This window comes from Diadema antillarum, unplaced genomic scaffold, assembly GCF_040938485.1.
Source record: "Diadema antillarum isolate AM-2024a unplaced genomic scaffold, OU_Dant_1.0 scf00000105, whole genome shotgun sequence".
Taxonomy (NCBI): Eukaryota; Metazoa; Echinodermata; class Echinoidea; order Diadematoida; family Diadematidae; genus Diadema; species Diadema antillarum.
In genome coordinates this window covers 455,540-737,500 of record NW_027270994.1, presented here as the reverse complement: position 1 = coordinate 737,500, position 281,961 = coordinate 455,540, and the positions used below count along the sequence as shown (strand labels likewise).

At 38.5% G+C, this 281,961-nt stretch overlaps 5 protein-coding genes and 2 long non-coding RNA genes across 7 annotated transcripts in view; 3 read left to right on the top strand and 4 right to left on the bottom strand.

Annotated features, from left to right (window-relative positions):
• The window catches only part of LOC139719147 (ribonuclease H2 subunit A-like), a 14,653-nt gene extending 10,575 nt beyond the window's left edge, over positions 1-4,078 (top strand). Inside the window, exons 7-8 of the mRNA XM_071630581.1 lie at positions 1,261-1,384; positions 3,937-4,078. Coding sequence (XP_071486682.1) covers positions 1,261-1,384; positions 3,937-4,078 — 266 coding nt within the window. The remainder of the gene's footprint in view (positions 1-1,260; positions 1,385-3,936) is intronic.
• An 8,463-nt stretch (positions 4,079-12,541) lies between these two features.
• On the bottom strand, positions 12,542-32,549 carry LOC139719149 (rho GTPase-activating protein 19-like). The gene is made up of 14 exons (XM_071630583.1): positions 32,435-32,549; positions 30,063-30,307; positions 29,642-29,734; positions 28,100-28,309; positions 27,132-27,382; positions 26,413-26,505; positions 25,666-25,767; positions 24,683-24,850; positions 20,456-20,581; positions 18,800-18,871; positions 17,690-17,821; positions 16,909-17,208; positions 13,450-13,689; positions 12,542-12,728 (listed from the first exon to the last, which is right to left on the bottom strand). The coding sequence occupies exons 2-14, from the start codon at positions 30,280-30,282 to the stop codon at positions 12,696-12,698; spliced, it is 2,040 nt and encodes a 679-aa protein (XP_071486684.1). The 5' UTR covers positions 30,283-30,307; positions 32,435-32,549; the 3' UTR covers positions 12,542-12,695.
• Positions 32,550-39,086: 6,537 nt separating this feature from the next.
• Positions 39,087-172,706, bottom strand: LOC139719148 (fibrocystin-L-like). Its single transcript, XM_071630582.1, has 62 exons — positions 172,633-172,706; positions 140,084-140,179; positions 137,639-137,774; positions 135,255-135,342; positions 133,921-133,981; positions 132,323-132,422; positions 126,445-126,498; positions 124,948-125,021; positions 124,088-124,201; positions 122,855-122,956; positions 121,205-121,349; positions 118,925-119,156; positions 115,297-115,557; positions 113,569-113,692; positions 112,900-113,037; positions 112,213-112,379; positions 111,012-111,260; positions 107,128-107,281; positions 106,381-106,538; positions 104,565-104,690; positions 102,753-102,858; positions 100,279-100,479; positions 98,577-98,642; positions 97,382-97,503; positions 96,415-96,553; positions 93,776-93,962; positions 92,780-93,021; positions 91,795-91,980; positions 91,211-91,396; positions 89,318-90,778; positions 85,764-85,907; positions 80,029-80,206; positions 78,812-78,971; positions 78,105-78,261; positions 76,824-77,033; positions 76,129-76,296; positions 74,933-75,133; positions 72,397-74,073; positions 71,736-71,963; positions 69,313-69,564; positions 68,016-68,261; positions 67,640-67,813; positions 66,325-66,570; positions 65,480-65,736; positions 64,263-64,355; positions 62,970-63,152; positions 62,376-62,550; positions 60,995-61,157; positions 59,823-60,058; positions 58,629-58,960; positions 56,954-57,456; positions 55,911-56,093; positions 54,894-55,059; positions 53,833-54,210; positions 52,808-53,204; positions 51,672-51,832; positions 48,830-48,941; positions 47,372-47,558; positions 41,609-41,751; positions 40,899-41,044; positions 39,888-40,023; positions 39,087-39,238 (listed from the first exon to the last, which is right to left on the bottom strand). Exons 1-62 carry the CDS (start codon positions 172,679-172,681, stop codon positions 39,087-39,089), a joined length of 13,668 nt encoding a protein of 4,555 aa, XP_071486683.1. The 5' UTR covers positions 172,682-172,706.
• Positions 107,321-109,692, bottom strand: LOC139719152 (uncharacterized). Its single transcript, XR_011710071.1, has 3 exons — positions 109,559-109,692; positions 107,908-108,065; positions 107,321-107,427 (listed from the first exon to the last, which is right to left on the bottom strand). It is a non-coding gene; the product is annotated as an uncharacterized lncRNA (long non-coding RNA).
• A 16,721-nt stretch (positions 172,707-189,427) lies between the features above and the next one.
• On the bottom strand, positions 189,428-222,134 carry LOC139719151 (cytosolic purine 5'-nucleotidase-like). The gene is made up of 15 exons (XM_071630586.1): positions 221,813-222,134; positions 217,522-217,703; positions 211,563-211,639; positions 208,120-208,200; positions 206,904-207,054; positions 204,963-205,117; positions 203,470-203,549; positions 202,035-202,095; positions 200,215-200,256; positions 199,393-199,500; positions 197,063-197,300; positions 196,183-196,234; positions 193,903-194,021; positions 192,734-192,852; positions 189,428-191,770 (listed from the first exon to the last, which is right to left on the bottom strand). Exons 1-15 carry the CDS (start codon positions 221,896-221,898, stop codon positions 191,564-191,566), a joined length of 1,758 nt encoding a protein of 585 aa, XP_071486687.1. The 5' UTR covers positions 221,899-222,134; the 3' UTR covers positions 189,428-191,563.
• Positions 222,135-264,842: 42,708 nt separating this feature from the next.
• Positions 264,843-266,581, top strand: LOC139719144 (uncharacterized). The gene is made up of 3 exons (XR_011710070.1): positions 264,843-264,990; positions 265,352-265,448; positions 266,564-266,581. It is a non-coding gene; the product is annotated as an uncharacterized lncRNA (long non-coding RNA).
• A 7,778-nt stretch (positions 266,582-274,359) lies between these two features.
• LOC139719153 (uncharacterized) overlaps positions 274,360-281,961 on the top strand; it is a 14,287-nt gene continuing 6,685 nt past the window's right edge. Inside the window, exons 1-7 of the mRNA XM_071630587.1 lie at positions 274,360-274,410; positions 274,657-274,778; positions 275,221-275,326; positions 276,214-276,395; positions 276,741-279,047; positions 279,323-279,343; positions 280,374-280,415. Coding sequence (XP_071486688.1) covers positions 274,360-274,410; positions 274,657-274,778; positions 275,221-275,326; positions 276,214-276,395; positions 276,741-279,047; positions 279,323-279,343; positions 280,374-280,415 — 2,831 coding nt within the window. The remainder of the gene's footprint in view (positions 274,411-274,656; positions 274,779-275,220; positions 275,327-276,213; positions 276,396-276,740; positions 279,048-279,322; positions 279,344-280,373; positions 280,416-281,961) is intronic.

Below are 281,961 nucleotides of genomic sequence, written 5' to 3'. Positions count from 1 at the left end.
ACTATTTCCCTCAAACACTAGTATATGAAATGCTTGCATTATTAGTTTTCAAACTTAATATATACATGCATTACCTAATGGAGATTCTCCAGGAAATTTCCAGCCAGAATGTCAAAGGTCAAAAGGTTAAGGGTCAAAGGCCAGGTTTCAATGCCCCCCCCCCAAAAAAAAAAAAAAAAAAATATATATATATATATATATATATTGTACTGTAATTACACTCTTTCTTCATACCTTGGAAATTACTCAATGTATAAACTTATAAAAGGGTCCGTCAGAATTCAAGTAAAAATTCTCAATTCCCCATATATGTGTACCTGCACTCTATGACAATTATAGCAAACCCAGTTCAAGGAAAGTGAACACTCAAGTCATTTCTGACAAACCTGTCATATCTATATTTTGCCAGTTATGTGAAACTGTCATGGATCTCACATTGTAAAGACATTGTACTATACGCCTACTGGGAGAATCATGCATTATGGCGGAGGCATCAGTCGCCATAGCGACATTTCTAGTTGTTTATTTGTTCGGCTATAAGGAAATTTTGATACAATGAAATAAAACTGCCGGTCCCGAGGACTTGACTATAACGGGAGTCCACCGTATATCTCCACTGAAAATGTACTTTCAAAGGGTCTTGATTAGTGCCAGGATGTTTTATGTGGAAGTACAGTGGACTCCTGTTATAACGAAGTCCTCGGGACCTGCAGTTTTCTTTCGTTATATCAAAATTTTGTAATAACTGAACAAATAAACAATAAAGATACATAGAGTGGATAACATTGCAGCCCGAATATTTACTTCATTATAACCGGAATTTTGCTATAACCGTGTTCGTTATAATGGGAGTGAAATGTAGTGCATATTGAATTTTGTTGCAGTTGTTCAGACTGGCTCCACTGGTACATCACTTCGTATACTGTAGCTTCTTGATCATATTCTTTTTACAGCATTGCTGTCCTTAAAATTTGCACAGAAACAGATACCCTGTGATGATATAAGAAGTGCCTGCAACCTTTCATATGTAAGTTCAAGTAATTCAAATCCAAGTCCCTTCTGGGAAAAACTATATTACTTGTGATAAGTTTACTTCTTAATCTAATCTGACTCTCCAAAATGTTTTGTCAGATTTTAGTGGAAATAAAAAAGATGTTTTGTGCAGTGTCATTTCACCTTGAATTGTCAAAATCTGTACTGTTGATTTGAAAGGTGTTATATATCTAATGCTTTTGATTTTGTCTGTATTCTCACTTGTAGATCCTTCAACCAAGAAATGGCTAGTCGACAATGTTGACCCTGTCTTCGGATTCCCTCAGTTTGTTCGATTCAGCTGGTCCACAGCGGCCTTAATACTGGATGACCACGCTTTCCCTGTACAGTGGTGAGTTGTTCCCAGCAAAACCTGGACAATGAGAACACTTGAATGCTAGCAAACTTTTTAAACGTGTGTGTTTTTGCTACTACAAACCAAACTGGGTTATACTGTGTTACTTCACGGGATTTTAAAATAAGTTCACACTTGACTGACTGATCTCAGGGAACTAGCTGATAGCATCTGTTTGACAAAGATGAAACATACCTCTTCCTTTTCATATGCTGTTTAAATGTATGAAATATTAAGGGCATAGATTGACTATGAAGAAAAGTTGAATGATTATAATTGCTTACACAGGGGAACCTTATAAAGAGCTGCGTGGAACCACCCAAATGTCCTTGTTATCATGAATCTCACTCTATCCAACCTCCTCATAGCGAGGCTCTCCTGTATTAGTCTCAAGGATGGGTTTTCATATGACAGTGGGCAAAGTATGTACATTTAGAAAGTGCTGAATGCCTGATACTGTAAAACCAGAAATTTTTGCATACAAGAATTTTTCTTTGGCTACACAATGCACTTAATGCCAGCCCCCAATTCGCAAAAATTAAATGCCATGAAAAAGGCAGTTAGCTTCAGTTTGCAAAAGTTTCATGCCGGGAATGTTTGTGGTTTTACAGTAAGGCAACTGTTTTATGCCAATTAGGTTTTTTTAGCTCACCTGAGCCAAAGGCTCAAGTGAGCTATTGCGATCGCCCTTCGTCCGGCGTCCGTCGTGCGTCGTGCGTCGTCCGTCGTCCGTCGTCCGTCGTCCGTCGTCCGTCGTCCGTCGTGCGTCGTGCGTAAACTTTTTACATTTTCATCTTCTTCTTGAAAACCCCAGGACCGATTTTCATCAAACTTGGCAGGTAGCATCCCTAGGGGGTTAGGAACTCAATTTGTTAAAATGGGCACCATGCCCCACCCAGGGGGCCCCCAGGGGGGCCCAAACCCCCCAAAATTAAGGAATCTGTAAAAATCTTCTTCTCTAGAACCAGAAGTGATAGAGCTAAGTTAATACTATGAGTTAGTACATTGATGACTGTAGTTTCAAGTTTGTTCATGGCAGAATCAGGGGTGCCCCCCTTTGGGACCCAGGGGAGGGGGGTGGGGAAGGGTTCTAATGGGGCCTAAATTGTACATTTTCATCTTCTTCTTGAGAACCCCATGACCCATTTTCACCAAACTTGGCAGGTAGCATCCCTAGGGGGTTAAGAACTCAATTTGTTAAAATGGGCACCATGCCCCACCCAGGGGGCCCCAGGGGGGCCCAAACCCCCCAAAATGAAGGAATCCGCAAAAATCTTCTTCTCTAGAACCAGAAGTGATAGAGCTAAGTTAATACTATGAGTTAGTACATTGATGACTGTAGTTTCAAGTTTGTTCATGGCAGAATCAGGGGTGCCCCCTTGGGACCCAGGGGAGGGGGTGAGGAGGGGTCCTAATGGGGCCTAAATTGTACATTTTTATCTTCTTCTTGAGAACCCCATGACCCATTTTCACCAAACTTGGCAGGTAGCATCCCTAGGGGGTTAGGATCTCAATTTGTTAAAATGGGCACCATGCCACACCCAGGGGGCCCCCAGGGGTCCCAAACCCCCCAAATGAAGGAATCTTTATAAATCTTCTCTAGAATCAAAAGTTATAGAGCTGAGATAATACTACAAGTTTGTTCATAGGAGATCCAGGGGTGCCCCTCTTGGGTAGGGGGGGGGGGGGAGGGGGGGGGGGGTGGTTGGAAGGGTCCAAATGGGGGCCTGAATTGTACATTTTCATCTTCTTCCTGAAAACCTCGAGATGGATTTTTGTCAAACTTGGCAGGTAGCATCCCTAGGGGTCAATATCTCAATTTATCAAAATGGGCACCATGCCCCACTCAGAGGGCCCCAGGGGGCCCCAATCCCCCCAAATTAAGGAATCTTAAAAAAATGGGCCCTTGATATTGTACATTTTCATCTTCTACTTGAGAATGCCTGGTCAAATTTTGGTAGAGCTGTGAATGATTTAGATTAGTGACTGCGTGAAAGGTGAACTTGCGATACTCAGGTGAGCGCTAGACCCGCGGGTCTCTTGTTTAACTTTCTTTGGTAGAATTTCAGCTGATTAATGCTACAAAGAATTGCTGTAAGGCCAAGAAAAAAAAAAGTTGTACTGGTGTAACGTGGCCGACCCTAAAAATGTCACAGACCCTAGAGATTTCAAAAAAAAATCTTCGCTATCGCGATCAGGATAGCACAATATTTCGATATCAACAGTGCAATTGTTATTGCTTCTGTGCAGTCGCCATCTTTTCTCATGTGAGTTTCACAACTTTTATCTTTTTGAAATTTTTATTGTGATTTATCCTTTTGTTTTTATTTAATCTGTGTGTGTAGTAGCATGATTTTTTTTTTTCATAACATGTGGTTGTTTTCTCAAGTTTTTTTTTTTTTTTTGAGTCGTACAGAGTTTACTTCACTGCAAAGTGTGGCAGTAAAAAAGAAAAAAAATTGTCATACCGACCCTATTTTCATATGGCTGTTATGCCAATACAACTTTTTTTTTTGCCTAATTTGATGCCTTGTGCTGTGATTTACCAGGGAGGATGATGATGAAGAGGATGAGGTGGCAAAGGGCTCGGCGTCTCTGCTTTCTTTCTTCGCCCCAAAGAAGGCCGATCCCAGAGAGAAGAAGCACCAATTCTTCAACGAGCGCAACCTGACGCAGGTCACTACCCTGTGAGGGACCGGGTTGCCGGGCTGGTCCAGGGACTAGTGATGGTTGTGGTGCCCATGGAGGGGAATATGTGCCTTCCTGGAGATGTATACCCCATTCATACAGGGCATTTAGAGCTCTCCAGGAGCATTCCTGAAGCTCTCTAAACGCTGTATGAACAGACAATTGGGTCCTGGAGTGCTCTAGAGTTAAGCCCCTCTCAAGGCTAGGTTCAGGAGCACTCCTTAAGCTCTCTAAGACCTAATGGTCATTAATTTTTAGAACACTCCAGAAGTGGTATGTGGTGCACGCTGTACATGCAGTTTACACGTTAGAAGTTTCTGCACCCCCGATGTTCACCGTGACGTTTATGCCCTTCTCAGCCACTTTGTGTGTGGTCTCGGCAAGCGAAGATTCTCTATATGAACAAACTCAGAGGGGCGTAAGTCAAAGCACTTCAGCAATGTTCCTGGGCCCAACTTTGTGTATAAATGGGGTATGTGATGTTAATCATAATGATGTAGTGACAAGTAAGTCACAATGGTCCTACATATCGGAGAGGTCTGTCCGTACTTGTCTCTGCCATAGTGGTAAACTCATCAATTTTTCTTGCATGAACATTCTTCACACTGCTGGACTTTCAACAAACATGGGACTAACTGTATGTGAGGCCTACATGTATAAAAAGTCTGTGAACAGAAGTACATGCCTGCTTCATTACCAAGTGATAGCAACAGGAAGAAAGCAAAGATTGTTAATGTGACTGTGATCATAGTTATAACTTGTTGCTGTCTTCCACATGTATGACAATGCAGATGATATGTTATGTCAGGGTATGCAAACATCATTTTGTGCCTTACAGTGTGCATCTGTGTTCTGTGTGATGTACGTGTACTTTCTTTCTTTGTTTTTCAGTGTGAAAAAGAAAATAATGGACATGATGACTTTCAAACCCCAAGCTCAAAGTATGCAACTAGTTTGCTGTACTTTACTAGCCCTCTGGCATTACTTCGTGTGTTACGAGATATTCACCTTAGCTTGCTACCTGTCACTACAGGGGAACACCCTTAGAAAGACCTAAATTATGACAATCACCTTCTTCTATGAGATTTCTCAGTATATCAGGGTACAAAAACATTGCAATATAAGGAAATGGGACCTGCAAAGTTACCTTGTTATAAGGTTGTTTTTTTTTATATCCAACTACTCTATAACACTGTACTTTCCATCATTTATCCCGTTCCATACTGAATTCTTAAATCCCTGTAGACTTAACACACAGGTAACCAGGTTCCTGTATGGAAAGGGTTAAGTCCATCATTACTAGTGCTATACTTATACTATACTTTTGACCCACTGCCTCCTTTTCTATCCCATGTGACTGTCACATCATTACCTGCACAGCATGAGGTATTCACATGTCTTGTTCAATCATTTGCTCACATGCAAGGTTATTTTTCTCATCCGTGTTTACAGGACGTAAATCAGCACATATATGTAAGGTTGATCAGTTCTTTAAATTACAAATGTTTTGTGTAAAAGTTGATAAAAATTCATAGCATATTCTCTAGCACTGATATGAAGCCTATTAAATGTGGTTTGGCTATGTATTACAAAAATCTTGTTTATTTAATTCCATTGTAGAGGTGAGGATAGCATGTCATTAAAAAAAAACAAAAAACAAAAAAACAAAAACAAAAAACCCAAGGGTGTAATTTCACTTATGTTTTCAGAACATTTTTGTATGTATGGTGCCATCTTAGCCTCACTGTTGAACACTGGATCAAAGTTAAAGGGATGGTATAGTATTGGTTGACTTGAGGTGAGGCGTAATTTTTTGTGTGATACTTTAAAACATTTGTAAGAAATGTTATGGGGCATACAATTCTAAGAGGAATTCAAAGCTTATTTGATGAAAATCAAGTTTGAAATGGCTGAAATAACTAAAAACAAAGAACAAAGTGACCCTAATGAAATGGGGGTCCCACCTTGTATTCAGATCGCTTTCTTTTGGATATCTCAGCCATTTCAAAACCAATTTTCATCTAATAAACTTTGAATTCCTTTTATAATCATATGCTCTTTTCATATTTCATAAGAGATTTCTCATTATCTAATAATAATAATAATACATACATACAATTTTTATAGCGCCGTTCTCCACTTTGATTAAATGCTCAAGGCACTTTACAATTGTACATCAAAGCAAAAAGACTGAAGATACAAGTATATCACCGTAATAGAAGAAGATGAAGAAGCAGAAGGAAAAAAAAAAGACATGAAAGTATGTCTTCAAAAGGCACTGGTCTTCAAAATGCACTGCTAAACAAATAGGATTTTAAATTACTTCTGAAAGATGTTATAGAGCTTGAGTCTTTCAGCTCACGAGGAAGTGAATTCCACAGTGTTAGTCCAGCCTGAGCGAAAGCTTGTTCGCTCCAAGATTTCCTAGAAAACGGAATATGTAAGAGACGTGAAGTTGAGGATAGAAGAGATCGAAGAGTTCGAAAAAAACATCGTCAAAAACATTAGGAACATGAAGCCCCATCTCAACCAAAACCATACCATCCTCTGAATGAGCCAAAATCTGTGGATAAAAATATTCCAGCCACATTATTTATAGGTTTGAGGACATGTCTAAGTCATTTGTAAATTTCTTGTTCTCTGCATGTTGTCAGTTATTGATTTTACATGGTGCTTACTTGTGTGTATGTCTCATGACTTGTATCTTTTACGTTGTTGAATAAAGATTTCACCTCATTGATGTGACATGCTGAAAGCCCTTGTGGACCATCCTGCTTAAGTTGACATAAATGGGACAGAGAAAATGTGTTGATAAACACATGATTTGACAAAACGTTGACTTACATACCGTCAATACACTGTATGAGGTAAGCAATATTGTGGGTCACCTGTAGTTGTTGATTTACATGTAACCTCCCGTGTCACCTAACCTCCGATTTTATTTTTCCATTTACCTTTGGATTACCGTTGGAGACCTTTGGTATGATGCAAAACTAAAGGGCACATTTAGCCTTGAGCCCCTTGACTTGCACAAGGAATTTATGTACGATGTACAGATACGTGTGGAAAATGTGGACTTTCTATTGCCAGCAAGATGATTTGTCCACTTACTCAAGAATGCATTGTCGTGTGCAAGGTTTAGCAGATATGTTGTATAAAGCTCCGCAAATTTGGACTTGTGAAAGACAGTCCTGCATGTGGCAGAAATTCGTCAACAATTCAGAATCACTTAGACGGAATTGATAAGAAGTATTGCACCTTTTCAACAGGAAAACCTCCAGAGCTTGAAGGCAACATGCAAAGTATATATGTTATTACTGGGGGCAATATTCTTTATTTATTTCACACTAGTCAATATGCACAATACTGCATGCACACATACAATACACATACAACAATCACTTTAACTCTCACTGGCTACCAACAGCTATCAACATTACAGGTGGAAACAAATTACAACTTTAAGACATGGGATGTGTGGTATAGCACAATATTTATATTTAACAGTTGCATCATAAAATTTATCACATTTTTGCAATCATGGACAAGGCAAACATGAATGTGTACCTTTCATTACAGTACAGATATAATTTGGTGAGTACTCAAAGTATGTGATACAATATTGATACATGTATTGTTCTTACAGTGGGTGCAGACTTTTCATCTTGCTTGATTTCAGAAATTTGTGTCAAATCAAAGCCTTTCTTTAATATAATACATGAAGTTATCAAATGTTATGACCAATGTCTTATATAGATAAGAATGAAGATGGTTGTACAATGAATGATCACAATAAAGTTTGATACAAAAATGGGAAAAATACACCCATACCATTGTCAGTGTACATACAGTATCTTTCTATGTTTCTCTATTACAAGAAAACTGTACATACTAGAATATATAGTCTTAAAGGAGTTCCTCTAAAATCTGTTGTTCACATGGGCAAGAAAACTAAGATTTCATACAATACCAAAGTACATTACATACTGTATATACATCACAAATAATGCATCAGTGAAAAATGATAATAAAAAAAAGGCCCATCACACATTCTTTCAATTCAAGTATCTGAATGTAGTCGTAATTCCTCTCTTTTCACAATTTCCTTGTAATTGTCAGATTTTAACTGATTATTCAGATGTGAAAAATCAAAAACTGAATCAAGACAGGACTGACTCGCAAAGCAAACAAAAACTTTATCTTTGTGCTTCAAAGTATGCTATATGTACAAAATGCAAGCTGGCACAATGTGATACAAGTTGAAAAGCTACCCTAGAGTATTAAAGCCAGTCACAAATGCATAAAGAGTCATGATACAATAACTTTACATGTCAAGTTTAAATATGTTTCTCTTTCATTAATTTCCATGTACACTATGTTCAAAGATGAGATGTATGCATAGTTACATTAAGATGAAAACACACCAGTAAAAACAGGTACATTATGAGTATAACATCTATGGTACAAGAGCACATTCCAGCTGATGGTCTTCATTCTCTATTTTGACACCATTTTGAACGTGTGTATCCGTAAAGATGCTCAAAATTGCTATCTAGTACGCAAGTAGCTTCATGCCAAAACAATACACCACACCTAGAGAGTCAAGTGTGTAATGAGAGAACTTTCACAAAAACAGCATTGACCAATACTGATTCTATTACAAGCAGGTATATAGTTGATATCTTCGCATGTTGAATCAGTTTGTATGTGCATCAGTATGTTTACTTTGATTGAAATGCATTCCACATTTCTCTTTTAAAAGAAACATTGAATTGTACATCAAGGAAAGCATAAACATTTTCTCTCATGTCTTTGCTTTGTTATTTCTGATTATGTTCCATTTTGTACAAGCTGATATTACAAAACATTACTTTTTTTTCCTGCAGAGACACTTGCTTGAGTTGACAATTTTAGCTGTTACAGCAACATTATACATGTACAGTACATGTACTGAAATACTTCAAAGACAAATAACTATAAACAAGACTGCACAATTTTTAAAAAAAGTTTTTCATTGACTTTAGGAGTATCTCTGAAATTTTAAATGTGAATCGTGGTCTATGTGTAGATCACTGTCTTTTGTGAAATATATTGATGAAACATGTAGTGAGTACTTTATTACTGATAAACAAAAAACAAAGACCAAATATGGTATGTGTTGCCATTCGTGTAAAAATATATTTCAACTAGTTACAAAAAAAAGTGTGTTAGTTCAGAGCACATTTATGATTGTCTTCACTAAAAATGACACCAAACGTATATCACATATTTTAAAGGGATACACCTGCTTCTTGGTGATGAAAAAAAAAAAAAAAAAAGAAGAAGAAGAGAGAAATGCACTGTATGAACATAGAGTGACCTATTTGTTAACCTTCCTGGAGGGATAACACCAATTATCTACCATCTGAAATTTTCAGCTCAAAGGGCACTAGTGCAATATAGCACAAACTAACTTGGGACCTTTTAGAACTAAATGTACATACATTCATGAACAATGAATATGGCGTACACATTCCACATTATTGAGCATACATTTGCATAACAGCAACCATAATATTAACCTATGATACAACAGACGTAGGAATGTTAAATCACAATGGCTAAGTAAGCAAAAGGTGCTATCGAGGAAAGTTCACATGCACTTTAATTTTTTAATTCGCGAAATTAAAATGCACGCAAAAGTTCTTCTCTACACTATATGCATTGAATATTGGAGGCAACTCGCAAAAATTTCATGCCGCAAAAATATTGTGTTTCACAGTAAGCACACATATCATAATGGGACGCATGTCTGACATAATAGCCTACCTCTTTCATGCACTAACTTAGACCTGTAGATGAGTACAATCTTCAAAATGATACAGGAAAGTTGGCAAACATACTGGACAACTGATGAAACAGACCAATAGCATATACAGGTGTACTTCATAACAAGAACCATTTAAAACCCATTGCATACCTGCCAACCCTGAGACTTAATCTGAACAAACAAAGAAAAATTATTTAAAAATCTGAACATTCATAAATTTCATATACTTTTCTTTCAGTGAAAAATCTGAATATTCAGATTAAAACTGAACAGTTGGCAGGTATGTAATTGCAGTTACTTGTACCTTGCTTAGGTTTCTCACTAGTATATCAGGAAACAAAAACAAAGAAATGCGAGAGCTAGGACCAGCAAAATCACTATTAGAGGAGGGTTTTGCTATATCCAACTTATAACAAGGTTCCACTGTATTTGGCTCAAAAGGGTAATCTCAGAATTAGTGCTTAAGCTATGTGCAGGAGATGACCAACATAGTGAGAATTGTCAGAACGTCTGTCTAACCCTCGTGGCACCACTGTTTTATAATGACATTGACATTGTACACAAACAAATTGGCAACAAGACTGAAAGAGTTATATACTGGTAGGTAACTGCAGTATGAAGCTTTCACACCTCTCTTATCCTTAGTGTGCCCATGCACTCAAACAATAATTTGTGATTTTTTATTCATTTATTTTTTAAACTGAACTTTGTTTAATTTTGTTTACCACTCCCCCAAGTATAGAGTAAACCTTGGACACTAAGTAGGTTAGACAAAATCATTCAGTCCAGTATCAATGCAACACTGTCTAGATGATTACCCCATGAAACAACAGGGATTAGAACTATTATGTAATCAACAGTCAGTGTCACTGTGTGTTACATTCAATCATCTCTGCCCATCAGTGAATGCAGCAAGCAAGCATAATACAGCAATCATAACATCAATACAGTTATGGAAAGCAGGCAGCCATATGGTACACACATACACACACTCTGTGACATCAAATCGTTCGACATCAATGCTCCGAGTTCCCTACCTACATTCTCAGCGATATATACTGTACATGAAGACTCCGTCACAGCGAGTCTGGTCCCGACCCCATGGCCTGGACCATAATCAAATAGCTCACAGAGCAATCATGTAAGGACTGTGATAGTTACCACAGCACTGTGCATGTTTGGTGTGAACAATCGCAACAGAACAGTGCATGACCGACTCATTTCCATAGTTTTTATGCACTGTTGTACAGGAACGGGACCAGTTCTAGCCTGTGGCCCAGACCGTATCGTATTCAGTGTGTAGGGGGCCTTTACACAGAGAGAAAAACATTCATGTCCTCTCCAGATACGGTAGTCATCCAATGACATACAAAGTATATATGTATTCCTGAAGGCAAGGTTCAAGTCATCATCAAAATTGGTCCAAAGAAGCCTCAGAACTTGTCATAGCTTTACTACACTGATGCTTTTATGAGCAACCCCCCCCCAACCAATAAATAAACAAATAAAAAAAAATAAAAAAATTCTGTACTGTCAATACCTGTGATAGGTACACACATTGTACTCATGAAATCTATTTTTCATGGGTAATACCACCACATTCATAAAACATGCCCAGCAAACATGTTATTATTCTTGACTCCTGGGTGAATGATGCCTTGCATATTACAGCATTTTCAGCTTGTGTTTGAATAAAAACATTTCTACATATGAAGGCATAAACTTCAAATGCACACATATTGCAATCATTCTTCATAGGGTGTTAGAAGGCTTAACGGTGCACCACATATTCTTTCTTGGGTAAGTAGGTGGCCCTGAAAAGGGCCTACCCACTCCCGACGTTACAGCAATCATGTTCTAGCCGTTTTCAAGAGAATGAAAATGGCAATGATTCATTCCCTTGAAACGGCTAGAGCATGCTTGCTGAAACATCAAGAATGGGTAGGCCCTTTTCAGGGCCACCTACGTACCCAAGAAAGAATATGTGGTGTACCGTTAAGCCTTCTACCACCTAACATTCTACCGCCACAGAAGCCTTCAAAGATTTAATCATTCTTTATACACAATATATTCAGTAATCTGGTTTCTGGGAATGCAGTTAAGTTGGGATAAATGCTCAAATGTTTTGGCAAAGAAAGAAAAATATTTATGCAAAATTTCAGTACTACAGACATATAAGATTTCCTTGCTGAATCTGTCTCAAAGATATGACAAATTAAGAGTTTTGTAAAAGAGTAAAATTTTGCTCCATTAATTCTTTTTTTTACTTGCTCAATTCAGTGACATGAACTTTGTGTGTTCTCAGATGATTGTCACTATCTTATGAATGTCATAGAATTCAAAAAAAAAAAAAAGAAGGAAGCCCAAAATGTGATTACCCCTCCCCCATTGATATCAAGTTATTTGAAATGTGCGAACATTTCCATGTATACAATGAACTACTGGGAGACAAGTGATTGCTATCAAAACTGAAACAGGCATTTAACTGCTGTGTTGCATTGACTAGGGAAAAAGTTACCCACACGTGTCAATAATAAACAAAAATAATACACGAACAAATACTCTCTCTCCTGCTTACATTCACCGTATGTGTGAGTTCATTGAGCAAATCTTGAGCTGGTAATATTCCAAAATTTAAGCAATCTCTTGTGCTCTAATATAAAGGTATGTACTTACAGTGAGAGTGTTTACTTACATTCTACTTTGAAATATAAGGATAATATAAATTGGTCATCATGCTTCCATTTGGTCCATCTTTCGTAAGCATTCTACTTGCAAGTTCCATCCTGTCCTCTTGCCATACTCCTTTCATCACACCGCTGTCTGAAATGCCTGTTTTCGGTCCTGTGCAGTGAGAAATTGTATATATGAAATCTAATTATTGGCACAATAAAAGCTTGATAGAGACAGACTATGTAATGAAAGCAATATATAAAAGAATGACAGCAGATACCAACTATAATGCCTACAAATAAAAAATAATTATGTGTATAAAAAAGTGCTAAAATTTATGTGTATGGTCTACACTTTGAGTTGCATTCTTTTTGTGCCCTTAGACAAATGAAATTTCAAACTATTCAATATTGTATTCATGATGCCAACATCAAAACATATTAATGACAGATATTGACGTTTGTTTTCAGTTTGAGTATGATTAAAGGAAACCAAAGCCCAAACATGAATGTGGATTGAGTGAAAGCAGTAATATTAGTCGAACACATCTTTTGAAAGTTTAGGCAAATTGGCATTCCATTCAAGAGTTATGAATTTTTAAAGTTTCGGTGTCATCTACACTGGATAAGGAGACTACCACAGTTCATGATGCTATTCTGGACAACAATACATGTAGCAGTATTCCAAGAGAAAATGCCTGACTGAGTTGAATGACTTTAGTGTAAATTGTTTCATGAGTCATGCTGCTAATCATTTTTTTTTTTTTTGTAATTCATATGAGCTAATCATATATTTGTGTCATCACAAAAGATGAAGCCACTGCACTTTTTATTTGTAAAAGTTATTTACCGCTTTACACTAAAATTGAGAACAATCTTTCCAGACTACATACCGCTATCCTTGGTTTTGCCACCGGCCTGCGCCCTGACCATGGCTGACTGTCCACTACCATAGGACTGTCCACTGGCGAACCGTCACTCTTGCGTTTCCTTGGGACACTAGCCACAGGAGGTGTGTTGGTCCTGGGTGCTGGGATGGGCGTCTGCCTTGAGCGATGGTGGCGTGACAAGTGGTCATTGTCCTTGGGGGAGGAGTGGTCAAGTGGGGGCGGTATAATCTTCCTGGGTTGTCTCTGTGAAACAAAGACAAAAATTGATTATTTTGTTCACTTTTTATCTATTCTGTGCATGGATAGTTGGGAAGGTATGGGGTTGGAATGGGGAAGGTGTAGAGAGAGTGTTTGTAATCTGGAGTGAAGAGAGATGATTGATGCCAAGTGTTTTTGAGATGCCATGGGGGCGCTGTCTAGGGAATCCCAACGTAGCACCAGCCAGCCAGGGGGAAGTGTCCAGTACTTAAATGGCCAAAACACTGGTGATCCCTGGTGTGCTGCTGACGACCCATTGGCATTGGCGGAATTAACACCTTTCCGTTTATTTATTATTTTTTTTCTATGAAAGACAGCTTCTTCTGGTCTTTAACCCTAACTTACCTGGGGGGGCATAATGCCCCCCCCCCCCCGACGAATTCCGCGACCATTCCGCCGCACAAAATTTTTTGACCGCGCCGCTCGCTGACTTTTTACTTTCAAGTCTCGCGCAACTTTTGAGACCAGATTTGTTGCGCCCGGACATACCGTTCTGAAGCCACGTCCCTTCAAAAAATTTTAGTCAACCCCAAAATTGCTCAAAAACGTGATTTTGTGTTCAAAGTCAATACAAATTGTGTTTTTTCAATTAATTCATATATAGATTCATATTCTTAATTTCAATGGCTGAAATAAATTCATTTTAGTATAATTATGCTTCTAAAGATGTGTATGACAAATTCTGCTAAAAAATTAACAAAAACAAAAGTTCGAAAAAACAGGGAAATACATAAAAAAATGATAAAACAATAAATAACATAAGAAATGAATTTTGATACTGAATTCTTTTTTACACACAAATGTTCAGAATGTCACTAGGAATATTTACACCAAAAATCAGCATTCCATAAGCTTTTATAAGCCAATTACAGGCGAAAATGAGATTTTTTGCATATATTTGCATAATTAATAAATTTGAAATAGAAAATGCAAATTTTTTGAAAATTTAACTTAACAGTCTTGTAGATTACATTTATGTTCATGCAAAATTTTGCAGCGATCGCGCAATCAACGGCCGAGATCTGAAGGGGGCCATAATGCCCCCCCCCCCCCCCCCCCCCCCCCCCCCCCCCCCCCCCCAGGAATTCAAGCTTGCTAAATAGCCCAGGTAAGTTAGGGTTAAGATAATCAATTGCATGTTCGATCTACCACAACTTAGAATGTCAACAGCCAACAATTTTTATCTACTGCAAAATAATGTAAAATTCAGAGCATTTTCTTGAAGTTACTGAAGTTACCAATCATTGAGTATTACTAACAATTTCCGTACTTCTGAATATAGATAATCTAGCATTCAAAGCATCATTAAATCTTTTGTCCTGAAATAAAAACATGAAGGGAAATTAATCAAATGTCACAACAATATATTGTAATTCTTTATACTATATTGGAACAAGGAAAAGTAGAAATTACGCAGTGCGTAACATATGTCCCCGCCGGAAGTAGCATTTTGTAACAAAATGTGCAATATAGGTAAAAAATCAAGGTCAAAGGTCAAAGAAGTCAAAGGTCAAAATTCTGTGTAGAAGTTTTGAAGCCCTCACCTAGTGCCATCACATAAAGCAAATGGAATCGAAATTGGGTTAGAAATGGCGAAGGAGTAGCATTTTGTAGCCAATGTACAATATAGGTCAAAAATCAAGGTCAAAGGTCAAAGAAGACAAAGGTCAAAATTCTGTGTAGAAGTTTTGAAGCCCTCACCTAGTGCTATCACATAAAGCAAACGGAATCGAAATCGGGTTAGAAATGGCGAAGGAGTAGCATTCTGTAGTAAAATGCACAATATAGGTCAAAAATCAAGGTCAAAGGTCAAAGAAGTCAAAGGTCAAAATTCTGTGTAGAAGTTTTGAAGCCCTCAACTAGTGCCATCATATAAAGCAAACGGAATCGAAATCGGGTTAAAAATGGCGAAGGAGTAGCATTTCGTAGCAAAATGTACAATATAGGTCAAAAATCAAGGTCAAAGGTCAAAGAAGTCAAAGGTCAAAATTCTGTGTAGAAGTTTTGAAGCCCTCACCTAGTGCCATCACATAAAGCAAACGGAATCGAAATCGGGTTAGAAATGGCGAAGGAGTAGCATTTTGTAGCAAAATGTACAATATAGGTCAAAAAATCAAGGTCAAAGGTCAAAGAAGTCAAAGGTCAAAATTCTGTGTAGAAGTTTTGAAGCCCTCACCTAGCGCCATCACATAAAGCAAACGGAATCGAAATCGGGTTAGAAATGGCGAAGGAGTAGCATTTTGTAGCAAAATGTACAATATAGGTCAAAGGTCAAGGTCAAAGGTCACGACTGAAATTCTGTGTAGAAGTTTCAAAGCTCCCATGTAGTGCTATCATATAAAGCAAACAGAATCAAAATTGGCTCATAAATGACAGAGAAGTAGCAAATTGAAGATTTTGATCACACACGGACGCACACACGGACACACGGACACACGGACACACGGACGGACGGACGGACAGACGGACGGACACACGGACACACACACGTACGGAGCCCGTTTCATAGTCCCCTGCTCGAACTCGTTCGGCGGGGACAATAATGGTATGATGCAAAATATGCTATAACCAAACTATTGATGCCTTTACTCAAGAAGTGGTCACAATTTGCATTAAAATTTCATCCATTAAAAACTTGATCACTAGCTAACAATATCTGTAAAAATTTACATGCTGTAATGTTTGACATGAATGTGACATTAAAAAGGATTAAAGTTTTGATATTTACATCCTTGTCTGTGTGTTGACTGTAAATCTGCTATAAATCATGTCAAGTGCAGTGCGTGCACATTTTGATTTTTGCTGTTCTCAAAAGTTCAGAAATACAAGACATGACTTTTTTTTTTCAATGCTGACAGTATGAGTGTGTGCTGCATAACTGGATTTATTTTATATAACCACTTAGAAAGCACTTCAATATCTTTTTAAAGAACTCACTCCAAAATGATACAACAATTTAGCATGTATCATTTGGCATTTAGTTTATTCAATACTTTATAAAAACAATACAATCAAACACAGTAAAATACACAAGGTAAAATACAGGTACATGTACATGATATAAGTGCATGTCATTAACCCATTGAAGATGGTTTGATTTTGCTACAACACACATTTCCCATGGACACTTGAACGAGTATATTGGGACTCGTCCTCAACGGGTTAAATACATATAAAAGCTATGACATGTCTGGAATTACATACCTCTCTGCTTGGCGTATTGCCGTCCATTTCTATGGGCGAGGAATGGCTTCTGGGTGGGGCGATGAAGGGGGAGTACTTCTTGGGTGGAGCTGTGGGAGCCTTTCGGGTGGGCGTGATGTTTTGGCTCTGGGCCTGCAGGACGGGCCTCGAAGGAGGGGCGGTGGTAGGCCTATCGGGGCGCTCAGACTTTGACGAATGGGGTTTTCTCACCCTGAGAGAGGCGCGGGGTCGGTTGGGTACCGAGCTGTCCTGCCGCTGGAATCCCAGGTTCCTCGGTGCAGGTGTTGGGATGTTCAAGTCCTGAAAATAACAAGAAATTTGTTTCCTAATCATAATAGTTAATTCCAATTGTATCCCAGATAGAAGATGACCACTTCCTCACACTTTCCTATTGATATCTACTTTGTCTTTGGGTGTCAATAAACAAGTCTACCTATGGCCATGGATGTCAAGTGGTACAGTGATTGGTCTAATGGTCTAATGTTAAACATGGAAGCCACAAAGTTGATTTCCTGCAGGGTGATTTGCACAGGTCAATCAAGGCCCACATTTACACCAGAGCCCTGCTCAATTAGGATAAAATTTTGCATACCAACCCCTCCTAAGTAGAGGGTGAGGGTGTGGTAACTGCATTGCCTACAATAGATTTTCACTGAAGACACTGTAGATACTCCACTGCAGTAATGTGACGAAAATTTTTCCTTTGGGTAAACTCCTCCTCTATCATGAGTTAATCCCAGGTACATGGATGGAAGAAAGGATGTGGTATCTTGGAGCATACCATGGATGTTTTGAGATCTTCGCCAAGACTGCCGCCGGTGTTGGCTCGTCTTCTTCCGCTGCTGTTCAGGTTGTTCATTCTTCTCTCTGTCTCAATCTCACCGTCCTGGTCATCTACTGAGCTTGACTGAAGCTAAACAAAAACATACATATCAACCAAAGAACATGATGCTAGTGTAAAGGGACTGTACAGTACTGGTTGAGGTGAAGATTCAGCTTGTAATGTTTTGCGAGATATTTAGAAACCAATCTATGAAATGTTAAAGAGATTCAATTCTAAGGGGACTCAAAAGTTTATTTGATGAAAATCAATTCTGAAATGACTGAGATATCAAAAAACAAGGTAAAACAAAGAGATCCATACAAAAGTTGTGGCCTGTCAATTTTTATTAGGATCACCTTTTTGTATATCTCAGCCATTTCAAGATCAATGTTTGATCATCAAATAAATGTGGAATCCTTCTTGGAAATTACATGCTTTTTCATATTCCATAAGAGGTTTCTCATTATCTCACCACAAAATGTTGTAAACCTGACATTAGGCTTCGATAAAAACTATATGATCCCTTTAAAACATATAACTATCCACATATAGGTAAAGGTGTGTGGATCAATGCTGCCTGCATATGGTTTAACCAGTGAAACTATACTTCTATCATACCTGCTTAAAACTAAGTACAGTGTACTTGTGAAAGAGAAATGCTTTGCGGATTACAGGCATTAAAGTACCCTCGTATTTACCTAAATGGACGATGCTAATTCCCCCCTACCCCCTAACCAACCACCCTCCAAACCAGCACACCTGTTCCACATATACATCATTGTTTAATACAACACTGTTAACATCCACATGAAGTTTACACCAGGTTTCCTGTGGATTTTTCACTCCGTTCTAATTAAGTAAAATTGATGCCTCTTTTCACTCTCCATGTCCACACCACATAGGCTGAGACAATTCCTCCATTCAACTCTTCCTACGATGTTTCTCTGACAAACAAAGATTTTACTCAGTCCCACATATAGCATTTGATGCATGCACACGTTGTCTCCCTGGCATTGTAGAGAGGCAATGACAGCTGTGGCATGGGCATAAGAAAAGATTCCTACTTACCATCACTTTCTGAGGTGGAGGGTTGGGAGCCAGTCTCTTTTTCCTACTACTGAAGGGTGTCCCCAGTCCTTTCTGTTATCAAAAAAAAAAAAAAAAGAATGACAAAGAAATAAATCAACATTGTCAAGTGACATGTCTCTTTACTTCAAGATTTCCAGCAAAATGGAAATACATTAATCTCTATTTGATTGCTTATCAGTGATAGTATATTTGACCCATGCCATTACTCATGGCATACCCAATCAAACAGAACGATCCTATTATACTCACAGGAAAATGTTTCTCACAATTCTACTCAGTAAGGAGAAATATTCCACTTACTTTAACTCCAATTTGAAAACACTACTCTACTCTAGAAATAATGTGTACATCTGTTAGATTCTGAGATGAAATTGGCTTTTAAAGGAATCAATGACACAAACTTGCCCATTATAGCCAGGAATTTTGCCTCTCTCAGCTTGAGTCACTAGCACTGGTGACATGTTTGTGAATCCATCAACTTACCAAATAACAAAACTTTGTATACAAAGGTTAAATTAAAATCGAGCATTTATGTTCCATGCATGAGAGTTTGATAACATGAGAAAACAAGTATGATGGTAATACTATTCAAAGGCTTTTGAAATAAATTGTGGGTAATATTGACACGATGCATGATGAAAGCCAATGATTTCTGACAAATGCTAACACAAAAATAATGTTCTTCTCCAACAGAAAAGAGACTCTGGCATTGAGACTCATCATGGAATGGTCCAAATGGAAATGGCCAATAATGGAGACAACTGACAGTCATTCACATCTAGGCAAATGTTGGAGCCGACGTCACAAAATGAGTACTAACTGTTTTAAGATAAAAGTAAACAACTCATGCAATTGCACAGACAATATCATAAGCATGACACATACTACACCAGTCATGTTACTTGACAATAGTTTGATTCTATCTCCACTATAGAAGTATTTTGGTTCTACTATCCATGAGATGCATAACTAAGTATGCAAGATTTCTGAAGCTTCAACTAGTCTAGCCAGCTACAAAGCAGTTTTTTTCACAGAATAGTATGAAGGCATGAAAAGAAAGATTAAAATAAAATGATATGATCACATTAAAGAAAAGTTACTGTTGGTCAACAATTTTTTTTTTTCATTGCAACTGATTTATGTTGATGTAGGGCAATTAGTCAATCAGTTGCAATGAAAAAACATCTTGACGGAAGAATTTCATGAATTTGAATCAGTATTGCATTCCAGAGTTGCAGACTACATTTCAGGAGCCTCTTTTTTTTTATTAATAAAAAATGACAAAATAGAGGTACAGACGAATGCAGTGGTAACTTTGCATATCATCACTGGGGTGACAAGACCTGGTATCTACAAAATGTCAAATGTTCAGGAAAGCCAAAAAACATGGCGGCCAAAGCACTATAGCGAATGGGATAGCCTTCCCTTTGACATGCTGTGGTGGCTTCATTTTTGGAGTAAGACAGTTGGGATTTGGACAGGACATCACTTAACCCATTATTTGATTATTAATCCAAAAAAGTCATTTTCACCAAAATTGCAGATACAAGGTCTTGTCACCCCAGCCACGATATGATCATCCCCCAAAAGACAGTGAAAATGCAAACGCAGACAATGAAATGAGGAGGCACACACCACAAGGACCTCGCCGGCCGATCGACTCCGTCGATGCTTTCGTGGTCTCTCGCTTGACCTCAGCATCTGAACAGCGTCATCCCGTACCTTGGTGGGTGTTCCCGGCATGTAGCTATTATGGGCAAACTGGGCGAGTGGATAGGGCAGGGCAATGAAACATGACAACCAGAAGGTATTTAACATGAAATGAAAGCAGCATGTGATATAAAGCATTTCTGCACAGAATATGGCAAGAAACAGCAATAGAAAGATATATTTAGAGCTTCATTTACCCCATAAAGTTTTGGTATGAAGTAGGAAATCTTGACTATCCCCATGTGCCACTATGATCCAGAATAGAGTCTTTCTTACTTTATTTTTCTATTTCAGCAGTTAAAGGGACTGTACGGTACTGGTTGAGGTGAGGATTCAGGTTTATAACATTCCTAAGTGAGATAATGAGAAACCTCTTATGAAATATGAAAGAGCATGTAATTTCAAGAAGGATTCAATGTTTATTTGATGAAAATTGGTTTTCAAATGGCTGAGATATCAAAAAAAGTGATAATAATAAAAGGCGTCAGGCCACATTTTTTATTAGGATATCTTTGTTTTACTTTGTTTTTGGATATCTCAGCCATTTCAAAACCGATTTTCATCAAATAAACTTTTGATTCCCCTTAGAATTGCATGCTATTTGAAATATCATAGAATGGTTTCTGAATATCTCGCAAAATGTTAAAAGCTAAATCCTCACCTCAACCAGAACTGTACAGTCCCTTTAACCCAGTACAACTGCAGTGTACTGTTGAATATTTGTGACAAACTGACATATTTTCCCCCCTTTTTGAAGAGACCAAGACTTTCAGTAGTGGAGCTCTTTACATTTTTCATAGTGAAAATTAATTACGAATAGCAAAGAAGGAGAATCCCTGATTTGTCAGAGTAATGAGATTTAGACTGACATAAAAAGATTGAGAGACAGTGAATAAAAAGAACAGACTTGAGGCAGTAGATGGCACAAAAAAAAATGTAAATCTAATGAGACAAAATCTTAGAATGAGACATATTTGCAATGTATACAGAAGAAGAGCCACCATCAGAGAAAACTCAAACAAGATCTATGCTTGCTCCAAAAAGATGAAATTCTGAATAGAGATGCAAATGTGAATTAAATCGAGGAAGTTGAAAACAGACCAAAGTACGGCCTAGACGGTTATTACAAATGGACAGTAGTCAATACCAACACGTCAACACACTTGCAGAGAACATCACCATACCACAATGGAGTCATTTACAGTAAAATGGTGTCATTTAGAGTAAAATGGTGTCATAGAGTGAAATTCTCTCTGTTAGTCTTGAAAGAGGAGTTTGAAGATGAAATATCTGTACTCAGGAAATTTGGGTTATGATAACGAGAGCCTAGAACAAAGAATGGCTGATTTCAATGTGTTGAGTGGGTCTAGAGAGAAAACTCAGAGATGATTATGGATGAGGTACATCTATACTCTTTCACAATAGTTCCAATCACCTTTGCAATCAAGGTTCATTGATAAGCATAAAAAGGAGATGTTAATACTTGTTCACAATTTGCATATTATTCACACAAAAGCCTGAATAAAGACACATTTTTCATACTTTAAAATTCATAAGTGTTGAGTTCATGGGGGTCATGACACACACAAGCACACATAAATTATTTACTAGAAGGAAAGAGTAACACTCAATCTATCACATTAGTTGAAAAGAAAATGTTGTGAAAATTCTTTCCACTTTCATAAGATCAAATGACATTTCAATGATATTATCAGGAAAGACTTTCCCTGGCAAGAGGACAAAATAAAATGATGTCATTATGTCTTGCTTTTCTATACCAAATAGTTTTTACTTCATAGATCAATATTTTGGTGAATCTTTTCACAGATGTGGTTGCATGAGTTCTTTCATCACAATGCCTTGGATCCTGAATAAGCATAGATCTACTTCATCAATTTCACAATGCCATTTGTCAAGCAATGCTATGCAAGAATAATCTCTTTATATACCACCTGCCATTTTCATATGAACTTTGGTGAAAATGATCAAACGAGTTTGAAATTCAGGGTTAAAATTCTCAATGATACAAGCTAAATTAATAGATCTATGAAATCAACACTTTAGATGATCTTTATTTTAATTCTTTAATTTGGCTATTTATTTTTATTCTAATAGGTTATAGACAAAATTGTAACCTGATTTTCACATCTTTCTGACACTGTAATGGGCAACAAGGAAAAAATCAGTTATGTGTAAGACACAGCATCCATGTGAGAACCATGTGCAGACACAAAACAAGTGATAAGTGTCACATCAATCAAGCAGATTATCTAATGACAAGAGCTTGCAATGACATCTTCAAGAATTACTGAGTTGTAAGTGCCAAAAATTTATGTCAGATTTGTCCAGTGAAGATGCATACCTAACAAGCACTGGTCATAGAGGCCAGCAAAGCAGTTTTTATATCACTCTGTAGAAATAAGACTTTCAGAAGATATACAGAAGTGGGTATGCATAGTTATGGCAAGAAGGCATAGTATTTCAACATAAATTTCAGCACTACAGGCAAGATATGGCTTAATATGATACTTTAACATGTTTATTCTTGCATGATCGGCATACTTTTGTCAAGTGAATGACATTCATAATCATGTATGTTCAACAGAATCCACGTTGATACAACACTTCTTACGCAGTTGTCCAACAGATCCTGCTAAACGATTATCACACATATATCTATTTCTGCAGCTGATGATGTATGATTTTCATGCTTCAGTGGAATCGCCATGGAAACAACACTTGCAGTTGTCCAATAGCTTCTGTTGAGCAAAGAATCTTGGTGAGTTGAATTAGAAAATGGGGAAAACAAATGTGGTGACACATGTTGAGAGACATCCAAGAGTTTCATCATCAGACAGTCACTAAAGTAGCCATCACGGCTTTCTGCAATAAATATGTGAAAATCATAAAAACAATCCTAGTGTATATTGATTAACATGACAAGAATTTTGAAAGATAAAAATCCATGTATCTCACTTTGCAGCCATTGAGATATATTTTGTTATCTCTTCTGCAACTGAAAAACAACTTAGAGTCAGAGTTCAGACTTTTTTTTTCAAGATGTTCAAAGAGAGATTTTTTTTTTTTGATAGACACGACACAATTCACCTTTCTAAAAATTTGTTTGGAAATCTTTCATACAACCTTTACTAAAGGATGTCTCTCAAAAATTCAATGCTTCAGGATGTGAGGGGAGAGATGGGATAGGATGGGATGGGATGGGATGGGATGGGGGAAAAGGGGGAATGGTGTAAGGACGGTCAGTCAACCACGAAGCAACATGGAATAAAAGTGGATCCATTCTACCTGTCGCAATACTTTTCTCTGCCTCTCACTCTCCTGTGGAATGTAGACAAACACCGGTAACATCAACAAAAATAGCACAGCGGATGAAACACAAACATGCAGAGTTTATCTGATAGTGAAACTACTGTCGAGGAAAGGAAGATACTGGGGGATGTGGGGTAGATATACATAATATAAATTGCAGATATATATCTAAAGATGAATTCCAGTTTGACAGTATGGAAACAAGAGACGCATTAGGAACAGGAACATAGGAAGCTATCCATCACACTAGTGTTACAGTTTGGTTTGTGACAATGCACAAGTGTGTTCAATATTCAGTTTTCCACAGCGGAAAATAGAAACTTTGTGATGCATGTCAGTCATCGTTTACCCAAGTGACAAGAAATGGTCAGCAGACAGCAATTAACCAGGCATGTCATATCATCAGAAAATATATTATGCTGGAAAGCATCGGTTCTCACCTCACAGCAATTCAAAGGGGAACGCAATATATCGTGACCCAAGTTCTTGAGACGTGTGTGAAGGAATAGGAGCCATTTGAAATGTCTATGTACACAGAATGGATAGCTTCCTTGCGGAAAGGTAATATACTCATGAGTAATGACTTACACTACTAATCTAAATGAGGAACTAGGATATTTTATGGATAACATAATATATAATTCACAACATTTAAGTGAAGATACATATTGATATAATAAACCTAAATACTGGCTTTCGGAGCACATGAGCTCATTCACAAAAACTTTTTTACAATTGGAGTATAAAATTGTCATTAGATCTATGATGCCATAATTGTGCTACAAACTGTGAATACAATATGCAGCAGATTGTGACGGATACCTGCTTCATGAGTCGCCTCTTCTTGGAGCTGTCCGGCATGGCCTGGACGTCTGCGTAGAGTTGAGCGAGGGCCTCCTCCGTGCAATTCTTGCTCTCCTGGACCTTGACCACAGCGTGCCCTGGTCTGCTGATGGGCAGCCTGCGGTCACTCTCGAGCTCGTCGTCAGACTGGACAGGGCAAGGCATTCAAGAGTTCCATCTCATGAAGTACTTATTACATTTAATGTCATTTAACCGCAAAGCAGATACTCCACATGAAGCAATAACATTACAAGAAATATTTACATGTGTGGATTTGCCTATATGACTGTCCCTGAAGCATCGATCTTGTAAACATATGTTTCAAGGACATTACTCAAGTAAGTTTATCACAGAGGCAGATTTCAGAACTTAGTGACTTATGTAGATCAACCAACAGCTCAAAGCAACAATTCTGTTGAAGTGTATTTCTACTGTTCTAGGAAAAGAATACAATTTTTTTTTTCTACCAATATTCTTGTTGACACATACTTTCTTTCATGTTCAATATGTTGTAAAGAATTTATCTTTTTTTAAATCTCAGTAGAAAGACATCATGTAAAAAATCAAGTCACACTTATATTGACAATAATTCCTACCACAGTATGATACATTGCGTCAAGGAGGATGCCTCAAATCGGGCAAGGTGGCGAGAAGGTTTGAGAGACAGAGTGGTTGCTGTTTACACTTTGAAGAGTGAAGTAAATCCAGTCACCCCTGTTATCTGAGACAAATCTTGATCAACACTGGATGATGATGATTTTAAAGGCTTTAAGTCCAACACCCAGAAAGCTGTCATCACTGAATCAATTTGTAACAAATGAAAGTAAAACAAAAACCACCGTGTAAAGGGATGAGGTCTAATAGCGGTTACATCTCACAGGTATCCCATCTCAGCGCTATCACATGATCTGCTTCATCACATGACTAGAGAGAAAGGGGATGCCCCTAAGACTGGACAATACCTTGGCACTGTCCTGACAGTCCATCCTTTCATCCTGGTCATCGGGCAGCACACCCCCGTTCTTTACAAACACCTCACATTTCTTCAACATGCTCTCTGGCACCTGCAAGATTTCAAACAATATGACACAAGCATTCCAAATCACAAAGATGGTAATGATTTACATACATCTGTTAAATGTATGTTGCACCCAAAGAGATTTTATTAATATATAGAGTAGGCAGTCGCCATACGCGTGCGTACAAATGAGACGTCCAAAGTTGAAGAGGGAGCGCACCCTCGCATCCAGGCACTGGATCTAAGGCTATGTTCAAGTAATATCTTCTCATATCATATTTTGATTTTTATTGATCCTCATAACACATTTTATTTTTCAGAAACGCAATGTGGTTGATTGTTTAGATGATCAATTTCTACAATATAATGTAATAATATTCAAGTCAAGTGCATTTAACAGAATGCTGCTATCTACTGTTCAATAAATGTGCAAGATCCACGCAATGGCAGCTCCCTTGTGCGGTCGCCTCCGCTACTGGACTACGACCTCTTGTGGTATCATCTCTTTGGTCGAACCTAATGATCCCTGGGAATGGTCTGTCACTTCTTCAACTTGTGAAAAATTGAGCAAAGAAAATGGGAGTCAAATAACATGTACAATATAGTTTGCCTCATAAGTGCATCAACCTCTGTTGATAACAATGTTAACTGATTTCACCACTCTGTAAAACTATTATGACATGTATCTTACCTTAAATATGCTATTGAAGTAGCTGATCATGAATTCCACAGCATAGTTGAGTTTGTTGATATACGACTGATCCCTAAGGTCATTTGTTGTCAGCTGAAATCCAAGGAAAGAGAAAAGAGGCAAATGTGATTGAATCAAGATCATCAAACATTTCAATACGAGAATAGAATTTGGAGTCACCATATGCAGTGTGGTTAAGATATTGTCCATTCCATTTCTCATATACTGGCTGTACCATCAAAATTATCAGTTAAATTTGATACTGTTGTAGCATTCAGGATCATCTGGGAAAATTCAAAATTTATGAGCTCTGATAGTACAGGTTGGAACATTTTACAGACAGCACTTAAAAGTTACAATTTTGCTAGTTAGGAATTGCTTCTTACTTTTGAAATGTGCAACAAAAGCATCTCCAAAGTTGTATCCCCCCCCCCTGCTGTTTTCATGGATAAGAGCTGTGTTAGTGGACAAAAGAAATATGCATTGATTCCATTCATAGTATCCTGCACTGATGGCCTCCTTTGTACAGAAATAAAGAAACTCAAAGCAGAAAAACTGTTTCATTGACAAAAACACATGACTGTCAGTTGATTGACTTCATGACATTATCAAAATTGTTACCAGCATTTGTAACAGCCTACATTTAAAATATGTCTCTTTGAAATCCCTTACAAGAAGGCTGTCATGAAAAGGAGGGCTGAGGTTCATAAAATGCTTACAAATCTCGGCCAGAGGACGTGGGGAGCGAAGAGGATGCCCAGACTGGAGGCGTTCATCTTGTTCGATTCCTCGTTCTCCGCCACGGTGTTCAGGAGCTCCAAGACTTCTCTGAGCAGCTTGTAGGTGCAGGGCTGCAGCATGAGGAAGAGGTAGCGCAGGGCCTTCACCTGACTGGTGGTACGGGTGGCCCGGATCCGCCCCAGCATCTCAGGGGTGTGGTGGGGGAGCACCTCAAGTTTGTAGGTGAGGTCTGGATAGGAGGAGGGGGTGGGGGGTAGAAGCAAAAAGGGAAATACATGTTGAAATGCACAAGTGAAATTCTAAGATCTATAGATTTTACCTTGAAGTGTGGCTATAATATATCATGTCTCCATGCAATGTTATAGAACACTGCCTACATGTATGTAATTTGTTATAAGGTTGTACAAACCCTGTGGACTGTAACATAGCCTTATTGCAATAATTCTTAGCTAAGCTAGAATGCTCTTGGTACATGTACTGCATTGGTCATATTAACATTTATAGTAAGTAGTGAATAATGGAAGACATCTTATATTTCACAATGAATATAACAAATACATTCTGAAATAATACATGTAACATTAAAAGAATGAAATGTAACGACCATAATCATTACTACTGGTATAACTCAACAAGAGCAAAGGGAAAGTATCCTTGAGAAATCATGAAAATGAAGAATAGAGATATAAATGTAATCAATAAGAAATATATTCTTGTCCAACAAATGTAATTCATATGAATGAGGGAGGCCTTAATATTTTCTAGTCAGAAGCATGAAGAGATATTTACATATTTAAGAAGCCTCCAGCATAATCAGGGAGGCTATGACAGCTTCGGGACAAGATGACCTATTCTGAAGCTACTTTAGTGATGTGTGGTTATTGTTTGTTGAGCTCAGTTTGATTGCTCTTGGAATAGATACTGTTTTTGAAAAAGTCTTTCATACCTGCAGCCTGGACATGTGCACCATAGTGTCTGTCTGTGAGAAGTGGTTCAGGGAGCTCACTGAGGAAACTCTTGAGGACACAGGCCACATCATGTGGGGTGAACTCTGAACTCTGGAGGTCAACCGCCCTGCGCTGGTTGAGGAGATCCTTCAGTCGCTGCTGACGGTGTGAATTACCAGGGATACGAAACAGGCCCTCCACGTGCACATCTGTGAACAAAAACAAAGTGCATATGATAGAGCAGGGATTATACTCAATGTCTTCAGACAGTATATGTTGTGTTACATCAATGCATGCATGGTATGACACACACAAAGACTACACGAATGTATAGATACTCAAGAATCTTTATATGCCAATAAACACCTTCTGATATGATAATGCTGGAATTCTTTCTTTAAAAAAGACATCCACTAAAGATCAATCTTCATTCCATCATATTCACCTTTCAGGCTTTCAAAACAGATGCGTTTCACTATAAATTCATATCAATTTGTTTAGAAACTTGTTAGAGTCAAAGTTTAACCCGTTGAAGACTAGTCCCGAATATACTCAGGCAGGTGTGTATGATGAATGCATGTTGAGGGATGTTGCAACAAAATTAGCCTATTCTCAACAGGTTAACATGCATGTCAGTGTATGCTAGAGTTAGGGTTTCTCCATCTCACTCTCTTCCTCTCTTCCTCCCTTCTCCTCCTCCTTTTCATATTTCATGGGCACATGGTTTTCCCATGCAGAAAGGTCAGCATACTGATCACCATGTCTTTAGAAACCAAAATATCATAACGAAAAAACAGTGGTTAAATTCAAGATATCTTCCCAAAACTACAATCCAGGCTATCTAATTTGTTTGTTCATTTCACCAAAATAACAGTGCAGGAAATGATCTGCTTATCAACATAAGATGTTGCAAAACATATTCCACTTATTGCCTACCTTTCACAAGCAAGCAGTCATAGTATACATCAAAAAGACAAGTGCTCTTTGTATCCATAAGAGAAGTCTGCTTGCCCTAACCACAGAGCAGGTGTGTTTGTAGCATCACTCTTACTATTGCTATTTCACTCTTTTCCTTTCTTTATCCCTGTTGTTCCTCATCTTGTTTTGATGTTGCCTCCCTATTCATCCTTATCCTTCAAAGGTTGCCCCCCCCCCCCCCATGGTCCTCCAGATCATCACTGACCCTCCTCAGCCTTTTGTCTGTCCACTCTCCTTTAATCCCCCTCCCTTTTGATACCTATTGGGCTCCTTGCCCTTCACCATCAACCCTCCCTTTTTTTTTCTTTGTTCTGTGTCCCTAGCCCTCCCTTGTTCTTGTTGTGTGAAGTCCTTATATGTGATTGCTGTCCCTGCCTGTTTGTCATTTTGCCTCTGATGAAGGTTCTGCTAGGACTGAAACCTCAGGCCCCTTTTGATTCTAATGACTATAGCAGGATACATCAAAATGATGCATTAATATGACTAGACTTACTATCCTTGAGAAAGTGATGAGTTAATGTTAGTAGACTTACTACTCTTGAGGTAGTCGATGGCACACTTACTATCTTTCAGGTATTCAATGAGCTGCCGAACCTGACAGTAACCTTCCTCACTAAGTGGGGATCCAAACACAGCAAGTTGGGGTTGGATAGCCGCTGGGGAGAGAAAATCAAATGAGCAATGGATTTGCAGTGTAAAACAACATGTAAAACCTAATCAAGCACACAAAATTTAAAAAACAATACTTAAAACAAACATGATTCTGAACTACTTTTACCAGGGGCATGAACTACTTTGGCACTGCTCATTCTGAAAAGAAGGCTTATAGTTTAGCGCAATCATGACTAATGTGGATTGACATTATAGCAAATATATTAAAATTGGAATATAAAAAATCATGTTGAATAAATCTGTGTTCCAAGCAATATACATGTAGAAATCGAGTGAAAGAGAGAGAGAGGAAAGAATCATTGCAGATTCTACCTTTGTCCTTTTTCCTATGGCGCGTAAACTTCCTTATGATTGTCTTGCCCTGCTTGACATCCACGTTGCCCATTAAGACTTGTCCTAGACTGTCTGTGCCGCTGAAGTCCAGGATGTGTGACAGCTCAATGCAGCACCATTCCACCAACGTCTCGGCATATTTGTGCCTCATCACCTCCACATAGTACAGAGGGTTGCACAGGAATTCCCGGTCACTCATGTTGCACCGATACCTCCTCAAATTTCTGGCAGGGGGATATGGAATGAAGTGACACTTAACCATTGAAAAAAAAAATTTAAATACTACAAACACCAAATCAATTACATGATAGACTCTATATGATAAACGAAAGGATATCACAACTGCCTTATCAACTCTGCCTAACTGGAAGTAACTCATCTTGGTAATGCATGCTCACTCTACACTGCTCTGTCGACAGCATGCAGCATTGATTATTGCAGGGAATAATTTTCGAACTCAAATTTGATTAGCAATTTCAGCTGATGAACAATATTTCACATGGTATCCTGTACACTTCTAAGGAAGAAAACTGCTATACAAAAGTTAGTTTGTGTAGCAGTGGTGTAAAAATGCATAGCAAATTGCGATACGATACCAGGAAAATTATTCCCTGCTACCTAACGTTAGTGCAGGAAATACAAGAAAACTGACGCACGTTCAAAACAACTAACACTTGTTAGATCTAACTGTTACAGCATAAAAAACAATAAATTAACAACAAACAAACAAACAGACACACAAAAACCATGACCATCGTCCATGACCCGGCTTAAAAGAGCCTGTTTTTTTTTTTTTTTGTCAATCACATCACATGAACGTAGATCATGCACTAACCCCAGCGCGGGGCGCTGCTAGCTGCTGTAGTCACGGTAGTGTAACCAAGGAGGTACTAGGCGAGCTCGCCTAGTATCAGGGGTTGGGGCACCACCTATCGACAGGGCACCTTCCCATCGACACCCTGCGTATCATGGCTGTTTGTAACTGCGACCAGCCCCAACACGCAGTGTTGGGGCTGCGCATTGTAGCAGACATGATCATGACAGGCGAAGTATAGCGCCTAAAAATCAATATGAAATCGCATAAATTCTGCAATATGAAGACTTACAGGTGAAGATGTAATGTTGAAGACTGACTGCGTTCAACTTTTGGTTCTGGCAATAGTCCCTTTCTGCTCGGTTTGATGAGTTAAATGCGACTCGGTCGAGAGGAACTCGGGAGAACTACATCTTATACAGTCAATGGATTTGAGATTTGTGCGCATGCGCTGGCCGTCAAGTCGTGTAGCTTTGTGGCAAGGCCTTATCATACTGTTGGCAAACCCTCTCGCTGTATATTGCGTTGCTTTCTGGGTGGGTGCGCGCGCGCAGGCCTTGTCAGAAGGCTAAACGCATTGCGACTCCGCCAGCACATGAATATTTACATGCGCAGTGTACTGCATACTGATTTCGAAAATGGTGAATGGGATGGGGAGCTAGGACTACGGACCCGTATATGGCCGTGAAAAAAACGTTTTTTCAAGATCATTGGACCAGTGTGAACAAGAACAAGGTGAACGAAGGGTATTAATTAGATAAGAATCTTATGTAGATGGTCTATACTATAAAAGTACGTTTTTTCCTCGTGATATTCGAAACTTACGGAGGTGCGAAAATCTGTGACAGACTGTGTATGTTTTTCAAGCTTACCGATATAGCACTCTATTGACTCAGGACGCTCCCACAGTGTGTAACTGTGTATACGGAGCGTCCCGGGGTTAGGCTGTTTGCGTATAGAACGAAAAATTACGCGCGGGATTAAGTGTCATTAGCTATAGATGGTGTCTAAAAACAATAAAAACGAAGAAACGAAAATCAAACTCAAACAAACCAAGCTAAAAATTACACATCCGATCAGTAACGACGCATGGCTGTGAAATTCACGTGTATACCTATGGAGGAGAGGGGGTGCCGATCGCAAGGTTCCCTTTTTAGCTGCGCGAAGAAAACGGAACGCACGCACTAAAAGTAAAATTGCGCTATTTTAAAACGGAGATTCATAATCAACGAGACGGTCACGACATTCAAAACTGCAGTATTTATGGCATATTTGAGGTAAGAATTAGGCGGATTTGTATTATATTTTTAGAATAAACAAGCTACAGATCCTTAGGGTGACGATACGTGGTACCCCCAACCCTACCTCCTTCTTGCCCTTGCCTTGGCCGGTGGCCTTGTAACCAGTAAACGTGTTGGGGTCGCTGCTGCGCTTGACCATACACCAATAACAACGAGTGGGACTGTTCATTTAGTTCTCGTGCGCCACATAACAAACACTTCACTTCTGATTTCGACGGTTACGATAGCATACTTACTTTTTCTGCAATCAACGATTTGCTGCTTCAATCAACTGGTCATGTACTACACTTTCGACTTCTAGGGCGATATTTTCGTTGTTCTGTCTTTGTTGTTGAGACTCTGACTTTTTGTGCCTCGAAAATGACACACAAACAACTACCGTGGAAATCAAATTTGGTACAAGTTTGCTTACTTCGATAGCCGAGTAGTGATTGGCCACAGTCTGATGACGTCACCACTGTAGATGGTGGATGTGCGACTCGACTGCTCAAGAAGTCCTTCATATCAAAATGGTTTTCGGGAAACACCTGTCATTTCTGAGGTGTTTGCATCGAGTATGGTTTTGGTAGCCATATATTGCTTTGATGCGCTCTATTGTATTTAGTAAATCGCTTTACATAGGAAAGACAAGAACACTGTAACACAGAATATTTGTGATGTGATCATCATTCAATTTTGGCGAGTGTGAAACTCTTCCCCTCCCTCTCTCTTATATCTCTCTTTCTTCCTTTCTTTTTTCTTTGTTTCTTTCTTTTTTCTCTCTAGATCTGTCTCCCTTTGTTTCGAGTATTGTGCATGCAAGATGTTAAATAGATGAACACTCGATTATAGCTCCAAAAGACAATTGGTTTTACAAGATAATCCATGTTCAAAGAAAACATCGAATGTGTACCATGTTACATGGCATAAACTTTTCATACTTAAGAGTAATAAAGAAATTCAATTTGTTTTTTTTTTTCAGTTTTGTTTATTTGCTTTTTATCTCCCTTCTATTTGTTCCTGTCTTGTCAAAGCCTGTTGTATCTTGTGTCACACTCGTTTGCATCATCACTCACTTATTAAGACATGAATAAAATGACAAATTGCAATAGTTAGTTTTATACAAAGGTAGGATTTTAAAGAAAATCACTTGCAGTTTTATGATGTGTGTGACTTACTGTGTGTGTATTAATTCATGTGTTTGAATGGTCCCAATTTTTATATTATTTTTCTTCTTTTCATTTATCACATGGGTATATATATATATATATATATATATATATATATATATATATATATATATGCATATTCTCTCTTTTAATGCATAAGTAATTTTATGGAATTATTTCAGTATAAATGGTAGTATTTTTGTTGATATGGTGTTGGTTTTACTGTGTATGATAATTTTGTTCGTTTCTATTTTTAATGTTATGTATACTAAGAATAAAATGTTGTATTATGTTACTTTGAATTGTTTTTACCACTTCATGGACTCACAGAAGAACAGCCATTGGCTGAAGTGAGTGACCTTGTCGAAATAAAATAAACTGAAACTGAAACTGAAACTGAAATTAAAGCTAGCTGCTTTGTCTATTGAAAATATGTTATTACGAGATTCAGGATGTACCCAATCATTTTAAACAACCGATCAACCAACCAAGAAACAAACAAATAAACAAGTATTAACACACACACACATGCACACCACACAACATAAATAAAAAACAGCGATATTAAAGAGCAAAGTACAAAGTACTTGTAATTAATCATTTCACATAAATAGACCTTTCTCTTCTCATCTTTCTTCCTGCTCACTTCCAAGACGATCTATACAGATACAGCCAATTTTACTTTCCTCTACTCTGTACTGTCATCACACAATATATTTGTTTATACACTGTACAGGACCAAATTTTTGTAATCGTCTGCAATCAAAACGTGATCTAAACAATGCAGCAAGTATTGCCCCAACTGAACGAGAATGAAATACATGCAGCTTTATTTGGTTCTTAAATATTGAATTACAGTATGTAATATTTTTTGTTACTTTTTATAGCAGTTTATTGGCATAAGTATTGTTCACATTTTGTGTATTTTACAATACTTAAAATTGATTATATGGATTCAAATTTTTACAGTGGTTGATCCATCTCTAACTCACATTTTAGAGCTATTTTAAAGCACTAATGTTGGATTTTGTTTCATCTGCAAATGGTAAATAATGCCTTTAATTACCAATTACCATGCCCACGAGTGGATGTCTTGTAATGACTCTGCAAGTGCTGTGGACCCATTTCCTCTAGTCCCTTCTTTCTTTCTTTCTTTCTTTCTTCCTTCTCTCTCTCTCTCTCTCTCTCTAACTGTCCCTTTCCAGTCTCCTGTTGTTTGTCTTGTTTGTGTCTCTGTTTGCTTGTGTGTGTGTGTGTAAATCCTTTCACAATTCTTATTTACTCAATACAGTGCACTCCTGTTATAACGAACACGATTATAACCAACGTCTCATAACAACAACAACAACAACAACAAAAATTCAGGTCCTAAATTATCATCATTAGATGTATTGATATCTTCACGTACTCATCTGTTCGGCTATAACAAAATGTGAATAAAATGAAAGAAAACAGCCGGTCCTGAGGACTTTGTTACAATGGGAGTGCACTGCATGGACTTTGTCAGGATGGAGTTGTGATCATTGGTAATTATTGATTAATAAATAATGATTGTGAATAGTTTTATGCAAACCTTCGGAGCACTGAGGTGATGACATCAATGCCTCATATAATTTGCATATGTGAAACATGAGAAACTAACTAGGTAAACATCTGCTGATTTCTAGAAAGGGGGAAAGAGTAATTCATATCATCAAGTGAAAATGATACAGCAGGAGAGATGTTCATTTTCCAGTTTTATCCTTTATTTCCATTTAAAGAGACTCTACAATTTTTATGGTAAAAAATTAAAGACACAAATTACTCCCATGTCAAATCCAATCGTAAAACATATGAATTCCCTTTATCTAAATGAATGGGTGATTATTAGATTATTAAATGATCAGTCATCTACACTTTCCAAGTCAACATCACTCCTATAGGCTCTATATCACATGTCAGATATTTACTTGTAAATCAAGCAAGTAAATCTAGAATTTGTAGCAATATTCACATCAATACCAAATGTGATATTTTTCATAAAATAAACTAAATATGCACATATCAGAATTCTGACTGTAATATCGCATCAAATGAGTGGATCGCCTTTATGAAAATACTCATACAGAGCACAAATGTGGTATGCACACACGGTTGCACCAATTGTTTGTTTTTTTTAACAGAGGTCACAAATGCCCAACATGAATATGAAAATAACAAGTGCATTTCTTTAATCAATAAAATCACATCATATAGCATTTATATTTGTGTAATTTCAAAGTGCAATCTTACTTCCAAAACATTGACATTTGTCAAATATCACTACTTTATGAAATGCTTTATAAAAATCTTTCAAAATCCTATGATGATGTAAATTGACACACTTTTGGTACTAAAAATATAACTCTATCATATTAAGGCTTACCTTACAATATTTCAAAATAAAATTTCGATGACTATGTTTCATATCATATTTCAAAAGCTCTCATACAGTACTGAACATCAGTGTGGATCCTTTGATGAAGCTAAAACAGAAGACAAGGCATATTTGGGATCAATTTTGAAAGGATAATTTCACTGATGTGCATAAATTCTGCTCCCAAAATATTTTCTCTTGAAAGACAATGGTAATTACCAAAGAAATTTAGATATAAGTCAAACCTAAACAGTGCTTTGTTAAAGTGGCCACATTTATGCAGCATAGCTCGACTTTATGAAATACACCACTACTTGCACTTGTAAGTGTATAAACACACTCATTAGCAGTAATCTATATAATACAGGGTAACCTTGTATTATATAAACTTAAAACAAAACACTGCTTTTTACAAGGTAAATTAGGTGATCCTGATTTTCCAGTACTTTACTCAGGAGGTACCGTTTGTTTTTGGGTGACAGGTATAATGAGGTAAATTCAGCAATCCTGGTCATCTTGTTAAAAACAAGGTTCCCTGTATAGGCATAAACTTTCTTACACACACTTCGTACCAGAATTGTAGTTTACACCAACTACAGCATACATCCTATTAGCTCAAAAACCTAAATATGCATGTACATTAACTCACATTTTTGAAGAACCTGTTGCTAAGAATTGAGTGAAATGCAACATTCAGATCACACTTCAAACTGATCCAAACTGTAAACTTTGTATAGCTTTCAGTTTTGTATTATAAACAATAAATTTTCAAAGTCGTTCACGCTACATATCTCTTTGACATGAATGTACAATCCTTCAACACACATAAATTCAGAAGAAATTGACAAATTTAATTATCTTTTACATTTCTTTCTTTTTTTGTAATCTTCTGAGCAAAGCACTAAATTAACTTTAAAAAGAGTTGAGATGTGTGGGTGATGTGATGCAATTCTCAACACTTCCAGAATTCTTAATTTCAACATTAATGGGCGATGGAATTTTTCACTCACTTCATTACACTGCTACACAACTACAACACAGCAAAGGATTATATACTTCAGTAACTCATACATGATATCTACAATAGAGGTACAAGGACTATATTAATTGACAAACAAATTCAATCAAGATAAATGTCAAAAAAAAAAAATCAATACAAAAAAGGACATCACACATATGCTGCGAGTTAGTACATATAGTTGCTGAAAATAAAACATATTTAAGTATAATCTGTTGAAATCTATTCTTGCAAAAACAGGTCAGTATACTACTCTATGAGAAGTTAATAGATGCAAAGTGTATATAATAAATATATTCAATTTAGTTATTTATGTATAACCTTTTTGTGGCAATTTTGTCTCATTTATGTGAAGCTCACATCAAGAAAACAAAACTGATAATACACACTTTCAGGTGCGAGTTTCTTCACTTTGTCTCTCTCTACAAATTAAATTTGTTAAGATCGCAACTGCTGATCTGTAAATTAACAAACATGTCAGAAAAAAGGAACCAGTGGGACTCGAACCTGTCATCTACTGCTTTCCGGGCAGCGACACTACCATCAGGCTGTCCCTGGTTGCCGGCAGTGACACGATGAACATGGAACAAATAACCAAGCTCCGAAATTCCGACATTGTTATGTTAAGTAGTCCAAGGTGGACAAGGCAAGACAGGTTCGAGTCCCACTGGTTCCTTTTTTCCGACATGTTTGTTACTGTACAGATCAGCAGTTGCGATCTTCACAAATTTGAAGAAACTCGCACCTAAACCTTCACCCCTCTGAATAATATCTTTCTTTCATTTAAAACACACTTTCTTCTATCATCTGTGAAGTCTAAAACGAAATTTTATACATTGAACAACTGAAATAAAATTTTAGAAATTCAACATGCAACTTGTATTATAAACCTTTACATGACCCAGAGTGGACGAAAGGAAAGACAGATGGTTGGCTGGAAAAATGGACGGATGAAGAGACAACACAACTAAAACATCTTTAACACAGAGACATGGAGGAACAAGAAACAGAAAGGATAGCTTCAGGAATACAATTAGCTCACAGCTAAAAAACACAAAAGGTATGTGTATATGTAGGACTGCACAGAAAAAAACAGCACACACACACACACACAAAACAAAACCTTAAAATCAATGACAAACTAAAAATTACAATCAACGACAAACTAAAACTTATCATTGTTTGCAAAAGTTAATAAAAAAGTTTAAAATGATGATGATGATGATGATGATGATGATGATCTATGGCACTAATCAGAGCTTTCAAAAGTAAAATCCCTGCCAATATTCCATATGCAGGTAGGAAATTACTAGCAGTAATTACATTTCTTACAATATCTTAAAGGAAAAAAATGGGAATAAATGAACACATTAGAATGATGGGGTTACATAGCAGATCACTACATTAATTAGATGCTGAAACACAAGTATTAACCACTCATAATTTTATTAGATATTTACAAAGAAATAAACAATTTTTGAAATAAAACATATACACCAAGCTGGTTTTGCATAATCTGATGGTGCAATTTCAACACTTCATAAAGCCACTGACTAAATAATAATTCATCAAACGAAAAAAAAAGGCCCATTTATAAACATTACAGGAATGGAAATAGTCATTACAGATATGTGATGATTCAGTACAGGTCAGCTTAGTGTAGGGATAAATCACTTTCTCCTGTCAGAACAGCACAAATAGATTCAAAGCTTTTGGAGTAACTTCAGGCTTCATACTGCCAGAATTGTATGGAATCAGAACCAGTGTGCTGCGATAATATTTTGGTTATCTTTAGCTTTGTTACTCTTAGGCCCGAATACACGAATAAAGGTGGTTTAAATTTAGACTACGGTTTATGCAAATTTCTTCTGTGTAGATGTGCAAGTCAAAGGTACTCCTATTTCATGCGTACCATATTTTAGGCCATGGACTAAATTCAAACCATGGTCTGAATTTAAACCACCCTTATGAATTCGGACCTTAGAGTAAAACTAGTATGGAATAATCCTTTCTCATTAAGACTTTTACTTTGAGTTCATGTAGCAGGAACCAGTCTGAAATGATCATAGATTAACTTACGACTGTTTACTCTAAACTATTTATGGCATAGGAACCAGTATGAAATGACCCTCACTTACTCAATACAAGTACTTTAAATTCTGAGCTCCACATGTGGTACAAACCAGTATGAAATGATCAAAGATTGGTTTCAGATTGTTCACTCTAACCTCTTCATGGAATAGGAACCAGTATAAAAAAATGATCTTTGGGCATCTTTATATTTCAATGCCCCACTGGGACGAGTGTGAAGTGGTCCAAGGGTGCGTTCAGACTTGCATCTCGGAGCTCCAGACGGAGCAGGGACCGGTGTGACGCGGCCAGTCCGTGGACTGGCACTGGGGACTGCAGTAGGACTGACGTTTGCACAGTGAACAATTGAACTGACCAACCAGACCGCACACACACAGCTCACTGGCATCTGTGAGGTAGGAAGGAGGTAGAAAAGCAGGAAAATAGACAGGGGATAGAAAAATGGCAGTAGAAAGATTAGAAATGATGAAGAATAGAGAAAAATCAAAGTAGAATAGAAAGACAAACAGACAGACATACAGACAGATAGCCAAGCACATGCAGGGAGGTTATTAAGGAGACAGAATATGAAAGGGAGTGAGAGAAAATATCATCAAATAATCATTTAAGTTGAATGAAGGAACATGATATACTGTTTTTGATAACAGGAAAATTGAAGGCATGCAAGCTTCATCTTGTAGTTTTCTGTCTCTCAGATATCTATATGGAATGATCCTGTATGGATCCGAGGTTATTTGAATGTAAGACATTGCGCTTTTAAGTTTGACTATCTACAGGAAGCATCCTGTCACACAAGTGAGCCTAGGCATTGATGTTACAAAAAAAAAAAAAAAAATCATTTCATTTTCACGCATCTGCAAATATAAATGTATCCAAACCTATATTGTAAAAACAAAAATTGTCAAATCCCTGTATTTCTAATACAAGCAGTATACTCATTTCATGATCACCAAGTTGCAAAAGTTTTGTGCTGCCATTGTTCTGGCTTTACAGTACTTCATCTCATTGCGTTACGTTGCTATGGCAACACATCTCACCTTGCTCAGAGTGCCAGCGTACAAGGATGATGCGGGCAGATCCATAGCCCTCAGACACAGAGACCCGTTTCTCTTCCGGTGTCTGGTAGTCTTCCAGATTTTCTGCCCTCAGGAACACAAAGGCCTTCTCTTGCAGCTATGGAGAGAACGAGAAATGAAGGTAGATGAATATAAAGATTTTCACTGAAATGTTTCAAATTGAAAACAAAATGTAACTAGAGAAATACTCTGAGAGCGCAGGCCTTTGCCAAGCAGCTACTTTCCAATGATGATCTTGCTCTTCCATATACATATATTGTAAAAGTGGAAATTTTCGCAGTGTTCAAATTTTCGCGCATTTCGCGCAACCAGAAACTAGCGTGAAAATAAAAGCACGCGAATATTTTTGCTTGCCATATGTGCCTGTGCGTGATGTCTTGATTCCGTGGAATTAAACACACGCGAAACTCTTCCGACCCGGCCAAGCGCGAAAAATTAGTCACACGAAAATATCCACTTTTACAGTAGTAGATAAGTGATTTCCACCCATAAGTATGCCTGCTGAAAATCACCCGATTTCCCATTATAGAAGTGGTGCACCTCACCTTAGAAGAAATTAGAGCATGCACTTTAGTGCGCATAATATGCAAACGTCAAAAATGCACAGCATGAACTCTCAAGTTCATTGACCCTATCTGCCAAAATATCCAAAATCCTTCATAAAATCCATTAAAATTCCTGGATCACTACCAAACTTAAGTCATCTGTTCTTTGTGTCATTCTCAACTTTTCCTGTAAGTTTCATTAAAATCCGTTCACAACTTTTTAAAGTTATTGTACACACGGACAAACAAATCAACCAACCAAACAACCAACAAATGCCAATGAAAACATAAACTCCTCGTTTGGTGGAGGTGAAAATTCTCACACCATTACCTCAAACACAGAGTAAAGGAAGACATGTAGTTCTGCGAATTGAAAAAATTTACATAAGAATACGAGAATGGCAGTGGACAGTTAGGAGTATGTTACCTTTGGTGGAAGAGCATGGGACTTCTTAATGTCCATCCTCAGGTCACTGAGAGTGCCCACCAGGTTGGCCTCGACGTCTCCGAGCTTCTGGAAAGTTCCATCGGGATTCTTGATGTTGATTGGCATGGAGGTGCGGTCCTCGACATCTGAACACAAACCACAATGGCATCAGCATTCACAATATCAAGTGGATAATCTCCTACCTCTCATCTGAGTTTACATTATGTGCCGCAACAATGCATGTACAGCTGTATGTATACATGATATGCATATCACTAATAAGCACAATTTAGAAAAAAAAATCAGTTCTACCGTGGTGACTAATATGCTTTGTATTTCACTTTATGTCCATTCAAAGTTTTGTCAGTCACATCCTAATTGATCTTCATCCCACTTTGCCAAAATGAGATCAATCAATAAAATCAAAAATTTTTAAGGTACTCATTTTTAAATTCCTGCTAAGTGTTGGAGACAAAGACAAAACTCTAGAAAAGTGAAATAACTTGGTTTGATAAAACTTGACTTTCCTGGATTGGCAAACAAAAGTGTTAGATAGTTAAACTTTCTCTTTAAAGTTGAAGTAAGAGCTATCATTCTCTATGAGCAAGGTGATTTTGCAAATCCAAAATTTGTATATTTCTTTGCTTTTGTACCCTGGCATAGAGATAGGCCTGATTTTAGGTACTCCTCACAAGGAGGTTCCCCTGTACCTTTTTCAATCTGGCCCTCAGTGAAGCCTGGCGGCAAGGCGGTGACCTCCACCTCTGGGGTTCGCCTGGGGCTGTTGGAGTAGGTGCTCCTGGTAGACGCCCGGTCCTCGTCCCTGACCAGCTGCACACTCTTGTTCATTAGTCTGCAACATGGGATTTGAGAAGCAGCAAAATCACTGAAAAATGAAAATCTCCATTAGTGATGGTTTAATTATGAATGCTTTCAGTATTCTAAAATTCAGGTTTTAGTGTATAAAATTTCTAACAGCAATATCATTAAGCGGACATGCCTTTCAGCTGAGCTTCAAGCAATTTTACTTTCAATATAAACAACTCCACTGTGAAGTTTTGTCAGACTCAGACTATTAATTGCCAATCAAAGACTGCTTTATGATAAAACATTAAAAAGTTCTAAATGTACAGCAGACACTGCATCATTGGATGACATATAAATAAAGGTGTTGTAAATTAATATGTTGATATATTATTTACTTGTTATGCCAAAAAGAAACTAGAAATGTCGCTATGGCGACTGGTATGCCTCCGCCATAATGCATGATTCTCCTAATAGGTCTATAGTACATGTGGACAATGTGTGATTACATTTTCACAAAATTGGCAAAATATCAAAATGACATGTTTGTCACAAATGTATTGAATGCTTACCTTCCTTGACCTATGTTTAATTGGATGAATAGGAGAGCATGTATTTGGGGATTTAAGAACTTTAACTTGACTTTGACCATTTCATAAGTTTATGCACTGAGTAATTTTCAAGGTATGGAGAAAAAGCGCAATTTCTGTATTGAACAGTAAATTGTTATCATTTTCATCTGGCCTTAGATTTATACGAGAATCACTGTCAGGCAGAACACACATAAATTCAGCATGTACTAAGTTTCAAGATAACTTGAGCCACTTCCGAGATATGGAGAAAGAATTAAGTTCAGCACTTTCACTTGATCTTTGACCTTTTGACCTTTGACCTTCCTGGCAAAAAAAAATCCCAGAGAATCTCTATTGGGTTATACATGCATACAACTGTACATCAAGTTAAAAAAAAAGTCCTGCTGGCATTGCATAAATATAAGGAAAATAGTAAAATTTTGAAGTATTGTCCTTGACCTTTGACCCCATGAACCCTAAATTCCCTAGATAACCACTGCCAGTCAGTAGATGCATATATATACTATGTTCCATGAAGATACCTTGAACAATTTCCAAGATAGAGAAAAAAGTGAAATTTTAACATTTTACTTGACCTTTGACCTTTGATCTTTTGACCTCATGACCCCAAACTTTCACCAGAGAATCTTAATTGGGTAGTACATGTATATACTAAGTTTCAAGAAAATATCTTCAGGCATTGCATAGATATAGGGGAAATAGTAAAATTTTAAGCATTTGACCTTGACCTTTTGACCTTTGACCTTGAGCATGTGCACCCAAAAGTTGATAGGCACAACTTCACCCCCTAATACACATACATGCCAAGTTTCATTAGGATACCTCAAAAGGTTTTGGTAGTTACCCTGTCCACAAAATTCATTACGGACGGACGGAAGGACGGACGGACGGACGGAAAGACGGACGGACGGACGGACAACCCGAAAACATAATGCCTCCGGCACCACTTCGTGGCGGAGGCATAAAAAATGATCAGAATTTGAATATGGTTATAGTAACAGTCATAAATCATACTTTGATCATTTGAATGAAACATCACATAAGCGAGAGCTTGTAAGTCTGCATGAATCTTGCACCTTTTAAAAATGAATGATTTGATAAAATATACATAGCAAATATTGCTCATAGATTGTGAATGTTGCTGGTTGAGATCCAATGGTATAGACAGACTGTAAAAGCAGTGACGATGCAAACTTCCTTGGCCAAGAGAAGGCACTGCTAAAAAGAGGCAATTTTACAAGTATGAAATTCCTCAATGAGCATGATTGAATAGTTGTGTGAAAGCTTCAGAAGATGTATCTATATCTACACCAAAGTTGTTAGATAGCTCTAAGAATAAAGTTTATTGAGTAAGAAGAGAGGAGCCTATTACTAGATTTTCCGCAGAAGCGCTTCCAGCTGCACCTACTACCTGGTTCCACAGAGTCAAGAGAAGCCTGAACATTATACTGTATAGGCTGTTATTTTTGCGAGGGTTTAATTTCCGCAAATTTTGCGAATCACAATTTTATTGCAAATTCAACAACATGCGAAAATGTCGCCATGTGGTGTAGTAATAGAACATTTATGATTGCGTCGTTGTCAATACGCGAAAACAACATCTCGCGAAATTGTCTATGATCTCATTCGCGAAAATATCTGTACACGAAAATAACAGCTTATACAGTAAATGTGAATGATGCAAATGACTAAACATGGCAATGCTGTACCAGCTATCGCTTCACTATGTTTCTACTTACTGCATGAACCAAGATGCACGAATGCTACACAAAAATACACTCAGGCTGAGAAACAGGTGTCTGCCTCACGAACAGGTTTAACACACTGTAATTTACAGTAATAACAATTAACCCATTGAGGACGGCCTGATTTTGCTATAACATGCATTTCCCATAGACACCTGCCCGAGCATTCTTGGGACTTGTCTTCAACGAGTTAAGATAACAATGACTTCAATGCTTGCAGTAGTTACCATGGAGCTGTTATGGTAACCATATAAGTAACTCCATCTATATACTTGCCCATATTTTTTAATAGTATTTTTCATCTTTTTTATTTGGGATTTTTACAAAATATTCAAAATGCCCATTGGTCCATCAATTGTGACTATTACAAAAGGGACAGGCAATGTGATTTTGGCAGTGATCTGGATTGAAATCTAGATCCAGATCCATTTTTATTTTTTAAGGATGTACACAGTTCTGTGACAGTAGAGACTTGGGTCTTGGTAGAAGCCTGCTGCACACTCCTGAGTGCTTCCAGTTGTTTTATAAAGCCCTTTGTAACATGTGGCTCAGAAGTGCATTTAGAATTTAGACTCCAAATGGAAACATTGTGATAGTCTCTCAGTTCTCAAGTAACTACGATTACATCTACACAGTATACAAAACAAAGCCACAAAACTTCTTCAAAAGCTCCAATATACCACCTGCCACTGACACAAAGATTTTTTGATTGGGTACAGTGGGGAAACAGAGAACGCAATAGCACACTGATAGCATATAATCATGATTTTTGGTCACCAAACAAACATAAAACTGTTAAAAATTGAAATTTTTGCAGTATGAAGATATTGAGCATTTCTTGTGACATGAAACTAGCACGAAAATAAAAGAGTGCCGATTTCTGGCTTACTGCTTTGCTTTTAGTCTTCTTTGTAGTTTTCTTCATATTTGCTAGTCTTGTATGGTCTAATGTTGACCAGTTATCTTGTACCATAGTATGTGCTGTCAAACCATTAACTGTCGTAGCAGCAGTGGGCTGTTCAGAGTGCATCAAGCATGCTTAATTATATCGTCTGAAAATTAAAAATGTGCATAATTCAGTCCAGCCCCCCCCCCCCAGCACCAAATCATCTTGCAAAAATTCCCACTTCTACAGCACATCTCAATCATTTGCAGATACAATAAATGTTTTGACGAGGCACATTTTGAAGACACTGTTTAGCAATGACATATGGCATACTGTGATTGACTGGTAAGGGGATTTGCTGATGTTTGAACCTCGAAGAGGCATGGATCAGGAGAAATTTGGATCAAAATGGCATCTTCGCCGGATGCAAAGACTTTGTATGTAGGCAGAGTAATTGATCTTTGAATATTAACTCTGATAGAACAGCCAGTAGAAAAAATAAATATGAATACTTGTTAATGAACATTTCTATACATGAGTAAACATCATACATATAAGATACATATATTTGCACATACATGGTGTATATACATATAATATACTTACATATACACTATATAACATGACAAATTGCATGGCAAAATGCGTACTATAATAATAACATTGCAAAATTATACAAATGACAAAACTACGAAAAGTGGGCTATAATCTCTTTCTTCTTTTTTTATGTGGATGAATATTGCATGTTGAGACAAGACTGCTGTTAGAGATATCCAATTCTCATGCCGCTTCATGACTTACAGCATTAATTTAGAACTCGCAATGATTTTCAACAATGACAAGTACACTCAGATCAACTTGAGTTACAAGCATAGGAACACAACAATGGGTCAAGTCAAACGACAGTCATCTGACAGGAAGTCAACTGAATGCTGGGTAATTTGACTTCCACACAAAGATACATCATTGATGACTATGCATAATCTCTCAATCACCTCACACCAAATTAGTGGTCAGCTGGTCAGCTGGTCAGTTGGTCAAAATATCCTCAAAACAAGCCACAGGGCATCTTACAATGACAATGAAAAATTAAGATTTTAGAAAACTGATGACCTTAAAGTGAAAGCTGCCAAGAATCTTTGCCCAGACCACCAGAAACCCCCAAAATTGGCAGAATAATTCAGATTCAGACATTGGAGTGATATTCTTTTCAAATTTGAAATGAACATTTCCACCATGATTTGAAGTCGAGACCCTCACCATGGAAAACTTACCTTTTTTCCCCCAGTTTTCCCCACTAATGGTTATTCATAAACATGGCGTAATGTGTAAAGTCAACAGTAACTTTTTTTTTTATTTAGCTGGCCTACCAGGTTAAATGCGTGCTTCATATAATGTGCATTTGTAGCCAGCTAGATCACTGTGACTTATGTACGTTCACAACATGGAAAACAAAACAAAACAAAACATGAGTTCTGGGAAGTGTAGTAAAATCATGGTGTTTCATTGCAGCTGAACAGTACGGATATATTAACCATTACAACATTGCATATCTTCATGTGAATGAACATTCTGATACAGCGGGAGAAATGAAAACGCATGATCTGTGGCCCGATTAAAAAGCTTTATATTATTCTGCAGCAGTCTAGCACTATCCCCTACAAACACCATACGTGCCTGCAATACAGTAGAGGCAGAGAGACACCGCGTACATGGAAAAGCGATACACAGAGCGCTAATCTAAAGGAAATTTTACCGGTCAGGCTGTTTTGGGGCCTTCGCATGGGCACCTTTCTTTTTCCTGTTTGGAAAGAAATGTTAGTCAGAAATGAGGCATCATGCTGTCCATGTCTTCATCATCATAGCGTTGAATTGAAGGCATAAGGTGCGTGACATCCTTTGAGTCATTTATATAACAGACTCGTATCACAGTCAATCTGTTATGAAGTGTTGATTTTATCATTTCAGGTGAAATCATGCAGAACACTTTTTTATTCAATTGTCATTGAGTTGTCATTTTCTTTTATTCTACGAATACTTAGTGAGATTTTGCTTTGATGCACCTGAAATGTATTCAATTCCAGTCACCACTCAGCATTCTATTTCTTAATGACACAAAAAGTATAAGGACATCTACAGTACAATCAGCATTCTCATCATGATTCAATTTTTCATCTCAATTCCAAATTCATGACATAAACCACACAATAAAATTCACAATATCTGCAGATCATTCCATCGCCACAACATCTCTGCATCTCTCTGCCCACATCACTAAGAATCATCAGGCCCTCCCCTAGCAACCTTCTCCACCCACTCAATCATCAGACCCTCCCATGGCAACAGTCTCCACCCACTCAATCATCAGACCCTCCCACGGCAACCGTCTCCATTCACTCAATCATCAGACCCTCCCCTAGCAACGGTCTACAACCAATCACTTACCTGTCATCAAAGAGAAGGGAGGTGTCGCTGGGAGTGAGGAGGAAGGTCCTGCTACCGGTGGGTGAGTCCCTGGCATTCTTCCCCCCGTCTTCCTTGGTGACCTCCACCTTGAAAGATGTGTTCTCCATTCCCTCCACTCCTTCCACTCGCTGCAAGGGCATGACCTCTGCCTCTTTGACCTTTGCCCCTGTCCAACCAGAAACCATCCAACAGGGAGTATTCAGAAATGTTTCACTTCATTAAGTGTTGCAATAAGGGGGGGGGGGGGGGGGGGTGGGGAGGAAGGCTAATTACCTTGACCCATTAAGAATGGTTTGATTTTGCTATAATTCTTTTTCCATAGACATTTGCCTGCCTATACTCAGGCCTCGTTAAATCTCTGTTAAAAAAAAAAACAACCTATGAGGAGCATCACAAAGTATTTCACACCTTTTATACCTGAAATACTAGGATAACTTTCCAGAATTTCTAGAATATTGAAATATTGATGTTTTCTCATGCATTCTGTAATCATATTTCAAATGTTCCATGTTAAAGGACAAGTTCACCTTCATAAACATAAGGATTGAGAGAATGTAGCAATATTAGTAGAACACATCATTGAAAGTTTGAGGAAAATCGGACAATCCGTTCAAAAGTTATGAATTTTTGAAGTTTTTTTTCAGTAACCGCTGGATGAGAAGACTACTGCAGTGTGTGAATAACTTAGATGTCACATGCGTACAACAATGTAAGGAAAATATATAGAGAATTTCACAAAATTTCATCTTTTGAAAAAAGTGCACATTCCCCCGACTCGTTACCAACAAATGTTGTGGGTAATATTATTCCCCCTCCCTTTAGAAAGAGGCAAGTCAAGTGCTCTTTTATTATGCGAAAAAAGCGAAAATATGTTGAATTTTCTTTACATTTTCTTTATACTGTTGTACGCATATGACTCACAAGCTGTAGTAGTCTCCTCATCCAGCGGTTCCAACACAAAAATTTTAAAAATTCATAACTTTTGCATCGATTGTCCAATTTTCCTCAAACTTTCACTGATGTGTTCTACTTATACTGTTGCATTCTCTCAATCCTTATGTTTATGAAGGTGAACTTGTCCTTTAAAGAAGAAATGGTAATACAGTACAGCCAAAAGGTGTACACACTGATACAAAAATGACAGTACAACATTGTAGGTATAAAGGTACAAGCATATAGATAATGAGTATAATTGTTCATTTATTTTGGTCCAACTCATCACAGATGGCTATGTGTTCTTTCAATGATAAATATCTCGGTAGCAAATGATCAAATTCAGCTGAACCTACAGTAAATTTGCGTAGAGCAAACCAGAGGGAGTTGAAATTTTCTAGCTCACAGGCGAGGGTGAGATTTATAAAGTCAAAGTGATGATAATCAATATCACGGGATCCAAATGAAAGAAAACAAAAGGGTAGCTCAGCTGTGGACACCTACCAGACTTCAGGCAGCATTTGAAAATGACGACGATGATTACGACCACCAGGAAGAGTACGACAAGGAATACGACGATGACAATGGCCCACAGAGGAAAGGGAACGGAGGGAGCCTGAGAAAGACACATGGTGTCAAAAGAAACACGACAGTGACAAATTTTATGCACGTGAAAGCTTCAACAAACTAAAATATAATCATAGTGTACTGTAAAAGTGGAAATTTTCGAGGTGTTGAAATTTTCGCGCATTTCGCGCAACCCGAAACTAGCGCGAAAATAAAAGCATGCGAATATTTTTGTTTGCCATATGTTCCAGCAGTTAATGACTTGATTCCGCGGAATTAAAAACATGCGAAACTCTAATTACCCCGCCGAGCGTGAAAAATTAGTCACGCGAAAATATCCACTTTTACAGTAATGCTTTAGATATGTTACCTGCAGTATGTCTCTTTCTACAAATGCATTACTCTTGTATTCCTGGACTTTGGTTATGTACCTAGAAAAGACACAACAATATTCAAATTTACAACATTAGCACAAACATCTACAACTCTCACAATGGCAATTACATCTAAACTTTCACCCATATCCACCAATCTACAGGATAATCTGTAGCACACATAGCTTGGATGATGATGTCATTTATAACCCTAATAACCCTAATCAGGCCGGGCTTTTTTGTCTATGCTAAGACCAGAGGAGGGCGGATCTCGGCCATCAGAGGTGTAATCGTGACGAAATTTGGCATGCGTGACACCCACGTCATAATCTACAAGATTGTGCCTTAATATTTTTTGAAACAGTCAATTTTCAATTTCAATTAATTAATTTTCAAATTAAGCTCAAGATCATATTTTAGCCTAATTAAAAGCATCGAGAGCCTACTTTTTGGTCTGTAAATCTGTTTTGGCATATTCAATAATTGTACGTCATAAAACTTCCAAAAGTCATTTAAATTCTTATGTATTTTATTGTTTTTGGAATTTCTTATGTATTTCTTTGTTTTTCAACTTTTGTTTTTTCTGTTTTTTTATTGGAAATTGTCACTGACCACTTTTCTACCATAATTAGCATGAAATTAATCAATGAAAGTGATCAATTGTAAAAGTAATCAGGTTTTTATGACTTTCATGACAGAGCATTGTTTTCCATAGGAAATGTACACAAAATCACAAAATTGTGCCCATTTTGGGGCGACATGCCGTTACAAAAATGGGCGTCGCTTCATAAAAATATGCGCGGGCGGACGTTGCAAATTTGGTCTCGAAAGTTGCGCGAGACTTGAACAAAGAAAGTCAAGAAGCCTTGTGACGAGGTCTTCTCGCGTTACAGAATTACATGTATAGCGCGAAACGTTGAGGCCCCCCCCCCCCCACCCCCCGGCCCCTTTAGGGATAAGGCTTATTATAACTTTTGTGAACTCTGACCTGATATCCCACAGTCCTTTGCATCACTACCTGTTACCATTTCATCTGGATTCATATTCACTTTTGAGGTTTACAGCAGGCTGTTGACAGAATAGGTCTACATCTAAGTGAGATCGAACACTGCTATATGTGCACGTACAGGCCTATTTTACTGTAGTCCCATCCATAGCGTTTATGAGTTTATAGACCACACTAGTCCGTAGAGCACATATCTATAAGTTTTTATTCGATATTTCTTCATATTTGCAAGCATTATTCCCTATGAGTTATACACCATCAGGAAACTTACATTATAAAGATTTCAAAAACTGATAATTGTTTTTCTGTAAAAAGGCTGGATGTTTTTCATACGTACAATGTAGTTTCTTTTGAATAAGCAATGTGATTACTCATAAATATGTAAATTATATGTAAATATTAAAATCATATGACGTCACATAATTCATGATATGATAGTGATCTACGTCTTATATGAAAGACCATTACTTTCTCTTTCAACTGATATAAAGTTTTCCATAGTTTTCTTTTCATAAGTGTCGGTGACATCACCTTGAATTTGAGACAGCAAAGTTTCTGGTGAACAGATGTGAAATAGCCTCCGGCACTGACAGCTCATAAACTGTATTACGCGACCGGCGGATATGGGTTAAGTCTTACAGCAATAAAATCAGCTTGAAAACAAGCAAATTTTTAATTGTATGACATTATGTTAAATATATCACAATGTCATGATTGGGTAGAAGAAGGTGTACGAGAATGAGAAAGTAGAAAGGTAAGTCATCCTTAACAATTTCAGCCAATCAAAAGTAAACCATTACGAGCAGAGAACAGCAAAGCAATAATGATTGGCATCTCCCTACAGATCGATGGCCTTCATGATAATAATGTCTACTAATAAATGCTGCCTCTCAAGGGGGTGCTGTGTTCAATAATAATAATAATAATAATAATAATAATAATAATAATAATAATAACAATACTACTACTACTACCACTACTACTACTACTACTACTACTACTACTACTACTACTACTACTACTACTAATAATAATAATAACGATAATGTCTTCTTTATCCAGGGTACCCTCTTCAGTGATGACACTGCTCTACCAGAGGGCCTTGCGATTATCATTACCCCAGCGTTGCCAGGTACCCATTTATACACCTGGGTCAAAAGAGACATAGTGGGTAAAAATATCTTGTCCAAGAACATAAGCACTTGGCGGCAAATCAAATTCCGGTCCTCTGTTTGGGAGTCCGGAGTCTTATTCACATGCCGCAGCGCCCCCATTGATTTCACTTCCAATCAATGACATATCAACCCCCTGGCACTGTACATTCTAATCAAATCTCCCCACAACATTATTCTGTGTTTGAGTGCATCTCCATCAGCTATGTTTCATTGCATCGTTTTACCTTCCTGGTGTACTCTTCTCCGTTCACCATGAGAACTGGGTCCGCCTCTAGCCGATGGCCGTCTATCGTCACGACAACATCTCCATTCTGGAGGTCATCAAAGAGCTGCTCGATGGTGGCGTCTGTGTCACCGGTCATGTCAAAGGTCAGGAGGATGGATCCTGTAACAAGAAAACATAATTGTGTAGTCCCACATACTACGTCATCCTATTTAGTTTTAGAGGCACAATTTACCATTTGCAGATGAAACAGAAAATCGGCATTAGTGCTTTAAAATAGTTCTAAAATGTGAGTTAGGGATAGAAACAACCACTGTAAATATCTTGAATCAGTAGAATTGATGTTAAGAATTGCTAAATATACAAAATGTGAACAATAGTCGTAACAAACATTTACAGACTAAACCATCTACAGTTATGGTTTATCGAGAAAAATACTGATATCTCCTAGCTTATATTTTAGGTTTTATTGCGAAAATTTTATATAGTACATGTAGAATGTTTTGTGATACAACTGACCTACACATAGGCATCAAATCAGATATCTCGAACATTTTTAAAATCACTGCTCCCAAAGGTAAACAGGACCTTTAATAGACTGTGGAATTGGCAAAATCTATCCAGCATTGGTTAGACAAAAAAAATTGTTCTGGTAAGTGACAAATGATGTCCTTGTAATTCGTTTTACAGATTTACTTCATATTTCCAATAGCCATTACGGAGAAACAGTGGAAGTGTTCCCGCCAAAATATGCTGAAATAGAGTAGTTTATGGTTTTGCTGATTACATTATTAAAATAAGGCATCAGCATTCTGTTACACTGAAATTTATTCCTGTAAGGTTGTTCCCGATTATCAAATGAGTATTGCATTTCTCAAAATACTTTTGACTCCTGCGGTATACCTGGATTCAGCTGATATATATTTAAATCTAAATGATAGAACTTGTACATATGAGATAAATGAAATGGTTTGATAGATATTCATCAAGTTTATAGGATGTGTCAATCATGTATCATTATGGAGGAACATGGTCAATATTGTCTCAAATGAAGGAAGAAGGTCCTGATAATTTCATTAGTACAGCCAGGGTAAATTTAACAGAAATATGATGAATGTTGCATGAAAATCATCTCACCTTCTGAAAGCTCAAAGTCGAAAACGGTGACGTTGGTGTACCGGTAGGCCACTTTGTTCCTGAATATTAAGATGAAAGTGCTTTCTTTTCCTTCGACGATAGAGTAGTCCGAGTCAAACCTGATCTGCACCTCCACAGCTTCTCCAGTATATGGGACTGAGGATCTGTCGACGACATCGAAGGGATCAAGCTGGACGGAGAAAGAGTAGTCATCCGTGCCACTGGCAGCCACATCAACATTGAGGACATAGCCGTAGCCCGCTTCATCAATGACCAGATCAAGGAACGTTGCTTGACCAGTCGCGAGGTCCACTGTCACAGTCGTTTGACCGGAAATTTGACCCCTGTAGTATGATGGCTGGTACAGTGAGACTGTCGTAGTCCAGTTGTTGAAGCCCTGAATACATGGTTGATGAAAAATGAGGGATTATTCAAGACATGATTACGAGTCCATCCAGCTAATGAACATTGGCATTACATCCATGACAATATGCTTACAAGCACACTCAGCAAAAAGAAACAAAGCAGGCTACCAGAAAACTTCCTATCAACTAGAAACAACAACAAAAATAATGACAAGATGATATTCAATGTCATGCCTTTATGTTTATCCCTTGTCCTTTCTTGCCAATCATTTGTCTATATTTCCACTGAACACTCTTATTGCTCCCCCTTAACATTTGACCTCTGACCTTTGATACATCCCTACATCTTGTAAGTAAAGACTTTTCTCCTTGTTTAGTCATGTTCAATTGCTCAAAACTTATTTCATGGTGTTGACTCAGTATTACAGTAATGATCTTAGACCTGTGAGCTCTACCTCACGCATATTAAAGTCTAGTTGTTGTTTTTTGCATGGTTATTTTTTTCATGTTCTTTTCCCCTCAATTCTACTGATCATCCTACAGCAGCGTAATGCAGTGTAAATATACAAGGAATGTTAGTGTCATATGAGTTACAAAATGTTAATGTTATGAGTACTGATAATAAACAAAAAAATATCTTGCCACCTTCCAGACACTCACAGATTCATACAAATTGGTGGCAGCTTGGTTTGAAGCCACATCGCGGATCTCCACCACCACTTCAAAAGCCTCGTTGAGAATCTTGTCGCCCTCTCCACCGTCAACCTCCACAGCGGTCAGCCTCCTGGGAATCACCGTGAACTCGGCTGACCGGACGGACGACAGTGGAGAGACCTCAGGCCGGGTGATTGAGAACTCCAGTATGTAGCCACTACCCTGCTTGTCCACTGCCAGGTTGGAGAAGTTTGCCCAGCCGTCCTGGAAAGGCAGGGTGACGTTGCCAAGGAGCTGACCAGTGACCCCGTCTGGCTGCTGGATGATGGTAGCGGTCAGCAGCCATGGACTCGAAGAGTGACCAAGAGCTGTCACCAAATTGCCCTACGGATATTGGGTTTCAACCGATTCAAATAAACAGTTCAGATCTAGACATTTCTTTTTATAATCCATCTTCAGTTACTTCATTGATTAGAATTTCCTCACTCTGCTTTAGGATGGATTTCATTAATATGAATAGATAACCAGTCCCTGCTGCATGCTATAAGGATTAGAATCAGCACTAGCTGTCAGGCCAAAGCTTGGTGGTCTAGTGGATGAGGCACCTGTCCTGTGATAAGGTTGTTGGTCTTAATCCTGCCCAAGGATGTAAGGCCATTAGTCTTTATGATGGCTACTACCAAACACGAATTCAATGCTCTGTTACATCAATGAAAGGCATATAAATTGTCAATCGGTTGCAATGAATGACACACTGACATATTATGCAAGGAGCAATTTAATACCATAAGCAGAATCTATGCCCAAAACTTTAAATGGAAATGGAAAATGAGAAATGAAGATATAGCTACTGTACTGAATACCACATTCATTTTCTCTTTCCTGCCAGTACGACTTTAAACAGCATCTTTATATTCCCTGTTTTGGAACACCAGTTCTATGCTTTTGTTGCATAGTTCATTCGAATTAAGTTTTACTCTCTAGTTACCAAGGATGTAGAAACAAGGACCATTTTACTACGAATGGTATTTGGAACAGCATCTTATTAAATAAATGTGATGCTGTACCTCTTGATCCACCACTTTGATGCTTGGTTGCTGCGAGAGGGGTGCAAATTCACTCCCCTCTGCTGGCTCCCTAACAATGACGAGGGCAGTGGGGGTAAGGTAAACCACTGGCTGTCCGTTCTCGGCTTGTTCGGCTGCTTCCTCTGCAGCTTGTCTTTCAGCAAACCTGAAAAAAAAAAGATACCACCTTGAATTTAACTGAATTTATTGTCATATTTCACAACAAAATACAATACATATCACTGGGCAAACAATATTAACCCATTAAAGACTAGTCCTGAGTATACTCGAGCAGTTTCCATTGGAAATGTATGTTGTAGCAAAAGCAGCCCATCCTCAACAGGTTAAAACCATCAAACTATGATTCAATATACAGAAACCTACTACAGTGGTAGATGCAATGATGTAAGAGCAGGTGATTAATACAAGGTTACATTTAAATCAATGTCAGACAAAACAAAGCTTGAAGTCTATCGCCAGTAAACGTGTGAAATATGACAAAATCAACTAAGGCACTGTTTGTAAAGTATCAGTCAGTTCCTACAGGTGACTGTGTCCTTAGATTACATAATAATTATAATATTATTAATATATAAATCATCTGTAAGGATCTTAATAGCCCTTTAACAGGTGTCTCTGATAATTTTCTTCGTGCTATAAGTCTTGTACATCGCACATTTTACAATTTTCAATCATGACATTCATTGTGAGAAGGAATGGGAAGAGAAAATCTGGCACGATGCTCTTCCTAAATTTTCATTGCAAATATTCTGACAAAACAAAAACTCAACATTTGAGGAATGTGGTGCAGACACAAGGAAGAAAAAAAACTGGCACCTAAACTGCTATCATGCACAGGTTGTTTGTACTCTGACATTGAAAACTGACAGCGTCACATAGACAACCCATCATGCAGCAACGAAACATTTTCTGTCCACGATCTCCAAACTTTACTTTAGGACATTGCCAGTCTATAAAAGACACCTCTCCATTCGCTTCATGCTCCACCGGACTCACGTTTCGTTGCCGCTGGATGGTCCTCCCGTCTCATTGGTGGCACGGACTCCGCCCGTGGGGTCAACAGGTTCGGCTACGGGGTCCGTCATGGCCAGAGTGGAGATGGAGATGTTGAGGTCACCTCCGAGGTCACCTTCCTGGAACTTGTCCACCAAAGTCTCCTGGAGGCTGACCAGGCTGTCGTAGTCCAAGTCATCGTCTGCAGTTCAAGAATGATGATTAAAGAATTCTAGACACTCAAAATTCCTCTAAAAGACACTTAGTCACAACTTACGATATCTGACTCCACCGACATGACGATTTCAATAATGGCCGCCATCTGATAAGGGGTCGCATTAAGGAGAGAACTTCTACCTTGATGAGATAAAAATTCATATTCAAATTTGTATTTACTGAGGTGGAGCATGGGACAAAAATGTGGGAATCATCATGGTGCTTCGGTAACTTATTGCCTTTGCATTTTTGTTGTGAATAAAAATGAATGATTGACTGACTGACTGACTGACTGACTGATTGACTGAAGGAATGAATGAAATTAACGAAAGCATGAATGGATGAATGAATGAACGGAAGGAATGAATGAAATCGAATGAATGCATGAATGAATGAATGAATGAATGAATAAATGAATGAATAAAATGACTGAATTAACAAATGAAATGAATGCACAAATAAATGAATGAATGAATGAATGAATGGAATGACCGACTGACTGAAGGAAATGAATGTATTAATGATGAATGATTGTATGACTGAATGAATGAATGAAATAGAATGAATGAATGCATGAATGCATAAAGGAATGAAAGAAAGAAAGAAAGAATGAATGAATGAATGAATGAATGAATGAATGAATGAATGAATGAATGAATGAATGAATGAATGAATGAATGAATGAATGAATGAATGAATGAATGAATGAATGAATGAATGAATGAATGAATGAATGAATGAATGAATGAATGAATGAATGAATGAATGAATGAATGAATGAATGAATGAATGAATGAATGAATAAATGAATCATACCTCCTTGTGTTGGTGTAGCCCCTGTGGTATTGGAAGTGGTGGTGGTGTTGGCAGTGCCATTGACCGTGACGGGGTTGCTGATTTCGATGACCACCTCAGCCTGACCATCAGCTGCCCTGCGCCTCCTCCTGCTGTCTTCACGTACGATGTCCACGATGCGTATCTTGCTGGGATGGATGTTAAGCAGCGCTGCCAGATTTGCCCGCAGGTTTTCCTCGAAGAAGTCATCTATGCTAACTGCAGGGACGCCAAAGGTTACCGTGACAACTGGCACCGTCTTGATATCGACGCGCCCCGGTCCCGCCAGCACAAAGTAGAGGATCTTGGTGTCCCGGTCGAAGTAGTTCTCTCCGTTGAGGCGGGAGGTGGTAGAAGGTCGGAATTCACCTTCGGACTGGGGCTTTCTTAGCTGAAGCTCCCCACCAACAAACTCACCATTGTTGGGGACGATGTAAATACCCCTGCTGTATACATCCAAGCGCTGTGGGTTGGCGTACCATATCCCGACCACGAGGCCCTGGAGTAGGATGAAACATGAAACATGGCAGGCTATAGTATTAATGTTCATAGATTTTTGGAGAAGCGAATGTCTATTTTCTTTTTAATTTGTTTTTTACACCTTTCTCCAGCAACCATGACATAACTTAGATAGTCTCCACAATCCATAACATTATCACCTTTTAACCCTTTTTGTGCCATGGACTGTGGGCAGTGTACATCACAGTGGGGTTTACTGTGCCAATAAGCACTCAAAACACACAGAGGGTCAAAACAAAAATCTGGTTGTTATACTGATACAGTACTCTCCGCGTAATCGGGTAGGCTGTGGGCAGAGCATTTCTTACCTGATTAAGCGGAGTACCCAACTAACAGAAGAACACGTCTCATTCACAATTGACACACATGTGTATTTGCATGCATTGTACACTGCACCAAACACCTACACTGTTTGCTTAACCCGCGTGCTTGCACGGCATATTAGACATACCTTACACTTGCTCAGTCACGAGCAATAATTTACACTCTTTTTATGGACAAATATGTCTTCAGAAAACTGTCGTTTGACTACAGACTCCTTGCTAACACGCAGGCGTTTTCCGAAATGAACACATCTCTTTGCGTGAACTAGTCATGTAGAACGTTCGGGTTACTTTTCACGAAGTGACTGGGGAAAAGCAAAATTATGGAGCTGGTGCATGGTCTGATTTTCGTTGCAAACTTCTCGTATTGCGAATGTTGTTGCGGAGCAAGGGAGGAGCGCAAGTGCAGTGTGTTCAACTACTGTCTGTCTTTGCAATTGTGAGTGCCAGCTACATGTATAATGTTTGTTTTCGCGTGGCAAGTTGGTACGTGTTCATGTGTTTTTATGTTTAATCACTCCCAAAATGATGGGCCTTCTTTGCAAATTAAGCAGAGAATGCGATTAGCCGTGGAAAATTTGACATGCATGATTTCTTAAAGTGTTATCTGTGATAAAATGTGGGTAGAAATTAGATTAGAAGAAAATTATTTACCCATTTATGCGGAAAGGCAACGCAATTATCAGGTAATTTTAATGTGCATTGGAACTGACTCTGACATTACTACCCAATTAAACAGAGTACCCGTTTAAGCGATACCCGATTACGCAGAGAGTACTATTCTACATTTCACTCATCTAAAACCAAGAAAGGCGTGTTTATCACCTACCTCATCCTGGGCTGCGTTGAGGAGGTGGAGGCGTAGATGCTGAGGGTTGGTGCCAGTGAAGTAGACCTCGTACTCCTTGCCGGTAGCCACGATGGTATAAAAGGTGGAGATGCGCTCCTGGCAGGTGTAGCCCAGGCACCAGCCCTGGTCCTGAGGACCGTTGATCAGATCCACCTGTCCGTCCGCCAGCAGAGCGATGGGGGAGACACGCCTGGTCTCCGTGTCGGCATCCATACTCTCTATCAGCATCATGCGGTGGTCATAACCATGACACTCGTAGGCGTTCCACGCCCCCCTCCACTGGCAATTGTCAGTATCCTGCCCAATGATACCTGAAGGGTAGGGAGAAGACCTCAACAATTCAAGGGATTGCAGATAGACGGAAGCAGTTTACTGGGGACACTTGAGCAATCTTTGTGTGTCTGGATGTCTGTCTGTGTAACTAGCTTATGCTATGAATCATTTCTTTTAAATGTAAATATCAAATCAAATCAAATTAAATCAAATCACAGCAAAAGTCATATCTTCTCATGCTCACCTTCCTCAAACTTTAACGTAAATCGGTTTCCAGAAAGAAGAAAACATATTTACTATGAGACAGCAGCACACTGAAATAATTTTGCAGTTGCTATTTTCATTCCATCTGCAGCCAAAGTAGGCTACAGAGAGCCAAAAGCAGCCAACTTTTACACAATTAGGTAGAAATACATATTGTGCTGTAGTGGAACTAGAGAAACATACATATACTTTTTACTAATTGAACACATGAATTAAGCTCCAGACACTACATTTTGCGGTTTGGTGCTGTAAGTTTTTATCATAATTTTTACTATTCATTCTTAGTGTTTTATTGGGGAGAATAAAAAGCTTCTTTTTTTTTCATTTCCACCCTTGATTGGTCATATCATAATTGTCTTGATGCAGAAGAATCTTCAAAAACCTCTGAACTAAAATAACTTAACTAAGATAAATGTTGATGTTTCTTTCTCAAACTGACACATTTCTTTTAATTTCTCTTTCATTTAATGCAGATGTAATAAATTTGACCAATTCTCTTCAATGTTTCTTCCAGAAAACATGCAGTGAAATTTAGAAATGGAATTGATGATGATAAGGCAATAAGATCTGCAGTTAATGTTCTCCAAAATTTAACGAGTAACATAAAGTTTGGGTATTGCGGTCACTGTGTCGCACCTTTGTGGGGTGCCCTCGTGTTGATGTCCAGCTGGTCCCCGGTCAGCGGATCGGTCAGCAGCATCCTGGGTATGCGGTAGTCTCCCAGGCCACGCCGTGGGTCCCCGTCCCACTCGTAGGCCGAGTCCGGGATGACCGACCCTACGGAGCCGAGGAAAGAACCGTCCAGGTCTCGAATTATAGCCTTCTTGTGGCCGTCACAGTCCATGTCCACACAGTCCGATGGATTCACCTTCCTGGTAGGTGGGTTAAAGTTTGTCATCAAAGTCGGACAAATTAGACAAGGCATAGATCTCATGTAGCTCATAGACATTAAGGCCCTTTTCTGACTTAATCCCTCATTAACTTGAAAAGCCAAAATTTACACAAAAAGGTATCTAATCAAAGGAAACTGTGCAAGTGACATAACAGTAATACCACCAATACTTTCCATTTAAATGCCTCCATGAATTACGACACATTACATGAAGCAGTAAAATTCAAATCAACATAACTTTTTGATAGTTTGTCTAATTCTGCTAAAACAAAAAATGAGCCTACAGGTACTAATTTCTTGCTTTCATTCAGCTGCTTTCCTCAAAACTTTCAACTTTCCCTTTCTGCAGCGTCTTGGAGGAGATTTATCCCGTCAGCAAACAACATGTTTTATAAAATGGCTCGATCAATGCAAATACATATGCAAGCGCTACATGGAAACTTTTATGAAATGAATATAAGAAGTGTATGGAGGGTATCGAGGTAATCAATTTAAATGACAAAACATGGTAAAAAATGCAGTATTAAGTGTCTTAAAGGTCCTGTTTACCTTTGGGAACAGTGATTTAAACAATTTTCAAGATATCACATTTGATGCGTATGTGTAGGTCTGTTGTATCATATTAATTTTTTGCAATAAAACCTAAAATATACGGAGATATCAGTATTTTTCTCAATAAACTATAACTTTAGATGGTTTAGTCTGGAAACATTTTTGTTGTAATCATTGTTCACATTTTGTCTACTTAACATCAATTATACGGATTCAGATTTTTACAGTGGCTGTTTCTATCCCTGACTCACATTTTACATCTACGGTATTTTAAAGCACTAATGCTGGGTTTTTGTTTCATCTGCAAATGGTAAATCATGCCTTTAATTCTGGACAGCCTGGGTGATATGACTACATTGCTCACCCTAGTGATGGTCTGTGGATGAACACCTTGCTGTCTGAGTCTGTGTTGAGAAACTGGATGCCCAGCACCTCCACTGGGTGCTGAGCATCGTCACCTATGGGGTTGGTGACGATCGCGCTACCACGGTTACCGCAGTGATCATTGTAGTTGACGAAAGCAACGTCTGATGGAGATGGAACAAAACTAGAATTATCAATGAAGGCGATTAATACCCCCATCTAGCGCTTCTATACTGGTACACTGTTGAAAATGACAAAGAATTAAATAATGTGCTCTTACCATGGCAACTTACTTTCCTCTACTATTGAAATATATGTATTCATTCATACTTGCTTGCATTTGCCTTGGGGATCCATTACGTGGTCCAGGCCTTGGGCACAACTCTCTTCAACAACTGCTATACAGATGTAATTTGCATACATTGGGACAGCTAAATAATTTCATGTGAACACTGTGTTCATTTTCCCATTGAAATAGAAATTGAATTGAATTCTCTGACCGCAAAATGCTATTTTTTCCTTTTCTCTCCATACTCGGTGATTTGATTATTGCTCCAAAATGTACATGTACATGTATGCATAAGAAATGTGCGAAATAACGCTGCAATAACACAAATCCAGTCTAACAATGAAAATGTGAAATATCAGCTCAAAAGGTTCACCGGAAGTCCACAATCTCAGAGCTTAACCCATCATAGCTGCTAAATGTATGAAATTTTTCATTGTGTTCATTTTCCCATTTACACTGAAATTGAAATTGAATTGAATTTGAAAATGAATTGAATTCTCTGACCCAACAATGCTCGTTTTTCCTATTCTCTCCATACTCTGCGATTCGATTATTGCTCCACGCATGTATGCATAAGAAATGTGTGAAATAACGCTGTAATAACATGATTTCCGTTCAACAATGAAAATGTGAATTATAGCTCAAAAGGTTCACCGGAAGTCCACATTCTCAGAGCTTAACCCATCATAGTTGCTATATGTAATTTTTCATAACTGATTCTCAGTAGGCTCTAATCGACAAATAGGTGCCACAGCAATATCCATCGATCTTCCGGGCTAGAGTAAATTGCATGCAGCTTGTTGGAAAATACGATTGCAAGGGCATGATCAATCATAACATTGCACTCTACCTTCCCACAATGCTGAATGCAGGGTTAGATCGAAATCATTTTGATCTCAAAACACTCCAAAGCAACTCATCATCCTGGCAAATCATGTCAGTCAGGTAAGTTTCTTGGTACAAGTGTCAGCCCTTTTGATGTATTGGAAGTTAATTCCAAGTGATGGAAGATGAACTTTGATCTCTTCCGAGAACTACACATCATGTTTTGGCATCAAACCTTATTATATCACAACTTCTACAATCTGATTACCTTCCAACACAGTCCTTCCACCCAATGCGGGGTAATTTTTCGTTGTGTACAATGAGAAGAAAGGAGCGCCATTGGAGCCGGACATGAAGGTCGTGAACACGATTCCGGCAGGGCCGCCGTGGGAGGTGGTGATAGCTTTGTGCTTACGAACAAAACCGGCCACTTCTGGTGTATTCTGGTGAAAAATTAGACAAATTAATAAAATCAGTCAATAAACACAAAACTGATGATACACACAAGGACACTGATTTGATTGGTAGATGTACCCACTCACCAAATGTAAACAGTAATAGGTACACATCTTTAGGTTATGTTGCATCACGAAGATATTTCAGAAATTTTACTTTTTGGACTCATTATAACAAATCTGCTATCCATTTTCAATGCCAATGCATTTAATCAGTCTACTAACTGTTAATACATTCTGTGATCATGGCTATATTCTGTTAAAGTATATTACTATTTTACTCCAGCATGTGAGCGGAAACTATAGCTAACATGATCTTTTGAACAATTTTTATTAGAAGTTGGAAGAGTCGAGGTCAATGTTCTCCCCCCCCCCCCCCCCCCCAGTCCATGGTCCCTGAAATGCACCTCGTCTCTATTTTCATCGCAGTCGAAGCTGTCGCTTGTGCCAACCAGAACTGAAGAAGTGATGCGGAATTCCTTATTCCTCATGACGTGGCTGAGAGCAGGAGGCAGGTATGCCAGGGGCACGATTCCATTCTTGTTATCCACCAGGGTCACGTTGGTCACAGTCAGCTGTGGTGATGAGATCTGTGTTTGCATGGTAACAGGGAGAACCAATATACTGTAGATGAGGACAATTAAAGGTACCTATAGCTGGCAATGTTCTATTTTCTTTGAAATCTATTCAGTTTACTTGCAAATGCTCAACTGAACACTGAAACAGATACAATTTCTGAACTCTCCCAACATCCTGGATAGTATGGTAGTTCTCTGCGGCTGCACATAGTGTTTCGATCAACATCAAAAAGATTTTTCTTCTCCCCACCACTAGAGGGCAGATTCTACAATGGTGTCAGTGATTTCATGGGGGCTGCCACTGACCCATTTAGTAATTGCGGACTTTGCGTACTAAGTAACATTTTTACAGAGTGTATTACGAGAACTTCTGAACTTTTACGCGAGTACGCACTTCTTGATTTGGCTCAAGAACAGTAGAGAGTAGAGGAAGATAGGAATTAGGCATGTGATAATAGTGGAAACAAAATGGCTACCCTACATGACGATACAAAAGAGAGCTACGTACAAACTCAGTACACCTAGAAACATCATTCATTTCCATAGGTAATGGTATTTTTATTACCTTAAAAAGATTTTAAAATTGTGTTTGTAGCTTCTTTTTCAATTTAAGGGATTATTTTGAAGAAGGAGATTCTAAAGTAATAAGAATTATTTCGTGGAGGTAAAAATTTGGCAACAACATGATCTAAAGCAATCAAAGACGCTTGATAAACAATAACTTCAAAGACACCGCATACAAGTCTCAGGCAAAGACGAACATCACCTGAGAACCGCTGTCTTTGAAGTTGTTGTTCTTGTTTATCAAGCATCTTCGAGCGGTCTCAGCTCACGTGATGTGCGTGAAACGCTTGAGTACGGACTGCTGTCCATTTGTTTTGTACAAGATCAGTGCACACTTTCCTGTCTTTTCAACTAAGCGTTTTGATTTGGCTGCTCCTCAGTTGCTCGTTTGCTAGCGTGTTAGCACGAGGGGTGAGCCTACCGCCTCGTTGTCATCCAGTGCTCCCTGTGCCCTCCAAAACAATAGTACAGGGCGTACAAGGAGTCCGTACTCTAGCAGTCACTGGGGAAAATCTGGTGTTCAACATGTGCATGGTACTAGAGAGAGGGCGCCCTCACCTGGGTGTAGATGCCGTAGTGGAAGCAGCGATACACCAGGAAGTTTGCCACCATGGAACACGTGGGCTGTGACTCCAGGAACAGCATGATACCCTGAAAGGCACACACAAGAATCACATGATGTTTGTTTACAATGTCTCATAGCGTGGGAGGTGATTTTCTAGAGAATCAAAGGAAAATGCTTGGCACAACATGTTAGAACACTGAGGACTTACTGTATGTATACGTGTATAGATCTATATCAAAGACTAGCTGTAGCAAGATACTTCATGTTACAGGCTTTGCTAAACTTGATTTGCTGAGGTAGAGAAGATTTCCCTACAATACATACTTGACTCTTTATGACTGAATTAACAATCTATGTCTTGATTTTAAAAAGAAAAAACAAACTGGGATACAAATCAACTGAAATCAGAAACATATTTGGATGAGAGAATGTAAATGTACTAAAACTGGTAAAAACTTTCAAAATCTAATAGGTTGATGTTTGCAAGTTATATTCTACAAATCATTTTGCAGTTATTTGACAATAATTCAAATAGGACAATGATAGGAATAGTCTCTGTAATTTCTGAGGGGCGGGGTGGAAAAGTTTCTTCTGGCACTGTTATCAATGAGGCAATTCAGCCCCTTCCTTTGCCACCACTGTGGATTGGATTGGATTGGATTGGATTGGATTGGATTACAATGGAACCTTCCGTAACGATAACTTTAGAAATAGTGAATTAATCCAAATACAATTTCAGGGTATGAAACTAAAACTTGTGTCTCACATTGTACAGAAAACATATTCAATTTGCTTCAGTGTTTAAAGAGAAATGAGGATTTTTGAAGAGCATGTCAGGAATCCCTTCCCTCCAAATTCTGTCCATTGTGTTTACACAAATTAATGTGCAGTTCCAAGAGTATCCAATTGCTAAACTTGGAAGAATCAGACTCATGACATACTTTAACAACGATCCACATTTTTCTGTGACCACTCAACCAAATTGAATGAGGTTTTCTGCAAAACAGAGTGAAGATGTTATACTTTAAGACTCTGAAGTAGCATCTAGATGGTTTAATCATATTGGGTGTTATCAACGCAAAAATCTGATTGTAATTTATTTTGGGACATACTGCATAAAGACAAATCAGATAATTTTTAAGTCTCGGAATGTAGACCCGTGTAAATTTAATAAATGGAAATGAAATGAAATGAGAAAGTCCAATCTCACCTCCAGAGCAGAGTGGGCGACATTGTTCTTCCATTTGGATGTCGATCCGCACGGTTCGCCTTGCATGCGGAACCCAGCCCTCTCGGCACCAGCCACGGCATTATCCGACATGGTGAGGTCCTCCGCAAACGAGATGTGAATACCGCCATCCCAGAACAGATTCTCCTTCTCGAAGCGATCCTGATACGTTGCCGGGGCGATGGAGAGCGTCACCAGGTTGTGGATGAGCTCGACGCCTTCACTCTCAACAACAATACCTGACATTCGGAGACAATGTGATAGCAATTTGAATGGAAGACAGATGTTATCAAATGCCACCAGAAAACAATAGAAGATTGGAAAACATTAAACACTTCATCTCCCTTTCTCTACTCAATTAACGGGATACTAATGTCATAACAAAATCATTAGCAGCCTCTGAGCAGGGGTGGATCCAGGAATTCCGTAAAGATGGGGCGCCTTTACAAAATTAAAGGGGGGAGCGCACTCACCCCTCCCCCATTTTTTTTTCTTTTTATTTCTTTTGTTTTAACAAAAAAAGGGCGCACCTGGTGTGCTCTCCCCTGGATATCCTGTGTTGGTGACAAAAAGGATTACGATTAAAATTTTTCTTATTCATCATTGAATAACCATGTAGTCCTGGACCCTGTTTCATAAAGCTGTTCGTAAAGTTACGAAGGACTTAGAACGACTGGTGATCAGTTCTGATGTACTATATTTATCAGAATTTCAATAATTCAGCACAAGAACTGATCACCAGTCGTTTGTAAGTCGTTCGTAAGTGCCCTGATTGAGTTGCAACTGTGAATTTTGAAGCAGTTAAGGCTTAAACTGGCAAGGCTCACCTGATCCCACTGTGTGATGAATAATGTTGTCCTCTACGAGGATGAAGTCTGAAGCAAACACACCGATGGCCGGACTGAAGCCGTGGTGGAAGCTGCATCCTCGGACATACGAGGGTGCCCTCACCTCACCCTCAAGTCGTTGGTCACCAAGGTTGAGGAAGGAGACAGAGAATCGTGGGTCGTAACTCGCGATGTAGCCCTCTTGGCCGGAGTGCTTAAACTGAGTGTAGCTGATCTGGGCTCGACCTGGAGTTAGACAGAGAGGAGAAAAAACAAAAACAAAAAAACAGAGAATGCATCAGAGATTTAGTATTGACTTCCTAATTCCTTCCAAAATTTTATGGGATTACTATGAAGGCAAAATAATGAAACAAAAGATTTTGTCCTTCATTTCTTATTCAGTCAATGTTGATATTTTTCATTTCATTTCATGGATAAAGTTTTTCACAAATTATATTCATAACATAAACTTACACATGTCACAAGGGCAACAAACATTTGAAGATTTGATGATCCTGTATAATGGGAAGACACTTTACATGATAATCAAAGTTAAAGAATACTCTTCAATCAGTATATGCCATAACATTCATATCTGAAAACGAAGAAGATATGTGGGAGAACTTACTATTGTAGAATTATGATTGGCACCCACAAGGGACAGATAATTAAACTCTGAACACAGTGGATCATGAATAGGAGGAAACATAACTCTTTCCTTCCTCTCAAACATGGTCTCATATGACGATCTGGGAGGGCATTTCACAAAGCTTTTTGTCAGATATTTTTTTTGACAAATTGTTATAAGCTACTGAAATCCTTGCACCTTATCGGCGGAGAGCAAACTTGTCCCACAAATTTCTCTGACAGAACGCTTCATGAAATGCCCCCTGATTCATCAGTTATTGCGAGACTATGTCAAATGGGTGACAATCAAATGGTAGAAGAGATTGATTAAACACAAATATCATACTCTAACAAAAGATTCATAAAACCATATCTGCCAATGAGTGGATTTCATAAAGTCTCAAAAAGTGTGTGAAAAAGAAGAGAGAGAGAAAAAAAGGGGGGCTGGGTGTAAGAAGAATAAACTGGCTGTGGATCACAATATGTTAAACTACGAAGTTCTCAAAGACACTTCCAGCATAACTGCATAAACACCTTACCAAACAGATACCCATGCACAAACACACATGTCCACACTCTAACACTGAAACTAACACTAACACCAAAACTATCACACACACTCATACATAATTACATGCACACCCTTCTCAACATCATCAAAGATTTGAGGTACTAGAGATTACTTTACCTTCATACAGAGTGCCATCTTGAAAGAACCTTCCAACAAGAACCCTCGCGCCGAACGATTCCGCGAGGAGCTGAGGGTAGTCGGCGCCCTCAATGACGACATTGCGCGTCAGTAGGCCCACCTCTGCAGCTATCTTGTACGATCCTAAGCCGTTATCCAATGTTTCACTCTCCGCTAGATGGGGAAGACACACAAAAGGAATCCCAACTCACTGGTCATAATCTTTGAAGTTCAGACACTATGTCCAAACAAAAGCTTAACAATCATTTTGGCCACAAGCTAAATTTCACTAAATGAAATGAATTTCCACAGGATGCTTTGAATCGGCCAAGACATCAATTACAAGAAGATTCATGTAGAGCTAATAGTGTCTTACCGGTGTGTCTGTGCAAAAATGAAGAATTCACACGGAATGTTCGCTGGTCAACGACCTCCACAATAGCAAAAGTCTCTGTGTGCCAAGACTCGTAGTCGGTCGTCGCCACAACGATTTCATCTCCCTCTACCCAGTCTGTGTCCACCTCAACGGTCAGAGAATCGTCCCCAGGGAGGACGGTAGTAGCCAGGTGTGTCCAGATGACTTGGCGTGGCTGGCCATGCAACTTGAGGGAACCAAACACGCCTGTTTGACAATCGAGACAAAAGTTACTGACAACTGCACCGCACATTCACAGTCTAGCACAGAACTCATTAGACAAGACACTGTACAAAGGTTAAAGGACAAGTTCACCTTCATAAACATAAGGATTGAGAGAATGCAACAATAATAGTAGAACACATCAGTGAAAGTTTGAGGAAAATTGGACAATCGATGCAAAAGTTATGAATTTTTAAAATTTTTGTGTTGGAACCACTGGATGAGGAGACTACTACAGCTTGTGAGTCATACGCGTACACCAGTATAAAGAAAATGTAAAAGAAAATTTAACATATTTTCACTTTTTTCGCGTAATAAAAGAGCACTTGACTTGCCTCTTTCTAAAGGCGGGGGGAATAATATTACCCATAACATTTGTCGGTAACGAGTCAGGGGAGTGTGTACTTTTTTCAAAAGATGGAATTTTGTGAAATTCTCTTTATATTTTCTTTATATTGTTGTACGCATGTGACATCTAAGTTATACATACACTGCAGTAGTCTTCTCATCCAGCGGTTACTGCACAAAAACTTCAAAAATTCATAACTTTTGAACGGATTGTCTGATTTTCCTCAAACTTTCACTGATGTGTTCTACTAATATTGCTACATTCTCTCAATCTTTATGTTTATGAAGGTGAACTTGTCCTTTAAGACTAATCAGTTATTTTAAAAAAATCTTTGTTTGAAGATTTGGTAAAGTTTGAATGAGTAAGAACTCCAGTGTCTTGTTGTTCATTGAAACGACAATGCAAAGCAGTAAATCACAAATTATCACAATGTTTCAGTATACTTCTTTGGGTCACTTATGATATGATTCTCACTGGTAGCTGTATGAGCAGCTGAGTATTCCATAAGACTTAGGAATGCAAGGAATGTCAGAAATGTTAAAGGAATGACACAGAGATAATGAGTTAATGGATGAAAAGAGTTAAAATCACAATTAAAGCATTGCATTTTCAACATATTGAGTACCTGTCAACTAGCTAAGAACCAATACAAGATTGAAAAATGAACAGTAAGTATCAAATACTTACCGAGAGCCTTTGATCCCAGGTTCACCTGGTCAGGCAGTGGAATGTCCGGCGTGTTGTGATTTCCCTCCAGAATGATGTGGACATTGTGGGTGAAGGGTGTGGTCTCATTCTGACCGATGACCAGCGCCCCGCCCTGGATTAAGATGTAAGTTGCCCTGAGGGTGAAGTCTCGCACATCATCCAGCTCCAGGGTGCCGTAGATGAAGAGTCTGTTCATTGTTGGAAGTGTGCTGTTGGCAATGACATACAAACCTGGAGGAAGGAGAGCAAAGATTAGATACTTCATCATTAATTACACAAAAAGAAAGAAATTTGTTCGATTATGCTAGTTTGTATTTAAAATCAAATTTTTGTTTCTTATATTCAAGGGGTCAATGTTGACAAGCCTCATCTACACATATTATGTGATTTCTATGATTCCTTCATCAAAATTTGTCTACATGATCAATGTTATTGTTTCACTGTCTCATGAGGAAGCAAAATCAATTCAATTCAGGCTGGTGTCATTTTATGGATTTCATTTTTAATTTCTAATCTTTGACTGATCTTGCTAGAAATTTAAGACCTACAATTTACATTCAAGTAACTTTGCCTTCATTATTGCACCACCTTTATCATTTTCTTACTCCATTGTAGGTGACACATTTGTAGGCATCACCTTTCATACAAGCATAGTTCAGTGAAAGGCTGGAGGTTGGAGATACGATTTCAGTTTTATGGACGAGATCAAACTGACAAGGATACTTACAAGAAGTTCCATCATGGGAAGGAGCAAACGTGAACAACAGAAAACAACTTTAGCCACAGAAAGGCATATTCCTAATTCCCCTCACCACAAAGCCCTCACAGCATCATCCCTGTCAAAGAGGTATGACTAAACCCCACACCACAATCTCTTCCTCCAAATGAGAAATTAAACAAATTCACCTGTTTCATAAAAATTACATTCCTCCCCCCCCCCCCCCAAAAAAAAAAATGGTAACCAAAGAAATAAGAAAACTTTATAGATTTCCACATTTGTTTCTAAACAGTTCCTTCTTACGAGGGCATATTCCCTCAGACTAGACAAACAGACAGTTGATGCAGAAAACTTTCATCAGTTGGTGAGATCATACAATGGGAGATTCAGGCTTCTACCAACCTTAAGTGATTTGCTGGTTAGCTTTCATTCACTTTTGTGGACTTCTTCAGGCCAAGTGTTTGAACCGTTTCTCTAGCACTGCAAGCAGTACGTGCTAGAGAAACACTCGGCCTGAAGAAGTCCACAGAAGTGAGTGAAAGCTCACCAGCAAATCACTGAAGGTTGGTAGAAGCCCTAATCTCCTATCATATCAAACCTCCTACAGCAATTCTCGCTATCGCCAATGACGTAAAAAGTACCCGGATGTTGATTTAAGCGTCATTTACGGTGCATTATGGGATAGTCCGGTAGCAAAGTCACTTCCGTTCGTACGCGCGTGATACGTGACTAATGCTATTTACACACACAACCGACTGTATTCTACGTGTACTTCCGGTTTTCTCGACTTGAATTACAGCTTTAATATGATTTGAAATTTCTCCATTCTTAAGAAATTGCTGTTATTACGACTTTTGGTTGTTGCTGCGAAGCTGCCATGTGTTGTTCGCACGACAATAAATGAAAAAAATCTGCAGAAATAGGACCCTTACTGGCATGCGAGACGTGACGTGGCCGCGTGGGTGAAGTTTGCGGGTGACTCCACAGCGCAGTACGTGCACGCGCGACTTACTAGTAGTGGTAGTATATGTACTCAGTAGTAGGCCTACATGCCTACGTACATTGTACGTACTTACTTGGAAGAAGTTGCTTCGGAGACAGGATAAGTTCGAGATCACTGTTCGTTCCCGATTGTGTTCGCGACATTTCGACAGAGAACAAATAAAAAAAAAGATGGGCATTCCATGACGATATACTGTATATCCAGGTGGGTGAATATTTTCCAGCATATTTTCAGCGTATGCAGAGATGACTGATCTGTGATGTGCACATCGATCGCATGATCAAGCAGTACGCTACCGGTATGTGTTAGCTTATGCGCTGCGTGCAGAGTGGTGCATGCATGCTAATGCTGCAAGGCCGGCCGGCCGCCGGAGGTGACTGCAGTGTACGAGTATGACAGGCCTGGCCACTCGCTGGCTCGGGCGGTACAGGGGCCTACTGTACTAGTACCCGTGATCGGCGCTGCGCTATAGGTAAGGTACACGTACGCGCACGCTAGCGTTGTGCAAATTATGCTCCGCGCCGAAGTGCCCTTGCTACCAAGTGTACTACATCTTGACGACAAAGCCACATCCGGGTACTTTTTACGTCATTGGCGATAGCGAGAATTGAAAGTCTGCCATGAGCTCATGAACAGAAACCCCCTTTGCTCCAGACATGTCTGGTCATTCACCATCCTCACCTGGTAGAATCTGCACATCATCACCATCCTCTGGTACCCCGCCCCCATGTCCACCCCATCCCTCCGTCACGTTCTCCCAGGTGGCTGGGTTGGACCAGTAGAACACCTCTGCTGGCCGCCCCTCCGGCGGTGGTTCAGGGACCGGAGGGATGCAGTCCTTGAAGTAGCACCGGTAGACATCCAGGTCAGTAAAAACATCCCTCTCCTCTGCATTACCCTTTCCAGACACTAGACGGGATGAGAAAAATGAGAAATTCCCGGGATTTCATGATACATCCTCCAAACTTTAAAAAAACTTGTCACAAAAAGATATTGCCATTTTGCCAAAGCAAAAAGTTGTGTACCTTTCTTGCATCTATGTTTTTTAGATGGAATAGCATTATGAGCCATTCAGGGCTTTTTATGGTGATTTCACAGATGAGCCTCATTCACCTATGAATTAAGGAATCTTCAATATAGCATAAATGTTGATTTTGAATATCATATGGGAGTACGTATGTAACATAAAGCTTCTTCTAGAAGCTGATGTGGGTCATTGCAAACTAATTCTGGTGACACTCTGCAGTCGCTGGAGAGATATATGACACAGGCATGAACAATTTAACCTGATGAAGTGTGACCAACTGATTATCATTGCAGAATATAAAAACCAGGGGCTCACCAATGTATGTCAGATCATTTGTGTCTGGATTGATGTAGTAGTCTCCATTGTTGTTGTCTGTGTAGGTCAGAGGATTTTCTGAGCTGTTTCTCAGATCGCCAAGAACTGATACGACGTCAACTTCCTGAGTGAGGTTGTGAGACAGCACGATGAAGTCACCATCACCAAAGTCATCAAATTTTCCGGTGTAGGAGATGTTTGTGATGTGCTCACGATTCGCAAAGTACATTTCCGTAGCCTCGCCATCTATTAGTAGAACCATCCAACCCTTGGGATTAGTTATGCGCTTCTTGTGGTAGGAAGAGAAGGCTGTTCCATGGGCATTGGTGATGAACGCTTTCTTGTAAAGCAGTGACTCCGGGATTGGATTATTGAAGGCAAAGCGATGGAAGTTGATGTTGGGACGACAAATCGCTCCAGGCCACACACCAAGGCTGTAGGCATCCACACTCATCTCACAGTCTGAGGGCAGGGTTCCCATGTCAGGCACCACCTTGGTGTTTGGCTGACCACCCATGGGATGCCCTGCTGTTAATGAACCATCAAGGTCTTCCAACCAAGTCTCAAACTTCCACTGGAATCTTGCCTTGTTTGGCGAGTTCAATAGGGTTGAGGCCGTGTAGCGCGTTGGGAAACCCCCCTGCTCAAATCGGCACTTGCTGCAGGCTCCCACAGCGGCACAACCACTGCGGTTGAAATTGATGAAAGTGACGCCGTCTACAGTCAGGTATCTGGAATGCGGTCCCAATACTCCAGCTTTGGTGCACCTTGCACTGTCATTGTTACCAGACAACCCCTCAGTCCAGGCGATGACAGTGGAATCCTTGATGAGAGCACCCTCATCGCCCCAGATCGGTTCGCTGATTATCTGATACTCAAAGCCAGATTCCACAGTGTCTGAGGAGAGGAAATTGTGAAACTGAACTGCACCAACACTTACAGCCTCCGCCCCTCTCTCGGTGTTCCAAACGGTCAGGTTGTAGTACTTGGCTGGTGTGGACTCTGTTGCTCCGCAGCCTCCGCCCACTTTGGGGAAGTAGGACGGGAAAATCCAGATGCCGTACCAGCCCATGGTGTGGGCAGTATTGTTGGTGAATTCTCGCAAGGGGACGTTGCGAGGGCACACGCTCGTCGTAAACGACGGGCCACCAGGGTGCTGGGGCATGTTGTACCAAAAGCCGAAATGGCTGCCACCAGCGGCTGCATTGTGGCGGACAGTGTTGTCAGGATTGGTGACCCAAAAGCTTGCTGGAGTCACGTCAACGTTGAGAAGGCTACTGCTGGGGCGTACAAACACTGCCAGGTTGTACTGGATGACATTGTTGGTTTCGATGCCATCTTCCATGAAGTAGGCATGGCCCATGATGTTGAAGGCAACATTGTGCTCCACAAGAAGACCGTGAACTCCGTGGATGGTCACTGCCCGGTTGAAAGTGTGGTGCACACTGCAGCCCCGCACATACGACCCTGTGACATTGCCGTTCATGTGGAAATGGATGGGGTATCGTCCCAAGCGGAATGCTTGTCCTGCATGAGTGAACTCCACGTACTCTAAGCGTCCTTGGACCAAATGTGCATCCTGTTCCTTGGCAAAGAACATGATCTGGGAGCCGAACTGATCGCTCACTGTCTCGTCCCCAAAGCGTCCCAAAAAGCAGGTCTGGGTTTCAAACATTCCTGAAGGAAAAAAATGGTAAAAAAAAGATAATATGGCTTATGGCTCAATGATAGTTTTCAGGAGAGAAAAAAAGAAACAATCATTTATTTCAAGATGTGCAGGTAATGGAAATGGTTACATACAGATAACTACAAAACAAGGTCTATTGTTTCTCTAGCTTATGCCATTATCTTTTAATAAACACATGCTTAAGCATGTTTGCTTGGTTCTCAGATAATGTATCTTGACAGAAATTTGTCATATGACTCGGGACTTTGCCCTATAAAGTAATTCCCTTCATACTCTCCAACGGATTCTTTCTGAAGAAGGTCTCCATGCATAAGTGTAGCTATCATAACTAAATCTTTTACATACTCACGATTAAAGAGTAAACCTGTGATTATCACCATGAGATCAGACATGATACAAACCTACCAAATTGTACAGGGAAAAGATGCTCTCCAGTCAACTAACTTCTTTGACTTTTCAATTGGCAGTCAAACAAGAGGACATCGATTTAAGATTTTGAGAAGCGTGTCAATATAAAGTTGAGGCAATCCTCTTTTTCTCAAAGAGTGATATCAGAATGGAACAGGCTACCATCATTATGTAGTAGAGAGTTCTTCAACCAACATATTCAAAACAAATGTAAAGAATTTCAGGCAAGATCCGGTAAGATAGATGACTATAACCCTGATGACGTTTTCAAATGTCCATGTACTCCTGCTGCACAAAGTCTGTCACACAGAAATTAATCAACCTCATTGGTGCAGAGGGGCAAATAAGTTTGGTATAACTTTAAGCTCACTTCCAAGGTAAGAGTTCCAAGGTATGATCACTACACATGGCAGCCTAAGAAAGAGAATCAGAGCACTATACCCGTGTTAAACTCCTCCTCGCATGCTTCTATCTGCTCAGTCCAGTCTGAGTTGACGTTGCCCATCATCTTGACGTTGTGGGTGAGCAGGCCGACCTCTGCCCTGGTCTCCAGGACAACGCCCTCGACCTCTTGCACGATGGAGATGTGTTCATAGTCCATTGCAGGCTCAAAGGTGAGGGTCATGCCATCTCCAGATATTGCTGAGAGATTAAGAAATGTTATGAACAAATTGAATCATTCAAGATATTTCTGAATTCTGCGCATTCATCATGTTCCACTATAAAACACACGCTGATTTTCTTAAAAGTCTGCTTGATTTGTGACTTTTGTTCATCAGATGAACTCTGGTCAGAAAAGTGCGTTAGCACACTGAATATTAAAAGAGAGTACACAATTATCCTGAAGAACTCAAAGAAATAGAGCACAGCATTGAAACTTCGTAGGATTTTCTTTAAAAATCTAACAAGACAGTGAGAAGTCAATTTTAAAATCATCAAGGGACATCACACTGATGAATACATTAATTTCCTTAAGACATAAACTGGTAAGTCTTGAATCCTAGATATGATTTTCAACTTATAGGCCTACAAATTTTTAAAGTCACAGATTAGAATGACATAGATCTGGACTTCAGAAGACTGATACCCCTTTCAGTAACTTTCCTGGCTAGCACCAGGCCCAAGCTAAGTCGTAAAATTTTGAGTTTATGAATGGGTCGGGCCAAAGTGGCCCGCGCCAGGAGCGGGCTATTTTGGCGCTGCTGCAGCTAGCACCAGGCGCGGGCCAGGCACGGGCCTGGCACTGATCGAAGAGTTTATGAACGATAGCAGCGACAGGCGCGGGCCAAAATTCCTTTCACGGTCAAAGGTCACAGCTTACGCTGCTCAGCTCATAAGCACGCGGCATGCACATCAAATATCGCGCAAAAATGCACTTCCGCTCTGTCCATGACGTGTTCAGTTACCATGGCAGTTATCCCTTATGTGGCCGAGTTCGTGAATGGGTCATTGTAAAAGTAGCGCGGCTCTGCTGTAGTTACTGAACGCAATTTTTACTGCTTGGCACGGGCCAAATTAGCTCAGGCCAGGAGCTGGCCAGATATGCATGAGTTACTGAAAGGGGTATTAATGAGAAGTGAGCTGCTTTCATTGCATCAAACTAATGAGAGTATGGCGTTGTGAGCTGAGTACAATACCAGTGATGATTCGTTCCTCGTTCTGGTTCTGCTTGTGACGGTCTCCGGTGGAGGCGATGACGAAGTGGTCGCCGACCTCCCAGGTGACAGCTTTCATGAGAGTCAGCTGGGTGGCGCCGGGTTCGATGGTCTCAGCCAGGTGGGTCCACATGATTGGCACATGTTTCCCTGCAATGACATCACAATGGATTGGTTTACAATGATAAGGAAGTCAGAAAGCCACCCTCATGACAATGGGGGATGCCCCCTCTCACTTTGCTAGTCTGTGGTACTGAAGTCATCATTATCCTAAACATGTGGATTGATAACAATCTGAAAACCCTCAATTACTCCATGGACTATAATCAACTATAAAATACATTCATGTATATATGCATGTTTCTCTTGTTAATTGTAAAGGACTTTAAAAAAATTGATCATAGGTGCTATATCAATTATTCACATTATCACTATCATATACATGCACCACTCAAAACACATATGCACACATATCAATATATCTATATCTACAATATCAACATCTATATCTATATCTATATCTATCCATCCATATATCTATAAATCTATTATATTAACACTCATCCATTCATCTGTCTAACTCTTTATATGTATAATTCATACACATATAAGGACATAAATTTATAAATAAACAAAATTTGACGGTTTGGAAATATTGTCCTCCGAAGCTTCCTCACCGTGCATGTCCACCGTGCCATTGCGGACAGCGAACGTCTTGGCGCCAAAGAGGGGAAGCTCGGTGGAGCGGACGTGACCGTGCATGACGATGGTAGCCTTGTGCTGGAATGGCTCCTCCTCTGTACCGATCTGAAAATGGCCGCCCTCGGTGATGATGATGTACTCGGCATTCAAGGTCAGGTCCTTCTCGTCAAAAATGAGGGTGCCACCTTTTGGAGGGATTATGGAAAAGAAGGGGACATGAGGAAAAAACAGGTCCACCATTTATACTTTGCAAAAGTCAGTTTTTGATGCCTCCTTGAACAGGATTGAACAACCTTTTAGCTCACTATAAAAAGACAAAAAAAGGCAAAAGTGATAAGATCCGATCAGATTTTGAAACATACAATGTACTACGTGAAGGGAGTGGTTTCAGAGCCTCCGATAGGTACATGTACCTTAAAGCAAATAACTTGGTTGCAGTGTAAATGCATTGGGTTTCAAGAAGTGCCTTTTCCTGACCTAGATTTTAATCACTACAGGTCATTGCCTGCCACTCTAAACAAGCACGTCAAAATGACCAACTGCCACTGACAAATATTCCACAATGCACATATTTTCATGCTCATCACATTTGTGTTTCTGTGTGATTGTGGGAATCAAAAGCATTAGCTGTTTATCGGTGGGGAACTTCATCACCATGAGAGCGGGTCCAGTAAGGAACTGCTTGGAAAAAAATTTCATTGAGCAGTATGAACAGACAAGCAATCTTTTTCAAAAGCTTTTGAAATAGTTCAAGGATGCTTCGAATTTTGACTTCAATATTATGGGGTAAAAGATTCATTCTTTGACTGGCAAGGCAAGACAATGTCCTTACCACAGCCAGGTTTTGGCAGAATGAGAACATCCCTCCGGATTTAAAATTGAGGCATTCACAGCCTCTTAGTCATGTTGAAACAAGATTTTGAGTAAATATCCCACTCTACCTCACGAAAGGTCATCCTTTTTTGCAAGCAGCTATAAAAAGATGACCATAATTCCATCAATGCATTTGTATATTCAACTTTGAGTCTATAGCTTTTTAAATGAAGCAAGACAGCCTATACAGCTTCAACATCACAGACTAAATTACAATGATAAACTTTGCATTCCATGATGACATTTCATCAGTGTAGAAAAAAGCAACAATACAATAACCAAGTAAATTTCAAGAAAATGAAGAATGCATTTTAAGTTTTGGAATCATAAATATTAGTCTTTTCTGAAGACAGTCCAAGATAATAGAACAGACATTCTGATACCTTCTATGAGGAGAACACGTAAAACAGGCGTGTCGACATCCAATAGGACCGTCTGGCCTGCTCCGATGGTGGCAAAAGCGCCCTCTTCAGGTGGGTCCTGGTTTCCCCATGTGAATCGCGATGACCAGACATCGATGTAGAAGTAGTCTGCAGCTCCCTTGCATAGAATACATAGGTTGAAACCAAGTTAAACCTGCCCAAAGAAAGCTTAAGATAAATCTCCTTATCCTGTTAAGGACGAGTCCTGAGTATACTTGGGCAGGTGTCTATGGGAAATGTGTGTCGTAGCAAAATCAGTCCTTTCTCAACAGGTTAATAATGATAATAATAATGACAGTTGCCTGGTCTCCATGTAGTATTTACCAAACATAGCTTGAATACAAACTGCAAAGTCTTTAAAAGCATAGAAAGTTTTGCAAGTTGAGACTCATTTGACAAGAGACAAATTAGTTTTTAGGATGTTTCACACTTACCTTAAAAAAAAAATGGCTTATATATTTTGAATGTTATGTTGTGATCATTACTTTCTAATGTGCAGTAGAGTATAGTATTACAATAAAACACATAGTTCTTAAAGATTCAAAGATCAGTGCAAATAACTGTTCAATTGAAGCCAACATTCCATCTACATTAATTAACATTATAAAATTATTGCTTTTTTGATAATCATTACCGGTACTCCAGAAAATTCAGAAGCATAATCCTACCTCTGAATCCGGCAAAGCAGCGCCATTTGACCCGACCTCAACTTTGACCTCGGTCATCTCATTGGGAAAGTGAGCTTCGGTCACACACACAATCTCCGTCTCAGACTCAGTGTCCACTATGCACTCTGTCCCACCAATGGTCACTATGTTGCCCGAAGACCTGAAGAAATACACACACAAAAATGGGCTGATGATTATGTAAGTGATCCCAATAATACACCTGACACCCCTAAATTTACTGTGATGTCAGTGATGGTATTCTGCTAAACTTACCAGATTGAGCAATTATGAGCAAAATCTATAAAACAGCACGCAACCTACGAGAGATTTACATTTAGCTTCTTATTCTTTCTTCTTGGAGGGGGCAAGTCATCGTCATTGTTGTTGTTGTCATTGGCTAATGCACTTTACCAAACCATCATCTATTTGTCCTACTTTATTGTCTCCCACCCACTATTAAGCATCACGTTGATCTTCCCTAGATATGAAACTAGTGAAAGAGTTAATATTAACACAAGAAGCAAGAGTTCCCGCAAAAATAGAAAACATATCCACCAGAGAAGAGATAACAGATTGTTGTCAGTTGTTGAACAGAAAAGTTGAGTGGAGTTATATTATACAAATAGTGAATGGTCACAAGTGTGATGATAAAAGATTTCATATGAGGTGACAGATGAGGAACTCTACTCAATGAGACAAAGCAAAATTGAATAATCTGCTTCATTTTTTTTTTACCAGGTGCAAAACTTTGTCTCAATGCAATACTAACAGTTTGATACAATTCCTCAGACATTAATGAATGTGATCCACATATAGTACAGAAATCACAAAGAGGCATCCTCCAGTACATTGTATCATAGCAATAATCCATGAAAGTGATCAGTTAAGATGTTGACAATTAAATGAGTGACTGAATCATGCTTGTAACTGACTGAGTATGTACTGCAAAAGAATTTTAATTGTGATGTCAGAGGTGCCCAACGGTGCAAATTTATGAGGTGATTATGAGCCTATCGTGGGAATGAATGCAAATGGGTGATGTCAATGTGCAATATATCCAAAACTGATTGACCAAAATTGCATGCTTGACTGCAACAGTGTGCAATGGCACTTTTTAACTACATGTCGCATGGTGAACAATCGACACATAGGATGATTAGAATCTTTCAGATATTGCATGAGACACTGTGTGAGAATACTGAAGATGATCGACTTACATAAATCCGGTTCCATTGATGGTAACCCTTGTTCCACCTGCGGTACCACCCCTCCTGGGGCTCACACCAGAGATGGTTGGTGTCAGTGACCGCCGGTAGGTGAAGGTACCAGTGGCATTGACCTGCAGCCCACTGCCAACCCAGACACTGACCTGACAGTCCAGCTCCTCCCCGCTCGCTGTAAAAGGAAAAAAACAAACTTCTTATTCGGTCTCGAGTAATCAGATTCAAGCCTAGACTACAGCATCAATGTCAGTGCTTATCAACAGCAAAGATTCAATTATGACTTCAAACAACTCAGGACTATTATACATCTGATTGAAAAATCACTAAATCTGGGCAAGTGTCATATGAATGAAGGGCTTTTGTGTGACAGAGGAGATGGTTTTGACAGACACTCCACTCCAAATCAAGTGGAAAGTTAATTAATGACTACCTCACATATTACTTGATCTATAAAATAATGTCTACAGAACATGCTCACATTAAGTCCACTAGTGGCCTGTTAGAAAGGTATATATCTGAAACACATGAAGAGTTTGTTCGCAAAAACCAATAAGTCCATTTTCTAAGATTTTGAAGTACGGTCTTTGTCATAAAGTACAAAATAATACCTTTTAAATGATATATTGGTCACTACATATAAAGGTACATTTTTGAAGCTATGGTCAAAAGAAGCAAAAATTTTCTTATTATTCTCTTTATTTTTCTTGACATTTAATTGCAAATATCTCCATTTGGCAAATATGGACTTATCGATTTTTGCGAACAAACTCTTCACATGCTCTGAAATAGTGCGATAAATGCTTCACTGAGCAGAAACTGATTGGAACAACAGGCAAGGCTCCGCTTGCTACATCTATTATTTGTAGCATCTTTCTTTCATTTTTTGGCGGAGCGTGAACATGCACCCGCACATGCTCCTGAACATCTGCTAAACTTTTGTCGAAACTCAACATTAAGCCAGTCAAATCTGTGGACATTGGGCTAGTGACATATACATTAACCCTCTTGGAATATATTGAAGCTGATTTTGGACCACCATCTCGAATTTTGAGGTATATTTTGGAACCTTCTCAATCCTGTCACGATGGTTTGGACCCGAGCAACCGCCCCTACGGACCCTAACCCTAATCCGGACCGACTCACTGGGGGAAACACGAAGAACACCGATAGCACCAACAGCACGTCCTCTTCTGGTCCGCCATTGCTGACCACTGGTGCAAGACCAGACATTCAACCTATTGTGGAAGCTATCATCTCAGCTTTCACTGACCAGCGGCTGATGGAAGAGCGATTAGCACCTGCCCTGGGCCCCGCTCTTGCCCCAGCCTTACACAGTTGCTTCATGATAGAGCTTGAAAAGAGAGATAGCCAGATCAAACAGCTTGAGAAGAATCTCAGCATTGCGGAATCCCGCATCGAGGAACTTGAGCAATACTCAAGACGAAACTGCCTTGTCATTCACGGAGTCAAGGAAACAACCGGCGAACGCACTGACCAACTGATCTGCGATCTCGCGAAGGGGAAGCTGAACGTCGACATCAAACTGGAGGACATCGACCGATCGCATAGGATAGGTGAGCGAGGAAGGAATGACAGAAAAGGACGGCCACTTCATCGCCCGATCATCGTCAAGTTCTGCGGCTACGGACCGAGGTCGTCAGTCTACGCCTCGAGATTCAAACTGAGGTCGACTGGCATCTACATTCACGAGAATCTGACAAGTGAACGACAGAGTCTCCTGAGAAAGGTGAAGCTGAAATACAACCAACATGATCACAAGGTATGGACCCAAGACGGAAAAATCAAAGTCAAAACAACCAACAGACTGTTCACGATAGCATCACATTCCGACTGGAAAGAACACTGCGAACGGTTTTTGAAGTAACTCACGCGACCCATATTACCATTTCTATGTTTCCTTACTCCGGCCTAATTTAACTTTAATTCATTCGATGTAAACATAGGAGGCTGTTGAGAATCCAGGCAAGTGAACTTTTGAACTCCTCTTGAACTTTTCTCCCTGTTATTCTTTTCAATTCTGCCTGCCTCAAATTCCGCAGGCGCGCTTGTGGTCACGGTGTTATGTAAGCATTTATTGTTGTATATGTTGTAATGAAGTGTTGTGTCTGTCTCTCCTGTGTACGATGGAATCAAATCAAACTAGTATGTTCATGTGGTAGGCAGTGTCATGTAAAATGTTCTGGCATTAACCTGGACTTGCACTCTATCCATTGGAAATGCGATTTTTGTATATTGAGTGAGCTTCCTTTCAATCATTACATCGACGATCAAGAATTTCAGAGCACTTTGTATTCATGTTTCCATGGCGACAGAAACTCTATTTCCCCAAATCTAAACTCCTATGTGTTTGATGCAGTGCAAATGAATGATTATCATGTTTCAGGTGATGATATGGAGACCCCATGTAATCATTATTTCAGTGACAATTTCAATAAGAATTTCTGTAATGTGAATACTGATGAATATTTTTCCATATTTCATTTAAATTCCAGAAGTTTATCCGCTGATTTTTCAAGTATTTCTGATTATATTTCAACGTTAGATCACAAGTTTTCGATCTACGCGTTTACTGAAACCTGGTTCAAACCATTTGTTCCGTCTTTGTATAGTATACCTGGATATTCTTTTATTCACAAACCGCGACAAAACCGGAGAGGTGGTGGCGTCTGCATATATGTTGACAGCGCATTGACATATGATGAGAGAACTGATTTGTCTTTCTCAAATGATTTCGTTGATACCATATTCATAGAGGTGAAACAGAAACGCGATAAAAACATTATCGTGGGAGTTGTTTACAAGGCCCCGGACACTGATTCTAGTGCATTTAACGACTTGCTCGAAAATTGTATCTCTAACATAGCTAAAGAAAACAAATTTTGTTACATTGTTGGTGATTTTAACTATGATATATTGAAATATTCTACACATTCCGCCACTGGTGATTTCTTGAGCATAATGTATGAAAATTGTTTTAGGCCTTTGATTACTAAGCCCACTCGTTTAACTCAATCTTCCTACACCTGCATTGATAATATATTTACAAATGTCATGGATAAACCTATTATACCTGGGGTACTTTTCTCAGATATAACAGACCATCTACCAATCTTTCATATTACAAAGTCACATTGTGCTCAAGATACCCACTGCCCGAAAAGACATTGTAAACGGACCTTGAAAAAAATTGTGTCTGATGATCTCTTACGTGAATTGTATTCTAACAACTGGTCATGTGTCGAAAACTGTAAAGACCCCAATATTGCATATGAAGCTTTTATGAATGAATTTGAGTCCATGTGTGAAAAACATACGGTAGAATACAATGAGGCATTTAGGGGAAAGAAATACACTCCTAGAAAACCATGGATGACAAAAGGGATTATGTCATCAATTGCAAAAAAGCAGAGATTATATCGGAAACATATCACCTCCCCTTCCAAAAGAAATGAATTTTTGTACAAACAATTTAGAAATAGATTTAATAGACTTATTCGATTACAGAAGCAAGAGTATTACACACGTTTACTGGAACGAAACAAAAATGATATTTGTAAAACTTGGAAAGTTATCAATGAAATTCTGGGCAGACAAAGCAATGCCTCTAGATTGCCTCAACGTATTCTGAAGGGTCACAGATTAATAGAAGATGATAAAATGATTGCCAATATATTCAATTCTTATTTTGCATCAATAGGTTCTTGTATTTCAAAAAATGTCAACAAATCCTCAAACCATTTTTCAGATTATCTGGGCAATCAAGTAAATAAATCAGTTTTCTTTTTTCCTACTGATGAAAATGAAATCATCAAGGTCGCACAACGTTTAAAAAATACTTTGTCTGCTGGACATGATGATATAAGTGTTGTATTTATTAAGAAAACTGTTTTTGCAATTGCCAAGCCTCTTTCTATTATATTCAATTTATCGTTAACCACAGGTGTTGTACCAGATGCATTTAAGATCGCCAAAGTAATTCCAATTTATAAGAAAGGCGACAAACAAGCAATAGAAAATTACCGTCCTATTTCTCTTTTACCTGCATTTTCGAAAATCCTCGAACGCATTATCTATAATAGATTGTATGATCATTTGCTCCAGAACAAAATACTGGCCAAAGAACAGTTTGGATTTCGACCTTTATACTCAACTGAATTAGCTCTTTTACATACCCTCGAACAAATCCTTTCCTCACTCGACAACAAAGAAACCGTGATTGCCCTGTACGTTGATTTAAGTAAAGCTTTTGATTCGCTCGACCATAGCATTTTGCTGCACAAACTGGAACACTATGGTGTTAGAGGTGTACCCCTCAGTTGGTTCAGGGATTATCTGACAGATCGTAAGCAGTTCACATGTATTAATGGCACAAACTCTAGTACTTTACCTTTAACGTGTGGGGTCCCTCAAGGCAGTATTTTGGGCCCTCTTCTTTTTTTAATATACGCTAATGATATAATAAATACATCAAAGTTTTTACAATTCATTCTGTATGCAGATGACACAAATATATTGTTTTCACATAGAGATGTAAATACTCTGTATAGTACTGTCAACACTGAAATGATGTACGTTTGTGACTGGCTCCGAGCTAATAAGCTACAGATAAATGTTGATAAGACAAAATATATGATATTCCACTCTAACAGAAGTTTTCGGCAAGATGTTTCATTTGTTTCGTATTCAGAAATTAAGATAGATAATCGAATTATTGATCAAGTTGATAGTATTAATTATTTAGGAGTTATTATTGATGATAAATTGACTTGGACTAAACATATAAGTAACATTCATGGGAAGATAAGTATCTCTATTGGTATAATGCATAAGCTTTGTTCAATACTGCCGAAACATACTCTTTTTATGTTGTATAATGCCTTTATCTTGCCTCATTTTGATTATTGTAGTCTCGTATGGTCTGGAACCAGTTTAACTAATTTGTGTCGTTTATTTGTTTTACAGAAAAAAGCAATTCGAATTTGTTCAAACGCCAACTCTCTTGACCACACCGCTCCACTTTTCAAAAAATTGAATACTCTCACTCTGTCTGACAGTGTCTTAGTCAAACTTGGTCTTTTTATGTATAAATACTCGAATGCAATTTTACCTGACATTTTTGATGGTTCTTTTACACTGAATTGTGCATTACATAACATTGAAATTTGAAATAAGGATAACATTGTGTTGCCATTTTGTCGCTTGAGCATAAAGCAAAAAAATTCTGTTTTATATAAAGGTGCTAAGTTTTGGAATGATTTGGATTCAATTTTTAAGAATGTATCCACTCAAAGTGCTTTTAAGTCTAGATATAAACAATATCTTTTAAATGCCTATTGAATTGTATTAGTCCATCTTTGTTAGTCTTGTTCTGTCTGTTTGTTTTATTTGTGTAATGTAGTAGCATATGTCTTATTTCATCTTATTTGTCTATGTTATCTGTAACTGTCATTAAGTAATCTGAATGTAACTCTGAATTTGCATTTGCATGTATATTCTTATGTATCCAACTCTCCTAAAGGGGATCACTTGTCTCAAGCCTTTGGCTTTCTTTGTGAACTCCCCGACACATTTTACTCTGTATATATTTCCATTTTTATGATTATCAATAAAGTGAATTGAATTGAATTGAATTGAATTGAATCTTTGTAGAATAATATAGCAACTGAAGTGACGCAATTTGGCTCTGGAAAAGCCTTTAGACATCTTACCATAGTTTGGCGGCACCTCACACAGGATGTAGGAACCAGTGCTCTCTTCAATGCTGCAGGGATTGTTGCAGACGTACACCTGACTGGTCTGTGAGTCAAAGCCAGACCCATTGATGGTCAGTAATCTTCCTCCTCCGAAGCTTCCTGGAAGTCAACGGGTGTCAGACGGGGCAATCAGGGGTGGATCCAGGAATTTTGTAAAGGGGGGGGGGGGGGTGCAAAGAATATTTTTGGTGCTACTTCTAGGTTTCATCTCATTTTTTTTTCTTTTTATTTCTTTCGTTTTAACAACAACAAAAAAAAAGGGGGCATGCTCGGTGCATCCCCCCTCTGGATCTGCCACTGGTAATACTAAAGAGCAAATGCTGTCAAGAGAAGACGCCAAAACTGGAGCCATTTCGCTAAATTAGAATTACAAAAAAACATGCAAAAAAGCACGAAATAATTGTGGCAAAATCGTGCCATAGGGATCGAGAAATGCAATGTTCTTTTCCTGATAGATGTTCATGTTGCATGATTTCATAATACACCAGTTGAACAAAATGCTGCCTTTCTCGCTTGATACGTTGCTATCGCCTGATGAATCCACAGCCATGCAACTCTGTGAACTTAGCTTTTGCCACAGATGAATATTGAAATACAAAAGCCATTATTGCAGTGTAAATTGGAGTCAAGAGCAATGCATTTCCCTGGCTATTTCAAACATGGGCCAGCCCAGAGACATTAAAACCACCACCTCCTAAAAGGTCTCTTATGATACACTGAGTCTATCAACTATTATGATACACTGAGTCTATCAACTATTATGATACACTGAGTCTATCAACTATTATGATACACTGAGTCTATCAACTATCATGATACACTGAGTCTATCAACTATTATGATACACTGAGTCTATCAACTATTATGATACACTGAGTCTATCAACTATTATGATACACTGAGTCTATCAACTATTATGATACACTGAGTCTATCAACTATTATGATACACTGAGTCCATCAACTATTATGATACACTGAGTCTATCAACTACTAGAGTATTATGATACACTGAGTCTATCAACTATAGAAATTTAAAACTTTCAGTTCAGTTTGAATGCACTTAACTCAGCAACACTGGTTACATGGTAGCTACAGAATGTATTTGTTAACTATTTAACACTTCTAAATCAATTACTTGAACTTTCGATTCAATTTGCTGAATGCTCCTAACTCAGCAACACTGGTTAGATAGAGAATTTTCTCGTTTAACTATTTAACATAAATCAATTATGTGTTCTCTAGCCTGTTATAGGGGTTATTCTTTTTTTTTCAGAAATTCTTTGATAACATTGGTCTGCCCAGAAGCCATGGGAGAGAGTATAATTACAGGTTTGAAGTTGATCTAAAGTTGAATTCTACATTATGTTCAAGTTGGGTTTACTTTAATACTAACAATGAAGTCAAAAAAAAATATAATGGGAGAAAATTTATTCAAATCAAACATGGGACAAAAAATTAGGAAGAGTCTTAAAGGGGATGGCTAGTAACTGATCAGTGGGAATCAGTGGGAATAGTGGGGGATGATTGTTCCAATTCTTGTGGGATAAATTTAAGAGTACATTATATATCTATTGTTGTGTGAAAATTGTTTGCTTCAAATGGTCTCATATTCAAGTAATGTGCAGTTTAGTGGTTCCAGGGGGGTGTTTCATAAAGCTGTTCGTAAAGTTACGAACAACTTACGAGCTACTGGTGATCAGTTGCGATGTGCTATACTTACTAGAATTTCAATAATTCACCACAAGAACTGATCACCAGTCGCTCGTAAGTCGTTCGTAACTTTACAAACAACTTTATGAAACAGGGCCCAGACTAACATGCCTGCACATGTTTTCATGCAGTGCTATTTATCGCAAACACACATGCAAATCACGGAAAGTGATGTTATTATGCAGTATCTTTTTTCTTCAATTTTGAAAGGACAGTCAGACAATATTTTTTGAGTTAAGATATACTTGTGTGTCTTGAGAATATTCATGCAATATCTAAAATATCATAGAAACAAAATTGTAAGAATATCAAGGTTTTAATCATAAGTATCATTTCTACAAAAATGAAATGAACTGAATCATAAGAATTTGTTCATGTGTGTCAAAATGTGCAAAACTTGCAAAAATTGAAAACTTCTGTGAAGGAAATTACGGAACATTAATGAATCAAAATTTCTGATTTTTGTCACTATTGTGACATGTGAACAAACAAATATTTTTGAAAACATACCTTAAGAACATAAGGTGAAGAGGTATATTCTAATTGATTTTTCATTCCTGAAGTTAAGGTAAAGTGCATATAATTAAGTGAAATCACCCATTCACATAATACTGATTAAAGTTTTAGCAACTACAATGTATCAATGGAAGTGAAGTTTTCATAACGCTGGGCCAATGTACTGAATTTACTTTAAAATATTCTTTCATAGCAACAACCCAATTCTCACTTCTGAATGACTGCATGCATCCATCATTCAATAAAATTTCAAAACAAAAACTCTTGGAGTGTGAATTTCTGGTGGTTCTCTCAAACACATTTCTGTGCTGACAAATCAATGTTAAATTAAGGAAAAGTTATGTCTGAAGTATCATCTCTTATGCTGACCACGCTGCAAGAGTAGGTGAGTACCTATCCAAAAATAGTCATGAATAGAATGATATAACCAATTTCAAAATGCTGATTATCGAGCCAGTGCAGTGAAAAATAAAAGAATATAGCATGCATTTTGTCAAAACACTGTCATCCCTGAAAAAAAAAAAAGTTAATTGATGCAAATCATGTCTTGTGCTCCAAGTGTAATCGTATCAAGTTATAAAAAATACAGTGCTTTTGTCACAAAATATTGGTGAGAAAGACAGGGAATTATCTTAGCAGTTATCAAATGGCTGCCAAAGGGTATTAGCTTTTCCTGGGTTTGAAATAGCTGCTACCCCTATGACAGTTACATAACACAAAAAAGAAAAGCGATCAAGATTATGAATCAAGGAAAGTGAATTTGTGCTGAATCTTTCTCGGAAAAGTTTGTTGTGAGATGAATCAAGACAAAAATCTGATATCCTTCTACCTTGAAAAGCACCATCAAATGATACTCTTTCTATGTATCGGGAGGAAAAATGCATGAATGCAAAATAATGTCATTTCTAAATTATCAGACAACAAATTATCTACAAATTTTAATAAAGATCGATACAATACAACAGATGTCAAAATCTAACTTTACAATTTGGCTCAGTATTCTGCTCACAAAAATAAAGTATGAAACAAAGAAGAAACTGTGAAACAGCACATTTCGAAAATGTTATTGAATTACCATAATCAATTGAAATCATTATATTCTACTCAACATCTTTAAAATATTATAAAGATCTACACAGCACATTGACAACATCCCTGAAATATATTTCACATGAAATAATTTTCATTCACTATGCATGCAGCCATGATTTTTCTGATCAGCATAACAAATGGTAATGAGCACTTTACAGGACAAATTGCTCGTTGAGCACCCATACATACCTTCATTTGGACTGACATCTGACACACTGAGATCATATTCAAACATTGATGTACTCGCTGCATTCCCCTTCCCTGTCACATGCACCTCAACGGTGTAGGTACCGGCTGAGTGAGCACCGACGGTGCACTCCAGTGAAGTGGTACTTGTTGAGGTGGCAGCACATTCTACACCATCAATAGAGACCGTGTTTAGAGATGCCTCAGCGTTGAAGCCTGTACCGGACACCGTGATCGTGTCACCCGTCTGGCCAGATGATGGCGAAACTGACGATACTGTTGGTGTTTGGGCTGCAGAATACGTGTAGGTTACATCTGTGTCATAGGATAGGGAACCAACAGATACTTCAACAGCCGGTGAACCTTCAGAACCAGATGGGGTGACGCAAACAATGGAGGATATTGTCACTGACTGAATGGCACAAGAGGTGCCACCAATACTGACTGTGGTGTCCTCAGTGATAAATCCATTGCCACTGATGGTAATCTCTTGCCCACCACTGGTACTACCCTCAGATGGAGTCACACTGTATAGCTTCTTTTTACTCCCGACCGTGGCGGTGGTCTCAAAGTGGGCGTCACCCATTCCCGCAATGTGGAGCATAACATCCTGGGTACCGACTGGAACGTAGCTAACATCGCAGATAATGGTGGTGCTGTTTAGCGATGTGACTTCGCAGTCTGTCCCACCAACCATAATCGTGACATCCTCAGAACTGCTGGACGGCCCAAAGTAGCCAGAGAATGACATGATGGTGCTGTCGCCCTCAACAGTTTCTGGTGAAAAGCTTTCCACAACTGGCGTGTTGATGGTGGAGTAGGTGAAATTCTGAGCAGTCGCCCACCTACTGGCTATGCTTCCAATGATCACTGAGATGTCATACACACCCTCATCATACGGGTTGGTCACACAGTGGATGTGTGTGTAGTTGTAAGACTGAATGCTGCAGGGACTGAATCCAACAAGGACTGTCGGCTCCGAAGAGAAACCATCACCAGTAAGTATGAGTTCAGTGCCGCCGACAAGGGAACCCTGATGTGCAGACACATCATCCACGCGGGGGAAGAGAACAAAGGAACGGTCCAGGGGTAGAGGCTGCTTCATCTGGCTCAGGCCACGATTCTTGATGTTCACCGTCACCGGGTAGAGTATTCCCACGTCTAAAACCGAGCCTGCGTCCACGTGGCATAAGATCTCTGTCGAGGATGCCGACTGCACCATGCACCCCTGGTCACCAACAGAAACTTGGATGTCACACGAATTGTCGCTGAAGCCGACACCGGCAATGGTGAGGAGCTCTCCGTTAGTTCCCGTGTTGGGCCCGATCGAGGAGACAGAGGGTGTGTGGCAGACAGAGTAGAGGAAGCTGAAAGATTCATCGCTGCTGTCCGGCTCCGTCTCGGAGCAGCCAGAGATGGCGCTTGTCACGCCAGGGCAACTTCCACCGCTTGGAGCCGACGCACCTGGAGGAAGAGAATTCAGCCTCAGGTTAGTGGACCATCATCAGGGAAAGACGTGTAATTTAGGAGCTTACGAGGGTTGCAACTTGCACTGAACATGACTGCATATCCAAGAAATGCATGGTGTACCGTGAAACCACCTAACATCAAATGTTGCACCACTGTGGAAACCTTCAAATAATACACTGTACATCATGTTGACCACATGACACTATAACATCAAAGTATAACCTACATATCAATAATTTCTGCACAAAAGTTTCCTTGAAATCTTGTGGGCATCATGCTGCATGCGGAACTTTTTTTGGAGTGTTGAGCAGGAGGTTTGGATGTCATTCTTTTAAAATGTGTATTTTATTAGAGATCCATACCTTTGAAGCTGCTTGTGACACAACACAACCTTTCATCTCAAAATACAGAACATGTTTTTCTTACCTGACTGAACATCATACTCTGTCTCGAAGCCTCCAACCGAGACGTACAGCTCAGACGCCACCGAGGTCGCCTCACCAACGACGATGACCCCCGTCATGTAAATAGGACTTGGAGCCTCCTCGCCGTTCACTGCATCACTCGAGAAGTAGTAAGTCCCCGGTACATCAAACTTAAAGGAGAATTGCCCTGTAAAGCACACAAACAAAAAACACAATCATTTCTCAAAATGATAGAAATTTGATCACTATTCTCCTTGTGACTACTGTAAAACATGATATTTTCGTGGTACGAAACTTTCACGAATTGTCACTGGCATTCAGTGCATATAGTGTAGATATGAAATTTTGGGTACATTTTAATTTCGCGAATCTTGTGCATGCGAAATTCGCGAAATTAAAATGCATGCGAACATTAATTGTTTTAAAGTACTTTCATGAATTTTCAATCCTGAAAGAATCCCATTTCTGTGCTCAACTTTCCACTGATAAATTACAGTATATCAATTTCTGGTCAGTGTCCCCGTGTTTGCATTTATTACTTTCACAAAAAATACAAATAACTGACATCTTACACTCGACACTAACCTGTTGTTGTGGGGTCTCCACTGTTGAAGCCACTCCCGTCATACACTGTGGCCGCTTCCTTCGCTGTCTGGTGTACCGAATAAGCGATCCCTTCCACAAATTTGGGCACAGCCCAGGTAAAGGTGACAGTGTCCCCTTCGATGATATCAAGACGAGATGGATTCCAGGCATAGCCAACTCCAAAAACTGCAGAGAGTGAGAAAAACATTGTTTAAGTTTTGTTGTTGTTGTTATTGTCGATGTCTAGGTTTTACCTTGTTTTTTTGTTATGTATAATATTGTATGATATTTAGTGTGCTTGTATAAGCACTCATCATACCTGAGAGAACAATACTATTTCATTTTCATTTACTGTTTGATATGGCAAATTTGTGAACTTTTATTTCTAAAGCTCAATTTATATGATTGACTTCACTTTGTGCTTTTTTTTAACCACTGATCTTTCATTGGAATGCACAAATGAAGCAAACTTTTCATTGAACTACTGTATAGTACTAACTTCACCGACAGTTTCTATTGTACACTATGAACATTGGATTCATGATGAACACAAACATGGAAGCAGGATAAAACAGACATGTGCTGCTTTGCCATTCAGTTGTACTGTAAAAGTGGACATTTTTGTGGTGTGGAAATTTTCACACATTTCATGTGACCAGAAACCAGCAAGAAAATAAAAACACGCAAATATTTTTGCACGCCATATGTTCCACTTCAAAATTTCTTTATTCAGCAGAATTAAAAACAAGCAAAATTCATCTCAACTAGCCAAGTGTGAGAAATTGCTCACGCGCCAATAACCACTTTTACAGTATAAATGCCTACGTATCTATCATTTGCCACATATAGCTATCAACATATGGAACAACATGTTGTCGGAGAATTAATGTTGAATTTCTTCAACACATCAACAGAGAGATTACAGATGGAGAGAATTTATTTTCATGAATCGCATCAGACTGCTACAAAGGACGCCACCACTCACCTTCGTGCTTTCCATCGTGGGACACCACATGCTGGTTATTGACATTTGGGGTCACACAGGTCAGCAGGCTGGTGGCTGCAGACGTCAGTTCGCAAGTCCTGCCCCCAAGAGTGACTTCGATGTCGTCTGATGACTCCCCAAATCCCTGACCAGTGATGGACACTTCAGTACCCCCCTTAACTGACCCTTTGCTAGGGAAAAGACCTGTGACCTTGAGGTCATAGGTCACTATAAGGTCAGTGCTGGAAACAATAGGGAGGAACATCATGAAGTTGCTGGTGTCAAATATACCTTCTATAGCGATTACATTGAGAGTGCATAAACCCTGTCTCATGTGCCGGGGGCATTGGACAGTGTGCATAATGCTATAGGGTTTTCTGTACCAAAACAGTTTGACATCTAGGCCGCTTTAACTGCACATGCTTTCATATGATTACAAAGATGGAAAATGAAATGACAGAACGTAATACTGAATTGATGTATAGATAGATAAGGAAAGACAGATAGATAGACAGAAAGAAAGTTGCGATCTTAACAAATTTAATTTGTAGAGGGAGACAAATTGAAGAAACTCACACGGCCTGAACCTTCATCCCTCTGAATATAAAAAATCTTTCTTTCAAATTATATTTTGTTTCACATTGTAAATCCAATGGAGACAAAATCACTTTGTAAGCAACATATGCCTATATATCCTACCAACCATGCGTGTTCATGTAGCATGATCATGCAGGAACAAATAGAATGAAAATCAAATCAAAATCTAATCAAATCAATTCGAATCAAAACAGGAAGAAAGAGGAAACTCTATGGGGAGAGCAAAGAGAGAGAGGACAAAGAAAGTTTTTGGTCACCAAATACTTTGCAGTAAGAAAGTCGACGCCATCAATGTTCACAATCACTTCAAAATCAAATCAAAATCAAATCAAATCAAATCAAATCAGGAACAGGGGAGAGCAAAGAGAGAGAAAAAAGAAAGCTTTGGTCATCACATACTTCGAAGTGGGAAAGCCGACGCCATCAATGTTCACAATCACTTCACGTTCTCCTGGGGGATTGCTCGGCAGAGTGCACGTAATTTGGTCATCAGCTTGGGACAGGATTTCGCACGGCTCACCCCCTACGGAAACAGTCGCACCGCTCGTGTCGAAGCGCTGGCCAGTGATGGTCAGAGTGGCTCCACCTGTAGAAAGAGGCAGATATCCTTACCGTTGATTACAAATAAAATTCACACTTGACTCTTATCTGATCTAGAAAGATCAAACATGTATGTACCTTTTGCAAACATCATGAGTTCTTGCATGGGTGAAGAATAATTTCTCCCAACATCGTGCATGAAATCTTATGGTAATACACCTCAGAGTCTTGACAAAAAGAAATTAAAAAAAATACTCCAGTCACTTGAGAATATGCTTTGAACTGAGAATAACAACCAGAAATTTTTTAGCGCCCAAATGAATTGGAAATCTATAGTATAATTTCCCCCTTCATCATAAAGCAGTTTTTAGTTTTGAATATTTTGAGGAAAGCAGTTCTCACAAGCAGAAAGAGAAGAGAATTACTCCGACATGTATGGTATGAGTTTAAAGTGAAAACTAAGTTTCGGTAAGTGCTTGAGAACCCGTCTAGCACCATTTCATTTTTGCTTGCAATATATCGAAAGAGTCCACTAAGAAACTTACCTGGCTGACGCGGTTTGCCGGAATGATGAGTCGGTTTGGAGTATTTTGAGAAAAATAATAATAGTAGGAAAACCAACTTTTATTCCAGAAGGCTCCAGACTGACTCGGTCTAGGGAAAAATTCGACCCTACTTCAGACAATTCACACGCAGTAAGTGATCGCCACATTCTACTGGCCTCTGCATAATACCAAATGAGGCCTAACTGAATGGACAGGAAAGTGCGTGCTAACGTAATCCTGTATGTTGTACAAACAAAACAAAAATGACAGCGCACGGTCCTCAGTTGCTGAGACGCGCGGTCTTTGGAGTTTTTGTTTTTGTTTATCAAGCGCCTTTGATTGTTTTAGAGGTGCTTGATCGGCGCACACTAATTTTGCATGCGCGCAAAAGAGGTTTTTGATGCGCGCGTTGTAACAACTCGGACCATTACTACTGCGTATAGCCAGAACACGAAGCGCTAGTTTATACAGGCCGCTCCCATAGGACAACACTGTACAATCAGAGGGACAACCATTACAACTCATCCCGCCGTCAAAGCGAAGCCGAGTTATCCCCGAGTCCGAGTTTAGCCTGACCCCGTTCGGGTAAGTTCTGAGACTGAATCTTTTTGGTTAATATTTCACATTTTCGTCGTTACCCATCGAATATCTTGTCATAACATCGTTATCCTGCACATTTCCTAAGCATAATTTCACATTTGGGAGCGAAATTTGACAACTTTTGCAGGCGTACCAGAACTTTGTTTGGGCTTTAATGTACAATTATTTTTTTTTGACAAGCTAGGCATCTAAAACATTTGGTATAATAGATTATTTGATATCAAATATATTAAGGATGTAATAAAATAAATTAATAATAATTCTTTAGTATCTTGTATCAGTAATTACATTGTAGAACTGTTTGAGCTTTAGTACATAAAATCAAAAGAATATGACTGCGTGCCCCTGGAAATTTACCGAATTCAGTGAAATTATGAAAACATGAAATGACAGAGTGGTGCAAGGCCAAGTACACTTGCGTTTCTATGTCACATTACTTTGGGGACTTCTATCAGGATCGAGGACGAACGTTACCCACAACCTAGACTGGTCCCCATTTGCTGAAGGGTCCATTTAAACAGTTAATAGCGCTCTTTAAATTCAGTGCTAGCAACTTTAGAAGCTAAATATTCAATATTCTAGCAGTAAAAGAATCTTTATGTCTGAAAAGAAACATTATTAAACCTCTCTCATTTGAAAACTTCTTTTGAGCAAAGTATGCAAAACTAGAGAAGCACTCTGAGAGAGCAGACCTCCACCAAGCATGCAGCCCATTCCCACCCGCACTGACCTTGTTCTTCGACAGAGATAAGTGATTTCCATCCATAAGTATTGTGTGCGGAAAGCCGCCCGATTTCCCAATACAGAAGCCTTTGTTACATCATAAACCCTCAGCTGCACAGCGCGTCTCGCCCTAGCAGAAACTAGAGCATGCGCTTTAGTGCGCGCATGCAAACCTCAAATACGCGCAGCCTGAACTCCCAAGTTCATTGACCCTACCTGCCAAAATATTAAAAAATCCTTCATAAATTCTTCAAAAATTCTCCGATCACTACCAAAAGTTAATCGTTTGTTACTTGTGTCATTCTCAACCTTTCCTGTAAGTTTCATCCCAATCCGTTACCTACTTTTTGAGTTATTTTGCACACGGACAAATGAACGAACTAACTAACAAACAAATCAACGGTAACGAAAACATAACCTCCCCCCTTGGCGGAGGTAATGAGGAAACATGGACAAGACGACAGCATACGCTGCTGCATCATTGATCCTCTTGCAAAGAATTTGGATAAATTTCTGAAGTAATCTTTACCCCTATCTGTGCCAGGGACTTTGGACAGTGTGTACAATGCTACGAGTTTTTTTCTGCACCAACCCACTCTCAAAGCACACACAGGGTTTTCACAGACATACCAAGAACACCGGAAGACGTTGGGGAGAGGGATGTAATGGATGGAGTGATGTCAGAATCTGGAGTGAACCCATCATCTTCAACCTCTCGGATGTCACCGATCTTGATAACTATGGAGGTGCTAAAAGCAGCACTTGTTGCCTGTTTACATAATCAAGAAAGATAAAATTTAAAAGCAACAACAAAAAGTTAATGACCAGCATTAGCACAAGAAGTTGAATATAGTGAAATTCACTCACGATTTGCAAATTCATACATGTGGCCACCCAGCTCAAAACCCACAAAAAGTCGCAGATAAAGTTACGCCTTGTTTGAAATGTCGCAATGGAGCTTTGAAACACCACCACATACTTGCATTATCTTTCACTTCTTGTCATTGCATGGTTGGTGAGAACAATGTTCAGTCTTTCCTCTCATACTTTATACTTCCTAACGTTACACGTCACATGTTTCATCTGTCTTCTGTTAAATGTAATCCACGGCTGCAAGCTCAATCGAACTCCTTTCTTACTGTAACCTCATCACTGCATACACAATTTATCATGACAATGCCGAAACCTTGGGTGCGATAATTTTGTGTTCTCATTATATGAGCAATGACCATGTGTACTTGAAGCAATTAAAAAGTATACCATATCAAATGAAATCATATTCACATTAATTTCTTTATATTTAGACAGACTGATGATATGGGAATGTGCATATCAGTGGATGACTAAATTCATGGAAATGGTACGGGGAAAGATTGAGTTAATTAAAGTATTTCATAATAAAGTATGAGTATGCCATAACAGGAAATTCAGGTCAATTGCAGAGTACTCCTACCAGAAACTTGCACCAACATGTCACGTGCAGCATGATTCAGCCAATAATATAATAAAAATGTCTGGCCCCTGTGAGATACACATTGAGGTTATATTGCCCAGGCCATATACCCTTCCTACTCTCCCCCACTGATATCTCACTTACAGGTTGCACTTGACAGACAGCTTGACTGTATTCCACGGAGGTGGTGACACAGTCCATTTCAGCAGCTGTCACCTCCATGCCCTCACTGAAGCCAAAGCCAACGATAGTCAGATTTGTTCCACCTGAAAGAATACACATGAGGTGCGGTCAGACCGGCAAAATGTCAAGCAGTTCAAGACCATGTTCTTCAAGATTTCAGAATTTTGCCAGGGAGATCGCAAGCTTCCCACAAAACTTCTCATGAAACTTCCCACTCCAACTAGGGACATTTCTCCCATTCCCTGCAAACTTCTTGATCTTTTGCCAGTGTGACCGCCAGAAACTGAAACTTCACAATCTTTGTGATGTGACCAGTCCACCATCTGTTTTCGGGTGGTGCCTCAGAAGCGCATAGCTGGTGTGTTGTAAAGGTGTTCATTGTTACGTTACAATCACTAGCCATCAAACGGTAAGCTCCTTCTCCTTTATTGCACATGAGCACTGATGACCCAAACTTCTCGATCCAAAGATTGAGAAGTTTGGCTGCCAGTGTGACGGACGACAAAAGATCGCAAAGACTTCGCAATCAAAGACTTCGCGATCTTACACTTCTTAATCTTTTGTCAGTCTGACTGCGCCTACAGTATGGATCATAGTTACCCTGAAAATTAGTTCCTCTGAACAGAATTAGACAAAATGGTACAGGCAAATGGCATACACAAGCTTTCATTGATTGTGTATGCCCTTTCTCCTTTCTTAACCCGTTGAGGACGGACTGATTTTGCTACAACACGTATTTCCCATAGACACCTGCCCGAGTATACTCGGGACTCGTCCTCAACGAGTTAAAAAGTCTACTCCATTTTCCTTGTTAAATTGATTGCACAAAATGAAAATGAAATTGAATGCTCAAAGCAAGTTCACCGGGACTATCACATGACTATCGCATGAATTTGAATGAAGGAGTAGGAAATGCAATGCTCGCATTTGGAAATTGAACGCCCAAAGGTGAATTTGATTTGACAAAAACAAAATAGAACTCCCATAAATGAAATTGATCGCTCGGATTCTTAATTTGAATGCCTGAATGTTTTCGTGTGCGTGCGCTGTGTGAACTTGAATGCACATTAATATATTTGAATGACAAAAGTAAGAAAATGACTGGGAAACTAGTGTGTTATTGTATATTTCAGCCCCTCAAGAGATTGGTTCTCACCTGCTGTACTCCCGGTTGAAGGAGTAACAGAACTTACTCCAAGGTTGTATGTGAAAGTCACATTCCCTGATGACAGAAGGACAAAAAGACAAGAATTTGGTTCAGGATGGCACCATCATGAAATGAAATTAAACAGACTTACACTGTGTAATAGACCAAAGTGACAAAATCTGAAAATATCACAAGGAAAAGTAGAAATTACGCGGTGCGTAATATATGTCCCCGCCGGAAGTAGCATTTAGTAGCAAAATGTACAATATAGGTAAAAAGATGAAGGTCAAAGGTCAAAGAAGTCAAAGGTCAAAATTCTATGTAGAAGTTCTGAAGCCCTCACCTAGTGCCATCACATAAAGCAAACGGAATCGAAATCGGGTTAGAAATGGCGAAGGAGTAGCATTTTGTAGCCAATGTACAATATAGGTAAAAAAATCAAGGTCAAAGGTCAAAGAAGTCAAAGGTCAAAATTCTGTGTAGAAGTTTTGAAGCCCTCACCTAGTGCCCTCACATAAAGCAAACAGAATCAAAATCGGGTTAGAAATGGCGAAGGAGTAGCATTTGGTAGCAAAATGAACAATACAGGTTAAAAATCAAGGTCAAAGGTCAAAGAAGTCAAAGGTCAAAATTTTGTGTAGAAGTTTTGAAGCCCTCACCTAGTGCCATCACTTAAAGCAAACGGAATTGAAATCGGGTTACAAATGGCGAAGGAGTATCATTTTGTAGCAAAATGTACAATATAGGTCAAAAATCAAGGTCAAAGGTCAAAGAAGTCAAAGGTCAAAATTATGTGTAGAAGTTTTGAAGCCCTTACCTAGTGCCATCATATAAAGCAAACGGAATCAAAATCGGGTTAGAAATGGCGAAGGAGTAGCATTTTGAAGCAAAATGTACAATATAGGTCAAAGGTCAAGGTCAAAGGTCACAACTGAAATTCTGTATACAAGTTTCAAAGCTCCCATGTAGTGCTATCATATAAAGCAAACAGAATCAAAATCGGGTTAGAAATGGCGAAGGAGTAGCATTTTGAACATTTTGATCACACACGGACGCACACACGGACGGACACACGGACGGACGGACACACGGACACACACACGTACGGAGCCCGTTTCATAGTCCCCTGCTCGAACTCGTTCGGCGGGGACAAAAATGAGACGAACAACTTTCCTTGATCATCTTGCAATAGTATTTGATGGTCGAAAAACAAAGGTGAAGGACAATTAAATAGTACATTTCTATACCACACCTATTATGTACTTATACTCTACTCTGCTGTGAAAGGACACTCATTCATTCATTCATTCATTCATTCATTCATTCATTCACTCATTCCATTTATTCAATTTCAAATTAAAATACAATTGCAAGTACAGACTTATGAATACACATAATTACACAAATTTAATACATTTGTAATCAAAGAAAATACTGCGAACTGAAATACACTGAATGTTGTGACTTTCAGGGCAATTACGCCAAATAAAAATTGATTGGAAAGACTCCTCTCTTCTTGGTTATTCAAAATTTATATATATGTATCTAATAGATGAAAAATTAGTGTAACAGGTTCATTTTTACGTACAAAAATATACAAAGCATTCGTTACAAGATTCTGCATCTGTGTGTGTGTGTGTGTGTGTGTGTGTGTGTGTGTGTTTGACTGCAAATTTCTACATGTATACATATCCCTGTAGAATTAACAAACCATTAGGAGTGGCAGCTATTCCAAGACCATCGACATTGACCATGACGTGGAATTCCCCGGCTGCTGATTCACCGACATCGCAAACGATCTCCGTCTCACTGGCACTGGTCACTTCACATTCCACGTCGTTGATGGTCACTATAACGTTCTCACTGAATTGTGTACCCGTAAGCGTGACCGATGTGCTTTCATGCGCTGAACCTGTTAGAAAAAGTTTCCATTTTGTTGAGAAGGAATGCATACAGTGACATCTGGATCAAGTTATCACAGAATAGTCTGGACTCGATAAGGACAAAAGTTAGGAAAGTGATTTCGTTAAAGTGATAACATAAATTCAGTTTCACATGTAAAATACCTGTCTGGAGAAATACAAGGTGTAATTCAAATATAAAGTGTATACATCATTTTCCATTTTCCATGTGTGTGCAAACTTCCCTGTTTGTAATAACAAAAAAAAATCATCAGGTGTATTCACACTCACCTTTGATTTAGATATATAAACAAACAGCCCATTCAAATGCACAGAAAAATTCTAGCTTTCATGCATGCACTCAAATGGATACTATGACACACAAACACATCTCTTCAAAAGCTAAAGACATGCACGATTCAACCCGTCGAAATGTACTAAAAAATGTTTCTGTGGGGCTTCACATTTGCATTAGTTGAAAGAAGTGAGAAATTTGTGGACATTGATGTACCACAAATATCTTTAATGGTTATAGCTATAATGTACATACAGTATTCATCGCATAATCGGGACAGGTTGGGAGTAGCAAACACGGCCCCTTTAAGCGAGGTGCCCTATTTCGCGATGAGTACTCACCACACACTAACGGCATACGACATGTACATGTAGTGCACACACACACACACACACACACACACATGCATACTGACGTACTGTACATGTACATGAATACACAACACGCTACCCCTCGGCGCGACCCTCCAGCTCTCCCTGCATTCTCGCAATGATGTAGAGTAAGGCCAAAAAAAAAAAGGTTGTATTGGCGTAACATGAGATTTTCAAATAGGGTCGGTCGGGCGGATTTTTTTTTTTTTTTTTTTTTTTTTTTGCTACCTGCATTTTACGTGTAAAACTCGTGCTCAGTAAACAGTTACAACTGCTGCACTGAATGTGCTGTGTTCATCTATTCTACAAATCATTTATGAGGCCGATATTACTGAAATATTACCCCTTCACAGAATCCAAAGATGTTGAAATCCCTATGCTGAATGTTTTCACTTCATATTTTACTATTTTGACTTAGATAAGATAGATGCAAATTGACCCATATGTACGATCTTTTCATCGCACACGGCGATCTCTATTACAGTCCCACATATACAGATTCGTCTAAGTTCTCCACACAAGAAACCTATGGCAAAACTGTGCACAATACATTGCAGTCTGAATGCTAAGTATACACTGTATAAATCTTGTGAGGCGCTAGCTAGATCTCTCCCTCGTACATCCGATATCCCCAGAGCCGTTTCCACTTCCGGGTTTTTTGCGATCGCGATCGCAATCAACGAGATACTTGATATCGATAGCAAACAAAATAGTAAAAAAACATAGGGTCGGCGGAAGTTTTAGGGTCGGGCGGGTTACGCCAATACAACAATTTTTTTTTTTTTGCCTAATCGCAACCGGGTTCGATTCTTCTGTCAAACACGCGTGTATACGTATTCAATGTCAGCTCATAGTCTAGATTCATAAAACGTTACGTATTCGCACATACATTGAACCCTTCTCACCTTTCACGCTCTCCCTCCCACTCTCTCCCCCATTTCACTGAATACGTAACTGTTCATAGCCCTCATTTCAATCACGTAACTTTTGCCCAGTCACAACTGAGGAAGATTGTGACGTACACACAGATCACAGTGTACAGCTGTATTGAAAGTTGAAACCAAAGACAGTAGATAACAAGATACGAAGGCGCGCGATAACAATGGACTTTGCCCTCAGAGTGTATGACTGAGATTAAACAACGCACACAGCCTGGGCTGTATGAGCGAGGCATGTTTTTTATTGGATGTGAGTCGAGTAGGAATTGCAAGCGAGCACATGGCTTTGCGTATGTAGGGGAGAAGAATGTTCGCGAAGGCATGTGCTTTGCAATGGCATGGATACTTATACACGGCGCTTTCGTGGCTATGCATGTATATGTACTGGATGGACGGAGGTCAAAACACACCAATCCGAAGCTTGCTTTGTAAGTTTGTTGTAAACGACAACTGATACTGAATCTTTGTAATATTGTTGTGGTATTTTGGTAGATTTTTTGTGTAAAATATTAACAAAATCAAAGATCGCTTGAAGAAAAATTGTCCCGTTTATCAGAGGTCCCCGCCCGATTATCCAGTGAAAATAACTTGCGTTGGAAATGTTTCTGGGAAGCGTATATCATTTAAGCGAGGATCCCGATTATCAGATGCCCGATTATGCGATGAATACTGTATTGTACCTGAAGACGGGCTGATTGACAGGAGGGTGGGCGTGGCATCTTCACTGTAAGAGAAGGAGCAATCAGACCCGCAGGAGGCAGCCAGGGTCTTAGCACTCAACTCCACCTGTGACATACAGAGAAAGCAGCGGTGTACGGGAGACGATTCAATTCAATTGAATGCAATTTCCAGCATTGCAAATTCTTGCGGATACAAACAATTACAACAAATCTGTGAAATGCAAAATGTATAAACATATATTTTGAAATGGAAGAGAAAATGAACAAGTCCATAACCTATACAAAAATATTTGTTCAAAAATCATTGTTATTGGATGAGAGAGGCCAATGTAAAAGACAAACTTTTAGAGATGTGGGCCACTCAATTAATTGGAGAGAAAAATGAAAAAGATAAAAGTAATGGAAGCACACACACACACACACACACACACACACACACACACACACACATACACACACACACAATGACCTGATGCCCACATTCCATTTAAATAGCTTGATATTCATACTGAAAAACTCATCAAAGTTGACAATGAGTAACGATATAAAATTGGCTACAGGTGTATCGCATAATACTGACATCTTATTTCTGTTATTTGGTTACAATGTAGCACCATTTGTATTTTATGACAATACGGGGATATGGGACTCTGTTATTACAATGAGATTTTCATAAACATTACTTCTTGCCCATTCATTAATGGAACTGCTCAACATGAGAGTATTGAAATTTTGCTGAATAAGCAACTGAACATGTGTCTGTCATCAGCCCCTTTGTCTTAATCTGTTCACAAAGAGCTGTGATTGTTATTCAGTCCACAAGCAAAGCTTACATCTCTCATTGGTAATTTGAAAGTCTCCAAAGGACTGGCTACATAAAGATCTGGAGAGGATATCATGTTAAGTTGCATCATGTAATCACTTGGGTGCGATATACACATAGTACTGTATAAGCTGTCATTTTCACATAATGACATCTTCCCGAATGATGAGGTCACAGACATTATCGCGAGAAGTAGTTTTTGCAAATTGATACTGAAGCTGTTGTCAGGGCACCATTAAATTAGCGCATGGTGACATTTTCGGGTGTTGTTAAATTTGCGGTCCAACAGTGATTCATGAAATTTGTGAAAATTATTTTAAACCCTTGTCAAAACAGCTTACGCAGTAATCAGGGCTATTTCCCTCTCATCTTCTTCATCTTGACAGGAGGAAGAGAGGAGACAGACCAACATATATAATTATACCACTTCTTCTTTTCCCCCAACATACATGTGCCTTACATTGGCAACTTTTGTGTCTGTTTCTGAATATCTCCTGAACGATAATACATTGACATATTTTAAGAACATAACTCTTCATGTGCCATGTTCGCGCACCCGACTCAGTCGATGGCGTGCCAACTTCGCATATTCTGCTCAAAGTCAAAACCCCGCCCAAACTGGTCGATAAATCATCAAATGCCACAGTACAAAGAAAGCGTTTCTTGCTATTCTGTTCCTCTCACATATAGCTTGCAATCTATGTGGTGATTGACTGGCGAAGTGGTATTCACTACTGAATTTGCCTTTAAATTTGAAGTTTCTGTCACTGCAAAAGTCACGCCTTTACAGTAATGCAGCTAAGTGGCAAATTAAAGAAAAATCATCATAGAGTCGTCATGAAATTTACATCAAAGTAAAGCTTGGCATTTTCTCTTATAGATTTTTGAAAAGGCATGAGTAAGACGTGGTGTCAGAATAATGTGGCACGCAGGGGGTTTACACTGTGACACATAAAGAGTTAAATACAAGTCTTTCCACACTTCCTCACCTGTGGTTCGGGATGAACAGAGCGGAGGAATTCTCCAGGAATCGGTGCCAGGAAGACGTGACCATCAACGAGCTTCTCCGTTTCCATGGAAACTTCTGTGCGGCCGTTGTACAGATTGTTCTCCCTCTACAGGTGAGAAATGACAAAAATCCCAATTTGTTTATACAACCATTCCCAAATCCAGAAATCCCAAGGACTTGGATAAGCATAATAAAATATTCTCTGACATTACATGTGAATATCTAAAAGTAAGTCTTTCTTTCTCCAAATTTTCAAAGGAAAATTTATTGCGTAAACAGTGAATGCCATTATGTGTGCATCATGGTTTCACAGAAATCCATTGGGTCAGTGATGTTGGAACATAAATTGTATGCTGGTAATTGGTTTTTGAGATGGTAGCTGACATACTGTCTGTTAAAGTAATACACATACAAATATATGTATCTAGTTGCATACAGACATCTATTTCTGCTTTACATTTCAAGTGTAATGCTACATATTGTCGCTGGGGCGACAAGACCTTGTATCTACAAAATGTCAAATGTTCAGGAGAGCCAAAAAACATGGTGGCCAAAGCACTATAGCGAATGGGATAGCCTTTACTTTGACATGCCTTGGTGGCATTTTTGGAGTAAGACAGTTGGGATTTGGACAGGACATCACTTAACCCATTATTTGGCTATTAATCAAAAAAAGTCATGTTCATCAAAATTGCAGATACGAGGTCTTGTCACCCCAGCGACGATATGCTCATGTGGGCTTTAGCAAATAGTATACAGATGATATACATCAGCGAAGGCGTTAGGAAGAATTACCCACACAAGATACCTCTGAAACAGACTAACATGCCTGGGCAAAAAGACAAGGATGTTTGGACTGTTTGGAAGGTGCATCCAAACAAGCTTGTGTGCATTACTTGTTTTATAAAATGATAATTTAGATTCATTTTTTGTTCTGTAAAATGATAATGTAGACTCATTATTTGTTTTATAAAATGATAATGTAGATTCATTATTTGTTTTATAAAATGATAATGTAGATTCATTATTTGTTTTATAAAATGATAATCTAGATTCATTATTTGTTTTATAAAATGATAATGTAGATTCATTATTTATTTTATAAAATGAAAATGCAGATTCTCATCGTTTGATAATTCATCTTCATCTCAAAAGCCATATTACTATGTTACGATATCCGCATCTACCTTAGATTTAATGTTACGTCTTAAAGCAGCCAAGGTGCATACATACAAATTCAGTTGAATGATATACCTGAATATATTTAAACTGTACTCTCTATATGTGCATTATGTTCTAGGGAGTACTCCCGTAAATTTGTGACGTGGCAATGCAAATGATTATTTCATTATACATAGAATTATATCTTATATAGTTACCATTAAAGTAAAATATTGTGGTAAATATCCCGCTTTACATTTTGCACCTAAGGGTAACCAACACTTCACAAGTAATGTTTCTTTAGGTGTCCCTTCATAATCATTTATTGTATCTTCATAGCCAGTTCAAGAGCTAATATATATTGTTTATGAATTTTTGTAAAAGTTTTGCATTGTTGTTACAATGTTCGTACATCAGTTATGATTATCATGGTCAAATCAAATCAAATCAAATCAAATCAAATCAAATCAAATCAAATCAATTCAGTCACTCACTCAATCAACCAATCAATCAATCAAATTCAAAATAAAAATCAAAATGAAATGTAATCAAATCAAATCAAATCAAATCAAATCAAATCAAATCAATTCAATTCAAATCAAATCACATCCAATCAAATGTAAACACGAACTCACCACCTGGAAGAGCGGCTGTGTACCCCCCTTCTGGGAAAACTCTACATCCCATGAATAGGCAGAGCAGGAACCGAATCGCAGCACCTGCACAAAGCCTGTCAAGAGATCCACCTCCAGTCGGCTCTTTAGCTGGGACTCGGACACGTCAGCCGGGATATCTTGATGAAAATCAAAGACAAAGATTTCCGATATACCACAGGAAACTCTAAATATCTTTCCATTCTGTTATCAAAATACGGTAGAAGTAGTTTAAGTTGAGTCTGAATGTACAGATTGTATGTCTTGATTTTAAAAACTGGCAAAAAATGACAGTATTTCATTTGTATTATGTTAGATGCAAAAAATCCTTCAGAAATCAGAATTTGAATTTGAATTTGAATTTGAATTTGAAAATGTGATGAAAATCCCTTGTGTGCCACATAATTTTGAGACCGAGATGCACGACCGCTTCCAGAAAACATTCTGTTTTTCAAAGAATCAGAATTCATTATAAAGAAATGCCTTTGGAACACTACCATCCAGTCACTGTACATCACAAGCTACAGTTGCATATGTGTGAGGAATAGATTTACAACACATTTTTCCGATAGACCCCTGCATGAGTATACTCAGGACTTGTCCTCAATGGTTTAACCACTTACAAAATTGTCGGAAAGTCAGGTTTCTTGAAAAATTAGACTCACTAAATATATGGCATATCCAGTATTGAAGAAGAAGAAGGATATTCAAAGATCACTAGACACAAACCTGTTGATGTCCTGTCACCAAAAGACAGGTCAAATGTCCCCTGCATGGGAGGGGTTGCGTACGACTCGCGTTCCACTATGACGCTCGCTCCAGCGTCCCAATCGCCATTACGGTAAGTGGTTGACTCGTTTGTCTGTGACTCTGCATTGGCGCCCTCTATGGCCAGCAACGGGAAGGAGTGACCACAGTTGGCACCTTGCATGCTGATGCGGAATCCCTGCGGTTCCTGCGCGATTGTCTCCACCAACACTTCGCTCACAATTATTCCATTTGGCTGAACAGGGGATGACCGAACCGGTGCTGGATAACAGAATTATTACAAATGTTAAATGAAGATACTGTCACTATCACATCATCTGATCAAAGTGATGAGAAAGAATGATATATTTTTCATTTTCTAGGATGGGAATTTACATGAACTTGAAATTACTTGTCTAGTGCAGTAAGTTGTAATAGTGCTTTTGTCATCACTATGATGAATTCTGATGATGTTCAAATTTGGCAGAAATCTACTTTATAAATATAAAACCAATTTGCAATACAGAGAGGTATAGTTTTACAAAAAACAAAAACAAAACAAAAACAAAACAAAAACAAAAAGCAACAACAACACCGGAATAACTAAAATTCATGTCTGCTTTAATATAGCCATTTATCTGATGCAGTGAGTGTTGGCTTACTTAAAGGTGAATTCTGGTTTAATTCATATGTGGCAATAATTATTATGCATATAAAACAGTATTAAAAGCAAAATTGCAGAGGCAATTACTACAGTCTCACCTGACTGGCTTTTAGCAACAGTCAGCTGGTCAACAAAGAAGTCCAGGCCCTCAACAAATAGGATTTTAAGCCTTCCAAACAAATACCGTTGTGTCTGGTAGTCAAATTCGAAGTTATTTGAGCCAAGTTCATACAGATCTAAGCAGTGGTGCGTCCATCTGTGGTCATGACATATCACAGTGACAGCAAGAGTGTGTTATGAGAAAGACAAAAAAAAAAGAAACAAAGAGACACACATGTATATTTTAATGTAAATGAACATCGAGTATGTAGTCGATTACAGTTCTATTCCATTTCAGCTTAAAGGGAATGTAAACCCAAACAGCAATGTGGATTGAGTGAAAGCAGCAACATCAGTAGAACACACCAGTGAAAGTTTGAGGAAAATCGGACAATTGATTCAAAAATTTGAATTTTTAACATTTTGGTGTTGGAACAACTGGATGAGGAGACTACTAGAGGTTATGACGTATGAGTGGACAACAATACAAAAAAATATACAGAAAATTTGACAAAAATTCAGTTTTTTGGCATTATGAAAGAGCACTTGACTAACCGCTTTCAGAAAGCAGTGGGGATATTTGCTACCCTTAACATATGTCAGTATCAAGTTGATGGAATTTGTAATTTTTATAAAAAAGGAATTTTTGTGGAATTTTCTTTATATTTTCTTTGTATTTTTGTCCACTCATACGTCATAACCTCTGGTAGTCTCCTCATCCAGCGGTTCCAACACCGAAACTTAAAAAATTCATAACTTTTGCATCGATTGTCCGATTTTCCTCAAACTTTTACTGATATATTCTACTAATGTTGCTGCTTTCACTCAATCCACATTTCTCTTTGGGTTTACGTTCCCTTTAAAGTCAAAATCAACTCTTCAGTGTCAGTGACTTTAGACAGTGTGTATTATGCAAAGGGGTTTTCTGTGAAAATCAGCCGTCAAAGCACATAAAGAGTTAATAAGTTGAGTAAAATCACACAAATGTAATAGCAGAAATTTTATCTCACTTTGAAATTAGAGAAGGAAGTTACGGGACCGTAAGTTTTGCATATTTTTGCAAAACAGCGCTTCAGTGGATTTCCGTTAAAACAGTCTTCCAGACTAGCAGTTTTCTTTCGTTATATGGAAATTTCGTAATAACCGAACAAACAAACAATAAAAACACAAAGAGTGGATAACGTTGCGGCCCTAATTTTTACTTTGTTGTAACCAGAATGTTGTTATAACCGTGTTAGTCATAAAGGGAGTGCACTGTATATGTTGCAATCATATGCAGTCACATCTGCCTCAGCGCTGACCTGCCTATAGAGGCTACCTGTCGTATCATGGCCACTGAAAATCCTCCTAATAGGAAAGACATGTTAAAGACCCTTTGCATAGCAGCCACTTGTGTAAGCAGGCAGCGGTCACCAATTTTGTATCCTGCGATACATGTTAATCTGTGTATAGCGGCCACAGGCCCATATAGGGCCACAACTGAGTCTATGATTTGGTCTGTTTCTTTCATCTTTCACAAACTGCAAAATTTGCATTCATTCAATAAATCAAAAAAAAAAAAAATCCATGTGAATATTGTACAGTTCAAATAATTCAATGATTTCTACATCTCTCGACTGATGCATAGTCATAAAAAATAGCAGAACTCACTCTTCTGACGGCTCTTGATGGTCCTCGAAAAGGTTGAAATTTTCAGTAACGGATATTGAGGCATCCGTGCGCTTGTCTTTCTGTGTGAAATACAGCTGCACGTTTCCCTGGAAACCCAAACCCTTGATGGCAAAGCAGACCTGAAGGATAACAATAAAATGGAAATGACTCTTTTCACTAAATGACACTTCGTTTCAACTGTAAAATTTTGCATCACTCCAAGGACCAAACCTCTGTCATTATGGCTGTATTTGACAGCACTCCTACAATGTACCATAAAATATCCTACTTGAGCGCTCGAGGTTTCCAAAGTATACTGTATCATACCATACCATGCCAAAAGTGGAACATTTTCCAGTGTGCTCCAAAAGTGTACATGTACCACACCATACCATACCATGTCAAAGAGAGAATTCACATTTCCCCAGAAACTGGCAATTCCTACAAGTTTCAACAAGCTCTAGCTTTCCATAGGTTTCTTTCATGTTTATAAACATGCCCTGCCAAAAGTCAGTGCTTGCCCAATTTCAATTGCCTACATCTAAGAACAGCTTCTGTTCTGCCTACAAGAGCAGCAATCCAATTCATATCTGAATGTTTGGGGGCACAATGTTCACACGCACACATCCTGGCATCTCTAATAAAAAGATTTGGTGGACAAAATTTTCAATAACTGAACATACAAACACAGTAAATCTTCTAACTTGAAGGCAAATTCATGCCGAGCATATATGTGGATTAAATGGGTGGGAAACATAAGTACACTGTAGAATAAAGCATCAGTGAACTTTGAGAGGAATAAAAGAATTTGTTCGGAAGTTATGAATTTGAAAGTTTTGGTTTAATCCACAAGCTGTTAATGCCAAATGGGAAGACAATTTCAAAGTAGATGTACAGAATCAAGAAAATATAGAGCCGGTTCCACATATTTCCACTTTCCTAGCATATGTATTAAAAAGATCAATTAACTTACCACTTAAATCAAGAGGGCAAGGAGAATGTTATCAACATTGACATATGTCAGTAACTAGTCATGAAGGTATGCAATTTCTGAGGAAAATTATGCCATGTTGTGGGATTATCCTAACAATTCTCTACATATTGTAGCATCATACTAACATCACACATTGTTGTAGACTTCTAACTCCGTAATAATGACCAATGGATTTAAATAAAACTATAAAAGTTCACAACATCAAAAATGACCTTCCTTATCCCGTTGAGGATGAGTCCCGAGTATGCTCGGGCAAGTGTCTATGGGAAATGCATGTTGTAGCAAAATCAATCGGTCCTCAACGGGTTAATCTTCACTGAAGTATTGAACTGATAAAATAATGTTTGAGGGAAGTCTCCTTCAACAGAGTTCTGGGGAGGGAATCATGATTGCTTATAGGTCAGTGAGCCATTCTGATCTTTCAGGACATGTAGTAAGTGGTGAGACTATTCAACCTACCTTTTTCTTAGTAGAAATATCGAATTCTTCCTTCTGATCGTCGTATCCAGGAATTTGGTTTGACCAGTAGATGTACTCTGGGTTCTTGAGCGAGGTTCTGCCACAGTAGGCCTCTGTGTCTTGCACACGCTCACCGTACTCTGCTCCTGTTGGCAAATCTTCCTCATAACTCTGGTAGAAGTAAAATGTTTTTTTGTTGGGCACTGAAGTGCACTGGACGGTCAACATGTCCAAGAGGGCCTCTTTCACCTGAGCAAAAACATTTAAAAAAGATAAACAATGACAAAAATTAGTTATTATCGAAAGGGTTACTTTGGCTCAGGTATTACAGAAATTAGAAGGTGAATGCATTTAAAAAGAATAGTGGTGATTGAGTCTGAAATAGCAATAAACTGAGCTTGATTTGGGGCCATGTGACAATAAATTCTTAAAATATCAAGCTACTTTGGAATTAAAGTCAGTTATCAATGTGGATAAAAGCTCATCTGTGTAATTAACATTCAAATCAATTTGCACCACTGCCATCATAGTCTCATGAGGGACTAGAAGCAAATACTGTAAGAGTGGATATTTTCACGCGACTAATTTTTCGTACTTGGCCGGGTAAGGAGAGTTCGGCATGTTTTTAATTCCACTAAATCAAGATATCATACACAGGAACATATGGCTAGCAAAAATATTTGCGTGCTTTTATTTTCACGGGAGTTTCTGGTTGCGCGAAATGCGCGAAAATTTCAACACCACGAAAATTTCCACTTTTACAGTACGGAGCACTGGTGGCAGTTTTCTGTGGGATTCTCCTTGATGATGACATTTAATACCAAGAACAGCAGACAAACAGCTATTACATCACTAAAGAAAAATTGTCAAAAATCAAGCAAAACATATTCCCTGTGTTATCCAAATACAGTTTGTACAAGTGCACTTTACATGAGGTCACTGAGCATGAATGAAGTAGGCAGGAATATGTGAAAGAAGCGACCCTATAGCTCTGACCCTAGAAAGAGGCTGAAATACTGGGAGGACAATGACTATAGAAGCAGCCATCCAAACAGGTCTAAGGCATATTACCCCCGGGCAATTACCACGGACCCTTCCCCCGACTAGTCTTTACTCCAACCTTATCACTAACCGTATCAGCCGGGGGACAATTGCCCTTGGGTGGGGGGGGGGGAATTGCCCTGATACGATCAAAACATACCTCTTCTGCTGTTGAGGAGAAGCTCAGTGAGGTGGAAACTCCTCCACCATAGCTGATGGCAAAAGATGTTGGAGCCACGCTTGCTGCTCCCTCGACCACCTCCTCTACAGAGACGCTGACTGTTTTGTTGCCAGAGAATGTTACCTCAATCAATGAAGAGACTGCCTCTGTGAGAAGGAAATAATTGGACGGGGATCAAGAACTCATACTCTTGGAAACTAAGTGTTTACAAAGAATTATTTTCCAATGCTGATAACCAGGCTGCTGTCTGTTCCTTCCTCACCAAAAAAAACCAAAAACAAAAGCAAACACAAACACCCAAACAAACAAACAAACAAACAAAAAATGGTTCATGGTATTACATTAAAAAAACAAAGGAGGAAGGTTTATCTTCGTCAATTGTCAACTTTACTTAAGTTCTACATAAAAAACTGAACATTTTCAGCTTAAGTGGGCTGACAGAAGTGCTTTTCCCTCCTCACAGTATCAAACATTCTAAAGAAGAGTTAAGGCATATACTTAAATTTCCCATAATTGCTAATCCCTAGAGTCACTCTGGGGTAAAATTCGTAAAGTGGAAGTCACAAATATAAGCCAGTCTCAGTGGAAAATTTGCACACACACACAAAAAAAAAAAATGAGCGATCACCGAGGAATGCTACTAAATATGACATACAACAATCTCACCTGCATTGGTAAATGTAACGGTAAAGTTTCGAACATCCTCATCACTATCAACCTGGACTGAAACTGGGTTTGATGCGAGTGTTGACAGACTGTTGAGGGCGCCCTCCAAGTCATTTGTAGAGTTGAGGATATCCACATCTATAGGCATACATATTCTGTTAGACACCATCTCACAAAGTACAAAGTCATTCATTTCTCTTCAAATTCAAGAAGTCAAATTATGCAGGCCTACCAAGGGGCTGAACCAGGAATTCTGAAAAGGGGAGGGGGCGTACACGCCCCTTTTTTCCTTTTGTTTAAAAAAAAAATTAAAGGGGAGGGCGCGCGCAATGCACCTCCGCCTGGATCCGCTACTGCTACCAGTTATTGCTCCACCAAAACAAGCATACTAAAAACCAACAAAATAAAAAAAAAGATAACGATCAAAATTTTCAAAGGTGAAATAAGCTGTGGTCCCAATTTCAATCTGCTGGTAGGATATTTGCAGAAAAGGTACAGTATCTTTCAAACGGTATTCTCCACCTTTTAACCCATTGAGGATGGGCTGATTTTGCTACAGCACGCACTTCTCTAGACACTTGCCCGATTATACTTTAGCGGGTTAAGTGGTCATTAAAGAATAACTGATACTTGAAAAGCAAAACGAAAGAAAACAAAACACCTATTTACCCGTGGATTGCCCGTTGAAGGCTACTGTAAACGGTCCAGTCTGGCCACAGCCTGATACACCCCCACACTGAGAGAAGTCGAGAGAGACTAGCTGCACTGCCCGCTGGCCATTCTGTCTAATGGTCTGAGGGATGGAGTGGACGACAATCATGTTGTTCAAGAAGAATATTTACTGTAGTAGTTGTACTAGTACTACGAGAACTGGTAGTAGTAGATTATGTAGTAATATTGGTACTACTAGAGTAGAAGTACTAGAGTAGTAGTAGTAGTAGTAGCAGTAGCAGTAGCAGTAGTAGTACAGTGGAAACTCGATATAACGAGATGGTCGGGACCGAGTCATTTTCCTCGTTATAGCCGATATCTCGTTATATCAGTAGGCATATTAAAAAGAAGGCATAAAATAAAGACATTAATTTGCACATGTGGGACTACCCATCATATTTCAATCAATACTGATAACTTGATATTGTGTGTGAGGGAATTACTCACCTTTATGGGTAAGAAGATGTTTTTCGCCAAGGAAATCCAATATCAAGAATGTGTTTCTTATTAATAGTAGATGTTTGAATTTGTAAATTTATATAGCTTGCGATTGAATCAAGATCGTCTGTGGATTGGTATGTGGTTATCGTATGGGTGTGTGTTGTGTGGAAAGCTTGAAAATGGTCTGCACAATGCTGTGTGTGTATGTGACACATTCTGCATGTACATTATGACTGCGTGTGTGTGTGTGAAGACGGGGAATTCCCTAAGTAGAAGGCCAATCACAGCATCAGATTGCTTCACACCTGCTAAACGTCATGATGATGTCATGTATACATATGGCCGTCCCACCACATTTTCTGCATGTATCAGTGTGCGTGCACACACACACTTCACACGTACAACATGCAGTGCTAGCTGGAGTGCACTGAAGAAAATGATTATGTGTGTACAAGACAGTTTTTGGCGCATCAAGCTTTACAATCTCTGAAGATGATAGCACAGGCGAAATAAAGCTATACCGAAGGCATTTTGCTTTACCTCGCTATAGCAGGTTTGATTTACTATGTTTTTCTTTGTTTGGAAGTCACAAAATTTATCTCGTTATAGCAGTTATTTCGTTATAGCCGATCTCGCTATAAGAGTAGCATTTTACATAGACTTGTGTGGAAGGAAATTTGGGACCGAGAAAATTTCCTCGTTATAACCGATATCTCGTTATAGCAGTGTTCGTTATACCGAGTTTCCCCTGTAGTAGTAGTAGTAGTAGTAGTAGTAGTAGTAGTAGTAGAAGTAGTAGTAGAAGTAGTAGTAGAAGTAGTAGCAGCAGTAGTAGTAGTGCGCTATGATTAATTACTTCCTTAATTAAAGGGATGGTGTAGTTTCGGTTAAAATGGGAGATTCAGATTTTAACTTGTTGCAAGATTATTAAAAACCACTTATGAAATATCATAAACGATACCATTCTAAGAGAAATTCAAAATTCATTAGATGAAAATTAGTTTTGAAATGACTGAGATATCCAAAAACAATGTAAATAAAACTAGTCTTAATAAAATACATGGTAAAATACACTTCGAATTCTTCTTAGAATTGTACGCTTTTTCATAATTCATTTCTCATTATTTCACAACCACACACACACACACAAAAGTTACGGAAAACTGAAGCCCAATCTTAACCCAAACTATACTATCCCTGTAAGCCCTTGGCCTACACACGTTCTCGAGAAATGTGCCACCTTACCTGTACTTCCAAGTGAGATGCAGACAATGTAGAAATCCTCTGCATATCATTTCTGCCCACGCTGACATCGGACGCTGTCCACTTTGTTTTGTGGATGCCAACTGCCACCTCAACGTTTGATGAACTGGTCCAGTCAAAGTGATATGCTTCAAGGTAGTACCTGTCACCTCCTTGAAGGGCAATTGTCTCCGACATTTGATTGGGATGATTTTCGGATGGGTAGTAGTTATTCTTGTAGCTCGTGATGGAGGCCAGCCGTTTCTGGAGAATATTAAACTCAGTCAGAGCAGCAGACAATCAAATCATATCAAATGCTTAACAAAGCTTTCAAAAGCAAAACCTAACCCTAACCCTTATCTTTACTCTAAACTGACCACTGACCAGTATTTAGCGGGGGGGGGGGGGGGGGGGGGGGGTGTAATGGCCCACAGGGAGTAATTACCCGGCATTTACACGGCAAATTCGCGGCACGAAATTTTCGCGAATTGGAGCCGACGGCCTTTTTCGTGGCAAGAAATTTTCGCGAATTGCCACTTGCGTTCAATGCATATAGTGTAGATAAGAAATTTCACGTGTATTTTAATTTCGCGAATTTTGGCGCTCGCGAAATTTGCGAAATTAAAATGCAGGCGAACATTCCTCATTTTACAGTAATTGCTATAATTCCAACTAGAAAAGCACTTGGAGAGTGCAGACCTCATTTCCACCCATACACGCATGCAGTTTTCCTATACAGAGTAGAAGCCTTTTGTTTACATCATCAGCTTGAACTGCTTGGCACTTCGCCCAAGCACAGCATGCGCTTTACTGTGGGTATGTAAATCTCCAGCACGTACAGCTTGAACCCCAAGTTCATTGACCTTATATGCCAAAAGATTTTAAAAGAATCAAAAATCCATAAACATTCTCAGATCACTACCAGAATATAATTATTTGTTCCTTGTGTTATTATCAACTTTCGCTTTCACGTAAATAATGGTCAGTTGCCATCTTCTTTCTTCTATTTCAATTAAACAAGGACATACATTCTTATCCCATGAGACAATCTGATAAATTTCATTTATATAATCGTAAAACAGTGATGGCTCTAAAATCTATCAGACACACCAGACCCGATGTTTGGAACTCTCTTCCTTCTGAAATTCGAAGTTTAAGGTCCTTGTATTCTTTTAGGAAAGCTGTAAAAACAATGTTACTTTTTCGCTATCAGTAATTTCGATGTCATTGTTAGTGTATAATACAGGAAATTTCTTCATAGAAGCAGGGACCTCCAAGGTAGAAGTATCATCGCATTTCATCTATTATGTAATCATGTAACCAACCATGAACTGTAACTGTTCACCTGTACCTCTGTGAGAAATATTTTGTCATGCCTTACTGATCAGTGATCCAGGTGAACTAACTTTGTGTAAGCCTTTAGTGAAAGCAGACAGACCTCTCCTTTCCCTTTCTTCTTTCTACTATCCTATCTCTACGCAAGTCATCCCTCCCTCCTATTCTTTTATATGTGTATCATGTACAAGGGCTGCATGCAAATCAAGCCACGCTTAAGTTGTAGCCCTACTGTATTATTCATTGTACGGTTGTATTTCTGATACGTTTCTGCTGTACATTGTATAAAGGCAATGAAGAAATAATATTTTGTTAACAACTGATGTTTATGTATGGCTCCAACAATGTATGTATAAATACATGTATAGTGAGGTGCCCGCACCTCGTCAGGGGCCCGAATACCGTCACCCCGCTTAAAATTGTTTTAAGCGCACTAAACAAAAATTTATGCCCGGGACTGTGTTCAGTACGCTTGAAACTTGGCAGGGCTACCACAACCAAGCACATTTGGGTGAAAACCAAACAGTTTTTCGCGAAAATCTGACATTTTAATCGGAATAGGACACTACGTGTAAAGTATCACCACTGTCCCCGCACGCATCTTTTACGTGTATGTCTATGGGAGCATCACAGTCACCCGCACACGTCTTTTACGTGCTTTGTCTATGGGAGCGCAGGTGATGAGTTGCGGGCCCCTTCCCTAGCGCGCAACTTTTTCGCATCGTTCGCGTTTGACGACGATAGCTGCAAATTTTCGTTATCGATCAGTGAGCTTGTGATTCCATTGGAAATTTCAGCATTTTTCCCGTATGTGAGATGAATTTCAAAGAATTTCAGTGGCGAAATGTGATTCAAATATGCGCAAACATTAACTATGACGAGGTGCGGGTCACCCAAGTATACATGTATGTTGATAATACAGGAATCAATACATTAAATCAAATCAAATCAAACTTTTGCTGCAAGTTTCATTTAAATCCGTTCTCAACTTATTGAGTTATTTTGCAAAGAGGCAAACCAAACATCAATGATCCTCCTCCATTTGCGGAGGTAATAAAGAAATAAACTAGAAATGTCGCTTTGGCGACTGGTACGCCTCCGCCATAATGCATGATTCTCCTAATAGGTCTATAGTACACGTGGACAATGTGTGATTACATTTTCACAAAGTTGGCAAAATATTAACATGACACATTTGTTACAAATGTGTTGAATGTTCACCTTCCTTGACCTAGGTTTAATAGGATGAATAGGAGAGCATGTATTTGGGGATTTAAGGACTTTAACTTGACTTTGACCCTTTCATAAGTTTATGCATTGAGTAATTTTCAAGGTATGGAGAAAAAGTGCAATTTCTGTATTGAATAGTAAATTGTTACCATTTTCATCTGGCCTTTGACCCTAAAATTCATAAGAGAATCACTGTCAGGCAGAACATGCATGATTATGTACTAAGTTTCAAGATAACTTGAACCATTTCTGAGATATGGAGGAAGAAGTAAGTTCAGCACTTTTACTTGATCTTTGACCCTTTGACCTTCGACCTTTTTGGCAAAAAAAAAAAAAAACTTCCCAGAGAATCTCTATTGGGTTATACATGCATGCACCAAGTTTAAAACAACAACAATCCTGATGGCATTGCGATACGAGGGAAATAGTAAAATTTTTAAGTGTTGCCATTGACCTTTGACCCCTGACCCTTAACCCCAAATTCCCTAGATAATCACTGCCAGTCAGTACATGCACAAATGCTATGTTCCATGAAGATACCTTGAACAATTTCCAAGATATGGAGAAAAAAGTTCAATTTTAACATTTTTACTTGACCTTTTGACCTTTGACCTCATGACTCCAAACTTTCACCAGAGAATCTTAATTGGGTAATACATGTATACACTAAGTTTCAAGAAAATATCTTTAGGCATTGCATAGATATAGGGGACATAGTGAAATTTTAAACATTTGACCTTGACCTTTTGACCTTTGACCATGAGCATGTGCACCTTAAAGTTGATAGGCACAAGTCCACCCCCAATACACATACATGCCAAGTTTCATTAGGATACCCCCAAAAGGTTTTTTAGTTACGCTGTCCACAAAATTCATTACGGATGGACAGAAGGACGGACAACCCGAAAACATATAATGCCTCCAGCACCACTTTGTGGCGGAGGCATAAAAAAAATCATGGGTAATAACAATGTTGAGTTGTAGAAAAGTAACAGCAACAGTGACATCAACAATGGACCATTGAAAAAAAAAGTCTTAGATGATGATGATGATGATATCAACTTACCACATCATCAGGACTGGAGGAATTACTAAGCCAAAACTGCACATAGTCATCCCCACGCACATAGAAAGTATAGTCGCCATCGTGTGGGGGCACAAAGTATCCAGTGAGACGAGAAGCAAAGCGGTCGGGACCCGCCTCTGGTTGCTCTGTGGTGCCACCATGAGGAATAATTCCTTCATATCGATAGTTGGGGTCACTGGCGTTTGAAAAATCTAGGGTGTGAAGGTTTTGTCTTGAAGCAGAAGCGAAAAGTGTACAAACACAAAAAGCAATCAGTCAAAGAATTTGTGACCAAATTGGTACAGGTACAAATGTGTATATAGACGTAGAAAAAGCTGGTGTTTGGATTTGGATTTCCTCTGAATAGTGTTCAATGTGAATTCGGATTGAAACCCTGACCTTACAGACTTAGTGAAATATGTGTATATATATACATATACACGGTACTAGGACCTCGATTATCCAGTCAATTATCCAAATTCTCTGTTATCTGGACATTGAATGGCTGATATCTTTTTTTTTATACATTTTAATGTCTTTTCAGTGCTAAATCTCACTCAAAACAAACACATGTTCAACCATTATCGTGCAAATACACGACAGGACATATTCCAATCATTGCAGCAGACTGTAACTTTCATGTCAGTTAGGGAGACGATATGTCAAATATAAAAAGATGTAGCCATGACTGCTTAGTTTAAGACACATAACGAGGAAGACTGATTGAAATACCTCAAATTTCATCCCTTCTTTAAAGGACAAGTTCACCTTAATAAACATAAGGTTTGAGAGAAAGTAGCAATATTAGTAGAACACATCATTGAAAGTTTGAGGAAAATCAGACAATCCGTTCAAAAGTTATGAATTTTTGAAGTTTTTGTGCAGTAACCGCTGGATGAGAAGACCACTGCAGTGTACGATGTCACATGCATACAACAATATAAGGAAAATATAAAGAGAATTTTACAAAATTCCATCTTTTGAAAAAAGTACACATTTCCCTGACTCGTTACCGACAAATGTTATGGGTAATATTATTCCCCCTGCCTTTAGAAAGAGGCAAGTCAAGTGCTCTTTTATTATGCGAAAAAAGTGAAAATATGTTGAATTTTCTTATACATTTTCTTTATACTGTTGTACGCAAATGACTCACAAGCTGTGGTAGTCTCCTCATCCAGCGGTTCCAACACAAAAATTTTAAAAATTCATAACTTTTGCATCGATTGTCCAATTTTCCTCAAACTTTCACTGATGTGTTCGACTAATATTGTTGCATTCTCTCAATCCTTATGTTTATGAAGGTGAACTTGTCCTTTAAAACACAGTTATCCTAATTTTGCTCTTAGGCTCAGATCTATAAAGCCATGTCGAGAGTGTTCATGTACGTTACGTGGGCAACCACTGCATAGGCATAGACTTTGCACATAAAATGCGCATCTATCATGGACGTGAATACAAGTCTCACACGGCAACGCTAACACCAGCCCCGAACTTGAAATGACGAAAATGATATTCCCTGGGGCTAGTGTTAGTCAATGAGGAAAAAGCACATAAATCGCCAACACATGCCGCAGAGCTCAGTTCAGCAGACGACATTTAACACCAAGCCCAGCACCAGCAACGAGAAATACGTCATAATTTTGAGGTCAACTCCCAACACCGACATGATATCAAGTTCGGTTTTATCGCTGGTGCTAGTGCTGAGATAGCACTAGCACTAGCACTAGCACAGAACTTGAAATCACCCAATGCCATGCAGATAATTATAATGTCTGTAAATTGGTAACATGTGTAAATCACGAGCATGACATCCTAGAAAGTGCTGTATTCAGAAAATATCTCTCTTTTCCGGCCAAATTGATTATCCGGACGCCCGCCGGCCCAACATGACCAGATAATCGAGGTCCTACTGTAATAATATTTTTTTTTTCAATATCTATATTTATTCTTTTAATTATGATATATATTCACATGTATATGTATATACATATCAATACAATGGGTGACACTGAAAAGCCAAGCACTGCTGTAATTACAGGAAAGAAAGGCCAAAAGCATGACAAAAGAAAAAGTGTAGAAGAGCTACTCAGTATGCTATCAGATGGGTCATCCTTTATTCACACACTTACACCACTTATGACATCTACACATTGTACCTCACAAGTAAAGAAGACGTTGACACACCTCACACTTACACATACCGCATATTTACATATATTGTATGTATTACATATAAAACAACACAATTCCTGTAATCATATCATGTGTAGATCAACTTACCTATTGGCATATCTCTGATTCAGCAACACCTCTCTCACTAGACCCCGATTACCAGGGAAGAGTGGGGAATCTGATGGGGCAGGGCCGGTGCGGCACTTCAACTTGGTGGCGGTAACAGACTCAGCATCCACTTCACAAGGCACACCTAAGAAAGAAAGACATTTTGTTTCCTTAAAGGCATAATTTATTATTTGCAGATGAATTAAAAATCCAGCATCAGTGCTTCAAAATAGTTCTAAAATGTGAGTTAGGGATAGAACCGACCAGGGTAAATTTTTTAATTAGTATGATTTCAAGTATTATTGAATTCACAAAATGTGAACAACGGTTATAATAAAAATCGAGCCGCTGGGGGTCCCACTTGTAGTTATGTACCGTGTGGACACAAAAATCAACGTACTCAAATAGTTATGGTTTAGTGAGAGAAATAGTGATACAAAATGGATCTCCTTATATTTCAGGTTTTATTGCAAAATTCTTATATGATAGGATTTTTTTGATACAACTGACCTACACATATGCATCAAATGTGATATCCCGAACATTTTTTAAATCACTACTCTCAGTGGTAAACTGGGCCTTTAATACATATCTAGTCCAGCAATACTTGAGTTGCCTACTTCAATAGACCCTATCAGCACTTTCTGCTAAAGATAATCTGTACAAGATTCCACAGGATTTTAAGTGAAATTCATTGAAGAGATCAATTCTGTTTCTTTTCGCTCATCAATCTAACAACCACTTCATGTGAACACTTCTTTCATCCTGATATTCCCAAAGTTACATGTAGGGTTAGGGGTACCACGTATCGTCACCCTAAGTATCTGTAGCTTGTTTATTCTAAAAATATAACACAAATCCGCCTAATTCTTACCTCAAATATGCCATAAATACTGCAGTTTTGAATGTCGTGACCGTCTCGTTGATTATGAATCTCTGTTTTAAAATAGCGCAATTTTAGTGCGTGCGTTCGGTTTTCTTCGCGCAGCTAAAAAGGGAACCTTGCGATCGGCACCCCCTCCCCTCCATAGGTATACACGTGAATTTCACAGCATAGGTAATACACGTGAATTTCACAGGCCATAGGTACATGTAATACACGTGAATTTCACAGCCATGCATCGTTACTGAGCGGATGTGTAATTTTTAGCTTGGTTTGTTTGAGTTTGATTTTCGTTTCTTTGTTTTTACTGTCTTTATAGCTAATGACACTTAATCCCGCGCGTACCTTTTCGTTCTATACGCAAACAACCATGATACGCAGGGTGCCGATGGGAAGGTGCCCTGCCGATAGGTGGTGCCCCAACCATATATATAAAATATAAAACCTCCCTTTCTCCTGTCAACGCAGTACATTAGATTGCCACACTGGACATGCACCTTGCAAGTAAAAGGCAGAAGCTTGCAAATTTCCAATTTTGGGAAATGGCATCAACTAAAAAAGCACTTACATAATTTGATCACGCTCACACAACATTTGGGTACTATAGGAAAGTATTTTTGATGATATGAGCAATATGAGAAGAATATTGGTGAAACCTTTTTTGCACCATCAGGGAAAAAAGGCAAAACAAAACAAACCAAAACAAATCCCACAAAATTTAAAGAAAACTTGTGTTGTTCTACTGAAAATAATATTCCACAACTCACCTCCAACTTTCACAAAGTCAACCTGTATGAAACCTGTTCCAGTGATAGTAAGTTCCGTACCACCTTCTGTGCTCCCAACTCGGGGAGAAATGTCAGTAATTTCTGTGACAAAATAATAGAGAACATAAAGGTACTAAATACCTGCATTCTTTTAACAGAAAATCTCGTCAGGATCGAGTCTTGTTAGCCAGCCAATTACTACACAGTCTCATGCCCCCTCCCCCCCCCCCCCCCAAAAAAAAAGCCACGTTGAAAGAAATAGAGCAAATTGCTTGGCAGCCATTTATGATATTTATCTCCATTACAGCAATACTTTAGGATAAAAATACTGTAAAATGTTATTTGACATACTGTAACAGCACAGAAATTTGATGCTGGTAGTACCACTAAGTATGATGTTGGAAATCATAATACACATTTCTGCAAAGTTGGTACAAAGAACTTCAAGCGGTGCAATCCCCTGCAATATGTGTACCAAAAAAAAAAAAAAAATTACCAGGGATATGGTTGACATCAGGTTAACAGCAACCATTTAATCATACAATGTTTCCCCAAGGTGACTAAAGTTCTTCAAACAATGAATGGAACCAGCATCTAGTGGGTCATCAAGAGAGAAGTTTAGAGGGGAAATCCAGTCCAAATATACATTAGTTTGATTAAAAGAAAAGTAAAATCTTATGAGTTCAACAGGAAAAGATTGACTGAAAACGTATGAAGAATAAGGAAGTTATGACATTTTGAAGTTTTGCTAGTTTCTGCAAAAGTCCTTATACAATGGATATGAATATGCAAATGAGTGAGATAACCATGTCATAACCTCACAATTTTCCATTGATCATGTACCAAAAAAAAAAATGACCAAAATTTAATGTTTCTGTCATTGACGTCATGATGTTATTCCTGGTTGAATAACTTCAGAATAATGATCAGTTTAAGATATATGATGATTTGAACCTCGGGCATAATTGCGTTTGAATGAAAAACTGGAAATTTCAAGATTTTATGTACAAACTATATGGCAAGTTGTGAGGGGGTGACATGCTTACTTTTCCATTTGCATATCCAAGAAATGCTTCCCCAAAAAATAGGGAAACTTCAGAATGTCATAACTTCCTTATTTTTCATCCGATTTTGATCAAAATTATACTGTTGAACTGGTAATATTTCATTTTTTCTTATCAGACCAACTTATATTTGGACTTGATTTTCGCTTTAAAACTTATCATGCCTTACCAGGATACTGTTGAAAGTGGTATCTCTCGTCCTTCCCATTCACCAGGTAGGTCTGCCGCTGAGGTGTCGCGTAGCCATACTGTCCCGAGATCTTGAGGCTAACTGGCCACGATCCTACAAAAGGAGAGATGTGGTTGGCAGAGCTCTACAATTAAAGTATTAATACAGGTCAATGTGAGGTACAAGTAAGTAATCTGCTGAATGTCAGTCATTTTTCTTCCTCACAGAAAAAATTGAGAATTCTCTTCTCAGAAAAGGTATGCCTTGTGCAGAAAGGTATAGAATTATGATTAATAATAATAATAATAATAATAATAATAATAATAATAATAATGATAATGATAATGATAATGATAATGATAATGATGATAATGATAATGATAATGATGATTACAAGAAGCAGAATAGGAAGAATAATTAGATAATCACTACTTTAGTCTGTAGAAGTAGTAGTAGTAGTAGTAATAGTAGTATATGATTATCATTATCATTTCAATATTATCAAAATAGTCACTCACATGAAAATGAAAGATTTACTTATGTTATCATAATAATAGCAATAATATTATTGCTTGTACATCGTACCACCAGAATTGATACCAACATCATTTAACTGTCACCTTCATGTATGACAAACAGCAATATTTAAGAACGGTAAGTGTGATGGCTTTGCAAACTGATCCACAGTAAAGAAGACCACTACTTTTAAAAACCAAATGACAACATTCATATTTCCAAACAAAATTCAGCTTTTCACATATCTGAATAAGGAATTTTAAACCAATATGTCAGCAACAGAATGGGTCTGAAAATCAATGAAGGTTATCTTACAATCTAAATAAAGGAGTGTAGTGACTTGCCTGGTACGTTGGACTCTGGCAAACAAGCAATGTATGCCCACGCAGTATTGCCCTCTCTAAACTCAAGTCGATACCTTCATTTGAAAATGATTTAAGAAAAAGAAAACTGAAGTGAATTCTCCTTTAGTAACAATACACTATACTGCTGACTTTAAATACTGCTATTCTAGTAATATCAAGTTGCAATGTCACTTAAAATTCAGAGTACAGGTACAACTTGTAACTACATGAAGTTTCTCCACAATTTAATTGCTAAAAAAATCAATTTTAAAGGCACATGGTCCCGGTGGTTTAGGGCGCACGGCGCAAGTTTCCTATAGAGACCTACTCTATCGACTCCTTTTTAGGGCTTACACTTTGGCCCATTTCCCCGAGTCCAAAGAAGTTCGATTCACTGCAGTCAGTGGTCTGATCACAGTTCGGCTCATGATTCGGCTGAGGGGGATGACAGCTTCAGCAAACTTCTTTTGTGATGTGATAATAACAAGCACATATGCACGCACCCTGGCATTACTACAGACTGCGTGATGCGCAGAGAAGACAACGAAGGCAACATTACCTAGCAACACCTATGCACTTTACTCTTGATGACAGCTCAACTTCGGCAATCTCCATATCAATGCTAATGGTGATGGGCAGTATCATCAACAGCGCCCTTTACAACACTGGGACTATGCGCCATTAAAAAGACAGCCAACAGCATTTTTTTTTTTTCAGTACACCAACTTTAATGAGAAATCTTAATCTTTCCAAAAAAGAAAATGAATTAATCATGTGAGTTCAGACTTTTACTTAGAACTCATTATCACTTTTTCTTACTTTTTTCACAAAAATTAAATCAACCTGTCCAGTCATGCTATTGTTATATACAGGCTTTAACTGCAATTACAAAAAGGAGAAATATTACACTGAAATTCAGGCTTTGGTTATGGACATTAACAATAGACAATGTACACACAAAATTTTAAGTTTGTCCTGTGAAGAGCAAATATTGAGGGGAAAAAAATATATCCCCAAAACATAGGAACACATTCTGTTGTTACTTCCTGGCTGAACCAATTATGTATTGCTTTTTCTGACAAATAAAACAATTAACACTTGAGCTGTACAGCATTACACAAGATTATACTTCTTGTTTGCTTGGATGGATGCAATTTAATTATGTTTTGTAAAAATTTGTTTCAAAGACATTATTCTACACCGTATTTTGTTTTGACTTCACAAGTAGAATAAATAAAAACAACAACTAACAAACAAGCAAATATACAACTGTTAAATTCATCAATACCTGAACTGTTTCCCATTATTTTGTTAGTATCATATCTCTGGAAAACATTTGTAACATTAAAAGTAGCATCAATGATACAATGCTTTGAACCTCGAACGCATGACATACCATGTCTCTGTTTATTTTCTCTCTCAAACATTCAGAGAAGGCAAACATAGGCTAGCAAAGAATTTTCTAGACACTTATGAGAAAATGGTATATTAACTCACGGCTCTCCGGTTTCAGGGTCGATCGGATCACACGTAGATGGACCCCATGTTACCCTGCAAAACAAGGGGGAAGCTTTCAGGATGACATTTTCTATAAAGTCATATTTACACAAAAATATATTTCATGGTTTCATAATGAAATGAATCAATAATTTATCAATATTTCAAAATAAATCCCAAAACTTCACTCCTCCTCATCTTCCTATAAACATGGTTTATTCTATTCAGACTGCTTTGTGGTATGGCCCTATCACCCAACCAGCCTGCATTCATGATTCTTCCTCCCCTTTTAATTTCCCTTTCATTTATTCTAATTCATTTTCACTACACAAGTACAGCGCACTCCCATTTAACATACATACATTTCTAAAATGAAATTTCGGATACAAGGAAGTAAAAATTCAGGGCCAAAAATTGCCATCTAGATATCTTTATACTTTATTCCTTCAGATATATTTTTTTATAGAAAGAAAACTGCTTGTCCAAAGGACTTTCTCATGGGAGTCACCTAAAGTTGTCAATCATACTTTATTTCAACAAACTTTCTTCCCAGACCTCTTCACACAAGTGTCACAGATCACTCTACCACTTCCAAGTGGTTGAGTCACATTTTAACCACAAAGAAAACATTGACGATATGACTATAACATCTCTTTGACCCCTAGCTTTCCTGACTCCATAGGGCTTTGGAACTCTCTGCCAAAAGCCCTCATCAAATGTACCTCTGCTGACAGTTTCAGGCAGGAGGTACAGAAACTCCAGCTCTGATAGAAGGGGGAATGCTGTTTTTTAGCTGCACTTAGGTGTGTATGTAGTTATTTTATATGGCACTGTACATACACAACACCAGACCCGCCAAACAGTGCGAAAATACACCAGATGGTGGACTCCACTTACTCAGCAGAAGTTGTACAATACTACAGCGAAATTTGCATCTCTATACAATGTACACAACTCTCTGAAGAGCAGGCACAAACTTAAACTTTGTTCCGTGTGGTGTAAAGTGTATCGGACCATTTCACAAACTGTACTCTGTAACAACCATCATGTGTTAAATGATATTATTACAATAATCGTCGTGTAAGTTTTGAGTTTGGAATAAACATCTTCACTGGATGCAGCAGTCCCCCAGGGTGGTGCTGAAGTGGTACAATAAAAGAGGGAAACAGGATGTAAGAGTATTCTATGAATTCTGAAAAGCTGAAACACACTTCACGTACGGCCTTGATGTAATGCTTTTAAAAGGCAATTGATGGGACTAGTTCATGAGTTAGCAGGAGTTAAACACCTTGATGTTTCTTATTACTGTAAAGTATAGCATGGGTGTATGCAAGGGGGGGGGGGGGGGTCGGGAGGGTCGTACGACCCCCCCCCCCCCCAAATTTTCAAAAGGTCCACTTTTTGTAAGAGACATTTTTGTTTTTGGAGGGCTTTTTACCCTATATACAATCAAGAAAAAAAAGTGACCAAGTGGTGTTCCAGCAAATTGTCAAAAACCTCGTAAATTTCGTACTTAATTTCGATGCCATACCTTATTTCTAAGCCGCACTGCCATGCCCAAAAAGTAACTTTTGTATGCACCAAATGGCCCCATTTTAAGATATAAAGTTCAAAAACTCCCTACCGTGGGAGGGGGGACACCCCCTCCCCCGCTCGGTCGCTCCGCTCTCTCGCAAAAAAGGTCCAAAAATTTTGATTACGACCCCCCCCCCCCCCAGAAAAAATCCTGGATACACCCCTGGTATAGCAGGGGACTAGGACTTATGAATGATTGGTGATGCAGGTGATGTGTATAGGAATGTGCGTTTCTTTGAAGTGTGTTGCATCGTCTGCTGTGGAGAGACAGTAATGGATGCAGACTGGTCAGTGTGTTGCGAACATTTAGTCTGTCATTGCTATTGGTTGGTCCAGGGCCAGGAGTGAACTGTAGGTCTTTGAATAACCCCGCTAACACTCGAATTGCCAGCCTAAATAATGTTAAGCACAGATCTATACAAAGCCTAGGCCCTAACCCCGGAGCGCTCCTTCACATAATTAAACAGAACGCTTCGCGTTTGGGCTGGCCTCAGCTCAGTTTACACAGCCCTGCCCTGTTGCTGCGCGGCGGGAACGGGACACCGTGCTTCGCCAGGCGTCTAGACGTCGTCGGGCTAGCAGCGGCGACCCCAACCAACGGTGCCCGGTGGTTATTTCCAGCGCACGGTGGGTACGTGGGCCTGCGTACTAGTATCTGAATTACCTGTGATGACGCCCAGTTGTTTCTATAGGATCCTTTATAGCTCCTTGGTTCACTTGGTATAGAAGCCGCGTCAAAGACTTGCATTCAGCAGCCCCTGGTACTAGACCTTCTACTAACGTTACACAGTCACAGGGTCATTCAACAAATTCAGTCCTGAGCCTAGCTGGAAAGTTCTGAAAGTATCTGAACACATCAGACTGCAGACAGATGGGATTCCTGGGAAGAGATTCCCCTCTCCCTGATGATCAAACCATGGATTTGGAATCATCTCCTCGATCATCATCTTGATCTCCTGCTTTAACTGGGTACCGTAGTCCGTTAGTCGTGTGATTGATATCCAGGCAAAAATCCTACACTACATCAACGTGTAGGCCTCGCCTTTTATCAACACCAATACACCTGTTATACTTCACGATAATCGCTCGGGCGGCGGGCGGCGCAGCGAGAACTTTGGTCCAATCACAATATCTTAAACACCTTTCTTTTCACAACGTGCGTCGCTGGTACTAGTGCATATGTGCATAGCTGAAGTACGACGAAGCAGTTCAACAGCAGCAGAGCGGGCAACCCGCTCTGTTCAACAGCAGCTGCTGCCCTCTGCGTTCACTCTTAATAGGATCTTGCATAGCACCTACAGCCCACAGAACTCTTCACAGCCTAGTAAAGTACAATGTATTTATATCTGTGACCTACAGGCCATCATGCATCGCGTGCGCACTAGTTGGTTGTTTTTGTTGTTTGTTCGTTTCTTTCTTTCTTTGTTTGCTTTTTTAGGGGGCGGGGGTGGGTCAAAGTTGGACTTCTATATTACAATGAGCAGTCAGTCCGCAGCGTGTGCGATAATGAGGCACGAACGACAATTTTATTCAGAATCACGTTTACGCAGTTTGTGCCCTTGAGACTGACGAGATTTCGCGATACTTTGCGAGAGTTTTTGCAGAGGTCGCAACAACAGCTTTCATAGCTTTCGCAGTGCATTGTTTTACCCAGGATGGTTAGGTATGTTATAGAGCTGATTATGCTCATTAATTTGATACCTAATTTCCCTATTTTTGATGTCAATATAGTAGTCAATTTTAGCATCAAAGTAAACGATTATTTTGCCAATGTTCAAGAAGCTTTTAGATCATAGTTTGATGTTTTGCTAGTTCCTGACTGGTATTGAAAATAGATCTCCGTAATTTCTTCGATTTCACAATCGTGAAACTTGAGCGAGTATGATCAATTAAAAAACGAAGAGGGGCACCATTTTTAAGGTTGTGAATTTTCCTGTTGAAAACAAGGCAAATTATGTTTTCTTACTGGAAGTGGGGTAGTGAATGAACACGCGTGGAATGTGTTGTTGATACCCAGACAATGGTCGTGGACAATGGCCAGGATTGGAATGTTTCATGAGGAATTCCACTATCGCAGCTAGTCTTTGTTCATTCTGAAATGTGGTGTGTGCAAGCACATGGAAACATGTGCTTACTTCTTTCATGTGGATGCATTTCACCCTGTGTCAAGAATTCAGACTAGCAGTGCTCGGGGCAATCCACATGAATAATTGATTAAGCATTCATGTGCCTGGCAGCAGAGCTCGGGACAGGTGGCAGCCAGGTCCATTGTTCAGGGTCATTGTAAGTGCACACTCACATACACATCATTGGTTCCTGTGTAAAGTTCAAGTTTTGTACAGAGAGTGAAAATTCGATCACAATCTGGAACCTAACATTTAAAACTCACAGCATTGAGTCAGCAGCCAATGGATACTACGCAATGCGACACGCCGCGTCTTGCGACAGATTTCGACCAATCACAGACCCGGAATTCCGGTGCGAATGCGAGGATAATCTTTTTAAACTCGACGCTAGACATGTCTCTGAATTTTGCTAGTTCCTGACCCGTATTGAAATGAAGATGGGAAAACGTGCCCTTATTGTGATACTATATACCTTAGCGGACATAGTCTTCACCATATTTTAGAGGGGCATGAAAGATTTCAGGTTAATTTTTTGGCGTCAAACGTGAAGGAATATTTTTGAATACAATACCGAACTTCGAGAGGGATTTTGATATTCTTTATTCTTCTTTTCCGTTTATTTTGATCATGAGCATATTTGCTTATGTTTTCTCTTTCAGTCGATACTAAAAGTGTCGAAAACTGACGAGAAATACTCGTTCTACACGGATTTGTTCATGACCATGTATCTGCTCATTACGTATGCAAGCACCGCTCAGCCGTGCATACGACTTGAATAAATACGTGCGTTTTCGCTCACGCTGCGGACTGACTGTGAGGGAGTGAAGCGACCGAGTGGCTATCGGGTATAGGATCTAGGAGGGGCAGGATTTTGCCTGGGGGTAGGATGTGGGCAAAAATACTGTTCAACAATGTTCAATGCGAGCGCGCATGTGTGTGTGTGTGTGTGGGGGGGGGGGGGCTCAGGGCTTTGCATTCATAGACTTCTAACCCAACTATCTGTGGTACACACTTTGGATAGAATATTTGGAACATTTTCAATAAAAAAAAAAGATCAGTGTGAGAACACAACATGGTTATCTATTCGGATTTGCCCCCCCCCCAAAAAAAAACAACAAAAAAAAAAAACAAAAACAAAAACACAATCCCAAACAACTAAAACAAGCTAAAGACTTACATTTTTGTAAAATGTGTTTCGTATGATATTAAGATTAAGAGTTTAATGAGTAGATCTATAATTGGTGTTGTATTATATTCGTATTACATATTATATAGATAGGGCCTCATCCACGTCAAGCTCTGCTCATGATGACGGTACCCTGTATTGATTTCTCCTTTGTTCATAAATACAGTCGTTGTTTTGATTCATCTATGTCATTACAGACTGATGTTGTTATGAAAATGACATTTCTTGTATTGATTGGTATGTTAAACTCTCCCTTTTTTGCATACTCTGTATTTGGGGTAAGAAAATGCAGAAATAAACCAAACCAAACCAAATTAGTTGCGTAATTTTTCTCATTCACTGATCCAATTACTGAGTATCTATACTGTATCAATACTATCACAAGGGCAGCGACTGAACAAGACGAATGTGGAAGAAGGCTTCGGGAGCTTTTTCATTATTAGAATTGAAGTTAAACTGTTGTTGCAAACTTTGGGTGGAAGATATGAAAAACTTTAAAGAAAATTTTGAGACAATATTTTTGTTACCTATTCAAGTCACAAATTAAAAAAGATTTTTTTTTTCCAGTGGTGTGTTATTTTCTCACTCACTGATCAAATAATTTGAAAAACTCATTTGTAAACGCAGTGACATTTGTTTGGGGGCATTGAGGGAAGGGAGAATCCCCGCATACATCACTCGGCAGCATCTCGGGTGGAAGATTTCTGAGATTTTCAGTCAAAACAGTAAGGCGAATACTGGAATTTTCTCAATTTCGAAATTTCTAAACTCTCAATTTTCATAGTGTTTATATTATTTCGATGCATATAGAATATATTATGTACATTGGTTTTCCTTTCATGTTATGTTTTGATACTGATATTCCTCATTGCAAATAAAAACAAATGAAATGAAAATGGTAGATGGAAAACACACTTGAAAGAATGAGACTGTATTGGAAACTGGAAGATTAAAATAAGTTAAATTGAATTAAATAAAATAATGAATGTACTTCTGTATCACAACTCCACTCGTGCCTTCATCCTCATTTGACTGCTGGAGACTGTCGTAAATGATGGTGTAGAACCTTCCGTACAAAGTGGTCTTGGTCCCTGTACATGGTGAAAAAAAGAAATAATGTTTGGAGTTTGGTCGAAGGCTTGCATTCATCTCTCTTCTTTCAGACGGTCTAAATTTGCGAAATCAATTCTAAGTATTTGTTTCTAGCTTCTTCCTTTCTTTCTTTCTCTCTTTCTTTCTTTCTTTCTTTCTTTATTCATTTATTTATTTTTTGCACATGAGTTGGAAGTTCGTAGAATGATCCTGAAGCTCGAAAGGGTCCAATCAGCAGTGATAAGGATTATAACGATGTCAATAATTATGTATTCAGAATAACGATGATGAAGCCATATTTTACTGCTTCGTCTTGTTTCATTTATATTTCTGCATTGACAACGAAATTCACAAGAAAATAAATATTGCCGTTAGCGTTAAAGACTGCATAATGTTCGTGTTAATCAACAATACCAAGCATGATTCTTCACATGAAGGTCACTTCTTGTGCACAACGAGACGGCATTTGAATAAATTGCTATACTCGGCTGAAAACCGTTCTATGCACAAAGAAAAATATAAATGATCACTGACATTGCATAAAGGCTCTCAGTCTCCTTAGGTTAGGAAGATAGTGACACAACTAGAGTGTCATATCGAACGAAGAGTGACGGAAATGTGCACTAATCTAAATCGCTTAATAAACAAAATGTTCTACCACAAGCAAAGGGGGTTAAACCCACGATCATACAGCCCACGAGTTCGACATCAAAAAGGTCCTTGAGTCATACAGTCCACGAGTCATAGACAGCCCGTGAGTATGACACTAGGCAAATAAGGCCCATGACTTCGACACTGTAAAGGTAAAAACAACCCACGAGTTTAACATTATAACACGGGCATAACGTGTCGGTCTAGTGGGCCTTGTTTGTATAGTGTGGAACTCATAGGCTGTATGACTGGTGGACAGTGATGACTCGTTGGCTTTTATGGTCACGTGCACCCAAGCGAAGTGCTGATTGTGGGGACTTGAAGCTTCGCCGTATCCTTATTATATAGGATCTTTATGACTGATGAGAAACCCCTCTTACAAGTTATAAAGGATGACTTTGATAAAAAGGGTTTCGGTCCAACGAACATGATTGTGCTGGCGGTATCATTTAAAATAGAAGAAATGTATGAGAAGTTTCTAATGTAATCATATTTTCACAAATCACTGCTATGAGAAGTGACGATGACGAAAACACCTTACAGTTCCACCTGAAATTCATGAAGATTATTATGAACAAGAATCCCTCTTTTTTTTTTTGGTCAATGATTTGGCACATTTTATGTCATTATAAAAAGTTAAAATTTTAGTACAATTTATTCTAAAATCATTCAGGATTTGGTTGCTTCTATCGTAATCAACTTAATGTTGTAACAATTTGTACTTTTTGGATCATTTACATTTTGTGACATTCCGTTTTTTCAAATGTAATGTTCTTGTTTTGTTTTATATCTAAAATATAAATATGGAGTTGTGTGGTTTTATATCTTAACGAGTTGGTGACCCACCGATCGGTCCAGACTGGGTGTAGATTACTGTAGTCTGTGCTCCTTGGTCTTCTCGCCAGTACTGAAAGAAAAATTAAAGACGACATGAGAAACATATAACAATGAGGGCGCTGTGGCATAGTGGATAAGACTCCCGACTCCCGATCGGAGGACCCGAGTTCAAATCCCGCCCAGCGCTTACGTCCTTGGACAAGATGTTTTACCCACCATGTCCCTCTCGACCCAGGTGTATAAATGGGTACCTGGCAACGCTGGGGTAATAATAATGGCAGGGCCCTCTGGTAGAGCAGTGGCAACACTGAAGAGGTTACCCTGGGTAAATAAGATCTTATCATTATTATTATTGTTATTATCATCATTATTATCATTATTATTATTATTATTATTATTATCATTATCATTATTATAACAATACACATGAGGATCGGGAAATATATGTTGCACTGTGATTTTATAGTGATATTATTGATTTAACAGCGTTAAATCGCTCATTATTTACTCGCAACTGCACTTTTCAAAATTCACTGCGTAACATGTAAACGAAAGTGAGTAAAAAGCATAATGCATGAATATTGATCTCTATATAATTATATCTAAAGTTTACTACAGTAATTAACAATCAATTATATTGTTGAACCTTATCCAATCTCTGCATAGTATTTTATAAAACCATCAGATCTCGGAAACTTTGAATTTCAATAAGTTCATTATTCAGGTTCAATTTTGATCAAACTTCTAGCGTTTCATTCGTCTAATTTCACTCTATATCCAACTTGATGAACTGATCAAAGCAAACCATAAACCACATCTCTTTTTTCTCTCTGTAAATGAAGGGTGACAAACTAGTCAAACTTCGCTATCATTCCCTGTCATTAATCATTCTTAGACTTAGCACATTGTTAAAAGGGAAATTTTTGTCTAGTTTTAGAAAAAAAAACCAGCAAAAAATATAATCAGGTCTGCACAATAGAGTAAATCGTTCATTCTAATATTTCAGCAGTAATTTGTTTCTTTATATTTCAATTTTCGATTCACATGAAATTTTATTTCCAATAACACATGTTTGTCGTCGATAACAGATTCAAAGAAAACATACTGTACAATGTATTACAAAAAACAAAACTGCATATGTTGTGGAACTAATATATACTATTCAAAATAATTGAAATCAATGAAAACAGGGACCACGTAAAGACAAGCTTGTAGGACTGTGGGCCATTCAATACATCGAACTTACAATAGTTACATTACTTACATTTTTTTTTTCGTTTATACAGGGTAAAGAATGAAAGGTTTACTCTTCGATATTGCCATACAATCTTTCTCCAACTCACCCGATATCTGCAGCCGTGGTTAGTGCATCGAGGAATGACTTTACCGTTAACTTCGACAACCACCTCGTAATATCCAGCGACTCCCGGCCTGAAGACGACAATTGTTAAAAAAGAAGAAGAAATAGACCTTCATTTCGTTATAAAATGCTCACAGAAGAATGCAGAATGATAAAAAAGTAACGATATATATATATATATATATATATATATATATATATATTATATATATATATATATATATATATATATATATATATATATAGTCATCAAAATAGGAAAGTTCTGCGTCGGGGTGTGATGAATAGATATCAAGAGTTGAGAAACAGTCGTATAAACACCGCAGGAGCCAAAAAACTGGACTGACGTTTCGGTCAAAGGGCTCGACACTAACGGTGGCCCGGGGCCACCAAAAACGCACGTCGGGCCACCAAAATTTCAGATATGAAGATTTTGGTGGCCCGATCGGGCCACCAAAAAAGTCGGATGTTTGACTTTACTTTTGGAAATGAACAGCGGTAACAATCGGCTCCCTAAGATGCTAAAATAAAATTAATGTCAGATGTTTGCTTTTAATTTTGGAAATGAATAACGGTAATATTCGACTCCGTATGATACTAAAATAAATGTCGGATGTTTGCTTATACTTTTGGAAATGAATAACGGTAAGATTCAGCTCCCTATCCCTACGGTGCTAAAATTAATGTCAGATATTTGATTTTGCGTTCGGAAATGAATAAGGATAACATTCGGCTCCGGAAGATGCTGAAATAAATGTCGAATGTTTTCTTTGACGTTCGGAAATGAATAACAGTAATATTCAACTCCGTAAGATGATTAAATAAATGTCGGATGTTTGCTTTTACTTTCGAAAGTAAAAAGGCATAACATTCGGCTCCGGAAGATGCCAAAATAAATGTCAGATGATTGCTTTTACGTTTGGAAGTAAATACCAGTAACATTCTGCTCCATAATCATGATGCTAAAATAAATATCGGATATTTGCTATTACATTTCGAAATGAATAACAGTAACATTCAGCTGCGTTTGATGGTAAAGGAAATGTCTGATGTCTGCCTTCACGTTCAAAAATGAAAAACAGTAACATTCGGCTCCGTATGCTGCTGAAATAACTGTCAGATGATTCATTTCACTTTCGGAAGTGGACAGCAGTAGCATTCGGCTCCGTACGATAATGAAATAAATGTCGGATGTTTGCTTTTAAATCTGGAAATGAATAACGATAATATTCTGCTCCGTACGATGCTAAAATAAATTACAGATTGTGACTTTTACATTTGGAAATGATTAATGGTATCAATCGGCTCAGGTAGGTGCTAAAATAAATAGCGGATTTTTGCTTTTACGTTCGGAAATGAATAAGAATGACATTCAGCTCCGTAAGATGCTAAAATGAATGTTGGTTGTTTGCTTTCACATTTGAAAATGATTAACGGTAACATTCAGCTCCGTAAGGTCTTAAAATACTAGTAAATGTTGGATGATTGCTTTTACAATCACAAATGAGTAACGGTAACTTTTGGCTCTTTACAATGCTAAAACAAATGTCGGATGTTTACAAATGTCTGCAAATGCTCCCACTTTCTCATTTCAAACGTAAGTTTTGACTACCTAAATATAATAGACATCAACTTTTATAATAATCTACAAGCCTATTTGCTAAATCTTGGCACTCAGAATAATGGTAAGATGATTTAATTTTCTATTCATTCATTTTAGACATAGGTGCGTGTATCACTTCAGTATACTAAATACTTTCTATGTTTAGTAGGACCGATTTAGTTTTTTTAATGTTTTTCTTGATTTTTTTTCGGGCCACCAAAAAAAAATTAAAATCAATGATTCTGGTGGCCCAATCGAGCCACCAAGAATAAAAGTTAGTGTGGAGCCCTGAATATATATATATATATATATATACATTGTATATGTATTTGTCGCATCAACCATATACCCTTTTTGGAACGCTGATTGTGAAATTTCATACCATCGATGTTTCATGCCATAAAGTTGAAAGTTGTGTTTTGAGAGTTTATGATTATAAGAAACAAGGAGAACTGCAAAGTATAAATGGCAAGCTATCCTTTTTTTAGGTTTCTCTTTATATGATTTATTATGATATATATATATATATATATAATCATATTATTATATATATTGCAAGTTCTAGAATAATATGAATTGGGTATAATAATGTTACTTTAACTGCACATTGTAATCCGTGACTACTATAAAAACAAACAAAGAAATCAGATCAAATCAAAGCCATCTTGTCATTATTTTTTTTTTTCATGAAGAAAATTCAAAGGAAACATGCTCGTTACATCATTAGGCGCCAATAAACCCTTTTGGATAATGTTATTGCGCACCTGGTTTGACATGTTAGCTTCTCCTCATTGGACAGATATCGCACTACGTCACACTCGAATTGCCTGATGGAATCACGGAAGTACACCCTGTTACCAACGTCGGGGTCACCGTCGAGCGAAAATTCTGTGCTGAATTCTAATAGGAGAGAGAGAGAGAGAGAATTAACAGTTAGATATATATAATTGTACCACATGGGCTTCAGATGCAGAGGTCTTGTGTTAATTAAATAACATAATCTTATAGTTATACATAATCAATTATGTTAGTACGTTATACCATGGACCTAATATCTATTGACAGTTCATTGCAGTCTTTCTTTGATGTAATGATCGTCACCGACACCTGATTATGTGCATCTTAAAGAGTACATTCAGGTGTCTGGACAATAACGATTGTGTGATCATGTATCAGGCATGTTTCGCAGGTATGCCAGACTACTTACTTCCAGCTTCGTAGCATCGCTGCTATTAGACCTCTGCTTACAAGGACGGCAGCAGAAAGCATCATTCATTCACCCATAACATCAAGACTGGATTTTTGTAACAGTCTTCTAGCTGGCCTTCCATCTGCAACTTTGAACAGACTTCAAACAGTACAGAATGCAGCAGCACGCTTGCTCACTGGACTGAGGGAGTATGATCACATCACCCCTGTCCTGGCTGAGCTGCATTGGCTTCCCATCAAGAACAGAATTGATTTCAAGATCTTACTGCTCACTTTTAAGGCCATTCATGGTCTGGCCTCAGGATACCTGTCTTCCCTAATCGAGCGACGGCAGCCTCGCCCTGGCCTTCGTTCATCTGGCCTTACTCTTCAGGTGCCCATCACACATCTCAAGGGATACGGAGACCGGGCATTTTTATCTATTGCTCCTCGCCGATTTGCACATTTTCGCTCACGCATAATACCTTGCCTAATGGCAAGATATATCTGTTCTCTGCCATTACCGTCCCTTTTTGCTCTGGAATAAGCTGGAGAAAAGTGAAATATTGAGATCATAAATGACAATCATTCTGCCAGAATGTTAGCTTTCTTTTAAAAACTGCCTGTTCTCCCAAGCGAAGTTGTTGAGGTATGGTGTGCTAACATACACCACAACTGCACATTCACTTTACTCGATTTTTATGAGTTATTTTCTTCTGCGCATATAGCCTATAGTTTTAGATTTCTCGACTCTCCGTCTTGTTCTTCTCCCGACTTGCTGGCGGTGACGATCATGGGATCAACTTAGCAGTGAAGCCTGCCAAAAATGTCTTCGTGGCGCTTTTGAGATGTACGAGTGCATGAATTAACTAACGATACGATGAATCTTCATGTGTATTATGTCCATGGTAATACAATAAGCTAGTTCGGAGTTAGCTCATGGGCGCATTGGTACGAATGACCTTTCTCTTTTCTCAGTCGGTTAGGGGCACTCCACTCGTTTTAGAGCTACATACATAACAATTTATGTTATTTATATTCACAATCCTGTTCAAACAAAGAATAGAGTTGCGTAGACCAGATGAGCAGAACGATCCGTCAATTTACACTTGGGAAAGCATCCATTTCATTATTTTGCATTGAATGTATTAACAATCTCTTTCTATTGATATTGCCAAATACCACTTTTGCTGTCAGGTGGATGTGCTGGCAAGCAACATTTATAAGTATCTCATGAATAACTATTACATTACAGATGCTTGTCCCAGTGAATCTAGAAACCATTATGCCTGTTGGTCCGAATGACCTTGTTTCTGCTCATGCGCAAAGTGGAACTACGAACTGGCTTATTATGATAATAAAGTGTCTGTAAGTGAGTGTGTATTAATAAGTAAAAATAACTGTATCAATAAGATGCAAATTGCATAATGAGAAGTATGCTGTAATAACGATGATAGTAATGATAAAAGTTCATGATTTTATACATACGATATTATACTACAATGTATAGGCTACATTCCCTTTTACCTCCTTTAGAATAGAAGCAATGTACGGTTGACCAATGGTTTTTCATTTAATAAACACTTAATATTTCGCCATGTGCTTTTTTTCCATCCTTCAACTTCTCAGTGTGAGCGTCTCAGGAAGAAAGGATGACATAAGTATAAAGAAGTAAAACGTTACATGTTTATTGTTCAAATGAATCTGGGCAAGCTACCGATCTTTTGTAGGAGAGCACATATTCTAAAAGATTTAATTTCATATTGCATTTATAAATCTACACAGTCTTGACAATTTTGTTTACATTTTCTTCAGAAAGAAAACAATTACACATCATGATGTTGACACTATACTGCCATATCAACAAGTTACATAAGCAAACAATGTACCTAGATAAGCAACCATTGTAGCAATTACAATTATTTTAGGACCTATTTATATACATTTGAGTTGGCCATTACACTGCATGACAAAATACAACGACCATTCGATTCTCCGCTCTTCGTCGTTAGAGGGCTTACCTTGTCCCTTCAGCTCGACCAAGTGTCCGCCAAGCGCACTCCCAGATCGAGCGCTCAAAAGGTAGTGAAACCTTGGTTCACCTAGTACTGACGTCACTGTAAGAAAAGAGGATGACTTCCGTTATTCCAAGATAGAATGTAAGATTGTATTACAATCTTAGTTATACAAAATGGCGTGTAAATTCTTTCTTTTGTGTTACTGAGACAAGAAGCTTTGAGTAACGTAGTTCCCAATATTATGTTCTTATCTATTTTGATCTATATATCGGATCTCATCATTTACTTCACAGAATTCGATTATTTTGTTATAAAGTGTTTATTCTCTCGTCAAATACTACGTTCAAATAATAACGTCATTCATGATATATAACAAATGTCTATCCAGACTCTTTCAATGGTAAAGTACCGACTACCTTTCTCTATCCAAAGCGTATATAGCACCGAATCATAGCCAAAATAGGACAAAATCCAACGTTAGATTAGTCTCTCAGAGTCCTGAGAATAAGAGACGACACTAAATACAAACAAACAAAATTCAACAAAGAAAATAACAAACAAAACAGAGATGGAAGTGGAAATAGGATTTCGAACTTGCCTATAAACTGCATTACTAGAACCATCAATACAAACACACACACAGCCCACATACATAACAGAAAGAAAAGAAAATCATTACTGGCTGCCTAGTGCAAGACTACAATAATGCAAATCGATTATGCCTCGATCGAAAGTACGTGTATAACCATTCGTCTTTGAAAAATTGGTAGAGCAAATAGAGTGTCTAAAAAAGAGTACGGTTTTGTTACCGCGATCCCCGTTTGATACGAAAGTGCCTTCATAGTATTTTTCATAATATTAGGGTGATTAAAACGCTTTTCATTGTCCGAAATAACTGACCGCAAGCCATGTTCCCCGCGGTAGTCTCCGAATCAGACCTATATGACGCTACTCCATCTCGTCTTTCTACAGAGTCGGTTGACATTTGTAGGTCGAGTCAAGATCTGACATTGGAGAATAGGGCATTCCGTAGATGTATTCATATCAAACCTATAATTATGTTTGGATCGAGTAGGAATTATTCTATGAAATCATTATCCGCTGATAGAATAATCCTAAACGTCAGAGATCGTCAGAGTTTACGTCATGATGGAACAAGATTTGTCCTCTTGGATATAACAAGCCTCGGACTATTTTCTTATTCAGACATATATATATATATATATATAAAGCAGGGGGGAGGCAGAGAGAGAGAGAGGGAGAGGGAGGGAGAGAGAAAGGTTTTACGAGAACGATTTATATAAAACGTAAAGAAATGAAAATAATAGAATGAGATGAAGTTACATTATTTTGATAATAAGGTATGTTTTGAAATTAGATATATGTATTGTGTATTTTAATTTGTTTGTGTATAAATGCATCTTTGGTCAATTTGTTTGTGAGTATACGTAACTGTAACTGAGTGTTTTTTTTACAATGTATGATGTATTTACATGTTTTTCTGTGTTGTCCTTTGTTTTTGCCTTGTGCCTTCTGTTCAATCCAGGAGACAACCTAGGCCTTTCATGTTACATTGTTTATTCATATAATAAAGAATACTGAACAACAATATGTATGAAAAACCAAAACGGCAAATTCAGGAAACTCCTTCCTGCCGGAGGAGCTCGCAAGTCATAATTGTACAAGCAGGTAGTCGCACTCTTCGTCAGCGGCCAGGGTGCGAAAAAGATGTAAAATTAAATCCGTTTCTGAAGCAAACGTACAAAATACGTTTGCTCCAGGCCGAAATATATATATGTAGATACATATCTAATTTCTTTATACAAATACGTGTTTAGGTATTGTTTTCGAGTGACGAGAAATTCCGGCTACTGTGAACTATCTCTCTACACTGTCTGCGTTCAAGCAATCATAAAGATGTTTCGAACTTTCAACTGATATTCCACACTTACACAAGGTCAGGCAAAACTGTTACACAATATCAAATAACGCGTATCTATGCAAACAAAGCTTCGTTGAAAGGCAGATGACTTGTCTTTCGAGCTTTGTTTTGTTTTGTTTTTTAATCAAAGTGCATTTGCCTGTGGACTTGAAATGCATTTGCCTGTGGACTTGGAATGTGAATTCAAGCAGGTCGGCTCTCTGTACTGATCCTCTGATTGATTTCCATTCCCTTTCCATTCTTGTCGGATGAAAGAGAAATGTGACAATGCCCATATACGGTGTATTGCGCACTCTTGATATTGACGCCAATCATGCGAAATGCGCATTATTGCACGATTAGTACCATCTGTACCAGCCAAATTATTAGAGCTAGAAGTCACTTGTGTACGCAGCCACTGAAGCGTCGAGGCTGATACAGACCATCTTTTCAATCCGCCGAGGTATGTGGTGGCTTTGCTGAAACGATCGGTGAGTGTGGAACAACGCGTTACCTTGGCGACCAGTATACAAGACAGATTTTAGCGTCCCGTAGCCATGGAAACGAGCAGTGTTGACGAGCTGGGCAAACGATGATTGAGTTCAAGGCCTTTCCGCCTAACTTCCCCTGATGTCGTCGTCTGCTTTGTTCATTTATTCATTCCCCCATATTCTTTCTATCATTTTTCCCTCTCCTTTTCTCTGCCTCATCGGTGCCGTTGCGATAAAGTACAGATGATGATTATCGAGGTCAAAGTTTGCAGTGGTATACTTTGAATCATGGGAACCTGGTATAATGGTAGATATCCTATCTCTCTTAATGTGAATTCGACTGTGTAACACAAAATATTCTATTCTGCGCAATATGAAAGAGTAATGCAATTATAATCTTAAATGTTGAATCTTTCTGTATCCCGACGTAAGGTTCAACCTCCCCAAATTGTAACGATCATCCTTTTTACTCTACTGGTTATGATCCTCCAGAGTGCACGGTCGAAGAGGAGAAACGTGCGTCTTAACTCACGTTGATCCTCCCGCTCAACTATATGATATGCCAGGTTTTTATGCCTGCCAGTTTCGCAGTTTTTCGAACATAACAGTGCTGCGGTAAACGGTTGATCATGTGTCAGCTTTGCTGCAAGATTCTTTGTGAAAGCAGAAGAAAATAGATCGTTGTGTATGACACTACGAGATTTTTTTGTTGTTGCAAGATAAAGGTGATCTAGTATACATAATTTTACAATCACGGATTTATTCCATCAGGGTATAGCCTCATCAGTGTTATCACTGTTCTTTCAGAGGGCTATGTCGTCACTAGTTAAGGGGAATAAGCCCTACCCCCAGCATGACCAGGCGCATTGATCATATACACCCGCAGGTGATGTTCGTTATTCCGAAGGTTCATTACACCGAAAACGAAATAAGGTACATTATTCCGAAACAAACAGATTCCGTATGCTTAGATGTTCGTTAAACAGAAAGTGAAATAGTGTTCGTTGATCCTAACATTCTATTTTATGTCGCTATTCCGAGGGTTCGATAATTCTAAAATGGCGTGACGCTCTTTAATCCGAAAAAAAAAGTATAGATACATTAATAGGTCCTACCGAAGGACTTTCGGAATGACGAAACTTTTTCCATTTTCGGATGAATGAACCTTCGGAATAACGAACCGTATATCATACTGCTGGGATTAACGAACCCTTGGAATAACGAACCCTTTTGAATATCGAAATGCAAACCTATACACGTGGGTCGAGATGGACATCGGAAATAAAAACATCTTGTCCGAGCACATGAGCACTTTCCAGGACTTGAACTCTGGTGCTTCGCAACAAAGTCAAAAGTGATATCCACTATGATAATTAACACAGTGATCCCAAATACAGTACATTATACACTGACATAATCATACGCGTTAGTCTATTCTGTCAGGCGCACCTCATGATCAGCTGACACTGGATAATACTGTAAACATCTCCCTTTAAAAAAATCACCGTATAAACTCACATACAACGATACCAACGATTATTATTCATTCATCCATTCATCTATTTGTTTTTTTTTTTTTTTGCATCTCCAGCAAAACTTGAAAATACATTTTTTTTCTACATATAAGATATTACTTTAAGTACCTATTCAATGTTAGCATTACAAAAAAAATGATGAAAGAAATTTATGGATATTATAATTGATAAGGTGAAAGAAAAGCAGAAAAGGCATTCTAAAGTTTAGAAAATGCAGGAGATGGGGAGAAATGCTAAAAAACAATGCTAGTAAAACAAGTATACAATCATATAATCTTAGCTTTATCAATATAAATGTAGAATGTGAACAAGAGATGACGCATTCTCTTGGAACTCATTCTGAAGGCATAAGATTATATTCAGAAATGATTTTATGGCTAAATATTGAGTTTCTTGATACATAGATGTTCACATTGTCACCTAACAATTCTCTTTAAGGTACGTTTTCGTTTATTTCTTTTCTTCCTTTTTTTTGTTGAAGAAAACTTTAACGAGAAGACAATGTGAGCGAAGCCAGAAGCATGACATTCATAAATAAATGACACTTATTATTGCTGCTGACATTCAACGTAACGGTTTTAGAGGAGATTTATCACCTGTAAACGCCTACGTTCCATGTTTAAGAGGCAATAGCTTCATAAAACTTCGTTAAGTTGATATTTTGTCTGCAAAAGGGCATCAACCCACAATGAGATTGGGGTCAACTATTGAGATGCTTCCAATGCCCACTTTTCCATCACGTGAGATATGCCATATTAATCTCTGCCCACGCCGAGCTCATTAAAAGAATAAGCAGGTCGCTAGAAAAAAAAGACTGAAAAAAAGAGCTCATCCCATGCGCACGTTCAGCAGGTAAAAACAAGGAGCATATTGCAATTTGCCCTCTCGCTGTTTTGTTCCACGTGGCTTCTATTTTGCACAATATATATTTTCATCCTTTGGATATAATATCTTTCAACAAAACTTTTCATGACTAGTTTGTTGGTGTAGAGATTATAATATGTCTGCAACAAACCTGATTGACAAAGATGGTGATGAATGATCTTACATTAAATTAGTAATCGAGTGATAATGATCGATAACAATCATAATTATCATGACTGATATACATACAATAAAATGTCATATAATCACCCAGCCTGCATGGTGTCATAGTGTTCACACTAATCTCCCAGAAGGCCCCATAATGATACCATCATTATTACGCCACGCACTGCCAAGTGCTTCTATATAAATCTGATAGGTGATGAATGAGACAGTCGATACCGATAGTCTCCTGCTTAAAAAGTCGTACCGCTGCAGAGCGCCCGTTTACAAAGCGCACACAATGAGACAGAACAGACATGAACAACCGTGATAACTACAAGATGTATTTACTTACTATAAAATATACATGCACAAGGTGAGCGCCCAAAACGACAAGATGATATAATCACACCTTTTTTTTTTTCGTGCAGATATACACATACTATTAACGTATTTGCTATTGTTACTTAACAATATTACACACGCTTAGATTTTGGTGTCCATCGATCTCTCAGTATGAAGGTTGGCTGACTGGTATAATAATGAAAAGCAATTACGGGAAGGACATATTTTATGTCCGATTTAAGCTGATGGAGTAATGCGTAATTTCGTGCGGAATTGAAATTATAGATGATGGCCATACAGGATTCAGGATGATAAAATTGACGTCATTACAGCATACCAGTGACTGACTGACACCATGTAAACGTTTTATCTTGGTTCGCTAACTGAATTGATCACTTCATCTCACCATGCGTGTATGTATTTATGAATGCTTTTGTATCGTTCAAATATCTCGAGGAAATGCAGACCATAAGCACTCCCTAAGACATTATTCGCCGATGTTTGTTAATAAAAGCACTTAGGGAAACATCAAAAGAAGATGGTTCAAGCCGCTACTGACGTTTACAGATCTTTAAAAAAATACAGTGTTGTAATTTGTAACACGTTTCAGATGTAATCGACTCAAATTCGTAGAGATTTTGGAACATTTGGCAAAGAATCAGTGTTTTATAAATCTTATCGTCATGTTTGTATACTCTGTGCTCGTATACTCTGTATGCATCGCATGAAAGACGAGCGATACGAGAGGCTGCGGCTACAGACCTGCAGGTCATGTGGGATGCGTTACCAAGGCAACATGAATAAAACATTAACCTGACTTCTTAGTCTTCCAGCCACAATCGAAACGCAGGCATTGTCATGCGCTCATTCGTAACGAAAAGGGATGATATAGTTTTGGTTGAGATGGGAATTCATGTTTTAACTTTTTGTGAGATAATTAGAAACCACTTATGTGAAATATTGAAGATACAACTCTAAGAGAAATCAGAAATGATTTGATGAAGATCGGTTTTGAAATGGCCGAGATATCCAAAAACAAAGTGAAGCTAATAAAAGGCATGACCCAACTTTTATTATATAGGACCATATTTTGTTTTCCTTTGTTTGTGGAATCTCAGCCTTTTAAAACCAATTTTCATCAAACACACTTTTAATTCCACTTAGGAATTTATGCTCTTTGATATCTTATATAAGTGGCTTCTAATTATCTCGCAAAAAGTTAAAACTGAATTCCCATGTCAACCAAAACCATAATCATCCCTTTAGGCAAGGAGGAAAAGGCAGGGATTAAATCTATACATAGGAACACTTAACTGACTGCGTGTATTGTTTCCACTCAACGGCATCGCTCAAAGAATTAAAGACAAAATAGAATCTATGGTGCAAAGTAATAAAATTAAATACGCAGTGTTTCCATAAGGCAGAAAGAGGAAAGACACACGCAACTTCGAAATTTACAATTATTATAATCATTATCGTTATTTGTCAGAGATCACGATCGTCAAATAAGATGGGCTAATACCACCAGCTCCCCTTCATTTTATTTCATTTCGTTTATTAAGTTTCCACACAAGTTCCCCTAATTGACTTGAATACAAAAATCGTCACAAACAGTCATTGTTTTCAAACAAAACACAAGAAGGAATAATTTCAGTTAGCATCGCTATTTCATGAAAACACAATGTAATATTATGTTACTATTATGTATCGTGCTCGAGTGTGATTAAGCTCTCACTGTTCTTTCTTTGACGTCACTCTGTCGAAATAGACGTTGGTTTGAAATCGGGGTCGAGTTTCCCTTTAAGAGTGTTTTGAGGTGAGAAAAAACAAAACTCTTCATCTCTTCTTCCACCTGCTCTCATTATATTTTCATGACACAGACACCCTATAGTGCAAAGCATGACACATGTATTCATACTCTCTCTCTCACACACACTCACACGCGCACACACACACACACACTCCCCCTCTCTCTCTCCCTCTCTCTCTCTCTCTTTCTCTCTCATCTTCATCCTTACTCTGCAAAGTGAATAGCAGATGTAATCATGATTATAAGCGTTATGATTATGTTCATTGATATGTATAACAGATATACACAAGCACAGTATGATTGTATAACAGTATAATCTGATTTTTTTTAATTAGCAAAGTCACCGTCATTAATCATCATTATAATCTTTTCAGCTAAAGGAAAAATGCTCTGTTGCACGATAGTTTGATTTGCACAGGTGCTTACTATCACGTATTTCTCAATTGTTGACAGAGAAACTGCGTTCAACTATCTATCCCATGAAAAACAGCGCTATCAGTCGTAGGATTTTGGCGGGGTATGACTGTGTGAATGCAGGGAGGTGAGCCTGGTGAATGTTTTCCAAAAAGCTTAGGGTCTACCTCGTGTTGGAAGGCATAATTCAAACCAGACCCAGTCAGGGTCAGGACATAGAAAGATAATAACGACCACATGCAACATACACATTCTTTTTGCTTTCTCGATAAATCTCAAAGTAACTGGTTTTGGATTTCTTTGTGTCAAAAGAGTTAACTTCTTATGCCTCTTGACTGCCGTGGGATGATGAAGTTGACAGTTTTCTGTCGCTGCATTTATCTCTTGGGAAAATTAATCAAATCTGTTTCAAGAAAGTTTTATGAGAGACTTTTCGCTCATGAGACACAGTTATGAGAGACTTCATGAAATGAATTTTACTTCTCTTTGAAGGTCTGTAGCTACATAATGAGTGACTTTGGTCATTCTGAGATTAATGGAAACTACATGTAATCTATTAGACTTTTATGAGATGACTTCATGAGACAGATCCCTGCATGACCTGCTATCAGATTTGACATAGGGATGTCTGCCGTTTATTCCACAAAGCGCTATCTCGTTAAATAGTTCCTTGATTAGAATCTATATCCTTACATCCTTGGGCAAAAATGTTTTAGGCTCTGTATCGCTCTTGACCCCTGTTAAAACATGAAACCTGTCGATGATGGGATACTTTGGCAAAGCTCGCCCCCTTTGGAAGAGCAGCGGAGTAAGATAACTATCTATACCTGTAGGTATGAGTAAGACATATTAACGATGGTTACCATAAATAATGACAATGATAATATCGCTGATAATTCTGCTTCCTCTCTTTACGTCACGGAGGGTTTTACTAAGCATTTCATCAACTGGAACTGCCATGGATCAAAATGCAGTGCTCGGATGACATTAGAGTCTGACCAATAGGGGTATTACATTTAAAGGGATCGTATAGTTTTGGTTGAGACCTAACTTCATGTTTCTAACATTTTTTTTGTGTGTGAGATATTTAGAAACCTCTTATGAAATCTGAAAGAACATGTAATTCCAAGAGGAATTCAATGTTTGTTTGATGAAAATTGGTTTTGAAATGGCTGAGATATCCAAAACAGTGCAATCCTAATAAAAGGTGGGACCCATCTTTTATTACAATCGCTTTGTTTTACTCTGTTTTTGGATGTCTCAGTCATTCCGAAACCGATTTTCATCAAATAAACTTTGAATTCCTCTTAAGAATGGTTATGCTCTGTACTATTTCATAAGTATTTTTTGGTAACTCACAAAAAGTTAAAAGCCCAGTCCTCATCTCCACCAATACTGTACCATCCCTTTAACCTCCTTGGTCTGATGGGCTTCAGGAGCGAAGATGAAACCATGACAAAGGTAGTTTTTCCATGTCCCTGTTGATGATAAATGTTTCTCCTCCTATAATAACACCAAGTGGGGTAGCTTTCCCTGCTAGTGGGATTTTCCAGGATATCATTCGCGGCATATCCCACCATCAAATCAAGTTCAGCGCAGGTTAGGGGTGACAACAATACACTCATGTCAAGGGATCTTGAAGGGAAGCAGGGCTGAAACATGATCCGAATTTTCAGAACAGAAAGAAAGAGAACGGATTGATAAAACAGATATCGCATGTTTTTTATCGCATGCATGCATGATCATTTAGAAAAAAAAAAGTGCTTCGTTTGAAAAAAAAAAGAAGAAGAAGAATACGATACCGCATCTTACACAAGACTTTTCAGCTGAGGAGACAATTTTTACTTTTTCCTTTCCATTTTCTTAGTTTGTCTGTGTCTTAAACTCGTGACTAGAATCAATGTTAAGACACTATCCCGCAATGATAATGACAAAATGTGGCATTTTCTGATTACAGTTCGCGTATTTTAAGTTAACTTTTCCTCGACTAAGTTCTTCCAAATTCGGACATTCTGCTTTCCTGTTCAAGTTTCTGTTGAACCACATCAGAAACAAGAGACCCGCGGGTCTAGGGCTCTCTTGAGTATCGCAAGTTCACCTTTCACGCAGTCACTAATCTAAATTACACACAGCTCTACCAAAATTTGACCAGGCATTCTCAAGTAGAAGATGAGAATGTACGATTAGGGCCCAAATTCGGACCCCCCCCCCCTCATAGTATCAATTTTCAGCTCTATCACTTCTGGTTCTAGAGAAGAGCACCTTCTTTAAGATTCTTTAATTGGAGGGGGGACTGGGGCCCCCTGGGGCCTCCCTGGGTGGAGCATAGGACCCATTTTAACAAATTGAGATTGTAACCCCCTATAGAGATGCTACCTGCCAAGTTTGGTGAACATCCATCATGAGGCTTTCAAGAACAAGATGAAAATGTACAATTTAGGCCCCAATTTGGACATCCCCACCTCTCCCCTATCACTGCCCGCAAGGGGGGCACCCCTGAATCTGCTATGAACAAACTTGAAACTACAGTCACTAATGTATAATAACTCATAGTATTGACTTAGCTCTATCACTTCTGATTTTAGAGAAGATCTTTAAAGATTCCTTAATTTGGGGAGGTTTGGGTCCCTTGGGGCCCTGCAGGTGGGACACGGTGCCCATTTGAACAAAGTGAGATCCTATACTCCTAGGGATCCTACCTGCCAAGTTTGGTGGAAATGGGTCATGGGGTTCTCAAGAAGAAGATAAAATGTACGATCTACAGGCCCCATTAGGACCCCCCCCCCACCCCTGGGTCCCAAGGGGGGCACCCCTGATTCCGCCATGAACAAACTTGAAACTACAGTCATCAATGTACTAACTCATTATAGTATTAACTTAGCTCTAGCGCTGTCATTTCTGGTTCTAGAGAAGAAGAATTTTAAAGATACCTTAATGGGGGTGGGCCCCCTGGGGGCCCCCCTGGGTGGGGCATGGTGCCCATTTAAAAGAATTGAGATCCTAACCCCCTAGGGATGCTACCTGCCAAGTTTGGTGAAAATTCGAAAATCCATTACGAGGTTTTCAAGAAGAAAATGAAAATGTACAATTTAGGCCCCATTTCGACCTCCCCACCCCCCCCCCCCGCCCCAAGGGAGGCACCCCTGGATCTGCCATGAAAAAACTTGGAACTACAGTAACTCATAGTATTAACTATCACTTGTGTATAGAGAAGAAGATCTTTAAAGATTCTATAATTTTGGGGGTTTGGGCCCCCCTGGGACCCCCTTGTGGGGCATGGTGCCCATTTTAACAAATTGAGATCCTAACCCCCTAGGGATGCTTCCTGCCAAGTTTGGTGAATATCGATCTTGGGGATTTCAAGAAGAAGATGAAAATGTAAAAAGTTCACGCACGACGCACGACGCACGACGCACGACGCACGACGCACGACGGACGACGGACGACGGACGAACGATCGCAATAGCTCACTTGAGCCTTTGGCTCAGGTGAGCTAAAAAAGCCTGACGCGACAAATGAGCACTATCATTTCACATAAGTGTCCCTCAACACCTGTTGAACAATCTATTGTAGGAGTGCGGTTGTCGTGAATCCATCACTGCTGTTGAAACCAGAAAAAAACAAGGAAAAGTAGAAATTACGCGGTGCGTAATATATGTCCCCGCCGGAAGTAGCATTTTGTAGCATAATGTACAATACTGGACAAAAATCAAGGTCAAAGGTCAAAGAAGTCAAAGGTCAAAATTCTGTGTACAAGTTTAGAAGCCCTCACCTAGTGCCATCACATAAAGCAAACGGAATCGAAATCGGGTTTGAAATGGCGAAGGAGTAGCATTTTGTAGCCATGCAATGTACAATATAGGTCAAAAATCAAGGTCAAAGGTCAAAGAAGTCAAAGGTCAAAATTCTGTGTAGAAGTTTAGAAGCCCTCACCTAGTGCCATCACATAAAGCAAACGGATCGAAATCGGGTTTGAAATGGCGAAGGAGTAGCATTTTGTAGTAAAATGTACAATACAGGTCAAAAATCAAGGTCAAAGGTCAAAGAAGTCAAAGGTCAAAATTCTGTGTAGAAGTTTTGAAGCCCTCACCTAGTGCCATCACATAAAGCAAACAGAATCGAAATCGGATTAGAAATGGCGAAGGAGTAGCATTTTGTAGTCATGCAATGTACAATATAGGTAAAAAATCAAGGTCAAAGGTCAAAGAAGTCAATGGTCAAAATTCTGTGAAGAAGTTTTGAAGCCCTCACCTAGTGCCATCACATAAAGCAAACAGAATCGAAATCGGGTTAGAAATGGTGAAGGAGTAGCATTTTGTAGCTAATGTACAATATAGGTCAAAAAATCAAGGTCAAAGGTCAAAATTCTGTGTACAAGTTTTGAAGCCCTCAACTAGTGCCATCACATAAAGCAAACGGAATCGAAATCGGCTTAGAAATGGCGAAGGAGTAGCATTTTGTAGCAAAATGTACAATATAGGTCAAAGGTCAAGGTCAAAGGTCACAACTGAAATTCTGTGTAGAAGTTTCAAAGCTCCCATGTAGTGCTCTCATATAAAGCAAACAGAATCAAAATCGGCTCATAAATGACAGAGAAGTAGCAAATTGAACATTTTGATCACACACGGACGCACACACGGACACACGGACACACGGACGCACGGACGGACACACGGACACACGGACACACACACGTACGGAGCCCGTTTCATAGTCCCCTGCTCGAACTCGTTCGGCGGGGACAAAAAATCGTATTTCTCCCTGGGTTTCAACTTCGTTGAATTTCAGCCAACATTCGAGCTTTTTTTTTTTTTTTTTTTTTTCTTTTTTGCAAGTCATGCTACCTCATACTCTGCCATGCTCTAAATCTTCCCGTCTGCATTCAAATTGTAGTGACATTGTTCGATACTGCCGCATTCTTATTTCATTTCTTAGCAACTATTAGTGCTTGTGTGAGAGGAAAAAGGCGAACTCTGAAAATCTCTTTTTGGTTGTGACCCTGCTACCTCCTGCTGAGCATACTGAGTACGACTCTTTTGGTACGACCCTGTTGTCCTTTTATAACATCTAGCTATAAATGCACGCAATTATAACGACTGCTAACAAAACGAATGCGTGTATTGTTTGTTTTGTCGGATAAGGGGGTCGTGACCCTTATATCAAAGTCTTCAAAAACAAATTTGATAGATAAGATGAAATGTACATCGATAACACATATGTATATCAGCATAAGTGTTGTACCTCCATGATGTCAGATACTCCCTCAAAAACATGCGCAGAGGACAGTCAGCTGTACACGTTTATCCTAGAGAGCTCTGAGTCTAAAGACTAAACTGTGTGTCACAGTCATGATACAGACGGAGTGATTTGAAAGATTCACTCCCAGCCATTTTCTTCCATCCAGATTCTCTCACTGCTATAGGAAGGGCCAGTCACATGGTTTGCAGTCAAACTTGGAAAATACTTTGGGTGCAGTCACGTGACCAAAAAATGACTCTTACAGGTTAACCAGACAACAATACTCTATTTCATTGCAATGTTTGACTTTGACTCCTTGGAAAAGCACTAATCCAAAGTTCTTAATACTAATAGGCATACAAATATCAGTAGTATAGTTTTCGTGTTGTTGTTGGTTTTTTTAATATGCGAAACCAGTTACATTTTGCTCTGTAGAAAATAAATCTGGTCTTCTGAAATGTAATGTCACCTGACATGACTATTCGCTGAGTTTATATACATTTAATAAGTTCCAAATAATGCCAAAGGTCATTACTTTCTTTATATACGAGACACTTCTCTGTTGTTCTTTCTTTCTTTCTTTCTTTCTTTCTTTCTTTATTTATTTATTTATTCATGTATCTATCTATTTATATATTTATTTATTCATTTTTGGTCACGGCATACGTATTTCCATGATATGTGGTTCGGTGCCCCAAACGTTTGTTAAAATCTGTATGCTATGTAAATTCAGTTATGATTTATATTCATTCAAAAATTACGTGAATTATGACAAGAAGAGCAAAAGTGTCAAAAATGTCTACGATAAAATACATCAAATAATAAAAAATACCGAATGAATGTTGAGAAATGGAGGAGTTTAGAGTATTCTCATTTCTCAAAAATGTGAAATGTATCATTTCGATAAATTAAAGTCAACGTAACATCTAATTTTTCTCCGTATAATACGTTGTGAATCTTAGCTCCTTCCTTGCTTTAGTAACCTACAGTTATACACCACAAAACGTCTTCTCAAAATGTATTCTCTGCAATTTTGTCGATTTTTCTTTGCCCACAGTATATGCTCTGAGGATTTCAGAAACAATGGACACTTTATAAAACAATCCACGCTCTGTACCAAATGTCTTTTTTGTTGCTGCTTTGTTAAGTTTTCTAAGATGTTTGAGAATTTTCATGGATCACTTGAATCTTATGTAATTAAATATAAAGGCCATGGACCCTAAAGTCAGTTTGCTGTTTTTCCTTTGTTCAAGGGCAGTCAGTCAACCAGGTACTTATCACGGAAAATAAGTGAGCAGTCAAGATGATCCAAATGGGTTCGTTAAGTTAGTTTTTGTGTTATTTTATAGCAGCAGGAAACGAGATGCTGCGTTCTTGTAAAATTGTCACAAATTGCGATAGTGTTGTTCATGCATCAAAGCCTTTTGCAAAAGCGTAAACGCAAGCGTCGTTGTTGTCTTTTCTCATATTACACGGAGATGGGAATCGTATTCATAAACATTATAAATCCATATTAAACAAATCAGCAGCGCCTAAACAATGATCTCGTAAATATTCGTTTCTACCCCTCATTCAATGACGCGTATACCCCCATCAATAATGGATCCGTCCTTATCATCCCTGATCATGTTCATGTTCCTGTGCCCTCCAGCAGTGACGTTAATTATATGTCTTTTACATAAAATGAGCTTTAGAATCTCTGCAATCTGATTGGTCAATTATCATGCATTGGTTTTTACTGATCCACACTGAGCCATGGATCGGGTAAAACCCATGGCTCAAGCCTTGTGTAGTATTGCTGATTGCTGGTGTACCGGACGCAGAATGGGGAAAAGGTTGAATTCCATTCATTTATTTAAAATTTTATAATTTTATAAAACGAATGATGCTCAGGCCTGTTTCGTGGATCAGTAAGGTTATTGGATGCTCTCGTTTAACTGTGGAAACAGTCTAAAACCCACTTGTTGTGCTCGTGGGTTTAAACAGTTCCAAAGTTGTGCATCCATTTAATGTGCATCCAATTCTCACTGATCCACTCTGTCCTGTGCATCATATATTAACACACTCATCCAGAACCAGACACACAAGTATTGCGTGAAATGACATGAAATACCAATTGTCCTCCCTCACTATGGTGTACCATGCATCCAAATCAATCAAAATGGGGTAAAGACCGGAGGTAAATAAAATGAATAGGAGCCGATCCACATGAATTAGTTCGAAAATCCGTCCATGATAACTTTGGGAGAGGGAACAATTGCGAAATCCCGGTATGGAACATTAACAGAGCTTGTAAAGCGTGCATGACGCTGTTACCATGGTTACTACGACACCAAAGCGCAACAAACATGATTCTCTGCGTGTTCTTTTTTAATTTCATTCTATTTTTTTTTTTTTGCAAGGTGGTTCGCTTTGTGTCTCGGTTGCTGTAGACTGAGTTCGGTTCTCAGTTAACAAATAAAAGATGAGATTGCAATATTTCAGCTTGAACGTCATCGAAATATCTGATATTGTCGAGGTTGCGAATGGTTGTCCTTGACAATCGATTCAAAGGGATTTAACATTCAAATCCAGTGAGGTAAACCCGATTTTCTTTTGGTGACTGCGGGGGGCATGATTGCAGCTTTGAGGATGACTAAAAACAACGATGCTCTATGTACGGAGATATAATGGACAGTGTCCTTGGTACACTGATCAAACTCATTAATATTAAAAGCATAGTAATTCAACAACGTTCACATAACACATTGTTAACATTAGGCATCCGTTCAACGCTAGCCTACATTTCATCAAGCAGAATCGCTCTTTTTGTATCAGTCTGTTAGCACTTTTCTTGCTCCTAGTACTGTACACATTTTTGTTAACATCACAACATTGAGATGTTTAACTCCGCTTTTCACATTTCTCGTCACGTTTTCTTGTTCTGTCTGTTTTCATAGCGAGCCTCGGATCTGCGACGCTAATGCTAAGACGACGCAGTAGCTATAGGGTTGAACAATGGACACAGTTATCCTGCGTAAATAATGTGCAGAACCCCATTTTTAGCCAAATAGCGTTGTCGTAATCGTTCGCGTCGCAGATTTAAAGCTTGCTTTATTACAGTGTTCACATGTCACCTGAAAAGGGGTATCTCACTGAGCTGCGAATGTTTGCGATGTTTTCCAATGTCGTAAACAGTATTTTTTTGTCGCAAAGAAATTTTGAACATGTTCAAAATTTCTTTGCGACAAGAAAGACTGCAGCAACTAAAACCGCTTGCGAATTTGATTGCAACTGTTAACGGACCCTGAAATTCCCTAGAATTCGCTACGCTCGCAAACATACTATTCTCAGCTCAGTGAGATACCCCCTTTAGTTGTGGAATCACTGTACCAGTTAGTCACACTGTAAAAACATCGGTGTTAAATTTAACACCGATCAAGTGTTAATAGAGGACCACACCCACAGGTGTAGAAAATGCACTGCGGTGTGATGGTGTTGAAAAGTGTTCCCCTGACACTTCGTGGTGTTAATTTGACACTGTACCTGGTGATATTTTGACACTGTACTGGTGTTAATTCAAAAATGACACCACATGGTGTTGATTTGATATTTGTTGGTGTTAATATTAATGGTTTAACACCCGTCCAGCTTCAATTAGAGACCACATGAGCTGGTGTTACTGTGGTGTAAATTTATTTTCACATTTTTTTTCAAAAATCTAGTATTTTAATGTAAAATTCTTGATCGTCTTGTTTAAATTAAAAATCAACAAGAAATGCAGTTACTAAGAAACTCTTCAAAAAAACAGTTTTATATTTGGAAATGACACCCGGAGGTGTTAATTTAACACCATGAATTAGCACCGAAAATTTAACACCAGCTCGGTGTTCACTATTTAACACCGGACTTTTTGCAGTGCATGCTCAATACATCCATTCTTAGATTCCTCTCAGAAGCTTTTCTTCAACAATACCCGTAAACATCGAACGCCTATTTCTATAAATAAGATATGTTATCATAACTAATGACGAAGTAAGCACGTACGCTGCATCGATTTTATTCAGTCTACTCTTTCCAAAGGTACGGCGGTACCAGGGGATGTTTCTCTAGTACTGTACCTTACTGATCTTAAGAAGAGATATCAATGTTTGTCTAGACAGAAATCAATAGAATGTTTCTATTAATGTGCCAAGATTTCAATGCGTCGCCAACATTCGAGAATGCTGTTCATCTTCAGAAGAATGGTGTTGTCATTTGGTCCGCTGTACAATATTTCTAAAAAGTTTACTCTGATTTGATGTGTAGTTCTAAAAAGGGACAAAATCGTATGAAAATCATTCTCATCTATATAGGCCTATCCGGGTTTGACATGCTATGACAAAGTGAGACGTCAGTGCATCATTGCTTAGACACTCTGTATCGGCAACATGAACAAAGTGCGCTCAAAAATGGCATTTGATGTATTTGATAAACTTGGTCTCAATGACAGCATAACAATGAGCACCACGCTGCCAGTTATCATTACCCCCCAGCGGTAGCTATACCACCAAAGCTCCTTGATACGAGGTACCTGCTCTCACATCAGTTAAAGAGGGGTGTTTTGTGGAGGTTACAGTTCAGTGAAACACAGAAAAGGTGTAAGCCGTGAGCTAGAATCTGTCTGTACAGTTTAAAGGTCCGCCTCGACAGATCCATGAAATCCTTATTGAATGTCTTTATAGCATGCCTTATATTAAGTACGTGTGTGTGTGTGTGTGTGTGTGTGTGTGTATGACCGTACGTGCGTGTTTATGTTGTCGCTTTATAGAACCCATCATGTTGCCTCACGGTTGCAACTGATTGACACATTGCCCTACTTGTACATCGACGTAATGTTGAATGTTGCTTTTGTCCAGAAGCATACGCCTGCAAGGAGAAGAGTCAGTGGCGTATCTAGGGGGGGGGGGGGCAAGGGGGGCTCGTGCCCCGGGCGCCACTCCTTGGGGGCGCAAAAAAAAAAACGAAGAAGAAAAAAAATGAAAAAAAGAAAAAGAAAAGAAAAAAGAAAAGAAGAAGAAGAAGAAGAAGAAACTCACCGGAAAGGGGGGGGGGGGAGGAAGAATGGTGGGGGGGGGGGGGGGGGCAGAAAACGAAATAAAAAAAAGATAAAAACAAAACATAACGATGACTCGGACAAAATGACAATGTTTATTGTGTTCACACAAGAATTCCATGTTATGTAAGCTGAAATACAACAATTTTCGGCTCGCTCGCTGCGCTCGCTCTCTAAATTTCATATAGAAGAAGAAGGTAAGAACAAAATGTGATGATGACGCGGACAAAATGACAATGTCTATTGTGTTCACACATGTCATTTTATATTTAGCAGGCAAAATGTTTCACGGAGCAGCGGCTGCAATTTCTTTCGTTCTGAAGCGATCGCCAATTGGATCAAAAGAAGGCGCCAACGGTTTCGAACATAGGGGGGGGGGGGGGCGCCAAAAAAAATCAAACAAGATAAGAACAAAACGTACTGATGACGTGGAAATATACAAATTTCTGCTCACTCGCTCGTACTAATTTAGAGTATTTCTTCAAGTCCTCAGTTTGTTGGTAAAAATCGTTATCTATAAGGCCGTCACTATATCTTGATTGATTAGAATTGTAAGATTTGATAAGCAAAAAATGACAAGAGTTCCATGTTTTGTAAGCTGAAATACAAAAATTTTCGGCTCGCTCGCTGCGCTCGCTCGCCAAAATTTATCAAAACAAAAAGGAGATAAGAACAACAAAACGTGATGATGACGCGGAAATGTACAAATTTCGGCTCACTCGCTCGTACTAATTTAGAGTATTTTTTCAAGTCTTCAGTTTGTTGGTAAAAATCGTTATCTATAAGGCCGTCATTATTTGTTGATTAGAATTGTAAGATTTGATAAGCAAAAAAATACAAGAGTTCCATGTTTTGTAAGCTGAAATACAAAAATTTTCGGCTCGCTCGCTGCGCTCGCTCGCCAAAATTTATCAAGAACAAAACGTGATGATGACGCGGAAATAAAAATACAAATTTCGGCTCACTCGCGCGTCCATGGGGGGCATTTCATGAAGCAATTTGTCAGATATTTCGTCTGACAAACTGTTAAAAGCTACTGAAATCCTTGCCTCTGATTGGCTGAAAGCAAATTTTGTCCGACAAGTTGCTTCATGACAAAATGCTTCATGAAATGCCCCCCCCCCCCCCATTTAGAATATTTTTAAAAGTACTCAGTTTGTTGGTATAGATAAATCGTTATCTATAAGGCCGTCACTATCTTGATTAGAATTGTAAGATTTGATAAGCAAAAAATGACAAGAATGCCATGTTTTGTCAGCTGAAATACAAACATTTTCGGCTCGCTCGCTGCGCTCGCTCGCCAAAATTTATCAAAATTCATTACATTTAAATCACCCACAAAAGACCCCTTTTAAGGGCTTGAAAAGCATATCATGTGGACTTTGCTTAAAGTCCCTACCGGGATGGGGTTGGGGTTGAACACTAGTCTTTTTCAGAAATTAGGGGCGCAATTTTCGCGCTTGCCCCGGGCGCCGTTTTCCCTAGATACGCCACTGGAGAAGAGTACTCACCGGAAGTAGACAAGACTCCAAGAAATCTTTAGTTTTGACGAGTTGCCTTCTCGTAAAGGCGCATATTAAAAGCGAGTTTAGAGTAGTCATTTTCAAGCTATAGTAAAAAGCCAGTTTGGCACCTTAATTCACGCCTGTTCGTTCAGACTAATTGAGTACGAACTAGTCGCTTTCATGCTGTAAGCCTCACTGAAGGCTATTTTATTTGGACTCATTTGGGACAAGATGGTGCAATGATGGGTTCTCTTAAAGAGGATCCACCCCAAAATAGATAAATTTCAAAAGAAAGAGAAAAAAAAATATTCCCTACAGAACGATACAAAAATGACCAAAAAAGAAGAAAGAAATAGGATGAGAAACTTTATTTTCTTTTTGCGATGATCGATTACAGTGCCTGCCTCTTTTACTCATTCATCTTTATAATTATGGTGTTGCCCCTAGTAACTTCTTCAGTGTATTATACGCATTATTATGCTCATATCCAGGGTAGGCCTGTGTCATGCTTTGTTAGTCATGTGATCCGAGCATAATGTAGGCGATTTAAAATTTCACTTCTCCCTTTCGTTTTTAAATACACTCTGTAATTTGCACTCATGTAACAAAGGGGGAAATCATCGGCGTTAAAGTATATCCTCAATGCCAATGGTATACATCGATGGGGTCGAATTAATCGGGTCAGTAGCTCGTCAAGGTTTCTCGTCCCCTATAGTATTCAATTTATCAATTAACTACCATGCATGGATGCTTTACCATCTCATAAAGGATACTGTTGGTATAGAGAGTGTGGATTAATAATAAAACTTCCTCACGATGACGCCTCCTGCGTGGAGGTTGCTAGTCTTCGTTCAAGGGAACTACCACATTTTTGCGATCCCGAAACAGAATCACAAAAAAGTTAGGAGCAATTAAATCCAAGGATTACTGAATATATCAGTTTCAACCGCTATGTTCATTATATCACCGACAGCATGAAAAACAATGACTACTGTTGTATTTAGAAGTCGTTCTGCTTTATCTCTAGTTAAAATCTTAGAAGAGTGTCAACATTGAAAGTGGCAATCAATACTATTTTTAGTCTTATTGACTGAATTTAGTTTGTGTCTGGTATATGTAGCACTGACAGCAGTATCAAAACACTTATTTGGAATGCAACAACAAAGGAAGATAATTTTGTCTTAGTCGCAATGAACTGACGCGTAATCATCTTGTATATGTCGTATGAATATGAAAGAATATTAGGCCTATATGTGAAACCCATTGCTGTGTGGTATAGATTACATGTCGGTTTGTTTGGAAGAATCACGATTAAGCCTAATGGTAGATGATCCGAGAGAAATTTTCGTTCACGTCGAACGTATTTTTTTTTTTTAATTCTACAGTCATTTCTTCAATCCTCGTTTATCATTCAATGAGGTGTGAAATTAAAATGCAGTCGTAAAGGATTATACAAACAAGGTACTTTGGAACGAAATAATTGCTAAAGAATTTTACAAATAGAGTTAAAATGTATGTTTTGTTTTTTGTTTTTTAGTTTACAGATGACCCATAAAACGTTGGGCTCACATAGCTGTCCACTGGTTCTTGTTATTCTAACCTCAAATAATCAATCTCAACCTTTTCAGTTTCTACAGGGACAATATCTTTCGATCAACAAAATCCTAAGCACAAGGTACTTAAACACTTATTTGTATTTGGTTTTTTTTTACAGATATTTAAAAGGTATTTTTGTATTTATATTTTCAAAACAATGATTTTTTAAATGAGGGGGCTGCAATTTACAAGCTAAGCTGTATAGTAGTCAGTTCAATTTCCACCAACATACGCCTATTTAATCATTGTTTGATAAAACGTTGAATAATTCCAGACGACTCGTTTTGATATTACTACCTTATGTCATTATGTTACAAATTACTTTCAGATGTAAATATTTTGACATAATTTATGTAGTTACATAATCATAATGTGTTTATGATTCATGCATGTAGGCCTATGATTTGGATCGAAATGAAAAATAAATGAACCTTAATGAAAGCGAAAATGTCCTTGTAGTTTTCTACATCTCATTCACCTTCATTGTTGGACAAAATTTCTCCTCTTCCTCTATTTATACCTCTCATAATTTCGGTCAAAAACTGAGAGATCTTTCTGCCTTTTTTTCGTGCATCCAAAGGTGAATATTAAACTGTTTACTATACCTGTATTGTGTATTCAATATAATGCATCTGTGTACACTTATAAGTTACACCCATAGCCGTATATATTTGTAACAACACATAAATACGCCGTTCATGCCCCTCCTTCTTTCTGAGCATCACGACTGTGCGGATTCAACTGAAGTTGAAGTTGAAGTTTGAATTTATTTTCATTTTCGACAGAACGTAATGATATACACTTCATTTTTGTACAAAAGAAAGGAATAAAGTAAAAGATGCATTGTGATAGGAATAACGTGTACAAAAAAATACATCAAAACATTAAAATACATCAATTTGATTACAAATCAATGCATTAAATCGCAAAGGAGAACAATATGTGGGCCGTAATGCACAAAAAGAAAAAAAAAGAGGAATATGTGTCTCTTTTCCAAATATATTTGTTCCTGTATCTTCATAATTTTTCTGACAGTTGTTACATTATATTGTTACTGTTTTATTGAGGGAGAGTGAAACATTCTCTTCTATTTCAGCCATTTGTTCTTCAAACATAAAATAATAATCGTTTGAATGGTTCAAGCATTTTCAAAGCCTCAAAATCTTTTTTTGATATGATTTTGAGTTCATTTCTTAATTTCTTTTTCATGTTTTTCATAATTGCTAAATTTACCACTGAATCTTTTGATTATAAGGTATCTTCATGAGACCAAAATTCATGTACTTTTCTGAAATTGACTCACAAAAAATTCTGTGTATGTGTTTAGATTCAATAACTCTAACTTCAACCGGTTCCATCTTTCTCCACTGAAGAGGGACCTATGGCTGAACAAGCTTGTTTTTACGTAGGCCCATCATGATATTTCTCCTTATACTGTGTCTAATTCAAATTAATTCTATACGATCCCAGTTGTATAATAGTTAATTTTGATATGTTTGTTAGCCTGTTAACGCTAACTTAAGCGGTGGGTGGATTGCACTTCGAATACCTCTAATAGGTTACAATTTTCCTGTTTAGTAGAAGACGAAAATACAGTATTATGTGTGCGCACACAACCAATTGATAGTAATTTGAATGTTTTATGTGTTCTCAAAGAAATCGTCAAGGCACGTACAATTTTGTATTATTGTCAAATATCGATTGGTTTGCGCACCACAATATTTGACGTGCACAATGCTAACAATCGTGTTATACAGCTGAGGAAAAATTTAATCTCATCTAGTCGCCTTTGTGTCCCCGCACCGTTAGACTCCCGACAGCATTCATCATCCTGACCGCATAAAAGTAGAAATCAATATTTCTGACAAATTTGCTGCATTGATAGGTGAGAATTTCATAAATGTCGCCTCTAACAAAGAGGGGGAAAAGAGCGAGAGAGCCGGATGCGTGTAGACATTACAGAAGGGGAGTTTTAGTGTAGCTGTCCTGTGTAGTCGGGGTAGGCCTAGCTCTGGCAAAATGCAGGGCAAAATGTCATTTTTTTAAAAGCACTGCCTGTCGCCATTTTCAAAATCAAATAAATTTACTCCATTGCTATCACCTCCAAAAACATGCTTTCGTAAGTTCATCGCAATTTTGAATTTCAGTCTTAAATTTTTGTTGTATTATGACGTCCAACAACGAACAAAAACAACAACAAACAACAACAACACTGCAGATTAATATTATGTTGTTGCTTGACTGTTGATTTTGCACACTTCGAGTTTGTATTTTTTTTTTTCATTACAAAACATTACTTTTAGCGACTTCAGGCTCCGCTTCGGGCCTTGATGATAGACCTTGTCGGGGGTAATTCAATTAAAATGATATGTTCCATGTGACATTAATTTCCATTATGAATCTGTGTGTAGTGTATTATCGGTACACTATATGCTTCGATAGTAATGTCCATTAACCAAAGGACATCTATGCACGGTGAAGGTTGCACTGTGCATTAGTAATTATATTAATTTATAATTACGAAACCAAACATCAGAACCAGGTCGCTACACTTTTTTCTTATCCTCCTCGTGGTTACCAATGCGTGCTTCATTGACTCATTATATCGGACTGTATCACAAGTTGCATGGGCAATCATTTTTTATTATTATTTTTTTTTTGCTGTTGTTGTTGGACGGGGGCAGTTGATGATGGCTTTTCAGACTAACAAAAGCTTAATTAAAATCCGTATACAAGGTTCCTTGTCACATCATTCAATATCACGCGAGTAGCTGGAATGAGTGTATACAATGTCTGCACTTTTGGTATCGAAAAATTAATATTGATATCGATGAATAAGAATCATATAGCATGCTTAGTCTAGAATGACGCATTTCATTTTAAGCTCTCTGTCTTACCGTCTCCATATTTTCATACTGTAGGGCCTACACTTCCTATTCATTCCTGAAAATATGTCATATTCATGATATTCTAACAGGGACTGTACACAAAAGTGAAATTATCAAAGTATATGTTCCATATCTTTAGTTCATCCGCATAGAGGTCAGATTTGTGTCATAAGTAATAAGCGATGACATTACAGGTGCTTGCGCCAAGGAAAAGGCCTATTAATGATGATATGGTAAAAACAACAACACAAGAATGTTGAGATGTCCGTTATAGCTAAAAATCTTCACAAAATCATCGCAAATTTTGTCATTCATTTGTTTCGCCGATGACACAAGCTTGTTTTTTTCACATCGAGACCCTAATGCATTAATGAATATGATGAATACTGAGCTCAGGTCCGTGCAATCCTGGATTCATGCGAACAAATTGTCCTTGAACATAGAAAAAACTCATTATATGGTATTTAGTAATTCTTTGAATGTTGTTCCATATGATATCAAAATAAATGATTTATGTTTAAAGCAGGTTAATAACACAAAGTTTTTAGGGCTTTGGATTGACCAAGAATTATCCTGGAAAACTCATGTTAATTTTGTAAGTAAAATTTTGTCTAGAAATATTGGGATTTTGAATAAGCTAAAACATTTTTTTCCTGTTCATATTTTGCAGAGTATATATTCTTGTTTAATATCTCCACACTTCAACTATGGAATTTTGGCGTGGGGAAATGCAATTCACTCATTACTAGATTCCCTTCTCCGTATTCAAAAGCGTGCAATAAGAATCATAAACCACGCCGGATATTTTGCCCATACCAATTGTTTTTTCCATCAAAACAGAATTCTGAAAATTTCAGACTTATTTTATTATAATCTCGGAATTTTCATGTATAAACTAACAACTAATGAATTACCATCTGTTTTTATCCACATGTTCAAAAGGAATCGTTCTATCCACTGTTATCCCACTCGCCAGAGTGACGCCTATCACCTTCCCCGTACTCGCACTATTTTTGCAAAGAAGACAATTATATTTACTGGACCCAGATATTGGAATGATCTCCCTCTAGATATCACTTCTTCCTTATCTTTATTCACCTTCAAACGCAAATTAAAACAGTTATTACTTAGTGGATACACACTACCAAGCCTTTAGCAACCTTTTTATGCTCCCAGTCTTTTGTCCTTGTCCGCAGCACCAAGTTACTTAAGTTATTTCATGGTACCGATACATCTTTTAATAATACAGCATTTTTGTTATTCAAACACTGCGAGATTTGTATGCAGTCTGGTTTGTGCGATATCTATGTGGTTCATTAGTTTATTACTCATCTATTTTTTTTTTGTACTGGTGTAATTTTAGTTGGTCAAGACAAACATATCCGTTCTCCGTGTAAAATTATATGCCTATGAACTCGGGAACCTACAGTTTTACAAGCTTTAAAGCTTTTATGTAGGCCCCATCATATTTCTTATACTTACTATATAGTGACATTTTCATACGATGTGACCATGTACATTTGTATCAAGTATATTTTCTTTTTCTTTTTCTTCTACAATCAAAAGACATGATTGTATATATTTTGTACTCGTGTTTTGTTGTCAATAATTTTGTAATGTCATCATTGAGAAAATGGAAATATGAAATAAATTTGAACTGAACTGAACAAGTAGGCCTATATGATATTAGGGCAGCAAAAGTTTAGCAATTGGTTGTGCCATTTACAGCAAATATTTCACTTTCTTAAGTATAGGACAGGATTGAGTCTCCGATACAGGGCCTCGTTTCATAAAAATTGTAATCAGTAACAACCGCCACTTTTCTATGACAAATTTGCTCTTATGCATCTTATTAGGTCCAAAGGATTTCAGTATAGCTTATATATCGTTACTTGTTGTTGATAACAAGTTTTATGAAACGGGGCCGAGATGTCTCTTAGAATGGCAGCCATGCACTAGGCCTAAATACCTTTGCCAAAAGGTTATATATTAAGTACGTTTTGCATGCAGGCGTTTGCTTCTTTGTTTATTTCTTTTTATACCTGTTATCAGTATTACTCGAAATGATGCATGTTTTGATGACATTTCCAGGACACGTTCGTTGTGGTGAAAGGCACATGATTTGTGGTGTGGGGATCCGGATCATGACCCAAATCCATGGCCCGGATACGCAGGATTTCTTTCTTTCGTTCTTCTTCTTGGTATGGCATTGACGGAGGTTGCGTTCTCTTGTAGTTTTAACGAATAAGAATGTGATTCTCGAGGTAACAATTTTTATGGTCGTGTTGTTTTGCTGCATTACACAGCTAGGATCCCTGAAAAAATAGACTACACTCTAAATTCGTTGGATTAAAAAGTAATCTAATAGATCATGAGGAGGGACAAATCCAAATAAGATTATTAATTTCAAATCTAATGGATTTTATTTCTAAATCAATTAGACTAAAAATTGTAATCTTTTGTGGATTTGTCCCTCCTCATACTTTTTAATCCAAAGAATTTAGAGTGTATGAGGTCACGATATCCTCAGGGTCAATGCTTCCTGTCATCAATTTTCATGGTATACGTGCATGGTGTTATAAATGATTCATCAAAGAACGCTCATGAATGCTGCATGATGTTGTACTCAGTCACATAGTAACGCGCAAGCGTCGTTGTTAAATATTTTTCTCCGTGATACATGAATGCCCAGTATAGTCACCAGACGAATATTATGTTAACAGTGGCGGATCCAGAGGGGGGCGCAACCGACACACGCCCCCCTTATTTTTCCTTTAAAAACAAAAGAAATAAAAAGAAAAAAAAATGAAATGAAACCCGGAAGTGGCACCAGAAATATTAGTCACCCCCCCCCCCCCCCCCCTTTTACAGAATTCCTGGATCCGCCCCTGGTTAACATAATTCGCAAAAACAAGGATACAGAACGCATTCTAAACTTTCATATTTTATAACAGTAAATGCGTGGAGGAATGTGAGTTGATCTACAGTGTCAGACAGTTTACTCTGGACTCGATTAGATCAGTAAATATGGACTTATTGAAACTCTACTTTCTCTGAATGTTGTTTGAACTGTACTTTTACGTAGAGAGCGTTATAGGTTTTTAACGATATATATTTTGTAACCAGCAAGTTAGTTTCTTCAGTCTTACCAATGTTTTCCCCGAGGTATCGGCCATGATATTTACTTCAGTAACTCCAGTTACCCAAGCATAATACATAATTATACGGAACATGCTAGGAAGAAACATTCGGGGATGTACGTGACTGCGATGGCAAGGTTCGAACCCATTAGATATCCTTCATGAGCCCTGTTGCATTAAAATTTTCATCAAACATAAGATTGAAGCTCTGAAACTCAAATATAATTCTCTTAATACTAAATTTTGATTGGCTGATACCCGACTTCTGTTTGAATCTCTCACTTAATGCTCCATGGTTTTCGTCCATGGTTTAAACCATGGTTTCATTTGTACCACCTTCGTCAATTCGGGCCAATATATGTTTGATTGCACCTTTTTTATGCAAAGGCCCCAAATCTCCCGACAGAAAACGCATTGTCCACTGTTTTACAAAGCGCTCCCATTATTACAGTCAACATACTAATTATGATTACATCTTTCCCCGCCATCCAATTCCGCGACCTCACTTTCTTTCTCTTCGTCTTTTTCTCCCTCCATCTATCTATCTTTTTGTCTCGCCCTTTCTTCCTTTCACTTCTTTCCAAGGTTGTTAGCAGAATTACGTATTGATTAAATTTGACCGTAATCGTCGTAGAGATATTATATAGGCCTACTGTGTGCGTTTTTTATATTATCTGTTATGAGAACGCATTCTATCAGGAGGTTTTTAATACGAATTCACTTCTTACAGCCTCTTATTGACTCCCAATCAAGTTAGCGGAAATGAAGCAAAATGTGTTGACCTACCTGATAAACATTCGCTAAACTTTTCATATAACAGGAAAGGTTACAGAAGTTGATGACGGTACATTGATCTGCTTCTATTTCCACCAACCATTGTCAGATGTCGTCGACCCAAACTATCTCCCCTGATACGAGTTTATATCTTTGACTCTTCCTGTTTTGGTACTCTTTATTCAAACGTACCATTTTCTCTTTATCTGTATAATGTTTCATCTATGTAAATGAGATAAAACATCCGGTTCCATAACATTTGCTCCTGCGGCAATTGCTCACATGATCTAACTGCAAACTTTAATTCTACCCACAGACATAATCATAACCCTAATCCTAATCAACACATCAGACTAAACCTTAGACGCCTATCACAATCCTAACCCTAACCCTAAGTCCTTGGAGAAAATAAGATCGGAACAATATCGTCGCAGGAGGCAATGTCGTGTCACCAAAACACCCATGCACAGCCGAACATACTTCGAAAAAAAAAGTATACAGGAATATATTGCGGAAAAAATCCGAAATGACAGCTTAATATGGAGTAATTAGCTGTGATTGATAAGAATATGTTTATCTTCAAAGTAAATCTTATTCAGAGGCTACAATGCTGTCATTTGCTTTTTATATACATTTGGCCGTAAACGAAACACTTGCACTTATGAGTCTCATGAGGAGTTTGATAAGAGCATATGAATCCTTACGAAATTTACGACTGAAATTAAACTAATTTGCTTAACTCGATCAAACATTATATATATATAACATCCTGTATAAGACTTATATTCAGAGGGATCAATTTTATTAGGCATCTGTCTTGCAATCAGCCATCGCGAAAATGGTTTACTTTTTTAATAAAAAAAGGGACTAATATCGAGGGATGCATGCAGCAAACTCACAGCATTTACAAAAGGTTAGACTTGTTTTGATCGAAGTTTATCATGTTTATAGCTTCGTAGACGTGTAAATCAAAATGATACGATCGATTATGGTGTAGATGCATTTTCACTCGCGTTGGCATGTATATTAAAAAAAAAAAACTTAAAAATACATAACGATGAATATATACATTTTGAACTACAATATATTATCCATCATTCACGTATCCACTCGTAAAGGCTCAGAAAGCTGTCTGTATTTATGCACTCTCAGAGCGAAAGAAGTGACATTTTGATATAGGAATGGTTATGAAAAAAAACAAAAACAAAAACCTAAAATGCTTATATTCCACTAAACGAATCCATTTCTGACACACATCTCCGCCGCTCACATACAATATTGCGCGCGCACACACACACACACACCCATTGGAGATACATCCTCGTATCTAATTCAATGGTCTAAAATAATTTGATAGTATATAGAGCCTAATGTCTCTAATAGGCTAAATGTATCACTATACATTGTTATCGCCTATATAGCTCTCTGTTCAAACTATATGAAAACGGGTCAAAAGACGCGTGACATGTCTTATGAATGTAGAGCTACCTTGCAAGTTTTAGAAAAAAATCAAAGCCAAACGACCTCTTGACTGAATTGCGAAAAAGATACCGCTTTGTCATTATTCCATTTCGGCGTTCCGATGGCATTACTTTTTTGTATTTTTTTTTCCTCTAGCTTCTCCCACCCCCCTCCTTTGTGCTCTGCTCAGCGGATGTTTATTGTATGACCATAAAAACTACAATGTAACAAAATCGAACAAAGAAGTAGAGTGCAATTTTGCATTCTGCAAGGTAATTTAATAACAGCATATTTGACAAATCTGCTTGAGTGTATAAACGTGATATCTCCGAATATGTTGGCCGGGTCTTCCGCTGACTTTGAAAGTCTTCATAGCGATAAGACACAGACTGATTCCATGAGGGGAGAAGTAATAGTTGAAGTTAGATTAACCGTCTTACTCCCACTGTGATCTACATTAACTTTGTTGTTATTCCTGATAGCAACGCTTTCGGTCACAAAAGGGTTAAAGGGATAGTACAGTTTTGGTTGAGGTGAGAAATAGGCTTTCGAATTTTTGCAAGATACCAAGAAAACACTTATGATATAGCACAGAGCATACCATTTTAAGAGGAATTCAAAGTTTATTTGATGAAAATCGGGTTTGGAATAACTGAAACATCCAAAAACAAGGTAAAACAAAGCGATCGTTACAAAGTGTGGGTCCCACACTTTATTAGAATCGTTCTTTTTTGGATATCTCAGCCATTTCAAAACCAATTTTTATCAAATAAACATCGAATTCCTCATAAAATTGCATGCTCTTTCATATTTCATATGAGATTTCTCATTATCTCACCTAAAAATGTTAGAAACCTGAAATTAGGTCTCAACCAGAACTGTACGATCCCTTTAAGTCATCATGAAGAGAAGAAACAATATAGCGCTAAGCATTACGTCATTGAAGTTCGTATACCGACGAGATACTAAAATCCAGGCCTGCTGGAATGTTTCATCACCTGATAAAGGCACGGAAGTTAGAGATCCAGACAATTTAAAGGAACGGTACAGTTCGGTTGATATGGGGCTACAGGTTTGCAACGTTTTATGATGATGAATTTTTGAGGTAATGAGAAATATATTATTAAATAGAACATATAATTCTAAGAGGAATTCAAAGTTTATTTGACGAAAATTGGTTTTGAAATGCCATGAGATATCCAAAACAATGCAATCATGATAAAAAGTGGGGTCCACCTTTTATCACGATCGCTAACTTTCACATTGTTATCCGATATCTCAGCAATTTGTAAGCCGATTATCATCAAATGAATTCTGAATTCCTCTTACTGTATGCTCTTTAACATTTCATAAAGTGATTTCTAAGTATACCATGCAAAAAAAAAAAAGTTAAAGGCTGACTTCTCACCTCAACCAATACTATACAGTTATATTATCTCTTTAAAGTGAAAACTAAGTTTCGGTAAGTGCTTGAGAACCCGTCTAGCACCATATCATTTTTTCTTGCAATATATCGAAAGAGTCCACTGAGAAACTTACCTGGCTGACGCGGTTTGCCGGAATGATGAGTCGGTTTGGAGTATTTTGAGAAAAATAATAATAGTAGGAAAACCGACTTTTATTCCAGAAGGCTCTAGACTAACTCGGTCTCGGGAAAAATTCGACCCTACTTCAGACAATTCACACACAGTTCGTGATCGCCACATTCTACTGGCCACTGCATAATACCACATGAGGCCTAACTGAATGGACAGGAGAGTACGTGATAACGTAATCCTGTACAAACAAAACAAAAATGACAGCGCGCGGTCCTCAGTTGCTGAGACGCGCGGTCTTTGGAGTTTTTGTCGTTGTTTATCAAGCGCCTTTGATTGTTTTAGAGGTGCTTGATCGGCGCACACTAATTTTGCATGCGCGCAAAGAGGTTTTTGATGCGCGCGTTGTAACAACTCGGACCATACTGCGAGTAGCCAGAACACGAAGCGCTAGTTTATACAGGCCGCTCCCATAGGACAACACTGTACAATCAGAGGGACAACCATTACAACTCATCCCGCCGTCAAAGCGAAGCCGAGTTATCCCCGAGTCCGAGTTTACCCTGAACCCGTTCGGGTAAGTTCTGAGACTGAACCTTTTTGGTTAATATTTCGCATTTTCGTCGTTACCCATCGAATATCTTGTCATAACATCGTTATCCTGCACATTTCCTAAGCATACGTTCACATTTGGGAGCGAAATTTGACAACTTTTGCAGGCGTACCAGAACTTTGTTTGGGCTTTAAGTCAACATATCTAAAAGTTCATAATATCATCAAGTGAAGGCAGAATTGGCAGGAAACCCCCACGCCACGTATTGGAATAGAAGGAGATTGCATTGGGTTATTGTCAACTTTGACAGATCAAGAAATCGTCCCCCCCCCCCCCCGAATTAAAATTTGAACAAAGAGATTCAATTAAGTTAAAACAACGACAACAAAACAAACAAATATAGTAAACTAGAAAAGCACTCCCCCCAAGCAGCTACTTTCCACCGATGATCTTGCTCTTCCATATACAGAAATCAGTGATTTCCAACCAACAGTTTCCAACCATACATCATAAAATATGCATGCTGAAAAATCGCCCGATTTCCCAATCAGCTGTATGGCGCGCCTCCCCAAGCAGAAACTCAGAGCACGCCCTTTAGTGCGCGCATGAAAACCTCAAAACTGCGCAGCTTGAACTCCCAAGTTCATTGACCCTTCCTGCCAAAATAATGTCGAAAATCCTTCAAAAAATCCACCGAAATTTCCGGATCACTGCCAAAATTAAATCTTCTGTTCCTTGTGTCATTCTTAACCTTTCCTGCAAGTTTCATCTAAATCCGTTTGCAACTTTTTGAGTTATTTTGCACACGGACAAACAAACAAACGGTAACGAAAACATAACCTCCTCCCTTCATTAGATTGAAAGGCTGCGTATGCGATATAATTAGTGAAGGATACATTGTACCATGTACTTTTATCAATATGTAGGCCTATCATAAAATCTATATGTATGGTAGCAAAAGCTCTAACAAAGATTGGCAACTCTAGGAAGTTGAATAAGAATAAAATATCTCACAAATAGCTTGAATAGATAGAGATACTATCTCTATATACACCCACACATATCACTCTCATCAGTACAGAAACACACGCATACGACATACATACATGCACATACATACATGGATAGATCAATGTTAAGTAGGTGATGGCTTACGCCAAAAATATGATAATAAAGGAAATGTATGACAGGAAAAGGCAGGGAAAAAAAGCAGACAATAAAAATGAGAGGAATGAATGAGACTCACCTAGGAGGCAGATGGTGATCACCGCCAGCTGATGATGTACGGCTGCCATGTCTACGGCGGCAGCTCCCCGAGCTTTCCTCGACGTTACCGATAGCCAGTCAGAACACAATCATAAAAAAAAAACCTCCGACAAAAAGGAGGCGGTTACTCTGAGAAAATCAGAGAAATGAGTTCAAATTATGACTTATTCCTCAATACTTGACAGTTAAAGGAAATCTGTTATCTTCGTTGTTATTTACTGATGAGTAGGAAGGAAGACTTGGATGATATACCCGAGATTCATAACGCGCTGAATGTATTTGTAATCACCACTCATGCGCCTCACAACTCGTTTCTGAATTTGGAGGTTCTTCAATTGGGCATTGATAGTATAGCGCGTGCGCACGAAGCGCTGTGAAATTCGTGATGCGAAATTATTTTCTGGAAGAAATGCACTCTGCGGATTGGCAGGTTATGAAAATGGGGGCTTCGCGCTCCACTACATGTGCATGGCAAAGAAATAGGGGCAGGTTTGGAGTGGTGCGGGTATGACGTATATGGTGTCGCGTGAAACCAGCAACGAACCAGTCAACCCTTTCTAAGAGATTCTTATTCCATTATCATGCAAATTAATTTCCAAAATCTTTAACGTCGAAATATTGCTCGTTACAATAGGTGTGATTGATAGCCGATGATTTCTGCATGGGTCGGATGGGGGCGGGGTGGGGAGATATTATAGTAAGCTCTCAGTAATTTTGAATAACAAACAAACTTTAACCATCAACATCTTTACGGCAAATAATCAGCTGGCCACTGTACGAAAGTCAGATATTGTTACGGCTATTATACAGCTTGAACACTATAATGACAATTTATGATATTGAATAAGAAGAAATGATATTGTCATGGACTTTGATTTTTGTTTATAGCACACTGACAAAATTAAACTAAAGACATTCGTGAACTCTACTCCGCCATTATAGTCGTTGACCGAATTTATGGCAAGAGGTATATATGAACCCTCCAGAGGGTCATTCTCTTTTTGATAAACCGTCTAAGAATCTCCGCACCATATGCCTTTGCTATTGTGCACGGACAAGTCACCTATATACTTATATACGGTAATGAAAAAGTTGACAATTGCCCGAGTGTATGCGGGACTAGTTTATGTTGGGGTAAAGGCTGCCCAAACAGTCAGGATGGGTACCGTTTCATGAAAGTTGTCAGCGCTGACAAGTTGTCAGTCTCTGACAATCACCATAGTAACAGTCAGTGACCAGAGCATCTCAGCCAGTTAAAACCAAGGATTTTACTGAAATTGTCAGAGACTGACAACTTGTCAGCGCTGACTAAATTGATGAAACACCCCTGGTGTACACAAGCAAACTCTCTATACGTTCATTTAAACGATTTTTTTTTTCTTATTACATTACTTCCTGTGTCATAGTTCGATTGTGTATGAGTTGTTTGTGCTTAAGTCGGGGAAGAAAACCACACTGTTCAGGAGCAAGTATTTCAAATCAACGTGGGACCAGTAACATAAGGGATGTGTTCTTTATAACGACAATCAAGCCTTCCTGTATTAATCATGGTCATATCACCATAATCGCTGTTTTGTGCTTACCTCCGTGTGATTAAAACAAAAAGAATAGCAACGATAAAAGTTTGGATAATCACTGAGAATGTGCAAATTATGGTTCAGCGAAAAGGTATCGGTTATTTGTCATTCTGTATTGCGTAATCCTTATCTGACATCTACATTCCAGGATTTCCTCATTGTACGATTCAATGTCATACCTGTATCCGTGACACGATTACCAAACGTATATTTTGCAGAGAGAGAGAGAGAGAGAGAGGGGGGGGGGGGGGAGAGGGAGGGGTGGGGGGATGAGAAAAGGTAACTGACGTGAGACAGTGTAACTCACTATAGCCGAGAGGAGTTTATAGGTGGGTTCTGAAAAATCACTCCTTGGTTTGGCAGTGATGAGGTAAAAAATGACGCGAAGTGACGTGAGAGTTGATAAGCCGTAATTCAACAATCGTGCCTGTCTTCTCTTTGTCACCGTAACATGCTGGTCAATGAGAAAAGAAGGGGGAAAGGCCGGGGAAGAGGAGGGGGTACTAAGTTACAGATCATTATCATTATCAATTTTTGATGCATGCAACACGGGCTATACTGCCGGGGCAATATCTCGAGGCTATTTTTCGCGGTTGACTGGTTGTCGCGTGATCACCCGCACACGCTCCTCGCACAGAACTCTGTGGTTCCTCGGCCTCAAGACCGGAGATCACACTGTCAACCAGTCAGCTACGACCTATACAGCACGGAGTTGTGATTGGTCCAAGGATCGGTAGTGACGTCACAGAAACTGAGATAAAGAGACCGAGAAGTATGACCCATTGATAGGGGTCGTTCATTATCTGTGAGAGGTGAGAAATTACACCCCGCTTGTTGAGACAAAGGAGTTCCTCTGGAAATCGTGCGGAACTGCACTCTCGGTTCCACCTCCTTCACAGTTTCCAGATATTCATGATATGACTAACGTTAATGGAAGCGAGCCAAGTATTTGCTATGTTGTGTAAGTTTCCTAAATAGTTACGGAAGTAAACCATCTTATTTCCAAGATACATGTATCTGAAAAGAAGAATCGTCTTTAAAGGCATTATTTACGATTTGCTAATGAAACAAAAACCCACCTTTAGTGCTTCAAAATAGTTCTAAAATATGAGTTAGGGATAGATACACCAAATAAAACAATTTATTATAAACAATGTGAAATATTGTTAAATATACAAATAAATGTGAACAATCGAAAGATTGTTTCTAGACTAAACCGTCTGCAGTTATGGTTTAGTGAGAGAAATAGTAATGTCTCCTTATATTTTAGACTTTATTGCAAAATTTTTATATGGTATGATGTTTTGTGATACAGCTGATCTAGTCATATTTGCATTTAATATGATAACTCGGACATTTTTCAAATCACTGCTCCCAATGGCAAACAATACCTTTGATATACGAGTTCAGGATTCCACAAATACGATGACGAATGACGATCGAATGACGAGTCCTAACCACAGCATCTTCGGCAATCGACGCATACACCGGTCTACTGAAATGAATTATTCAAATTTTATTCACACATTTATGACGAAGATTGTTCCAGATAACTAAAAGGTTCGTACAATTATGCTGCCCAACTGAGTGGCGGATCCAGAGGGGGGGGGGGGGGGGGGGGGCGCCCTGTTGTTAAAACAAAAGAAATAAGAAGAAAAAAGTGAAATGAAACCCGGAAGTAGCACCAGAAATATTGTTTGCGCCCCCCCCCCTTACGAAATTCCTGGATCCGCCCCTGAAACTTAGCAACAAGTAATACATGCAGAGTGTTTTCAAATTTATAACAAACCACAGTGAATACGAATGATGACATAACAGCTTCACCATATTAAAGAACGCATGAGTGTGTGTGTGTGTGTGTGTTGGGGGGGGGGGTTCAAGGAAGCAGAACAGAAGAAAGCATGCATACATTCTACACAGGTAACGGAATCACATGGCTACATTTCTAAAATATGTGAGCCTAATACTTTTGCATTCTTATGGTGAGACCCCCCACTGTGCATTCTTATGGTGAAGCTGTATGTCATCATCCTTGTTCAGTGAAATTTGTTTTGGGGTTTTCAGAGTGTTGCTTTCTCTGTTCAGGGATGACAATAGATTCTACAAATCTATGCATGGACCGGTCGATTTGTACTGGATGATTTTAAATCTCACTTAAATTGTATACATATTTCTCAAAAATGGCTCTGAGAGCTATAACATTTTCGACTTTACGAACACATTCAGAACCATTGTTCCTACGATTCAAACTTCTAGATGTTGTTAGTTTACATAAGTTCTCAGTTTTAACATTTATGTACGATCTCTGCAAACTATTCCGCACCCTCTGTATGACTATTGCCAAATTGTGCATCATACTTACAGGACAAGAACAAATGAAAAAAGAATGTTGTACTTACCAAAATTTAGAACCACACAGGGACAATTTTCGATTTCTTACTTAGGACCAAAACTTTGGAACACAGTGCCACGAGAAATGCGTGAACAAAGCAAAAGATCTACATTTCGTAAATGCCTTGCAGATTTCCTTCTCTAATAGATATTATAAACTGTATCAAGTATAATTATTTTTCTATGTTAGAAAATGAATGATGTACTTTGTATAAATATTAACAGCCATTTCAACTAACCATGTAATAATTTTTCTTTTGTGTTTAGCTTTTAGGAAGATCAAGGTGACCAATCTCGACTAGCACTTGTGCTAACTTTTGGTTTCCTTGTTAACAACAACAAATTTGTAGAATTACGCTAAATGTATCATATTTACATCTCAAATGTCATCATTTAATCATGTTATTGTAAAGGAGTAATAGATGAGTATTTTTTTCATATATGTATGTACATACAATTGTATTATGATTGAAAATGTGGTTACAGCTCGTTATTCTGAAGGTTCGTTATTCCGAAGGCTCTTTACTCCGAAGATTCGTTATTCAGAAGGTTCATTGTTCCGAATTTCATTTTCGGATTAACGAATCTTCGGAATTACGAACCTTCGGAAAAACGCCACAATTTTTCGGATTAACGAACCCTTTTTCATTTTCGGATTTACGAACCTCTAGGTATAGGGAATTTGCGAGTTTCGGATCAACGAACCTTCGGAATAACGAACCTTCGGAATAGCGAACCTTCGGAATAACGAACAGCACCCGAAAAGGGACATGTTCAAATGTTGTTGCTAATGAAATTTCAAACTTCAAACTTCAAATTATGCAAAGTCGCCTGGACATCCACTGTAATATCACCAAAGACGCAAGACCAGAGCTTAGTGTTCTGTAAATGGCACTCCATGTCTTTATGTTGACTTTAATAGAACTTTATTAAGTTAAATTAAACAAACTAGAAATGGGGGAGGGTTGTTGTCGTTGTTGTTCAGTCAAAATTTTACATCAATTGTTAAATATTTTTATGTTACCAAAACACAGTAATATTAGTTACAATCACAGATTAATGTAAATTAGAAGAGGTAACGTCGTCGTTTCTCAAGTATTCAACTGATGTCCATACAGCTCGTCCCTTTTTTATGAGCTAGAAATAAGAACTGTATCATTGATAAAATTATTGGAGTGTTAGGTCATGATTAAAAAAAGAGTTTCCTGTTGGTACCTTTTTATGCGCAAGTTTTGTTAGAAATATATTCATTCAAAGTGTTTTTTTTAAATGATTTTGTTGTCGCACAGAGCAATGAAAGGAGCGTGCGGCAATAGCCTATCATTACCTCATTTATGAATGTCCCATCTGCGTTTATCCATGGACATTGCATGTGATTTTACCCACAGTATCTTTTTACTGTTGTGTTTTATGTCATAAATACATCATACTCATTGCATTAACAAACAAAATTCCAGCTCATTCATAGTAATCCCCTTTTCTCTCTGTTGTTACCTGGATGGTAGTTTCATATTGATTTTAACGCTGACAAAGGTATCAATGAATTCCAATCTTGAATGTAAAATCACTATCACATACAAATATAAAGTTTTGTTTTTCCTTCAAACGAATTGAAACGGAATAAGCACACTCGTTTGGTTGGCTTTTGACGGGTCTCTGGTCTGGAGCGACCCAATTCTGTGCTGAAAGTTTTTATTCCAGTAGGCCTATAACTCCTCAACAACCAATAATGTGTTAGCACTTGGGCTGTTACTATGGTAACTGAAATCTTTTGAAATCAGATAAGAGTCAGTGTTTCTCTTTGTTGCAGTGGTGTACAGCCTGAAGAAGTCTGAGGAACGCGATCTGCATACAGGAATACCGCCCAGTAGCCTACATTGCATGCAACCCTCACAAAGGAATGTTGATTTGATTGAAGATTTTCTCCTATGGTGTAAATTTCCGTTGTGTGAAAGAGAAGAACAACAACCAAGAATCAAAACTTTCTGCATCGATTGCAGCCAATGCATATTTTTAAATTTCTTCCATGTTTCATAACAATAATCACGTACCCTCATCCGCGTTTTGGCGTGTTACGTAACCCTTAATCTATGCAGACGTTAGAGCAAGGGAAACTGTGTCTTTCGTGGTATGAACAAAACAAAATCACATCTTTGTCCCATACTATAGTCAAGGGACAGAGAGTCTTTTGTCTTCCTTGAAACAGCCATCTTTGCTCCCACTGTTATACAGCTCATAATTGTAATCTATAGCATGAGGGTTTCGCAATCCCGCAGTTTGGTAACGGGGGTGGGGGTCACTTTAGTATGCCTAACAATAGCTAATTTATGCAGAGACATAGCAATACACCTGACTCATCTGCATAGCCCAATCGTCTTTTCTTCTTGTTTTGAAAGCCACCTCCCCCAAATGTGGTCAAAATAAGTTACAGTGTTTTGAAACCGAATGGGTCTATATGGAGTAGGAGAAAGATACCTTTTCTCTTCATAGAGCCCAATAGACTGGAAATAATGAAGTAGACACAGTGCTAACATTGATATTATGTCGCGTTGGGTATAATCTGGCATGTGTTTGAAACCGAATGGAAATATTCTCGGTTATAATGGCTCTCTTGTTTCCTTGCTAACGACGGACAAACGTTTGTAGCTTAGACTGCATTGGGTTTTGTTGTCTTGTTTCCTTTACGTGTATTGTTGTTGTTTGTTTTTTGTCGAGATAATTCTTCAACTTACATGATACGTATGATTCACAGTCTAAATGAAGTCGAACATAGCTCACGCTTGCTTTTCATTCATCGCATCCACGAATCAACAAGATTAAAATCTTTTCATAGGAAAAAATCCAATTAATGAAATCGCATGTAAGGGCCTAATGATCAACGATAGACTCGGAAATTGCAAAATGACTACCACTTCGTTTTCCGAGCATCCAATTACCTGCCCTATTTTCATACATGGATTTTGATACGTTATCAATTTTCACTGAGTAATAGTTGATATTCGAAACTTGCATGTAATGCATCTAACAACACGTACAAATTACCTCTGATGAAAATAAAACTGCTCGTCTAGAATAATGATAAACACGTTTCGTGTAATATAAACTTTTAATGGCCGCATTGGAGTTTGAATTACAAAATCGCAGGTGATGATGGATAGAAATAATGAAATATTCCTTGAATTATAATTCAAAGTGTAGAAGTTTGTCACAAAAATGGATTATAGGGCCTATTTCGTGTCTATGGATCTTTACTTCTCTCTCGCGTTCTCTCTATTTTTTCTCTCTCTGCATATACGAGTCAGAGGAAATATCCAATTTTTGATGTTGTCTTGTTTGAAGTATGAACATCTAATCATGGGCTCCATGATATGTCTTGGTAGAGTTATCATCTCAGTATTTTTGGGGGGTACCTTTTTCATTGGGTCTTTGCATGCATGACTAAATAACAAATAATTTTAGAAGACTCATGCAAAATCTCACTTGCGCCAAGTGACTGATGGGTGAAGGTAAGCGCAGAACCAACAACAAACATAACCAACACGATACATTTCGGATAGCACATTGGATCAATGTGTGCTTGATGATGATGATGATGATGATGATGACGACGACGACGACGACGACGATGATGATGATGATGGTGATGATGATGGTGATGGTGGTGGTGGTGGTGGTGATGATGATGATGGTGGTGGTGATGATGATGATGATGATGTAGGTGATGACGATGATGATGATGATGATGATGGTGGTGGTGGTGGTGGTGGTGGTGAATGTGAATGAGCTAATGGGGAAAATTGCTATAGGGATTACATGTACCACTTAAACATTCAGTGATGATATTGGTAAAACATCAAATAGGGGAAATATTTACACTACATTATAGTTTACTGTGATGTGATATGTGTGTGCGTGTGTGTGTGTGTGTGTGTGTGTGTGTGTGAGTGTGTTTTGTGTGTCTTTCTGTGTGCACACAAGTTATAAATTATTTAAAAATTTGTTCTATCTTCAGTGTGTACCTTCTGGGCTTACTGCTTACGTCACAGAATCACATCTCAAGAGATGAGACTTTTTTGTTGTTGTTGCTGTGTCAAAAATTCATTCTTTGGGGTAATCCATTGTTTTTGGAGAAAGTAAATCACATGATGCAGATGTAATAAGATTTCTGACAACACTCAATTAGTGATCCCTCTGACCAGTCCCCAGTTAGATGAAAACGTTGATAAACCATTTTTTTGAGGGTGGTTTTTATGGTGGCACTCTTATTTCCCCCAAATATATCCGTCAAAAATTCATTTCGACCGACAACACAACTCGTACTTGTGCATCCATTCGTCTCACTCTCCACAAGGAAGCCCTCATTATACCAAATACATTAATAAGTAAAGATGAAAGAAAGTACCCTTTTACATAGTTGCTAGACGATGACGTCACAATAGTAGTTTAGTTCCCTAGTATTCTTACAGCAAAAGAACTCTTTGAGATAAACTCGCGGGAATATCGCACTTGGATTGATTGTGATTGTAAATGATTGTGTGATTGATTAGCTACCCCATATTCCTCATCATGCTAGGAGGCTATATGTACGAAGATTCAGTTGTGAACAGCTGCTGAAGACACAATTTGAATGGCTATGTGAGAAGAATGTGTAATATTTTCTACATTTAGCATCAGTAATGTGACTAGGATTGCTTGAGATATTGTCAATACATCTCTCACAGACATATTGTGCAATGCCGACTTTCATATAATTATTATTATAGATGAAAATATGCATTGCACAATATACATGTGGGAGATTATGAACTGACAATATACACTGGATGTAAAAAATAAGATGATTACAGTATATATATATATATATATATATAAACTATATATTATTGATGAAGCAGCTTCGATAATGTCTATACAACAGCATTATCATCACTATCATTCACTATGTGAACTCATCACACAGTACCAGTCAACCTTGTCATAAAAATCACTCGATTTAACACCGCTTTCTTTCAGAAGTTCAGATAAATATCAAGATCAATTTATTATTCATTACCCATAAAGCAGCAAGGGCATTTCAATGCACAGATAGTAATACGTTTACGAGTAGCATTCCCACCCCATCACATCATCACAACATATATCCTCACGCTGTCTCCATTGCAGACTTAATGGATTAAAAATCAGAGGAAATAGCATGCTGTAGACAATTGTACATCAATCTGAACAAACTAATGACACTTTCAACTACACCTGCAACTTATATCGCAATAATTGACAAAAGTTGTCAAGATGGTAAAATGAAACAGTAAATTCCTCTACACTAGCTCCCATCACCACAGTTCTACGACATGGAACATAAAGATATGTATCTACAAGATCTAAACATGGCTGGTAAATACATAATTGTCATGAATCCAGTATGCAATAAGCACTACTTAAAACAATATCAAACTAATACCATTAAGCAAGAACTAATCACCTACAGCACATATAAAACATGTATATTTGGTTGTGGTAAAATAGAGAACAAAACAACAGCCTTTTGCACTAATAATCAAGTCCATTTTGTCATGTATAAAAGTCTACAGGAAGGGCAGAGGCAGGGAAAAAACATTTGGGGAGGGGTAAAGAATTGTTCAGAGGTTGGAGTAGGGTTAAGCACAGGGCATGGCGATGTAGTTCTTACAGAAATTATCTTCCATGGTAACAACACAAATAAAAATGGGTGAAGATAATATGCTATCTTCATATGAAATGAAATTTGGTGCGAAAAAAAAAAAAAAAAATCCTATCTACCATGGACCACATGCTCACTTGTCACAAGTACATGTACATGTATAAAACAATTGGCGATTGCTTTTGTAAGCAAACCACCATAACATACCATGTACCTCATGGGGAAAAGCCTTATGCGCAATTTACTGATTTTATCTACCCTTTCACCTACCTCACAAATTAGAAAAGAAACCAAATATTATAAAACTTTGCTTCCATAAGGGGACAAAAAAGATGAATAAAGATTACAGGATTTTTAGTCTACTTGCCTTTAGCAGTAAAATGTATTCCTAAAACACACTCAGGTTAAATGGCTGGAAGCTGTCAAGGATGAAATTCACACAGACAGACATTATACAGACACGCACACAGACACACAGACACACAGACACACACGCCACAGACAGACATCTAAAAAATGCTTACTGTGGTATAAATCTAAAATAGGTCAGACCACATCCCCTCACATACTAGGATGCCTCAAAGTGTTGATCTTTGATTCAAATGCATGTTCAGGGATGTTAAGGGAATATACATGTTCATGTACAAAATGGAAGGACTAGGTTGCATCATAATATGAAATTCCACTAGGTTTTTCTTATGCACAAGTCATAAGAAATGAGTAGATTACTCCAAGGTAAATCAATACTTATTATCTTAACTTATTTAAGCCTTCGACACTGGAGATTGTATACAGAAAAAATGTCATCAAAAACTTTATGCCACATTTGCACTTCATAATGTCTTTTAACTACATTCTGCAAAGTTGTTTATAATACACTATACTACATCATTAATACTACATCATTAATGTGGTTTTTTTTTTTAATACAAGAGATAAATTCTAAATACACTAATACAAGGATAATGTACATGCATATACTATTAATTGACACAGTTAAAGAGGCATTGCTACAACAAACGACAAATCAATACCACATATTTCACTTGAGTATAAATATAGAAAAGATATTTTTGACCAAAACAAGTCACTGTTCCCATAAAAACAAGAGGAAGAAAATGACAAAAGGAAATCACAGAAAACAATCAAGACTAGAAACCTGTACTCAGTGCATGTCTAACTATATACAAAAATAATGAAACTATAAAACTAGCAAATCACTTCTACAATATGACATTAAACTTGTATTGAAAACTTTGGTTTTAAATCATCAATGAGAAACAAAACCCCAACAAGTAGACATAATGGAATGGTAAAAATCACATAATTGCAACTTGTAAATGAGAACAAATTTGATATGCTAGAGGTATAACAATCTCCTGGCAGCTTTGCAAACCATCAAACATATCAACACCAGAGATAGCAATAAACCTGGCAAGGAAAGTGGTATATCTCCTTTCCCTCTTTGGTTGAAAAAAAAAACAGAAGAAGAAACAACATTAAAGAAAAATGTTCCCTTGGAGATGAAGCTGCACTAAAAATATTCAGGTAAATTCTAGACATGTTTCTCATACAAGTTATAACTTATTTATCATTTTATGCTAATTGAGAAAGAAGACGACAAATGAAGGAAAATGCACTACAACTGGTTACTGGCTTGGCACCAAGTGGTCCCAAAATTGAGATCAAACTGCATTTCCTCTTTGGCTGACAAAGAAAAGAAGCTGTAATTTGAATTTTCCGTCAAAATAAGATACTTTCATGATATATAGAGACCCACATAGAGGTTTTCTATGATTTTAGGCTGGAGAGTCGCTGTTTTGGGATACTACAACAACAAAAAAATTGCAAGTTTTGTTTCGTTTTCATTATCGCAAAGATATGGGGTACTACAGACATATGATTTCATGTATGAAAACATAATTAAAACACATAGAAAAATTTTCATATCTGTGATGTAACTGTAGCGAATGTAATCTTCAGCATGTCACTACTAGCATTCTCATCTTGAGCATTCATAAAATTATGGTCATGATGAATCTACACTGTCATCTGTATCTGTCTTTGTCGAAACTGAGTCAGTTTCTTGTGTAGAATATTCGAAGGAAAGCTACATCTGGCTTTAAACAAAATAAAAGTTTTTGATCTTATTACAAAATGACTCTTGATTCCACCAGAAAATTATTTCTGTTCCATCTAGCCTTTGTAGTCAACCAACTGAGAAACAAAACAAAAGAACACACAATGTGCAAACACATTTCCTTTGAATTATGCAAGTACTAATCCAATAGAATACCAAAGTGATGATGTCACAGTCTTCTGCCACAGTATACAAATGACGCACAGGTCTGAGTGCGCCAGTCGGAATTGTGTGCATAAGGTAATTATATAGTTACCACATGCACGCTATTCCGACTGACGCATGAAAAGACGAACGTGCATCATCTGCGTTATAGAATGGGGACAATTTTCTTGCCAAAAATCCATTTTTGGATCATGTTATCTGATGGCAAATTTACTGGATGCATTTCCTTTTGTGCTGCCATAGACGAAAGCCCAAAAATCATGCATCCAGTAATTACTGGATGCATGGCAAAAGGACTGGATGCATGATTTTTCAGCCAATAGGTGTCTCATACTGAGTGCGTGAACGCTTGCTTAGTGCGCAAACCTTTGTTACAAGTGTGCGTACTCCTGCTAAAGTGCGTGATAACCTGTTTACCACTGCAAGGCAGCATGTGGCCAGTAGAAAATCTACATACAGTTCTCAACCAATGAGATCGCAGGATTCTCACTACCCATTCTATAACTCAAGATGAAACATGGTGCCAGCATGGTTAGCAACAACAGTGTTAATAGATATTTGGGCCAGGTGAGGTTGTTTAGAACCAGTTTCCATGGCAATGAATGTCCATGACATCACACTTTGATATTCTATACTTCGCAACATCTACCATGACGTACATTAACTGCTTGAGAAGATAATCTCTATATTCACTCTAGTCCACACGACTGTGACAAAAACTAAACAATGCAAAGTATTAGCCACACCCAAAGTAGGTTTAGTTACACTTCAGCACAACCCTAGAAACTAATGTCAATAGGAGTAGAAATGAATGATGCCGGTCGGTGCTACAGGGCTTTGTAAAAAAAACAATATTTCATCCTCTTTGTGTCACTCTAGGAGATTTATCATGTCCACAGAGTCGTACCTGATACGTCTCACACGGATGCTGTTAAAAACAAAAAAGTGACCCTTTGAATCCTCCTCATCCATACTGAAGACAGCAGTAATGATGAGGTCGTGCAGATATGTTACACGCAAAACAAATAAAACAGGAGCCAGAATGTTTTATGCAAAAATAAAACTTGTGCTGAAAAACCTCTGTCTGCGTCCATCAATATATACAAATAAATATCCATACCATGTGGAGAGGAAAAAACAAAAACAAAGACATCTGCTACTTCTGTCTATAAAACACAATATACCTTGCCACAGTTTTCCCAATCACTGCTGAGATGAGTTGCATAAAGCTGTTATTTCATTGCTCATGAATTGCCCAGATTTTCATCAACTGCTGCTAGTCAAACAATTACTGTTTTACCACACAACCTGCACTTGTATACTGCACCTGTCGTGGTTGCCATAGCTTTTTTTTTTTTTGAGCCATAATCAAGTAATTACGGTAACAAAATACCATCCACTGGCAAAACATATACAGAATGGCCCTGTCATCTTAGATACATACATTGTACACTGACAAAATAAAACTTGTTTGCCTGTACAAACTTTGCACATATCTGAGGCACTTCACCAAAACACTCCTCTGATGAATGTACATTACAAACAAATTATGCATAACTCCATATGCAAATCAAAGCAATAAACAATATTGCAACAGAGTTGAATGCTAAGTGTTGTTTTTTTTTTTTCAGTTAATGGACAGAAAATCATGTGTGGCACTAATGACAGGTAGTAGTCCACGGAGAATTGAGATAATTCAGCTGGCAGAATAGTGAAATCAAACGTTGGGTAATAACTGTATTCCATCTGTGAATACATTATGTTAATTTTTTTTCAACGGCAGTTGAGGAAATTTCAGTAGCTGACACACGTCTTCAGATCACTCCTATTTGTATTTCGGATTGTCATTATGCATCTGTTTGAGTATTCCAATGAAGATTTAATACCTTTTGCATTAAAACACTTCACAGAACATCGTGATATAGCTAAGCTTATTTCAGTGTCTCGAAAAATGATTAGTCGATGGCACATGACCAAGCATGGATGTAAAACATACATCTGTATCTTAAGATTTTTTGTTTTTGTTTTGTTTGGTAGAGATGTAAAACATGAATCAGAATCAGTCCATTTGTGCATCATTCCTGAGAAAAATATTTCATGCTGTTAAGATCTGATCACGCTTGCCTTCACAAAGTAACTGCAATACAGGTAACCTATAGCAACCTATCTGCTCACATTACAAACTATTGTTTACAAAACCTATATCAGAGCCGCAATATTGTATCAACTGTGGTGACAACAACCAACTAAGAATACTGAATTTCCATGGACTCAGTATGATGATGTTTTGCTTATCTTTTATGTGCTATGGAGGATTCTTCATTAGGAAAGAGGGAAGCACTAATTATGTTATCCTTCCATTGTAAAACAAAAAAACAAAAACAACAAAAACCAGAAAATGAATGTGACATAAAATTTTGAGGAGGAAGCAAAAAGATTGGATTTCCTTCTGCAAGTTCAGCAAGGAAATATCAAAGCTATAACAGTGGACTCTCAAGTACTCACAATATCCAGCAATGCAACCATTCTGGTTCAGCATGACTACCTAAATTATATGATACCTAATAATTTTCACAAATTTCAGTTGAATAACATGGAAAAGAAGGAAAAGAAGTCCACCAACATTTGATAAAGATTAGAACTATGTGGGAATAATTATGTGTAACTCAAGACCTTGAAGATATAAGGCATGTCGGCATTCTGGGTTTCTAGCAATGGCATATATTCAATAGAAATACAGTTCATACAACCTTAATTACTTTAACTTCCATATAACTTTTAAGGAAAACGGAATCTATTTAGGGCAGCTGCCTTTTCAGCACTGCATATTTTCCAACTCCCAGCAAGAAAACGGATTTACTTTTCTTGAAGTGCACACATTGTTCATGTCTGTATTCATAGTCAGCCATCGGTGAAACTCCATCGCACGTGTCACAAAGAGTTGACGGCCAGACATAACCCAACAAAACTGGCGTGTGAAAATTTGCTACCACGGATGACTGATTCATTGTTCCTCGATTTTAGCGGCCAAAGAGAAAGGAATAAAAACAGAGTGGTGATCAAGTTTTGCAGAGCTTCAATCACGCTCTAACACTCCAAATCAAAATCAAACTACCTTTTTCTTCATTCTGCCTCTCTATTTGACTATTCTTTCTTCTTTTTTCTTTTTTTCTCACTTGAGGTATTGCAAAGGAGAGAACAATATGCTTGCCCTCACATAACGATGCATTGTACACAAACACATCTGGTTGCCAGGCCACAAGTCTCGTGTTGCAGCTAAAGTAACATCACACCTACGCAAATACATCTCAAGCCTGAAGCAAGAACTGAAGCATAATGTTTACCTACAATAACATAACGATCATCTTTGCACGCACAGAGGATAACACTATTTTTAAAATGACAGTGATATCTATGTCTTCATCAAGAAAGAAAACAAGAAACTTGTCAACATCCTGGAAAATTCTGCAGTTGCACTCCAGAAATCAATCTTTGAACAAACACAACGCACTGTGAGTGATTTTAATCGATAAAGAATTCTTCAACTCAAACAAACTGCCTGATTACGATCGATAAAGAATTCTTTAACTCAAAACGTCTGATGGGAAACCTCATATCTATACAGGCAAAGGTTTACCAGCAATTACAATTATGTTGATATCCAGTGTTTTTACAGCAGCAACAAATATAAAGGGAAATCAATATACACCAGAACTGTTTGTCATGAAAGGACCACAGACACTATTATCATGATGGCTGACAATGAAAATCTTTTCTTTTCGACATTATCGCGCAGATCTATTATTTGTTTCCAATGAGCAACACCTGACAAAAAAATCTAAAAGTAGCTTAATTGACACTTTGTACAAAATCACACCAAAAAAAAAAAAAGAAAAAAGAAAAAAGAAGACTTTTAAAAATGTACCTTGCAATGATCTTTATGGATGGATGATTGCCACTTATTACATTTCAGATTTTGATTATGATTCTTGTATGATAAGATTGTACACACAAATACATGTTGAGGGCAATATATTACACTGGGCAACATACTATCATGATAGATCAGTTGATTGGCTTAAATCTTTTTGCACTTACTGAAAAGAATTGCTTCACTTTGGTGACAGTGCATAAACTTAACTGACTTGTCCAATACCACAGCATTCCAATGTGCATCACCTATGCACACATCAATATAATAATAACATATGTGGAGCATATGTAGAATTAAAACTGTTAATACAGAGCAACAAGAGTCTAAAGAGACCAAGTTACATTAGCATACTCCACTCTCTCCATAATGTTTATGTTGACACAAAACCAGGAAACTCCAGAGTAATCCTGAAGTGTGATATACCCATAGGTATTCATGACCTATCATACCGTTCTCACAACGGTTTAATATAACCTTTGGTTGAGATACAGAAGGGCATTAACTCCATCGACTATATACATGATTAATGCCCTTCTGCCTCTGACACAATTCTAGATGAAATGCCCAATAAATACTGCATTCCATGATTGTCACGGGAACTGTCGATAATTCTGTCCCTCGGAATCCACAGTGACTTTGTACAACTTGCTGATGACTGCCCGACAGTTAAGAGTGATCAAAAGAAATCTACAGAGCTTAACAAACATTCCTGTCCAAGGCAGTCGTCTAATTACATTCACACTTTGTACTGGGTTATATTCACAGCGTAAAAGTGCACACACTTTCTACATGTCATATTGTACACAGACACAGGGGAACCTCATTATAACAAGTTGCTTGGGACCACTGAAACTTATCAATCATATCAGGCATCTTGTCATAGACGGGATAAATACAAAAGGACATACAAGCAACGGGACATGCAAATCACCTTGTTATATCATACATCTTGCCATGTCCACCCTCGTTATAACGAGGTTCCACTGTGCCATCAAAAGGGAGCTTTAGATTTGCGATGCAGATGTTTAGACAACAATTACCTTGGCCGTACTCCGATCTTCATGCATCGTGTTGCAAGTAGCTTTAGATTACGCAAAGATGCAGCTTAATAAGTAAAAACGGCACCCCCATGTGATCCTTGTACCAAGTAGCTCTCTACATCATGAATTAAGCAGACACAAAAATGGCCCAGTAAGTGTAGTGATAACTCGAGATGACGTGAGATTGATTTTGATTAGCAATTTTGCGCACACACAGAACAGATTTTTTTTCTTCCTCTGAACGTCCACGTCGCAAAAATCGAAAGCTCCCTATTGTGACAGCATGACAGAGGAGATCTTACCAAAACATGACTCACAGATCCTTAAACCCTTACCCTTCAGAAACCTGGTAAGCCATGTACAAAGTCTATGAGGATTGCATCATCTGGCAGAGAAAAGGTTAAGATATCGAAAACACCAGAGGGCTCACATCTTACCAGCCAGTTGGTAAAAGGCACACATACAAGTCTTCACATACACACCTGTTTGACACCAATTTAGACATCCATTAAAACAATTATAAACCTGTTGAATGTACAAAGCTGGAGTACTACCTTCACCTAAAAATGTCATCACTGGGGTATGACCCCCAAACCATGACAAATATCTTGCTATATCAAGTTTCTTACAATATCAGGGTATTAAAACAAAGTAATATACCATTGGGACCTGTGAAATTACCTGTGTTTTCAAAAGGGTTTTGTTATATCTGACTTCTTTAAAACAAGGTTCAACAGTATAACTGAAATATTCCCACACATGCCACAACAGCCAAGTCTTGTGGAAATTTCTCCCAATATTTGCCATTTAGGTCAGGTTTTGTAGGTGTATTCATAACCCCTGACTGAAATCCATTCAAAATGCAGTCAATTGCAGCATATCATGCCACAAGCTTTAACTCTATCATTACCACTGGCAAAGAGTCTGCATGCACTGAGAAAGGTATTTCAAGATGGTGGTCTGAAGGGCAGTAGCACTCTACTTTAAATTCATAGAGATTCTACCAATCTCACAATGCATTAATTCAGCATTTTGGCCTGCTGTAGGACATAAATCACAATTCATGCTGCAAACACATTACAAGCATTAGGCAAAACTCATTGATGTTCACACTTAGAAAAAGAAAGCGAGAAACTACACTTCAAAACCTGATGAAATCGATCAGTGTAGTTTTGATGGCAGTACTGCTGGATTTTACTCCCTCTCTTTACTGTGCAAAACCAAAACCCCTCGTACATTTCATTGCAGGCTTGATACAAGCTTTTAATATTGTGCAGATTCTACAACTTTATACACTTGTCAGATGGCATCAAAAGGGGGAACCCCCTTGTGGTACTGTCAAAGCAGCTCATGTACTTACACTAATTGGACTGCAAAAAAAACCTCCATCAGCTTGTTCTTCTACTCTTTCCAGGTGAGCATCAATGACATCAAACACCGTATCCCTTACAGTTTACCATTGATCACATAAGATCGACACTTGATCTATTATTGATTGCCCTATCTCTTTGAGACTGAATGTTTTCTAAAGAAAATCAGCTGATTGCCTACAATGTGCACCTTGGTATAGTACTAGATGTATCATAATGTGCTACTGTTTAGATTAGAGTATGTCAAGGAGTTTATATTTACTAAAATGATGTTTGGTGGAAAAAACAACAACAACATTGCCCTGATGGCCTTTCAGCATAATGCTATACATAGCTCCAAGTTATGTGATGTACATATTCATTGGCACAATGGTCAAGACTTCAAACATTTAAAAAAAAAGGAGAAAAAATAAACATCAGGCAGCAATATGGTGAATAAAGTATCTTGGCCACTTCATAAACCTAATATTTGGCGCAGACTTACAATGTACAAGGGATTTACACTAAGACTTGACCTGACAGATTGGCAACAATAAGATGACAGTGAGGAAGACAAATAATTTCCGTCCCTTTTTCCCAAAAAATCTTTTCAGCTTCAAGATGTCGCTGGCCGGTGTCTAGTCGTCCTCGTCGTGTCCGTGGGTGATTCCGGGCGGCTTCGGCGAGGAGAATGTCTTGCTCTTCTGCTCCCCGTTGGACAGGCGGGCAGAGCTGGTGCCCGTAACGTCGCTGGCTGCGCGTTTCCGCGACAACGCTGGTGACATCATGGCCTGAGGCTCCTCCTCAAAATGGTCGTGGTGATCGACCGTAGCCTCATGGGGCATCTGTAGGGATGGGATGATAATGCTTTACTTTAAAGGCAGTAAAACAGGATGCTTGATCATACAAAAAAAAAAAAAAACAAGAAAGAAATGAACCTGCAGTTTACTGTTGTAATCTCATATTCTTTGTTATCCATGCATATATATTTATTTATTACCTCCGCCGAGGGGGGAGGTTATGTTTTCGTTACCGTTGGTTCGTTGGTTCGTTCGTTGGTTCGTTTGTCCGTGTGCAAAATAACTCAAAAAGTAGTTAACGGATTGAGATGAAACTTGCAGGAAAGGTTGAGAATGACACAAGTAACAAACGATTAACTTTTGGTAGTGATCCGAGAATTTTCGGGGAATTTAAGTAGGATTTTTGATATTTTGCCAGGTAAGGTCAATGAACTTGAGAGTTCAGGCTGCGCGTATTTGAGGTTTGCATGCGTGCACTAAAGTGCGTGCTCTAGTTTCTGCTAGGGCGAGGCGCGCCGTGCAGCTGAGGCTTTATGACGTAACAAAGGCTTCTATATTGGGAAATCGGGCGACTTTCAGCACACAATGCTACAAATACGTATGGGTGGAAATCACTGATATCTCTGTGGAAGAACAAGATCAGTATGGGTGGAAATGAGCTGCATGCTTGGTGGAGGTCTGCGCTCTCAGAGTGCTTTTCTAGTTTATATATATGATAAAAAGAGTGCGCATCATAATGATGATAATGCTGCTGATTATAATCATGGTAATAATGACAAGAACAAGAAGACTAATATGAAAAAGGAAAAGAAGAAGATCATACAGAGAAGAATGATGCTAGACAAAACAAACAGGCATAAAAAGAGGAGAAAATTGTGTGTTCAAAGACAGCAAAATATGTATGAACTCAGAATTCTTTAACTCTTCTATCATACACTCATAGACTTTAAGTTTCAAAGGTATGTACAGATTACTTTCGAACTTAAGGAAAATGTGAATGAGACTTACCAATTGGTGAGGCGCCCTGAAGAGATAACTGAAGGGATAGTGAAGCAAGTTGAGGAATGAGGAGGAGTAGAGATCAGCGTAACGAAGGACCTGGCTGGCAAACAACGTCTGTCTGGAGCCTAGAGTAATGGGGTACATTGTAGAAGGAGGGACTTGTTAAAACATATGAAAAATCTTAAAGATGGACAATCCAATAGTCCTATTCACATCGGAGCACAAAATCTACATCCGTTGAAAAGTATGTATGACTGAACAATCAACTCCTTGAGAGAAATATCTATTACTTATTGAGTTCAAATTCCTTGAAAATTTATCTTCCAGTGTTCTTACATCATCATGTGTTGTTATGTTTCTCTCCATTTTATTTGTGTGGAAAGAGACATGACTTTTGGTCACATAAAATCTTACAGCGAACACTAAACACTGCGACAACAAATCAAAGCAATAAGTACTGTTGTAAAATGGAATTTATTGCATGACAAATACTTCTTTAAAAATTATGAATGTAATTTATTGCTTGTTTTCAATCTGCAGCATTTTATATTCCAAAGAACTGAAATACAAACTCTGAATGTAACTTTATATACATTTCATAATACCTACCCCCCCCCCCCCCCACAATACTAAAACGGAATGAGAGTTTTCATAATTTCTTCGAGAAGCGCCCTCTACTGACAAACAACAATTGGCAATCGGTGTCCCAAAGAGTCAGATATCAATTTGCATTTTTGTACAAAGTTTTTAACGTCCCAGATTACTTGAAAGAATTATTAAATGTATTACGAACACCTGAGGTATCAACCAGATACGCTTTAATTTGTACATTATACGTCCCTAAACCCAGAACTGAATATATGAAGAATCTTTATAAGATTACAGTATGTTTGTACGCATAGTTGGTGAAATAGTTATGTTTTTGTAAGTTGGTAACCAAAATATGAGTTGTTAGCCAAGGGGGCGCGCCGACCAGTGTAGTAATTTTGTATCGTGTACATGTATGTCTGATCGTGACTGCCATGTATCATAGTATTTTGCGATCAATTATAAACTTCTCTGTATATGGTTTGCATAGTTGGTTTGTATAGTCGGTTTGTATGTGGTTTGTACCCTGGAATTCCCACACTACTGGGTCTTTTGGGTACTCCAATGTTATGTCTGTTTGCTCTCACCACTACGGAAGAGACTTCCGAGCTTCCCATGGCACATGTCCATCTCATGGGTGATGGATTGAATGGCCTTCCTCACTTGACTGATGTCTGGGATCTTGTCTGTACCGCTGTCTAAATTCCTGGATTCCAAACAGAAAGATAGGTAGAAAGATACAGGGTGTTTTAATAAAATATCCAAGTCTTGCAGCCACAAGACTGAATTGCAGGTGTGATTTAAACAGTGAAGAATACACAAACGAAAGTTTAAACATGCTGTATATGCCAAATATTTAACGAGTCTATTTTCTGCGAATCTGGACTGCCCAGTGATTTTCTGAGTTGTTGAATTCTCGATCATGGAGTACAGTAATGAATAAATACTTGCACATCACATTCATGTCAAGATCAGAGTTAATATTTTCTTGAGTTGTTAAATTTGCAAATAGCATCTGACTTGTTATTTTGCGAAAATACAAACCCCACAAAACAATTGGCATATACAGCAATCAACAAGATGCTAAAGAATGGATACAATACAGACATCAATTGAAAAAGGAGTAACATATACAAACACACAAGGATGAAAAAAATACTAATCATAACAGTTAGCTGAAGACTAATAAACAAACTAATGAATAATAATAAAAAAACAACAACTTTGGTATCTACATCCCAGGGTACCTACAAGGCAGTCTCTTCAGGGTGAGCATTGTTTTTCTCGAGTGCCCTTCAATTATCATTATCATCAGCCCAGCACTAATAGGCTTATACAGTACCTATATTTTTGAATTGGGAGGGACAAAGTGCATTTGATGTTTTCTCAACTACATTACATGGACTTTGATCTGGGTTTTTGGCAAATATTTTTCATAGATGCCTCCTGTAAATCAACCACTTCCCAAGACTATACTTAATGATATATAGGCTGAGGTCTACACAGGTCATGTGTCACAAAAAAAAAAAAAAATGATATTGCTGTGGAGAAATCATAAGAAATGTATGTCTATTCATAAGAACCCTCAGCTATAATACATTACTTTATTTTCATTTCATGCACCTCTATACAAATTAGGCATGAGACGATACTTGCAAGATACTACTGTAACAACATCATGGCAATGCTTCTTGACCCTGGAGACTCGAAAGTAAACATCAAACACAACTTTTTACAAGGTTTAGATCTTGAGACAATGGATTAAATAGTTAAATGGTGACCAGTTTGAATTCATACAAACAAGACCCTTGTCTACTTGACTCGATCCGGGTTTTTTAGTTTACATCTGCCACGGGTGTTCCAGGTTCTGGGGTAGGCAGCGGGCTGCTAGAGTGTCAAACGCCTGTTCTCCATGCAACTCTGTTTCGTGGGTCACTGTCAAATTTTAGTCTGCAGTTTTGGTAGCCAATGCATGTTTAATTGAATCCGTTGCAGTATGCTCTGGGTTGATCCCCTACATTTTATACAAATGATGCACAGGAATAACGCCACGAAATAATCCTGTGCATCATTTGTTTTATAAAATGGGTCGAAAATTCGAAAACTAACATCATTTTTCAGCGTTTTTCACGTACCTTTGTGGGTCAAGACGTCCGAAGATGTTCGTCCCAAACATTTACGCACGTCGCACTCGCGAAAGTCCCGCACATACAGTATAACATACTATAAGTATAATGGGGGGTTGGGTTTCCGGACACTTAAGTTCCCGCATGAAAACTTACTTATTTTACATAGAATATGCACCCTTTACCTTAAAGACTTGATATAGACTCCTCATATAGGCCTACTAGACAACATACTCTGAAAACGGCGTAAGAATTAACCTGCTAAATCGTTGGATTTGCTCTTCAGAGTGACTCCATGTACGCGTCCGGTCCCATAACGCTTGGTCTACTGTACTGTACAAAGTGTACGTATAGTAGAGTATACGTACGTACGCCACACATGTTATGCACAAGGGAAGACAGGCCGGCCGGCCGGCAGCCCGAACTAGAAGTTGTTTACAGGATTGACAGCGCGTATGCATGCAATTCATCAAAGGAGCCGCCGCGCGCACAGACGATCGGCAATCTACCATAGGATTACAGGCAGTGCAATTGTACTGAAGTAAAGGAAGGAGGTGTGTCTCATTTCAGCGCTTCCTATTGGCTACATTCTTGAACCCATTTTATAACATAGATTGACAAGATTATCAGCATTAATGCTCACATGTGATAACAATCTCAATATAACGCACTCCTCTACTTGCGAGGTAGAAATATAAATGTCATGTATGACTAAAGTTACCATTCATCCCATGAACTTACTTGTATTCCTCTGCCAAGGCAACATCAAGATCCTCCAGTTTCTCAAACAAAGCTGAAAAAGGAAGAAAAAAAAAGACAAAACAAATCACCAATTACAGCTATGTTGCAACATGCTGTTACAGCAAAATTGTCATCATCTAAACTATTAGCTGCTGAGACAATAATCAAGTAGCTTGCAGTAACTCTTCTCTTGGTTAGTGCTCCTAGCACTATGAACAAATACCTCGTAAAATCTTTAAAAATTTTGAATTGAGCATGGATGGTACTGATCTTCTATATCTGATACAGTCTTACTGTACATGCATTCTTTCATTTCCAAGTTTCTTACCAGCTTCTATGTTTTGCCTAGTAAACATCAAAAGCACAACAAAACAACGAAAGAAGGAAAGAAAGACATATTTAGAGTCCTTACAATGTAGGACAGGCCGAGCAATATTTCTTCACATAACTGCAACAAGCACCAGGTACATGTGGTGTACTTGAATGAACATAATTTGATGACACTGGTGATGCAGAAAATTATTTAAAGGGATAGTATAGTTTTGGTTGAGATGGAGATTCACATTTTAACTTTTTGTAGGATAACTAGAATTGAGACTTTATGAAGTATCAAAGAGCATACCATTCTAAGAGAAATGAAAACTTCATTTGAGGAAAATCAGTTTTGCAATGGCTGAGATACCCAAACACAATGTAAAACAAAGTGGCCCTAATAAAATGTGGGACCCATCTCTCAAAATCTAATGGTATGCAAGTGGTTGCTAATTATCTCACAAAAAGTTGAAACATACCATCCCTTTAACCTTCTTTCCAGAAAAATGTAAGAATCTTGTTTGTTTTTTTTTCATAACATCCTTGACTAAATACAAAAGGGGCTCACTTCTCTTCTCTGTCCAGACTGAGAGTTCTTGAGCCACCTCTGGAACCACCAGGAAGGTTCTCCAGCCCCTCTCCTTCTTCGACTTGAGGATGTCTCCAAAGATGTGGTCTCCGATGTAGAGGACGTCGTTGCCCCGGGCGCCCAGCATGTCGCAGATGACGTCGCAGGAGCCACCAGAGTAGACCTGGCCCTTCTGGAACGGTCCCACGTGGCTGCCGATCTTCAGACTGCCTGTGTCCTGTAAGTGGTGTATGTTGTCATGCACATTACAGTACCAGTAGCGTGGGGAAGCATGTGTGGACCAAAGAGCTTATAATGAGTAAGTGCTAGAGTGTGGAGTATGCATACGCCCTACACAAGTGTTTTGTGAGTGCACGTGGAGCACGGGGAGACTTGAGGCGGTAGGCTCACCCCTCATGCTAACACGCCAGAATACGAGCATCGAGGAGTGGCCAAATCAAGAAGTGCGTACTTGTTTAAAAGTTCAAAAAGTTCAAATACGAGCTGTATAAATGTTACGTGAGTGTGCAAAGTCTGCCATTACTAAGTGGGTAATGGCAGCCTCCATGAAATCTCAGACGCCATTGTACAGTTCGCCCTCTAGTGGTGGGGAGGAGAAAAATCTCTTTGGTAAGGCCTGACTAAATTGACCTTCATTCGCTGCCCACTGGGGTACATTTGAAATTTACGAATAGTGCCTGTCAGCAAATATGTGCATCAAAGCGTACACTAATCAGTAATGTTTAACTCCAGTCAAGATTCTTTGGCTGTCTAGGTACTTACAGAGAGATCAGTGAAAAAAGTTTAACACAACTCGTTTTGTGGATTCTATAATATATCCAAGCTGGGCCATCCTTCCCACTCTATGGTATCCACATGCTACTGGACCTTTAACTCTTCATACATTCCATACATTCATTTTTAATGTCCAAGTCATTCTGATAACAGCATTTGATAAATTACCCGAACACACAGCTGTTATGACAAGGGAGAAGCCTACTCAAGGTCAAAACACTAAATGATGGTGAAAAATGGTGCGCTTTGTATTACACACTGTAAATAGTGTTTCTCTAGATAACACAACTTGATCATTATTCATTTATCAGCTTTTTTTTTTAAAGTCAATCTAATTCTATCCCCCACTAAAAAAAAAAAGTGTTTGTAGGGGAAAAGGAAGGATAGATATCATTTCAAAAACTGAATATACAACCAATACTGAATATGTTATTTAATATACTTCTTTGTATCATTTCAACAGCTTGCTGGTTCATAAACTTCTAATACCGTAAGGAAAGGTTCACCTGTAAGGCCAATCACATGATGAGACTGATCACGTTTTACTTCATTAACTGAAAACTGATAACACATCAACTCTGATGGCACATTTCCCTCCAGAGGATGAATGAGAGATAATAAATGGGTACTATTTGTGCTCTTTTATTAGAAACAAACTGGCAGCTTAAAGGTATTGTTTACCATTGGGAGTGGTGATTTAAAAAATATTCCGAGTTATCACATTTGATGCAAATATGCTGGTCAGTTGGATCACAAAACATCCTTCCATATGAAAATTTTGCAATAAAGCCTAAAATATTAGGAGATATCACAATTTCTATCTATCATCATTTTATTTCATTATGCTTACTGTTCACATTTTGTATATAGATATTTAACATTGATTTGTACTGATTCAAACTCTTACACTGCTTGTTTCTATCCTTAACTCATATTTGAAAACTATTTTGAAGCATTTAAGCTGGGTTTTGTTTCATCTTCAAATAGTAAATTATGCCTTTAACTGAAGACTGAAAGTAACACATTAACTCTGATGGCACATGTCACTCCAGAGGATGGATGAGAGATAATAAATAGGTACTATTTGTGCTCTTTTATTAGAAACATACTGTATTCGCTGGCAATAAGGCCGCACTATTTTTAGCAAAAATGAACCATTAAAGTTTTAGTCGGGGTGAGGCCTATACGCCAGCACAAGCACCTTACCGTCTTGTCTTTCCAACTCAGAGAATCACCTTCCTAACCAACACACATAGATTCTAATCATGTATTGGATTAAGCAATGTGTCGATTGTTATTGCTATTGTTAGGAAACGTGTGGAAGCACGTAGAAATAACTCTCTAAAAGTTTCTTATAAATCAAATAATGTAGAAAAGTAATTATGTTTTGATCAGAACAAAACCCCTGATTATTTTATTTTTTTTCTGTTTTTCATCACCAAAGTCAGGATGCCGCTTACCCGGCGTTGCGGCCTTATAGCTGGCAAATATGGTAAACCTGAGCATGGCCTGAGTCAGTGGAGAATAGTACTTACCAAGTCCACCTGCCTGAGAATAGTGCCATTACCAAAGAAGCTGGGTTTCCTGGCATCCACAATGCAGACATCAAAGTACTCGTACCACTTCTTGTGTGGTGAACCAGGCTATGGCAGGGACAAATGCATATATCTAAGATTACACATCAGTTTTGGTTTATCATCATTATGTGCGTACAGGCGACTCCTGTTATAATGAAGTCTACAGGGTGGGCAATTCTCTTTCGGTATATCAGAATTTGTTATAGCCAAATAAAGTACACGTTGTACGTAAAGATACACGAGTAACAATTCTGGAACCTGAATTTGTACTTCATTTTATCAAAATTTTGTTTAAATTCTGTTGGTTATAATGGGAAGGCACTGTACCAATAGCACAATTTAGAAACATACTTGATGATGGAAGTGTTTCTTTATTTCATATTACTCAGGAAGAAAAAAATAATTACAAGCTGAAAAAGAAGTGGTCCTTGGGCAGACCAAGAAGATGCTGGGAGGACCAAATCAAAGGAATTACCCAATGAATATAGAACAACTTTGACAAAGCAAAGACGCTAGCTTTGATGGAACTGTACATAGCAAAGTCAAGCTATGAGACTTTTGACTAATAGGCCAACCAGCTTACAGGTGTCAGGATGAGATGTGAGAGTGAGATATTTCTACGGGCGGTGCATATAATTTTCATAACTTCACAAGACAGGACAGTATTGATATTCTATTCATACCATATTGTCACATTCTTCAATGCTCTTTTTGTTGTTGTAATGATGTGATGATGTGTCAAATATTGTAAGGAGAAAATATGTCTGACTCTGTGCTTACCGTTGGACCATGTGGGAAGTCAAACAAGTACTTCATGACTTTCTGTGGACATAAATATAGAAACAAATGTTAGCATGGTAGGCAGAGAAGACTTGAAGTGTTATTTCCTGATTAATTACAGACAACTTAAATAAAACATCTTGTCACATAAAGCCAGCTTCCAATCATTTAAAGTCTGGGGTATGCAGACATGGAAAAAACAACAATAACTACAATAACAAACACAGCCACACATTGACTAGTGTGATAGTGTGAACTGTACTGATGTCTATGTCTATGCCAATTGGCAACTGAAAACAAACATATGTACAAGGAAACACTTAATGTCTATTTCAAGTACTGGAAGAGAGAGATTAATGGGGGTTATGCACTTGAAATAGGAAATCACTAAGGCTGCAGTTTATTAACCCGTTGAGGACGGGCTGATTTCGCTACAACACACATTACCCATAGACACTTGCCAGAGTATTGACCGATTCGGGTTCGTTGAGGGCAGCAGACATTTCATGGCACTGGGCGCAGCCATAGTGGGTGTCTGAGCCGACCCCCCCTGCTCTCCCCCACCCCGGGCAACATGTTTATCATGCACTTGTAACAAAGGTTCGCGCACTAAGCAAGCATTCGCGCACTCAGTACGAGACGCCCATTGGCTAAAGCAGTTTTTCATTCTGCGCGCGTGCTAATGTAGGGAGAGGGGTGGGGAATGGGAAGGGGGGGTCAGCTAAGACACCCACTATGGCTGCGCCCATGCCAAAAATACACATAGCGCGTCACAGAATCGGTCAATACTTGGGGACTCATCCTCAACGGGCTAAATTATCATTTAATCATGAGTTCAGCCAAAGGTAATTCCATGCCTGCCAACATCAACTCATGTCGTATACTGCTATCAATGTCTACATATTCTCTCACTCTCTTTTACTTGATCTTTTTGTGTCATGCAAAAAGTTTTCTATGTTCTGGGTAAGTTACTATTTACACTGTATTTTTCGCAAGGTTTTTATTTCCATGAATTTTATGAGTTGGGTGCTATTCGCAAATTCACAAACACAAGAAAATATCAACTCTGTTCCTGACATAAATGTGACGTGCACGCATACACATTTTTCTGTTCATTACTGTACTCAAGATCAAGAATCTAACCACCTTTAAAAATTATTGGGAAGTCCTGTCAAACAAAAAAATTAGACTCGCTAAATACTGTATACGCCATATATTTCGCGAGTCTAAATTTTCGCGAATCAGGAATTCCTGACGATTTCGCGAGTGGTTAAATTTGCGATCGTGGAGTCCTGTACTGAACGGAGAAGAGTACACGCATACGTCACATTCACATCGGGATCAGAGTCGATATTTTCGCCCGATTTTCGCGTGTCTTAAATTTCGCGAATGGCACCTGACTCGCGAAATTCGCGAAAATAAAAACCTCGCGAAATATTCACCGTATACAGTATATCGCCTACACAGTAGCCACTGAAACATAATAATGTTGGAAAGGAAAACAACTTATTTCATCCTGAGGTGACATGCCCATGTACCTTAAAAGTTATGAATTTTCAAGAGAGGGAAAAAAACGAAACTCTTTCATAGTCTCAACATTTTCAGAAAATAAGGTAACATCAATGTAGATGCCAAATAATGAAGAAACATTGTTATGGATTACACTGATGATTGTAATGTTTTAAAACTCAATTCAGCATATTTGATATTCGAAATTGAGATAGTAGGTTTTTTTAAGACAAGCTAATTAGGATAGTGGTATAAGGGCTCGTCATCCCAGGGATGTTATGCTAGAATGGAGAGTGGATTCGGCACACTACCTTTGTGTACTTGTAGTCACTGTTGGTAACGAGGAACACTCGCTTGCCATTGTCCCTCATCCTGCCAAACAAAGAGATGTGAAAGAAACTTTTCCTTCAATGATGTCATTTATGGAATTTATGTTGCATCAGATATGCTTCCGTTGGTTTCCTGGGGGGTGTTTCATCAACGTTTGTCAGCGCTAACAAGTTGTTAGCGCTGACAATCACCATAGTAACAGTCAGTGACCAGAGCATCTCATCCAATCAAAACCAAGGATTTTGCTGAAATTGTCAGCGCTGACAAACGTTGATGAAACACCCCCCTGATGTGACCCACTGTACAAGAAGGGGTTTGTCCAGAACTGAAAACCATCAGTCTGCATCAATTGCTTTTAAAAACACCAATCTATTCATTAGGAAAGAACTTGATCCTTTTTTTTTCGGTTTTTTTTTATGGCCTGTGTTGAAAAAAAAAATGAAGTTTAGGCTATGATCATAAATGATTCCTTGATACCAAAAGAAGAGTTAGTTTTCTGGAAAGCATATTGTCCATATCATTCACTCTTTCATGGAAGTAAATTCCTGCAGTATTAAAGCCAAGTTCTCATAGCAAACTTGACATGCAGCTATGACCATAAACATCCAAAATTTTGTAAGAAAAAAAAATCTGATTACCCACACCAAATGATTTTACAGCGGTTTAAGGCCATCAACAGTCAGGATAGCATCTTGCCCTTCCACCATACTCTCAAGAGAACCAATGTACATGTAAATCTTTTCAGAATATTTGTGGATCCCTATTCAGAGTTGCTAGTTTGTGTAATCTTGAGTGGAACATGCATGTACTCGATATCAACTAATGTTACAGATCGAGACATGCTCTTCCCTCCAATTTCATTTCATTCAGTCCTGCTACATAATTTCAAAGCTTGACTCCCCTTCCTATAATGCAGGTCACATACAAATTACACACTATCCAATTTTACCATATATTTTCCAGTGGCCCCAAACCCTCAAGTTCTGCTGTTCGCCTGCATCATTAGCTAAAACACAGCAAGAATGAAAGACAAAATAAACCCAGGTGGACTTGCAGTTAACCCATGCTTGGCTGTTTGTTCCCCCACGGCAGAAGGACACATGTACTTGGTGAGAGCACACTCAAAACAGCTGGCTCATCAGTGCCCCCTTGCTACAGGTATGTTTGAGAGACACGCTTTATGATACAGAATGCATGCATGTGCGATGACCAAGTCAATCCTGCCTGAAAGCTGTGCTTAATGCCAGGAAACTTCAAATCAAAAGTTTGCGAAAAATCTCTTTCCACCGGTACGCTGTCTCGGGCGTCTGCATCGAACCTGAGAGGCGTTCCAGATGCACCCCCTGACACTTTGGAAGACTTGATTACTATATTGTTGGGAGCAAATATGGGAAAGTTTGAGGAAAAGTCCATCACCTTTGCAGGAGAACAGGTAACCTTGGATCTTTGATGATGTATTCTTCTGGGTTTTCCACTGTCTTGTCTTTCATAGATCCCTGATGGAATGGGGGAAAGAGGAAAACTCACAAGTCAGTTGAAAGAATGATAAAACAAATGTCCCACGGAAAATTTTCACTATAAAACATATGACACACAAAACAAAACATCAGGAATAGATATAAAATGGAAATATGATTCTACTTGAGTGCTTTGCCAAAACAGAATGACTCATTTTTCCCACTTAAGATTTTGAGGAGAACCAGAAACTTAGAATTGTTACAAGTTAAACACAGATCACAGCACAGCTAGAAATGTGATTGTTGTAGAAGAAATGCACATGTGAGTAGGTGGGGCTTAGCCCGTAGCACTTTGTATGATTTTACATCAATTTAGTGGTCGATTAAAAAGATTCCGGTGAAAAACATATGGATTAAATTATTTTCGTGTGCAGATGAAATGCATACGAAAACAGGCACAAAACGTATTGCAAAAATGTATAACAAAGAGACTTACAAAAAATAGAGCTATGCATTCTTATTATATCTGTGCATGTGCTCAAAAAGAAAAAAGATAAAGATAATAGCTGGAAAATATATAAAAGCAGAAAACAAATGGATAAGTCTCATATATTTCCCCAATGTCACTCAAATGTGACAAAGGAAAGTCCAATGTCAACAGCTGAGAGCCAAAAAGACATAAGTGATGACTCTGCACCGAGAACAACTTTGTCTGTGCCCTTCTGCATGTAATGTTCAGCATCAGAGCAGCCACGAGGTCTATGATGTCAGACGGAAAATTAACCCTCTGTAGCTTCGAGTGTCAATTGGCACTGAAAAACCCATGGTGTTGTACGCAATGTCCAAAGTCCCTGGCATGGAAAGGGTTAAAGGTAGGGAATCCCATTTGCATGCCTTAAATGAAGAGTTGTATAAATACAGTGGTATGTTGAAGAGAGTATCATTTTAGAAACTCCCATAAAGTATTGAAAGTGGAAGGTAACATTTAGTACGTTTTTATTGATCGTTAGATTTTGAATTGAATTTTTTTCGGGGCTCACCGTAAATTCCAGTACATTACTAGGCTACCTTTGCAGACCCATGCACTCTATGTGTGTCCATCATGTATATTTTGTGAAGAAAGTTCATCAAAACTTACAAGCATTTCTATATACATTCTTGCCACACACTCTATATGTTATTACATCAGCTCTTATACTTTTAGATTTGTGTTTATAGATAAAAAATACAGAAGACTGCAACAAAAAGGCTTAAGTGTGGCTGACACACAGAACTACTGAGTAGTTGAGTTTTGTGCATTATTCAAATTGTAGGTAACTGTTGACTTCCAAATTTCTCAGCAGTGGCGTAAACAAATCCCCTGAGGTTCATATTTAATGTTTTGCTGCATTTTGGGAGGTCTGTAAAAGGTAATCCCTACCTTTAAGTCATAACAGAACTCCAATGCCTCACCTTCATGTGAACCCAGTCCACAGCATTTCTGACGTCGGAGAAGATGCTCTCCCATGACATGAACAGGTCCCCCTTCTGCACACCCCTGTTGGATGTCTCCACAAACTCTGCCTGGGTGGAGAAGTAGTTCACTAGGCAGGCTATGAGGTAGGTCTCTGTGGTCCGACATATCACAGGCAGATGAGAGAAGAAGAAAATAAGACAGGATTAAAAGGGAATCTCAGACAACTTAAAAGTTTATTCTATAAGAAAGAGTACTATGTTATGAGAACAACATGAAAATAGGATGAAAATCTTACAAAAATCATGTAAGTTATTAAGTTGTGAAGTTTCACTAATTTTCATAAAACAGTCAATATGAATATGCAAAGGATTGAGCTGATAGTGTCTTTGCCTCACAACTCGCCATAGAGTTTGTACAGTCTTGAAATTTCCATCTTCTTCTTTTTTTTCCTTTTTTTTTGGATGAAATGCAAATGCTTCAGTCTCAAATCATAATGTATCTGACTAATCATCACTTTGAACATATTTAGAGTTAGGAATGACATTATGTTCTACACTTTTAAAACAGAAAATTCAATTGTTTTTGTACATGATGATCAATGAAAAATTGTGAGGTGATGACCTAATCAGCTCACTCATTTGCATAGTCACATAAACTATTTGAGAACTGTTTTGGAAAAATGAGTGGAACTTCATAATTTCATTGGTAAACTTCCCTCATTTTTATCTGATTCTGATCAGATTGTCACTGCTTTGCTTATAAAATTATATTCTTTTTCAGACTACCTTCTAACTAATCTTGAATTGCCCTTTACGAGACATTGATTCAATACCACATACAAAAAAGCACTCTGTGGTCCCTCTCGACAAAATTCTATTGATACACAAGAGCAGGTAGAAGACACTCTGTATTGGGTGTTGTACTGCAGTTTCTATGTGCTGTAAAACCAGAAACATTCACACCATGAAACTTTTGAAAATTGGTGACTGGCATTCAGTGCACTGTGTAGACAAAAACGTTCACATGCATTTTACTTTTGCGAATCGCAGTTCCTCGCGAAATTTTAGAGTTTAAAGCCCAAACAAAGTTCTGGTACGCCTGCAAAAGTTGTCAAATTTCGCTCCTAAATGTGAACGTATGCTTAGGAAATGTGCAGGATAACGATGTTATTACAAGATATTCGATGGGTAACGACGAAAATGCGAAATATTAACCAAAAAGGTTCAGTCTCAGAACTTACCCGAACGGGGTCAGGCTAAACTCGGACTCGGGGATAACTCGGCTTCGCTTTGACGGCGGGATAAGTTATAATGGTTGTCCCTCTGATTGTCCTATGGGAGCGGCCTGTATAAACTAGCGCTTCGTGTTCTGGCTACTCGCAGTAATGGTCCGAGTTGTTACAACGCGCGCATCAAAAACCTCTTTTGCGCGCATGCAAAATTAGTGTGCGCCGAAAGGCGCTTGATAAACAACAACAAAAACTCCAAAGACCGCGCGTCTCAGCAACTGAGGACCGCGCGCTGTCATTTTTGTTTTGTTTTGTACAGGATTACGTTAGCACGCACTTTCCTGTCCATTCAGTTAGGCCTCACTTGGTATTATGCAGTGGCCAGTAGAATGTGGCGATCACTTACTGCGTGTGAATTGTCTGAAGTAGGGTCGAATTTTTCCCGAGACCGAGTTAGTCTGGAGCCTTCTGGAATAAAAGTCGGTTTTCCTACTATTATTATTTTTCTCAAAATACTCCAAAACGACTCATCATTCCGGCAAACCGCGTCAGCCAGGTAAGTTTCTTAGTGGACTCTTTCGGTATATTGCAAGCAAAAATGAAATGGTGCTAGACGGGTTCTCGAGCACTTACCGAAACTTAGTTTTCACTTTAATGAATGAGAAGATTTTCGTTTTTACAGTATCCATTACTTAGAAGTCTTTCTCACCTGGCAGATTAAAGAGTGTGTTCAGGACGTAGATACGCTCCTGCTCTGTCCTCAGGGCGATGAACTTGTTGGGGTAGAGCTCACCGATCTCAACTGAGTTCAGAAATTTGAATCCATGCACGCAGACCAGGATGTTGCCATAGGTGTCAATCTGTTTGAAAGGATGCAAATAAATCACGGTGTAATGGGATTGCAGAGGGTATAGTTTCACTCTTTAGGCACATTCAGGTTCACTTACAGAGAAGAGTTAATGGTTTTTGGATAGCAATGCAAAAATCAATTCTATTCCCCACAGTTTACAGATGCCTAAATAGACAAACTCAACAACAAGCATAGCACATTAAATCGCCAAACTGTGCAAGTATGAATTATGACCAAAGCATGACCTCAGGCACACTCACCCAGTGCCTAGAGTGGCGAGTTGTATCATGGGGTTTAAAGATATCAAATACATTTTTGCATGTGCTGCTCACACCCACTGCATAAGGCAAATCATTCCACAGGTTTCAAAAGAATCAAGATGGATTTATTATTGCATCACAAGCCTGAGTATTGTGATTTTGTCTGTCCACACACAATTTTTTTTTTTTTGCATAGCTTTGCAAAGATCTATTTTCAAGAAACGTAATGGCTTCAAGTTATTTAAGCATATCAAAAGGAACATAGGATGAGAATTATACCACCAGGAGGTAAGGAGAACATACTTAAGAAATCAATAGAAACTTGATTTGATTGCTACAAATCTAAAAGTATAATTTTGTTTATTTCCGCTGAGGCATTTTTCTTTACAGGACTTAATCCAGAAATGAAAATTCACAGCAGGATGTAATGGTCTTATATGAAGAAGTCTTTTGTGTAAACCCTTCTACATGACTGTTTCCTGAATTCAAAACATCAAGATGAACAAAACACATGACTTTCATTATACACATCTATCCTCAAACACTACTCATGGGAAGTTTTAGGACAAGAATTTTCACAGCACAGACTTACAGCAAGTAGAGTGATTTTTAACAATACAAACAAAAGGACATCAGGGGGTGTTTCATAAAGCTGTTCTTAAAGTTACGAATGACTTAAAAACGACTGGAACACATTCTGATATGCTATACTTATCAGAATTTCAATAACTCAGCACAAGAACTGATCACCAGTTGTTCTTAAGTCATTCGTAACTTTAAGAACAGCTTTATGAACCCCCCCCCCCCGTTCCTACCTTGAGTAAGTTGCCAAAAACTTTGTCAAACACAAGACCTCGAATGGGAAAGGACGGGTCGTACTCAAAGTTGAACAGGTCCTGTTGAATGGGAAAAAAGAAAAGAGTTACTGTATACAGTTTCTCAGTTTGAATTTAAAATCAACATACAGGACGAACAGAATGGCAATTAGGTAAAAAGTGCAACAATGTTCCGGTTGTAGACATGGATCATCTTTAAAAATACATCATATATACACAGCACTGGATCTGTATACTGTATACACCGAATATTTCGTGAGGTTTTTATTTTCGTAAATTTCGTGAGTCAGGTGCTATTCGCAAAATGAAAGACACGTGAAAATATTGACTCTGATCCAGATGTGAATGTGACGTATGCGTGTACACTTCTCCGTTCAGTACAGGACTCCACGATCGCGAATTTAACCACTTCAAAGTTGTCGGGAATTCCCAATTCGCGAAAATTTAGACTCGCAAAATATATGGCGTATACAGTATAAGACATGTGAATGTAATGCAATAACTTCAATATAGGAGCACAGAAGACCCAATGTGAAAAAAGAAAAGAAATAGAAAAAGAAGGCTCTTGCAGAGCTTTATGTTTCACTAGCATTCTTGCTTTACCAAATACAAAATGTATCTCCCTTCAAAAAGAAAAATGCTCATCAGCAACAGCAGAATATAAAGGAATCCATCTAATCTCCACAACAAAGAAAAAATATCAGTCTACGAAATGCCATATAAAATTTTGTATGACTTTGTAAAATACTTTGAAGCAGCAGTGCCATTCAAGCATCAATCAGAATGCAGCTTGGGTAAAGAATACTTGTTGTTACATCTGTCCAATAATAGATGACTACATGCTACTGTGCCATTGACAGCCAGAGCTACAGCTCAATAATTGAAGAATTACTGGTACATGATTGTTGAGGCGTGTGCAGTGTGCTGTGTAATGTTTCACATTGAATCATGAAGCATTGAATTTGCAATGCAGCAATGTGTTGTCTAAAACTTGGTCCTCTCACACAAGGTACAGTACTGTGATTAAGTCACGTAAAAAACGTTATTGTCACTGTTTATCTAAACTGGCCGCATACAAATTGTAGGGCAAAATGCAGCAAAATATCAGCATTTATCTGGTTCATTACAATAATGCCAATTGCATCCACCAATACAAAATAACAAAACATTGCTTTTAATGATTTTTAAGTCATGATTTTAACAGAATCAATTTGCATTCCTTAAAATATAAACATTATTAGTTCAAATTTAAATGGACAAGAGGGAGGGGAAATATGCATAAGGGCAGGTGTGCAAAAAGTAACATGATACGTCCAGCCTTTTGACAAGGCTTCATGACTGGGGGTTGGAAAAGCGGCTAACTGTAAGGCTGCGTTCACATAGAAGTATACTATTCGGGTATTCGGGGCTCGTTTTCGAGGGCACGCGAATAGCTTGAATCGAACGATAGGATTTCCTCACACCGGTTCACATAAGAGGGCACTATTCGAAAGTACCGAATAGCTGCGAATAGTAGAGCAAAGTGGGAATCGAACTTGTTCGATTTTCTTGCAGCGTATACCGTCTCTCGTTTATGAAATAATGACAATTTTGGTCTGGATTTGCCCTTTAGCAAAAATACGCATGTAGACTGACATTTTGATGCAGTTTAGAAATTGTTAATAAGATTTGCTGGGATGTAGGAGGAAGAAATCCTCACTGCATGGGATGGTGAGTTGACGGTGCAGGTGATGGTGTACTCGGTGCCCGAATAGCCAATAGCGAATAGCGAATAGCGAATAGCGAATACTTCTGTGTGAACGCAGCCTAAGGGAACAAGTGAACACGAGACCGAGTTGTGCAGCCGGGAGGCCTTTTTAAACCTGACATGAATTTCTTATTTTGAACATTGTTTCTCGTCCATTTCGCTATCAAAATGGTAGTGACCAATCAGTGACTGCATTGCTCGCAATGGCGTCAGCATATAAATCAATATGCATAGGACGGATGCTTATCAGTTGCTCGCTCATCCATGCAGCCTGCGCTGGCTGCGTTGACATGTGATTCATTAGCATACCAACTGCAGATTGACTCATGAATATATGAATTATTCATACATCGTTTACTTTGCAAAGCAGCAGCAAAAAAATCCAAGTTTCAAAAGGCTTTGTGGCTGGCCATTCGGTCTTGCGTTCGCTCGCTTCTCGCAATGCTCGGAGCAGCAAGTTAGTCTCATTCCTCAGCCAAGAGGCCTTGTCAAAAGGCTAGACATGATACCCTGCTGTACGTACAGGCTTCAAGAGATTACACATTTTTGATGATACATTTTGATGAAAAATATTCCTCATTGTCCAAAGAAATTTAGCATTAAAATGTAGATAATATATAGAATGTGCACTTAGGGTGGGTATAGTATTGTTGCTGTTGTGGGGCACTCAAAATCGGAACGTGTAAGAAGTGAAGGGTAGTTTTAGAGATCGTTTAATGACAGATCACAAAAATCACATAACACCTCCACAGCTGAGCTGCCTCCCAACACTCTATCTTCAGAAAATACTACAGGACTGGATGGCACACATGCACCTTTCATATAAAAGAAACGCATGAGGAAGCAATTATGCCTATACATGGATGACCTACTTGCCTTTTTATCCACAGCATACACAGCCTTTAGGTTGAGGATGGACATATCACCAAAATGAGTGCAAAGATTTTTAAAAAATATTTCTTTGATTTGTTTTTTTCATTTCTTTGAGTCTACACCTGCTTCATTTGCATATAGTGAACAAGCTTGCAAGTAGTGGTACTGCAATATTTTTGCATTCATGGCAAAGAAAATCACTTTCATACCTGCCTGTATCTTCTCTTAAAGCAAATCTAATGTTTCATGAAGTAAAGAGCAATGCAAATACAGATTACAACTCAGTGATAAAATTGTATCTACGAAGAATTTTCCATGTCATTATGAAAATTATTAATTCTACATTCAAGAATGTGTAGTATGTAGCTTTTAAATGCTACTGGTTGAGGCCCTTTGTTTGAAACACCCTATGCTCTTCAATGCTGATTAATCCCATGTAGTCACATTAAAGGAAACTTCTATGCTAATAAGACAACCGATATCCATAAACCTCTCACTTTTAAGTCCAGCTGAATAGCATTTATGTGTCTAATTCTCTGTTACAATTTTGAATTTCTAGAATTCAAAGTAAGGTAATGGTTGCAAATGACTTTGCGAAATCCACTACAATTTTGACAAAGTTTGAAAGGCTCCAACAGTCATGTACTGTGTTACAAGGATTGTTTATTCGCAAATGAAATGCCCTGTTTGAATTATGATTTAATGACAACAATGGGTGTTAATTCTGGGCACTTGAAGTCATTCCAACATTACTTGCTTAGCTAGTAAATGGTAAAAGTTTGGGATTCCATGTAAGACCTACCTGTGGGTAACCAATGGTGACCAGGCGTTGGACTATAAGCTCAAATCCAAGTTTCTCGTACTGTGGAGATTTGTACACTGTGGAGAAGAGGGAAAGATATTGTTAAAATGAGTCATTTTGAGAGAAAAAAAAAATTCAAGGCATGAACAAATCCACTGCCTGAAAGAAATAACAACCGGGCATTACTTCAAGAAGAAAAAAAAAATTCAATTATAACAAAATTTTAATGGATTCCTAGCCAGAAATAATCACAAGTAAATTCTAAGTAGTGTCCTCTCACCGTGGTATCAATATGTATTGACAAAAATCAGTTTTGTACTTAAATATTCATAGAAAAACAGTCTTAGAATATAGTAGTTAGGAAAAGAATTCACAAAAGATCTACAGAAATTGAATGGGTTTTCATGAGGCATATGAAAGCAAATCCTTCCAGATAGACAATAGATCTATTCATCAGAACATAAAGCCATATAGATCAAGATATTACATTTTACATGGACCTGTATACAATGCATAATATAGGATACCAATTCTGTGATTTTTAAGTCAATATGGAAGAATATATTCATTGAACATCACACATTTAAGGATGACTTACAATATGAACCATGATCATCTCAGAATCTGTTTACACTCATTTCAACTATCAACTGCCTCTTAACAATGGAACTGATGGAATTCTTATCGTAAGTCCAATATTTGTAAAAATGGAGAACTTTGTTTTTCCCAAAGTCTTTGAACAAGAAACATAAATAGAATGAACTTTGTCCTTTACAACGGGGTAAGAAGAGTAAATAAATGCTTGACAATGGATGTTGTTGTGTTTTAAAGAAAAGAAAAGACACTACAGTAGATGCAAAGCAATCACATTGTTTGAACTTTCCAAGTTCGCATGGCAGATGTACAGTGTACCCTGTCATACAAGTAGTCGAGATGTTACTAGGTATTCATGACACGAGTCAACTAAAAGATCTAATCCTGTAGTATTGCTAACCAATAACCAAATCATCACAATCAAACCATGATCAATTATTAAGAAAGCTTTTAAACTGTGTCAAATGTGAAATGTCCTCAGTTAGAATGAAACTGATTAGCCATGAAATAATATGCATCATCAAGAAAGTACACACTTTTTGTATCAGTTTAACAGTATTTTGGAAAGTTAGATTGTACATGTATACATGCATAATGCGTATAATGTCTGCATGTGTGTGTGTCTGTGTCTGAATGTGTGTGTGTATGTGAGCATGTGTCTGTGTATGTGCACTGCATATGATCTAATACAATATTTTAAATGAAGTTTGTTCTATCTTCTTATGGAATTAACCTTAAAGTGCAACTGGGTTGCAAAGAATTAATGATGAATTTTTCAGGTAATCAAATAACTTGACATCACTAACAACTAGGCAGCTAAATTCCTTGAAACTTAACCTCTTCTTTTTTTGATATGGTTTGAATTATGAATATGCTCAAAGATCATACCTTTGCAGATATGGAAAATGGTAACTACTCCCACATAAAATATTTAGTTAGAAAGATGGTTTTTTAAACATTTTTGCATTGCAGTGTAACTACTAATTTCATCCATTTTTACAAATTATGTCTTTAAAAAAATAGAGAGAAATTCAACTGTTGTGCAGTCAACTTGGATACAACTCTCATTTAATGGCAATAATTGAGTACACTGTACTCACTTTTACCATTCCTACCAGTGGACATTCCTTGATAAATTTACATCTGAAAACCTAATCTTTAGCTGAAGTTCAGTGACCTTTTAATGTTGCCCACAGGGCATTTTGTCTAAAATCTGATCAGTGCATCTAAAACCTCATGTAAAATGGTTGGACCAGGTACAAAGAAAACTCATCATGGGTTTATTTGCTTATTCATGTTTTTAAATTATTGCACAAAAATGAGTTGTAGGAGAGACATATGGATGCACAGAGGACCTAAAACATACATGTAATGCTCCTGGCACCCTTTTGGCTGAGGTATAAAAATGATCGATGACATTTTCTCTACGTAAGAATAAATGGCTTACAAAGGAAGTAAACATTATCTGCCTGTTGCTCTTTACAGTATGTCTTAAAGTCATCAACAAGACAAGATATCTTGAAGCATTTAGACTGATATCAACTCTGCAATTTTTTTTTCCTGCTTCAATTATGGAAATGCTTTCTGATTTTCTTACATTAAGTGACCTAACTTCTTCTATTTTCTATTCTGTTTTTTTATTTTATTTCCCTGTATTCTCTCTTTTCCTATGTTTTGGTTTTTCATTTTTTAAAATCTTTCCTCTCCTTTCTCTACATTTGGCAATCTTTCAATTTGTTTGTCTACATTTGTATACAGTGTATATCTACTTTAGTCATTATTTCCTCTCTGCATTTATCTCTTTAAACCATCTTTCCTGCCATAGACATTAACAGATTAATTTTAGATGGGATCCTTGAACAGGCAGCCCCTTGGCAGGTTTCTGCATATCCAGGTCTGCGGACAATTACTGTATGAGGTGCATTCACATTGAAATTTACTGTGGAATCACATGTGTAAATACTATGGTGATTTCTCATCACTCTTATACAATGTAGGTGAAATACCACCGTAATAAACCATGGTATTACAGTTAGTACCATTCTTGTTTTTGAAATACTGTGATATTTCTGGCCTGAAAATACACCTCTCTGAGGCTTGCGGACAATTATGAGGTGCATTCATATTGATATTTATCGTGGAATTAAATACACCGGTAATTTGTCATCATTCTCACCGACAATATACCACCATAAAAGGTAGCACAGTATTTTCAGTTGATATCATCCTCCTTCATGAAATACCATCGATGGTATTTCTGAAGCAAAAATACACTGTTTGAGGTGAGAACGGTGCATACACGTATCTCCTATGGGAATAAGACAGGGAGTGTGTCAGGTCACAAGAGAAATAACACTCCTGTATGGTAGGTGGTATTTTGTGACAAGATTCACACCCAAATTCTGCATAGGGTATTGTATTTTGCACAAGCTTGATTTACCACTTTAATACCAGAGTATTTCACGATGTGTTTTGCAGTGTAACAATACAAAATACAGTGCCCAATAATGCAGAATTTCACCATGAGTGTGAATGGGCCTATGGTTGCTGCACCCTGCACTGGATAGAGAGATTGCAATTTGATGAGATGGACAAAGATGGGGTAAAGGGCATATATCCATTTGCCGCTTTCATCTCATCAGGCACATGGACGAAGATGTGTCCTGTCCAATAAATGTCATCCTTCTCTATCATGTGGGGGCTGAATTGTGTTTAAACAGACTGCATGTCAGTTCAGGCACAGATTGATACAGCTAGCTTGTGGGTCAGAAAACATAAGGTAGTGTTCCAAGGATGTTTGATTGTGTGTTGTTTGATGCACAATGCACCACTCACAAACATGAGCTGGAAAGAGCACATCAAATGACAATAGCAATGACATGTCATTGCTTCAAAAGCTACGGTATATGTTTTGCTATGCATCAGTGTTTTTATGGGAAAAACAGATATCATAGTAATTGCTGAACATGTTTTTGTCACAAGTCTCACACTTGAAGCCCCACTCAGTATTTCATTTTGATGGAATGGACCATAAACACAATAACAATTTACACTGTACATGGAGTCTTAATCTTGCAAAAATCCTCAGAAACATAAATAATTTTGTCTGAATATATGGCTTCACATTTTTAAAACCTGGGATAGTATCTGCTGCAGCCTACCCTGATCAAACATTGTTTGTACTGTTTGCTTGTATTTTTGGTGTAATTAAAAACTTGTGTTTTTGTTGTTGTTGTTGTTTTTCAGATACAGTATGCCTAATTTGTAGTGAAATTGGCAAAGCACATTTATAAGTGACATATGTCCTCTGGTTGTAAGTATAGCAACTGCAACTATCCAGCAATGAACTGAACATAAAAGAGAGAGAGGAAAAAAAAAATGTGTTCACTTGAAATATTCAGTTTATGAAATACTGTATCCTGGGCTGTAAAACAACTCAATATAAATCTCTGGACATCATACAATGTACAGTGCACTGCTCTATTCTCAGCTCATCCCATCTCTCCCAGTCAAGGTAAAATCAATTTTAGACTAAATACGCTCAATTGAGGCAGTGGGTTGGATTGTACTACCACTAAAATGCCAATAGACCTGGTGGCATTTCAGTGGGAATTTGTTGATACGAAATGCTGGGTGGGAGGGACCACTCAGGAGAACTTTAACCATTTTTTCCCACTAGGAAATTATGAGAGGGGACAAATTGTTTATCCCAAGTGAAGTTAAAATTTATAGAAAAGTGCAATTTGATGACAGCTGTTCAAGTAGCCTTAACACAACACAAAGTACCCTCTCCTATCTCTCTGTTTGTATCTGGCCCTGTTCAGAACTAATCGTCTCTGATTCATATTCATCTGGAAGGTTCAGCATCAACAAAAGTATCAGGTTTCACAACATGATGTCTCAACTATGCATGACGTAGGTATGATCAGCTGTTTAGGTATGCTCAGACATGGCTATCACATACCCTCCTTCTTTACTAGCATCACATTTCTCCCAATCTATCAATGTCCTGTGATCCCGAGACCTGAATAAAGATTTGAGCTGGCCATTACCCCCCCCCCCCACATGAATACCACTGACAAGAATTTGCGATGGACCTTTAGACAATGGAACAATCTTGAAGGGAATGATGAGAATCTTTTTAGTGTCATTACACTGACAGCAAAGGATAAGGTCAGAGCTGAGGTAACCCTTGCTTAGTTTTCTGTAATCCAATACATTTGGGTCATATGACACACCATTGTGCTTCTGCGAAGAACTGTGCAGTGGGTGCACCTTGTTGCTGGTGCATCTGTTGGGCAATACTGCTTGATTACCAATGCCAATATTTGTAGTTTGAATAGGTAGGGCCTACCATGTACCATGTAGCAGTTTATACAGTGGCGGAAAAGTGTCCCCCCCCCCCCCCCCCTTTATGATTGGTATCATATTATTTTGGCAAGAATTAAAAAATTGAACATTTCTAGTTTCTGGCTATTAAAGTGAAATGCATGAAAATTTCCTAACCACAAATATTTTCCCTTTCATAGTAATGAATGACTGGGTTGATGCCAGACACATACTACGGGTAAATAAAAAGTGATTACCAGGTATCAATAAATGACTTAAAGTTGGACACAATTTGAGATCTTTTCTGTATCATTCAAAACGAGATTGGAACTCAATAGCACTATAAATCAATCTTCGCAGATTATTCTGATAATAACACCATTCCTGCTAATGGAAGACCAATCTATGTATTACACTATATGACAGTGGATGTCTGTAGGTACATTATACCACATTGTATACAGTTCCAACACATTAGTGTGTACATTGTACATACAGTAAAAGTTTCATTACAAAATACGCTGTATGTGTGACCATGCAGGAAATAAATAGTCATACATAAGGTCAGATTTATACTTGATTTTATCAAATTATCTATAATAAGGACTTTTTGCACATTTTAAACCTTTGTAGAAATATTTAAATCCAATTCACAATGACAGGTTTTACATACAATGTAATTCAACATACCCTGTGTTATTTTTAGTAAAACAGAAATATAAGCTGTACCATTTTCCTCTCATGAAAAAAAAAAACCCTTCAAAATTAATGAGCAATGCCATCATTTATTTCAGCAGAGAAAACACTTATTTTTTTTTCAGTCATACTGGTCTCACAAAAATGGCAAAAAAGGGGCATGGTGTAGTTGGTTATGATTTGAATACCTCAAACACATGTGACTACTATCACTATTTTTTCCTTTTAAATACAACAGAAAGGAGAAAGAAAAAATAGGGGCATGATTAATACACCAGAAATGATGGTGCTTGATAACAAGTTATAACAATTCGACAGGAGTTTTTCTGCGCGCACTTACTCGCAAGTGTGTAGTCCATGTCAAATCCGAAGAATTTAATTTTCTCCATGCTGAGACTGCGGTTGACAAAGACCCTCTTGTGGGCCTCTCGTCTGTACTTCTTGACATTTCCGGGCGTGGTCACGTAGTCCAGTCTGTCTCCACTCTCATGATTGCTTGGAGACTCTGTGTTCATGGCACCACTGTAAAAAATGATCATATGAATAATTGCAGATGATTAGAAAAATCGACAATAATACCCTGAACTGAACCCATTTAAAGACTAGTCCCGAGTATACTCGGGCAGGTGTCTGTAGGAAACATGTGTTATACAGGGGCGGATCCAGGAATTCTGTAATTAGGGGGCGCCTTTACAAAATTAAAGAGGGGCACATGTAACCCTTTCCCATTTTTTCTTTTTATTTCTTTTGTTAAAAAAAATAATAATAAAGGGGGGGGGGGGCGCCGGTGCGCTTTCCCCTGGATCCACCACTGTAAACCCATTTAAAGATAATATAAAGTTTTGGTACCTCAAAAGTTTCCCTGAGTTTCCTTGTCTTAGTTTGTGTTTCAGGTTAAAGTACCTTTCATATAACTAACACTGTGAGACTTACTCGCCCCAGAGTGCACTCATGTCTTAGTAATCATGCAATAATGGTTTCGTACCAGAGCCGCCGCCGTACGGCGTCGATAATTGCATGATAACTGCGACCAGCAGCGTGCAGCCCCATACGCATAGCTAACTGCGACCAGCAGCCCCATACGCATAGCATAATGGGGCTTCGCATTGTAGCTTACAGGATCATGACAGATTTAATATCGCGGGTAAATATCAACTTAAAATCCAGAAATTTCTTCAATTTGAAGACTTACCAGTAAGTTGAAGTATTGAAAACAGGCTTCGGGCAATGTTTGGTTTCGCCAATAGTCCCTTTCTGTTCGAATTGATGACTGAATGTGACTCGGTCGAGCGAACCTTGGGAGAGCTACACTGAATTGACAGCCAGCGCATGCGCACACAAACATCTTATCCGTTCATGGATATGGATTTGAAATTTGTTCGCATGTGATGTGTGCGTATGCGCTGGCCGTAGTAATCAGTGTATGTAGCTCTCCCAAGGTCCTCTCGACCTAGTCACATTCAGTCATCAATTCGAACAAAAGGGGACTATTGGTAGAACCAAACGTTGCCCGAAGCCTGTTTTCAATACTTCAACTTAATTGGTAAGTCTTCAAATTGAAGAATTTTTTGGATTTTACGTTGATATTTACCCACGATACTAAATCTGTCATGATCCTGAATGCTACAATGTGAAGCCCCATTACGCTATGCATATCCACCTGGTTGCTGGTCGCTATGCGTATGGGGCTGCTGGTCGCAGTTAATTGCATGATTACTAAGAAATGAGAGCACTTTGGGGCGAGTAAGTCTCACAGTGTTTACAATAGTTATATGAAAGGTACTTTAACCTGAAACACGGAAATTCAGGGAAACTTTTGAGATACCAAAACTTTTTATTATCTTTAAGACTAGTCCCACGTAAACTCTGGCAGGTGTCTATAGGAAACATGTGTTATAGCAAAATCAGCTCGTCCGCAACAGGTTAAAACAGTCATCCTTCACTTGGCAATTCTTCTCCCCCCCCCCCCCTCACCCCTTTACAGCAGGGTAGAAAATTAATGCATGAGCTTTATATGGCAACAAAATTTGGAACAAATCCCCTGCCATGTCAGTTTTTTCTTTAAACGTCATATTCCTGTAGCTGTTGGGCTAATATTTGCTGTCCACCTCTACTTAAGTCCTTTCCTTCATGGTAAGTAATTTCTTTATAAAATCAAAATCAGTTACTCATGGTCAAACAGGTGAGATGAAATGCACACACACAAACCAGATACATAAATATTGAATGATTTGCAGTGTAGTAATTTGTCCACATTCCACTAGATATGCTAAAAGTTTAAAAAGTAAACTGGACAAATAGTTACGTTTTGCTAGCATGAATTTTTATCACTATCAGCAATGCATTCAACAGTCAGCAAAAGCCCCCTCTGAAAAAACAAACAAACAAACAAACAAACAAACAAACACAACAAGCAAAATCATGGACCACACAGATTACAAATGGTCATTAAAGAAATCGCTTAAATATGCAAAAATTTCCATTTTTACAGTTTATGTGAATTAGGCAGTACATGTACACACAATTCAAATGTACGGTCAGTGTATGTACCGGCAGATAAATATCAAGAGTTTAATTTGCTATCTGTTAAACCCATCCTCTGCAAGAAATTATGCCTCCAAAATTAGCTAACTTTTGACTTTGACCTTCATGAATTTCCACAGAATCTAGCCAATCTATGTTTCATGTAGCACACCCAGGCAATCATTAACAAATTCTAGAGCAGATTTCAAGGTACAGGGTGTATGGACAGAAAGACAACCTGAAAACAATATACTCAGCACCTTTCCCTGGGTACTAAAAAAAACTTTTCCCCAGGTGTTTCCCAATTTTTCTTCAGGAATATCAGCAAAGGAAAATCATATTACTCAAGAACAGTGCACTGATGTGTCATAAAAACAGGGTTAAAATTAATTGTGATGCTTGAACGAAAGAAAGCTGCCAGTCCAAAGGACTTTGTTATTTATATTCATAACACAAGTTGCCTGTATACTGTATTGTACAATTGTGCTGCAAAGATGTTTACAAAAAGTTTATTTCAAATTTATCGACATTTTGCATAAAACCCAGTACTAGCAAAAGAATCCTAACTTTCTCTTGAAATGACTTACCGACAATTAAAACTTCACAGATAATTCAATACAAGTTTCAAAGTCTTATTTGGTTAACTTAAACACACACACACACATACATGTACCCGTCTAAAAAGCTGTAAACACAGTTGGTCAGTTAAAGTACATTGTAATGGCAATACAGGGATACTTGATAAGAGTACCAGTAATACAGCAAATTCCAAGGTTAGAGCCAAAACTTGTTGCTCTCATTTTGGTAAGTTACACCACCAAAAGCTCATGTTAATCCTCATTAGACTCAACTATAGATAAGCACTGCTTAATCCACAATAACGGCAAGCATCCTATTGTATAAAAACACACAAGTTCAAAGTGCAAGACTCTCCAGCCTGCAGGCACCCTGCCATTGTTCAAGATTGCTCTATGTACACACAGGATGTGTGGACATGTAATCACATCCCAGCATCTCTAACAACCTTTGAATAGTAAAGGCTGTTTTCAGATTGCTGTGGAAGATTACAAGACAATACAGGTCTCTGAGGGCCAAAAAACTGCACACAATTATAGTAACATGTTAGATGGAAATAAATTCTACTGCTTCATGTTATGCAATTACTCTTTACACAGTTCTGTAGAGCACACATACTGTAGTCCACATACATTGATCTACATCTATATATTTTCTTTTGCTGTTGTTGTTGAAAATTCAGCACAATCCTCTCAACACCAGTCTCGAATCGATAATGGTGATACATACGTTCGCATACAGTAATGTGCACACCTAATTTTCACCATACTTTTGTACAATATCAAATCCCCCCTGTGAAAATGTCAATATCAATAATTTAGTTCTTAGAAATAAAGTTGAACTACTTACATTGTTAAAGGACAAGTTCACCTTCATAGACATGTGGGTTGAGTGAATGCAGCAATTTTAGTAGAACACATCAATGAGAGTTTGAGGAAAATAGGACAATCCGTTCAAAAGTTATGAATTTTTGAAGTTTCAGCTCAGTCATGGCTGGATGAGAAGACTACTACACATGTGTATAGCTTGTGATGTCATATGAGTACAACTACATAAACAAAGTATAAAGAAAATTCTAGATATTCTCACTTTTCTCACATAATAAAAGAACACTCGACTTCTCTCTTTCAGAAGTCAGGGGAAATAATAATTACCCCTAACATAAGTCAGTAACATGTCGAAGAATATTGCACTTTATTCAAAAAGTCGAGTTTTGTGAAATTCTCTTTTTATTTTCTTTATATTGTTGTACGCATGTGACATCATACACTGTAGTAGTCTTCTCCTCCAGCAGTGATTGCACAGATACTTTAAAAATTCATAACTTTTGAACGGATTGTCGGATTTTCCCCAAACTTTCACTGATGTGTTCTATTAATATTGTTGCCTTCACTCAATCCACATGTATATGAAGGTGAACTTGTCCTTTAAGTGTTCTTAAAATTTAAAACAATCTGCATAAAAACATAAAACTGCATACACAAGAGAAATCGAACAAGTATGACACATTTTTCTAAATAATTAAGTGTTACCTAAATGTGCTGGCACGCTGACGTTCTGTTCCATTGCATCCATTAATTTCCACATGGCCATTGAGTAATATACGAACTCCAGACATACTCCTTTAAACAGACTCTTGCCCTGCAGTTGCAAATTCTGAATGATAGCTATCTCTTTGGCAAATCATGCAAGCCTTCAAAAGTCAATACAACTTTGTGAAGTGTCACTGATCACTCTTGCAACATAGACAGCAGAGCTCAAACATAAACAGCTCACAGAAGATATCAACAGTGTTCAAGCGCCAGCGAGACTAAAATTTGTCCTGAAGTGCAGTGCCTACTTAAGCAATATTTCCCCTGCAGTGCTACCCTTCCGACGAAACTTTCGTAACAGGTCCCTTGGCGCAGTGAAACTTGTTCTGCTCATCTGGCCAATAGACACTCAGACAGGATAAATTCATTTGCATACAAGTCCAATGTAAAAGGGTGTTAATTCTTGAACTGGTGGCTTAGGAGTTTTGGGGAAATAGAGGCCTAATTTGATTTCCTCAACCGCGGTTCACTTGTACTCTCCCTGCTAGTCTTAGGGCAAGTGATTAGCACAAACTGCTCTTCCTGATAACCACTGTATTTTGAGATTACAAATGGACACGAGGTTGACACATTGTTCATGGTTATCATGCATCCATGAAAGACAAAATGACAGATAGGATACAGTACATGTCTGTTAAACTATCAAAGTGCTATTTTTGCTCCTAAACTTTTATCTCGACGGTCGAGCATGTTGTGATATTTTATTTCAATAGTATCTTTTCATCTGCTTGCTGAAAATATACAGTACTCTCTTCACTGCGTCGCTGATGTACATGTAGTATAACTGTACACTTCCTCTGAAGTCAACAGCCTTTTGACAAGACAGCAGATGTGACTCCATTTAAAACACAATGGCCCAAATCCCAAAGGTACAATAGTTTAAATTCAGTCCATGCAAGGATTACCCATTAAAATGCAAATTTCTCTGCATAAATATGTAGCACAGATCGCTTACAGTGTACGCCCACAGACAGCCAGTAATTACACATTTGTGCGCAATGAGATGTGCAAGTAAAAGGTATATCTCACACTTGTACATCTAGTACATGCACTAGTAGGTACTTTGTGCTTGTTTTTAGTCTCCAGTGACTTTATAGTTTGCAAATTTAACAAGTCCATTCACAACCATTTGTGTAAACTTATAATTTCTTCCCTAATCAACAACCTGCGAAATTATAGCCTAAAATAACAGAAATATGCTGTCATTTTGAAGGTAGGAAATCACACTTTTTTTATGCGATGCCCGAAATCTAAAAGTTTTTCAGTGGCAAGATGAAGTGGGGATGTGAAGCATTGACATGCCCCTGCAGTCAGCGTCACAACGTTCTCGTTCACCCAATCAAAAGTCCCCATTGCAGATGTCTAGTCCTTTCTATAGGCACAAATACCATGGATCAAGCAATATACACAAAGGTTCTTGGACCTGGTGCCTTTTAGCTGACAATTTAACTTGTCATTTCACTGGATAATTTGAACACTCAGTCTTACAGCCTTGTCAAAAAAGACATTCCTTGTGAGGTCATGCACCAAGTGTCCAGTGCAGACTGGATTGAATACACTGGTGGAACTGTCTTTACCTGCACTGACCAGTGTTCAGTACATGCAATGGCTGTAAATTTACCACATACCAATTAAACAACAGACACTAATACACAAACACTTTCCGAAGATGTTACACACAAATGTGATTTACATCAACACTTACAGTGGCTGGTGGGTGACTCTGTGAGAGTAGTTAATCATAATAAGTACCAAGGCACATGCAAGTACGTACAAATGTAACCATGTTTTGAGGGACAGTAAAATGCACTCAGAATGACACTGTTCATTATAATAAAGACAACAATTTTCAATAATATACAAACAGTGATATACAAATCGCATTTCATATGTAATTTCTCACCTCTGGTGGATTGTCAAGTTTTGGGGTTTATTCACTCTTCTTCGCTTCATGGCGATAACGTACGTGTGCTAGCAGATGGTGGTGTCTCTTTTCTGAAGTCAACTAATACAAGTAAACGCCGAGCACAAGATGCCACCACAAAATTGTATACAAGCATTATATCCGCCCTCGAACAGGGAACAAAATATCCTTTATGCTAATGTTATAGATTCAAGTGTCTTCCCAGGGGCACGTATTGACGTGCCTCGGCCGCTACGTATATAATCCTTCCCAGACCTCGGAAAATTCAAAAGACTTGAATATGAAACAGGAAGCCTGGAAGATACAATTCTGGAAGCCTTGTGACAGCCGTTATGCATAAAGCAATAAACAAAATACACACTGAAAGCTTTCATCGATTACCATTTTAAGCAACTTCGGTTGCATTTTGTAAACCTTGCTCTAGTTCTTCTAAGCAATGGAACAAATGTCTTCCCCCCCCCCCCCCCCCATCTTTTATCTACCAATTTCATCTCCAGCGATTTGAATGAGAGCATTTGAAAAGCAATATTTTGCATCCTTACAAAAACTGCACCGAAACTGCAGTCTTGCAAATATCCTGTCATTCATCACACAGAAGTTATTTGATCTGCTATATTTCATTTGCCCTTGTGTCCATCAAATACTGATGAATCACTTATTTCAATAAATGTGAGTTAAGAAGCCTGCAAAATATAGGTTCACTCTCTTACTGATATCCAGGAATGAATGATAAATGTTTTACTGACCTTAAATTACTTTAATATTTTCAGGCTATTCTGTAGCATACATTGATGCTAAAGGGTCCCTGGTAAAAAAGGGAAGAAAAAAAAAAGAAAAAAGAAAAAAAGTCTTTGAAGGTGATACATGGGCCATTCTCCGAAAAGGGGCACCAAAGGGCATTTTTGTGTCTCCACCCTTCTCTAGGCCATAAAACACGATTTTTTCATCAGGAAACCAATTTTTTTTACTTTTATTTATACTAGAGAATATCATGAGTAAAATCAAAATCAACTAAGGTCACAGCACCTCATGAAAAAATTATATACGACAACATGAAATATATATTTGTTGATTTTACCCATGTCTCCAGCCTACTCTGTGATTATATTTCACGCTCTCGCTCTTTACCGTAATATCAGAAATCTATGTTTTGTTCACTAATTTATAGTGCCTTCGGTGCCTAAATAAAAAAGCATAATGCTTAGCGAAAAAAGGTTTGTATATTTTTTTCTGCGATCTTAGCGATGGTGTCTCCAAATCTCCATAAGATACGTTACTTTTTGTATGACGCCCTAAAAAATATGAAGACAATAAAGCAGTGATCTGTATGTCGGTCTAGTGAATGAAGTCCATTTCAACATTATATAAATACAAATAGTGTATTCTGAAACTCTATAATGATAAATATATTCAGATACAAAGTTTGCAATTGTGTGTGTTACGATAAGCTGAAATAAGATACGTTACTGAAACTTTGCTCTATTACAGAAAAAGTACTTTGTTGATAGAGTTATAATGCATTTTTCTTTAAAGCACTTTACATTGCTTGTATTCATACATGGGAGTTACGAAAGAAAAAGTTGTTATTTTGTGAAAACACAATGTTGAACATTAAGGCCGTCAAATACGTTACCGTCAAATACGTTACCGTCAAATACGTTACTGCATAAAGTGCATAAAATAGGCGCATCGCACTTTGCGCTAATTCTCTAATTTTGCATAACCTAATGGTTCTCTGCTCTTCAAAGCATGGCGGCCACTTTGAGCGTGATGTTGCATTGCGTTTAGTACCGAGAGTTTGAGGGAGATGTAAGGCTTCTCGCCGTTTGTTATTCGTCCCGGCTACGTGGTTGGTAAGAATTTCATTTTTGAATATCGGCAGAGTATAGTTCATTTATTTATATGACTAGTATGACACATTTGAGAGTTATTTAATGTTGATGGAACAGTTATACGGCTTAAAGACATCTTGTGTACGCATGATATTGTTTCGTGTGTGTGATAGCTCGCATGTACGTTAGAATATTACCCTGCATTGGCACGGTAACGTATCTTACCCGACTGGTAAGGAATCTTATTGGATGATAATATCCTGTTCTTACGTACACGACGACTATATATATTATATTTATGTGTTATTTTTTTATTAAATAATATGCATATAAAACTCCCATGCTGATATTTCCCCTCTCTGTTTGTCTCTCGTGTATTTTAGACAGAAAAAAACATGGGTAAAATGCTTGCTGAGATACAAAAGGCCTATGGATGCAGAGAGAGAAAGAAAAAGAGTGACCCCACGTTTCTAGCGAAGGAGCGGAAAAGACAAATCCATTATCGCGTTCCTGTTTCTGATCAAGACATGTCGACTCTTGAAAAAGGAAAATAATGACGTGTTTATATTTTATTTTTTTTCGGAAAACATTTCTTTTTTTGAAATGGGCAAATTAATGATGTAATCCCCTCACAATTTTCTACACATTTTATTTTCAGACATCCTCAAAATTTAATATATCATATATGATTTAGTATAAAGCTTTCCCTCTATTAATCCAGAATGAATGACAGATAAAAATTTGTTCTGACATGTCTTAATATCAGGGTATGTTTTTTGCCTGTACAGGTATTCTGCAAAAAAAGAATTTCAAAAATGTCATGTATAACATAATGACAAATTATGAGCGGATGACATCAACGACTTGCTCATTAGAATCTTCATAAAGACTGGTCAAGAAATGTTTTCTGAAGATGTGAAATTTAGAAATGTATTATCTTCCTTACTTGGTATACTCGGATTGTATTTTTTGCTTCTCTTCCTTCTTAATTTTATTAATTTCGATCCGGATTTTCCCTTTAAAACTTGCCACATTATGTACAGGGGCAACGTAATGTTTATTGTCAACTGATACGTGGAAGGAGAATATTTATGATTCCTTAATCTAGTTTTTTTTTTTTTTGTCTTGGCTCTCTATGAATGTAAAAAAAAAAAATATGAAGATGTGGAATACGTCAATATAGTGTAAGTTTTAAGATACCGAAATGTTTGAGTGGATGATGAATCAGATGTGTTAATGCAAAGAAGTTTTAGTTACTTGAGGGTTGTGTCGGTTACGTTATTTCCACCATTATCTAACGTATTACTCCGTGGCTTTTTTAAAACAAATTTCATGACACAGGACATGTGGAAATATATTGATACATTATACAAAGCTTCTGACACCTATATGCAACGTGACTACTTGCTGGGAATGAAATCTTTTATACTATTTTGAAAGGTTCTTTTGGGTCTTTTTGTTAGGAGCAGAGCCGAAACACATGTAGCCCAAGTGAACATTGTCTTTATAAGATTAAACTGTCAGCAGTCAAATACGTTACCTTTATACGTTGGAAGTGAAATATTTGTCTGTTCACTCGGAGCTATTCAACTTCATCATGTTGTTCCAAACTGAATAATGTTGCATATCTATATGCGTTAACAGAGGGACAGAACTACATAATAGGCTGTACATTGTCCATTAGTGATATCAAAAGTTTCAGTCATTATATTTGAAACAGAATTATAGTTACGTCTCGGGTTAACTTTTTTGTGTATGTTATCGATTAATAATTTTACTAACTGAAATATGTCAAATCGATTATCCGAGGTTATGATATGTTCTAGGTGGCTATAACATTTTGATGTAGACAATATGCAAGGGCGAGTCTATCGTTACTTTATAATTCACAGTAACAACATTTTGTAGTATAGATGTCTGTCAGATACGTTACCGTATCGACATGACCGTATATCTTCCTTGCACTCGTATAGGTAATATAGATTTGATTTTTATTGTTGATATTGTTCCACCTTAATAATGCCAGATATCTAATCAATAAGATAACAGAAGAAAATGGACTATATTGTACATTTTAAATCAAGTTTCAGTCATGCATTTCAAACAGAACATAATTATGTTATTGCGTAAATTTTGTTAATGCATGCACATAATGATATCATGATGAATGTATGACTTTGTATTACTGAGCAGTGTCAAGGCGATTAACTAGGGCTATAAATATGAATGTTTATGGTTGGTAATTCATTTGGATGTAAGATATAAAGCAAGATTGAGTTTATCGTCATCTTGAGATACAAATCTAGGTAACGAAATTTTGTGAAAGAAGTATGTCAGATACGTTACCGTTTTTTTCTTTCCTTGTAACTCGAAATGTATGAAATCTGTTGTAAAGTGCGCTTGCAATTAGCTTTCTTTGATAATTTCAGTACTTATGTATGACTTTTATTACTATGTCAAAGCAATATAAGATCAAAGTGTATTAGAGATAATAATTGTAATATAGGGTTGTGTATCTTATACGAAAATATATTATTTTGGCGCTGATTTTAACTTACAGGCTTCAAACGTCAAACCTTTTTTTTTACATCTGGACCGATCAAAGTTCAAGAATTACTATTTAGTCATGTGCGCATATAGTTACGTTTACATTGAAATAGATATTTACATTAATGGTCCACAAATGATACATCCACTGCCATTTTCTTGTCTAAAGCCTAATGGTAACGTATCTGACAGGTGGTAAAAACTATGAAAAAATGTGTTCAAGTTCAATGCTATTTCTTGAAAAATGTGTTTGTGTCAAAAATCACCCGTTGGTTGTTATGTGTTCTCAAAGTATTAAAGTTTCTGAATTCAAATGAGTTTCGTGACTTTTTTAATGTCGAAATTTTATAGTTTGTCCAACCCTGTTGGTGCCCTTTTGTGGAGAATGGCCCACATACAATGTAGTACTCCTGACAATCAATGCTGGTGTTCCTGGCATTGTGTTCTTGTGAAGTCTGGATCCCATTGTAATATCTGATTGTAATTGTTCAACATGCCATGAACCCGCCACCTTTCGTTCCAATTCCCAAACATCATCCAACGACTGAGGCCAATTCAAATGCTAACCTCATATTGACCTCAATTGTCTTTCTAAGAAGTTCTGCCTGTCTACATTAGCAAACTGATTACAATGTATGTCTTCTCCCTTTTCGACCCATGTACATGCACATCACATGAAATGCCCCCCCCCCCCCCACCATATAATACATGTATATCATGGTTAGAATACAAGTGATTCAGGTGTTACAACAAAGACGGAACATATGTGAAAATATTTTCCCAACCAAATAATTCAACAACATCCTTCCTTCATCTTGCCAGAAATCTTACTAGTTAGACGAACACTGTACTAGGGCTTCCTATAGCTCAGTTGGTAGAGCACTGGGCTGGCAATCCGGAGGTCTCGGGTTCGAATCCCGCTGGAATTCTATTTTCTTTGCTCATTTTTTCACTAAAATATTTAGAAAAAAATACTTTAGATAAATACAGTATTTTGACATTGGGCCAATCATTTCTTAGGTGAGATGTACCTTGTACCTGAGTAAATAAAAAAAAAAAAAATCAAAAATCAAAAATCTGTTTATTGCAAGGAAAAGTTAACTCCACACATACATGTATGATGCATTCTACTTCTTAAGGTCATATCTTGGCTGACCTAAAAAGAAAGAAGGAAAAAAAGGGGCCATCTCAACAATACCTGATTATATACATTTGATCATTCTTCAGACAATGCAGTGGGAGTTTTCCATGTCATGTTCAAGGTCTTGATGGTGGATCAAGTTGATAAAGTGCCTTGACCCTGTGACAGCAAGTCTACATTGCAGTTCCAGCAATACAATTACCGGTATGTTATATTCTCATCATCAAAACCCAAAATGTAAAGACAACCAAACAAATTAGTCACAAAAACATTTCAAAGTGTTACTGTTAGTAGAGAAGTACATGCAATCCATACCATCCCCCATCCATCACAGGTAGAGTTGTTGCAACTTGAGACAAATATGAAATGAAGTGGTCAGTCTCAACCGGGTTAAAAAAGCTGCAGACTATCACTCACCAATAATCCATCAAATCCATGGTGCGAATCTGGTCTGTTCCAGGCATGACATCCAGCGAATTCACTTTTGTTTTTAATGCTCTATTGTACCGCCAGGGCTTCTCACAAAGCGTTCACAATTTCACTCCCCTCTTCTCTGACTTGTCTTAAAGCCACTTGTTTGACTTCCTGTTCAATGAAATAAACAAAAATAAAATGCTTGCATCATATAATTTCTTAAAATAATTTTTGAACTATGTGGAACGAGAGATAGAGCAAGAGAATCAGAATGTAGCAGTGACATTTTAATGGATCTACTCTTGCAAATAATTAATCCCATAACACTACAATGCATCTCATTATCCCCTTCACAAGCATTGTATAATTACAGTGTACCACCACAGTGCACACCTTTTAGTAGAAACCACACTGTATGACGGGATCGATAGCATTCATTCTGTGTGTTTAATAGATAGCCCCATAATGGCTGCTCTTAGCTGACTAAACAAAAATGAAAATGCTTGCAAATACAATTGTAAATACTATGTGGAGAGAGGTATCGTATAGAGCAAGAGAATGGCACAAGCACATCGGAATGCAGCACGGACATTACATGAGTAATCCCATCAAACTATCACATTTTCCCTTACACATAATTACCACCACTGTGTATACCTTTATTACAGCCCACAATGTACAATTTTGTACGATGGGTGTGATCAATAAGTCATTCTCTGTGTTTAATAGATAGCCCTTTAATGGCTGCTGTAGCTGACTGATGTTGAGGACGGAATTAGGTGATCCGAGTATCCTCTCGGATCACCTATTGTATCTGTACGGATTCTTTCTTCTTCTTCTTCTTTATTTCTTTCTCCTCAAATCTTGTGCAGCGGTTAACTCAAAAAGTCCCCTACCTATCACTTTCAAACTTATACAATATATGTATCATGTCCTAAGGACGACAGATCTAGTGTATCAATGTGATCAGTTAACCGTGACGTCATTATGACGTCATTATCTGAAATCACGTTTACATCAATATCTCATTAATGGAACGGAATTTTTGAATGAAATTAAGATATGGTATAGTTCAAGTTAAGGTCTATTGATATAATTCATAAAATTTGGTCACGTTCATAGTAAACGAGCGCCTACGCGCGCGTTGAAATTTAAACATGCTCTAATCAACCCCAAAATTGTTTTGCACACGTTTCAGGTCATTTACAGCATTTCAAAAAAAATCGACAGACGCGTACGCGCGCGCGCGCATATACGCACGCACAGCTCATATGCAATAGAAATTTCCCGTTTTATTGCTTGGATCGAATGTCTGAAATGTCAAGGAATATTTCTACCAAGTTTCAAGTCGATCCGACTCAATATGACGTCATACGGGCCAATCAAAGTTGAAATTCCGCGCGCGCGTCAATGGCGATATACAGTGCAACTATGCCAAAAAAACCGCCAATTTCAAATCCGATTTTACTCGTCAGGATGGACGGTGACCCCCCATTTTCTTTACATATTTTGAAAGTTGATTAGTTGTACATGTCATTTCATGGGGTGGCAATGCTGGCAAAATGATTAAAAGATATCAAATTTCTTAATAAGGTAAAAAAAGTAAATTTTCAAAATAACGTCATCAAATTTCAAGTTCACTCGAGCGTATCTCATTTATCCTTTGTTGATTGTCACCCAGATTTCAGTATGTTGTAGCTTATTTAATGTTCTTTCAAACGTAAATTTACAAAATTTTGATTGGATGTCGGCATCACCTCGTAAAAATTGATTGAAAGTAATCTTGTCAAATTTGACCAGTTTACGTGTTATCTCTACGGGAGTGCAGTTTTTCTGGAAATGAAAATTGACATGACTGTCCTTTTCGAGCACTAGCTCACTTATGCTTCGGTGAATTTCTCCCAGATTTGAATATGTTGTAGCTGAGACTTTGGGCTATCGTAAATGTGCCCTTCATTTTTTCACACGGAGTCGGCATCACGTCCAAACACGTTATCAAAAATTGTCACATTAATTCAGTGAGAAATGTACACAATGGATGTATAACATCACTATCAACTGCAATATAAATGCATGATTCCACATTATACTTCTCACTTTGACAGTCTCTGTTTCAATGGTTTCTGTGCTAACATTTTGGCTGAAATATTCCTCCATTCTGTGGATTACTCTGAGAAGTCGGTTACTAGTATCAACCACCAGTAATTTCTCATTTGAATTTCACTGTCTAGAGACAAAATGCTGGAAGGCTTTGATCATCATATCTGCAGCCTTGTCTTGTCTACCTTGCGAATGCATAAAATGATAAAAATGCTGATTTATCATTGTGCACAATTCTAGTCCTGGTTGGTATGCAAGAGCTGTATCTCATGAAAATAATGTGATTTACCATTTGGCCAGGTAAACATAAAATACTAAGCCTGACCAAAGAGCTACACTTTGGCCTGACTCTACTGAATTACACAAAATGAGGATGACAAGAAAATAAATGTGGTTGAGCACGCCAAAAAAAACTACCAGATATTTATCTCTATTTTAACAATACAGCAATCAGGACAGAAATTTGTAAGGCCTAACCAGATGTGAGATGTCAATTTCATGTGCTCAAATGCAGACTGGACAATGGTAAGAAGAATATGACAACTTTTAACCATTGAAACTACATTGTAATATGAAGAACTGTTATGTGTTGCTTGAAGGTTTTTTGAGGAACCTTTTTTGTGAACTTGATTCTCAAGCTGACTCTTCCTCCTCTTGTTCAAAGTGACAAAACACAAGGCAATTAGGCATCCCTCAAAAGGAAAATGGGATGCATTTGATCTAACAGTTAAACCTTCATTTTCTTTTTAACCCCCCCCCCCCAAAAAAAAAAAACTAGGACTGTAAAAGTGAACATTTTCAAGGTGTTGAAATTTTCACGCATTTTGTGTAACCAGAAACTAGTGAGAAAATAAAAGCATGCAAGTAATTTTGCTTGCCGTAATATGTTTCAGTAGTTGATGTCTTGATTCCGCGGAAATAAAAACAGGCAAAAACTCTTCTTACCCGGCCGAACGCGAAAAATTAGTTGCGTGAAAATATCCACTTTTACAGTATACAAATGTACATGCCATATATCAGAGTTGCTGACATACATGAGTTGCTATGTAAAAAAGAAAAAAAAAGTCCATCAAGAGCAGACAGCCAATACTTCAATAATATACTGGTACCCTGGGCCACACACATACACACACACATACACACACAAAGAAATGCACATTGACATTGGGCATACATGTAGCTCAACACTTACTCTGTCAAGAAAGTTAACTGAAAAACTTGTGAATTTATCATTTCTGTTTTCTTGATTTTCAACATTCCTAAATTTGTACTTTAATCAGAGGTAAGATTTGAATTCAAAAAAAAAAAATGTCCCTGTATTGCAAATTACAAAATGTAAACTAGAAATTTATGCACTGAATATATGCACTGATGGCATCAAAAAGGAATTTACTAGTGCTAATAGTCAGAGTCACTGTAAGAGAACATACACTTGTATTCATAATATACTCATATGAAAAAACAACTGGAACCATTGGCCTTTGCATTGGGGAGAGGTGTACAAACTATGTAGTCTTTTTCAAAGGCTATCACTGTGTTCCACTGACAGTCATGAACAAACAGAGTCAAGGCTGAGCATGTTAGCAGGAGGGTCTGTTGAGATCTGCGAGTGTAATATTTATTTACACATGAGCCTGCAGAAAGCTTAAACTGCGTACCAGTGCTATTGACTACTTTCGCACTGAAATTCAGTTAGTCATTTTTACAAATGGACTTGCTAGGTTCGACCACTGGCCATCTGTGTGAAATGCATTATGCATGCACTTCTTCGAAAATAGCTCTGCTTTTGGGTTGTGACTTTTGCTATCAATAGACTTCGAGAGCTGAATTTTGGTGACTTTTGGTATATTTCAAGGAAATTGGACTGGTCTCCTGTAAAGTCCTCTCCCTTGGCCTTGCCTCTTGCTGATGGTTTGACTGTGTCTCATGTGACACCTCTCTCGTCATTCCTCTTCCAATTATTTCCAAAGTGGGGGGGGGGGGGCGGGGGGCTTTGATTAAAGAGAAACTCTAGTTCAGTTAAAGGCAGATAAGAAAGAGTAAAATCTTATAAGTATAACAGAGAAAATTTGATCAGAATTGGAAAAAAATTAGGGAAGTTATGAAATTGTGACGTTTTCTTTCATTTCAAATTGTGTAAAAAATAATGTCATTCTTGGTTGAATAATTTCAGAATGATCAGTTAGATATTTTTTTTTTCAATTCAATTCATTTATTTTTCATTCTTCTTTTCCCAACATTTCAGGATATGAGACTGGGGGGGGGGGGTTCTTATGTTTGAATGAAAACTGATGAATGAAAATTGAAAATGTCAAAATTTTATGTACAGACTATACAGCAAGTTGTGAAGGATAACATCATCACTTCACTATTTGCATATTGACTGCTCAAGAACTATTTCCTTAAAAAAAATAGCAATTTGGGACTTCAAAATGTCATATCTTTATTTTCATCCAATTTTGATCAAATTTTCACTATTATGGAAAGAAATTTTTACTCAATCTTTTCAGATGACTTTTCCACTGCACTGGAATTCCCCATAGGCTATGACATGTGCTTGCCAACTTCACTTCTCACTAAAAACAACAACAAACAAACGAATGTCAAACCAACCTCTGCAGTCGCTGAGTAAAAGTTAAACTATCTGTACTAGAATGAACAACTGATTATGTGATTGTGAGTATTAGAACACTAACATCTTCACTTCTGAATTTGACGCCATTGTCATTTAACCCAATATTTTCAATCACAATAAAATGCCTGTAATAGCTTACATTATGCATATTGATGAAAGGATAGTGGTGCAATGGTTCTGTCTGCTATTAACCCACTGAGGACGAGCTGATTTTGCTATAATAACACAGTCCAATTATACTCTGGACTAATCTCCAACGGGCTAAAAAAACAACAGAATAAGCCTTTAGGTAATCTTAGAATTGAAATGAAATACTCCACATGTGTTGCCATCTATAGTGATTATCAATGGTATGCCAGGGTGATGTAAAAGTCTACTGACATGTGACAGGAGTACTGGATCCATGTGAAAGTGAATGGACAAGCACACATTGAACACGGGAGCTGTGTACTATTGTGCCTTCAGACTAGGGATTACTGAGGTTGATTGTGGTCCAGGGCTCATACAATAGGCTTGGTGCCTGATAATCACACCACTTCACATTGCTATCATAGCTTGCTACTGACACTCCCTTGACCTATTGCAAGTTCAAGCCATGGTAAATTTGACACTCCTCTCATATGTGTGCAATTACAATTGTATATCACAACCCCTACCCCCCCCCCCAAAAAAAAAAAAACAATACATGAATGACACAAAAGTAGGATGACACAGAATTCTATGAAGAGACAAAATTGTACTCATTGAATGCAAGATTAATCATAACATGCTAAACAATTACTGTAAATAACGTTCCATCGTCATTAGAAATTACATATATACTGTGTATTGTAAATTACATGATACTTTTGATGGTTCCTTAAAACACATTATTAACCCAGAGCTTGGCATGTCATCCATGATACTAGCAAAATTTCAGGGGAGTATCATCTTTCAACACACATTTTTTTTTTTGTTTTTTTTGTTATTCATAAAGGATAAAGGATTTATATAAAGATTTCTCAGACTGGCTTATGAATTAATCATGTATTTATTAGCATCACTAATACAATGTACCACAGTGGTAAGTTTAGCACTGTGCTAAATAAGAGCACATCTAGCTACGGAGTAAATATTTTGAGTGATATCAGAATTAAATGCATATAATTACCCTCAACTGTGCAATTGATAGTACCGGTAGGTATATTTATAATGTACACTTAAATTGGCCCATATCCAGGCCTAGCACTAAAAAATTCATCTAACAAAATGATATCCTCCCCCCCCCCTTTTTTTTGGCAATATACAAAAATGATAGCATTGACATATCAATTATCTAGGCACCCAGCTGGTATTTCTGTTATTGCCAGCATTGCTAAAAGGAATAATATTATGAGCACAAAGATTGGAGTGTGTTTGCCAAAAGAAGTCTTAACAATTCCAAGTAGTGCGTACAACTTCATATTTGTATTTTCTGGGAGTTTGACATTCGACTACTACTGTTACATTCAACAAGTACGAACTTGATGGAATAAACAATGCCACACAGGTAACAGAATCCATGCCAAATAGGCTAGAAAACGCAGACATGCTCATTAAAAATTGTACAATAGTGTGTGATAGTGTACAGTCTATTTGAATGACTTGTATGTCACCTACATTGTACACAGTATCATAGAGTTTGTCGGGTCAGATATAGGGGCAAACAAAGAGATTTCCACTTTAAACACAAATAACCTAACAGTATGTGCCAAAAATTAGCATCATAGGTTGTATACAAACCTACATGTACTACAGTACCAGTAACAAAGGGGCTATGATCAACAAAGCCAAAAGGTCTGTTTTACAGAGACTACCTAGCCCCCAGCTCTATTTAAGTGAGCCAATCACAGAGCAGAAGGCATAAATAGCTTGATAGGCTTGATTACCCACATTGTTCATTTTGATCAGCTGTTGTAGCTTATAGTGCCTGTACACATGTCTGGCACCTGGTCCTGCTTTATGTACAGGCACAATCGACAAATTGCATAACATTAGAAAAAATGAATGGTCGTTCTGAAGATTACATCACCTTACCTCCCTCCTGCAATGCAGGCTGGCTCCAGGGAGGTGGGAAGAGCACCTCCCTGCTGGGACACAGCATACTGTATTAGAATGCACTGTGATCAAAATTACTGAAGTGAATGACTGTTCAGAATAGTCAATTTACATCATCTTCACCAAGAACAGGCATTCAGGATACAACATTGCCGATCACTAAATGACAGGTTTGACAACAAAAACAACACCCAAAAAACAAACTATACAAATTACATTGACTGATATTGAGACTGGTATTACAGTGAGCTAAGAAGCTTGCTTTACCCTTCATTTCTGTCAGCGCTTTAATCACAATACAATGTACTTTGTACATCTGATATTCTCATTTCTCAAACAGCAGTGACAAGAAAGCATTGTTTGAAATAAAGTGTTTGATTTCTTAATGGTAAAAGCATTAAACTTATCAAATTTAGGTACGCTTCCAGCATATATTTCATTCTCAGAGTAATGATTACGTGTGGGGATAGAGATAGACAGGATATAACATCTATGGGCCAGCTACATCGATCGTTCTACTAGAGTTTCCAGAGTAAAATAAATAAATTGTATAAAAGTGAAAAGCAATTTGCAGTAAGTAAACCATGGTAGTAAAGCCAGCAAATGAATGACCAGTCTGTAAACTGGGATTGTGCAAAGCCAGCTATTATTCAGCTTATGAACTGTCAAGTGGATGCCTTATAACAAAAGGACATAAACATTTCTGTTGAGGTAAATGTATCTAGTAAGTGATGTTATGTCATCCTATTAACTTTGTTTGCTTTTTTTTTCTAGAAAAATGGCCTGATTTCCTGTACACTGTCTATATGAGCATTTTGTTCCTCTGTATCTTTCATCTGGGAACAGAACCATTTGGTACTGACAGCTTTCTGGATCTTCCTAGAAATTCTCCAACAGTTATCAAGCTCATTATCATTGGGATTTGAACCATTGAACAAGTCACCACTATACTATTTAGTGTGACAGTTTTATCCAGGAGGTATCACACACTTTTATCAGATGAATTGTGTGCATTTGGACTATGAGGGCACTATAGGTAGAATCAGTCTATTGGCCACAAAAGATGATTGTGAAATTCAGATGAAAACAAACACAGGACTGGCAAGTGCACAGATGGCCTGCCTAATGTAAATTTACATACATACATGTAGTTCAACATTTAGCAGTGGCTGGTATTCTGTTCTTCAAAGCAAATTTGGGTCTGTGTAAGAGGAAGACTACATTGTGGGCACTTGCACACCTCGTCTGTCTTTTACATACAGGTTGAATATGCACACTCTACACTACGCACACACACACACACACACACACATAGTCACGTAATGATGCAGAGATCATGTACTGGTATCCATTAAATATCTCAAGATCAGGGTTGAAGTAGACCGAAATAAACAGGCAGAGGCTCATTCACATCCAAACATAATGTAACTTGCTGGTAACTGATTGGCCTTAGAATAAGAGTGGGCTGCTAGAAACCTAAATTATCATGTGTGTAAAGCCAATAAGAAGCAAACAGAAGACCTTACTGAAAGGTCTACACCATACACATGCAGGGTTTGAAATCAGATTTCTGAAGGTCAAGGCCTTTTTAAAGGGCAGTATCAACTTGGGGTAAAGTAGCCTTGGATACCTCCAAATTTCAAGGAGCATTCAAGACCATTTAAAAGGCCATTTTTTTTTTCTAAAATGACAAGTAGCGCAATGTAAGGCATTTTATTACCACAATTGCAATACACATTTTTTCCTCAATTTTGAGATTAACTAACCTGAATAAAGAACTTTCAATGTGATGAACAGTAACATTTTTTTCCCCTCTTTTTTTTTTTTTTTTAATTGAGTAGTCACCGGTGGGGTTGTATGGAGGAGAAAGAGTTCAACTGAAAGCAGGAAAATATTGTCAGGCCATTCTGAGTACGACATCATTTAAAATTACTCACTATTGTATCAGGCAGTGAAGATATGACCTCCAAGAATGCGCCAGTGCACATGGTTGGTGGTCTCTACTCTATAACCTCCCCCTTCCCCCAAGTCTGGCACCTGGCCATTGTGGGATTTTTTTTTTTTTGTTTTTTGTTTTGTTTTTTTGTCAAGATGGCATTCACATGCAGTCAAACTACCTTCTCCAGACTGTGCGCTTTGTTTAAATAGTTTATTTTTTTCTCCTGAATTCCCACTGTGTTCTCCTGGGAGGCATCGACGGCAGTGCCCGTGGCCGTCAATTATTACGTGTAAACCCCTGGGCCCTACAAACATCTTCTCCGTTGCTTTTCATTTTGCATTTTCTCCCCCGATCTAACTTCTTCGATACTAGATTCAATAGATTCTAAATAACCGATTCTTATTTCTAATTCTACTACGGAATTCTAGAAACCATTTAGAAATCTACTAGTTCTATCTAGTCTTAGCCTAGGCTGCATTAATCAAACTTGAGAGAGAGAATGACATTTCAAAACGTGTTTGGAATGGTGTTGGCGAACATGGTTTGAAATGTGATTCTTACTGCTCAGGGTGCAACATTTTAAAGTAACCATCTGGCAATCGCGATTACAGTGTTGTTACCGTACAGCTGCTTTGCGCCGTTCCACCTGGGAAGTAAAAGGTCAACTGAACATGCCTCATCATTCACACACAAATAATGGGAATAAACACAACTGGAAACAGCTGGGAGTTGACCTTGATATAGGCCCCTAAATACGTTTCAAAACAGCACTGCATTTATCTACTTTCAGAAAGGTGATCACGGTCTCCATGAGTCCAACGCCAAGTATTTTTTTTTTTAAGAAGTAGAACCTAGACTGCTAGAGCCTAGCGATAGCCTTCTGGCTTCATATTACATCCATCTAACGAATAGATGTCTATACGTTACAACTATACAGCCTAGAGTTCTAAACATTATTTACAAACCTTTTAGCTTAGACTGATTTACCAGCAGTAGCACAAACGTTGCTGTTGAGTGAAATGACTGCCGATACCACTGATACGCTACTCCTGGCTGGTACAGACGGGTCTACCTTTCTTGCCTTGACTGAGGCTGAATTGAGCTGTGGCCAGTGCCTGGTGCTGGTGAAATGAGAGCTGACGTTTCGCGTCTAATCCTACGCCTACTGTACGGTCAGTCTTCGGAGTAAAATCACACTGTTTGATACACTTCCTGGGTGGGATCTTTTTAAGTGATCTGTTCACGTTCTTTCACTGAAATTGAAAAGAAAGCACAGCAATAATCCGAATACTGAGTAGTAAAGGACTAAGGTTAGGACCTTCGGTTCTCTGCTTCACGCACCGCAGTCCGCACTTTCTACGACCAACAACGCCGCCCGCTCTGCGTGCATCAACCACTGTCTTCTGAAATCCTCCCGCCCGCTGATGTACTACGTCTACGATTGTTCTTACCGGTGAATCGACTTCGGCGTTCAAAAATAAAGTAGGACGAGTCCAGGCAAGATGCAGCAGGCTCCGTAGTAAAACGTCAAATCTGAGTGCCAAATCAAATGTTTACTTTTGAATAACCTGAAAATGAGAATAGGCACAGTCTGGTAGTCTTTTTCAGCTCTTCGACTTTGTAAGCATCATCGCATCGTTCGGTCGAGACGTTACTCAGCCATCTTGTTTGTGGGACACACACGACTACTTCTACTACACGTATACAAAATAGAAATCAGCTGATGACCGTTGCGTTTGGATCGATATCCCTGAGCGATTCTCATCAGTGCGTGAATTCTCAACAGCTGAGATGAGATTTGAATCTACTAGTATACCTTTCAATTTCTTTTTTTTTTTCAATTTCAATAGAACATTTATTTCCACATCAATTCGTGAGTAGTGTAGCCCGTCTATATGTCAAAAATTCGACCTTGATTTTTCCGAGAAAATGGGAAAAAATGAGAGTAATAAATATAAAAATAGCATCGCTATGTATTTTGTTGAAAATCAGGTCACGTACTTTGGAGAGGTCAGAGAGCTTATAGTAATAATGTAGCCTTGAAAATAGGAAGGAGCGGGCAAATCAGAAAGTGAGAAAAAGAAAATTATGAATGTATCGATAAATCTATAGTATTGATGCTGAGTTGATAAAAATTTGTTTTGACGGGATAAAGCCCGTAGAGCTGCTGGAGGAACGAGAGCAATGTGAGGAAGAAATGTGCGGGTACGAAGTGTACACTGATGAGCGCTGGACATATCAGACAGTGACCGACGGTCAGAGCAGACAGCCAGTGAAACAGTATATCATGAATGGACGAAGTCTAAGCGAGTGAAACAGTATCGTCTGCTGGAGGAACGAGAGCAATGTGATGAAGAAATGTGCGGGTACGAAGTGTGCACTGATGAGCGCCGGACATATCAGACAGTGACCGACGGTCATAGCAGACAGCCAGTGAAACAGTATATCATATGACTGGACGAAGTCTAAGCGAGTGAAACAGTATCGTCTACTGTAAAATGTGAGGGTAAGAGGTGTACTCTGATGACCGACGGGCATATGAGACAGCGAGTGAATACAGAATATGACTGTCACGATAAATACGCAGTATTGAGGCAGAGTTGATAAACATTTGTTTTTGAGGGAGTATATAGGTATTGTGGACGTGCTCGCACTGACACGTTAAGAGTGACACGAGAGAACATGAATCGATATCTGAATGACATTTATTTCAATCCAGAACACGAAGCCAGTTTTGGCGGGGTAGAAAAATTGTACAAGTTCGTGCGAGAAGATGGTCGATATCGCTTAAGTAGGAAACAAATACGAGAATGGTTAGAGGGTATTGACACCTACACGTTGCACAAACCGGCCAGACGTCGGTTTAGTAGAAGCAGAGTCATTGTTGGCGGTATGGATGATCAGTGGCAAATGGATTTGGTAGATATGTCTGCGCTCTCCCGTTACAATTCGGGGTATAGGTATCTCCTTACATGTATAGACATTTTGTCTAAATTTGCCTGGGTAGTGCCCATCAAAGACAAACGTGGCAAAAGCTTGGTCAGTGCTCTGAAAATTATCTTCAAAACGCAGAGGTCTCCGCTAAAGATTCAAACGGACAAAGGCACTGAATTTACCAACAGAATATTTCAAGCCTTCTTGAAAGAGAAAGACATTGAGTTTTTTACAACTGAAAACGAAACCAAGGCTAGTGTCGTCGAACGTTTTAACAGAACGTTGAAAGAAAAGATGTGGAAATATTTTACTCACTCCAACACGTTGAAGTATACCCGCATACTCCCGAAACTCCTCCGAGCCTACAATAATGCCCAGCACCGTTCGATCAAAACAAAACCCGTGCTCGTCACCAAGAAAAATGAAGGTATCATCTGGCAGCGATTGTATGGTGATCAATCATGGGCATTACGTAAACAAAACAGACCTCGCTACGAAAAAGGTGAAAGAGTACGCATCAGTAAGATGAAACGAACTTTTGAAAAGGGGTACCTCCCCAACTGGACAGAGGAAGTGTACACAGTGTCTGGTCGTAAACATCGTGATTTACCCGTCTATCATTTAACCGATGATAATAACGAACAATTGAAAGGTACATTTTACGAACCTGAATTGCAGAGGGTGCGTAAGGACAAGGCGGACATGTATAGGGTGGAAAAGATACTGAGACGGCGAAAGCGAGGGGGTAAAACCGAATATTTCGTGAAATTTCTAGGCTATCCAGACACGTTTAATGCTTGGGTAGATAACATCGATAAAACCTATCGCAATTGAGGGAGGGCATCATTTTGACGAAAGAATCAGTATGGAAGGCGAGGAACAATTTTACGTGACTCTACCCAGTAATAGTTCGTTCGATTATTTTCCGGATAATACAGTCACCAGTTTTAAGACTAAATTAGCCGCGCCGCTCATATTTCACGCGCAGTGGGAGGTGGCATTGGTGGAAATAATTTATCCCTATTCTTGGTATAACGTGAATATTACGAACAACACATTTCAATTTCTACTGTCCGAAGAGGTGGTCAGCCATTGCGTTATACCTGAAGGACATTACAAAGATATAGGTAGTATATGCGAGGCACTGACAGCTGCTCTACCTGAACGATTTCGTAACAACTTCACTGTACAACGCGATTCGAGCTCGGGCAAAGTTATTTTTGATTTCGATCAAGTCAGCGCCATACAGTTAAGCGAGGGATTAGGTTACCTGTTGGGATTTCCCCGCGGCATCATTCGCGGTCACGCACAGGCGCCTTTTTCTCCGAACGTGAATGGAGGGATCAATACACTTTATCTGTATACGGACGTGATTTGCAATCAGCCCGTGGGTGACATCAGTGCCCCTCTCCTGAGAATTGTTCCCGTTCCCCACAGAAGGGCTGGTGAGATCGTCACGTTTACTTACCAAACCCCTCACTATCTGCCCGTAAAATCAAAATACATAGACACTATACAAGTTGATATAAGAAGTGACTTTGGGGAAAAAGTGCCATTTCAGTCCGGAAAGTTGGTAATTAAACTCCATTTTAGAGCTTGTCGTTATCTACATTAACGGTGTAATGCCGCGCCATCGAGAACAAGTGTGGTCTCATCCCCAGTATGGGAGTGGATCTCTGCCCTATTTTCGAGGGGCGAGAGTGCAACGGGGATATGGGCTGGGAAGTATGCTTAAAGGTATCTGGAAATCGGCCGTACCACTCCTGAAAGCTGGTACAAAGTACTTGGGGAAAAGAGCGTTGCAAACAGGTGTTAATGTAGCTCAAGATGTCATGGCGGGAAAAAGTTTGAAAACTGCTTCGGCCGCACAAGCGAAAAAAATTAAACGTCGGATGGTCGAGAGTATGGACGCACCTCCTGTGAAAAGAAAGACGAAGAAGAAGAATGACAAGAAAGTGAATAAAAAGACCAGACGTAAGAAGAAGGCATTCATTTACACTGGCTCTCGACCGGTGAAAAGAAGCAACGATATTTTTGATCGGTCCTGATCACTCTATTACTATTTTTAACCGAAGACAGAGAGTGAAAGCTAAAGTTGAGGGCATAATGGAAAAGCTACACAAGTTATCGTGCGACTGTTCTAAATCGGAAATTGACCTGTTCAGCATCCCCCCGACTCAGACGACCATAGAGCAAGGAAAATGGGTCGAGTTCTTCCCCGTGACGAGCATAGCCGATGCCACGCCCATACAATTTCATCTGCAAAGTTCGCCGGAAGAGTATACTGATCTTTCTCAAACGCTGCTACATCTCAAGGCGAAAGTTGTTAATGCGGATGGTACCGCCCTCACCGATGAATCCTCTGTAGCACCAGTCAATCTTTTTCTACATTCGCTCTTCAGCGAGGTAGATGTGATGTTCAACGATACACTCATCACCCCTTCCACGAACACCTATCCTTATAGAGCTATGTTCGAAAATCTTCTCACCTACGGTCGCGATGCAAAATTGTCGCAGCTAACTTCGTCCTTGTTTTACAAAGACACGGCGGGATATATGGAAATCAATGATCCTCTGGCCTCGAGTAATACCAACGAAGGGCTGAATAAACGCCACGAGTTTACCAAATTGTCTAAAACGGTAGACATGGTAGGAAGGCTACACGTGGATGCATCGTTCCAAGATCGGTTGATTATGGGAGGGGTGGACATTAAATTCAAACTTCATCGCAGCAAGAACGCATTTAGTCTCATGTCGTCTACCCCTGAAGCAAGCTACAAAGTCAAAATCACCGAAGCCAGTCTCTTGGTGAGACGCGTGAAATTGAGCCCGACCACATCGCTACTGCACGCTAAAACATTGGAAACGGAAACGGCCAAGTATCCTATCAGACGAGTCGTGACAACCTCTTTTTCTATTCCTAAAGGACAGTTGTCTTTTACCCGAGAGAGCCTGGTTATAGGACAGATTCCCAAGCGAATGGTGATTGGTTGTGTCAGTAACACGGCTTACAATGGATCTTACGCCAGAAATCCCTTCAATTTTCATCATTATGACCTGAATTACATAGCGTTGTATGCTAATTCAGAACAAGTTCCGTGGAAACCGCTCCGTCCTCAGTTTACTGGATCTTCCCCCAATTACATCTTGGCCTATCAGACTCTGTTTTCTGGTACCAATAGTATGTTTCACGACAAGGGAAATCATATCACTAGAGACGACTACGGAAAGGGATACGCCCTCTACGCCTTTGATTTGACCCCAGATCTGTCGACCGACGATTACTTTCAACCCAAGACTTCCGGATCAGTTCGACTGGAATTGACTTTTGCTTCTCCCCTGTCCGAAACTGTGAATGTCGTCGTTTATTCCGAATTTGAATCTATCTTAGAAGTTGATCGTAATCGTAATGTCACTCTCGACTATGGTAATTAGATATCTGTCGAGATGAACACGCGTGAACTCTTGGGAGTTGTTCAGAAAGAACCCAAACTAAACGGGACTTTTGTTGGTGTTTTTCCCGCCGATAAATTACCAGTTTTAGCCACGAGAAGAAGAAGGAATGGAAGAAAAAGAAGAAGAGAGACTGAGAAAAAAACCGTGTCATTGATTGCGAATGTAGATGGTCACAGAGAAATAGGTTCTCATTGGATTGCTATTTACATCGACAGTAGAGGGCGTGGTGAATTTTTTGATTCATATGGTAGACACCCTACTTTATGTTCGCCCTACTTTACCAAGTTTTTGAATGTCAATGCCGATGTGTGGACGTACAATAGAAAATCGCTACAATCCAGCTGGTCTACAGTGTGTGGGCAGTACTGTCTTTATTATCTTATACGTAGAGCCAGAGGTGATTCGATGAGTAGCATTTTGTCTGAATTTAATTCTCGCACACGGGGGCAGAATGATCAGAGAGTGTACCATTACATCAACAATTATTTACACTCTCCGCCACCACTAGTAGATGCGAATTTTCTGTACAATCAAATAGCAAAGTCGTGGATGTTGAAATAGATGCTATGCTATGAAAGATATGCTGGTTCTAACGTGGTACGTCAAAGCATGCCGTAGTAATTAGATGTCTGACTGTACTGCTACATAATAACCTAACGAAGCGTGTTGTCTTTGGTACCCTCATAAGTACCGCGAAGCTGTTCATATATGTTCGTAGTTTGTACGTATAAGATATAGCTCTTTCTCTCTCTCTCTCTCTCTCTCCTCTCTCTCTCTCTCTCTCTCTCTCTCTCCCTGTGTCGTCTTGTACACTGTAATGATTATGTCGTGACGTGACTTGATCCTATTTAACTGACCGCGATATAGTAACTTGCATTCTGTTAGCAATGTCACACGCGTGCAGAATAATGTCATTGTCTGATATGATGGTATCAGTAAGAAGTATATTCGTAGAATATAAATCGTACTGTCTTGTCAAGAAAATAAAATCTCAAATACACACACACACACACACACACACACACACACGTAGGTATATTACGCTATGTATCTTCTGATTATATTGCTAAGATTTTTATGTACATAGGTGCCATAAAGTCAGGCGTAGATATTGTATGCTCAAAATGTATGATGTATAGCTCTGTCTCTGTGATAGTTGATATTATTAAGAATTACGGCGTGAATGTTATAACCTGAAGACTATTTGTATAGTTATTTTTTATCTTATAGAGTTTATGGTGTTGCATGTTAACAATAATATATATATATATATATATATATATATATATAGTAAATGTACATTTTTGTACGCTATAATGTATTAACCTAACCACATCAGCACACACACACACACACACACACACACACATACACGCACACACAACTTCACATAAGCTACACGTTTATAATGTATTAGTCTAACCGTATTAATCAACACACACTAACACACACACACACACGCAAACATGCAAAACCTCGGTTGTGGGAATTATTGCAGCTTAGTCTATAAGATTATAGAATGTGTAGCATAGACTCGGACAAGAGTGATACAGTTGCAAAGTTTTATACGCTGTACATGGTAGATTTATTGTCTGTACATGTTTGACTATAATACACGATTGTGGTCTCAATAAATAAATAAAGCGTTTACAATTCATATTCATTTGTCTTCATCTTGCTTGAATTCACGTGTACACGTCTTACGTAGAGGTTCGTTATGTATTGTAACATTCAGTGAATGCATAAAATATGATTATGATAATCATTACCAACGTCATTTCACAATACCATCGGGTAGGCTGAAAAAAAAAAATCAGTCGTCTTCACATAAAACTTGACGATCGTACACAAGTGTCATAAAAGTCAATAGGTACCGTTGTACTCTCGTTAAATCGTTTCGATGCATGTAAGGCATCAATTGTAATCTATCCTATAACAAAACATTACACCAAACAATACACGGCGAAGGAGCATAAAAACGTTGCGATACATGTATGGTATCAATATGTGTGACCTATCATGGCCATTCGTTTCCTCTTATTCTACCGAGACGCGGTAGGGTTAAGACGAGAAAGATAATATAAAAATGATATAACACAATACACATTCAACAATTGTCTTGATGTATCAACGTATTCAGTAACATTAGCTTAGACATTTATCGTCAAGAAAATACTATACTATTCATTATCATAAACACATTTCTCTCAAATCTCAATGCATTAGGTCGCAATAATTCAGAGACTTTCCCACTTGAAAGGTAGAGTTCTCTTCTTTTTTTTCTTTGCACGTGTAGTCATCATCATCCTTGAGCTTGCGCTCTTAGACCCTTTCTTAGTAACCCTCTTGTCTACAGACGTAGGTATGAACCCTTTAATTTTCATGTCTTGCATTGCGTTGCGTCGTGCCGTATTGACAATAAGTGATTCGGGCGTATTGCTATTGATCAGAATTTTAAGAAATTCTTTCCAACCCGCTGGTTCGTGCGTATTGCGTACCCTCATGACATCGTATATTAGATCTACTACATTTGAGCCTGGTACAATGGAATCACCAACGATCAACTCTCTATTTTTATTCAGCCAGTCGGTGCTGTCTTTCTTTTGCAGTAAATGATCTAATAACAAACTCCCTCGATGTTTTACCGAGGGGGGTAAAATCTTTAACACATCCTCCTTCAAGGTAGCGTATTGATGGTCAGACAATTCGTCGGACTGTGCTTTTGTAGATGTCGGATCATGGGTATCTGCGTGTCGCTCTCCTAAGAGCACTTCGATCGGCTTCTTCCGACTGTTTTGCTTTTGCAATTGCAAGTATCTATACAAGATGTCATTGTATCTTTGCAATTTTTCTCTATCCGATAAGGCGTGATTTTCTAGCACATCACGAATAGACTCGTCCAATATAGACAGAGCTTTACCCGTAGGTGTTTCACGCTGTGGAGATACTTTTTGCAAAGAACTAGCAAAATCGTGAGGCACCAATATCATTTTCTTGGTGTTTTGCATACTACTACTACTATTAGCCATGACAAGTACCAACAAGTTTAACAAAGAGAATCGATTCTGACAATCATACACTCGTTCGACACCTTAAACTTAATCTATTAGTATCACTTTGATTAGAAAATACATCATTTTAATAACATTGACAAAATAGGTCCCAGCAGAGATGTGAGAAAACCTCCTCTCTGGACTAACATTGATTTTCGAGCTTTATAATCATTGCGTTTGTTACCTACGAAGCGCAGCTCTTTCTTGTGCCGCGATAATGCCTTCTTCTGACTCTTAGTTAATTGAACGTTACCTTTTAAGCAGTTTGCGCAACATTCGGATAGACATAAAATGAGATCTTTGTTGGCGTATTCTAAAAGAGCCTTTCTCTGTTTAGAATTACATTTATTCAAGACTTGCAGCTCCGGCAAGTGGTTCTTTAATCTACGAGACATATTGAAAGAGTGACGCAAAAATGCTACAAACGTCTATTTTATGGCTACCTGCCAGTCACAATCAACCACCACGTATAATCGTGATGCACAAAAGAGAGTAATTCTCTGATCTTACGTTTTACAAACGTACACAACGGTCAAATCGGGAGGAAATATCTTACTACGTAATCTATACTCTTCCTGCGTTTCGGGCTTTAGATCAATCAACAAATATCCATAAGGATAACGAGTGGCATCTTGGTACGCTTCTTGCAAGTATTTGCCACGCCCCGGGTATAGTTGTTTACCTAGATGAGCAATTTGCAATTTATCTCTGGGGTTCTTAAACACAATCAGATAATGACTGTTTAAACTGATGGTTCTGAGTTCTTTGGCCTGGTGAAAAAGATTTTGTACTATGAATATGACGGAGAGGTTGCGATGATGAGAACCGCGAGTGAACAAATTGGTGATTCGCGCGTCATTACCGCATTCCGACATTAAATCATCTATGATAATAAGATTACAAAATGTAGGATCTATCAGCTCGTCCAGATTGCCCGGTATGCCTTCTATTAACTGTACAAAAGGCATTTCTCGCATCATCTCTTCGTAAGCTTTTTGATAAACCCCGTAACACCATATTATCTTTTCTGGAGGCGGATCGATCATCTCGCGGTGAGAGTTTAGAATTTTCCGGACAAATACTGTCTTACCACTCCCCGTGGGTCCTGCCACTATGCAGGTAAATGGATGAATGAATTTTAACGACATGACGATGACAGTGTTTTTTCCCCTCTTCTTTCGAGAAATCGCGTCTGAACTAACGCGGTTTAGTGTCATCGCAGTCTATTATATACTCTGATGAGATGGACATTATTTAGTGTTGCGTCTTAATAGCTAAACCAGGATGTTGGATGCGTTGAAAAAGAATGAACGTAAAGGCTTAAAGAGGTCAGTATCTGGAATTACACCATTTTGGAGGAGTTTTAAGATTTTTTCTTCCGAATGATAAGTTAAACTAAAGGTGACTACAAAAAGAAGGGTTAGGAAAGCAGATAGAAAAACTGATTTCCAAGGCATATTTCGCTTAACTGTCAAAATGTCACGTTCCGTGAGTTCTACCGGATACTCCACTTCCCCTATTACCTCCTCCTCCCCCTCGTTCACCCGTGCGCGAGAATCAGACACGTTCATCATTCTTGAGAGGCATACGCCGAAATGGCCTTTCTTGTTGTTAAGAGGTATGATTTATATTATTATTCGTGGGGAACCCATCCGTATGGCACGGTAAACAGGTTATCTTGAATGACTCTCTTGTCGTAAACAATGCGGTAGTCTTTGCTGAGTGGTTTAGACAAAATGCGCTGTCTTTTGATATCTCTCGTGATGTGATGATTATCGGTGACCGTTACTTTGTAAGTTTCTTTGGTATTCAATTTTTTCACCATGCGATTCAAGACATTGTAATTCAGGACTTGGGAATTTTTGTAATTTAGAGTGATCCCTCTGATTTTGCACACAGTACTACCATCGTTCAATTGATAAGCGTAAGATTTTGGCCCCCCTGCCACAAAAGTCACAATATAACGACCATCCAATTCATCAGTAAGATCACCGAGGTAATCTCCCAAGGGAGGCGACCATTCGTCGGGAATATGTCCTCTTTCGACATAAATGATGCTATCCGTGTCATAATAGAGCACCCTATCTCCTAGACGATCTAAGATATGAAACAACTTAAGCCTGGCCTGAGCGGTAGTGAAGGCAGCTATGACCACGTTAGATTGTTTAGATAGTTCCTCAAATTCCTCCGCCACTTGCCATCTTATTTCTACCAATTCGTCAGAAACGAAGTTTAAATCTAATATTTGCTTGTCATCCGCTGTGAGAAACTCGTATAATACTGCAGGATCCTGAGTTATCTCTATTTTGGTCAAGTTATTTCTCATACCCCACCTACCCCAAAATGAACATAATTGTAATTTCGCCAGCGCGCGCATGCCTTCATTTCTCTTGATGTTTTCTTTATCTAACGCTATACCTTCGTGACGAAGATAATCCGCGATATATTTATCTCGATCGGCTTCTGACTTACACCAATCTGGCCACCCCGAGGACTCCTGTTTAATTTTCAAAAATTGATCTACGTAATACCGGAATAAACCAGTTTTTGATTCGTCGCGTGGCTTCCCAACCCAGACCTCTCTTTCTTCTTCTACCTCCTCCTCCTCCTCCTCTTCCGCGCATTTCTGATATTGCGTTCTACGGGGGAAATGCCAGACAGATTCGATCGAGCTAACTTCATAACCTTTTCTTATGGCTTCATTCAGTTCGATAGAAACCCAAGTACCGTGTAACATCCTCTCTTCGTCAGAATGTTGGCAGGTTTGCTGATTGTAATCTCCAGCGCACGTTCTACACAATGGAAACATTAATTTACCATTGATCTTACTAGGTAGAACAGGATGAAAGAGGTCAGTTGGAGGTAGTATTTTACATCGGATAAGACCAAAATAGTTGGAAACAGGTTTGAAATTGCTCGTAATTACCTCGGGATGTCCTAAGGGGTATACACCATACTTATTCACCCATGGATATAGAGAGGTGAAGTCCACATACTTGATTTTTTCGTGTTCGTTGCAATCGTACAAAAGACAAGTAGCATTGGTTCTACCTCCCGTGAAAGCCTCTCTTGGGTCAAGTGGTACATAGTCATCGATACCGGGCAGTGTTTTGATGTGGGGCGGTACCTGATTTTCGTCTTTCATTCTCTGCCAATCGCATTCCCACATAGTGACCACTTGATACTCCTTCATAATTTGTACAATGTACGCTTCTCTAGCCAGAGTGTCTAGAAATAATTCACCCATAATCCTATCTTCATAATCTGGACTAGGCGTATCAAATTGGTAACACTTGGGACATCCATGATATTTACACCCGTAGAATTCATAGATAGTTTTGTTGCTTTCGCAAAAACCATCTACCCTGTATCTACCCACCGTTACCTCCCCTTCATTCCTCGCATGACGTATGTACGCATTCTCTTTCTCACTCATGTAAGTTAGCCATTCTATTGAGACTTTAGAGTGCTTGTAACGGAGATTGTAGCCTTTAGGGGGAAGAACAGCAATGGTATTCTCGTTGAGAAAATTTCTCCTGTACACATAGTGGCAGGCCGAGGAAATGGTGATGCTTTTCTCAAAGGGGATGACGCCGTTGGTAGCTTGAAAAAATAGGTCCTGAAAGCGCATACAACATTTGCGCAGGATGTCGACATCGCTGACGCAATATGCGTGTAATTGTTCTGCCATGATAAATTCCTTGTTCTTGGATTTCTCGCTCTCGTACCATTTCAAAAATTCTTGCCTTTTGGCGCAAGACATACTATCGGGACCATAATATTTGACATCGGGTAGGGGACCCGTGTACGCCTGGTTTTTGGTCGTGTTAAAAAAGTGAGGAAAGTATCCCTTTTGTAGTTCTTCAATACCGAAAGTTTTGGGCATGTTCGCCAGAGGCATTGGTAAGAAATTGAGGGAGTCGATGATCTTGATGTCATTCAAGGAGATATCAATGCTCATGATCTTTGCACCGTTCAAAATCATCTTGGGAATGATGCAATTGCGATAGAGATAATCAAGAACAAACATCCCATCATACCCTTTCATATTGTGGGCCACTGCTATGACGTTGGAATGCTCGTCTATCAACCATTTACAAAAATCATCGCCAGTCGTGGGTCCTTTGAAAATGAATTGTCTCTTTTCTCCACAATGCGTACAAGGAGTGTCGATAGCTTGGTCACGACATTCAAAACAGGTAATTTGGGCCACGCAGTAATTGGGCACGTGTATCCCACTCTCTTGAGTGCACTCGAAATCAAAAAATATATAACTTTTTTGTTTATTTTTCTCGAGGGGTTCGGGTGAGACATAACACTGATGATTGAACGGAAAAAAGCCCTGACAGTGTTTGCAAAATTTCTTGCTACAGTCATGCTCGCGCTTGTGTTTTTTTAAGAGTTCCACGCTGACATTTCTGTCACACGTCACACACCTGTACATGGTCTCGCACACTTTATTTTCGACATGATTTTTCAAACAAGTAGCGTTCTTAAATCTACGATTACATTTGTGACATTCTACATATTCGTCCGCTCGGCTGACTGCGGGACAAGTCGAACCGTAACACAATTTGCAAATGCGTTGGCAAGAGTGTTCGCGCCTGTGATCGTAGCCTTTCATACACTTCTCGCAATAGTAGCTTTTGTTCAAAAAGGCTTTCATGGAGGTGATTAAATCATAGTGATCGTCTGTCTGCAGAAGATAAATCGTATGATCTCTATCTTCGGGACCAATATAGGTGATGTAGTTACAGGCTCTTCTGGAAACAACCACTACTCTGTAATTGGTCATCATGGGAGTTTGTTCGAAACGTTTAATTTCCGGAATACCACACAACTGCTCGATGGGTATACCAGCAGCTTCGTGCAACTGTCTAGCCATTTGTCTCTGTAATCTAGTACCGAGTTGAATAGATCGCTTTTGGGGGTGATTTTCAATTTTGGCTATCATGGTCACGATCGCTCTTGCACAACACATTCTGTCATTGTCAGTATTATTATTAATGCGCAACACACATCGCATGGTTTTCAGTAATTCATCGTAATCCGAACATTTTCTCCTATTCCTCTTACCACCTACTGGCATTTCCATATGTATCACGTTGAAAGCTACCGTTTCGTCCAAGGTTATTTCTTCGTGGGACTGTAAGGTTGCCTCTAACTTTTGCATGAACACATCGTGACTTAGCTGATCTTTTCTCACAAAAGGAAGACTTACGGGCTTGTCTAACTTGGGAGTATTAAAAACGAGTCGAATCATGTCGTGATCACGAGCATCTCTTATCATATCATCTACTATACGTTGAAACAAACTACTGGCACGCGGCAAGGCATCTATCAGTGGCGTCAGTTCGTTATGAGTAGGAAAAGAGACGGTGTAATCAACAACATTGGCTTTAAATTTCTTATTGGTTCTTTGACTCACTCGTCGAAGAAAGTATGAGGGAGATGGCGACTCGTGAGAAGTGCTGGGTGTATCTGCTTCCTCCTCCTCCTCCTCCTTCTCCTCCTGCTGCTCCTCCTGCTCCTCCTCCTCCTTTTCCTCCTCCTCCGCGGTGGTGTTGGTGCCGCCTTGCTGGGCAGGAGCAGCAGAGATGTCAGGTAGTGGTGGTTCGGTGGAAAGCGGTGGAAAATGTGTTTGGCTGGTCCGGGGGCCGGCTTCGGTCGCTAGGGGTGATGTGAGTTGTGATGGTGATGGTGGTGGTGGTGTTGGTGGCAGACGTTGGTCTATATGTGAAGGTAAAAAAGAAGGAAAAAACAAAGATAAAAAAGAAAATAGAGAATGACTGGCAAAACACAAAGACACAGACACAAACACGCAAGAAACCATACATTTCTTGTAGGGATGAATGAACGTATGACACTTACCCTGGTACTGTTCATATTCCATTAACAATGCATTCAAATCGTCAAGCGAATTGCATATTGTCAGTCTCTCGTTAAATGTATTGGAATCCATGCTGCTAGAATGATAATGATGATACGTCAGAACACGGACTGTCAATTTATATTCGAGTGAACATGCAAGGTACAAAAATAGTACACGGTTCTAGGAAAAAAAAACACAGGTAAGGGTATACTCACGTGGTGTGTGATGAAGAAGAAGAGTTACCAAATGTAATCTTCTTCATCTGGCGTTTGAACTGCCATTAGCAGCTCTAAGGGGATGATGATGTCACCATCCCCATTGCGGGGCAGTCCTTGGAACATTGGTATTTGGACTCCCGGGGGTAAGGAAAAAGCCATAGTCCCCGCGGGGATATGGTCTGGCTTCAGCCAGCAACAGCTCCGTCACTGCTTTGACTGTCCATTTTTTTTTTTTTTTTCGAACGGTTGTACTCCAGTTCTCGCAAGTTATATTTATACTGGTCAGAGCAAGGGGCTTTATGTACAGTGATTATGGTACTAGCTTCTTACATCATATTGCGTAAACTTTTTTTTTTTTAAGGACTGTTTTAAAAAAGGAAAAGGAACGTCCACCGATCATCTTACTATAGTACACTTATTTTTAAAACTTGTTTGTTCAATCTGAGACGTATGAACTCTGTATTTCGACGAAGAAACAAAGGACGCTATCCATGGGCTAATGTACTTTAGATTTTTTTTTTCAAGAAAAACATAAAGACATCCGCCGGTCACCTTACTGTAGTACCCTTATTTTTAAAACTTGTTTGTTCACTCTGAGACGATTGAATTTCGTATTTCGAAGAAGCAAAGGACGATGTCCATGGGCTATCGTACTTTATAATTTTTTTTTTTAGGGCTGTGTTTTTCAAGAAAGACAAAGAGACATCCGCCGGTCACCTTACTGTAATACCCTTATTTTTAAAACTTGTTTGTGCACTCTGAGACGTTTGAACTTTGTATTTTCGAAGGAGCAAAGGGCGATGTCCCTGGGCTATCGTACTTTATAATTTTTCAGGGTTGCGTGTATGTGTGTGTGTGTGTGTGTGTAATGGGATGGCATGTCCACAAGATCCCTTTTGGATAATTAAACAAATCACACTGAACACTCGTACATGCAAGTAATATATATATATATATATATATATATATATATATATATATAATATACAGTGTAATTTCTAACGAACCACGAAAACTCATCTCTGTTCCTCCCCTCCTATCTCTCTCTCTCTCTCTCTCTCTATCAATCATTATTTGTGTGTGTGTGTGTGTGTGTGTGTAATAGGTTCTCACACAAGATCCCGTTTGGATAATTAGTTGAACGTATCACACCGAACACTCGTACAGGCAAACAATACATATATATATATATATATATATGTGCAATTTTTAACGAAAGACAAAATATCATTCTCTACTTCCCCTCCTCTCTCTCTTTCTTTCAACCTTTCATGTGACGAGAAAATACCAACAGTATGACACGTCGAAACTGTAGTTCTTCTTCATATTCGATCCCAATTGGATTGCTCGGCTTCAATTTTTAATGCGTTATTGACAGATCAGATAGGCAATTGAATTATTGTTGTTATTCAATGCATAGTGCATCGCGATAATGTAACATTATCATACACTCGTGCCAAAAGTGACTAGCAGTGTAACTTTATGTATTGCGATAGTTCTTCCACCACCTCTGGTGTACGCAAGTAAAAGTGATAAAACTCCACAGCCTCGCACAGGACTATCAAACGTTCATCCTCCCACAAATTGTCCATGTCGTACACGGCGTCCAAGTTCTCTATGAACTCCGACTCCGTCAGTTGCGATATTGCTGAATCCATGTATGTGTCTATCTTCGCTTCCCAGTCTAACCACAGACACTCGTGGTGTTTCTGACTAGGATGATTCGTTTGACAACCGTAGCATTTCTCCAGTACAAGTTCGTTGATCTTTTTCATGATCACTTTGGTGGCTGTGATGAACGGTCCGGCATAGGTCGTACGGGTGATGCAGTGGATATCATTGGGAATATCAATCAGGTTTGATCTCTCCCTCCTTTTCTCGCCGTCCTGATCTGCTCCCATCTCCTTCTCGTCCTTTCCGCTCGTCTCACTGGCCCTCTTCGATGTCACCATCTCCCGAATCTCATCTACCGACACGTGTTTGGCAGCGGGCAATGGTTTTATGCTTCTCATTTCCTTGTGGTGGGTAAGTTCAGCTTTGACCTATCGAAAAAATTATTATTATTATTATTATTATTATTAGCAGTAGAAGTAGTCATAGTGGATATTCATCTATAGGGGGTGGGTAAAAAATAGAAGCGCGAGTTCTGTTAGACCATTAATGATAATAATCGGGACCTTGCCAAGAAGTGCTGCGAGAATATGAATGGGAGTTGCTGTTCTCCCTCTTCCTTTTCTGCTGTTGTTGTAGTTGTTGCTTTTTGGCCTCTTTTTGCAACTGGTTAATCGCACGCGAAATTGGAAACATCGCATCACGCATCTTTTCCCACTGCTCCACAGTAAGGTTTATACCCCTCAAAGCCGCGCACATCTTGCCAAGATGATTTTGATAATAATCGCGAATGTTCACGTAGACAGTGCCTTGATATATTTTCACTACAACAAAGCGTGTTGAACCCAAGTGAAAGGGAATGGCTCCTTCCTCGAAAGTAAATGGTGACGTCGCTGACTTTCCAGCATATCCACTCGTGGAGGAATTCTACAAAAAAAAATAACAATGAAAGGAATAGAAATAACTAAAACGTAGGATTGTTTGAAACGTAGACTCATAATAATGCAGTATGTCCCTACGGCACTGTAATTAAGTGATAGACGTAATAAACTATACTTAATTTGTATTTTAATTTTGTGACAATCAACTTTTCTAAAATCATCTGTGTTAGACATATCCATAAAAAAAAAACCCCGATAATGTACTCACCATTGATGCCGAACTGTCACCGTCCTCATTTCGTCCCTTGGAAACACCAACAACATCCCCCTCATCATTCACATAGGCACTGGCATCAGAATAACTGTAAGAGGCCATTTTCTCAGTTAACTCAAACTGCTACACGTTCAAGACAAAGATCGCAATACTGATTTTACCTGTAGAATGATCGATGTTGTTCATGTTCACTCTTTATAAATGTATCAGAGCTCATCACAATCGGCTTATTTTGCATTGTTTTCCTCTATTTTTAACAGCTTCAAGGTTATATTTTTACCATAAGTTTTCTGACCTCAGCAGTGCACTTTTCGCTCACTCTTGCATATTAGCCCTCTTCTATCAGACAACTCCTTCCTCTTCGAGGACATATTTTTACTATCGGTTTTCTGACCTCATCAGAGTATTTTTCGCTCACTCTTGCATAATTATCCCTCTTCTATCAAACATCTCCTTCCTCTCCTATTGTACAACTACGTCCTCTTCAATGTCATATTTTTACTGTAAGTTTTCTGACCTTATCAGAGTACACTTCGTACCCTCACATGTCTTAATTACCCTAGTACCTCTCACAGTTATGGCTTTATCCCGTCAAAACAAATGTTCATCGACACAGCCTCCATACTACATGTCATATTCTGTTTCACTCCCTGTCTGATATGCAAATCGATCATCAGAGTACACTTCGTACCCTCGCATTTCACAGTAGACGTCGTCCATTCATGATATACTGTTTCACTCGCTGTCTGCTCTGACCGTCGGTCATCAGAGTACACTTCGTACCCTCGCATTTCACAGTAGACTTCGTCCAGTCATGATATACTGTTTCACTCGCTGTCTGCTCTGACCGTCGGTCACTGTCTGATATGTCCGGCGCTCATCAGTGTACACTTCGTACCCGCACATTTCTTCCTCACATTGCTCTCGTTCCTCCAGCAGCTCTACGGGCTTTATCCCGTCAAAACAAATTTTTATCAACTCAGCATCAATACTATAAATTTATCGATACATTCATAATTTTCTTTTTCTCACTTTCTGATTTGCCCGCTCCTCCCTATTTTCAAGGCTACATTATTACTATAAGCTCTCTGACCTCTCCAAAGTACGTGACCTGATTTTCAACAAAATACATAGCGATACTATTTTTATATTTATTACTCTCATTTTTTCCCATTTTCTCGGAAAAATCAAGGTCGAATTTTTGACATATAGACGGGCTACACTACTTTCGTGTAAAAACAGTAACAATTCAGTAATGATAAACTGGAGGTGACAACTCAGTAAGCACAGCTTGAAGTGAGTGAAAACGTAGTTGAATCTGATTGAAACGTAGCTAAAAATACATTAATATACATTTACAAGACGTACAGTAGTACACATACACAAGAGACTAAAGCTAAGGATGCAGGAGGAAAACAGATAGGAAGAAGGAAAAAGAGAAAGAAAAGAAAAGAGAAGAAAAAAAAATAACATTGAGAGGTAAAGAGAACCCAAAATATATACACTGTGTGAAATACTAAAACAAACCAAGGCAACATTGCACATACATGTACATTTATATGCATTTTAGTGGAACAAGAGAAATTTAGCAGCCCTCACTATAAGCTACCTTATATGGATGAATACAACTTTTTCTTGAGTCTTATCTTAAAACAATTTTGAGATGGTGCATTTCTTATGTCTTTAGATAAATTGTTCCATTTCTTGGGGCCCATCAAACGAATATTATGTTGGTAAGACAAGGTTCTATTGTAATTATGCACATTCTGATTGATATCAAACAATTGAACAAAATGGTCAGGCATAAGTTTGTTGACACACTGATATACAAAAATACATTGCTGATAAATGGTGATATTTTTCAAAGTAAGCAATTTTAGTTTTGAGTATAACGGGTCTGCTTTAGATTTCGGGTTCGCTCCATGTAAATGACTCTTACTATTTTATTTTGCTTTGAAATCAATTTTTTTTTTTTTTAGACTGGACTGAAAAGTACTTCCCCACACCATGTTGCAATAAGACAAATAGGGTAAAACAAGAATGGAGTATAACATCCGTAATACATCAGTAGGTAACATGTAGCTTAGTCTGGATATAATACCAATGTTCTTTGATATTTTTTTCTCTGTCTCTTGTATATGAGGCTTCCATGTTAATTTTGAATCTAAAATAACACCAAGAAATGTTGTTTTCTCTACCCTGGGAATTTGAACATCATTCAATTCCACTTTAACAAAATCAGAGTCACATGATTTGTTACGATTACTAAAAACAATAAAATTACATCTGCGGGGGTTAACAGATAATCGATTTGCCTGAAACCATGTACACAATTTTTAGAGGTTACCATTTACTCGATCTTGCAAAGAAGGAAGATCCTTACCACTGAACAATATATTTGTGTCATCAGCATATTTATTATGTACGATGAGGTATCGGAATTAGAAACATTTACAATATCATTTATGTACAATATAAACAACAGTGGTCCTAATAAGGACCCTTGTGGAACTCCACATATGATATTTTCTTTAAGTCTGATATACTACAACTGTTATATTTTGTACATTGATATCGATTGGAGAGGTATACTAGCTTTTAAACCAACTGTATGCTATATTCTACACATCTAAAGCCATAGTGCTTTAATTTAACTAACATAATATTATGATTCATTGTGTCAAAAGCCTTTATCAGACATTGAAACAAAGAAAGTCCTTGGAATTATCACAGCCATGTCAACCCATCGGGGATTTCACCGGTAGGCCTTATAGCCTTGGTGCTCTATTGATATCAAGGAGTGGACATGAAATGCAAAAAGCTTACGGCCTATCAAGATGGTATATTGTTGGTCCTGGTATTCATTCAGAAAAAAAAAATGGTTAAAATTGAATTTGGATCTGCTTCTTCTGAAATAGGTGCATGTCAATCTTTATGGTTCAATAAGAATATTCGATCCAGATCAAAACAATACTTATGTGACAACTGGTTACAGAAGGGTTTGATTTATATTAATGACTTATTGGATCCTGTTCACCCTGGGAGTAAATCATTTGAAGAGCTAGTGCTTGGTTATGATATAGATAAATCTGATAGGAGGAAATATAATTTTTTAATGAAGAATATTCCACAAGAATGGCTCACACGTTCATAAATAAATCAAGATCTTATTTTTGAAACGACTATAGGTAAACTTATGCAAACTCATAAGGTTTCCAAGTATGTATATGATGTAATGTTGGAAAAGGTCATCCCAGTTAATCATTTTTCTTTTTGGAATGACTTATTTAACCTAAATTCTCCCATATGGGAAAAAAATCCTTATGAGAAATTTGACAAGCACCATTGATACTCGATTACGATCTTTTTTTGTAAAACTGTTTTATAGGGCAATAGCCTTAAATGATTTTTTATTTAAAATCAAGAGAAAAGATTCACCATTATGTTTCTTTTGTAATAAATCGCCTGAAACTTTTTTACATTTGTTTATTTTATGCCCCCAAATACTACCTTTATGGCAAAAGATAATAGATATTAAAATCACAAGGAAAAGAAAAATTATATATTTTCTAATTTTGAGAAGATGTTCGGTCTCTATGGAGACTCTTATATATCATATATTTTTTATCTGTTAAGTATTTCATATATGTCTGTAAATTCCACAATAAAACCCCTACTTTGGAATCTTTCCAGGCTTACTTGAATGATAATAAAAAAATAGAATATAGAATTTCTAAAAAGAAAGGCAAACTTGGTATTCATTCTAAAAAATGGAGGTTTGACATTTAATTTGAACTGTATACTTTTTCTACAAGGTATTTTTGTCATATTTGATATGTGATATTTTAAGTATCCACTTTGTTTTGCTGCACTTTTTTATTATGTGATTCTGTACAAAATTCGATTGATTCTTTTTTTATTCTTTGCTGTAAATGGCATTTGCTTTTTTACCAATAAATACTGAATGAAAAAAATATGGTATATTGTTGAGATGGTGATTCAGATTTTGACTTTCTTGGTACAACGCCAAGAGGAGTTCAAAGTTTATTTGATGAAAATTGGGTTTGAAATGACTGAGAATTCCAAAAACAAATTCCAAATGTGTGTGATAGCCTAGTGGGGTGTAGCCTTTATCAGATCCACTTGATTTTGGATATCTCAGCCATTTCAATAATTTTCTTCAAACAAACTTTTAATTCCTCTTAGAATTGTGCCGTGTAAATGGTTTCTAATTACTTATCTGAATCAATTTTGTCCACATCTCCGGTGCTCTGTGCACTGTGCAGCTGGGGTGAAAACGAAATCTTGTCCATTTGAATTAATTTTGATAAAACATAGGCCCTGAACAAAAATACGTACATATATAACTCTTTTTTCGAATTTTATAAATCAAAGCAGTCAGAACACAATTTTCTGGCTCTTTTGTTTTGGAGCCGAGAGAGGGAGGGAGATATATATATATATACATATATATATTATATATATATATATATATATATATATATATATATATATATATATATATAGATACATATACATATCATTATGTATATATATATATATATATATATATATATCATTATATATATATATTTTTTTTTTTGGGGGGGGGAGTCAGAGCCGCCTTGGTCAATCTAATCTAACCCTTCTTCTATATGGAAAGATTCTGTAGGAGCCAAAGAACAGGCCTCGAGAAGAGTGTAGCTTTGTTGTCCTTAGGATTTGAATCCTCGAGTATTTTTTCCCAAAATTTTTCCCTTTTTTTCTATAAGGAAGTGGGGGTGGGGGGGGGGGGGGGGACTACAGCCCCCAGTCTCCCCCCCCCCCCAGTTGAGTGTTATTAATTCCCACCATTCACTCAAGATGGAATGAAGTACTGTTGTAATAGATGAATATGAACAATTTCTTTTGCTTTCTTTTATAATTTTGTTTTTGTTTGTTCTTCATCTTTAATTTCTTTCACCCCTGTCTTTCCTCTCCCTTTTTGACGGGGGCCGGGGGGGGGGGGGGAGGGAACGGGGTGATGCATTTTTTTAAATGGGGGTGGGGGGGGGGGGGATTGGTGAGGAGTGATGTACCCTACCTCAGGCGGCGGTTATTCCACATCAACAGTTGTGACCCCGTCGAGTGAAATTGTGACTGCAAACAAAAGTTATGATTAAAGCTGTAATCCATTGATTGATTGATTGATTGATTGATTGATTGATTGATTGATTGATTGATTGATTGATTGATTGATTGATTGATTGATTGTTTGATTGGTCGATTGATTTTCTGCATTAAGTTCTTTTTTTTTTCGTAAATTTTAATGTATACCCCAAAGTCAATTGAACAAAGTATAACTGAGTAAATATTGTTTGAATCTAACAGCCAAAACAGGTATATGTGATTAAAGTGTACGACATCATTTGATGAAAATGAAATTACAGGACGAGCAGGTCTTTGCCTTTCAAAAGACAAATTAAGCAACTCTGAATGATACTGACACGTTTTTCTTTTATTGGAAACTGAGATTCATGAGTCACTGGCAAAACGGAAAAGAGATGGGTAAATTTATGTGTTGTTTGAAGGTTTGGATGGGTAAATTAGTGTTTTCATACGTTAAAATTAATCTTTTATTTACACATTAGGCCCTACATAACATTACTTTATTTTTTCTTCTATCTTTGCCACGGTCCATTTTTGGGATAACTAGGGAGGTGAGAGGAAGCACCTCCCTGGGATACTGAGTAACCTTGGGCAAGGGGGTGCGGCGGCAGTCCCCTTCTCGATCCCACAAGCGCAAGTGGCATCGTAAAGCGTACGTAACGACGTAACGCCGCACGCTGAGTACGTCCGTACGTCCGTACGCTCCGTGCGCGCGCGTGCGTGACCTTTAGCCCGACGTATTCCTAGCAACGAGAAGCCCATCCTGGACAAGTGTACATTATTTTGAAGAGAAAACCTTTTAATTTCTCAGTGTGTACTATGTCTACAGTCGCATTTGACGTCTAGAATCATTAATAAAAAAACATGGACTCAATTGGATCACTGGATTTAACGTAAGTACAACTCATTGGGGTTGTGTATCGTCACTTTTCATGATAGTTGTAAACTTGTAGTGTGTAGATCGCTCATCATCCTAGTTTCCTATGTATCACCACGCACGCACGCATTACTAGTATGCCTACGTGCCCATGCCCAGCCGCAGCCCAGCAGCTAGCAGTGTGGTGTTATTGATTGGATGGTTACTAGAATTATGATTGTGTACTGTGCAGCAGCAGCTAGCTAGCTAGCACTGTAGCAATTTCAGTAGACGAAGCAAGTCACATCTACGGCATCATCATCGATTTGGCGCTAAAGCTAGTGTAAAGTGAAGTGTGCATTGGAACCTCCTCGTCAAATAATTTTGAAACATGCACAGAAACTCACCCTAACTACAAATTGTAGCTACTCTAGTTATGGGTAAACTCGGCCTAGTGGGTAAAGTCGGCCGCCAGCGCGCACAGTACATAAAATTGTACTGTACGCGCTGGCGGCCGACTTTACCCGCTAGGCCGAGTTTACCCATAACTACGGTACGTACATTCCCTACAGTACAATTGTAGATCTAGTTAGACCAATTGCCATTGCCAATCGGTCTAGTTTAACGAGTGAGACGTGACACTAATCATTCATTTTAGGGAGCCTAACGGCTAACCTAAATTAAAATATCAGTTATCATAAATCAGCGTCTGATTCTGAAGTCTGAGTTTCCAAACAAATTCAGATAGCATAGTCTATGTAGAAATTAAGTTTTAACACTTTAGCGTTAACAAGTATCAGAAAATCTTGATTGCTTTAAATGCTGCAACTGAAAAGCGATGCTATTTCTTTTGATTTGAAAAGCAATCGGCACAGACCGCAGTACTAAATACGTTTAGCACATCCAATTTTGATTCATCCTGTTCTATACTTCTATATTTCTACATGTAATTGTGCTAACTGTGCTTTTTTGTTTTCAATCTCTATTCCTTCTTTGCTTTCTGCTTTTCTTTTCAAACATATCCATCTCTCCCTTGCTTTCTTTACTGTATATGCCAGTTTCTTTTCTTTCCTCCATTATCTTTTGTTTTTATTTGAAGTGAACTTTCTATTTTGTAAGCCTTTTGTTTTATTTTTTTACCTTTTCAGTATCTTTTCATTCAATTCCTTACCCCCTTTTCATATCCTTTCTCTGTGTATACTTTCACCCTTGTCGTAACCATAACCACATATTTCACAATTTTCTTTCATTCACACACACACACCTTCACACACACACACACATACAGTGTACACACACACATAACATGAACAACAACCCCAAACCTCAATCAGTCGCTACCGCAAGACTCGGTACATGCTAAGGGAAAGGCGGAAAACAGATTTTTTTACAGATACCAAAGAAGAACTTGCTGTAATTGCTATCTCGAGATTGCTAAATTCAGATCAATCACTGTGCTCGCTACAGTGCTGTGAACATGTTTTTTATAACATGTACCATGCTGCGCTGTCTGCTCCTGTGCAACGCAGATATCGCAGAACGAACTAGCTTTGATCGTTGTACTACAAAGTGTATGACAAATGTAAAGTGTCTAAACAGCAAAAATTCCATTAATACTGGACTATATTTGTGGTTGTTGGATTTTAAAGTGAGTTCATGCATGTTTGGAGGTCCATTGATGAGGAGGTGTGAAAGTACATTAGCACCCTAACACAGAAATTTTTGCAAAACATATAAAAATAATGTCTGTAAAATTTTAAGATATGGTCTAGAGTGTAGCTCTAGTACACAATTTGTAAGCTGTCAATTCTTTAGATGTACATTTTTGTGAACATGTCATATAATGTAGACTATTCTTGATGTGTGCATGCACATTCATTTTGATTAATTTTTGTTTACTTTAGATGCTGACACAATTGTTAACCTATCATATCCATGCTTCATGTACTACAGATGGACCCAGGGGTACAATGGCTCATCAGCCAGCTTTATCAACAAGAGCACACTTTGCCATGGGTGTGGAAACAACATCAAGTTCATTGACACTACCAACAAGCGAGAAGTTGTCTTCCCCTCTCCCGGTGAAGGCGTTGGTGTCCTCGCCGTGAGTGGTTCCCAGCATCTCTTTGCCTTCTCAGAACTGTGCTTGAATCCCAGGATTTTTGTATACTCCTACCCGAGTATGGCTAAGAGAGCAGAATGCCAAGGTATGTATATTCTGAACCATTCTAAATCGTTTTCACTTCATTGCTATTATCTACAGTGTAAGCCAAGTTCAAAGCAACTAGATTGTTTACTATTGACCTCATATTTTCTTTGGCTTTGAAGTTTTATGTAACAACTTTATTGCAGGTGCTAAGATCAGTTACTGCAAGCACAGAATTGTCAAAATGGCAAGCAATGCTAAACTCATGTCTGATATTGCTTTCCATTGCGTTGTAGAGGCAATTAGGACATTTTAATGTTCTATGATAGTGTATCAATGCCATCACATATTGGTTACTAGACTTTTTTTTTCCTTTGGATGCTTGTATGTTTTTATTGTTTTATGTTTATTTGTTTGTAAAGGTGGTGCAAAATTGGAGTATTCTGCATTGGCACTCTCCTACACCCACCCATACATTGTCAGCTGTTCTGGCATTCCAGAGTTCTCTGTCTATCTGTGGTAAGATACTTTGAATCATTGAATCACTTCCTACTTTTATCCACACCTGTACCATATCAGTTTTTCATGCAAACATTATTTGTGGTTCAAGAGACACACCACTTTAATTATGTTAAGCTGTGATGAGGAACAAATATTTGCAAGCCATAGGACTGATAAACTAGGGCTGTTTTCATGTAGCACGTCATACATTTGGCAAGGTTTCTCTGCACTTTAAATAAGAGAATAAGACAGTGGAAAGACTGTAAATGAGAGTGAATTCTGCATTAGCATGGTGATAGTATCATGCTATTGAGATCAGGGTATTCCATTTCGTGGATAACTGTTTGTGTAGGCCAGTGAGTGTCATCTGCCAAGCGAATTGAGATTTTTAAATTTCTTAGCAATACATGCTATGGCCTTTGCTAACAATAATTCATGTATCAGGACAAGATGTATTTGAAACACAAATTTATCACAAAAGTAGACCTGAAATAATAGAAAAAGGGAAAAAGGGCAAATCAAACGAACTAAAACACAACATTATAGCAGCACAATCTGCAGTTGGTTTCTTTCCATATTATACAGTGTTATAAGCAGTTTAAAATGCTAATCCTGAGTGGGTTTGAAGAATGTTTTGACAATAAGTTCAGTCATGCAGTTTTTGTCTATAAGTGTATTAGTGAGCTTTAGATCTGCAACATGAACACTTAAATATGGCACTATTAGGCAAAAAATGGTGTTCTGCACATGCACGAGACAGCTAATTGCCTTGTCTGACCTAGGAGGAGGTGTCATCTTAGCGTTTGCGGGCAGATCTAGAGCTTGCTATTTTTTTAACTGAGAGGGGTTCAAAGTATTATATCCATTTTTTGTACTATAGTTTTGAATGAAAAGATGAAATTACCCACCATTCACAGACTTAGATTCATTGCTTCTTTGTGTGGTGACATATTATGTGGCGCTGCTTGCTCCGTGTGTCTGAGTACATTTTGCTTCATTCTTAAATAACACCGTGATACCCCTCGTACTGGCATACTGTAAGCTTGGTAAGAATTTGTTTATTAGTATTATGACCATCATCATCATCATTATTGTCATCATCATTTTCACTTCATGCTGTTCTTGTGATATAGGAATTGGGAGACTGGAGCTCTCCTCTGCACAGAGAGTATGGATGGTGTGCCAGCAGCCCAGGTTTCCTTCAACCCCACTGACTGGAAAGGGGATGACGCCGTTGGTAGCTTGAAAAAATAGGTCCTGAAAGCGCATACAACATTTGCGCAGGATGTCGACATCGCTGACGCAATATGCGTGTAATTGTTCTGCCATGATAAATTCCTTGTTCTTGGATTTCTCGCTCTCGTACCATTTCAAAAATTCTTGCCTTTTGGCGCAAGACATACTATCGGGACCATAATATTTGACATCGGGTAGGGGACCCGTGTACGCCTGGTTTTTGGTCGTGTTAAAAAAGTGAGGAAAGTATCCCTTTTGTAGTTCTTCAATACCGAAAGTTTTGGGCATGTTCGCCAGAGGCATTGGTAAGAAATTGAGGGAGTCGATGATCTTGATGTCATTCAAGGAGATATCAATGCTCATGATCTTTGCACCGTTCAAAATCATCTTGGGAATGATGCAATTGCGATAGAGATAATCAAGAACAAACATCCCATCATACCCTTTCATATTGTGGGCCACTGCTATGACGTTGGAATGCTCGTCTATCAACCATTTACAAAAATCATCGCCAGTCGTGGGTCCTTTGAAAATGAATTGTCTCTTTTCTCCACAATGCGTACAAGGAGTGTCGATAGCTTGGTCACGACATTCAAAACAGGTAATTTGGGCCACGCAGTAATTGGGCACGTGTATCCCACTCTCTTGAGTGCACTCGAAATCAAAAAATATATAACTTTTTTGTTTATTTTTCTCGAGGGGTTCGGGTGAGACATAACACTGATGATTGAACGGAAAAAAGCCCTGACAGTGTTTGCAAAATTTCTTGCTACAGTCATGCTCGCGCTTGTGTTTTTTTAAGAGTTCCACGCTGACATTTCTGTCACACGTCACGCACCTGTACATGGTCTCGCACACTTTATTTTCGACATGATTTTTCAAACAAGTAGCGTTCTTAAATCTACGATTACATTTGTGACATTCTACATATTCGTCCGCTCGGCTGACTGCGGGACAAGTCGAACCGTAACACAATTTGCAACATCATGGGAGTTTGTTCGAAACGTTTAATTTCCGGAATACCACACAACTGCTCGATGGGTATACCAGCAGCTTCGTGCAACTGTCTAGCCATTTGTCTCTGTAATCTAGTACCGAGTTGAATAGATCGCTTTTGGGGGTGATTTTCAATTTTGGCTATCATGGTCACGATCGCTCTTGCACAACACATTCTGTCATTGTCAGTATTATTATTAATGCGCAACACACATCGCATGGTTTTCAGTAATTCATCGTAATCCGAACATTTTCTCCTATTCCTCTTACCACCTACTGGCATTTCCATATGTATCACGTTGAAAGCTACCGTTTCGTCCAAGGTTATTTCTTCGTGGGACTGTAAGGTTGCCTCTAACTTTTGCATGAACACATCGTGACTTAGCTGATCTTTTCTCACAAAAGGAAGACTTACGGGCTTGTCTAACTTGGGAGTATTAAAAACGAGTCGAATCATGTCGTGATCACGAGCATCTCTTATCATATCATCTACTATACGTTGAAACAAACTACTGGCACGCGGCAAGGCATCTATCAGTGGCGTCAGTTCGTTATGAGTAGGAAAAGAGACGGTGTAATCAACAACATTGGCTTTAAATTTCTTATTGGTTCTTTGACTCACTCGTCGAAGAAAGTATGAGGGAGATGGCGACTCGTGAGAAGTGCTGGGTGTATCTGCTTCCTCCTCCTCCTCCTCCTTCTCCTCCTGCTGCTCCTCCTGCTCCTCCTCCTCCTTTTCCTCCTCCTCCGCGGTGGTGTTGGTGCCGCCTTGCTGGGCAGGAGCAGCAGAGATGTCAGGTAGTGGTGGTTCGGTGGAAAGCGGTGGAAAATGTGTTTGGCTGGTCCGGGGGCCGGCTTCGGTCGCTAGGGGTGATGTGAGTTGTGATGGTGATGGTGGTGGTGGTGTTGGTGGCAGACGTTGGTCTATATGTGAAGGTAAAAAAGAAGGAAAAAACAAAGATAAAAAAGAAAATAGAGAATGACTGGCAAAACACAAAGACACAGACACAAACACGCAAGAAACCATACATTTCTTGTAGGGATGAATGAACGTATGACACTTACCCTGGTACTGTTCATATTCCATTAACAATGCATTCAAATCGTCAAGCGAATTGCATATTGTCAGTCTCTCGTTAAATGTATTGGAATCCATGCTGCTAGAATGATAATGATGATACGTCAGAACACGGACTGTCAATTTATATTCGAGTGAACATGCAAGGTACAAAAATAGTACACGGTTCTAGGAAAAAAAAACACAGGTAAGGGTATACTCACGTGGTGTGTGATGAAGAAGAAGAGTTACCAAATGTAATCTTCTTCATCTGGCGTTTGAACTGCCATTAGCAGCTCTAAGGGGATGATGATGTCACCATCCCCATTGCGGGGCAGTCCTTGGAACATTGGTATTTGGACTCCCGGGGGTAAGGAAAAAGCCATAGTCCCCGCGGGGATATGGTCTGGCTTCAGCCAGCAACAGCTCCGTCACTGCTTTGACTGTCCATTTTTTTTTTTCGAACGGTTGTACTCCAGTTCTCGCAAGTTATATTTATACTGGTCAGAGCAAGGGGCTTTATGTACAGTGATTATGGTACTAGCTTCTTACATCATATTGCGTAAACTTTTTTTTTTTTTAAGGACTGTTTTAAAAAAGGAAAAGGAACGTCCACCGATCATCTTACTATAGTACACTTATTTTTAAAACTTGTTTGTTCAATCTGAGACGTATGAACTCTGTATTTCGACGAAGAAACAAAGGACGCTATCCATGGGCTAATGTACTTTAGATTTTTTTTTTCAAGAAAAACATAAAGACATCCGCCGGTCACCTTACTGTAGTACCCTTATTTTTAAAACTTGTTTGTTCACTCTGAGACGATTGAATTTCGTATTTCGAAGAAGCAAAGGACGATGTCCATGGGCTATCGTACTTTATAATTTTTTTTTTAGGGCTGTGTTTTTCAAGAAAGACAAAGAGACATCCGCCGGTCACCTTACTGTAATACCCTTATTTTTAAAACTTGTTTGTGCACTCTGAGACGTTTGAACTTTGTATTTTCGAAGGAGCAAAGGGCGATGTCCCTGGGCTATCGTACTTTATAATTTTTCAGGGTTGCGTGTATGTGTGTGTGTGTGTGTGTGTGTAATGGGATGGCATGTCCACAAGATCCCTTTTGGATAATTAAACAAATCACACTGAACACTCGTACATGCAAGTAATATATATATATATATATATATATATATATATATATATATATATATATAATATACAGTGTAATTTCTAACGAACCACGAAAACTCATCTCTGTTCCTCCCCTCCTATCTCTCTCTCTCTCTCTCTCTCTATCAATCATTATTTGTGTGTGTGTGTGTGTGTGTGTGTGTGTGTGTGTAATAGGTTCTCACACAAGATCCCGTTTGGATAATTAGTTGAACGTATCACACCGAACACTCGTACAGGCAAACAATACATATATATATATATATATATATGTGCAATTTTTAACGAAAGACAAAATATCATTCTCTACTTCCCCTCCTCTCTCTCTTTCTTTCAACCTTTCATGTGACGAGAAAATACCAACAGTATGACACGTCGAAACTGTAGTTCTTCTTCATATTCGATCCCAATTGGATTGCTCGGCTTCAATTTTTAATGCGTTATTGACAGATCAGATAGGCAATTGAATTATTGTTGTTATTCAATGCATAGTGCATCGCGATAATGTAACATTATCATACACTCGTGCCAAAAGTGACTAGCAGTGTAACTTTATGTATTGCGATAGTTCTTCCACCACCTCTGGTGTACGCAAGTAAAAGTGATAAAACTCCACAGCCTCGCACAGGACTATCAAACGTTCATCCTCCCACAAATTGTCCATGTCGTACACGGCGTCCAAGTTCTCTATGAACTCCGACTCCGTCAGTTGCGATATTGCTGAATCCATGTATGTGTCTATCTTCGCTTCCCAGTCTAACCACAGACACTCGTGGTGTTTCTGACTAGGATGATTCGTTTGACAACCGTAGCATTTCTCCAGTACAAGTTCGTTGATCTTTTTCATGATCACTTTGGTGGCTGTGATGAACGGTCCGGCATAGGTCGTACGGGTGATGCAGTGGATATCATTGGGAATATCAATCAGGTTTGATCTCTCCCTCCTTTTCTCGCCGTCCTGATCTGCTCCCATCTCCTTCTCGTCCTTTCCGCTCGTCTCACTGGCCCTCTTCGATGTCACCATCTCCCGAATCTCATCTACCGACACGTGTTTGGCAGCGGGCAATGGTTTTATGCTTCTCATTTCCTTGTGGTGGGTAAGTTCAGCTTTGACCTATCGAAAAAATTATTATTATTATTATTATTATTATTAGCAGTAGAAGTAGTCATAGTGGATATTCATCTATAGGGGGTGGGTAAAAAATAGAAGCGCGAGTTCTGTTAGACCATTAATGATAATAATCGGGACCTTGCCAAGAAGTGCTGCGAGAATATGAATGGGAGTTGCTGTTCTCCCTCTTCCTTTTCTGCTGTTGTTGTAGTTGTTGCTTTTTGGCCTCTTTTTGCAACTGGTTAATCGCACGCGAAATTGGAAACATCGCATCACGCATCTTTTCCCACTGCTCCACAGTAAGGTTTATACCCCTCAAAGCCGCGCACATCTTGCCAAGATGATTTTGATAATAATCGCGAATGTTCACGTAGACAGTGCCTTGATATATTTTCACTACAACAAAGCGTGTTGAACCCAAGTGAAAGGGAATGGCTCCTTCCTCGAAAGTAAATGGTGACGTCGCTGACTTTCCAGCATATCCACTCGTGGAGGAATTCTACAAAAAAAAATAACAATGAAAGGAATAGAAATAACTAAAACGTAGGATTGTTTGAAACGTAGACTCATAATAATGCAGTATGTCCCTACGGCACTGTAATTAAGTGATAGACGTAATAAACTATACTTAATTTGTATTTTAATTTTGTGACAATCAACTTTTCTAAAATCATCTGTGTTAGACATATCCATAAAAAAAAACCCGATAATGTACTCACCATTGATGCCGAACTGTCACCGTCCTCATTTCGTCCCTTGGAAACACCAACAACATCCCCCTCATCATTCACATAGGCACTGGCATCAGAATAACTGTAAGAGGCCATTTTCTCAGTTAACTCAAACTGCTACACGTTCAAGACAAAGATCGCAATACTGATTTTACCTGTAGAATGATCGATGTTGTTCATGTTCACTCTTTATAAATGTATCAGAGCTCATCACAATCGGCTTATTTTGCATCGTTTTCCTCTATTTTTAACAGCTTCAAGGTTATATTTTTACCATAAGTTTTCTGACCTCAGCAGTGCACTTTTCGCTCACTCTTGCATATTAGCCCTCTTCTATCAGACAACTCCTTCCTCTTCGAGGACATATTTTTACTATCGGTTTTCTGACCTCATCAGAGTATTTTTCGCTCACTCTTGCATAATTATCCCTCTTCTATCAAACATCTCCTTCCTCTCCTATTGTACAACTACGTCCTCTTCAATGTCATATTTTTACTGTAAGTTTTCTGACCTTATCAGAGTACACTTCGTACCCTCACATGTCTTAATTACCCTAGTACCTCTCACAGTTATGGCTTTATCCCGTCAAAACAAATGTTCATCGACACAGCCTCCATACTACATGTCATATTCTGTTTCACTCCCTGTCTGATATGCAAATCGATCATCAGAGTACACTTCGTACCCTCGCATTTCACAGTAGACGTCGTCCATTCATGATATACTGTTTCACTCGCTGTCTGCTCTGACCGTCGGTCATCAGAGTACACTTCGTACCCTCGCATTTCACAGTAGACTTCGTCCAGTCATGATATACTGTTTCACTCGCTGTCTGCTCTGACCGTCGGTCACTGTCTGATATGTCCGGCGCTCATCAGTGTACACTTCGTACCCGCACATTTCTTCCTCACATTGCTCTCGTTCCTCCAGCAGCTCTACGGGCTTTATCCCGTCAAAACAAATTTTTATCAACTCAGCATCAATACTATAAATTTATCGATACATTCATAATTTTCTTTTTCTCACTTTCTGATTTGCCCGCTCCTCCCTATTTTCAAGGCTACATTATTACTATAAGCTCTCTGACCTCTCCAAAGTACGTGACCTGATTTTCAACAAAATACATAGCGATGCTATTTTTATATTTATTACTCTCATTTTTTCCCATTTTCTCGGAAAAATCAAGGTCGAATTTTTGACATATAGACGGGCTACACTACTGAGGTAATCAAGTGCTGCCGATGCATGCGTGTACGTGTACAGTATACAGCGTAATTATGAATATTCATGTGGTTTGGAAAGTCCGGGGCTAAGAAATACGAGTGTAAAAAGGTCAGTTTTCTCCTTAGCCCCGGACAAGAGATAGTACGGGACTAATTGGCGAGTGTAAAAAGCTGAAAAAATTGGTACGGGACTAACGATAGTCCTGGGTCAGAGAAAGTCCGGGGTTAAGAAACACAAGTGTAAAAAGCCCTTATGTGTGTGCTTGTAAGATAAACTTTACTCTGCAAGCAAAGCTGCTTGCTCAGCCAGTGCCAAGAGAAGCAGAAAATGATGTAGTCATACCAAATCCACCTGCAAGTCCCCTAAAACAAATGTTGACAGTGTGTTGTATCTCACTGAGCATACCCTTTTCTGTTTACTCCACAAAATTTGAGAAAGGAAAGGGACAGGTAGATTATGTATACATGACTAGCTTGGAAGAAATTCAGACAGGTAAATTTACTCTTGATTAGTCACAAAGTCTTATACGCACGGGGTTGATGATTGTAATTGGAGTCGTTAACTGCCTTTGCTGTGTTGATGCAAAATGTGTATAGTGAGATTGATATACAGTGTAGTTATTGCTATTCACTGCCACACATACAATTTTTCACCCACCAGGCTGAACTATGTGGTATGAATGTTGTGTGTAAAATATAGATGAGATTTCCAAAAGAACATTGTCCATTTTTAATATTTTTTCTTTTATTATTATTATTTTTTTAGCCAGAGCCATGACAATCATTGAAACATGCTGTGATGAATGTTTTGTGTATGTGTGTGGTATATATGTGTGGTATATCTGTGTGCATATATCTGTCTGCAGGTGTGTATATGTGCTTTATTGAATCATATATGGAAAGGAAGAACAATGCAGTGCAGTGTATGGGGTGCCAGATGCAGATTGGTCACATTCAGCTCCACCCCCTGGGATCCAAGTTAAATAGGTGCTCTGCTTATCTAACCTTGAAGCCGGGTCCCTTGTCACACCTGCATTGTTCACACTGTGTAGCTCTGTACACAAACCTGCACCAGTTCTCTTCCATCTCGTCTTTGTTGATGATGATGCGTCACGCTTCACTGCACTTTTGGAGAAAAGTGATGGCACTTGTAAGGCTGCGCGTCCAATCATATAGTCGAAGTGTGTGGCTTCAGTCTGTTTTAATACCGACATGTGTGCGCATGTGTTGACACTTCATAATGCTACTTGGAACGTTGAGAGCATAAACAGTGCCTCTGTTGAATGTCTTTGAGGACTTAATTGGCTGGATTTGTCTTCTGTTAATCAGCAAACACTCACTTCTTCATCATTGTCTGTGTAGTGGCTGTAAAAGGTACAGTGTAACATTCTTGATTTCTGTTGTTATGTCATTGAATTTGATGAAGAATGTTGCTATTCCTGAAACCATCATCCAAGTGGTTTTCTTTCTAGTCACAAATCCTGTCAATCATTATGTTTTCCACAGGAATGAATAGAATCCCAATACCATTTGATATGATAATGGTTATCATATCTTTTAATAACAGGAAGAGCAGATCCATGTAGTGACATTGAATGTTTTTGATGCTGTTGTAGTTCTCACAGGGAGCCGCATCCATTTGATTTGCTAGATGTCATACCATTCTCTTGTCATATTTCACATCTTTTCCACATTTGTTTAGGTTGTTGAGAGTGGAAACAGTGTTCGAGTGGTTGGTGTGTCAGGGGTGAATGCAGACTCATCTAGATCACATGCAATACTCCAGATCCAGCTCAAGGACAAAGCAGGGAACCAAGTGAGCAAGTAAGTTTCTGCTCCAGTATACCTAATTTCTGTGGAACTAAACTAAACTTATTACCAGAGGTATTCAATAGGCTGTTACATATTCAAGTATTATGCAACTGTACAAGCGTCATGTAAGTGCTTAACATGTGAATGTAAAAAGTTAGTGTGAAAATCATTTAGATATCTTGAGCAAGAGTATCTTTAAAGAGAATATGCTACCAGTAGGTGAATGATGACCTCCTTGTATAGAACATTGATGGTGTTTTGAGTTTGAGGTTCTGAAAGGTGAAGCAATTCCTTATCAGGCAAACATTCACAAAGCCTTTTTTTTTTAATGAACATTCCTTTAATTTTTGTTTAATTGCTTAGAATTGAGACAATTTGATTTAAAGAGCATTTGAAATCTCAGTAGTTTACGATTAATGGTTTGCTTCTTTTGTTGTTGTTTTTTTTTTCACAGGTTTTCTTTCATTGACCTAGCAGGGAGTGAGAGAGCATGTGACATGTCCGACCCTGACAAGATCACTAGGCAAGAGGGAGCAGAAATCAACACCAGCCTTTTAGCGGTAATGACAATTCACCTATTTAACAACAGCCTTTCAGCATTGAAAAGAGATGCTTGTTCTGTGTTTCCAGCCTCTTCCCTTTTCTTTAGGGGGTTCAGAATAGGATCACAAAGTTTGATTTTTGTGAAATATTTTCAAAATATATGTGTTAAATTTTCATTGCGCTGTATATCTCTCCTATCCACTTCCAGTTCCTTGTTCTGTTTTTCATATGCATATGTTGGCTGCTGAAGAGGAGAGAACATGTTATTTGATAGATTTGATATGAATAAAAATGATCATATGCAAACCCAGTGAGCACTTATGTGAATTTAAATGATTGTTCTGACTGCCTGTTTCCCAGTATCAATTGATGGTTATACATTCATCAGAAAGGGTACAATGTCATCATAGTTGGGTGGGGGGGAGGGGGGGGGGAGCATTTCACCATACATAATAGTGAGTGTCATTTTTTTTTTTGCAAATAGGAACTTCCCAACGAAGTCACGAGTGGTTTAATTCGCAATCATGGGGTACAGCAATGGACAAAGAAATGTATGTGTGTAAGTTGCAATCATGTCGGGATCAGAGCTGATATTTTTGTGTGCTTAAAGATTTGTGAATACATTGTAGCACCCTACTCACAAAATTTAAGAATAAAAACCATGCAAAATATATGGATAATACAGCACTCATTATTCATCATTCCATATTTCTGTATAATTGTATGTATGTACAATGTATGTATGTATGTATGTAGATATTCCTATGTATACGCCCATATGCCAACAAAAAGAATTTCCTAAATGGACAATAAAAAAATATGAATCTGAATCTGAATCTGAATAATTCAAAGTTTCACTTTCCCAGTCAATGCCAATACTGCTCCCTCCCATCTCCCTTTGCAGCTCAAGGAGTGCATCCGTGCTCTGGACCAAGAGAAGCGCCACACCCCGTTCAGACAGAGCAAGCTGACCCAGGTCCTGCGAGACTCTTTCCTGGGCCAGTCCCGCACCTGCATGATAGCCTGTGTGTCCCCCAATGCCAGTGCCGTGGACCACACCCTCAACACGCTCAGATACGCTGACAGGTGGGTGACACTGATATCAAAGTGGAGTAATTTTGTATTCTGCCCTGTGGGAGTCTCGCTGTAGTGCTAGATGGATTTTCATGTCTAGTGCATGTACTTTACAATGTATTCATTGACCAACAATATTTTGAACGCAATATTTGGGGCAGTGCTCTGATTTGTGTGGACCCATGAAGTTCGTAAAAATGGGAGTTTGAATTTACTCTTTTGTGTCCGTACAATCATAAATCTGAGCTTCAAAATTATATTTCCTCTGACATGGTCATTGTCACTTTTTGTAGAAGGAGATCGTGTGTATTCAGTTTGAGGAAATGAATCTTTCCATATAATTTTGTTGTTTAATAGGGTAAAGGAACTACGGCAAGAAGGAGGATTTGGAGGCAGCCCATCTCCTACCATTCAAACATTCAGCGTGGCAACCCCGAAGCATCCTCCGACTCCATCCAATTTTAGCCCAAGCAACACATCCACACCATTTAAGACAAGGAAATCCAAGCAAGAAACATCTCCACCTGCACAGGGTGCATCTCCAAAGACCAAACGTGAGCTGTCAAGACGAACAAGCTCCACAACAGCAGCTAGTGGTACCAAGGCTGTCGGTGAAAATAGAGGGAACATTAGAAGGAAGAGTGCTCCTGATACATCACCAACTAAAGTGGAAAGTTCACCAGCGGTGGGTAACGCATTGAACAAGAAATCAGCATCGCATCACAATCTGAAGAATACCTCATTAGTCGGTGGACAAGGGAAAGTGGAAAAGAAAAAGGGCAGTGGGGCTGATATTGTGCAGCGACTGAAATTGGACGATAGCTTGAAGCTAAGCAAGAGCAAATCTTCAGGAAAGAGAAAGGTCATCCAGTCAGGTGCAAAGTTTAGGGAAAACAGAGCCTTGGAGGAGAGGAGAATGAGGTCTGCTGCTAATAGGAGCAGACTGGAACAAGTTGCTCAGTCCACGAGGGATGAGACTCCATCAAAGCGGACACCAGAGGCCCGTGAAAGGATGAAGAAGGCATTCCTGAACAGCAGTCTCCCAGTCTGGGGTGCAGATCAAAACGGTAGCAACCGGGAAGCAGCCTTGCCCCAGGCTGTCCCTCGTCCTCAAAAACTTGAGTTTGAGAATCCAAGGTATCTAGAGAGTCCATCAAGAGAAAAACCGGTGGAGGACAAGACCAAGGCAGAACAGGAGAGGCAGGACCTGGAGAGCAATGTGCCATACAGATTTGATATACCCAACCCAAGGTACTACAAAAGTCCCAGACAAAAAAGTCAAGACGAGCATGAGAGTGGTTACATGCCTGATGATGATACTGAAATTCATACGCCAGTGTCCAGTGGAAGAGTTGTCTCTAGGACACACAAAAGATACACTGCGGATGAAGCTAGCAGGAGCAGTCAAAATGGCGAGTCTGTGCAGGAGAGAGAAAAGCGGGAGAGGACTTCCAGCTCTGACTGTCCAGTTGGGAGCAGGTCAAGCAGTAGCAGCACAACGGAGCTGTTGGCAGAGATTGAGCGCTCTCTGCAGAGATCTCCAGTGCCCCTCAGCCCAAGGCCAGGTTCGGAGCCCTGGATGAGGGTCATATCAGAGGACAAGTTCCACAGGGATGAGCCACCATTGCAAGGAATCGATGAACCTCAGAAAAATGCTAGGAAAGAGCTGTTTGGTGCCAGCAGTTTGCAGAATCCCCAAATGTCTCCGTCAGCATTTGATCTCAGTGCCGTTGCAGGAGCGTCACGTGTTCAGCAAACTGAGACAGGAGCCTCAGCATCATCACCAATCAGTGCCGCAAACTTAGGGCTTAATCATATACAAGAGAATCATGGTGGAAGTGATCATGATATTCTGGGACCAGCTAACGCAATGTCATCACATGGAAAATCTCACATCTTGAAAGAGAAGTTCCACCATTCAGGGTTCTCATTAAATGGACAACATGGTACGACACCACCATCTGTGAATCAGGAGCTTCCAGGTGACAGTCCAGGATGGCAAAGCAGAAGAGTAACAGACGGACAGGAGCTTGTGATAAAGTCATCACCAAAACCCACTAGGGTTGTCCAGGCATCGTCAAACTCTGCAGAATGCCTATCCTTAGACAGACCAGTGCCTGTTGGCCAACAATATCCAGGCTTACCTTCAGCAGAGCAAGTGAATGCATCTGAACCCAGAGGCTTCGTTCCACAGGCCGGTTCATCAGGTTCTGCGTATTTTACCCCAACCCAGAGCAAATCCAGACAAAACGTAGCAGTATCTTCGACCCCCAAGGCATTCAAGCATGAATCTCTTGGCATGGATTCTTCCCTCATGCATCTTTCCTTCTCAACCATCCAGTCACCAACAAAGCCTGACCAGCCCACCAAGAATCTGCCCCTGTCAGCCGCACAATCCCCCTCAAAGCCTGATCAAACATCGACCTCCAAACCCAGTGAGTCGTTTGCCACTGCCGTGAGCGAAGACATGGACTGTGAGGAAGTGGTCCTGCCTGTCTCACCTCGTACAACCCTCTGGAAATCCAAGAGTGATGGCAACCTCCTGCAATCTTCACCTGGCAACATAGCACCAGAGGGACAGCTGAACGGATCGATGGACTCGCTGCTCCAGCCCTCACCAAGGCCTGTGTACCAGAGACAGCATTCGGCTGCTGAACGTGCAAGGTATTTATGACTTTAGAGACTTAAAGAAGAAACAATGTAACAAATGCATACAAGTACTGTACCATTCAATTAAATGCCTCTAGCGGCAGTAGGTCAAAGAAATCTTGAACTCTGTCATGAAAATGTCATATTAGTTAATTTTGAATCATTTCAATGATTTTCATGGGCAATATTTTTGTTTTCATTTGAAGCCACTTAAATCCTTTCGTATTATTGAACATCCATTGCATTGTATGTTTACATGGGATGTTTGTATTCACACTTTGTTCTTTCAGAAAAGAATCTGAACAAAGCTGGTAGGCAAACAAATTATTTTCACCTTTTTTTTTTGTTCATTCATTCTGTAGTGAGATGAAAAAATTTGAAGTGATATCTTATCACTGTACTTTTCTTCCACTTTTCTTGTGTTCTATGCTTGGTTTGGATTGATGCCTGAGTTTAGCTTGAAAAAGCTCTTTTGAAGATTTGTTTTGGTTTTCTTCTTCTTTTCTGTTTTTATGATGGTGCATTGCTGCTTTTGAAGACCCATTTGAAATTCTACATGCTATCAGGGAAATCGATACTTCTGTTTTTTGTTTGTGTTTTTTATGTGTGTTTACTACTGTTTCTGCGATTCTTTGATCGCTTTCATGACAATGAAGTTGATTGTGAAGTACCTTGAATGAAGATTTCACTCCTGAGAGATGAGAATTTGTCCTTTGTGCTTTAAAAACAAAAAATCTTGATGGTTTCTATCTATGTTGAAATTTACAGGCCAAAATATCCTGGTACTCATATGATGAGGAACTTTCATTATGCATAATTATCATAATCATGCTTTACACAGGGTAGTGAAACAAAGTATGATAGATGAACACTAATTGTGATAGTAATTTTTTTAGGATTTGGAACTTCATGTAAAAATCAGCAGGGATTCAATATCATTTGAAGGCTGATCAAAAACAGAAGTTTTGCAGAGCAGGCCAAAGAATGTATGTTCCAGGTATGCTATATGAAGTGGGTGGGGGGGGGGGGGGGGGGGAAGGAGGAGGTTCTCTATTAAGGAAGATGACACATACACGTAAATATTATTTCTTCCCATACGATGTAGATCCACTGCCATCATACTTGTAAACGTAGTTCATATTTTGTGACACGTCATGAGAAAAAAAAAACTTGTTCGACGTGTTCAAGCACACACTGATTGCTGTAGAGTTTGTGTCAAATCTGACGCTGGGTTGTAATTGTTTTATTTCCTCCCTTGTTTCTCTCTTTCTGTCCTATGCACCCCTAAATTTCCTCACACCCACAACCTTTCAACACACAAAGCACTCCTCACTTACCCAGTCACTCATCCACTCCTCATCAAAACAATAACGAGAGCACCAGGTAACTCTTTTTAATAGGCAGTGCTGTTGTTAGAAGTGATGTCATGCATGTCACTGCATGGAAATATTGTGCTTAATTTCATTTATATGTTTGCTTGTTTGTTGCAAAATGTCTGTACATGTACTTGTTAGTTTGGTCCTCTAGTGCCAAGTGCTCTTTCATTGTTATTACATCTTTAGTACATTTGGTCACTAACATTAACTTCTCTTCATTTGATTCAGTTAGGTTGTAGGATGATATTTTCAGGGTCTTTATCATTCATAGCTCAGTATGCATGTGTGATACAATGAAAAAAAAAAACTATGACTGTCCGTGCAAATAATGCATACTGTGACTAAGAAGTAAGAAAGAAAATAAAAATTACCTAATGTAAAAAAAAATATTGAAATAATGATTAAATATGATATTGAGAATTGGCAGGTATGATAAAGGGCTTCAAATACCACATACTCTGAGTATTAAGGTCACAAAGTCTAACAAATTCAGTATTAACCCGCTGAAGACGAGTCCCGAGTATACTCGGGCAGGTGCCTATGAGAAATGCGTGCTGTAGCAAAATCAGCTTGTCTCGTAGCAAAATCAGCCCGTTCTCGACGGGTTAAATTGAGGCATAAACATGATTTTCTGTAACACTGCACATACTTGTAAAATTATTTTATTCATGTGTAGGGTATACCAAGATGTATTATACATGTAGCATCTAGATAAAATTTGGCCGTGAGAGAAAACAGTTTTGCTGAAATTGGTCATATAATAGACTAAGTTTGGTTATGAAAACCAGAGGTGATCTATCAACACTGGTTGCTGCAGCTTTCTTAAAATGCATGCAGTTATCAAGCACTCAGCTGCAAGTTCTTTCCCCTTGGTGAGCAAAGCACATAAAAACAATGTATATGTAGTTGTATGCACTCACAAATTTTGGTGGCGCGAGAGCCACTGCTAGTGTCAAGCCTTATGTTAGTGAATCAACAAGTATATGGAGCCAGATTTGTGTGTGTGTGTGTGTGTGTGTGTGTATGTAGTTTCATAGTCCATTGTGGTTTTCGACATCTGTGCTCCTGTACCTGTAGTGATAGAAGCATTTGTTTGTTTGTTTGTTGTTGTTTTTTCAAAGATTTTGAATGTCTTGTGCCGTAGTAGATGTGATTATATTTCACTTTGGCTACTTTTGTATTTATCCTTCATTTGATCAGGCAAATTATACTGTGTGTGATCATCATCCCTATTTATCTGCTGTATCTATATTCAGTCTTGGTGTAACCATGACAGGACTCATATAAAGATCCTGCCCATAATGAACATGCACAATTAGATAGGTACCATGCATACTTGTTTATCTTTTGAAAGCATGCCCTGAAGTTCTGACTGGCTTTACTGTGTGTATGGTTTCCATTTTCACGTTTTCTTGTAGTTGACGTACGCCTTGTGTTAGCTTCAATCAACCTCCCATGTATTTAAAAATCCTGCTTCTTTTTAAGGCTCCCCAAAAGTCACAATATTTTCATTGCAGTGCTGAAAGCAAATAAAAATCAGTCCAGGTGCAAGT

Excerpts from the sequence above, each read along its gene's own strand:
- LOC139719149 (XM_071630583.1), bottom strand. The coding sequence starts at position 30,282 with ATGAGTGACCGGGAATTCCTGTGCAACCCTCTGTACTATGTGGAGGTG. Across the intron at positions 29,735-30,062 it reads CCATAGGAAAAAGGACAAAG|CGGCTATCCAACCCCAACTT; the intron begins GTAGAATCTGCA and ends TTCTCTCCCCAG. Across the intron at positions 28,310-29,641 it reads CATTGAATACCTGAAAGATA|ATGTGCACGTGGAGGGCCTG; the intron begins GTAAGTGTGCCA and ends TTTTGTTCACAG.
- LOC139719148 (XM_071630582.1), bottom strand. The coding sequence starts at position 172,681 with ATGGCAGCCGTACATCATCAGCTGGCGGTGATCACCATCTGCCTCCTA. Across the intron at positions 124,202-124,947 it reads GCCAGAGTCCAACGTACCAG|GATCGTGGCCAGTTAGCCTC; the intron begins GCAAGTCACTAC and ends CTCCTTTTGTAG. Across the intron at positions 74,074-74,932 it reads CGAGGAGGAGTTTAACACGG|GAATGTTTGAAACCCAGACC; the intron begins GTATAGTGCTCT and ends TTTTTCCTTCAG.
- LOC139719151 (XM_071630586.1), bottom strand. The coding sequence starts at position 221,898 with ATGTCTGGAGTTCGTATATTACTCAATGGCCATGTGGAAATTAATGGA. Across the intron at positions 203,550-204,962 it reads TGGACTGGGTTCACATGAAG|GGATCTATGAAAGACAAGAC; the intron begins GTGAGGCATTGG and ends CCATTCCATCAG. Across the intron at positions 200,257-202,034 it reads GTGACTACAAGTACACAAAG|AAAGTCATGAAGTACTTGTT; the intron begins GTAGTGTGCCGA and ends TTATGTCCACAG.